Below are 288,358 nucleotides of genomic sequence, written 5' to 3'. Positions count from 1 at the left end.
AATTTGAACTATGGAAAGATACACAATCGAGCTACGCATTAAAGTTATTGAGGCTTGAATACGGGCGTTTGAAATCAAAATGCAAATCGCGCACCTCATGATTTTTTCGGTCAATTTAATCGTGCAAATGTGCGTACAATCGCAAAAATTGTGCAAAAGTTTGAGCAAACCGGGTCTGTAGGAGATGTGAAAATACCAGTGCATGCTCGTACAGCTCGTACTGTAGAAAATATTGCTGCTGTTCGCGATAGTGTGGTTGAAGAGCCGTCCACCTCAACTCGTCGTTGTGCCCAACAATTGCACCTCTCACGCTCGTCATTGATGAACATTATGCATAAAGACTTGCATTTACACGCTTACAAGGTGCAATTGATTCAAGAACTAAAGCCTCTTGACCATTTCAAGCGTCGTCAATGGTCAGAATGGTGGCAGGAAATGGCAACAGTGAATTACCAATTTTCGAAGAAAATCAGCTTCAGTGATGAGCCACATTTTCACTTCAGTGGATTCGTCAATAAGCAGAATTGCCGCATTTGGGCGAATGATAATCCAAGAGTGTTTGCCGTAAAACCAATGCACCCACAAAGAGTGACTGTTTGGTGCGGTTTATGGGCCGGCGGCAGCATTGGGCCGTAATTTTTCCAAAATGAGGCCGGTCAGGCAGTTACTGTGAATAGTGTTCGCTATCGTGAGATGATAACGAACTTTTTATAGCCCGAATTGGAAGATATGGATGTGGACGATATGTGGTTTCAACAGGACGGTGCCACTTGTCGCACAGCTAACGAAACAATGGCTCTTTTGCGCGTAAAATTTGATGGCCGAATAATCTCATGTCGCGGCGATGTCGATTGGCCGCCAAGATCATGTGATTTGACACAGTTGGACTTCTTTCTTTGGGGTTATTTGAAAGAAAAGATGTACGTTGATAAGCCAGCAACAATTCAAGAGCTAAAGGATGAGATAATTCGGCACATTAACGGCATAGAACCTCAATTATGCCTCAGCGTCATCGAAAAGTTGGACCATCGGATGGAGGTGTGCCGCCGAGGCCGCGGCGGTCATTTGACCGATATTTTATTTTGGACGTAATTGAGCTATACCAATATTATCATAATAAAGAGAAATGGCAATAATTTCCTAAAAAAATTGTATTTTATTCAAAATCAACACCGGCCCTTGAAACTTAACCATCCTTTATTTGCAGAAGCATGGACGATGACAATATCCGATGAGGCGTCACTTGGTGTGTTTGGGAGAAAGATTCTGCGGAAGATTTTTGGACGTTTGCACGTTGGCGACGGCGAATATCGCAGACAATGGAGCAATGAGCTGTATGACTTTACGACGATATAGACATAGCCCAGCGAATAAAAATCCAGCGGCTACGTTGGCTGCGGCATGTCATACGAATTGAAGAAATGCTCCAACTGTGAAAGTATTCAATGAGGTATCTGCTGGCGGTAGCAGAGGAAGTAGAAGGTCTCCTTCGCTTTGGAAAGATAAAGTAGTAGTACTTGGCTTCACTTGGGGTGTCCATATGGCTGTACCAGCTGGTGGTAGCGTGGGAAACATCAGGTGGAGAAAGACACTTTGTCAAACTTGGCCAAAATCGCGTTAGCGGTTATCACGGCTGATATTATTATCGGTGTGAATGGTGTTTACTTCACCTATTATTGTAATATAGCAGCCCTAATTGACACTTCATTAGCATGGCCTGTGTATAGGCTCTGATCCACAGGCAGGAAAATATAGTGCGAAAAAGATTAGAGTCTTAAAATCTGCAACTTTATCACATGTGATTTCGACGATTGCAAGCTGCACTAAGACGCCTGACCATTGGTTGCAGTTACGCTTTTGCATTTCGTTCTCAAAGCCTTCGTACGTAAAACTAAACTTGTGTGATTTTCAAGGATTTTTTACAATAACTTTGGGGTCAAAAACGATGCATATGTCAAGTAGCCACGTGGCTCATCTTAGAGTAATTTTTCAGTTTATCTTCATATAAAATATTTATGTTCCTGTTGCGCGTAGCAGCTAGAGAAATCTATATTTCGCCTCGCCTTCACCTACGCCTCTTTCCACTCCGTCGTCAAGTCATAAACAATCTAATGCCCCGCTAATTTTCTACTAATGACATTTTTATTGCACAACCAAAATAAACATAAAAAGTGTATAAAGTACCATACTAATTTATTTTCTCCCTTCATCAAGTGTGTGTTGCATGCAACAAATTTGTATTTGTGTTTACAATGCACTTCTTATGTCTTGTTGTTGTGGCATTACTCCGCAGCACGCGTTTGACTTTCCCATATTGACTGACTGACTGGCTGGCTGGTTGCTCGCTTGTTGTTGGTGTGGTTTGTCGGTTTTGTAGCATTCGAAGTAAAGTGCATTTTTAATTGACACGCAAGTACACATAATTGACACCCACAACGGGAAAGCAAACAAAGAAACACATTCTTCTAAACAAATAAAAACAGTAGACGAGTAACTGAAAGTAGCAAAAGAAAGAATTTAAACGCAATAAATAAACTCTTGCAAAATTGTTATGAATGAGAAACAGATGTTGAGAGGAGTTGGAGAGGATGATTGAAAGTGGTTTTGGTTATGAAATGCCCCGAGTAAAAACACTTTTAATTGAACGGCTGTTTCGTGATTAAAAGTGTGAAACTTTAATGACCCGTTTAGAGATATGATCTCCATACAATTTGCAAACAATTAAGGAGTGCTTTCGAACAATGAACTTTTGTAGTCATATTTAAATTACGCTAGTTAAAAAAAAATCCGAAAATAGTTGAAATCGGTCTTCTGCTAGGGTAAGTACCTCTCTTAAATTTATGATAAAAATTTCTACACACATATGTATTTGAGGATGTCATAACGAAACTCGGTATAGAAGTTACTCTTACGAAAATTACCGACTGAATTAAAAGAAATGGCGGCCGCCGTTTCAAAACCGCGGGCATGAAACATCAAATGATAGAAGTAGTTTATTCTAATAGTGGTCGCCCCTGGGCAGGCAATGGCAAACCTCCGAGTGTATTTCGGCCATGGAAAAGCTCTCCATGAAAAACTATCTCTCCATTCCTCAAGAAAAACTATCTCTCCATTTGTTTGTGTCAAATTGGGAAATAACCACGTCTCATATAGCGACACTTTTCAATAACATAAAAAATTAAGTATTTCATTAATTAGAAAATCGAAATTTTCGGATTGGCTGCTGAGGTTCAAAGTTTAATAATACATCATTAAAAAGCCCCTCACCAGTCGCCATATGACTGAACTTTAATTAAACCATTCTGTTTTTTGGCGGCTCAAGTAAGCTATTTGAAAGATACGTTACTTATCTCTCTTCTGCTCCTAAACTAAGTGTTTCTGAAAACCATTCTTCGAAGCGTGTGGAATTTGCACAGAAAGTGTTAATTGGATTCTATTTCTTTCACAACTCTACAGCTCATCATATGGAGCTCGGTCCCATATTCTACTCTTTACTTTCTGTCACCCAGTACAGTTTGTCACTGCAATTCGACATTACTAGACACATATTGAAGGTTAAAGGTTTTGATGCGGCCATATTGTCTAAAACGAAGGCGACATGTCCATTATGCATCCGAGCTTTGCTGTCATGTCAAGAATGCACTACGCCTCTCTCAGTGAGACTTGCTGCGAAAAAGACAGCAGGTCCTGGTCTACTACATATATATTTTTAATAAGTTTGTAAAGCCGGTAATCTCGACCTTGCCTATAATAATAACATATTTTCGGTTTATTTATCTATTATATATTAGAAGTTTTACATAGAAATTTTTGTCAAAATTGGAGACAATGCATTAAAGAAATTTATGCTGTGTTTGACGGCTGAAAATGTCGGAAACAAATAAAGTTATTCTATTTCATAAATGCCTAAAAAATTATCAATTCTTTCTCACATATACCGTAAATTATTGAATTCAATAGCACCTCCATTTATTTCCCACAGCAAAGGAGGCAGCCCAAAATGCAAGTAAAATATACCAAACAATTAGGACAGCCGCCTTATGCCCTCTGATGTCTCTCCTGCAACATCTACACAATGAGATTATTATGCTTCTGGTTAAGGAGCATAGTAAGATGCTCCAATAGCAATTCCTACTGGATTGCTTACGCGCGATCAACCTTGCAGACACTTGCTGGAAGCTAAGCCAGCTCCTAGACGAGTCAGGAGGCATCTTTTCAACTATACTGACGAAATTCAGAACCGAACCCAACTACATCTACTGAATTAGAGAGTTTATGGACAGGCTTAAACAACATTCATCGGGAGTTTCTTAAAACCTTCCTAAATTTGCAGATCCCGGAATGTCGTCATCGGAGCCCAACCTATACCCATCATAGACGAAGAGCTTCAGCTGCCACATAAAACTCATGCTATCTTAGCACAATTTCGTTCAGGAATTGTAATAGGTTAAACTCCAACCTATTCAGAATCGACCCCGACATACTCAATATACTTGTATGTCCAGTATGTGATATTCCTCTGCAGGCAATGGTAAATCTCCGAGTGTATTTCTTGCCGTTCGGAGCCGGACTAAAACTGTAGATCCCCCATTTGTGGAATAACATCAAGACGCACACCACAAATAGGAGGAGGACAACACAAAACAAAATTTCAATTTCATTCATATCAGCTTCATGCTAAGTCAAATATCTGCAGCGCTGCCAGTTGTGCACATACCTGTACTGTAAATCGTGATGCATTTCCAAAAATACCCTTTATTTTCATGTAGTACCTAACGAAATGTGTCCACTGAATGAAAAACAAAATCTTTTGTTTTATTACCTTAAAAATTTTCCACTTTTATATGAAAAAACTTTCCCTATTTAATATACTCATGTAATTTTTTTGCTAACACCGTATTTACATGCTTTGAGAAACGCTCTTTTGCCGCTGTGAACAAAATAATAAAATATTGTCCCTTTTATGCTCCTCTGTAATTACTAGTTATTTGTAAAGTAAGTAGAGTCATAAAAAGTTATGAATTTTGTAATTGGCCACATTTATGCCACCCAGTGCCGCAGACTTTCATAATACGCGTATTTATGTATTTTTCGGTTATCTTTAATTACTACTACTATGTATGCTGTTCATAATTGAATCGTAAAAAAAACGTCATGCACCTTACTATTTTATTTCATTTTCCGGCGGCGATACATGTATGTACGTAGATGAGTACTTTGAAGAGGAACGCAATGGCTTCGAACTGGTCATCTTCTAGTGAATTTTGAAATATGACCAGAAGGCCTTTCTTGTTAGAATACCAGTTCGTAAGGCGTGAGTCAAATACGATGATGAACACAAACTAATCTTTGGTATGAGTAAATGAGAAAACGAGGTACTTATATAATGACGCGTGGCGTCAGTAATTAAGTAGTTAACTTGATGGCTTGTGGCAAAGACCGAAGTAAGAAAATTTCATTATTTTGAGCTCTTAAACTGCATTCGATTTTCGCACAATTTTAAGGATTTTCGCTAAAGAAATATGGATTTGAGTAGAGGCGAGATTGATGCATATGTATTGGTAAAGGACTTCACAGGTGAACCTATTGAGTGAAAATAGAGGTGTAGGAGCGCTGAGGATTAAACTAGAAGGGGAGTTTGATAATTCAGTGACTTTTTGAATGAAACATATTTTTTAGCCATATTTAATAGGTTTATTAAAGTTTTCAAAATCGGCATTTGTTTCAGTGATGCCCTTTTCATTCGCCGCCCAGTAATTTCTTCAGATTTGAAAATAAAAAGGAGTAGAGGGGGCCTAAATCTGGAGAATATACTGGATCAGGTATGATATTTTGCCATGGCGGCGTACCCAGGCATAATATTTATGAAAGAGCTATTTTTTTATTTAACAAATGCGTTCGTGTTTGCTTTGAATTAATGTCGAATCCTTTCAAAAGGTCTTCCGATTTGTGGCGTGTGTCTTGATGTTGTTCCACAAATGGAGGTACACCTACAGTTTTCGGAGGAGATTTTTCATGGCAAAAATGCAGTCGGAGGTTTGCCATTGCTTGTCGAGGGGCGACCGCTATTAGAAAGAAAAGTCGGTTATTTTGCTGTTTCATGTACGGAGATTCGAACCTACGCACTACCGAATGGTAGTCACGCATCAACTCATTCGGTTACGGCGGTGATCGTTTTACCCACTTTTTGACCAACAGAAATACCTTGGCTTTCTTTGGCCCACGTTCAACAGAAGAAACCTACTGTTTAGACTACTCTTTTATCTCCGGTGTGTGGTGATAGATCTAAGTTTTGTACAATGGTTATGAAACGGCGCAGAAACTCATCCGGATTGCGTTCATCACTAAACACTTCGATAAACACTCTTTAAAAATAGTCCATAGCGTAACCGTAAACGCTTGATGACGAGTGCAAGCAATCGCGGCACCCATCGCGTGGATAGTTTCTTTAGACCCAAGTATTCATGTAAAATGTGAACTACAGGCTTAGTTGTACAGGCGTACAGCACTTTGATTCTCCTATTGCGCAATACCGTTCCATGGATTTTACCTATGATTTCTAGCGTGATGTCTTGCGACCGTGTGACTGGGCGACCTGCACGTTCGGCGGCATCCAATATTTTTCAGTCTTTTCTAGATTTCGCAAAAAATAATGCTTAATGAGCTAACGAAATTCACTTTTCCCATTTTCGTTGAAATTCCCGAAGTAGCATGCTTTAACCTGACTGTAAAACAAAAACGGTGGTAGTATACAGGTGTAGTACTCGTATTGGATTTAATACTACTACGAGCAAATTAAAAATAGTCACGGAATTCTAAAACTCCCTCATTTAAATGGAGATGTCTTCAGACACCCTGACTTTCAAAATCATTTGACTTCAGTAATTTTTTCTATATGGAGATGGGCTGAAAATGGAGCAAACGAATTTTTTGCATCCTTATATTTCACTCTTTAACGTGTTTCAGCTTATTCAATAAGCCTTGAAAACTTGCTTTGAAGCCGTCTGCCCTGTTCTACCATGGGATTAAGGGAAAGGGGCTAGTGTGGGGGTAAGAAATAGCAATAGTAGATGTTTTGCTGTGATCGGTAAATCGAAGTAGCTTTCGGGAAACTAACCTAAATAAGGTTACATTGAAGTGACCATCTTACTGAGCAGCATGCTCAGCCACGACGACTGTCTAACCAGTAGGTTTGTCGGGAAACGTTTCAACGGCTCAATATCTACTACCTAAATATCTCGAAGTAAATTGATAGCCTCCTCTGAGTTGGAAAGATCAAGTGGAGAAGGACTTCGCTTCACTTGATATGTCCAAGTAGTGTCGGTGAACACGAGAAAGAAACGACTGGCGCACTTTGTTGAACTCGGCCAAAATCGTTTAAGCCGTTATTGCACCAATCTAGAAGAAGAGGAAATTGATAATATTTGAACGATCAAGCATAAAAAGTTAAATCCTCCACTTCCACCTAATAATGTCACCCTCCTATTAACAGCTTCCCCCCCTGCACAACATGCGCGCCTTTAACAATGTTAGTACAGATGCCATCCAACGGGCGTTGATAGACTTAGAGGTGGACAATTGCATCAGTAATCAGTAATGCTGGAAACCAGGATAATCAAAACTAATATGGGTAATATCAGCATAACCAAGAAGGTCCACAGGGGCACTCCACAGGGGGGAGTATTATCTCCACTTCTCTGAATATGCGTTATTAGCAAAGTCTTAACAAAACTTAATAGAGGTGGAGTAAAAGCGGTGGCGTACGCCGATTATGTGGTGCTAATGGCATCAGGACTGCGTTCTAATACGATCAGTGGGATCATTCAAAGGGGCGTTAGGTGAGCTTAACTCACAGCCCGTGGCCCAAGTTTAAACCCGCGTAAAACAGTAATTGTGCTTTTCACCACCAGATATAAGGTACCAACTTTTACCCTACCAAATATTAACGGACAAACTCTCTCACTTTCACCCAGTACAAAGTACTTAGGGGTAATTCTGGACTCCAAACTCAGCTGGAAATTAAACGTCGAAGAACAGGTAAGGAAGGCAGAAATTGCTTTATATGCCTGTAAAAGTATGCTTGGAAGAAGATGGGGTCTTCAACCTAAGCATACATTATGGCTGTATAAGGCGGTTATATGACCTATTTTACGTATGGTTCGGTAGTTTGGTGGAAAGCTCTAGGGAGAGTGTACAATACCAAATTACTCAGCAGAATACAAAGATCAGAATGTGCAATAACGGTCGGTGCAATCAGATCATGTCCTAGAGAGGCTCTCAATGCACTGACACACGTTATTCCAATAGACCTACATATTAAGAATACGGCAATCATGAGTGCATTAACATTCAATAGGAATTTTGCCAGGAAGAATGGAATAAGGGATTCTCTCTAAACAACTTCGACACTACAGTCTATACGGATGGCAGTAAAATGGACTGTAGTGTTGGAGCTGGCATAATTTTTGGATTCTCCATCGTCGATTTAATATGTGGTCAAAATTTTATCAAATTCTAGTTCCACAAAGTGGGTCAAAACGTCAGTCAAAAATAACAAATATTTACAGACATAACGAGATTTGAGTGAGAGCTACTTTCGACAAAAAGTTTGAAATTCATTTTCTCAAAACATCAAAAAATTTATAGGCTATTTTAATACTAAGGGGACGATATATTCTCACAGACTTAAAATTGAGAAATCTGTGCTTCTCCCTAATACCACCAAAGTCTTCCAGGCAGAAGTACTGGCAATTGGGGAAGCCTGTGGGCTACTAATCACAGATTTCTCTTTTAAGGGCAACATCGCTATTCTTTTGAATAGCCAAGCTGCAATCCAGGCACTGGGCACTACAACCTCTAAAGTGGTCGAACAAAGTAGGAATATCCTCACCATCTTGAGTGAAAACCATAAAGTTACTTTAATCTGGGTCCCGGGACATCGGAACATTGAAGGTAACGAAAAAGCAGATGAACTGGCAAGAGGGGGATCTGCCATGAATAACGCTCTTGCAGAATCGGTATTCACACCATTAGGTGCAGTCAAGAACACAATTTTTCTAAAATATCTCCGAAATGTGGATTATAGATGGAGAGACCAGACGAAATACAAAATTAGCAGAATGTTATGGCCCACCTACAAGCTCATTGATAAAGATGAAACGACGGGACGTCTGTAGACTAACGGCAGTCATAACTGGCTTTTGGTCTATCGGAGAACAAGCAGGCAAAATGGGCTTCACTTATAACACACAAACTGTCATAGTTGTAAACAATCGGAGAAAAAAGAAACACTCTTCCATTTCCTCTGTGAATGCCCTGCCCTATACAAGGACAGAATGTTAACCCTGTGGAATCCGCTGTTCGAGAGTCTCGACCAACTGTCTGGCTTAGACGTCAACAACCTCATAAGGTCCTTAAACCGCACAGACTGGATATAGTCATGCTGTACATAACCGTTAAACAAGTTGGTAACGAGGATGTGGCAACAAAATGGTGCGGAAGCGCTAGTTAGATTCTGGAAGAATCACCACTTCAACCAACCAACCATCCAACAGCTCGAAGAGCCCTTGCATGATGCAAATTTTGCCTTCTTTTGAAAAAAATTGAGGAAACCAAAACGAGTGGAATTGTGAACGCTATTAGCACTCCTTCAAGCACACACATACATACACGAATACAAAGTGTCATTACAGAGTTCTTCACATATGTGTAAGTGGAGCTTCCGCTTTCTTATTTTACAAAAAAAAAAAATTCCTTTGCTAATAATTTTCAAAAAAAAAATTATTTTCTAGTAGCTACCAATTCAATTATCCAATCACGACTATTAAATCCAACACCTGACAAAATAGCATTACCATCTTGTAGTTGTGACTTGGAAGAGATTTATTACGCTTAGCGTTTTATTTAATTAATAATTCCATACAGCTGACAGATCAACAGGACGAGATGACCACCTGAGAAATTTCTTCACTCATTTAAAGCAAGAAAATTGAAAATGGCACAACAGATTACATCAGATGTCAAATGTGCCAACAAGAGAAAAGTTTCTACTGCATATTTTGCACTGTAGCGCAATGTGTATAAGTACGACACCTACATACAGTGAGTGCTACTGAAAATGGTACAGATATGTTGCAATGCTTTCATAGTTCATCTTTTTGCTACTTTATTATGAAAATATACTTCATATTCTAATAACATCTTTATAAAACATAATCACGGACTAAAATACAATTTACAAAAAAAAAAAAAATTTACAAAGGGGTTCGAATTTTTTCAGGTAGTCAGTTTTCTACATAGCTTAATTTTTGTATATCATAACAGATTTTAAGTTTTGATGATACTAGAAATTATAATGTTTTTCTTTTGATTTGTTATAAAAATGTAGTTTATATTATAAAGAGATCTTTATAAAATATAATCCTTGACTTTTTAAAAAATTTGGAAAAAGAAGACTAAGTTTTAATGAGTATTGTAGAATTTTTTAGGTAGTATATAGCATTGGTGCGTCGTAGGACAGCCACTTCACCTAACCTAACCTAGCATTGAAGATACTAGAAATTATAAGGTTTATTTTTTGTTAATTTAAAAAAATATATATATATATTGTTTTTATTCTAATAAAACCTTATAAATAATATTAATCCTAAGCTTTTTAAAAACATTTTTGAATAATCAATAAACAAATAAAAATTTTGAATATTAAATAAGATTAAAAATAAGTATTTTGGAAAAAAGTCATAATATAATTTTAAAAATTTTTTCGTGTGACTTTGTATAATATAGCAAATCATAAGTATTGAAGACATTGGAAGTTATAAAGTTGTTTTTTTTTTTGTTATTATAAAAATGTATGTTATATTCTAATAAAATCTTTATAAATCATAATCCTGGGCTTAAAAAAAGGGAGAAAAAATTGTATATAATTTTTAGAAGTAGAATAAAATTAGGAAAGAGATATTTTTGAATGAAAGAAAAAAAATGTTATATGATTTTCAGAATTTTTTCATGTAATCACTCACTTTAATTGGACAAACGGGCCACCCCTAAAGCATTATGTTAAAATTGTCAGATATAAAGCATTATATTGAATGTTTGGACACCTGCGAACAATATAGCCTTCCAGTATAACTTTTTGTTTGGGTGCAAAGTAGAGAAAAGTGAAGTTTTGTGCCAAATAAGCGTCACTTGCGGGGCTGAAATTATGAGTTACTGAAACCATGCGAAACCATTACTGGGGCTCTCAAAAACAAACAAAAATCTCTCTAAACGAAATTGACGAGGTTAAATAGAGCACTAAAAGGAAAAACGCTCATTACTAATCAAAATCTATTTACAAGCTCTGAATTGGGAAGTATTACGTCACCTGTTCCGGTCGATGGCACGCAACTTGATGGAGTAGCATCATGCATCATATGGAGTATTCAAAAAATGGGTTGATTTGTGACTAACCTTAAAAAATTAAGAGTTCGTCCGACATGTCATCTAAATGCTACCAGAAAGATGGAGAAAGTAGTGGCTAGTATAATGGGGAATGCTTGAGATAAGGGCCAACTTGTGATTCTTTCATAACAAACGGTTATTTGTTTTGTGTTTTGTATAAACTTATTTGTACACAATATGATAGTACAAGTTTCAAGTATTAAAAGTAGAAGTTAAATATTTTGCGCTCGCAACCTTGCGCGATTTCTTCCTAGAACGCATTCAAATAATTTTGGAATTTACCTGCTGAAAGTCTCCGTTGTTAGCGCTGCGTTTCTTTTTGTTAATTTAACAATTTTTTTTTTTTTTAATAAAATACGCATTTTGGAAATTTCGATGAAATGTTGTAAATTTTCTGGAAGCTTCTTCAAAAGCACTGAACCATGATCTATTCAATTTTCGTTTGAGTTTGATCAAAATATAATTCATCATTAATTAAAAAACAGGAAATAATGCCAAAATTGCAATAAATTTTGTTAATTTTTTGTGAACGCTTTAAAAATCCTGGACCTATGATCTGTTTTAGTTTTTTTTAGAGTTTTAGTGAAATATATTTCATCACTAATTAGCAAAACAAACATAAATACATATAACCGAAATCCCAAAAAAAAAATTCTGGATTATAAACGTTTTAAAAAGCTTTGATTTGTGTGAGTTTCAACAAAATATATTTCATGACTAATTAACATCCATTTGCGGAACAAATTGAAGACGTACTCCACGAATATGAGGAGGAGCTCGGCCAACAAACCTAACAGAGGTGTATGAGCCAATTCTTTTTTATTCTTAATTAACAAAAAAGTGTAAGCATAACCGCAATTATAAAAAAACTCTATATGCACAATTTTCTTTCTAATTAATTTTTGCTTTCTATGAAAAACCTGTTAGTTGACAAATTTTCGTAATCACGTCATAATCGCGTGTACATTTTTTCGGGATACTCTGTGTATATAGTTTTCAGTAGCAGGAGACACACTGGTGCTTGCCTGTATGTATGAGGAATTTTTACTTTCCACTTTAGAATGATTAATGTGCATTCAAGTGCCTCGCAACATGTGGCAGCTGCCACACAAATTCGCTTCAACTCACTACATGTCATATAGCTGATGGTGGAGGAGGAGAAAGGGAGAAGTAACAAACATTTTATTATCAATTTCTTCTCTTTTCACTTGTAGCTTATGTGGGATTGTAAAAGTTTCAACTTGTATTAACAATAAAATATGTCAGATTAGATTCCCCCGCAAGTAATACAAATACATACGAACATACCTATACAAATGTACATATACATATATACACGTGTTTGTCAAAACGCGTCACTGAGGTGACGGTGCATAGTGCTGATATCATGCAAGCCTACCAACGCATGTCTAGTTATACTCGTACAAGTATGCGCATATAATGAGCACGTGGCTGTCCGACTTAATAAATTAGGTAGGTAGGTACTAGCCCCTACATTTGAACGCTTTTCGGAAATGTTCATAGCTCACGCGCAGGCGTTTTAAAAAACAAGCAACAGCAACAGACTGTAAATTAAGGCTTGTTTCACTATTTTTATTTATTTAATTCGCTTATATCTACTTTCGGACCTTTTCTTTCAAAGTAATTCTACATAATTAGGCTGCCACAAGGCACGCAACTTCTTCACAAGTGGCATGCGGCCTTTCGCCTGCAAATATGCTACATGACATTTAGAAAAAACAAAACAAAAAAAAAACAAACTACAAACTAATGTGCAAGACGAAGTCTTTAAAGGGCGCGCTAAAATGTATGCCTCGTTTATTATTAAGTTGAATTAACATTTTGAACGTTTGAATAATTAAGGCAAATGCCAAAATGAAGCGCACCTAAAGCGCCTTAGTGACAGCGTGTAAGCGTGAGGTAAATGTATGTATGTGTGTAAATGAAGACGATGACCGGTGAAAGCGTGGAATTTGCGCTATTACTGCTATGTATCATACTAAAACATGAGCATGATCTACTGCTAAGAAATATTTTCGTTTCTGTTAATTAAAGAATCGACTTGGTGACAGCTTTGTATACATTTTATGTTAGTGTATATACGAGTATTTATGTATGTATTTGAGTCTATGGTTACAAATCTTTGCATAGGTACAACTATGGGCTTATACGAGTACTAACTAGAAACTTAAAATAAAACAAATATTCAAACTATACGTAACAAGGCATCAGCCTAAAGAAAAAAAAAATAGTTATAGAGAGAACAAAGTCTATGTCGATGTTTCTGAAGATGCTGTTTAGCTCATTAAGAGTTCTTGTAGTGAGAGCAAAATTAGAATAAGTTGATTTAGAAACTTTTATATAAAGAACAATGCTCGGTGAGGAATATTAAAGCTCTTCTGCTTCAGAGCAGAAGCAACGGTCCCCAAACATATTCCATAAATTTTTCCAATTGACATACTTATACGAGTGCATAGTACATATACTTAAAGCACCATATATGTATAATATATATGGTAAGTAGAGTAGCTAATTTTTTGTAGGTGGATGGATTCATTGAATTGGCGTAATTCTTTCAGGTTCCATTGAATTTCTGCGAGTACACATCAAGAGATTTGTTAAGCAAACAACTAATTAATTCAATACTAGAAATAATTTATCACTCTTGATTCACAAATAATACATAATTTCTGTTTTGGAGCGGTGATGTACATGTTAACTTAATCTATACATACTCGTATATACACATACATATATATGTATATACCATTTTTTACACGTAGAAAATGACTTCGAAAAAGCATCACTCAAAAACCATTGCTCCGATTTCAACAATTTTCACACCGTTGGAGGGCCATCCATGAGTCCTAGAGAGGGGTGTGTGTAACATTAATTAAAAAATTAAATGGAAAATAGGAAATGGAAAATGCACCCCAGCAAATATTTAAAAAAAATTATTGTAAAAATCGTTTATTTTGATGTCGTTGCCACGTGATTTTTATACTAAAGTACTACTTAAACTGTGTTATTATATGAATAAAAATTTTTTATACCGTGGGAAAGTCCATAAGTCATAAAAGGAGTTGTGTGTAACATTAATTTTAGCTGGGAGCTGCCACCTATTTATTTTCCAAAAAGAATAATTTATTAAAAATAGACAAAAGTATTACATCTTGGGTATCGCAGCAAATATTAAAAAAAGTATTAAATTTTATGACGTTGCCACATGATTTTTATACTGAACTACTACTTAAAATGCGTTATTTTATGATTTAAAATTTTTTACACCGTGAGAAAGCACAAAAATAATAATAAATTCAAAAAATAATAATTTATTAAAAATAAACAAAAGTATTATATATTAGCATAACCATCAATGAAAATATTACAAAAATTAGATTTGATGGCGTTGCCACATGATTTTTATATTGAATTACTACACTAAACTAAATTATTATATGATTTCGACATTTTTCACACCGTGGCAAAGCCTATTGTTTGTAGAGACGTTACGTGTAAAGTTCATTTCAGCTTGGTGCTGCCACCTATTTGTATTAAAAAGAAGGAATTTATTAAAAATTACACTATTATGTTATTAAGTATTACAGCATTGGCATCAAAACAAATATTAAAACAAAATCTATTCCAAACAAAAGTTATTTTGATGGCCTTGCCACATTATTTTTATACAAAACTGCTATACTAAATTAAATAACCATACTATTTTGACATTTTTCACGCGGTTAAAAGCTTATGAGCCGTAGAGGCGTTGTGTGTAACATTCATTTAGCTGGGCTGTATTAAAAAATTAAGTTAAGGAAAATAGGCATTCATAAGTACATATTACAGCGTGGACATCAAAGTAAATATTGAAAATACATATCTATATGATATATTCCAAAAAGAATGTATTTTGGATGGCGTTGCCACGTGATTTTTATACTTTTATAAATTACTATATTACACTGAAATATCAATAACTAATGAAAGTTGTTTAAACAAGCTGTAATAAAGAAATATTTTAGGTTGAGGTTGCCACCTATGATTTTTGGAATTGTCAATTGTACGTGAGTATAAAACATACATATATATATTGTACATATACGAAAAGTATTGGAACTACATTATAATGTAAAATATATATATTAAAAGAAAACAAAATAAAATAAAAAAATGGCAACTAAAAACGGAAGATTTTTGACTGCCACTTTAAAAAATTTTACGTCATGAAATGTTTTATAACGGTTAAATACATTAAGTGTTTCATTTTTTATGCAAGCGAAGCCGCGGGCAGGATTTATTAAAATATACTTATTGTTAACATAATAAATTCTACATATATACAGGGTCCGACACTCGAAGTGTAACCAATTAAAAAGGCCATAAATTTACTTTGGAAAATTACTTCAAAGTAAAAAATGTGTGAAAATAATACAAAATTAAGAATCAATTTAATTTTGCTCTATATGACCACCTTTTGCCTTGACTATGGCCTTGAGATGGTCCAAAAACGAATCGCAACCTGCCCGAATGTGACTTGAAGGTATTTTGGCTCACTCGCGGACAATGGTTTTTGGCTTGCTCTCCAAAATGGCCCAAAGAGAATAATCCATCAGATTCGCGTCTGGTGAATTTGAGAGGCATTGTGTGGGCGTCATGAAGTTCGGAACGTTGTTTTTTAGCCATTCTTTGTTCACTCGAGTTTTGTGAGACGGTGCCAAGTCCTGTTGAAACGTCCATAGTCTGCCACCGAAATGTTGGTTTGCCCATGGCTTCAAAGCAGCCTCCAGAATACTTTCCCGATAATATTTCCCATTTACCTTGACGTCAGGCTCCATGAAAACGATTGGTGAGCGCCCATCTGCGGTTACAGCAGCCCAAACCATTACCTGTGGCGGGTGGTGCCTCCTGGTGGCCAATCGATGACTCAAATTCTCGTGTGAACCGTCGGTCAAATAAACCCTATCGTTTTGGGAGTTTACGAATTGCTCAATTTAAAAAATTTTCTCGTCAAAAAACACAATGTTCGGAAATTGACCGCTTTCGGCCAAGCGAAGAAACTCCTTCGCTCTCTCAGGTCTGACTTGTTGCCACTTTGGTGTGAGATCATGCGCCGTATGCGGCGGATTCTACGGTCAGATATATTCAGTTCTTTCACCATTTAATTGGCACTTCATAGGGGATTTCGCTCAAGTCGCTTCTTCACATTTGAACCATTTCACGTGACGTTGCAGTATTTTGATGACAACCTCCATGACGTTTCGCAATGCTACCAGAATCATTGTGACGAGCAATGGCGCGATAAACAAAATCTTTATTAAAATCCATCACTAATTTTCTCTTTTCGCGTTTACTCTCGGCAAAATGTTTCCTCGCGCTTGTAAAGAATACTCTGGACTGTCACTTAGCCAACTACCAGAGCGGTCTGAAATTGGTTACACTTCGAGTGCCGGAACCTGTACAAGTTGCGTAAATAATTTACCGAGCTCTTGTTTTCATCAGGAAAATAAAATGTTCAATTCTGAGAAAAAGAAACAAATTTTTTTATTCAAATGATCGTCCCTCGCTGTCGACAGATTTTCCTCATCTCTTGGTAAAAAGCGAATAACGCGTCGACAGAGCGATGCCAGCGATTCTTTGAGGCAAATTTTTCAGATACCCATTTTTCGACTTCTTCGAAATTGGCAAGTGTTAACCAACCAAGCCACGCGCAATCGAAATGCGCTTCCAAACGTACTTCCTTTATTAAAGAACAGCTGCCGAGTGGAAGTATGTACATATGTAGAATTGCTTAGTGAAATATTCAACAACAATAATAAACCGCTATGAAATAAAATTTGAAACAATTCAAGTTTTCAACAGCAAATGCAAGTCAAGCATTCGAAACTACTTTAAGTACGCAATTGAAATGTTTTGAAAGAAATTAGAAAGCAAATAAAATAATATTTATACATATGTTTGGTTGTATGTGTGCCTAAGTACACTTGGCAAACGGCCAAAAGAAAACACACATGGAAGCGAAAATTTCTAAAAACGAAAATTGAATTGAAATGCAAATAAAATATGGAAATTGCTATTTCAACAAATTCACTTTTGATTGGGCTGCATTGTCCCTGTAAAGACAGCGGCAAACAGCTAACTATGTTACAGAGCTGTAGGTGCTTTCCACAATAAGTTTCGCAGTTGCGGTTCACCTAAGAAAATTTGTGCGAGCGCTGTTTTGCCGCATGCACTGTTGACTCTGTTGTTTTCGTTGGCTGTTTTTATTTTTACTACAGTTATTATTTTTGCACGCCATCATAATTAAAATGCACTATTCGCCATTATTTTCAGACATCTCGTAATTCCAGAACCGCCGCATAAATCTTTGATACTGTGCAATATACGCAAGAAGCCATGCAAATGCCGATCGACGAAAACAGAAAACCGCAGACATAAGTTTAAAAAATGGAGCAGTGCCTAAAAAAATAAATTAAAAAAAGTAAAATTGCATGATCGCAAAAGTTGCATATGCAAATACTTGAACACACACGGGGACATACATATGTTTCAATGTGCCTCCATACCGGCATGGAAGGTGCGTCTCACGCTGCTGAAATTGTGCCACAAGCAGCAGCAATTATTTCGTATTTTTTTGTGTGTTTTGTTTTTTCAAAAAATTACACAATTGACACTCATTGAATCATTTTGACAAAGCAGATAAATAAACGCCCACACCATGAAAATAGTTCCACTTTTGGTAGTCGATCAATATTTTTTTTTCTTCTTTGTTGATTGGCTTGCGGCTTAATAGCGATTGCCGCTCCACTTAAGGAGTGGGTCAGGCATAGGCATGGCCATAAGAGCATATCAAATCATATAATTTAAACAAATATACCTACATACACATATATGTATGGATGTATGTACCTAGTAAATGTACCCACTTCAATTGACACTCCAAATCAAACTTACAAATTTATAAATGAGTGTAAACACTTGGCGGCCGCCGTAGTCGAATGGGTTGGTGCGTGACTACCATTCGGAATTCACAGAGAGAACGTAGGTTCGAATCTCGGTGAAACACCAAAATTAAGAAAAAGATTTTTCTAATAGCGGTCGCCCCTCGGCAGGTAATGGCAACCCTTCGAGTGTATTTCTGCCTCATAAAAATATTACCGTTCGGAGTCGGCTTGAAACTGTAGGTCACTCTATTTGTGGAACAACATCAAGACGCACACCACAAATAGGAGGAGGAGCTCGGCCAAACACCCAAAAAGGGTGTACGCGCCAATTACATATATATATGTATGTACATAAATACTTCTGTTCACAGTAATGGCAGCGCAATATATTGCAAAGCTTTGACTATTTACTTATTTTTCTTTTTATAAAAATATAGTTTAAGTTATAACAAAAGCCATACAACTCGATCGAAAAACTTTATGGATTATAAAAAAATCAACAAATTTTCCTTAGAATTTCGCGCTTTTTAATCAGAGTTTCTGAACAAATTTGTAGTGTACTTGATTTTTGATAATTTTTTTTGTTGACTATGCATTTTCTTACATTTAAGTTTGCCGAAGTGCTCGAAATTGTTTTTATAGAGAAAATGCACAAGATCGCCGCGCAAAAAAATTGCCAAAAATAAACGTAAGTTTGAGCCACTTCAAATTTGCACTTTTTATACTAAAATTCAATTCAATTCAAATTTAAATCGTAATAAACGAAATTTCTAAAAAATTCTGACTAACAAGCTTAAGATTTTGATGAAATGCTTTTGAATTTTTTTAAATTTTATGCAAAGTTTTAAACTTTCCGTAATATGTTTTTTGTTGTAACATAAACCACATTTTATAAAAAAAAAAAAAATTATTAAAAATGAATAAAAAGTCAAAACTTTGCAATACGCCGCCCTGCTTTTATTGCTAACACAGCTGTACCCATAGTCACGCGGTGTTTGTTGGTGGTGGGCATATATTGTAAGTACATTCATGCATGGGCACGCCCCGCCCGCCAAGTCCTATGTTTATCCACTGGCGGCTTAGCAATTTGCCGTAGCTGGTTTTTTTTCTATTTCAACGCTACGGATACATTTTGTTGCCTTCATTGATCCGATTTCATTTTTGAATAAACTACTTTTCTAATTTTTTCTTATTTGTTTTTCTTCTCTGTCCTTATGCTTCTTTTTGTTTTCTTGTTTTTTTTTTATCAACAGCAGCGACAGTTCATGTCGCTTACTTTCAATAAAACTAATTTATAGTATTTGTCGACTGTGGAGAAATATTTATTTTTCATCTGTAGGTATGTATGCATTCATAAAGGGGCTATCAATAGGGTGCATTCGAAATTTGTTGGGTTATAGGGGCTATGTTGCCAATTAGAGGTGGATTGTTCAGTGGAGCATGGTAAATAACCACGAAAGGTTACAGCTTTGAAAAATGTTCCAAGCTTTACAACACCGCCGATGAATTCTGCAGCGGGACTTGGACTTTCTGCTACATAAAATTTAAGCGAGCCACAAATTTAAGCTAAACAGTATTAGGCAATGCCTTGTATTCACTGATTTGGCACAGCAGCAATTAGAAGTTGGCATATATTTCGTCAAAAAAGAACACCTTGAGTCACGCGGATAATTTTTTCGATGAACGGAGGTTTAAAGAAATAAGATTGCTATGTAAGACTGCTATGGACTTTTGTCTATGTGGAATCATAAACAATTGCTTGCCGTAGGTACTGACGACATGCGGTTGCACCAGCACAGAAAAAAATGAAACATGGTTATCTCGCGCGACTACACTGAGCCTTTAACGCCTCTAAGCCTTTTCCTTTGGGGCTATCTTAAATCGCAGGTCTGCAAAATTAACTCGGAACTTAAGCCATCAAATTCAAGCAGATTTATGCAATGAAGTCATCGAACGTTGGACTTCTGAAATAAATGCCAATAAGTAATAGTTGCTTACCACCCATACTCGTACCTATTGACAACAAATCTCCTTTGGAAAAAATCGAATGAAGAAGCACCTAGTTTTTTTTTTTATTAGCATTTACAAATCAAGTGGCCTTATTGAAATACCCTTTATAAACTACATGCTTGCCACACTTCAAAGGGGATATGGCTTGTCCAGAAATCAGATCGGCTTGTTCAAATTTGTAACTGCTTATCAGTCGAAATCTAAGACATGCTTGTATTTTGGACGTGATATATTATTTGATTAAGATAAATTTTGTGCAACTTGTCATTTTTTTTTTTCTAAATAAGAGCTATTGAAAATGCATATTTATCTTAATTGCTATTGGTGAATGACTTTGCTAGAAAAATAAATTTTTTTAAATTGCAAATTGCTTTACGCTTTAACGCCATCAATTCAACGATAACTGCCGCCTTTGGACTTCGATTTTTTAACTTTATGCGCACGAGCTGATGCTTGCCTCATTCTTCTATCTGACTTTATATATATACATATATAAGGTGTACAGCCTTTGTGGGTGTTTGGCCGAGCTCCTCCTCCTATTTGTGGTGTGTGTCCACAAATGGAGGGACATACAGTTTTAAGCCGACTCCGAACGGCAGATATTTTTCAAGGAGCCGCTTTTTCATGGCAAAGATACACTGCCATTGCCTGCCAAGGGGCGACCGCTATTAGAAAAATATTTTTCTTAATTTTGGTGTTTCACCGAGATTTGAACCGACGTTCTCTCTGTGAATTCTGAATGGTAGTCACGTACCAACCCATTCGGCTACGGCGTCCGCCGAGTCAAAATCCCAACTGAGTCCACTTCGAGTTTTACACTCGGCATGCAGCAACTCATTCATGACTTCCCGATAACTATGGGTGCATTTAAAAATATGAATTCTGTCAGTATGGTCTACAGGTAGAACTATGAAAGCTGCCGCTTTGTAATATTTTTGATATTTTAAATGAAATCATCGATACCAGCTACATAATTTTAAGTGAATTTAAAAAAATCTCCAAATTTCTCAAACTGATAAAATATAATGAAAATCACTATAAATTAGAATTTCATAAAACGAAGTGAAAGAAGCGATAAAAAAACTTAACTCCAAGAAAGCCCCCGGTTATTATCTCATCACTGTAGAAGTACTCAAGCAACTTACAGAAGAATAAATAGATTTTCTCATGCATAATCATGGAATCTTATCGCCTTCGATAGTGTCTGGCATGACGGTTTACCTTGTAAAATAAAGGCTACTCTACCCAAATATTATTATATCTTTATCAAATCCTACCTAAAAAACTGGCACTTTTTTGTACAAAAGTATTAAGAGCAATCTCAGCTCTGCGAAAGTTTTGCTGGTGTACCCAAAGGCAGTATTATGGGTCCCATCTTTTACTTGCTTCACACTCACGATCTACCAGATACTGAGGAAACTATAGTCGGAAATTTTGCAGATAACACCGATTTATTCGCAATTGACTCCCTCCCTGATGTGGCTTCTCTTCAACTCCGAAAACACTTGATGAAATAACTTAATGGCTCAAAGAGTGGAAAATAAAATCAAATGAGAAAAAATCAGCTCAAGTTATCTTTACACTCAAGCGAAATACTTGCCCACCCGTTAAACTCAATAACACAGTCACACCAAAGTAATGTGACAAAATATCTCGGAATGCATCTTGACTGCAAGCTTACATGGAAAACCCATATTTTTACTAAACGCAAGGCACTAAATATCAAGCTCCGAAGCCATTATTGGTTTTTAAATCGCAATTCCCATGCTTCCCTCGAAAATAATTTCTCACTGGACTTAGCTCTCCTAAAACCAGTATGGACTTGTGGCATACAACTCTGGAGCACCGCAGCTAACTCAAACAGTGAAATACTCCAAAGATTCCAATCGAAAACTCTCAGAATGATCGGAAATGCACCATACTATATCAGAAATACCCAAACTCACCGTGATCTCAAAGATCCCACAATAGCTGAAGAAATCAGAAATCATGCTTCATTACACAATATAAGACTTCAATCGCACCCAAACCCATTAATTACAGAAATTACCACCAATCCCATTTCCTTTAACAGATTGAAGAGGAAATCAACAGATCAGATCTCATATGCTAAAAAGAAAAAATTTAGGAATAGTTGCACCACTGGGTGCTTCCCATACAAGTGTCGTTGAGTATCTCAGTTTAAAGTACAAATATTGTTAAATGTTATTAAACGGATCCCATAAATAAATGGATTATAAAAAAATTAGAACTCCAGATACCCGGGTTTCGCGCAATGCGAGTGGCTTGATACTCGCTCGAAAATCGTTCATTGCTCAACTGGTCAAATGTTTGTTCGAAATTTTCGAGCTTTTGAAAAAATTGAATTACTAAACAAAAATTATCAAGTTTATTGCTGAGAAGAAAGTCAAAATAATCAAAAACTATTGCTCGAATTACTTGAAAAATATCGATATACTCCAACAAACGCTCGAAAAATGTCGAGTATTGAGTATCGGACAGGTGTAATCACAGCGAAGTAGCGAATAACTTATTAGCTAAAATTAACTTTTGTTTTATGAACATAAAAATTGTGCATTGAATAAATAAAATCATCCTTTAAAACATTTACCTTAATTTATTCATCCATTTTTTTTTTTCATGAGCGAAATAATATTTAGATGTTTGGCTTTAAAGCTGCTCTGCGAACCGAAATGGTGGTCGATGTAGCCCAACTGGATTGCTGGGATTTTCTCTAAGGCAGGCGAATGAAGAAGGCAATGATATAAAAAAATGTAAGAACAAAATAATTTATCACCGTGCAGTATTTCAAAGGACTTTTTTCTCGAAGCGAACTGCAATAATCGCATTTGATAGATTTGTTCAGATTTTTTTAGTAACCTTGCGTTCCATGTAGCTGTTTGGTATTCGAGATTGGGGTTATGGTTCTACCGTATTAGGAAGTTTCAATGCCTGCAAAGTTGTAGTAGCTTCATTCTCAATTAGCTTAGCTGCAATATCAGAATTGGAAGTATGTAGATAAAAATCTTTCTCTCTTGTACCATGTTTTCAAAATTGCGCCCAATCGTGTAACCGTACGCTCATAGTAGATGTAAAATATTTTTTTGCTTGGTGAATCATGAAAGTGCAAACATTGTTTCCTTTTGGTATTTTTAATTTTGGATCTCCCAGATCATCTATGAGGCCATTTGCTAAAGATATAATTAAAGACACTGTCTAATCTAAGTTTTAATAACTGAACTGCGACAGAATATAAAAGATAATCAATTTAGAGGTATCGGATTTTAAATTGCAATAAAACAATGAAAATTCAAATTGATTGGGCAATCTTTTTTATATTTAAGTAGAACCATTCATGACATTTATTTCTGAAAGAAAGTCAACGACGCAGTAAATCCATTGTTTCACGGGCTGTCTGACAACTAGCGCCGTCTTGTTGCAAAGAAATGTTGTGGACATCACGGAATTCAATTTCCGGCATTAAAAAGTTGTTTATCATGGTACGATTGCGTTCGCCATTCGCCAGCCTCGTCCTTGAAGAAACATGGGTCGATGATTATCCAGTCCATAGCCCGTACCAAACGGTTGTTTTCAATGGATGTAATAGCTGTTCTTGCATGGCTTCGGGTTGCTCTCTAGTCCCAGAATGTCAATTTTGCTTTTATTGATTTTACAATTGATTATTTTCCAGTTCTAGTGTGGTCCTACTTCTTAACACTTTTATTTATATTAAGCCACTTCGAGTATCTGAAAATTTCATTTGTTGGTTGTAGAAGTATAGATATATCGTACGCATTTCTTTTTGGAAGTGCCTATGCTCTGCGTTTTTTTTCTTCGTTTTCGCATACTTCTATGCTAATTTTCAAAAGAAAAGCAACACTTCCAGGACTTCGCACTCATTCGTTAAATCAAACATGTCTATTTTTCAAGCACTTATGTAAGTATCACACCGCATTCCGACACGCCATGCATTAAATGTTTTCTTTGCTTCTACTCGTATGTGCTTTGGCACATTCAAGTAATCGAACACTTTTCGCTAAACTGCAATTTCCTCTCTCAGCGGACGAAGCTAAAGTCCAAGGCAGACGGTGCATTGGCCACAGACCACTTTCATTATTTTTGTCGCTTCATCATCGCATGCTGTTAAATAGTAATTAAGATTCCACCACATACAATTACAGCCAGTTGAAACAAGTGCTAGACACTGATATACATATGTATGTATGTAATATTCAATCTGAGAAGTCTCATCTGGGATTTGTAATAGGAAAAGCATTCAAAGAAGCAAAAAATTGAATTGAATCGAATACATTCTTTAAACATTTAGAAACAATGTAACGACACTACATTTTGTTAATAATTTCTGAGGCAAAAAAACTGAAATAAAAAAAAAAATGAAAGGAAAAAAAAAAAATAAAAAAAAATAGAAAAACAATTTTGTTTAGTTTCAAATTTTTTTCATAATTTTGGGGTCTTTCAAGGTCTCTTTAAAAAAAATAGAAGACCTTTACTTTTTTTTTAATAGTGTATAATTTTTTGGACATTTGTAAAGGGAAATTAAAAGGGGAGATTAAATACTTAATATTTTTAATTATTAATAAATTAAATAATATTAATCTGTAAATATTTTACACCAAATTTACTGCAAACTGCATTTTTACCATGAGAAAACAGTGCTAACTTTTAAAGAGTTAGCAGCTTTACTCGTGCCAAAATATGAAATAAAATAAAAAATAATATAAAAAGTGTCTAATTTTTTTGCACATACATACATAAACCAATTTTGATTAAGCATCAAATTGTTTTTGCTTTTTTTCGGGCCAGCCTAATCTAGATTTGTACAAAGTGGCGTAAAATTAATCACCCTATCGGAATATTTATAATTTTTGCAAGTAGCGTCGTACGTCAATCATATTTGGCTCCTGTGAACTAGGCAGCTGCAGTATACAAACAGACAAGCAATGGAGTGCGTTTTCACCTTCTTACTGTTTCTTATTCTTTATTGTCATCAATGTTAATATTAATCAATCTCATATATTATATATACGGATCTAGTACGATTACGCTGAACTATCGTTACATTCACCCAATAATGTGAGAAACACAATAGTAACCTAACTCGCGTTAATGTTGCGTTAACATTTAGCTATAAGGTAGCACAGTACTAGGTTGTTCAATAAGTTTTGCGGTTCGATGAAAGAACACAATTTTATGGTTTCAAATACACTTTAGCATTCAGTATAGTCTCCGTGAACATCAATACACTTGTTCCAACGAGATTCCAATTTATGAATTCCATCCCTGAAGTGATAATCAGGAAGGACTGCAAAATACGTTTCCACAGCTGTTATGACCTCATCATTTGTTGGAAAACGCTTTCCACACGTGAATTATTTTAGGTCTGGAAACGGATGGAAGTCGCTAGAGGTCAAATCTGGTGAATACAACAATTCGAACTGCAATTCATGGATTTTAGCTATTGTCAAAATGCTCTCGTGTGCATTGTTCTGATAAAAAATATTTTTTTTCTTTGCAAATTGTGACCTTTTTCCACGAATTTTTTCCTTCAGCTGGCCCAACGGTTACAATAATATTCAGAATTTATTGTTTAACCAGTTTGCAAGTAATCCATAAACAAAATTCCCTTCGCATCCCAAAAACTGATGCTAACTCCTTCTTTGCCGATTTCTGGATACGAACTCGTTACGAAGCCGAAGAACCTGGTCCACACCACTCTTTAGCCTCTTGTTTTGATTTAGGATCATTGTGACCCAAGTCTTACCCATAGTGATGAACGACGCACAAAATCCACTTTATCCTTTCGAAAACGCTCTAAATGTTGCTGAGAAAATCGCATTCGAAAGTGTTTTTGTTCCATTGTAAGCGAATGCGGCATCCATTGTGCACACAGCTTTCTGAAACCCAATACTTGAATCAAAATATTTCTTACACTGCCCAATGAGATGCCCAGGGCTTCTACTAAATCTCTTTCAGTCACTCGATGGATTTTCTAATACGATTTTTTTTTCATTTCTGATGTTGCTGCTGTTTATTGACGTCCTTGACGTGGATCGTCTTCAAGGCTTGTGCGACCACGTTTAAAATCAGCAACTCATATTTCTACTGTACTAATTGATGGCGCAAAGGCCTTATGATCCACTTTCAACATTCGTTGATATATTTCCTTTGCATTTAAATCTTCCAAAAATAAAAATTCAATCACTGCGCGATACTTGATTTTTTCCATTGATACTAAATAGCTTGTAAACAAAGAATGAATTGACAGATTGAAATGAAATTTCACATACGTCCATATGAAGGGCGTTCCAATACAACAAACAAAAATTTAGGCTAATAGCAACTCCCTCTCTGGTACAAGAATGTGGTACATCAATTATGAAAGAGGTGACAAGTTTTGGGCCGGCGTGTTAGTAGTCGTAGCATCGCCCAGGAGCTAAGGATCGGCCATAACACAGTTTTAAATCATTTGCGCAAAAATAATGGATTTCTTTTCTCCTAAACTAATATATGTAATATATGTATATTTAAATCAATAAAAATCAAAAATACAAAAAAGTCCATAGAATCCTGGAAATATATAAAAAAAGTTGAAATTGTATTTGTTTTTGTTTTTGTTTTTGTTATGCATTACACAGGTCTTCTTTCCCAATTACTATACCCCATTTTCGTTTTTTTTTGTTGGCTGCAGTACAGATTTAATTTAACTACATAATATTAAATAATTTAAAAAAAAAAAAATATTTTAAAATTCAAGTCCTGTCATATCGGATTACTTACATTTATTAAATTTAAGTACAGTAGAAGCCCGATAAGTACAATTGGAAAATTTCAGCAATGATTGCACTTAGCGAAAAATTGCACTTTTGCGAATTTCTCCTGTGGATCGAGGAATACCTAGGGAAAAATATTTTAACTCTATTCAATGCAATTAATGAGCTCAAAAGGTCGATATTCAAGAAAAATGAACACATATTTATTGAAATTAATACAAAGAGATCAATGCGGAAGGACATATGAGTGTGTGCTCCGAAATTCAATTATTTTTTTTGGAAAAACTTTCTTATTTTCGATTGCGTTTTCTCGTAACACTTTTCAAGTGCTTTTGATCGGATATCATGCAAACAAGCGATCTGATTGAATGACAGTACATCGTTCTGTTCACCCCATTTCAAAATTGTATTGGCACAGCCAAAAATCGATTCATGCTGGACTTTTTCGGTTGTTTCTTCTTGAGTAGTATCTTCGGGTTCATTGGCTTCACTATCACCTTTATCTATTCCTAATTCCAAAACCCAATTGCGGATCTCATCTGTGTCTGCTTCACCCACATAGTTTGCGACCATCTCATTTAACCGTTGTAATCCTCCAACTAGAAGGGGGTCGTCAATTTCGATCCAATGGCATATCGTCTGGATTAGATTCAATAATCGCGTCAACTGTTGGGCTTGTACCCAATACGCTTTTCCAGCATTTAGCGATCGTTTCAGGGACCAATTTCCCCCATTCTTGGCTCAACATGATCACGACGGTTTTCAAATCAATTTTCTTCAATAGTTCATGTAATGAAGAATCTTTTTCACTAATTATGGTTTCCATTACCAATGTTTTGTATTGAATTTTTGTCAAGTTAATAACACCTTGATCCATTGGCTGTAAAATCGCTGTGCAATTGGCCGGAAAATACATCACTTCGATCTCACCACAAACTACATTGCCGTATTAAGTAAAAAATTTCTTCGAACAAGAATTCTTTTGTGCCCGAAAATTGCAATTTTTTATTGCTCTTTTCGAGTTTTCTATGGTCTCAAAATCGAATTGTACTTTCCGCGAAATTGCAGTTATCGGTATTGCACTTATCGGGCTTCTACTGTAAATCAAATCGTCTTCAAAGTGCATCCATCACACGACTCTCCAACGTTACTCGCGAAATAGTTTGCAATTGACGAAATCGTTCTAATTCCGAAACAGAATTTCGATGTACCAGTTCAGCTTTTCCCTGCAGGGTCACTACACTGACTAAACATACTCATATATATATATCCGATATATGACTATATATGTATGCATGTAAGTATGTGAATGTTATATTTCCTTATGTATGAGCTTAACGCATATCATTCATGAAATTTTAATTGGAAAAAAGCCACGCGATCCACTGAATGAAATAAATTTTTTCTTAGACTTGGTGTGAAATCGCTTTACAACCCATACTTTTCGCTAGCATAACAAACAGATTTGAGATACCACACTTCAATATTTAGACAGAAATTGGCAAACTTATGAATGTAATTTTTTCTTAAACTCGTACTCTTAAATATACGAGTGTTTAATTTTTCCTTTTTTTGTATTTTTGTTGGACGCGATCATTAGGTAAATGACGTCATTTATTCAATTTATTTCATTGTTGTTGACTTTTAGCGTGACTAACACATGTTGAGGGGAATTTCGTCTGTTGTGACTTTACGGTTAGAAATATTTAATTGTATTCAAATAAAAATGCACATTTTATATAGACATACATATACACATATACATATATTATATATAAGTATATATTGACATCACCTTGACTGTTCACTTCATTACTCAGAGAACAAAGTAGAAAAATATTACATTCAGAATTTTATGATTTCAATATTATTCACGATTCATACGCACTGTTAAATATTGAGAATTGATAAAATTTTGTGATTGTAAGCTACTTCAAATCAGTAAATTGGAGTAAGTAATTTCATTGCATTACTAGTCCACATTTAATAGGAGGGTCATTTGCAAAGTTCGTGCAAATTCAGAGAGAGATGGCACTACTGGCGCGTTTCGAGGTTATATTAGTTAGTAGCATCTCTTGAAAGAACATGCACAAAGTTTTAACCAGATCGGTCAATTCCTTTGTGTTTGGCATCCATTGAATCGAGAAATTCGAGTTTTTTCTCTTTCTAGTGATAAAAACAAACAATACTTATTACGTCCACCCTTTGTTTTGAAAACAGCAGCAACCCTCTGGGTCATGTTGCGTTCAAGCTTTGCATATTCGGCTGTACTTATGGTGCAATGTTTTGCGGTGTTCATTCATCTTACGTTTTAAAATAGCTCACATGTGCTCTATGAGATTTACATCTTGAGACTGTGCAGACTAATTTAACAAAACAAAGTTTTTGTCACTAAACTAACGCATCGCACTCGCTGATTTGTGACAAGAAGCATTGCCTTATTGGAATTGAACTCTATCTAAATTATAAATATATATATTTGTATAATTGGCGCGTACACCCTTTTTGGGTGTTTGGCCGAGCACCTCCACCTATTTGTGGCGTGCGTCTTGATGTTGTTCCACAAATGGAGGGACCTACAGTTTCAAGCCGACTCCGAACGGTAAATATTTTTTATGAGGAGCTTTTTCAAGGCAGAAATACACTCGTAGGTTTACCATTGCCTGACGAGGGGCGACCGCTATTAAAAAAAACTTGTTCTTCATTTTGGTCTTTCACCGAGATTCGAACCTACGTTCTCTCTAAATTCCGAATAGTAGTAACACACCAACCCATTCGCCTACGGCGACCGCCTAACATTAAATCTAAATTAGTGATGTCAAAAATGCCCGTTAACGACCCTCACAAATGAACATTTCGACGACATCTTCCACAGTTTTATAGCCCCAGACCATAATGCTGTCTCCTCCGTGCTTCAGAGTGGGTATCACGTATCTGGATGGTATTTTTCAGCAATCCGTTGCCTCACGAACGTCACACCAGGCGTTCCAAATACCTGTAGGAAAGGGAGAAAATCGTTTTAGATCTGTGTTATTTCCCCGAAATTGGAATAGGGTAAGAAGCTAGGGTTTTTGATATTTCTAAATGATGTAAACTAAGCTTCCTTCAAAGTTCGATTCATCATACCACAGAACATTCGACCCACCAATCTCCGTAAAATGTTGCTAGCGGAAAGCCCATTTTAAACGCTTTATCCGATTTTTTTCTCAAAGCCGCGACTTCTTTCGTACTTTGCATCCTTTTAAACCTGCTTCCAGAAGCCTTTTTCTAGCTGTTCGATCACTAACGAACGTCCCAGTTTCTTCCGACCGGTCAACTGCAAAGGCAGAAGAGGAGTTTTTAGGATCCTTAGAAGACTCGCGTATAAATTATAACATAGAAGGTTGTGTTACCCAACTAACTTCTCATATGCATATGTAGTCTGCAACCTATTAATTTCATAAGACATTCCAATAGATATCTAAAAGTTCTATCTAATGCTGGTCGCGTCTCGACTGGATTCTTTATTTGTGAAGCAACATTAAAATTCATTCACCAAAAATTGGATTGGAAGCTTAACTTAAAAATCGTTGAAAAAGGCATGTGGTAGTATACTTTATTATTCTTTTCCTTTTCTTGATTGTGGTGTTTACTCAGTCGAGCCAACTACTCAACTAGACCAACGTAGTGGTTAAAGACGTCAGTGGGTATCACGAGCTTCTAGTGTGTGCCTGACGGGTTAGCATAACCTTGACAATTAGCACAAACTTGACATAGCTACAGAGAAAATATTCGAGGGATGTCAAGGCGAATGATCGCGGCAGCCTATTAATAAACGGTCGCCATGAGATGACTCAGCCGCAAAATTTCTTCTTCACAATGACATGTAGTGCCAAATGTTACTTGTATTTATGTTGTCGACCTCTATTCATAGAAAGTCGCTTAACGTCATTCTATATGGAAGGACATTGATGCTAACGGAGTTTCCATTCTAATTTCAACAGAAATAAAACCCGATGGTGTGACCAAGCCATAAACAGCGCCAAACAGCCTTTATGGATGCATTTATGCTGGCTCGAACACTTGTGCATTGTATTTGCTCCGAGAATGGCATCTCTCTATTTAAAACCGAGCTGAAATTCCGATAATATTTTTTAGTAATTTTCACATGTTCGGCAAACATGAAACGTCGCATAGCAAAATTCCAAACCTTTCTGAATATGTTGGCAGCTGGGAGTCATTGGGATCTGTGATAGTTGCTATCATATGGAAAAGCTAACATTGTCTTCTAGTCTCCTTCTATTTGAACATAACGAATGCATGTACTTAGTCTTGTTTGCACGATGTAGAATTACTAAAGCGGCTAGCACGTTTTGATAATTGCTAATGCATCATTCAGGTGCACACGTTGGTTATTGCGCTAAAAGGGTGGTAATTAAACAACTCCCACTATCTGTTACTTTTTGTGATTAGTAATCCAAATAAGTTATCACACCAACTTTAAGAAGCCTGCTCACAAAAGGTCTAGCCTGCGGATTAGCGGAATTTAACGAAATGAAAAATTGCTTTAAATAAGACCTCAAAAATCACTGCTTCTGAGCTTTTGAAATTGGTTGACAATCGAATGGTCCAGCTCTTCGATACTTGTTCGCCTTCATTATACTTGCAAAGTAATTCATTGTACACCATGCCAGATGGGCGGCAGGAGCATCAACGGAAATGATAATTGTATTAATTACAGAGCAGATATGTTGCACGCACGATGTTGCATAAATCAATATATGTGCATGTGTATGTACTTTGCGTAGGTAAATATAGGTTTTTCGATAGTTGAATATATTCAGATACATACATACATATATAATGCTTATGTACGTGCATTTGTATGTATGTGCATCTGTATACGTGAGCATATTGCGCTACCCACAACATCCTCTGAAATGACAAGAACAGCAGCTAGAGGGGGCGTGCCAACACTGGGGGCGCAACTTGCCGCCGCATGTTGCACATAAATTAAATCAATGTTCACCGGCAATCATCACGCAACGTCAACAGCAACGGCAACGGCAACGAGAACCACATTTTCCACGACGCTAAAAAGCCAATAAATAAATAAATAAATGAATGTAAATAAAAAAGCGTGCAACGTTTCTGTAAAAAGAAACAATTTAAATATAAAAGCCACATACTAAAACAACTCAACGAATTGATTAAAACAAGTTGTGCAAGTACGCAGTGATGCACGGTAGCCGGCAGTTTCAGTCTGCTACTTGCAACCGCAGACTTGGTTGGAGCAAAACGTCTGAAGCCGCAGGCATCAACTATGCCACAGAAAGCAGCTGTCAGACGGTCATGTCAAAATACATACATAAGTACTTGTATATCTACATACATACATATATAGAACACGTATCTGATATTGTTGTAAATTTGTTGGAATGCTGTTAATCCCGATCATCGAACCGTAGCGATCGGACTGTGTTTCATAAATTACTCTGGGCTCGGATTTTAAACTTTTCGGACAAAGGCTCTGATATTTCATCCCATTTCGAGATAATTTTATTTGAAAGTGTTCCTCTGAGCTTCTGAGAGCTCATTCAGAAATCACCTTACATCGTATGGAAACCCCATTTAAATCTTAAATCTGCTCCCATAGTCGAAAGAAGTTACGATCGGACTTAGATCAAAGTATTTCGTAAACTATCTGTGCGAAATTCCGCTTTTATCTGCGCTTTAGAACCAAATTCTTCTCAGTCGAACTAAAGATGTTTTGAAATTGAAAATAAAATATTAAAATCTGTGCTGACGAAATGGTTTCTACACTTGTCCAGACATTTGTTCAAAGCACGATAGCGGCAAATTTAATATAGAGACCAACCGACGCCAAGAGCACAGTCCGCGTGACGTACGTATCACGTTTGTTTCGGTGCTAGGCCGAGAGATAAATAGAAAAAACCAAACCTCGCTTAAGAAATCCTATTTGATTTGATGGCGTTCACTTAGATAATCCGGTATCTTAAGAAAGAAGATGTGTCTGCTAAGCTGATTGATGTCCGCGTAAGAGAAAAGCTTACGTCGCCCAAAAGATGCCCTGAATGGGACAAAGAAAAAGATGTGACAAAGAAGCGCGAATATACATAGTTCGGTCGGAGGGGCGCTTTGTTGTCAAGTATTTCCAGCGCGACGAGCGTCTCGTCATAATCGGCAAGATTCTTCAACATCTCGTTTATTTGCGCGCCTTCTTAACAGTTGAAATGGACGATACAACTTAAATCGCTTCCGGAAATTTACAAAGCGCACTTATGAGCGTTGTGCCCGTCACGACATGAAACTAGTGCTTGACAGCTTCAACGACAGAGTACGATCTTTGTTGCCGCAGTGTAAAAATGCACTCCGTCACTAAACCTCCGCTAAACGATTGAAGCTGGTCGAAATTAGCACTAGTGTCTTTTAGATCCCGGATGTATTCCTCTGAGTTCGTCTGTATATTCCTAGTAGAAATGCGTAAATCAATTCTTAATTGCAAATTCTGTCAATATTTACAGGATTCTACTAAAGTTTTTGTTCAAATATATGTTAACTTAAACAACAGCTAAGATATCTGAAGAAATCTTGTGGAAATATTAATCGTAGTATGAAATAGTTTGCAGTTCTTACACTCGCGCACTTTCTCAGAATAATGAGAGGGATCGCCCCTCTTTACGAGCGGATGATGGGTAGGTAGCTGAAATGCCTGAAGTACCATCATTATGAGACCGCCAATGGGCAGTTATCTACATTCAACCCGAGCTGTTGATGTATTGGAGAAGATTGGTGTAATGGAGAAGAATGGTGTAATGGTCGAAAAGAGGAGCACCCGGACATTTACAAAGAAAGTGCTCAAGAGTCACCTTCTCAAAAGGTGCCCACAGCTTCTGCAATCGTCCTAAACCGGTAAACACAGCAACAGGTTTGGAAATTGAATGACGTGGAGTCCCCAGAACTTAATGCTTCCTGCGTCTATTGTACTGGGGTTTCCGAAGAAATGGAGCTTCACCTTTTCTGCACTTTCCCTAGAAATAAGTTATACTATTCCTCTTTAACAACACTCAGGGGAATGCATATACATATATAATTGTCGCGTACACTCCTATTTGTGGTGCGCGTTTTGATGTCGTTCCACAAATGAACGGGCCTACAGCTTCGAGCCGATTCCGAACGCCAGATATTTTTTATGAGTAGCTTTTTCATGGCAGGTAGGTTTGCCATTGCCTGCCGAGGGGCGACCTTCTTCTTCTTCTTAATTGGCGCTATAACCGCTTACGCGATTTTGGCCGAGTTTAACAAAGCGCGCCAGTCGTTTCTTTCTCGTGCTAACCGGCGCCAGTTGGATAGACCAAGTGAAGCCAAGTCCTTCTCCACCTGATCTTTCCAACGCAGAGGAGGCCTTCCTCTTCTTCTGCTATCACCAGCTGGTACCGCATCGAATACTTTCAGAGCCGGAGCGTTTGTATCCATTCGGACGACATGACCCAGCCAGCGTAGCCGCTAGATCTTTATTCGCTGCGCTATGTCTATGTCTGCGAGGGGCGACCGCTATTAGAAAAAACGTTTTCTTCATTTTGGTCATTCACCGATATTTGAACCTGCGTTCTCTCTGAACTCCGAATGGTAGTCACGCACCAACCCATTCAGCTACGGCCGCCGCCATTTTTCATATATTGAGAGTAAACTTCCGTCCGTCCCGCTGATGCTCCAAGCTTTAACTCTCATTGCTTATGAGTTTGTTTGATTCCGAAAATTAAAAGTCGGCCTAAATTTAACTTTATGAAAATCTACGCGTGTATACAAAGTTGGGTCCGTTCCGAATTTAGCCTTCCGCACTTGATTTCTTTCTTTTAAGTTTTACATATAATATGAATCTTATATGTATCCTTATGGTATGACTATGACTAAGAAGTATTACTTAAAACGAGCGCATTGCTTATAAATTTCGCTATCGTTCAAACTTAGGATAAACTTATTTCTATTTTTGTGTCATGTAAAACATTGTTATTATTTTATAGACACACACTAATGTACACACATATATATGTACGTTCCTATGAATTTGCATATATGTGTAAAGGTAACGGACATTCTGCAGACAACAATCGAAGTCTTTGAAGTTTTTTCGTAGGCGATTGGAAACTTGCAACTTGCAACGGTCCCGCAAATGTCAGCCTATAGTGCAGTGAAACATTAAAACAGCGGCATACACATACGAGTCTTACAGCTGCCTGCTTTCAGTACTGCAACTACTTAATGACGTTTAACATTCGAGCATTTGAGGCTTGACGTTGACTTTTTGCAAGTCAGTAAACGAACAAGTTATTTTTAGTACCATTTTTTGCTGCTGCTGCCTTTGTTGGGGCTTGCAATTTAAAATTTGTTTTGACCATTGGTCACCTTGGCAACATGTTGCATGTCATGTTTGTTTGTTAGCTTGTTCGTAAGCTGACTCCACGTTCTCTCAAGGACATTTGCTAATAGTAGTTTTTGCGCAGTGCACAGTGGTTCCTTTTTGCTGTTACATTTTTTTGTAATTTCGAGGTGAAACTGGAAAACATTTAGGGAGATCTAAAGCAGTGCTGTGACTGCTGATAGAGAGGCATATTCTTAGTTTTTTGCTTTCTGATTGACAGCAGACTGCGATTGTGGTGGTGGAATGATCAGTCGTGAGATATGTTGAATTAGAAGATATTGGAACCGCTTTGCATTGAAAAAAACCTGAAAGCGATAATTGAATGGTTGGACTATAAAAACACACCCACGTTTACAATATTAACTTAGTTTTTCAAGTTTCAGCTGGTCTGCTCAGAAGACTTCATAGCTACCTTCACTCACACTTGACGCCAGATTTGTACCCACCTACAGGTCAGGCCCGGACTTCAATATCCCTGGATTGAGGCTCTTAAAGCCCTTAAAAGAGGCTCTCAAAACCATCGTGATGACCGTAAGGGACTAAAGATGAACATAAAGTTGACTCGTATATGCTCCAACTAAAGCAATTTTTGCATCTAACTAATGTTGTTTGGAAAAATTTTCAACTCCGAGGAAAGAGAGAAAAACATACAAATAGGAGACTGATGACTAATTACGGCTGCTTTAACTGTTTCGAACTATTCAAATATGTACAAATGTACATACTAAAAAAAAGGGAGAGCCAAGACCCCTCAAACAGAACAGTAAGGAATAGGCGGTGATATGAATTTCCACGTTCCACACAACTGCTGCAAAAGAGACTCGAAGTACTGTGTAGTCTTATTGTATGATGCTTAACGGACATAGTCGAAAATGGCACCCATTCACGTGTGGCCAAAAGGATATCGTGACATTGCAAGTTAGTTGATTTTTGCCCAGCGATTGCTGAGTTGATGCGAAGCTCATCCAGGAGGATCTCTCGACCCTGCAAGTTGGTTTACTTTTGCCCAGCGCTTGCTGAGCTGATGCGATGCCCACCAGCAGCAAACTATAGGCAGCCAATAGGGGCTCTAATCTTTTGATTTTCCCGGCAAACCACCTCCCTGGTCCGTTTTCTAGGTAGCCCATCAACCCAGCAGTTTCCTACAATGTTCTTAAGACCAGGTGTCCATATGAGCTTTATTTCAAATCATTCAAATGTAGTCGAAAAGGACGTCAGATATTCGCTGAGTTTCGAGGGCACCATAATCGATCCTAGAATTTTAAGGGATCCCTGTGGGCTAGAATTTTCAAAGAATCGATTTTTTTATAGGCTTTTAAGAATATACTGTCAAATTTTTGGAAGGATACTCCCAGTATTTTCGATTCTACAGCCGTTTTGGCAGATAGAGTCAGATTCGTCACGCGGCGGCATCAATGGTCGCATTGTCAATTATCTCAAAACTACTTTTTCGGCCTGGTGTTGTCAAATCAAAAAACTATTCAACCGAATCGTCTGTAATTATAATATAGTATGTCATTTACAACATCAATGGCTATCGCTCGTACTAGATTTATATTATTATTTCTATTATTTTGTATTTTTTTCTTATTGTGTTTCACATAAATAGAAGAGCCAAAATGAACAACACCGTCCAGGTTCAATTTTTCGGGAGAGTCAACTTCAGCGCCATATTTAAAATAAATAAAATTAAAAAGAAAATTCATTTTGCCGACTTGACAGCGGCACCCCTCTATGGATAAAGTTTTATTTTTAATAAGAATAAAAAAAGGTTCAACAATGGTTGAGCTTTAACGCCCAAGCCTATACTCGCGATTTCAAATTGGATAATTTTTTCTAAGTAGTTTTAAAAGGAGAAACTCAAAGCTAAAGTCGCACAACCGAAATTCCACTCACTTACCGAAATTTTAATTTTATTTCGATTCAATAACTTTTCATTCTCTCATGTCAATAGACTTACGATTTTACATCATTACTTCAAACTGGTTACGTTTCCTTAGTAGAAATACATTTATATTAATTCTTGTGCCAACATAAAGCAGATAAAAAAACAATACTTTACTTAATGGCATTAAACATTTCAGGCCATTAAAACGTTAAAATATAAAAAATATTCAATTTGATATTTATAAATAAAAAATGATGCTACCTTTTTACATCGGTTCGGTTTGTTTATTTTCTTTTTGTTGTGTACACATTTACGCGGACAACTCGCAAATAATGCCTACAAGGCTGTCTGAAGGTTGTAAACCTGTTTCTTACTTAAACTTTTATTACCCACATCCATTCGCCAGCTTAATATTCGATCTTCTTATTCTTTGTTCGCTTTTTAGCCATCAGCATCATTGCGCCTTTGAGTGATACGAGATTTTATCTCCTTTTCAGCAAGATTGACGCAAATTGTTGCGGATGTAATTGCAGCCACATTCCCGAGCGTCGATTTGCAAGAGCCCCATTTCTTATGCCCACTTAAAAGCTATTTATGCGTGCATAAATGTACCTGATTGAACGAAAATGTACTTGTATTAGTGAAGTGTAGAGAACGTGCGTGCTTGAAGTTTTTAGATTTATCTATCCCTTAACTGGCAGGTACAGTGGCAATGAGTCAATAAAATAACTATTCCATACTGAGTATCTAAGTAAGACCGATAGCCTTTTGCTGCTAGTTGCCTTAATTATGTAATATTATCATTTACTATTATATTTCATGTAAATAAATAAATAAAATAAATGAATAAATTAGTTCAAGAACAGAAAATTTAAATCTAAATATTCACTACAACTCTTTACTATATATTCCTAATTTTAGTCTCTGAAAAAATGTCCATACTCACTTTAATGAACACTAAGTAGTTATTCATCTACAAAAAATCTGTGGTCCCAAGCAATAACCGTCTAAGATAGGAATTAGGCTTTCGAGAGAAATCTACACATCTTCAGATACTCAATCAGTTTGCTTTTAGTACTCAATTATTAAAAAAATTTTAGGCATATATGGATTTCGCGTGAATATAGAGGTTTGTTTAAACCGATTGTGAAACGATTGTTATATCTAAGAGATGCCAATATTAGCGGGAAATTTTGATCCCGGCATCTTGGGACATTTTTTATATTATACTGGTATTCACTTTGGGACATAACCTTTTTAATACAAAGTGGCCTAAAATTAATCATCCAACCGGAAGATTTATAATTTTTTGAAATGGTGTCGTAAGTCAATCATATTCCACACTTGTGAACTTGACAGCTGCAGCTCAAGACAAGCAATGGAACTAAAGGTCAAAATAAAGATTTTCATCACTCAAAATCGATTTTTTTATTTGGTAAAAACGCTATTAAAAAAAAAGATGATTGATTTTGCGCCTCCAAATACAGTAAAATTCCTTATAACCTGACACTCACCGTCGCAGTATTTTTGTCCGGCTATGGGAGATGTCCGCTTATAAGGGATGAAGTCACAAAATATATGCCACACATATACATAAATTGTATTGTACAGAGTTTATTTAAGAAATTTTTGGAAGTAAAGAATATTTGCATACTTTAGTATTACATATAAATACATATATGTACATACATATATCGATTAAGTACATTGTACAAGTCTTTACATTTCAATACTAGTTTGATTGAAAAAATTCGGTAATGCTTGATTGCTTAAACATTGATTGCTCTAATTTAAAATGTTCATTTTCAAAGTGACTCTCGATATTTTTAATGTGCTGGAAAGCTACATAGTCATTTTTTGCAAATTGTTTCAAGCCCGCAATAAGTTTTAAAGCCTCATCATATGATGTTATAGGCTCACTTATTTCTTCTGAAAATTCATCTTCTGAATCACTTATGTCCATAGTATCATCTTGTTGGTCAAATTGAATTTCTATATGGTTGTCCTCAGTGAAAACATTTTGATCCATTTGGAGAAAACCTTCCAAATCATTTGCCAAGTCTAGTCCTTCCTGAAGCCTAGTATAGATTGCCAGAATCAAAATCTGGAAGATCCTCATAAATTTCCAAAAATCCTGTTTTACGGAAGCAATTTCGGACGGTTGTGGCTTCCACTTTATCCCAAGATGCTTTGATGAAATACACAGCTTCTAGTACATTAATCGATTTTGAAAGCTCTGAGGCTGAACTTGTATTGTCAATTTTAGATAGCAAGTGTTTTAAAACTAAGCTTCTATACAAAGTTTTAAAATTTTGGATTATACCTTGATCAAGGGGTTGGCTAACTGCCGTTGTATTTGGCGTCAAGAAAATATTTTTTATGTTGGTTAAGTTTAATTCCTTTGGGTGAGAAGCCACGTTATCTAAAAACAAGATAATTTTTCGATTCTGGGCTTTCATTCTTCGATTGAACTGCTGCAGCCATTCACTCATTACTTCCCGACTCATCCATGCTTTTTTATTAGACTTCCAATCCACTGGCAGTTTTGCGATTGGAACATGTTTAAAAGATCGAGGACGGGCTGCTTTACCTATAACCAAGAGCAGCTCCTTATCTCCAGCCATGTTAGCACAGAACAAAATTGTGAGTCTTTCCTTTGATAGTGTACCGCCCACGCATTTTTCGGATTTAAGAGCGAGGGTTTTGTCAGGTAAGGCACGAAAAAAAAGCCCACTTTCGTCTGCGTTGTAAATGTCTTGAGGCTTGTAACCGGTCAACAGAGATAGCAGTTTTGCCCTAAACTGTTCGACACCATCCTGGTTTACATCTGCAGCTTCACCAGATACGCATTTGAAAGCAACATTATTCCTTATTCGCCATTTGTTTAACCATCCATCTGAAGCATTAAAATTAGGTACACCCAGTTTGCCTGCAATTTCCATTGCCTTTGCTTTCAAAATGGGGCCAGAAATCGGAATGTTTTGACTTCTAGCCTTAGCGAACCAATTAAAACACATCTTGTTTATTTCAGAGCCGCCTTCTTTAAGAAAGCTTCGCTTTTTATGAACATTAACTCCAGACTCCCATTTAGAACGAATTTTTTCTTTATTTTTATTGATTTCAGCAGCTTGTGTTTTGCCAATATTGAAATTTTCAAAGCAAAAGAAACGTATACCTACCATTAAATTTTTGGGCTCACAGTACTTTACCTACGTACTGATAATTTATCTTTTTCGAAAACATTAATAATTTCCATTTTTTCTTTAATAGAAGTACCTTCTTTTTCGGAGCCATATTATTACGAACTTTGAACGCAACCATTCGCATGCGACTGACTTAACAAACTGAATGGTAAACTACTCTTAATTTAAAACACAGGGCTTGAATGTGTGCATACATGTTAAAAGGGGAATCACCTATTTCATTTTTATAATGAACAAAAAAGCTTGCTTGTGATATTTTTGAATTTTGTCCGTTTATGAGAAATTTTTTTATGAAAATGGTTTGAAATACTTTGTCCGCGTCCGGTTATTAGAGTGTCCGTTTATTAGGATGATATTTGTATGAAAACTGAATGAAAAACCTGTGTGCCCAAAATTTGTCCGGTTATTGGAGCTGTCCGGTTATAAGGACTGTCCGTAATGGGGAATTTCACTGTATATATAATATTTCATATCCTGCGAATTTTTTGTTAATTTTTATGCTTGTTGAAACCATATTTATAAAAACATGTGATAAATTAAACATTTTTTTTTATAAATAATTTTTTTTTTTCTATTAAAATCTTACAAAATAATATTTTCAGAGAAGAAACGTTTTTAGCCTTTAAGGACTTTATTTCCACTTGGCAGATTTTTGACACAATTGTTTTGGTACCTACGTGTCTTGGAATGCAACTCAAAATTTTTCTTAGCTCGTTAACAGAATTTTTTTTTCAGTTTCTGAAGATTTTGTTCTGATTTTACGGATGTTTAACAAAATTTTTCTGCCAGCACTGATACCTACATGCTCTGGAATATATAAATTTTATCTTGCCTCGTTAATAGAAAAAGCTCAGCTGTCCGACCCAAAAATGTTTGTTTTGTTTCGTTAGTAGAAAAATATTTTATTTTTCAGTTTGTAAGGATTTTATTTTATTTATTGATTTGATAAATTTTTAACACAGTTTTTCTGGTAACACCAGTCTGGTCTACATGCTTTGGGGTCCAACCCACACATTTTTGTTTTGTCTCGTTAATAAAAGAAGATTTGCGTTTTCCAGTTTTTGACAAATTTTTGATGAAATTGTTAAATGACAAATATTTGCTTTGCCTCGTTAGGAGAAAAAGTTTTTTTTTTCATTTCTTAAGATTTTATGTTGATTTGACAGATTTTTTATAAAACTTTTCTGGCAACACTGATGTCCACATACTCTAGGGTCCAACTAAAAAATTTTTCTTTGTTTCGTTAGTGAAAAAACTCATTTTTTTTTCTCTTCTGAAGATTTTGTAATGATTTTACAGATTTTTAGCAACATATATGGTACATGTCTTGGGATCTAAGCCAAAAAAGTTTTGTTTTGTTTCGTAGAAACAGATTTTTTTCGCAGTTTGGTAAAAGTTCTCATTGATTTGACAGATTTTGGAAGCATTTTTTCTCGAACCTGGGTCCCAAACCATAAATATTAGTTAATAGCAAAATATATATATTTTTTTTTAGTTTCTAAAGATTTCATATTGGTCTAATTTTTTATTCAAATTTTCTGGCAACACCACTCCGGCCTACAGGTCCTGGCATCCAACAAATTGCAAATTGTCTGATGGGAGAAAGAGCTAGTAGGAGCAAATTTAGCTTTCGGAGTTATTTTTCTCTTAAGGATTTAAAGCAAATATATGGATATTGGAAAACACAGAATTTGTTGAAACTGATTTTTTTTTGGTTAATTTTAAAACAAAATTACTGATCTCAACTCTACTAATACCTGAAATCTTTCCTTTGATCTTAATCACATCTTGCTCCCGACTTTTACGACCACTTGCGACTGTATCACTGTGGCGGCATCGGCCCCGTTTAATTTCATTTTTGAAATCCTCACCCACTGTAGCACTTCGGCTTCTGCTACTTGCGTGTGTGGTGCATGTGCATACATATGTACATAAATGTACATTTGTGCGTACATAAGTGTAGCACAAATAAATATCTCTATTCATCCATATATTCTTTTTTTCACATGTTAATTACACCAGCAGTCTTGTTCGACGATTTTTACTGAACAGAAAAATTTGCAAAATCGTAAAACCGCCTTGGTTTAAAAACAGAAAATAATGGGAAAGAGTAATGTGAATTTAAAAAAAGAAGTATAAAAAACACGGTTCAGTTCGTTGTAAACTTTTCCCATTAACAAATGCTTATAAAAAAATTCAAAACTTCCCTACATGTTTCCTTATAAACCATATTTCATTAACAGCGTGCATCCCACACACGGTATTGACCCACTTCCAAGCACATATTTACATGCATACGCGTGTCACGCAAACATTAAAGTAATCCTCATGCGTAATCATCAGCTTTTCATTCACACTTTCATTGCACCACATATACACGCACAACTCACATTTTTTCACTCTCTAAATATTTATTCAAATGTGTACTTCAAGTATTTATTTCTTCGTTTTCGTATATGAAATGTTTCCTTTTATAATTTTGTTAAATGCATAAATGGCACATATTCTTCGGATTTCTTGGACTTTTTTACTTCTAACCCAGAAATGGATTGGATGTATGTACATATGTATCTATACGTATAAGTACATACAATATATAAGTGTGAAGGTGCACATATATGGGCGCGCTATAAAGTATTTCTTGGTGTATATTCACCCAGCGTAGAAGTATATTTGCTTGTATTGTAGGTAATGCGTACCTTTTATTTTTATTTTTTATAAGTTAATCATTTTCTCTAACCTTGGTTTTCTTATCTTATCGAATTGACTGAATCGATGTCTTTCATATTTAGAGTTTTCATCTTTTATGACGCTATCGGAGCCGGTAGTAAATAAGTTAAATAAAAATACGTCATATTTATCATCTAGAAAAAAAACGAAGTGGTCGACATTTTTTACCGGTACTTGAAGGCAATGACTAATTTATTATTATGCATTTGATCGGCAAACAGATTGAGGGGAACTGATTTGAAATATATGTATGTATGTATCACCGCTGCGTGTTCTTGTTTATTAGGGCAAAAAGGTAATGCAAATAGGTGCTGGCTGGATAAGGTTAATCATGAAAATATGTAATTATTTTATGAGGGGTGATGAGAAATGACTCAAATAAGTTCGTTGCATCGAGAGTCCATGCTAACAATTATGACGTGAATACAGATGACCGAAATCGGACCTTCCCATGGTTGATTAATGAAACATGATTCCCTAAAACATGCACAATTCCGATAATTTGCAACCTCAAGAAAACAGTAATATTTTTTGGGTAGTAATGAGGTTTTCGCTTTACTGAGACTTCGATTTAGCTAAGTCAAAAAAGAAAATTGCGAAATATGGCGAATTTTTCAATTATCTACGCAAAGTGCTTGTACAAGGTGACACAAAATTGATCACCCTATCGGAAAATTTATAAATTTTGCAAATTTCGTCGTACGTCAATCATATTCGACATTTGTGAACTAGACAACTTCCGTATAGAAAAGAACAAGCATCAAAGCGCGTAAATGTCAAAATAAATTAAAATTTCCATCAGTAAAATTAATTTATTTCGTAAAAATGTTGTTAAAAAAATGAATGATTTACTTTGCGCCACTTAGTATATATTTCGCTTCCTCAGTGAAAGCAGTTTTTATTGCAATTTTTGTTTTTAATTCGGCCAGAACCGCGTAGGCGATTATTTCATAAATCAAAAAGGAGAAAAATATTCAAAATGTAAGAGTACGAAAAAACGTTGCTTCAAACTATTCGTCTTTTCCATCAATACGTTTTTTTTTTTAATACATTCTCGTATTACACAAATATTTTGTCCAATGCCATCAAATTAACCAAAATATCTATTACAAGTGCACTCAACCTTAATTTACTCTAGAATTGGTAAACCTTTGTGTATATAACAAATGTGTATCTTAATATATGTATGTATGTATGTACACTTGTTCTCGTCCATAATCGTCTTTGTACTTGGATTAAATTTGTTGTTGGTTTTGTAGAGCTAATGTCATTCCGAGTATGCCAACGTAAACAATAAATAAACGTAAATGATCGAAATGAGTTTTCATGAGATTAATACCCAGGTGTGGTGAGCAACTGAGTATAAATTGGTATGCCCTCACATATGTGTATGTGTGCTTGGTTGGCAAATTGAAAGATAATTGTCACACAAAGCTTGAGAAGTTACGGCATCTTTATTTTTTCTAACAGGCAAATAGTTGGTGTGTAGGTCGAAATGTTTACCGTTTGGAACAAGACCTCCTTAGGTCAAATATAAAGCTGCCTTTTATATTATATATGCCAAGGCATATACTCATTTGTCCTTCTTGCTAAATCACTTGGCAAGTTATATTTTATTTTGTAACAGTATTTTCTTTTGACAGCTTCTATTGCTCGTTGGTGTCTCTTTTGACAGCTGTTAAGCAGAAAATCTGCAGTTTTCTAAAAAATTTTTCCACAAGGAAATATTTAAGGGCCTTTACTTTTGGTTTTATTCATCAATAATAGTAGTTACTTTGTCTTTGCCATTTTTTTTTTATACACCGATGATTTTAAATTATTTTCTGTAATAAAAAATGCTATCATATTACCTTTTCAAAAGCGAAGGTATTGGGAAACTGATTGGGTAGTGAGACTCTAAAGAAAACAGCCGAGCATGGCATGAGCGCTTCAGAAGAAATCATGAGGATGAACGTATTGGCAAGCCATCGAGAAAGAAAGCAAAGTGAGCATTCACAGTTTTCATGGATTATAACGGTATTGAACTTTGTACCTCGAATTTTTGCCCAGACAGTTAATAAGGTCTATGATGAAGCAGTTCGCCAAAAAAGATAGGATTTATGGGAAAACAACTTGGGGATTTTGCACCATGATAATGCACCGTCGCGCAGCGCCAGCACTATACGTGAATTTTTGACAAGTCATCGAATTCGCCAGGTTTTTTGTTGTTTAATCAAGCCAGAAAACTACTACGGGGAATCGCTTCGGCGTTTTAACAGCCGAAAAAAAGTGATGGAAAAATTGAAGACGGCTCTGACAGCTATACCGAAAATAGAGTTCCAGAAATGTTTGGAGAGTAAGATCAAATGCTAGCATAAGTGCGTTGCAGTTGATGGAGTACTTTGAAGGCGATAATATCACTTGAGAAAAATAAACTGGTATTTTGAATTTTCTGAATGTGTGTTGAGAACTTTTTGATCTTGAAACGCAAAGAAAAATTGTTTCTCTTCCTTTTGTTTTTGGTATATTCGTTAATGGAACAGTTGATTGTTCATCTTTACTGCAACACACTATTTCTCTCGTTTCACTGAGCACTTTACGTAGCTATAATCCTTTCTATTCAGACAATGTCAGGGCAAATTATGCTATGAATGCTCGTGATTTCTTACTATCTAACCAGCAGCCCTCTGCGATTCGCCCTTCGTTAGCGAGTGGTGAATAGATGAAGCAACTGGCATTAATAAACATACTACGTTGGCAGCACTCGAAAAAAGTTGCCAAAAATGACATTTGCTTGTAGAATAGTGAGTTATACCAGTTTTATAAAGTATGATCATACTCGCGAAGGCGATTCTTGCTCGATAACTTTGTTGTTGCTTTCACATGCAACTTTTCAGCGTCGAGTGAGCAGAGCCCAAGCATAGCGAGCAGTGAAGTGGGAAATCGAAGACGCCTAGTACTTCCTCAATTTACTAAACCTTTCTCTACAGGTTATGCGGGTATATGAACACTAAGCGTTAATTTCCGCTCAAAATTAAGTACGACTATAATATAGTATTATAATTACGAATGAGAATCGCAAGCATAGGTTTATATACATATACTTACATGCATACATACATATATGCTTAAATAGTTGTATTAAAAATGGAAAATGTAAGCAACAAGATAATTATCTACTGTTATTTATATGCATACTAAATGTATATACAGGTATTCATTCTTGTTTTTGTTGTTCTCGTTTTTTGTTTTATGAAGGTGCGCCACTGCCACATGCAAACTAGTTGTTTTGGCTGTTGTTAGATGCACCTAACTGCACATAATATATACATATTTTCATACATATACAAGTACATCTGATGTGATGTGTGTGAATTTAATTATATATATATATAAATTCTTATCTATTCATGAATGCTTGTATGTAAATGCTTTCTAATTTCTGAAATTGCGCGTAAAACCCAAAGGTGTGTGCGACAAAAATGTCACATAAACTTTCCCTTTCACTTACATACTTCCAGTCATTGTACAAAATACTTCGTTTGTTGTTGTAGAATTGTATAAAAAAAATATATAAATAATTGATCTTGCGGCCATTCTGCTTACCACAGGACCATGGGCGCTGTTTTTAGTGCACCCAAAGGATTTCTTATCGGCCAAAGTATTTAACCTTACAGCACATATCGTTTGCACCTGTACATATATGTATGTGTGTATATATATGTAAGTATGTTTATGTTATATTAGTTGAAATACCTTCCCGACTGTACAATATTTTGTTGGCTTTTGTTAGGGAACATATAATATTTATGTTTATCTTTCTGTTTTATATGCAGGCATTCTGCCTTCCTTTTTTTTCATATTCCTTTGTAGAAATGTTTGCCATTAGAGATTGCTGCACACCCACCTACACATAAAGAAATGGGAAAATCACCCTTGCAAAATTAGTTTTCTGGCTGCTTGCAATATCACAAAAGCTCTCGAACATATTTGATTTATTTTTTTGGAAAGCTGAATGCCATGCATCCTAATTAGTTGTATAGGGTTTTTCAGTAAGAGCGCTTAAACTTTTGAACTTTTTTTGAATAAAACACAAACGGTTTGACTTTTTTAACTAATTTTTTTTTTGACGTGATAACGTCTTATAATTCGATTTAACAGACTGCACGCACGAAAAAATGTGTCGTTACCTTGCTCATTAGTGTTACCTTGCTCATTCCCGTTACCTTGCTCATTGCCGTTACCTTGCTCATATGTCGTTACCTTGCTCATTGCCGTTACCTTGAATGAACTGCAAGCGAAAGCGCGGAACGAACGACAAAGCAAACAAAGCAAACGAACGGCAACGTTCGACATCTTGCTCTCTCCTACTTAAGTGAGCGTATATGTGTATGTATATGCGCATATGTACATATATAAATTCACTTATTTGTATTTGCATATGCCTCCTTATTGATTATTATTAATTTGATTTACTTGAAGAATTTCAAATAAAACCAAGTTTGTTAATAATACCTGTTGTTTTAATGTTATTATTATTTTTTGACGTGATAACGTCTTATAATTCTATGTAGCCGACTGCACGCACCAAAAAATGCGTCGTTATCTTGCTCATGCGTCGTTACCTTGCTTGAACAGCATGTTATGTTATGTTATGATATGTTATGTTATGCTATGTTGTTATGTTATGTTATGTTATGTTATGTTATGTTATGTTATGTTATGTTATGTTATGTTATGTTATGTTATGTTATGTTATGTTATGTTATGTTATGTTATGTTATGTTATGTTATGTTATGTTATGTTATGTTATGTTATGTTATGTTATGTTATGTTATGTTATGTTATGTTATGTTATGTTATGTTATGTTATGTTATGTTATGTTATGTTATGTTATGTTATGTTATGTTATGTTATGTTATGTTATGTTATGTTATGTTATGTTATGTTATGTTATGTTATGTTATGTTATGTTATGTTATGTTATGTTATGTTATGTTATGTTATGTTATGTTATGTTATGCTATGTTATGTTATGTTGTTATGTTATCACGTTAAACTATCGTCAGTAAACCGACTTTACAGACAACCTCTTTTTATTATCGAGTTTGAACATATACATTTAAGTATGAAATTCGATTTCTTTTGCATGACCACCGCGTGCACGTTTTACGAAGTCCAATCGTTGAACCCAATTTTCGACCACTCTTTTGCATAAATCGGCCGAAATTCCAGCAATTTCGCGTTCAATATTGGCTCTGAGCTCACAAATCGTCGCCGGCTTGTTACTGTAGACCAATGACTTCACATAACCCCAAAACGGGACGGCTTGTTAAATGGACCGTAAGCAACAGAACGATTATTTTCATAAAAAATTTGCACGATTCGCAATCGTTGCTCAAGTGTGTAGCGTTCCATGATGAAATGTATACTAGTAGTGTATTATTTAGTAGACAGTTAAAGCCGTCTGCCCAGTCTCTATTAGTCTCATTTACAATACTATTGCTGAAAGGTGTATTTACCAAGTGAGGCGTCTGTCCAAGTGTATTCCATGATATGTGAGTTCAGTACTGAGAAAATTACTTATTTTTCCTTTTATTTATCTGTTTGTGACAGTATAAGTTTCACGGTCGAAGTAGTTTCTAAAGGCAAGGGTGAAGGTGTACATACTAAAAGCCCTAAGTATTAGTAAGATATATATAAGGAATTAGACTGGTCAAAAGGTCCGGTTCATTTAGAAAATATGACTTCAATCAGAATCAACCATGTGGACCATGAGGGCTAGAGGAGTCATGGTAATTTTAAATAACAACAGATTTGAACAGAAAATAAAACTTGCTCAATGTGTAATTTAGGCAAGCTTACAAACATAGCACACTTCCCGGCGCGCTGCCCAATATTAAGAGAATATAGAAAAGCCTTTTTCCGAAAATTTACCGTAAATGATTCACAACTGTTTGACATTCTCAATGGGGGAAATGATCATTGAGATAAACATTTGCGTTTTATTAAATATGTCTTTAGATACGGAGTTTACTTAAAGAAAAAGTTTAACTGCTATTAAAACTCGAAAACTGGATAATTGTTTTGCACGAAAAATAAATCGGCAGACGGTTCATGCCATTGTCGTTAAATTATAGTAAATATATTTCTTTATTAATACTAATATAGAATAAGTAATTATCAAAATTTTGTATATTTTACTTTTATTTGCAATAACAACTATTACTACTACTCTCTAAATTCAAGTAACTGGGAATTTTAGTCGATCTCAATTTAAGTTGGTCATATATCTACTATGAAGCAATAAATGTTATCCACCTTACGTTCATTTTATCAACTAAGACAATCTAAATCAGAATACGGTATAAGCTGCTGGGGTAGTGCATACTTATTCTACTAAAATTCGTCGTCTATTAATTTTGCAGAAATGTCTCATGCGAAGAATATGCAACGTTAGTCGTTTGCCGCACTCTATATATGAATACATGAATATATTTAAAATGCTAACTATTTTTCCAGTGAAAAACTTGTACTATTCTAAATTATGAAAATTTTATTGCAAGGAACGGATATTTACGAAGTCCAATATAGACCTCACACAAATTAAAAACTAATTCTATTTCACATGTTGCAGTTCCAAGTTCTCGTACCACCCGTTTTCGTAATTTTTATACCACAATATCTTCTATGCTTTTCCACTCCCTATGCTTCACAAGGAGTTAAAGGAACACATATATATTTATATATATATATTCAATAAACTTTCTAAAGATGTACAACTTGTCAAAAGATTTTCCGTTTTCTAAACGAAGTGAAAGCATGGCTTTTTGATTTCAAACATGATGATTTTGAAGTAATTTTGCGGCCTGCCATATAATTTATTTTTTCATTTAAAACCATTCCAAGATATTGCCCTAGTTTCGCTAAATACATGTGCTTGTATAATTAAATTATTTATGCAATCTATCACTTAATTTCATATACATCTCTTTCATTTGATTTAATAATACGTGCCACGCATATCATCCAATACTGTATATTTAAGGAAATGGCAATACATACCTCTTTTCTCTTCTTTGAGCACTCTATGTCATTAACTATTATCTCATTTAAATTCTAGTAGACGCATATAAGTATAAGTTAAAAAATTATATAATAGATTTTATAAGATAATTGAGAATTATGTGGTAAACAAACAAAAGATTGATCAAAACTTCTGCGCAAATTTTTCTTTCTTATTTCACTCCTCTCATATTTTAGTTACTCGCTTTAGTTTTCAACATTTCTATAGCAAAATTATCTTTATAGCTGTATTTTATTTTCTTTCCCTTCTTTTTTAACATTTCTTGATACTTGTAGCTGTGCTTAGTAGTGCTAAAGTTTACTTCCACCACTCAGAGCTCAACAATTTAACTCCAAAGTTGCTCTGTTGCCGCAGAAGTGATGAAGTTCTTATTGTTTAAATTAGAAAGAAATAATAAGTTTGTACTTATATATTTGCATAAGGCAAAAATGGGTAAAGCAAAGCAGATTGACTGAGAGAAAAGAAGTTTACAATTTATTGCAAAGTTTTCCTGACTAGTTGACTAGTGGCGGAGGTAGTGAATTAGTGGAGGAGTCTGTGAATCTCACTTAAACTTTTGCTTTTATAAGTGGAACTTTGTTAGTATGTATGCATATAAATATGTATTTACAACGATAGTGCCTACATATTTTAACATCGAAATGCCCACCAAGTAGCATAAATTTCTGATTCTGGCGATATTGATGCCAGAACCAAAAAAGCCAAGGCAGCCTGACAATGCGCACGAAGTTGCGATGTTTTAATTCGAATATTTAATCCGCCATACAGTGTGGATGAAGAATTTGTAGAAATTGACAAATCTCTCTTATGAACTCAAATTAAGATGAAAGTGAGAAGTAGACAACATTGGCAAACATTTGTTTCGGCACTATGCGGCCAAAATCTTAATAAAACTTAAAATAAAACTTAATACAGGTGGGGTAAAAGCGGTGGCGTACGCTGATGAAGTGGTGTTAATGGCGTCAGGACTGTGTCCTAATACGATCAGTGGGATCATCCAGAGGGCATTAGGCGAGCTTAACTCTTGGGCCACAGGCTGTGGCCTAGGTTTAAACCCACGTAAAACAGAGCTTATGCTTTTCACCACCAGATATAAGGTACCACCTTTTACCTTACCAAATATTAACGGACAAACTCTCTCACTATCACCCAGCGCAAAGTACTTAGGGGTAATTCTGGACTCCAAACTAAGCTGGAAATTAAATGTTGAAGAACGGGTAAGGAAGGCAGAAATTGCTTTATATGCCTGTAAACGTATGCTTGGAAGAAGATGGGGTCTTCAGCCTAAGCATACATTATGGCTGTATAAGACGGTTATACGACCTATTCTATCGTATGGTTCGGTAGTTTGGTGGAAGGCTCTAGGGAGAGAGTACAATACCAAACTACTCGGCAGAATACAAAGATCAGCATGTGCAATAACGGTCGGTGCAATCAGATCATGTCCTAGAGAGGCTCTCAATGTACTGACACACGTTATTCCAATAGACCTACATATTAAGAAGACGGCAACCATGAGTGCATTTAGGTTAAACGAAGCGGGTCGCTGGAGAGAAAAAACTTATGGTCATGCTAGTCTATTATTGCGACAAACTCAGTTAATCTCGGTGAGAACTGACTACATCGTCCCGACGGTAACTTTCAATAGGAATTTTGCCACTCTCTTTCCAACTAAGGAAGAATGGAATAAGGGATTCTCTCTAAACAACTTCGTCTATACGGATGGAAGTAAAATGGGCTGCGGTGTTGGAGCTGGTATATATTCTTACAGACTTAAAATTGAGAAATCTGTGCGGCTCCCTAATACCAGCAGTGTCTTCCAGGCGGAAGTACTGGCGATTGGGGAAGCTTGCAGGTTACTAATCGCAGATTTCTCTTTTAAGGGTAATATCGCTATTCTCTCGGATAGCCAAGCTGCAATCCAGGCACTGGGTTCGGCCACAACAACCTCCAAAGTGGTGGAACAAAGTAGGAATAGCCTCACCATCTTGAGTGAAAACCATAAAGTTACCTTAATCTGGGTCCCGGGACATCGGAACATTGAAGGTAACGAAAAAGCAGATGAACTGGCAAGAGGGGGATCTGCCATGAATAACGCTCTTGCAGAATTGGTACTCACACCATTAGGTGCAGTCAAGAGCACAATTTCCCAAAAATACCTCCGAATCGCTGACTGTAGGTGGAAAGTCCAGACGAAATGCAATATTAGCAGAACGTTATGGCCGACCTACAACCTCAAGCAATCGACTAACGGCGGTCATAACTGGCTTTTGGTCTATCGGAGAACAAGCAGCCAAATTGGGTATCCCTCACAATACATACTGTCACAGTTGCAAACAACCGGAGAAAAAGGAGACAATCTTCCATTTCCTCTGTGAATGCCCTGCCCTATGGAAGGACAGACTGTTAACCCTGGGCCAACCGCTGTTCGAGAATCTCGAGCAACTATCTGGCGTCGACGTTAACAACCTAATAAGGTTCCTTAACCGCACAGACTGGATATAGTTATGCTGTAAAAAACCGTTAAACAAGTTGGCAACGAGGATGTGGCAACAAAATGGCGCGAAAGCGCTGGTTGGATTCTGGAAGAATCACCACTTTAACCAACCAACCAACCATGCGGCCAAAGCCGAATCAACTTTTTTTGTAGTCACTAGAAACTTGCATATCCACTCAAGCATGGAAAACCTCGCATTTTATTTTTGATGTTCGGAAACAAAAAGAACTCATTAGACGCCAAATCAAGGCTATAAGGCGGATGGCCTATTAATTCGATATTTTGAGTGCTCAAAATATTCTCTTGTGCGAACGAATACGTCAGAACTCGCATTGTCTTGGTGAAGGATGATTCGTCTGTGGCGGTTTGTTTTCCTTAATTCTCCGAAAACTTTTGGCACAAAAGTGCTTGTGTTCCAATCAGAATTGACCATTTTAAGTCTCTTTAGTTGTACAATTGCAACATACCCAGATTTTCTGAAAAAGCTGCATACACAGAAAAATTCTAAAAATTCTGGTTAAAAGTTAAAGTTTGTAATGAGATTTTGGAAAAAAAAATTTAAAAATTGTGTACAAAAATTGAAACTTTGCATCACAGTAGGTTCTGTTTTTATGCGGCTTTTTTTATGCGGTTTTGAAATAGTGCGGTTTTTTTTTTAAATTACAAAATGCATGTCGACCTATCGGGAATTGTACATATAAACAAGATTCTAAACCAGCTAAGCAAAAACTCATCACAGATTACATCAGAAATGCTAACCCTACAAGTATGGAACCGCCTGCATAACTATCTAGATCAGACGTGTACATTTCCTCAAGTGATTTTACGCCAAATCCTAAACGAACGCGCAACATGTGGGTATTGTCTGATTCTATTTCTGACTTAAATTTATTTTTCGATTCTGACGTTTCTTAAATAAAGATATAATTTTCAAAAATACAATATTTTGTTTATGCGATTTTATTACATTATTTCAGATTTATGCGGTTTTAGCATTTGAAACGTATCTATAGTTTTACTATAGAACTAGTAGCTTTTTTTATGCTGTTTCTTGGAGAACGTATCTACCGCATAAAAACAGAACCTACTGTATATGGTTTCTTTGTTGTATAGATTATATTTTTACAAAAAAAAGTGATGTGTTTATAATTTTGAAACGGGGCGTATATGAGAAGAAATCGAACTAATAGTGGTTAGACCAAATACATTTGAATAGTGTAGAAAGTGTTTTTGATACATCGATTTAAAAAAAAAATTTTAATATTCTAAAATTATTTACGACAGGAAATATCGTCCCCTTAGTATAACAATAGCCTATGTGCTCATAGGCTATTATTTTTTTTTTTAATTTTTGGATTCTCCATCGTCGATTTTATATGTGGTCAAAATTTTATCAAATTCTAGTTCCACAAAGTGGGTCAAAACGTCAGTCAAAAAATAATAAATATTTACAGACATAACGAGATTTGAGTGAGAGCTACTTTCGACAAAAAGTTTGAAATTCATTTTCTCAAAACATCAAAAAATTTATAGGCTATTTTAATACTAAGGGGACGATATGTGACTAAACGAAAAAGATCCATCCCCAGGTTCAAGCAGAATGTACATAGTTGTGGATGGACTTTTAACATTTCAATTTAATCGGTATATATTTTCGAGTTATGAGTCCAACCTACATGAAAAATATAATTCTGAGTCAAATGCTTTCAAGTTTTTCCTATACCTCTAAAAATTATTAAAGTCTCCATTATTTTATTATTTTTTTTTTTTAATGAAAGGTGAATTTTTAGGGAATAATAATATGAAATGTAATTAAATTTGAAGTGATGGAAATATTTATTTTCACCTTTACGCGCTTCTTCGCTTATGTGTTTATATACAGCAGCTGGTTAGTTCACAAGAGTCAACTATGATTGACGTACGACGCCATTTGCAAAAATTATAAATTTTCGATAGCGTGATTCATTTTGCGCCACCTTGTATTTAGCAGCTGCGACTCCAATGTGTTAATCCGAATTCTTAAATAAACGAATTTCTTCTCTTTTTCTGTTGTAACAGCATACATTTTCGTCCCAAATGTTTGGGGAACTTCTTCTCCTCTGCTTTATAAATCTTACTCTAAGGCCACTTCCTTTTATAATTATAAAAAATAGCATCAGGCTAAGTTTTTAGTGTTTTGCTGGCAAAAACATTTGATGCTTCAATTAGACATAATATTTCTTGGGAAAAAATTAGTACATTATTTACAAGTTATCATGATTTCTTGGTATACACTTAAAGTCGCCCAGTGAAATTAATTGAAATATGGTGACAAAACCACAAACACTATCTGCATGTTGTTACTGGCTATGACTCTTTGACGCTATGGACTCAACAGAGAGAAAAAATAAAACCCAAATGACTCGTATGTGTGTAAGTGTATACAAACCATGAGCTCGGTTTGCGTATTCACTACAAACAAAACAAAGCAATTAAAAAAGTGTTCTTATTTTGACATAGCATACAAATATAGATGGATTTTGAATACTTACATATGTATGTGTGTATGCCTACATGCACTTTTTGCAATGCCAGGCACGTGGCTCAATCATGTCAGTAGCTCTACGAAAAAATAAGAAAAAACTTAAATTCGAGAATTAAAATTCTGAATCTCGTACCAGGGTTTTCTAGTTTTCTTTGGCATTGAGTTCAAATGAGCCACTTCTCATCTTAGAAAAAAATTTCGTTTAGGAAATCACGGAAGCCAATGTGATGATACTATGATTGTACTATAAACTACGACATCCATATACAAACAATAAATTTGTATGAATCGTGCTTAAGAAATTAACCCAATTAGAAATTCTTTTCTACTACAATATTACGTTAGTTAGATATGTATGTATGTATGTGTGAATGTTTATATGCACTCCATAAGCTTGTACAATTTTGATGCTCTAAATCTTAGTAAAATAATCGCTGCAGTTTTTTCCTCTCATGCCTGCACCCAAAATCGAGACTTCCGTTCTATATACTCGTACTAGAGTGTAGCTAAAAGCTTGACAATGCATATAAATAACAACACAGCCTGTTTTTTGTATCTGATGCATTAAAAGCTAATTTGAAGTTTAATTTGAGACGCGTGTACGCATTTATTTACATATGATTTACAATTTGTGTCTTACATTCCAACATTCTGTAGATACGACAGCGCACGTAATCAAATGTACCCGGCAAAGAAGAGTTGTACTCATGTCATGCAGAACTAGTTTTCAACCAGTACGCAACCAGTTCCATATATCGACCAATGTGGCTGTGACTATAATTCATCATAGGGGCACAAATAATTTCTTACACTCAAGTCTGTTTTGCCCATTCTCTTAAGTTCCTTCCAGCTAAGGTGCATGGTCCTCCTCGTCTTCGGCTTCTTTGGGGGTGCCAGCTAAGCGTGCCTCATTTTCTCTTTCGGATCTCTTATAGTATTGGCTTCTGCTGTCGTGAAAAAAGTGGGAAAATGCCGAACTTTAATGAGCGATGTAATAGCTTTAAGTGACGAAATTTACACCCTTCGCAAAATTGGTGCTAAAGTTGTATTTATTCAAGTTATAATTTTTCCTCAATAATAGTTTTAACTTTCAGGCAGAAAAAATATTACTTTAAAAATAATCAAATATTTAGTTAAAAAAAAAACTATGTTAAATCAGCTAAGGAATATGTTATGGAGGAGGAAGAGATCGTTAGACACCTTCTCTGTTACATACCCGCGCGGCCTGCCACTAGGTTTAGATACTTTGACCCATCGATTCTAAAGGATACTGATGACCTTAGGGATATAAGTGTCAGCCAGATCAATGAGTTTGCACTTAAAACAAAATGGTTTAACGAGGAGTAGCAGATAAACTGCTACTGTGGTTTCACAATGGGTCGGCAACAGTCTAAGTGAGTTGATCTAGATAGAGACTGCCACTTCTACCTAGCTACCTATGAATAAGTAGATATATCGATCGATTTTAAGTTTGCTTTTCGACTTCATCACAGTACCTCATCCAAGTCCAGTTCCCTAATAAAACTTTAGATAGAGCTGGGTAGGTCTGAGCGCATATGCCTTTCTTCTGGCTGTAAATGGCCGAGATATCTCAACCTTCTTATGCAAATATTCAAAGAGCAGTTTTTTTAGTTGGAGCATTCTCGTGAGCGTTCCCGTGAGCATTCCTATTTATCCTTAAGGAGGGTTATGAGTTTCCTAAACCTGTTTTTATTGTACCTCTTCAGTAAGGACTTCACCTAACATGGACCCATAATTTGGCGCCAGCTAACCTCCCTAAGCCTCAGCCTCCTAAGCTTTTCCATGAATAAGTAAGTTGCTTTCTTAATACTCAGTTGTTTCCAGTTATTTTGCTTATGGGTAGCTATTGCTTGTAAACTTTTTGAGACCAAAAATTATATACCATATAATAATAATATAATTTTCTCACTTGTACGTAAGTAAGTTGTACTAATAGTAAATGTTTGTAGGCAAATGCGTTAACGTAATGTTTCCGTTTGGTATTATATTTCACATATTACAAATGAAATCATATTCACAGTAACCGATGATTCACATTCCAAAGCTTTTTTTAAATGAAAATTTCAGAAATTTTGATGACATATACGTAATTGCCATGTACATAAGACACGTGCATATTTATCACTTCATATGCCACATTTCGTTATTTTTACAATAATTGACGCACTACACTTTGTTTCTTTTCTTAAGCTGAGTCTGTATGTTTTCGCTTTATATATAATATGTATGTATGGGCCCCATTTAACTCAGAAGCTCATTAGGACTGTCCAAATGAGCACAGAAGAGAAATAAAATAATTTTATAATTTATGATAATAAATTTATGGAAAATATTAAAGGTTAATGGAATGAAAACTAGGTGTGTTTGAAAAGCTTACCAGTAAAGTTTCATAATCGCAATGAAACAGAAGGAGCTGTAGAATATTGGATCATCTACCGCGTAGTTTCTAAATTTGTTTACACTGTATTGAATGTTTCCTAATTTGGTCTGAAGTTAATCTAAATTAATTGAAAAAAAATCATATGAAACTACAATTAGCATTAATTTTGCCTAAAGAATTAACCACTAAATTAAATTTCGCACATTTTTGTGAAACATTTTAACCCAATATTTCTAGCCCGTGTGGGTCTTTGACCTTAATTTTTTTCAATCTGAGTAATATGAAGTAGAAGTATGTTACGCCGATGGAGAATTAAAATGTTTCACAAAAATATTTTTAGCAAAACTTTAATATGTGTTGTCTCAAACGAAAGAAGTGAGAGACAAAAGTACCTCATTGATTTATTCTTGTCTAACGAATTCTGGAAACTTATAAAAATATGTCAGTGACCCATTGACCCTATAAACTTAATATTTTCTAGATTTTTAAAAATAAGTGTCAAAATGATCCTCACGGATAAGAAGTATTAGGCTGAAGTATTCCACAAAAATATGCACTATCAAATTTCATTATACGAGAGTCCTTTGAAAAGTCCGTGCAAAACTAAAACTTTTTTATTTTTGCTTTTTCTAGTTTGCTGATACCTTCCAAATAATAGGGTTTGTGCATGTCTGAAAAATAGGCATTCGTTTCTACAATCACCTTCTCGTTTGAATAAAATCGTTTTTCTGGTCCGAGAGAGCCAAGTCTGGAGAATATGTGGGAAACGAGTGTGGTGAAACGAGTTGGAACCCTATTCCCTTTAATTTTGCAACCACGACTGCTTAGGCGTAGGCTGGTGCGTCGTCGTGATGGAAAAGGAAAATCACCCAACTTCCTCGATTCAAACGAATTCCAAACACAAAGAAATAAATCAGTTAGGCTGAAGCTTGGAGTGTGGTCCTCCCAGAGTTGCTACTAACTAAACATAACATCGATATGCACCAGTAGTGTCATCTCACTGACTTTGCACGAAATTTTCAAACGACTCTCGTAGACTCTAATGTATCATAGTTTTATACGAATTTTTTTCAAAATAATAGGCAGATTATTCACAATTTACTTAGGAATTATTCCATAAGCCATATAACAACTTGTGCTAAATATATTGAATCGTCACAGACAAGCTGCCATTCAAACTATACTATTTAAGTTTAATGGCTCTTTTTTAATTTCTGGTGCATTCTAAAAGTGCATTCTAGTAGTGCTCCTCCACTGAGCTACGGGCACAAGCCGAGCGCTTATCAATTAGCCACCGCGAACGTGAAAGACCCTGCAGTAGGCTTAGGCTCAGATGCAGCACTTCTGGGTGGATATTAGGTTAGGTTAGGTTGAAGCGGTTGTCCTGTGTGACCACTCAGGCTCACAGCCCATTGTGATCCCGCGTGGGGAGCTTGTCCCTATCACTCCTAAAACCAGTGTGTGCTTTTCAAAAATTTTAAAATATCTCTGGTTTCTGTAGAACTGAGATCTTCCAACTCATTAAAAAATTGTCTACCCAGAATAGTAAACCTGCGTCTGGATAGAGCAGGACAGTGGCACAGTAGGTGCGAGATTGTCTCTTCCTCGTCTTCATCTAGAGAACTTCTACAGAAGTCATGTGTTTGCACACCCATACTTTGGGCGTGTCTACATATTAGGCAGTGCCCCGTTATGACTGAGATCATTGTGCTAAGACTGTGTTTATTTTGGCTTAGCAGAGATTCTGTGCGTTTAGCTTTTAGAGTCGGCCACAGGTGGCTTCATTACGCCATCTTTCGTTTGCTTTCCTTAAAATTTCTTCAAGGATGAGTAGCTTACATGTTTGTAAGGGTATCCCTATGTCATTATCTATGTACTCAACAGCCGAATGTCGCTAGTTCATCGGCTCTACAGTTACCCTCAATGTCGCGATGGCCAGGAACCCATGTTACCTTTAAGTGAAATGACTCAGCCATCTCGTTAAGAGATGTGCGGCATTTCATGGCTACCTTGGAGGTTGTCGACTGTTTTGTGAGGGATTTTATCGCCGCTTGGCTATCAGTGAAAATGTAGATATCATTTCCGGATATCGCATCACACTGTATCAGTGTCGCGGCTTTTATTATTGCCATCAGTTCAGCCTGAAAGACACCACAGTAGTCGGGGAGCCGAAAACTGAAGGAGATCCCCAGATGTTCGGAATGGGTGGATGTCACTGCGTACCATATTATTTAGTCTGACCCTAGATCAAGATCTTTTATGTTATATAAGATGAGCCTAACAACCGCAGAGTAAAATCAGAGCACTATGCGTGGTTTTAGCCTCCACCTTTTACCTATAGTCTTTTCGCATGCGTATAGGGCAGTTCCATCAAACGAACGGTCTAGAATAATCTCGCAAAACTTTACCTCGTTGGCAAGTGCAGCATGTATTTTATATTTGTTTTCTTATATTTGTTCAACCACTCTCATGAACCAGCTATCCACAATGCAGAGAGCTTTCGCCCAGGACTAAAAAATGCCCCCCGATGCTGTCAATCCAATGTCCGTCCTCATAGGCCATAAACTTACAACCATTATTTGGCAGTCTTGGGAGCAGACTATTTGCAGAAAGATTCCAGTGTAGGAGAGAAAAACTCCTTGAGAAAATGAGGACACCTGAAGCAAAATTGTGAAAGTAATTTTATGTTAGCTGTCATGTCATAAGAGATTCGGCACCACAATTGCACCCCTCGTTTCACACGTATTCTTACGCCCTTCCAATCAGTCGTTGTTCACACGACAACGGAGTAACGAAACAATAACTGCGTTAATTTTTTCTCACATCACCAACACAATCTCAGTTTTGTCGTAAACAACCCGCCGTCATTTCTCCTGTTACGTCAGCAAGCCACACCTTCTGAATGTCCTCCACCGTGCTCCCGTGCTCCTCCTGTAACTAGTAATAGTGGTTTCCTCTATCTCCGAGCTGACTTCGAATGGCAGATATTTTTCATGAGGAACTTTTGCCGTGGCAGAAATACAATCGGAGCTTTCCTATTGCTTGCGGAGGGACGACCGCTATCAGAAAAACTGTTCCTATCATTTAGTGTTTCATGCACGGGGTTTCGAATTCGAGCACTTCTGAATGTTAGTCACCCACCAACCCATTCGACTGCGGCGGCCGAACAGCTACTGAGCTTTAAATTTAGTAATTGTATAAGAATTTTTTTTTTAATATATGCTTTTATTCCCAGAAATATTTTAATTTTAAAGTTATTACTAAAATACTGTTAATATTTATATTTTAATAATAAAACTGTATATGTACATATGTATGAATGTAAGTATGTACTCGTATAAGAGTTATAGATATGAAACAAATTGTTTTTAGACTTTTTAATTTCTTTTAGATTAAAAAACTGATTTTACCCACATAAATAAATACAAATGTTTCGTTTCTCTCTTTTCTTTTCAGATATGAATGCATAGAATCGACTGGCGATTTTCTTAAGGACAACATAAAGAGCACCACTAGCAACACCAGCCCTTGCGCCAACAAAAGCAACAGTTTTTATTCATACCATATCTTTCAACTCGATATGTTTAATCAATTGTTTCATGCATATGTATGTATGTATGTATGTGCGTACATTCATAAACACAAACATAGAAATGAAAGCGAGCATAAAAAAAGTTGTGTGATAAAATATATGTAAAACTTTTTGCTCCTCTTTCTTGTTGTTTACAAAATTTGATTGAAAACAAATACTGGATAAGTAGTCGTTAAAATGACTTGGTCACGTACAGTGCAAGCCGATTAAAACGCGCAACATTTGTGAAATAACAGATATAAAAATAATTATTTAAATTAAAATAATAATGCTAAGTGTGTAATATTGTGTGTAAATATATTTACATATGTAAATTGTAGAAATTTTATCTACCAATAATTGTAGTCGCATGCGGCTTACATATCATTTTTAATATCCAGTGAAATTAATACAAACTAAAGTGTCTTCGTTGGAGAAGTGTCAGAAAAGTATTTAATTACACAGTTAATTGAATGCTCATGCTTACGCATCGTTGCAATTTGAAAGTGGTTAATAAATAAATGAAATTTTAATTTAATTGCAGATCTCATCTCTTCATTGTTTTAAGATGCGATTTCATTGTTTGTATGTATAGCAAACCATAATACATAGTGTAAAGTGAAGAACAAAGTGACGCTGCAAGTCTAACTTGCGTAGTGAATAGTTTTAGTTAAGGAAATTTTATAATTAATCTAACAAATAACAATTAAAATGCGACTTCCACACACGACAACAGCACAAGTATTTGCTTGGAGGCACCGCCGATTACTGTTTGGCGGGCTTAGCAATGCGAGTTTATGTATAGTATTGTTGTTCCTAGAACTACACGCCTTGTGCAACATTGAAGCCGGTGAGTGGATTTACATACATACATACTTACTTAAATATTTATTTACATATTTTAAAAAGTCAAAAACATTCGTCCCTAGTGACTACTAATATCTAAGTGTATATTCAAACAGACCGATTAGCTTCAAATTGGGTCAATGAGTTTGGTATTCACACACATACAATTTAGCGTATACAATTAGTAGATGGCAGCTGAACGTGTTTTGTGGTGTGAGGAAAATCATAAAAAACATAACTTAAGAATACCTTTAGTTGATACCTTTAGTCATCGAGAGGCTAAGCTGCCGCTGCAAGGGGTTCATCCCCTTGGCGACTGGTCAATACACATCCTTGCTTAGTCCAAGCGGAACATTCACCACTCACATTCTTTCAAAGGAAGAGTGGGCGGGGTGCAGTATTTGAAGGCAAGGCCTGGTGAACCTGTTCGCGGATGGCTCAAAGTTGGATAGAATGGTTGGCGGAGGAGTATTCTGCGAGGAGCTGGTAGTCAGACTCAAGTTCAGGCTACCGGGCCATTGCAGTGCATTCCAAGCTTAATTTTCGAACTGTGCCCTGTCTCTTGGCAAGCATTTTAATCCTACCCTAACCTAACCTAATCTAACTTTAGAATAAATGTTTTAGTTTATAAAAAATATATTGAGCTTTACTTGTCAATACAATCAAGTATTGATTGCAGGCTGGCTTTGTTCAGAAAAATGGATAACTTGCTAACGCTACAAAGTTAGAGATGGCATCAGTTGGTGCTCCTTGCAGCATTAGAAGAAAATGCAGCTTACAGGTTGTTGTGGAAGGTGGTAAAAGAAATTAAAATAAAATTTGTTTATTAAAGAGTTTTCTAGATTATATATTGTATTTCTTTATTATGGAATTTTCCGTATTATAAAATTATCTTTATTATATAATTTGTTTTACTTTGTTCACCATCAACTTTGCCCACCATCCTTTTGTTTTTTTTTTTTCGTTTATTTGATTTTAATGTCTTAACATTTAACATTTTGGTCTAGTGATACTTTATTTTCTCATTAGACAGACGCTGAGTCTGAGTCCCTTCACAGAGTATGAGTCCCTTCACCGAAATGAATCCGACACAAATTTATTGCCAATTAAGTCTTTATTAAATATTAATTTGCAATTAATAATTTGAATTTTTGTATGGTAAATTGTTTTACAATCAAGGCTTAAATGTTATTAACTGCCAATTAAATGCCTTTTTGAACTTAATCTAAAAGTTAGCCGAGAGATACCGAGTAGAGAAGTGGCGAATAGAAGAGATCTTTTCATTCAAACGATTTTTAGAGGTGTGTTATTTAGCCTACCGTTATTCGAATCTGAGCGAATTTGGCAGAATCAGCTGATAGGCTGAAGTCATTTGGGATGTATGTATTTAACAAAATTTAACCTGTGTTAGTGATATACAAAAAAATCAACCAATGGCACCTCGTTGCCATCTGCACCACGACTAATTGAACAAGTGTGCGAATATGTGTGATATGATTGTGCTAGTTTTGGCTGGATTTAGGATTATGTTATTGATATAGGAAAAAAATCAACACGACGGGAAAATCAAAAGAGAATTCGTAATGCTGAACCAACAAAAGTATCCCTGTACGAACGAGGTTGAATGAAACTCTCTCGAAAGAGAATTGGTAGCATTGAAAATAGTAGTTAAACTGGTAAAATAAAGTATAACCATACTCGCAAGCGACGAATCTTGCTCGATAATTTTGTTGTTGCTTTCACATGCAAATTTTTCGTCAAGCGAGCAGAGGTCAAACATAACGAGCAGAGAGGTAACGAATCCGAGACTACTTTCAATTTAGAATACACTGTTGAATTGAGTAGATTGATTTTCGATCCTGAAAAATCAAGTTCAATATATTTCGAAATCACGAAGTGCACACGTAAGTGGGGCATGGGTGGGCCATATAGCGTTTGCTTTTTGAACCACTTATTTTTTTGAGAATGGTAACACAAATGCATGTCAAATGTGTTCATTATTTACTTAAAGGTTTGACATTTACGAAATGGGACGCTATACGCTTGAACAAAATTGGGAAATATATTGAAAACCTATTTCCAAAGTGGTGAGTCTTCTTCTTCTTTTCTGATGAAGCTCATTTTCACATCGGTGGCTACGTCAATAAGCAAAATTGTCGGATTTGGGGCTCAGAAAATCCACACGTTACCGTAGAGAAGCAAATGCATCCACAACGAGTCACTGTTTGGTGCGGTTTTTGGTCTGGCGGCATCATCGGGCCATTTTTTTTTTTCGAAAATGAGCGGGGAACTTTTGGCTACCGTTTTTGAAAACCGAATAATCAGCCGAAATTCCGATATCAATTGGCCGCCTCGGAGCTGTGATTTAAGCCTGTTGGACTATTTTTTGTAGGGAGCCGTTAAGGACAAATGCTATGCGAACCATCCAGAGACGATTGATGCTTTAAAACACGAGATCGAAGTTGCCATTCATGAAATTGGAGCCCAAACAATCGAAAATGTGCTTAAAAATTGGGTTGATCGAATGACCTCCTGTAAAGCCAGTCGTGGCAGTCATTTGAACGATATTATTTTTCATTCATAAATGACAATGTTCAATCTTCAAAATAAAAAAAAAAATTTTGAAAAAATATTGATTAGTTTTTTTTATAGCCGATTCAAAAAGCAAATTTTACATGGCCCACCCATTTACATCTGAATTCTTAGGTACTGAAACTGAATGCCATAACTTCTTTACAAATATTTATCATGGTATTACAAAGTCATTCCATGGAATGCTCCGAAACGGAATATATATTCTTTGCAGAATAATATATCTTCCCTGATAGTGTCGAAAAATCCATTTTACATACATATGTATGGACAGATGTGTGTAAGTATCGTCATCCATGGCTGCGCCCGCATTTCTGTTATTCAACAGCTGCTTATGCTCGTAAGGCTGTTTGCATCGCTGAATGGCAATTTTTTGTTGCTATTTTTTATACTTACTTTCTTCTAGTTTCTGAATATTTTACATGATACTTCAAGTCGTATTTTCTTATTTTTAAGATGTAGGCACTATTTGTGTTAGACTGCTCTCGAAGCCACAGGTTGTCTTTGACTTCAAGCACACCACAATTTTTCGAATTGCTTTCCTTACATATGTACATACATACATACATATGTACTCTTTGAAAAATGCCTCCTCACATTCCTATCTAAAATTAGGCGCCAGACTCCGGCATCTAAATCACTTAGCACCAATTAATTTATGTAAAGATATAATGCTGAGATTTATGCCTCATTGGTGTAAAGTGTTATTATTAGTAAATAAAATAACAAGATACATAGCACTTATTGATGCCACTTTGGGAAAATTTTACGATAGTGCATGTTGTATGTACACATGTACGTATGTTTGTAGGATTATGGTCGCTTTCTTGCAATAAAACCTACTATGTAATTCTGAACTACCTTACTACCAGTTTGCTTCAAAACTGAAGTATCATAGTACGTCTTCTATATATTTTGAGTTCCACCAACTGGTATTTTTAGCAAATCCTACGAAATATCAATCATCAGTGCACGAATCGCTCAGCCTGTTCAATTCCATTATACCAAAGAGCTACTCAGTCTACATTGGCATCATGCCAGTTCATGAACTAGTTCGTTGTAAGCACCAAAAATTCTAGTCCACTTTGTGGCGAACATCACCAATTTCGGACGTTGGAAAATAAATAAATATTGAAAAATTAAAGTTGCAAAAAAATTTCGCATGCATTTTTTATTTGTACAATATATGTATAAAGCCTTTGAATGGATACATTCTTACAGACTATGTAAAGCTAATGTTCATATATATATATTTATAATTGGCGCGTCCACCCTTTCTGGTTGTTTGGCCGAGCTCCAGATATTTTTTATGAGCAGCTTTTTCATGGCAAAGATACACTCAGCCTCTGCTATTGTCTGCGAAGGGGCGACCGCTCTTGGAAAATTTATTTCGGTGTTTCACCAAGATTCGAACCTACGTTCTCTCTGATTTCCGAAAGGTAGTCACGCACCAACCCATTCGGCTACGGCGGCCGTCGTATAATTACATTACAATATTATAATACCGTAATAATATAATAATTACTAAGAAAAAACGACTGAAGATGATTGACTAAGACGCCATACCGCCATATAAAATCAGCGCCAGAAGAATTGAAAAACAAATTTAAGTCCGCACATGCCGTGAAATCGGTGCGTTCACCCCGGAATTGGTTCTCGAGAAGCAAATTTTCACGGCTTTATACTGTCGAATAATCTTATTGGAAACATTAAAAAGGACAATCAATAGTTCCAGTAATGGTACTAATAATAAATGAACACCATGGAATAGATATTCTGCTATCAAGTGTTTTTAACTCAGTCAGTAAACATCGAGAGCGGTACGATGGTAAAGGTTCAGCAAAGTTTGAAGATCAGAGCGTAAAACGAGGAAAGACTTTCTAAGCTCTCTCAAGCCGATTAGAAAGACTTATAATGTACAGTAACAGTGGCATACTCTTCTCTCGATCTAAAAAATACTTAACAATATTTTGAGAGAGTATAGGGTACAGAACAATTTTGGTGTACGAATGATAGCATCGAATCTGACAGTGTTATGTTATAGGTTAGCGTGGCTAGATAAATTCAACTTAGAAGCAAAAATAACGCCGAAGTCTTTAATTTTTTCAACGGATTGCAAGGGTGAGCCAGCAATACTATACGAAGTATGCTAAGTATTGGACGATTTAGCAAATTATACATGGAAGTATGATATTTGCTTACGTTTAGCGACCAACTATTTAAATAGAACCAATTCTGGACATTGTGCAAGTCAGATTGCAACTTTTCAGAGTCACGATCACTTTTAATGGCCGCGAGATCATCAGCATACAACAAGTGTTCAGCAAATAAAAAGCATAGATGACTAGATGCGAAACTCTTTTTCTCGTGAGAGCGCTGTAAAAATGTGAATTTACTTCCCTACGGGATAGCAAATAAAGCAATAAATGAATGGTATGTTGCATTATCAGTACCTACAACGCAGTAGCTATTAGACAAATATGACTTGATCCACGATAAAAACATATAATAAATACCCATTGATGCTAACTTCGACAAGAGTATTCGGTCAAACAAGAGCACTTTGTCAAACGCTTTAGAGTAGTCCGTGTAAATTGTATCAGCTTGAGATCTTTTCTGGAAAGCAGAAATGCAATAATCAATGAAAATAGTAATAACTAAAACATTACTCAAAAATGTTTCTTACTTTTTATTAATTATTTGACATCCTAGCATTTGCAAACTACCGTGGGGCGCTTTCATGTCAAGTAATCTCAATATTTATTTAAATATAAAATTTATCTGAAAATTGGCTTGAATACATATAATAAAATGTAAACTTACAGAATTTCGGAAAAAATTAATAACTTTGTGAATTTTTCACTGTTGTAAATTTTGGTAAGGAATTTTTCAATTTCAAATATCTTTTGTTCTTTTTAATGTTTTTATAAATGTTTCCTTTTATTTTTCAGCATAAGAGGTATTAAAAAAAAAAAACAATATTAAGAAAAAAATCTTATATTTTGTGCAAAACTTTTGGGGAAAAACTCCGTGTTAACCTGGCGTGTTATATTCAAATAAATACGTACAGCAAACCTGTGCTGAAAAATGTTAAAAAGAGTCGAAGAACTTTAAAAAAAACTCCATAGCAAATTGTTCAATATTTTTTTCAAAATTTTTCCAGTTCACTTCTCATTATAAAGGGTGTTTTTTTAGAGGTTAGGTTTTCAAGTTGGCACTACTTTTTTCGTAGATGGTCTTTTTGACAGCTGTCACTTGATTTATGCTCAGTTTGGTTTGCCATTTCATAATGAATAGACTTACACCTGAACAACGTTTGCAAATCGTGCAAATTTATTACGAAAATAATGGTTCGGTTCGCGCGACGCGTCGAAGAAAATTTTGTTCAGCGATGAAGCTCACTTTTGGTTGAATGGGTATGTCAATAAGCAAAATTGTCGCATTTGGAGTGAACATCATCCACAAGCCATTGCTGAGACGCCGTTACATCCTCAAAAAGTCACTGTTTGGTGTGCTCTATGGGCAGAGGGAATCATTGGTCCATATTTCTTTAATTACCTATAAATTCTTAATTACCTATAAATAAACTAATTTTCGGTAAAATTTAAGGCTATGACCAAAATACTTGGATCACTTGATATGGGATCGCTCCGTGGCAACACAACGACAACAAAATTTATGTATTTGCCATTATAATTTACAAATACAATTATTTTGAACTACCCTACTATTTTATTTTATAATTTGCCTTTGAGCTGATCACGCGAACAATCTTTGAAATGAATGATAAGTTCAATTTTTAGAGCCCACTACGCAGATCATTGACTATCAATTCAAATCAAATTCGTCAGTTAATCTGCTTTGCGTGTTGTTTTCTTAGTGTTTGTAATTTCGCAACTGGTAGAATTCTAGCCACTCTTGAACTAGTCTGTCTTCTTTTATCAAATTCCAGTTCATGAACTAGAATGTCTACTAAATAGTGTAACTTTTCACTGCAGTGTTGTGATAATGTTGTTCATGTATGTATATACAATGTATGTGGAAGCGTCTAAGTAATTATCTCTCAGTTTACACTTGCTCCTTTATTGCGCCAATAGATGCCCTTACTTGCTTAAGTGGAGCCGCCAGAATTACTAAAAGAATAGTAAGAAGTATAAAAATAATTATCTACATATGCATAAGTACATAATTTACATTCACATAAATATACGTACGTACATACATACATGTAAGTGCATGATATAAAAACATATGTACGTATATTAGTACGAGTATGCGCGAATATTACAAGTTACAATCGTGTGAAAATGTTTTATTTTATTTATTAATTTTTTTATTATTTTTTTAAATAATCTAGTATTTATTGTTCAGTTGCCTCTTCCCATTTTGCAATTCTCTCATCTTCACAATTTGTGCAAGCAGCTTTGTTGTTTACATTTTTATTTTATTATTCACTTTAGCGAATTTTAAATGTTCCTTAGGGCATTTGTTTAATTGACGGACGTCTGCTACTTGTGCGCATATTTAGTTATTAATTACTTGCTACATTGCATACATACTCACACACATATCATGGCTTTTTTATAGATTGTCCCTGTGGGAAAGACATTAGAAACTAGATTTCCAACAAAAATATAGCCATTGAGCTTTATCTATACTAATACTCGTATTATATTTACACAGTTCGAGATTGGCTATACCGATTTTTTTTATTGTAATTGCAGTTATGGATTTCGGATAGGTTTCTCATTACAAGCAATTCTATAGAATCTGTCCTACACGCCATATAACACATAACAGCGCTGCTCATCTGCAAATCATAAATGAAATCGCTCTACTGCTGTTAATTTAACATATAAAGTATATGGAATACAGCAGCATTCGTAATTTTAATGTTATACTAATTTGATGAGCTACTTCAAAGATGTCGGCATAAGGCGACAGCGGACAGCAGTTTTCATCTCTTTCTGCTTTTTCTCTCTAATTGCAACAGTGCTGCATTTTACACGCATAGATTTCCCCACGGGTCCCACTATTTACATATATTCAAAATACGGCTCTTACCAATTATATGTCAAAAATTGTATCATTTAAATGTTCACCATGAGCACCGCTACAAGTAAGATCCGCCAAACGGTCGATTCATGAATGCCTAATTATCGAAAACGTCGAGATATCGATGTTGAAGGCTCTTCAGCAACACTTTGCACTACAGCAGCAACATTCTCAACAGAACGTCCAATTTTTGGTCTGCGATGGATCAAATTTATAAAAAAAATCACCTTTCAGCTTAAACACAGTAGTAGCCGCGCTCCTATTACTTGGGTGCACATTAACGTCACATTTGGTTCGCTCGGTTTATTTTACAATTATTTTATTTAAATTTAAATGGTTTGTTTACATCAGTAGAAGTCAAAGTGATAGCCGAGAAGACACTATCAGTGCAAAAAAAACTAATTTTTAGACACAATACATATACATATGTTAGTTATTGAATATAATAAACAGTACTAAAGACCAAAAGCGAGGCAAGACAAGAGAAAAAACCAGGAAAGACAATGAAGGGAAATTTTGCGCGCCTACGGTGCGACTGTGTCATCATGCATTTTTTTTTTTTTGGTCCTGTGAACACGTTTTCTTAAAACACAAAAAAACAAAAACAAATTTATTATCACTTCGATTCCCTGCACCGTAGTTGACGTACAAAGGTTTTGTAGATGATGTGGGTGCATACGTACAACTTTTTAATACATCTACAAAATGGAAGTTGAAAATTTTAAAACTTAATTGTGCGGTCGCCGTAGCCGAGTGGGTTGGTGCGTGAGTACCATATTGAGCTCGACACATCGGGTATGAAACAAAAATAGATAGAAACATTTTTTTCTAATAACGGTCGTCCTCTCACGAGTAAAATCTCCTCATAAAAACAATCTGCTGCTCGGAGGCGGCTTAAAACTGTAGGTCACGCCATTTGTGGAACAAGAACAGAACGCACATCACAAATGGGAAAAGGAGCTCGGTCAAACAGCCAATGAAGAGCGTAAGCGCCAATTATGTAAATGTATATACATACATATATTATAAGTACTTAAATAAAAATATATTAGTTAAATATAAATATATTAGATTCTTAAATATTTGAATAAATAAAGAAAAATCGCATTTGTTTTCTTATCGTGGTCTTCTTTTTGTTTAATTTACTAGCATTTCCATAATTTCAAAATTCTTACGCCGTTACTCAGAAATATAGAAACATTATCAGCTCCGCATTAGAATTTGATTTTAGTTATTTTTCCTTTTTTGATTCGTATTCCTTATTTTTACAACGTTTTTTAGTTACATGCATTTGCATGCGCATAGGTCTAAAAATAGTTTTGTTTCGACGCATTATTGAAAGTCAATGCGCTCTAACTTTGAGGTTTGTATACAAACGCTATTACGATATGCAACATTTTTTGTTTTTGTTGTATAAAGATTGTTGCTATTGCGAGATTGTATCCGGCACGTTTCATTTAAACAAAGCAAGTGCAATTGTATCTGAGATATCCAATACTATTTCTCAGTATGTATAAAGTGTTATACAAATTGAAAAATTATTTCAACATACTTACATACATATGTATATCGCTTGCTGGAACAAAATTACAACTCAAAAATTCGCGAAACAGTACTTTAAATCTTTCAATTTACTATGCCTCACTAAGTAGACACATTTTACATTTTCTCACTTTTGATTCTACTGAGGTACGTATGTTTGTGCAAGATGGCGCAAAATTAATCATCCAATTTTGTTTTTGAATAACTTTTTTACTAATGATTTTAGGTAATGGAAATTTTTATTTCGACTTTTACGCGCTCCATTGCTTGTCCGTTCGTACACTGCAGCTGTCTAGTTCACAAATGTCAAATGCGATGTGACGTACGACGCCATTTGCAAAAATTATAAATCTTTCGATAGGGTGATTAATTTTGCGCCACCTTGTACTAGAGATGTAAATTTTCGGGATTTTACTGATCATTTTTTTTACTGATTTTTTTTTATAATCCTGGTATTCCCTATTTTGTAATCCCGGAATACCGGGATTTTGTTTATCCGAGATTGAAGGACGCATAGAGTTTGTTGAGTTTAAAATTCGATAGCGAATTACTTTTATTACTGAGTTTAAATTAGTATTTTATTTAATTAAAGTTTTATCCTAGTTGAAAAGTTGCAGCGTAGTAGAAAAGTTGAAGCCTTGAGGGTGTTATCCCCCCAAACGGAACCCAAATTTAGTGCCCATTAAACTAGCGGTTGAGAAATACCTTTCTTCTTCAGCGCTTGTCTGGTGGATAGTTGACAGAAATTAAAATTCCTTCTTCAGGTGATAGCTTCTATCACCTTCATTGAAAAAATATAAATTTTCTTAATCGAAACTATTGGCAAATCGTACGGTTTTCTATGAAGTGAAATTTGCGAACTGCTAAATAAAGCCCTATGTAATTTGGATGACAGACTAATTGCTGTGGGTGTCTGTCATCTTTGGCTGTTATTTCTTCGCACAAAAACACAAAAAACACACTTCTACGTCAAATAAACACTCATCTGTTTTATAAAAAAGGTGTTGCGAAGACGTCAAATAAACGCTCATCTGTTTTATAAAAAAGGTGTTGCGAAGCCTTAAAGCTCAACCAATGTTGCAAATAAAATTTTTCTTTACTCAAAAAGGGGGATTTTCGGTATAAAAATTTTCTTAATTATGATTCTCATAATAAAATTATACTCAACAATACCGAGACTTGAATGGATTAGTACCTGTATTTTCAAAATTCAAAAAAAATGCGCGATCCCGGCATCCTGGGGTCACGGAATTGCCTTCTCTAGTATGTCCATATGTATCTACGAAATGCATTTACTCATCCACCTGCCTTCTGCTACTCAAACCAAACCCTTCACACTAAATTCACATGCCCTCACTACCTAACTGTAACATGTCTGAAGGTAATTTATATGCATTTCATTTGAATCATTCATCGATGGGCTATCAAAGAGTCAACACCAATTTTTTCTGTTTCTTCTTTTCCTTTCGCTTTAAAAGTTTAAACACGTACCACAGCTCAATCACAATATTGAATATTTGCAGGTTGAACGAATTTCCAATGAAATGAAATCAGCAAAAAAGCATTACAATTAGTGATGGGTGTACACCTGAGTATTTACTGAACTCTGGGTATTTACCCATAAATATCCACTTGCGTACCCGAGTATTCACCTCTTTTCGGGTAGATACTCGAATAACGAATACTCGTTGTTACGTAGCGCTTCAACTCGGGTACTGAATGGTGCCGAAAATTCTGAGTTATCAATCATATTTCACTGGTTTGCTGTACGTAGTTGAGTATAACCCGAAAACCCAAAGCAAATTTTTGATGATTTTATTTGCTACATTGCAAACAGTGGGCTAGTTTTCTTTTGACTCAAGCATAATATCCACCAGGTTCTCCTTAATTGTTTTCTCTACCTTTTATCTCAAGTCAACCCTTTCGGTTTTAAACTGCGGACAGACCAAAAACAATGCTCAATTATTTGCACAGAAGGTGCAATATGGATCGCCTTCATGTCGGAATTTATATAAATAAAATTTGTAGCAACCATGTCCTGTCACTATTTGGGTAAAGTCGAAATCCACATCCCCATGTCGTCTGCCTCGCCAACTTCGTACAGAAGGAATCATGCGATAGTCCCAACGCTCGTTCGGTGAATTGCTCCACCAGCTCTGCCATTTCTGCCAACAACTCTCCTTCACTGCTTGATGACTCACCTTACTTTTTGAGGATTCAGCCATCACCCTCTCCAAAATGTCAGAGGGGGTGTGTGAGGGCAAATGACAAAAAAAATTTTTTTTTCCAAAAATTTGGAACAAAAAAATTGCATTTTTTGGAACTCTTTTGAGTATATTTTAGCTTAAAAACTTTCAAAACTAAATTTATAATAATCTTAAAAAGAACCGAAGATATTTGAATGTATTCGCAAGAATTAAAAAAAATGTCAAAATTTTTATTATTAACTTTAAAGTATATTTTATCTAAAAACTACAAAAATATTATAAAAATGTTATATCAAATTTTTTTTTAGTAATTGTCAATTGGATCACTTGACATGGACCGAACATAAATGATACCCCTTGTTTTGTTTGAGCAGTTTGTTTGTGATATCTCCAGTAACTTACACAAAATTTCTTAGGATCTTAGTAGTGCTACTCACAGTTTCGTTTTCTCAAAGAAAGAAACTGATTATAATAGTAACACGAAAAGCAGACTAATTAAGGCATATGTATGTATGTATAAGTATATAATATAAAAAAAAAAAAATAAATAATTGGCGCGTACACTTCTGTTAGGTGTTTGGCCGAGCTCCTCCTCCTATTTGTGGTGTGCGTCTTGATGTTGTTCCACAAATGGAGGGACCTACAGTTTCAAGCCGATTCCGAACGGCAGATATTTTTATGAGGAGCTTTTTCATGGCAGAAATACGCTCGGAGGTTTGCCATTGCCTGCCGAGGGGCGACCGCTATTAGAAAAATGTTTTTTTTTATTAATTTTGCTTTCACCGAGATTCGAACTAACGACCTCTCTGTGAATTCCGAATGGTAATCACGCACCAACCGATTCGGCTACGGCGGCCGCCAAGTATATAATATAATGTAGTTGAAATCGGTTATGTAAAAGTTATCGCCACCATCTGCAGAAAATACTCAATCCACTCAAGTTGAAAATGCCTCCTATTCTTCACTAGAACATACTGTCCATTATACCAAAATACTTGGGTACCTTTAAATGCCCAATTTACCGGTTGAGTATTTATTCTTGTCTCATCGCCAATTATATGACATTTATTAAAGAAGTTTCTGCCCTTTTGGTCGATTATCTCTCTGCATTTTCCAGCGAGATCAAAATACATTTTGCTGTCCTCTGTTGAATTAAACTTTTCTTGATTAAGAGAGTTTTGCAGAAAATAAATCTCATAATAGTCTGAGACTGCAAGATCAAAACTGTATGGTGGACGGATTAAAATTTTCTAGCCAAATTGTCTAAAGTTCTACTACACTCTGCTATAATTCTACCCTCTGGCGTTATAGTGCAACAGTATCAGCAATAAGTACATTAAAGGTCGGAGTCCATTCTTCGGCCAGACGGTGGCAACTTATACAATAATACGCTATACCCTACCAAACTCTCAACATTGCCTTACCTGGCGTCAAATCCAATTTGCTAACATTTTATAAGTTTCTACTTATTTCGTCCATGTTTGCATTATTTTAATATGTGGAAATTTTTAATAACCTTTTTAAACATGGAAGCATTTTATCATACTTCAACTGAAATTCGGAGCATTAAATGTTTCGATAATTTCTTAAAATGCTTGAAAACTCTTTGCTAATGAATGTTTAGCTCCTATCAATCGCTTCACAACAAAAGTGTGCGCCTGTTTTCCTCCATTTTTTATGATTTTGGATATTATAGTGAATGGTCGAGGAGGCAACTTGTTGCCAAATTTTTCAGGCTAGCCAATATATCAATAGAAAGAGTTTTTTCTAATACCTGTCGCCTCTCGGGAAGCAATGGCAAACCTCCGAGGGTATTTCTGCCAGGAAAAAGCACCTCATAAAAATATCTGCTGTTCGGAGTCTGCTTGAAACTGTAGGTCCCTCATTTTGTGGAACAACTTCAAGGCGCAAACCCCAATAGGAGGGCGAGCTCGGCCATGCACCTAGCAGAGGTGTACGCACCAATTATTTATTTATTTTAATATTTTCCACACCTAAAATTCAAGTCAAATAAATGCTGATAAAACTTTATAAGACAAAAATTGAAATAAAAAATAAAAATAAAATGCAGCTCAATTTGATACCGACTTTTTAGATTACCCAATATTTTCCACACCTAAAGAAATGCTGATTAAGGGGTAACACCACTGTACACGCGTAAAATAAACACGACTTTTAAAGAATTTTTTTGTATAGAAGGAAAGGGGAAACAATCACTCTGATTTGGGAAGTTATTACTTATATACTAAAATACAAAACTACAAAGTTTGATCGAAAAATTTTACAAAATGGCGGCATTGGAGACATTTTTGTAATGTGGTTTCTCTTGAAGGAGCTCCGCGGCACGCAGCACAGAGGGTGCAAATTTTAATCTGGAACAAAGAAACATTGTTTTTCTTAATCTAGATAAGAATAGCTAGAGAAACACGTAGGGGATTTAAAAAATATTTATTTTTGTGGAATTAGCAAGCATTTGAAGGAAAAAACTATATTTTGGACTAAAAAAACGTCACTTAAATAATTATAACAATCGTATAAATTAATCTATCGAAAATCCCCTACGCTCTTCTCTTAAGAAGGTTATTATACAGACGTAGTGAAAAACCTGATTAAAAATATTTAAAATTGTTTGAGTTATGCTGCGTGCCAATTTCAGAAAACGTGTTTTGAGAAAAACGCGTTTAAAGTTTGGAAATTTGGAGAAGTCGTTAGGTAGCAGTCACTAACGCTTCGTTAAAAGCTTAAAATATTTATGAAATAAACTTCGGTAACGTACAAAACTTTTTGTTCTGTATTTTAAAAGGTTCAAAGAATTTTTTAAGCTTATAAAAAAAAAATCAATTTTTTTAAATTTCTACAGTGGTGTTACCCCTTAAGCTCTAAAAAAAAACAAAAAAAACGAAAGGGGCACACAACAAATGCAAATACTTACGGAGTAAATGTAAAATAAGTGCATAAACATTTGGTACGCAAGGCATACGTCCCGTCCATTTGATAGTGAAAATGATAACAAATAAGTATTTGGCAGATTGACAAGAAGAATTGACATTTGTATAACAACAATAACAAGTAAATTTGGTAGGTATGCAAAAAGAAAAAGTAATGCATGCATATCTCTAGAAGAACAGTAACAGTTAATTGGTCACTGTTGATGGAAATATTCGGCAATACCAGAGCAAAGTTTCTATCACATTTTTAATGTCAATGTGAAGAAAATTGCTAGAGACATTTGAATACGTGTCCTCTAAAAAAATAAATGAATGCTACGTACACTTCTGTCAGGTGTTTGGCCGAGCTCCTCCTCCTATCTGTCGTGTGCGTCCTGATGTTGTTCCACAAATGGAGGGGCCTACAGTTTTAAGCCGACTCCGAATGTCAATTGGTCTTTTATGGTAGAAATGCACTCGGGGTTTGCCATTGTCTGCTGAAGGGCGACCGCTATTAGAAAAACTTTTTCTTTTTTGCTGTTTCGTGCACGGAAATTCGAACCTATGTAGGTAATTAGGTTATTTCGTCTTGAGTGCAATCACGAATTTCGCTCATCATCCGACAAACTGAATGCTCCACTTTTCGAATGGCCACCTCATCGATAACCCATTAATTTATTCTGAAAAGTTTAGTTTTTCTTGGAAATGAACAATCATAAAGGTGTCAAATACTTACATACTAAATGTTTAATGCTGAGGGCACGGGCGAATTTTAATTCTACAAAATGTTTTTTTTTTTTTTTTTTTTTTTTTTTTTTTTTTTTTTTTTTTTTTTTTTTAAAGAAACAGATATTTAGCTATGAGTTCTCAGAGCAGACTGATTTTATTATTTAACTTAAAGTTCAATCAATGCTTACAAATGTGTACAAGTTGCTTAATAATTTTATAATTATACATTTAAATATTGAAAACATATTCCTCAATAATAAAATGATTATTTAATAAAATGCTTACTTATCGGATTCGGAAAATCATCGGAAATGGTGTCATATTAATTTTTATTGATTTCCTGCTGTCTGTCTTATTTGACTGATGAATTCTGCAAACGTATCAGTGTCTCTTACCTGTCCATGTGATATGTAAACAACTCGCGCGCTTTTAGGCTGCCCAAAAGAGTTACCCATTTTGAGTTTGGGCATTATTTTTTCACTCTTTCAGATACATTTTTTGTAGGCAGAAAAGAGTTTATATCCCGAACAAAAATGTTGAAAGTTTGTGCATATACATTAATAAAACAATTTTACATGTAATATCCATCATCCATATGACAAATGCACAGCAAAAATCAACAGGATTTTTTAGCAACGTTAAAGTGGCGCGTTATTATACTAAAATTTAATAAACTATAAAACTGCGTCAGCAGCAATAGCAGAATGGGTTGGTGCGTGACTACCATTCGGAATCTCAGTGAAAGGCCAAAATGAAGAAAAAGTTTTTTTGCCGTTCGGAGTCGGCTTGAAACTGTAGGTCTCTCAATTTGTGGACCAACATCAAGACGCATACCACAAATAGGAGCAGGAGCTCGGCCAAACACCCAAAAAGGATGTACGCGCCAATTAAGTATATTTATATATATATATATAATATATAAAACTGCATCTAATAATGCTAACTGAAATTATAGTAAGTAAAACCAAATAATTTAGTTTTTCTAATTACTATCCAAACAAAATTTTGAAAGTGCATTTTTTTTAACTGTTTAGTGACTTACCAAGAAACAAATTCAGTTTAATTAATTACGGGGTTTCGTCAAGACATTCATAGACTTACGTTCTGTGGAATTGTAACATAAGTTTTATGAGGTGAGATTACGGTTGCGTTAAGCTGAGTTTAGGTGAGGAATGGCGTTTGAGTTTTTTGATCTGCCAAAACAAATAATGCGAAATAAATGAGTTTTCTTTTCTATAAAAAAATTTAAATAAATAAATAATCATTATTTTTGATGAAAAGTAAAAAAACTAAAAAAATAAATATTATTTCTAAATCATAGTACTAAGTTCCCGTTTCACGTGAAATGGCTGCGAAAAAATCCATACAAATTGCATTGTCGTGAAATATGCGTGAATTTTCATATGTATTTCACGGCAAAGTAGTACTCAGTTCAGCAAAATTTTTTCACACCTATTTAAAATGCACATGTCATTTAAATTTGAAAAAGTTATGGCATTTTAAAGCGAAACGTCTACGCAAAGACTGCATTATATTTATATATTTTTTGTGTCAAAATGTCTTTTTATTTTTTTGTGCCAATTCATTTGTTTTGATTTGTTTAAAAACTCTTTTCTTGCCAAAATTTGCCAATTGCTTCCTTAGCGGTGCTCTTCTCTTCTGCCAAACAATGTTGCTGGCAACACTTCACGGCAAGCCAAATTCAATCTGCTGGCGATATTTCACCGCTGTGAAGTTACTACTAGCCTTAAGAGAAAAAAAGCTCATAGAATAGTCATTATTAAAAAAAAAATAACACTCGAAGAATAAGTCTAAGTTTTTATCAAAAAATATTGCTCGTTATATGATTGTATTTTCTGAGCGATTCCTAATAGTAATTTTAATAGATATAGCTCAAAAAATTTTAAATCGTAAAGATTCATGCAACTATAGGTGTACGAAAGGAACGAGTTTTTAAAGATCCATCGTATTTTTAATACAAAAATTCATATTAAGGTTGGGTTAGATTAAAACGATTGTCCACTATGGGTAACACTCAGGCTCATGGCCCATTGTGATGGCGCGTGGGGCACTTGTCCTTATCTCTCCTAAAACGAATGTGCACTTTTTTAAAATTTTATAAAAATATCCCACAGTACTGATATCTTCCAATTCATCAAAAAAATTTCAAACTAAAATGATAAAACTCCGACTTGAAAGAGCAGGATAATGACACAGGGGATGTAAAATCGTCTCTTCCGCATTATATAAATTACTAAAAAAAATATAAATAACAAAGTTTATTTTTCTCCTTGTTCACTCCACTCGGGAGCATATGGCCTCGACAAGACTCTTTCATCGTACACGGTTCTGTGCTGTTGGGCTGTTGTGTTTGCACCGTCCTATGGGATGTCGGCATCTGTTAGTTCGCGCAGCATAGATCTTCTCCAAGAGTTTTTTAGTCAACCGCGATCTCTGCTCGGATTTCTCCTCTAGCGGTTTTCTCAGTATGTGAGCTATCCATCGCCACTTTATGTATTTGATTTGCCTAAGAATGACTTCCTCGTTCGTTAATTTGCACAGTGCGTCGTTACTGATGGTGTTTGGCCAAAATATTCCGCAGATGATGTGGAGGCATTTGTTGATGAAGGATTATAGCCCCTGTGTGATGGTGTTAGAGACCAGCTATGTTTCGCTTCCGTACAACAATACTGCCTTTACGCATGAGCCGAATATTCGTAGTTTAGAACGCCTGGAGATTTGCGAACTCCCCCATACCGTATGCATTCGCCCAAATGCCGCCCTTACTTTGTTTAGCCTGCAGTTGACATCTTCATCTGCTTCACCATCTACCGTGATGAGCAGAAGCTTTCGACGAATTCCACCGGGCATCCGTCAACCAATATCTGCCTTGCGTTATTGTGGTTAACTATCATGTCCTTGGTCTTGGCGATGTTGACTTCCAGTCCTACAGTGCCGGTCAGCGCGACTAGTTTGTCCGCCTTCGCTTCCATGTCATAGAGTTTGTGAGTGAGGAGGCAGATGTCATCGGCGAAGTCCAGGTCTTCAAGATGTCTGGTGAAACTCCATACGATGCCTTTCTTGTGCAGGGTCAGTTGGCTCATGACGTCATCAAGGACGATGGCGAAGAGAAGGAGCGACATAGGGCAACCTTGCCTTACGCCTGCGTTGGTAGTGAATGAATCGCTGATATCGCCTTCTAGTCAGTGCCAGCCATATTGCGTCTCGTTTGATAGTGTCGAACGCCTTCTTAAAGTCTACGAACAGCATGTAGAGCGGGGAGCACCACTCAACTGATTGTTCTACTATAATCCGAAGTGTGTTGGCTTGGTCAACAGAGCTTCGGTGAGGGCGAAAACCAGCTTGCTCGTATCTTCTGTTCTAACAAAGTTTACTAAGCATAAAAGTTACTTTCCGTATAGTTGTTTTCTTGCGAATTAATCTTAATTGCCTACGCGTGTTTGCAAAATGTCCCCTATGAAATAAATACAGGGTGGCTGATGAATTTTGCTACATTAAGAAACTCAAATAACTTTTTTTTTAGTGTATGGAATTCATTTATTTTTTTTTTTCAAGTTGAAGGTCATTAAATTTTATTAAATGTAGCTTAACTAGTTTTAAAAATAATTGAATTTAAATGCCCCCCATGCTCGTTGACACAAGTGCGGCATCTTAGTAAAAAGTTGTTCATTGCTGCTTTGAGAGTTGCGACAGGAATAGCCGCCATTGTTGCCCGAATGGATTGTTTTAGTTCATCCAAATTTGTTGGCTTTGTTTTATAAACTTCTTGTTTACATAAACCCCACAAGAAAAAGTCAGGTGCAGTAAGGTCAGGCGACCTGGGGGGCCAACGAAATTCGGAGTTTCTTGAAATCAGTTTATTGGGAAATTTTCGTCGCAACTCTGTCATAACAGTCTGGGCTATGTGAGATGTTGCCCCATCTTGTTGAAACCACACAGAGTTGAAAGGAATTCTTTTTCGGCGTAGTTCCGGATAGAAAAATTCTTTCAGCATTTTCAAATAACGGTCTCCAGTAACCGTAACGGTGTGACCATTTTCTTCAAAAAAATAAGGCCCGACAATACAGCGTGAAGAAACCGCACACCACACTGTCACGCGAAGAGGATGCAATTCCGTCTCGTGGAGTATCTGTGGGTTAGAAGTACTCCATATTCGACAATTTTGTTTGTTCACATTGCCGTTTAAATCGAAATGGGCCTCATCAGACATGAAAAGGCAGTTTAACATGTTTTGGTCTTCTTCCACCATTTGCAGGATCTTCTGGCAAAATTCTAAGCGAATCGGCAAGTCTGCTGCATTCAGTTTGTTAACCATTTGAATTTTGTAGGGAAATAAGTCTAAATCTTTGTGCATTATTGTTTGCAAAGACTGCCGGCTGACACCAAGTTGAGCAGATAAGCTTCTTGTTGAAACCCTTGGATTGCTTTGTATAGCTGCAGCTACAGCAGCGATCGTTTCCTCCGTCCGAACTGGTGGGTTTCGATGATAAGGCCTTCTTGCGACTGTTCCTTGCTCAGCAAAATTATTCACCAGTCTCATTATGGTCCATCTGCTCGGGGGATCGCCGCCAAACATCCGCCTGTACTCTCTCTGTACCAAAACTACGGACTCCAGTGCGTGATAGCGGCGGACTATCTAAATTCTTGTTTGCGTGTCCCAGTTATCTATTTTAATAAATTTTAAAGATCAATCTGCAAATTAAAACAAAAATGGAACAGATAACTTAAAAAGAAAAAAAGTTATTCAATTTTTTTTTTGGTAGCGACTTTCATCAGCCACCCTGTAGTAAAGGGGCAGAGCAACCTTGATGAAGAAATACCGATTTTTTTACGCCGTCCTTACATTTCTGCAATTCCTTTTCTCATTTTGTAGCATTCCTGTTTTATTTTGTTACTCCACATGAGGTAGACCAGCCGAATTTAAATGAATTGTATGCCATCTTATTCTTACACCACAGGCAATAAACTCTTTGTGATTAAATAGAATTGGACTTTGGCGCCACTGGCAACCGAACTTAATTGTGCGCATCCGATTTGCGCTGTGTGTTTGCGGTTTTCAAGTGTTTTTATTAAAATTTATTTCATTTGAATGTAATGGAATGCGTTGAGTTGCAATCATTTGGGGCGCTTGAAATAAGAATTTCTTTGACTAAAAGCAAATGATCAAAGTTAAAACCTGTAACAATTTGATTGCTATATGAATAAATGTACTATTTATGCTATCATACTTTCACTAGAAATTAAAATATTCTTAATACCATCTGCATACTATATATAAATATTAATAAAGTAAAAATAACAACAAAATATTAATATGTATTTACTTATGTATACCCATATAATATTTCTTACAGCGCCGCATCCAATGCCTGCCAACGTTGACAACGACAACGACTTCCGTCGAAATTATGCCGTCGAATATGGTGCACCATTAATTACACCTCTAATGGAATATGTAACGCTCGAGTTGAATACCAATTATACGATACGTTGTGAGGCCAGTGAACCATTGGTCTGGAAAGTTGCACCAAATTCGCCAGCGCACGAAGTAAAACTATTTGCTACTGGCGATCCGCAACGGCCATATGGCAGTATGTTGTATCTGCTAGATATTTCATATGTAAATGTGGGTAATTACTACTGTATAAAAGAGTCGAGCGTTAATAAAAATTTAGACGAAATGTTGGATGAAGAGCTAGTAGAGTTAGTGAATAATAATAAGGCGTCCTCCATTTATGTATATGTTAATGGTAAGCATAACTATTCATTTGCTATATATACGTATATTATATTATTATATTTAAAATCTAATATATTGGAATATTTTCCTTTCAGATCCTGTAAATCTGTTAGCGCAAACTGACTTCCCAGTTATAACCGCCTATCAGTATCAGGATACTGTGATACCATGCAAGCCAACTATGCCGAATCTAGAAGTGCTCCTAACTACGTCGCATGGTGAAGTATGTATTCTTATTTATCTAACAATTGCCTACACGTAGACCTTAAGCTTTTCACTCTTGCACTCCAGCTGAAAGTTTAAGCAAACTTGTCTACCATTTTTATCCGCTTACTCACTCACACTAATTCACGTGCATTTTATTTTATTAAAATGGTTATGGTTTCTATATAAAATTTTTCTTAACTTATTGCATTGCGTTTAGGATAGTGGGGAAGAGAAAGTTTTGTGTTCCTCAAAGTTGGTACCTCAGCTGACAAGTTTTCCACCTGATAATGTGTATGACTCGATTGAATTTGAGCCAAAAGTCGGCTTTATCATACACAATGTCGAAAACATAACTAATTTGGATTGTGTTAGCCGAAATGGAACCACAAATAGCTCACATGAATTTTTTGTTATCAAGAGACGTATGTTATCCAAGTATTTTTCTTATCTACTTCTACATATAAATATAATTTCTAGTAGCTGACAATAGAAATGTATGTACATACCAATATAGCCGATTACTAGATAGCATTCATATTCATATATGTGTAATATAGTGTAATTTTAGTAATGTATCAATATTCATACTGTAATAATCCCCTGCAATAAATGTAAGAACAACTCATATCAAAAATGCCATGAACAAGTATAGATTGAGTGTATATTTAATGATACTTTGCAAGTAATATTAATATATTTAATTTCTTATATCTTGAAAAAAAAAGAGAATTCCGTTATACACAAACATAGTAAATGCTACAAAAAAAGGCTATCTTAGCAAGCAGTTCTACGCTACCAGAACAACACGAATTTATGTTTAGCCGAAAACTGTTACTTTAGCAATTTTTTCAAAATATTCTCCTTGGAAGTCAATGCACTTTTGCATTTGCTTGAACTAATTTTCAAAGCTCTTTTGCCACTCAGTAGTGGATACCTCAAAACCGAGTTTTTTAAAGGCTTCAACTGCTTTGTTAGGCATTAAAACACGTTGATCCCGCATTTTATTTTTAATATCGAGAAAAAAAGACATCATTCGGGGTCAAATCAGTACCGACCCAACACATTAGAGTGCGCATTGTCTTGGTGAAGGATGATAGGTCTGCGACAGTTGGTTTCCTTTAATTCTTCTAAATCTTCGGGAAAACAAATTAAGAGGGGGGTAACGTTAATTCATGGAAAAAAATGCACATTTTTATGATTTTTTTTTGAAGACACAGTTAAAATGTATTCGTCAAATCTTTTACTACATAAAACTATAGCATTTGAAGTATATTTTGTGAAGTTTTCATCCAAAAATATTTAAAAATACGGCAATGGCAGAAATTATTCGGACGCATCTCAAAAAAAAGTAGTTTTGCGATGCCCCTCATAACTCGGTGTGAAATCATCTGAAATCAAAAAACCATAGTTATTTCGTTAGATAATCGTTTTCTCCGGGTAACGCCGAGAGGGTTTTTTGAAATTAAATTTTTTTCGATTTTTGGGAACACGTTAAAGTCAAAAACACGATTTTCGCGTAAAAAATCGGTGAATTAGTTACCGTAAAAACAAAAGTATCAACAAATTCGGCGTTACCTTGTAAGACATCTACAGAAAAAGTGTTCAAAATTTCAAAAGGATCGGTGCAGTAGTTTCAAAGTTATGAGGGGCACCGACTTTGAAAACGTAAGTTGTGGGAAAAACGCTTTAAAGTACAAATGGCGCGCTGTTGAGCCATGTAGATAGCAACACTTAGATGGCTGTATCTTTGTAAGTTTTGCTCCGATTCATCTAAAATTTTCACAGAATATTCTTGAAAGGTTCTTCATTTAAAAAATCAAATAAAAAAAAATGCAAAAAAAAAATTTAAAAACGTTACCCCCCCCTTAAATGGTTGTCTACCACTCAAAATTGAGTGTTTTAAGTTTTTCTAGTGGTACACTTGCGAAATGATCAGATTTTCCGAAAATACAGGCAACCGTTCGATCATTTGCTTTGCGGTGCTTCTTCCGCGAACAAATTTAGTTGGATTAAGCTCATCTTCGAAAACCGATACTGTCGATTACGGTTTTGTTTTCTGCTCATATGCATAGATGTAATATTCGCCGCCTGTTACAATCTTATAGACATGCTTTGAACCATGTAAAAAAACAGCAAGCGTAGATTTTGTAGTAACTGGCAAGGATGATAAATTAGCAGATTTTGCCATCTTAAGCAATATTGTGAGAGTAACTTCAGCTGGGACGTCATCGGAGATTCGTCAGCAGTATTGTGCCCGCTCATTTCACAAGTATTCTTACGCTCCTCCATTCAGTCGTTACACAGACGTCATCTATGGTTCAGAGGGTAACGACGTAACTTGAGCAATGGCTGCGTTGATTTTTTCTTATACCACCAACACAATCTCAGTTTTGTCGTAAACAAACCGCTGTCTTTTCCACTGTGAAGTCAGCAAAATAGCTGATTCCTTCAAAATCGCTGAGAGTCATTAACGATCTGGTTTTGGCTACACCTTTTGAATTCTCGCCACCAGCAGAGCAAGTTTATAATCAAATTCTATTTTTCTTTTATTCCGTAACGCTTAACAGATATTGCGTTTCATACCCATAACTTATATTGCGTTGGCCACCATAAGTCCTCTGGTACACAAGTTGCGTGAATTGAAATTTTCTATGAATTTTCTACATTAGGTTCGAGCTGTATACCATTTATAACGCATATGGTTTTATTCTTCAACTCTGAAATTATCTCAGGCTTAGCATTAGCATAGACCATACTTTTGACGCAGCACAAAAGAAAGAAAACCACCATAGAAAACCATAGATGTGTGACCAAAACACCTAACAAATGATGTTCGCTACGGATGTATTTAAAGTCATTTTCTTATTTTACTTTCTCTACCTGGTCTTTACCTCTCCACCAACCACCAGCAAATGGCAGAGAATCACCCTGTCTAAAATCTGATTAGGTATAAAGCGTCATCCCTAATTCTGGTGTAGTTGGTGGTTTCCCTCAGTGTCCAGGGGATCAGGTAATCATCTTCTATATAATGGTTACACCACACTCCACAAACGCTAGGCGTTGGACCCCAGATGGAGATTCTTATTCACCGGCCTCTACAACCTTTCGGTTGCTCTGCTTAACAGCTAGCATGCTTTTCGTATTCACGTAATTTGACGATACTCGTATTCTTTCGGGAAATACTTGTACGTCACATTTTCTTTGTCAACTACCTGTGTAGACAGCGCTCTTTCTTGCTGTTGTTGTTGGAAAATGCTGCTGGAGTGACATTCCTTAGCCGGATATAAGTCCGCGTCATTCCGGCACCGACTGTCATGTGAACGAGCGTCCTTTCCTCGTCGTGCCAATAGATTTTTTTGGGCTGGCTGAGAATGATCCACTACACATAAAATGTTTGTTCATTTTATATCCCCTGAAATAAATATGTATTTAAGATAATTAAATGTGGCTTTAAAGAGTTAAAATCAGATCCTCGGCATTGAAATTGTAAGCCTTATCTAAAACTATGTATTGTTCCTCGTTCTTCTTGGTTAGCTGTATAGACGGCTATACCTTTTATTTTTCCATGTTAGCTGACGTTAGTCCTTTTTTCCACATTGTACTTTTTCTAAAATTTTGTTCAATGTATTACTTAGATATGTAAATAGTAGATACCCGTGTGTATTTTTTTTATTATACTAACGCCTATTTTAGTATTTATAAATATTTCTTTCATATTAAAAAGCAGGAGTTCATCCAACAATTAATTTAAGCTCACTTGTAAATATGTATGTAAATATTCGAAACAAGTAATAATAGATTCATTGAAATTATTTGTAGATAGTATAGAATATTATCTATTTTCCACTTAATATATTAAGAGATTTCACGAATATTAAGCACTTACATATACACATAATATATTATATGTAATAATTACTGTATTTTCCAAATTTTGAAAGCAGTTTCATATACATTGGACTTACACTTACACACATGACCACTGCAGTACCTTATCAGAGCCTATTAAAATATTAGAACTAGAAACGTTTTCTAAATTCAACTAATTACGTTGTGTCACAGTGAAAATACGCCATCTTCGAAACATACTCGTACATATAATATGTACATCAAAATGTGAGTATAGTCAAGTAGAAAAAAGATGCATACTCAGAATTTTTAATTGACTCTAAAAATCTGGACTTAGTGACGAAAAACAACAATTATCCACATCATCCGCATACGCCAGTAATTGGACGCTCTTATAAAATCAAGTGCTGCGGCTGAAAAATCTTTTCCACCATCAGGTTAAAGAAGTCACATGACAGAGAGTCACCCTCTCTCAACGACTCGGAGTGATCTTTCCCTATTTTGATGGAGTGGCTGGTTTTTCTCAACGTTGATTTACACAGCCGTATCAGTTAACCGAATGGAGTGGTGCATGACCATCATTCGATAGTGCTCGGGCTCGAAACCCCAGGCCTGAAACACCAACTGATAGCAAAAAGTAGTTTTTTCGAATAGCGATCAACTCTCAGCAGGCGATGGCAAACCTCCGAGTGAATTTTTGCCATGAAAACGCTCCTCATAAGCTAGGCCAAACACCCAAGGGTGTAAGCGACAATTAATATTTTTATTGGGTTGGCAACTAAGTAATTCCGGATTTAACTCATAGATGGTTTCAGTTGAATTTTTAGGTTTGCAGACGTAGTACAAACAAAAAAAGCAATTCAGCTGTCAATCAGTAAAAAACGTTTTTTGATCGGCTGCTTAGTTTTCGTTTGGCGTTCGTTGAAAAATTGGAAAATCAAAAGGAACATTTTCGTCATATTTTGCTTTTTTTATTTCCGCAAAGTGAAAACAGTATCGCAACCTCATAAAAAGTTATGTGCTATTTATGGTAAAGCCTTAAAAGAACGGTAGTGTCAAAATTGGTTGCCAAATTTCGTTCGGATGATTTTTCACTCAAAGATGAAAAACGCTCTGGTCGTGCAGTTGAAATGGATGACGCCCTAAACAAAGCAATAATCGATTCGGATCGTCACAGTATAACATGTGAGATTGCAGAGAAGCTTCATGTATCACATACATGCATTGAAAATCACTTAAAACAACTTGGCTATGTTCAAAAACTCATACATGGGTTCCTCACGAACTGAAAGAAACGCATTTAACGGAACGCTAAAGAAACGTATTGAAAATGATCCATTTATAAAACGACTGATAACTGGCGATGGAAAATAGGTTGTTTACAACAATATCAAGCGGAAAAGATCGTGGAGCAGACGAGGTTAAACAATTCAAACAACCTCAAAAGCTGATATTCATCATCGAACAACTAACGAAATAAAACAATGCAGTTGAAGAAAAGCAGCCCGAATTGACAAATCGAAAAAGTATTTTATTCCATCATGACAATACAAGACCATGCCACTCGGCAAAAATTATTGGAGGTTGGTTGGGATGTTTTGCCACATCTACCATATAGTCCTGACCTGATTACTTTTTGTTTCGATCTTTACAAAACTCCCTGAATGGTAAAAATTTCAATAATGATGATGATGTCAAATCGTACCTGTTTCAGTTTTTCGCTAATAAAAACCAGAAGTTTTATGAACGTGGGATTATGATGCTGCCTGAAAGATGACAAAACGTCAAAGATATTTAGTTCCATGAAAAATTATCTTTGATTTTCTAAAAAAAATCCGCAATTACTTAGTTGCCAACCCAATATTTTTAGTTGAGCGCAATCATGAAAATAATCTGCCGAATGTCCTCTTTTGAATGGCATATACAATTTTTTCACCCAATAAATAAATATAAAGTTAGTTGTATAAAGTTATATGGGCATCAGCATATGTAAAATTGGTTTCTCTGCCTCAGATTTTGAGGGTCAATCCAAAATTCCGAATATTCATTTATTTTCTACTTTACTAAGCCTAAAACACGTACAAACCCGCGAAATATTGAAAAACTTTTTTTTTGTCCCAGTCTTATTAGTTATTAATCTAGAAAGCAATCTTGGTTGAAGAGGTTAAAGTTGGTTTTAATTTTTATTTGTTTATGTATTTTTAAGAAAAAACCGGGGTTCTAAAATAACAATGATTTATAACCAGCTCCACTTACATCTCATGTCGACTTTATTTTAGTAATAATACTTTAAACACTCACTTTCAACACTCTATGCGCTTCACATGCTTACCGCTCGTTCATCACGTTACTTTTAAAATATTTGTCTTTTTTAAATTCAACATAAACAAAATTTTATTGCTGTTTAGACATTTTCCAGTGAGAATACCGGCCGCTATGATCCACAACGCGGTTTCGTCGTCGAAATACGTGGCATCACCGATAGCGGCAGCTATGTGTGCCGCCCCAAAGTGCCGTCTCTAGATAATGAAGAGGAGGAACAAACCTTTGATATCCATTTTGTTGGTAACGAACCTATTAATCGTGAGTTTTGCACCCCACATTTGTGATTGTTTTCTGTGTCTCTTGTACCTATCAATCTTATCTACTACTGTTACTTTTACTTCAAACAATTCGTTTCCTCTATTTACGGTTTGATTTGAACGAAAATTAATTTAATTAATATATAAAATATTTAATTTTAATTTACATACAATTGAAGAGTTTTACTAAAAATTAAAAAAAAAGACAAAGGATATTTTATGCTATTGTGGTTAAGGGCGATTAAATACCTATACTTACATACATATATTTTTTTAAATAAGTATGTATTAAGTAAGGTTTTTTATATACAATTCAATTTAGTCTTCAAAACAATTCTTAGTACGAATATTTTTTTTTTATTGATTTTAAAAATGGTGTTGGCTTAGATTCATTTACATATTTGATTTAATTTTGAAGAGTTAACTATAACTCTAACGGCAAATGAAACGCATATCTGCAGTGGCAGTCAAAATAATAGCAGCATATGGCCAAATTTTAACTATTTGTTTATTTTTTATTCAACTTTTTTTATTTTTTATAAAAATATGGATCATACTACAACAAAAACCATATAAATCAATATTTCAAACTTTGCACAAAATTGAAAACATCAAACATTTTTCATCAAAAAAAACTTTTTTTGGTTATGCATTTTAATATCCCATTCAATTCTAGTACAATAAAGTGTAATATTTTTTTTGGCTAAAGATTTTCATTGATGTTAGATAAGTTTTTTACCTCAATTTTTTTCTATATGGATGCGCAATACCGTGAACGGAAATAAAAATAATGACCCTCTTTCCCATTTATTTCTAGTATAATAAAAAGCAAGTTTTTTTAGTTAAAATTATTTCCATCAACGAAAGATTAACAAAAATTAATGGAAATATTGATTCACTTAAAACTTGCATTAAAATTTAATGGACTAAAAAACTGCATACAGAATTTTTCTAGAAATTTTAGCTATAAAGTTTGAAATTTTTATGCAAATTTTTTCATTATTATTTTTTTTTTTTAATTTGCACAAAGTTCGAAACTTTATTCACATGGTTTTGGTTACAAAATGAACTGTATTTTTATAAAAAAAAATGTGTTAAAATTAAATAAGAAATAGTCGAAACTTTGCACCATATCGCGCTGCTATTATTTTGACCGCGTCTGTACATATATTCGTACATGCTCTTTACATAGTCTTTTTCTTTTCCCCTACACACCATTTTTGCCTTCCTCTCATTCCGGTGGTTTTATACACACATTAATCAAACCAAAAAAAAAACTAATGATAAATGTATGTACATAAATATGTACATATATACTCAACAATCTGAATCATCGGATATACCATACTATCGGTGGATGCTACAATTGGTACAACCATAGCCACAACTACAATCGCAACAAAGTACAACTCCAAACAAATCATAACCCCAAAACCTAAGAGCATTTCTAGACCAAGACCCAGCCGAAGCACGAAATCAGAAACAAGTACAGTAACTAACAAATTTGTGTTTGTAACTAACCGCATTTTTGATGTTGCTAATATAAGTTTTCATAAAATATTAAATAACTCGGTTGAATCATATATAGATGTGGATGTGGATGTTGGTGTTGGTGTTAATGTTGATCATCTTAATCCCGGTGATGGCAATGTTGTTGATGATATTAAAAAAGTGATTGGCCTTGGATATGATAATAGAAATAACATAGCTGATGTTGTTGGTGTTACTAATGGTGACGGTTACGGCACGACACATACGACCACTCCTTCTACAATTTCTTACCATAAAACAAATATCGTAGCTACAGACCGTTTCCCAGACGCCGGAAATGATAGTTTTCAATTTGTGAATACCCGTCAAATTGCTACTACGACTGCTGATCGGCCCAGCACACATTTGCGCGCCACAAATCGTCCATTATTGAAACGCGTTGCGCCAACGACCAGATGGCATAGTTCACGTTTTCGTGGTGCGTCGCGATGTAAGTTTACCATATGGAAATATTTCCATTCATATAATTTCAAACCCTCAGATTTCCAATTAGAATTTTCGAAGCTTTTATTTTCATAGTCGTTAAATGCACGATTTTATGTCAATGTTTTAGGCGCATGCGCTCTCATAAATTTTATACATTTTTCACTTTTTTTTCAGTCTAAATTTGATAATTTTTTCGCCCATAATGGCTTATCAGCACAATTGGTCTACGAAATGCCATATAAATTGTGAAAAACGTTCGCATTCACGAGTCAAAATTAGGTATCGCTTATTTGGAATGTATGTTTTAGAGCTCAAATCAGGAAATGAATAAAATCTCCATAGATTTACCTTAGTCTAAGCACCATGTTATGACTGTAAAATGTTTAGAGTTCTGTTAGCCAAGGCTTCCACATAGTTTTAAATAACTACAGGTAAGGCCAACTTACCATACGGCATACAACAACACGTGTTTCTGGTTAGCATAAACCCCACTTAACTTAGAAAATATAAACAGCTGTAGGTTTTAGTGTCCTAAATGTAAAATTACAAAGCATCATCCTCTTATATTTCTTAACTATACTAGAAAAGAATTTATAACTGGCGCAACCTAATTGAAAACTAGCATCTAACCGTGCTTGCGCAGATTTGGCCTTATAATCTACTGTGGTTTAGAAAAAAAAAAAAAAGATACTGATGCATTGAATTTTTACATTTAGAAATTAACCCTGCGTGTATAAATACACTCTATTTAGTAAAATTTAGTTTGCAAGAACAATAACAAAACTATGAAAAGGTCCACGAAACAAAGTTTCCATCTTTAATCTTAAATTTCCTATAAAAACTTATTAAATCTTTTGGAGGAATAAATTCTTCATATTCATAACACATTTCTTAAAAAAATATAATGTTATTAATTATATTAGTTTTTAAAGAATTCCTCTTGTTTTCTGATAGAAAATGGTCGACCTTTTAGAACCACATATAGCAAAATTCGTGATTCTTCCGACGGAAATAATCGCCCGAATGTGTCATTGATTCAAAGACCGGTAAATAAATTCCAAGTTAGTGGGGAGCATAAGACCCTTTTCGGCTGGTGGAATAATTCACACGATTTTCTTCGATGATAAAAATGAAAGAGTTGTTACTGTCAATAAACATCGCTATAGACAACTGATTAAAGATTTTTTGTGGCCTGAGCTTGAAGAAATCAACATAGACGATCTTTATTTTCAACAGAATGGAGCCACAAGTCACCCCGGTCAATACATTTCATATAATGATGACCGCCGTAGCCAATTGGCTTGGTGCGTGAATACCATTCGGAATACGTAGGTTCGAATCTCCGTGCATGAAGCACCAAAATGAAGAAAAAGTTTTTTTCTAATAGCGGTCGCCCCTCGGTAGGCAATGGCAAATCTCCGAGAGTATTTCTGCCATGAAAAAGCTCCTCATAAAAAATATCTGCCGTTCGTAGTCAACTTAAAACTGTAGGTCCCTCCATTTGTGGAACAGCATCAAAGCGCACACCACGAATAGGAGGAGGAGCTCGACTAAACACCTAACAGAAGTACGCGCCAATTATTTATTTATTTATCTATTTAATGGTGACATAAACTATCCACCTAGATCATGCAATATAGCTCCAGTAGACTATTTTTTGTGGAGGTTTTTGAAAAGTAAAGTTTATATTAATAAGCCTACGATGATTTCAGAGCTGAAGCACAACATTCGGATCGGGAACACTCAATGCGATAGTACGTAAACGAGTCCCTGAAAATTTTAATGCTCGTACTATATGACAGCCTGCAGGCGTGTTATGGTGGGCGTTTAAATTATGTAATTTTTCACAAAGAATTTCTAAGAGCCGCATTTGAATGAAAATAGTGAAACCTGAAATTTAAATTTTTACATATAATATATTATTTTAAAACAACAACTAGGCACGCCTTTATATAGCAAAATACGCCCTGCTTCATCTTTCCAAAATAGCTTATTATGTGGGAAGACGGTTTTATATAGTAATAAGTTTCAATAAATAATAAGTTTTGAGTAGAAAATCGCTTAAATTAGAACTGGTCTTGCCGGAGTACCCGTACTCGTGCCTTTAAAAGCTCTGATAAGAAGTAGTTTTATTTCAAGAGAAATCTCATACATACATTGTATGGACGTATGGCCTAACAATCTAAGCTTTATTAGTAGTCCTCTTCTGACTGAAATTCCAATTGGCGCAAAATTAATCACCCTTTCGAAAGATTTATAATATTTGCAAAGGGCGTCGTATACAAACAGACAAGCAATGGAGCGCGTTAACGTCAAAATAAAGATCTCCGACCCCCAAAATAATTTTATTTTTTATTTAGTAAAAAAGTTATTCAAAAACAAAATTGGATGATTAACTTTGCGACTAATTTGCATTTAGAAATAAATTATTTTTAGATACCACTTAGTATTTAAGAATAGCTAAAATTTAGTTTAAATATGCCGTTCAATATCTTTCCCTTCAATTTGCCGTAAACTGTAGCCAAAGTGCTTTCGAACAAAAATGCATGGCATACGCTTTTAAGCTCAACTTTGCCATAGTCTAAGTGCTTTAGTTAGGCTGGTATTATATTGCACAGTAGGTGCAAGGTAACTTTCACCAAACTAGAATAATAAAAAACCAACTATTAGATCTTAACCTTGAAATTTTCGTACAAGAGACCTCCGAGCACACATTACGCACAAACTCTAAATTTTAATATTTTTTGTTGGGTATGGCTAATTATTCGCATGTATTCGTACATAATGCAGTTTTGTTATTAATCTGATTGTAATCTGCTTGCAACATATTATTTATGTCTCGTTTTTTATGTCAAAAAAGTCTTGTATTTATATTATTGATGTAAGTTATATTGTAGAGTCCTTATAATTTGCTTATACTTACAATTTTTCTCACTGAAAATGTTTTGGCATGGATGAGCCATACGAGTATTATTTAAAAAATGCTTTTAAACTTGTACATTCAATTTTAGCGCATTTTAATTTCATTTATTTCTATTTTATTTATATTATTTGCTTTACAGCTGTCATGCTGTTTTAATTTAAATAAGTAAATATTAGTTGTTTTTTTCTGATTTTAATTGTAACTTTGCATGCATTTGCAAATATGTAAATATTAGTTTTCTTTCATTCTTTGTATTATTCGTATTTAATGTATCTCTTATTTTGTATACATTTCTATGTATTTGTATGTTTTGTTCTCTTCTGTTCTATGTATGATCCCAAAGTAATGTTGGCTTTTAGTTGTTAATAACTTCAATTCAACCGACATATTTACTCACATAATACTCTTTCTTTACAAAAAAAAAAACACGAAAACAAAAAACTTGGACTCACAGCAAGTACGAAATATATCGAAAAACCGATTATAACCTCTAATTCTCGTGGACACGTGAATGTTGGTGCGAACTTCACTTTGAATTGTTACGTGAAAATCGCCTTCGATGTTGCCTACACAACTCAATGGAAAACGCCAGACGGTGTTGAAGAGGTGAGCAGCAATAATTTTATTTATTTATATATGTATTTATTTAAGCCCACGAATATACAATTATCCTTACAGACCACTTGACAGTTTTGAAATTGGCTGTGTTGTCATATTTATAGACAATATTATCGGGTGTTTTTATGAGCTTGAGAACTTAAAATGATAATAAAAACATAAATATTTTTGGAATGCATTTTTTTTTGTATTATAATCTAGTAGTTTATTATTTGAAAACGATATCCGGCATCTGTGCGCCGCGGCTACGTGATACGTGGTCCATTCGATCAGTCCAATTTTTCCAATAAATCTGCCAGTATGGCGCTAACGGCGGCTTAAATATTGCAATAAATCGAATATAAAGCGCACTGTGGGGCAAGTTGCGCTGTCTTTTTGGAACCAAATGTCATTTATGCTTAGGTGATTAATTTTTGGAAACAAAAATTCAGTCAGCATGCCTGGACAGCGCTCGCCATTCACCTTAACGGCACCTCCTTCCTCATTTGGAAAGAAATAAGGGCCGATGATGCCACCAGTATATTTTTTCTGGCATTAAACGATTCATGATAACATTCCAAACCTTACTGAACAGAAATGTTGACACAGTTTGCCATTCTCAGCTGTCAAACCATCATACAGGTGGTGCAAAATTAATTATCCTATCGGACGATTTATAATTTTTGTAAATGGAGTCGTGCGTAAATCATATTTGGCACTAGTGAACTAGACAGCCGCAGTATACGAACAGACAAACAATACAGGGTGCGCCATCTTCTATGTCGGAATGAAAACATTGAATAACTTTGAAAAAAAAACAACTGATTTGATAAGTGAGGTATTTTTATTTGGTTTGGTTATTTACAATTTATTAAAACTATTTTTTGAATACAATATCAATCAAGTGGCCACCTTTATTATCATCTCGGGTTTTATAGCGTCGATTTCGGTTGTTTCGGTGTAAAGCGATCCATGGTTGAAATTGTACTGAATTGACGTATCGAAAACATGTATATTGAAGTCGACATAAAAATGGCGCATCCTGTAGAGTGAATAAAGGCCAAAATAAAGATTTCCATTACTCAAAATCTTTTTGTTTTTATTGAGTAAAAAAGTTAACGAAAGTAAACAAAATTGGATGATTAATTTTGTGTCACCTTGTAGAAACAGTATTCCAAATTTTAGTAAATAATACAAGGGCTGTTCTTCATATTTCTTTCTACTGTAAAAAGAAGATTAAAAGGAAAGAAACCTCAAGACTTAGTTGCCAATATTGTTTAAGCTACACTTCAAATTGTGAAATGAAAATTACTTATTAGTTTTATACTAGGTGTACTCTTTATGGAATGTAAATGAAAATGTATAACATTTCAATAAAAAAACAAAAAAAAATATATAAGGTTGGCCAAAAAGTCTTGCGGTATTTCCGCAAGCTTGTCTTTGCAAGCGCGTAGTTCTAGTTGTATTCGTCGCATCGGTTCACGCTAGATTTTTTTGAAAAGCTCTTTTCACGTGCTAACACGTGTTTGATTAATTGTTGTTTGCTTTTAGTCGTTCGTGAGTTATAGCGTCGCAAACATGGAGCAAAATAAAGAGAAAATACGGCTTATTTTACAGTACTACTACGATAAAGGCAAAAATGCATCTCATGCTGCCAATAAAATTTGTGCAGTTTATGGACCCGATACAGTTTCCATTTCCACCGCACAACGATGGTTTCAACGTTTTCGTTCTGGTGAAGAGGTGATCGAAGATACGCCACGGTCCGGAAGGCCTGTCGTCGAAAATTGCGATAAATCACTGAATTGATCGAAAGAGACCGGCATAGTAGCAGCCGTAGCATCGGCCAAGAGCTGGGCATGAGTCATCAAACCGTTATAAACCATTTGAAGAAGCTTGGATTCAAAAAGAAGCTCGATGTATGGGTGCCACACGACTTGACGCAAAAAAAACATTTTTGCCCGTATGGATGCATGCGAATCGCTTCTGAATCGCAACAAAATCGACCCGTTTTTGAAGCGGATGGTGACTGGCGATGAAAAGTGGGTCACTTACGACAACGTGAAGCGCAAACGGTCGTGATCGAAAAGCGGTGAAGCTGCCCAGACGGTGGCCAAGCCTGGATTGACGGCCAGGAAGGTTCTTCTGTGTGTTTGGTGGGATTGGCAGGGAATCATCCACTATGAGCTGCTCCCCTATGGCCAAACGCTCAATTCGGACCTGTACTGCCAACAACTGGACCACTTGAATGCAGCACTCATGCAGAAGAAGCCATCTTTGATCAACAGAGGCCGAATCGTCTTCCATCAGGACAACGCCAGGCCACACACATCTTTGGTGACGCGCCAGAAGCTCCGGGAGCTCGGATGGGAGGTTCTTTTGCATCCACCGTATAGTCCGGATCTCGCACCAAGTGATTACCACCTATTTCTGTCCATGGCGAACGAGCTTGGTAGTCGGAAGTTGTCCACAAGAGAGTCCTGTGAAAATTGGCTCTCCGAGTTTTTTGACAATAGGGAAGCGAGCTTCTATAAGAGGGGCATTATGAAGTTGGCATCTCGTTGGGAACTCGTCATCGAACAAAACGGCGCATATTTGACTTAAATCGCATTATTATAACCAATTTTATGAACAATTGAAAATTCAATAAAAATACCGCAGGACTTTTTTGACAACCTTATATATCTGGAAAAAAATATTTGTGGTTAAAAACTGTTTTATTGTTTTTCAAAATTTTCTTTATGATATTAATATATTTTGATTCGTTTGAACCAATTTCGAAGCACTTTGTCCAGTCAAATTTCTATTGTGTTTTTTAATTGTGTGGTATCCAACGCAAACACCCCTTTTTTACCGCAGGGTGATCATGCCAAATCTTATTGGTGCTCGTTAAAAGATGCCTCAATCAGCATCGATATATTCTGTTACAACAACTAATTTTGGACAACCTTCCTGGAATTGGTCGGTGGTAAAATTCACTGTACCAATTTCTTACGGTGATAAGCGAAAAGTCTATCAAATCATTTTCTAAAATAAAATTAAGTTCTCGTTTAGATCTGGCAAGGGGAGCTTTGCTTGTAAGCTTAGTTTTGAAATTCTCCAAGTAAAATGGGAAGGCACTGCGAAAATAAGGTTCTCTAATATTGAAGCAAATCTTCTCGATCAGATGCATACAGTCGATCTTTTATGTTAATAATATTATTGTAAATAAAAAAGTGTATGGCAGGAATGCTCTACGCGCAACGTTAATTAAAATAAGGTGATTTAATGCAAAGAATAAATCAATTTAGATTTTGATTTGATGTTCACTAGGCAAAATCAAAATCACGGTAAAAAAATTTTCAAATACCGTTATCTCGAAAATTGGAGCCAACCTGACAAAACAGGGCACCCCATTATAAAGGGTTTCCCAATAAGAGGTGTTATTCCCGTAAAAGATCAATGGTTTCGTTGCTTGTGTGGCAAGTAGAGCCGTCTTGTTGAAAATAAACATTGTCCAGATCAATACTATCCAATTTCGGCCATGAAAAATCGTTAATCATCTCTCGATAGCGCAATCCATTCACCGTAACTGTTGCTCCAGCTTTATTTTCGAAAGAGTAAGGTCCAATGACTCCGCCGGACCATAAACCGCACCAAACAGTTACACGTTGAGGATAGAGAAGCTTTCCAACAATAACTGTTAGATTTTCTGAGCCCCAGATCCGACAATTTTGCTTATTGACGAAGCCACCGAGGTGGAAATGGGCCTCATCACTCAAGATTATTTTTCGATGGAATTCCGGATTATTTTCATACATTTCATTATAAGCCTTAAGACCCAAATCTTTATGCAAAATACGGTGTAATGACGTCTGTGGAAAAGCTGGATTTTCTTCAACACTTTCGGCTACAACAGCAATATTTTCGGCTGTTCCTGAGCAACGTACACGGGTTTTATTCTTCGCATCACTAACTTGTCCCAACAGCTCGAATTTTATCACCAATTTCTGTATTGCGGTCCGACAAAGTGCTTCACGATGACCCAAAAATGTTCGAGCCAAATTTTCACCATTTTTGTATTGAATTTTAATAATTTCAATGCGTTGTTTAAGCGTTTATCGTTCCATTTTTATAAATGGCGTAGTTTCTACTTGTCAAATATCAAAAAATGACAGCTTCAAAAGTGACATCTACCGAAACAGCGGGCTATTCAAAATAACACCTGTTATTGGAAACCCCTTTACTTGTATTTAGAAGATCCCAATTATGTAAGATCAAATATGAAATCAAAACTTTAGCCCAAACAATTTGAAAATTTAAGCATATTGTAATTGACTTGAGCAATCTGTACTCTAAAAATATTCAGGAAAGTAAAAGAAATGGCAGAAATTGTTTGTTACGAATATACTACTCGTAAAACGAGCAAGCGTGGAACACAAATCGTTGAGGCAGCGGTAGGAATATCAGTGAGCCAAGAATTTTTTTAGGTCTGCGAACAGCCAGTAGTCGCTGGGAGCCAAATTTGGCGAAAACAGTGGATTTGGGCGCAATTCGAAGTTCAACTTATATATATATATATTTTTGCCATTGTTTTAACTGACTTCTAATATGGTGCATTGTCTTGATAAAACAAAAACTCTTAGCAAACGCGGCACCCACTTTGAGCAGAGCCTCCTCATAGTCAAATGTTTATGCAATATAAAGCCAATACGTTGTCTTGATACCTTTATGATGTCAGATAACTGATGCAAATTCACTTTTCTATCATTCTCAACGATTTTGTTGATGTGTTCTGGTCTTACCGCCTCATTTGGACGTCCACTGTGTAGTGAATCATCGGTGTCTCTACGACCACATTTGAAGTCAGCAAACCATCGTTTTATTATTGTTTCTGATGGAGCGGAATCCTCATAACACTTTTCAAACCATTGTTTCACTTGAACGGTATTTTTCCCCATCAAGAAGCAGTGTAAAATTGAAACACGAAATTCTTTTTGATCCATTGTTTTGAAAATAACAAAATTAGCGTCACTCGTAGCAGAATAACTCACGAACTAATGAGTAGATTATCATGAAACTTTAACAGTTGTCTTTTTAAGGTTAGTACTAACTGAAAAAGGTGAGTGAGTGCAATAAAACTAGTGCCATCTATGTGTTAGGCCCGAGACTTTTCATAAAGAGATGTGTTATACATAATTAGCGCTTAAACCCCTTATTACCCAAGCTCCTCCTCCTATTTGTGGTGTTCGAACGTCAGATGGCTTTTATGAGGAGCTTTTTCACGGACCAACCCGTTCTGCTACGGCGACCGCCACAGGTCATTACTGTGAATCAAATTTTTCCTACCATTTTTCAATAGTAAACAGTTATGTATTGTTTTATCTTTAATCAAAAACAAAACAAAAAAAGATGTACACCAAAATTAAGGACAAAATCAAGACCTAGTTTCAGATTAAAATTAAAATGAATTGCAAGATCTAAATCAAAATTAAAGCCAAAATCAAGGTTGAGAACAAAATTAAATCATTATTTAAATCTAGATCTAGTTCAAAATCAAGTTCAATATCACGATCAATACCAAGGTCATGACCTAGAACAAAATTAAAGTTAATCCACTTCCAGACAAAAATTAAAATTATTATACAGATCTAAAATCAAAATCAAGATTCATATCAAAATAATCAGTATTCTTCAATCACATATGAAGAGACATCTGACATCTGGTGCACTTTTATTCTGCTGTTAACTCATGAATTCCTTTTCACAGCATCGCATGATCAAAACTACGCCCAGATTTATTAATTCAACGTCTACACATCAACTCGGATTAGCAATGCTGACGATATTAAATGCACAGAAGTCGGATTCTGGACTCTATGAATGCATTTGCACTGATCATTCTAATAATGTTGGACGCAACAATTATCAGATGACTGTTCTAAGTGAGTACTCTACATTTTGTTGCACATCACCCATATTCCATTTATTCCATTCAATTTAATAACAGATCGCGACGAGGGCTACATAAACATTAGCGAACCTTTAGGCTATTCCAAAATAACCAGTGCTGCCAATAAAAAAGTTCAGATTAACGTAAAATATCGTGGCTATCCATTCCCAACACTTACTTGGTACAAACCTGACAAAACTCAAATTCATCCTTCCAAAAAGTATATGATCAACACTACAGACGCTTCAATTACGCTACAAATTTTGGACGCACAACTCGAAGACAGCGGAGAGTATATAATACGAGCTAAGAATGAATTGCTGGTAAAGGAGTTGCAATTCAATGTGAGCATCATCGATAGGCCCAAGGTATCAGTCGAAGATGTGTACGTACAGGCTGGCGAAGAGGCGCATCTGCGATGTAGAGTGTTGTCCTATCCAACGGCTATAGTGTCATGGCTATTTACACCGTGCAGTATATCGCCACGTTGGCCATCATGCGATAAGCGTTTAGAGCAAAATTTTAATGTAAGCTCAAATCACGTTTGTGTATTCTTGTATGTATGTATGTATATATGTACTATTTCCTATATCTCTAGTCCACACGTAATGCCCAACCAGGAGAATTGGCTGTTGAATATATACACGAGTTGTATTTTACACCCGTAAAACCAGGAATTATTCATTGCTTGGCAGGAAACCCGAAAGGTATGGGTGAAGGTAAGGGTCACGTACTTATCGGCGACATAAATGATAATATGACAGTATATGGCATTGATGAGAATAAGAAGATAGCGCGTGGTGATGAGGTGACGCTCACTTGTGCGGCATTGTCTTACTACTACTCAGACGATTTAGATTGGTACAAGGAAGGCGAACTGGTGGAGGCGAACAATAGTATGTTATTTATAACCTTTGCTTTTAATTAACACTAATCATTATTAATTTTTCTAGATTTTGAGATCACTAACTCTACTACAAGCTACTCCTATCAAAGATCATTGAAAATCAACAACATTCAGGAACGCGATCAGGGTAGTTATGAGTGTCGTGCACGAAATGCAAACAATTATGACCAACAAGAAAGCAAATACATCAGCCTTTTTGTGTATGGTAAGTTCAAAATCGAAAATAATATTCAATTAATAAAGGAAAATATCGGCAAATAAGCCGTTATGTGTAATCTAGATATATATGTACACTAGCGTGGCAGTTATTTGACCTGTTTTTTTATATACAATATTTTTTCGCGGGCTACCCTCCAGTTTGAATCCATTCTATATAAAAATTCTTCTTCTTCTTAATTGGCGCGATAACCGCTTACGCGATTTTGGCCGAGCTTAATAAAGCGCGCCAGTCGTTTCTTTCTCGTGCTAACCGGCGCCAATTGGACACACCAAGTGAAGCCAAGTCCTTCTCCACCTGATCTTTCCAACGCAGAGGAGGCCTTCCTCTTCCTCTGCTACCACCAGCTGGTACCGCATCGAATACTTTCAAAGCCGGAGCGTTTGTATCCATTCGGACGACATGACCCAGCCAACGTAGCCGCTGGATCTTTATTCGCTGCGCTATGTCTATGTCGTCGTAAAGCTCATACAGCTCATCGTTCCATCGTCTGCGATATTCGCCGTTGCCAACGTGCAAAGGTCCAAAAATCTTACGCAGAATCTTTCTCTCGAACACTCCAAGCGTCGCTTCATCGGATGTTGTCATCGTCCACGCTTCTGCGCCATACGTCAGGACGGGCATGATGAGAGTCTTGTAGAGTGTTAGTTTTGTTCATCGAGAGAGGACTTTACTGCTCAGTTGCCTACTTAGTCCAAAGTAGCACTTGTTGGCAAGAGAGATTCTACGTTGGATTTCAAGGCTGACATTGTTATAGGTGTTAATGCTGGTTCCCAAATACACGAAGTCTTTTACAACCTCAAAATTATAACTGTCTACAGTGACGTGGGTGCCGATACGCGAGTGCGCCGACTGTTTGTTTGAAGACAGGAGGTACTTCGTTTTGTCCTCGTTCACCACCAGACCCATTCGCTTTGCCTCTTTATCCAGTTTGGAGAAGGCAGAACTAACAGCGCGGTTGTTAAGGCCGATGATATCGATATCATCGGCATACGCCAACAATTGTACGCTCTTATAAAATATTGTGCCTGAGCGATTAAGTTCTGCGGCTCGTACGATGCTCTCCAACATCAGGTTAAAGAAGTCACACGACAGTGAGTCACCCTGTCTGAAACCTCGTTTGGTATCAAACGGCTCGGAGAGGTCCTTCCCAATTCTGACGGCGCTGCTGGTGTTGAGCAACGTCATCTTACATAGCCGTATTAGTTTTGCGGGGATACCAAATTCAGACATAGCGGCATACAGGTAACTCCTTTCTGTACTGTCGAATGCAGCTTTGAAGTCGACGAAAAGATGGTGTGTGTCGATTCTCCTTTCGTGGGTCTTTTCCAAGATTTGGCGTATTGAGAATATTTGGTCGATGGTAGACTTTCCAGGTCTGAAGCCACACTGATAAGGTCCAATCAGTTGGTTGACGGTGGGCTTCAGCCTTTCGCACAATACGCTCGCTAGAACCTTATAGGCGATATTTAGAAGACTAATCCCTCGGTAATTGGCACAAATTGTAGGATCGCCCTTCTTATGGATTGGGCAGAGCACACTTATATTCCAATCGGCAGGCATGCTTTCATCCGACCATATTTTGCATAGGAGCTGATGCATGCACCTTACCAGCTCCTCGCCGCCATGTTTGAATAGCTCAGCCGGTAGTCCGTCGGCGCCCGCGGCTTTGTTGTTCTTTAGGCGCGTTATCGCTATTCTCACCTCGTCATGATCGGGTGACGGAACTACAATTCCGTCGTCATCGATTGGGGTATCGGGATCTTCACATTCTCTATGACATGCGCAGCTGTCACTGTTTAACAGGTTCGAGAAGTGTTCCCTCCATAATTTAAGATTGCTCTGTACGTCAGTCACCAGATCGCCGTCTTTGTTCTTACAGGAAAACGCCCCGGTCTTAAAACCTTCTGTAAGCCGCCGAACTTTCTGGTAGAATTTTCGGGCGTTGTTCCTATTGGCCAGCATCTCAAGCTCCTCGCACTCACGTATTTCGGCCTCTCGTTTCTTCTGTCGGATAATACGTCTCTCTTCCTTTTTCAGCTCTCTGTAGCGATCCCACATGGCTCGCGTTGCGCCCGATCGCAGCGTGGCTCTATAAGCGGCATCTTTTCTTTCTGCGGCAGCATGACATTCCTCGTCGTACCAATTGTTTTTTCGGGCTCGCCGGAATCCGATTTCTTCTTCGGCGGCGGTACGTAGGGAACGAGAAATGTGGCTCCATTGCTCGCGCATGCCGATTTGTTGGGCAGTGCTTTCGGAGAGCAGGAGTGAGAGTCGAGTGGCGAATCTTCTGGCTGTCTGTTGTGATTGCAGCTTTTCGATGTCGAACATTCTTTGCGTAGGTAGATGCACGTTTTTTGCTGCACAGAGGCGGGTGCGCAGTTTGGCTGCAACAAGGTAATGATCCGAGTCGATGTTGGCTCCTCGGATCGTACGTACATCTAATACACTAGAAGCGTGTCTTCCATCTATCACAACATGATCGATCTGGTTTCGCGTTTTTCGATCAGGAGACAGCCAGGTAGCTTGGTGTATTTTCTTATGCTGGAATCTGGTGCTGCAGACTACCATGTTTCGGGCCCCGGCGAAGTCGATCAGCCTCTGTCCGTTACCGGATGTTTCGTTGTGCAGGCTGAATTTTCCGACTGTGGAACCAAAAATTCCCTCCTTGCCCACCCTGGCGTTGAAGTCGCCAAGCACGATTTTTATGTCGTGGCGGGGGCAGCGCTCATAGGAACGTTCCAGGCGCTCATAGAAGGAATCTTTGGTCGCATCGTTCTTCTCTTCCGTCGGGGCGTGGGCGCAAATTAGCGATATGTTGAAAAATCTGGCTTTGATGCGGATTGTTGCGAGACGCTCGTCCACCGGAGTGAACGACAGTACTTGGCGACGAAGTCTCTCTCCCACAACAAATCCGACACCGAATTTGCGCTCCTTTACATGGCAGCTGTAGTAGACGTCGCAAGGTCCTATGGTTTTCTTTCCTTGCCCCGTCCATCGCATCTCTTGGATGGCAGTGATGTCAGCCTTTACTCTCACGAGGACATCAACCAGCCGGGCAGAGGCACCTTCCCCATTAAGGGACCGGACATTCCAGGTGCATGCCCTCAAATCATATTCCTTATTTCGTTTGCAGGGGTCGTCATCAGTAAAGGCAGTTCTCATCCGAGGCTTTTTTAATCTTTTCATTGGGGGGGATTTTTAAGTGGCGGGTCCCAAACCCAGCGCACAACCAGCTATCCTGGAATGTTTCGCCTTCTCACGTTAGCTCACTCCCGAACGGGTGTTCGGAAGCTAACCAGAGGATACGTGGGCTAATCCCGGACGTTGTGAGCTGCTTGAACCATATGTAGAAGAATCGTCCTGGCCACTCCCAAGTGAATGGCGATCAGTAACTTTCCCCACTTGCGTGGACTTCTACACATGGAACCATCCTCCTCCTATATAAAAATTACCTCTGTGAAATTTGGTACCAATCGGATAGGGGAAAGGTGTGCCCCCGAGCCTTTCAATATGGAAAATTTACCCCAAAATGACAAAAAATTTTAATTTCATTAAAAGTTTGTTTTTTATTTTACATGAGTATATATACAGCGTAAATAAGTAGTAAAAGAGTTTAATTGGTAAAGTATATTAAATTATACATATATAAATTGAAGAAGGAAATTATTATCCATACAGTATTTAGCATATATAGTTCCATATGACGCTTACTTCATTGCAATTTAGTTTAATAACAACATATAAAAAAACGAAAAAAAGAAATAACTCATTGAAGAAAATAAAATAAAAATGAATTAAAATTAAAGAAATCTTCATGTTTGTGTTATGTTAAATCTTATAACGAATCGTTTTGTTTTGTTGGAGACAAATTGTTCAAGTCCTTGGTTTAATAATTCAGGAACTTTGCTTGTTTCCACGTTTATCCTTTTAATACTTTTTTCACATTCAGCATCAGTTTCACGATTCAACGCCTTTACCATTTTAATTTTTGATTCTGCCGTCACATTTGGGTCAAATAAGGCCAAGGCGATGGATTCAGGTGATAAATACCACAAATGATTTTTGATTTTTTGTAAAGCCACACGAGAGATGTCTTCGTCAACTGTCCGGTATTTATAAATTTTGGAAAGAACAGTGAAATCCAAAAATGGTGCTTTTGCTGCAGAAGGTGCATAAAACCACGCTTCGATATATATACTGATAAGGAAAATGCAAATATCACAAATTGCATTTTCCTCACGCGGTGATAATTTAAATTCATCGCGAAACATGAATATCTTAAAGCAATAAATAGCCTTAGCCATCCACCTTGCATGATGGATAGCTCCTGGAGCACGGAAGGATACTCCACGAGATGGTATTTCGCCAAGAAAAATAGCAGCCAATTGAATTGTTAATAGACCACCTGTTGATCGCAAAACTCTCCACATCTTGACCAAAGGCTTCAAGTGTAGTTATAAGAATATGAACTGTATTCCTGTCACTGATCTTGCACTTATCCAAAGCAGCAACAAGCTTAGGAGTTATTATTATTTGTCGTCCTCTTTTTTGTTTTGCTGGTACAGACAAATGTTTTGAGCATTGCGGAATTTCCTCTGAAGCACACGCTTCTAAATCTTCTCCGGTGCTTGAACTCGACAACAATATAAGTACGATGAATATTTAATGTTAAATAGGTAGCTAGAGAAGATGAAGAGTTTTTCAACGAAATCTTTTTCTTTTTTCTTATGATCCATCGACGTTCTTGCAGCATGCTTTTGAAGTTGCCGCCACTGCTGATAGACACCATCTGGTATACAGTACTTTAGTTCTTGCGTCGGAATTCGGGCTTTCTCCCAATATATCATCACTTCCCGCACAGCTAGTGAAGCACCTCCTCGTATTGTTAACTTACACACCCGTAAATTGAAAAAAAAAACTTGTAACGTTTGTTTTACAGATGGAAGTTTGTTTCCAAAAATTTCATTTGAATAATACCCGAGCAGATAAACTTTTTCTCGTAATAGAGGTCGCGACATTGTAGTACCGAATGTCTTCACTTCAAATGTTGTACGCAACTAATGATTTTTTTAAAAAACTTTAATACAAAACTTTTTTAGCCATAAAAATTTGAATTGCCGTTGTTATTTCAGAAACGAAATGCTCGCCTACTTTATTTGATACTAGTACTAGTTTTTGATATTGATATTATCCAAGACACCACTTGTACGTTAGTCAAAATGCGAACCCAATTTTTTATGCGCGGAAATCTGTTTGAAGAAATCTATTTTCATTTCGAATTTCAAAATGTGATCAGTTGATAAGTTATCTCACATATTTTAACTTCCGTTTTGTTTTTTTGTAATTCAGAAATTGAAGAAAAATGGAAAATTTTTGACAGAGTTGTCAAAAAGCAAGGGTCGAACGACTTGGTAGATTCTGCATTGAATATATATTTTTTTAAGCGTAATAGTTTGAATTATCATTGTAATGTGATAAACTAAATGCTCGGCTACTTTACTTACTACTAGTACTTATACTACGAATTTTCGGGTTTTTGAAGGCCCGGGGGCACACTTTCCACTTACCAGATTTACTTCAAACTTTTTTTCCACCATTTTTATATATAAAGGAACCAATCTCGGGGGTAGCACCAATAAAAAAATAATCTTGCAAAATAATAGTACTACTATTTATAAACGAATATTTTGTAGAAATAAAATAAAACACTTTTAAACTCAAAACATATTCAAAAGATTTCTTTAGAGAATATTTAAATGTCAAAAAAATAAGGGCTGATACATCATTACAGAATCATCGCTTGTATCAACTAGATCAGCTACACCTAACGAAGGTTAAATATAGGGTGTATTTTCTACACGTATAGAACTTTGTCAAACTGATGTGTGCCAAACTAGTTGTCTAAACAAGCACTTTTAACATCCACGTATACTTTGGTAAGGGCACAAAAGGCCTCAAGGTCGCAGTGCAAACTTCTCCCATTTTCATGCCTAGGCAAATTTTTATGCATTGCCTTTCCCCGCACAACTTTTTCATATATGCATCGTGGAAAATTATTTCCATTCGCTCCCATTAACGTGTGATTAATAGTCCATTTCAACAGCTTGCACGCAATACGATGAATTCACTCTTCCAATTACAGCCATCGCCACTGCAGAAATGAGTGCGTTCAAGCACCTAGATTTCGCGATACGACGACATTCTTTCTAACTTGGCCTCTGCTGTTCAACTGCGTGGAAGATTTTGAGAAAATAGTTTCGTCTTCGCCCGTATAAGATTTAACTGGTACAGAATGGAAGCCATTGGATATGGGTGAATAATCAAAATTAACGTGTTGGGAATGAAAATAATTCCAACCCGCCTTTCGAGCTAACTTTACAATCCAAAAAAGCCACTGGTTGATCTAGTTTGAATGCCGGTGGCAGCATGACTGAAGATGGGCCAGCGGCAAATATGCAATTAATTTGTGCTTACCTAATGCTAGCCATTTAAGGGGTTAGGCCACTCTAGGATTTTCAAAATATCGAAATTTTTTTTTTTTGCTTAAAAGATGCTTTAAACTCTTTAGAATATAAAACAAAAAGTCCTATGCGTGAAAAAAATGTTTATCTCTAATATTTCGCACTTTTGCGCGAGCGCCTCTGACGTCTCTGAACCGACTATTCAAATTTAAACCGTGTTTATCTCAAAACGTGATTTTTCAAAACGGCAAGCAGCATAACACAAACAATTTTTAATATTTTCACTTGTAATTGTACAAGGATCTTTAGAACATTATTCCGCACTGAAATACGTACGGATTTTTTTATTAATTAATTAGAAAAATTTTTATAAACAATTAACGGTTCCATTTTAGACGAAAAATTCTACTTTTGACTTCAAACATCTGCAAAATACACAAATTTCAATATTTCTAAAATCCCGTACGTATTTCTACAGCTATACTCACGTCGATTGAGAAGAATGTTTTTAATTTGGTTTAGGTGGACATTTACGTCAGTTGTACTGCGTGCCGTGAAGTGCCTTTTTCGCAGGGCGCGTTCAGAGATTCACTCCAAAGGCGCCATTTTGTAATATTTTTCAATAAAAATATTTGTAATTACACTTAAATACATGCTTAATAATATACTTAAAAAGTTTTTTCCTAGCACCTTTCTTTCAATGTAAAAAAAATCCTTAAAAAACTGCTTTTTTACAGTAGCTAGAGTGGCGTAACCCCTTAAGTGGTAATTGGTCATTTTATTCCTGTGAACCGACCCATCACAAGAAATAGGTCAATTAGGTTATGCGATTTGACCATGTTGGACTATTTTTTGTGGTAGAGTACCCATCTCGCAGACACATAGCACGAAAAAGCAGCTTATGGTAGAAAAGGTCAAGCGAATTGAACTGGCCACATGGTCTTAACACGCAGTGAAGGTAGCTGTTTATAAAAAGAGGTTTTAATTAAGCGAAATACAGTCTGTGTCAGAAAAAAAGGAGCCGCGATTATTCTTGAAGTATAAAAGATATATGTTTAAATTTTTTTTTTACATGAAAGTATGTACAAAACTACGTGTCGCAGTTACTTAATAAGCCGTGTAGTCCTCATCGTTGTCGAGTATAGCCTGGCATCTTCTTCACGTTTTGAAACAGTTTTTCTGCGTAGCTCGTCGACAAACAGGATCAGATTTTGCAATTTTTTCATTTTCATGATTTCCCACACATTTTCAATGGAGTTAGCGTCTGGGGACTGGGAAGGCCAGTCCAAGACTGTGACGCAATTTTCTTGTTCTTCAATGTGTTTTTCTGAGAGCAGTGGTTTTGATGATGTGGGACGGTAGGATGTGTTCGCCTCCTTCAGTCGACGTTCGATGGTGTTGCTACTCACATGTATTCCCTTTTTAGCTAGAATTGTACGTTTTCGCAAAGAAGGGTCCCTCTAAAAAAGTTGGACAATCACTTTATCCTCCTTTTTTGTCGTCACTCGCTTCAAGCCGCACTCGAAAAAGTCATCAACATTTATGTACAGGGTTGTCCATATTCGACGGACCCGACGGATTTCAATGACTCTTTGGGCCCATTCCAACCGACGAGGCTTGTCCGCAGGCAACAATCTTTGCGTTAATTGAATCTTATACGGGAATAAATGCAAATCAATGCGAATAATTCATTGTAAAGTGGTCCGAGCAATGCCCAACTGCTGAGAACGGCGATTTTGGGATATCTTTGGCGACGTCTCAACACTGACCCGTACAAGAGCAGTATTCTCATCCGATCGCCTTGGTCGATTTTGATTTGGCCTCTTTGGATTAGAAAGAGCATCACCAGTCGAAAACCTTTCGTACAAACGTTTAATGGTGCTCTTAGAAGGCGCGCGTTGAGTTTTCAAAATTGACTTCTTTTGTTGAATGTAAATTTCAACAATTTGGGAGCGCTGGCGTGGCGTGTACTGTTCCATGGTAAAAATCTGCTTGGACTGACGCTTCCAACGCGGTATGTCATTAAACGATCTGACGTTTCTGTCAAAAGATACGGGTTTGCCAGATGGGTCCGTCGAATATTGGCAACCTTGCACAGCTTATACCGCTGATTCCACATCCCAAGAAACTTTTTGTTAATATAAACAGGTGAAATATTTTTTGGAAGCAATAAAAAGAAACAACTTTTGCAGCAGCGGCGTTAGATAATTTCGTCGTGCATAAAAATATCGCCTTCGTGCGCTTCTTTTTGGTTGGTTGCGTTTAGGGGAAAGTTTTGAACGACACCAACCTGAGTTAGCACTGGCGTCGTAGCCCTTGAGTGGGACTATTACGCAGCAAAGAGCAGAGCGAAATATATCTTAAAGTTACAAGAAAAAACCGGTTCTTTTCTTCTGACACAGATTGTGTAATTATTTTTTAAAGAAAAAGACAAATCGATAAAATCAGATTTTGATTATAACACCATTTAAATGGTCTCCACGGCTTATTGCTGGAACAAATCCAATGAACCTAATTTTCGTGCACTTTTTCAACTTAATTGAGTCGCATGCCATGAATAGGGCGTTGAATATTTACTTTTAAGGCATGAAGAGTGTCTGGTTTATTCGCATAGACCAATGACTTCAAATAACTCCACAGCAAGTGGTCCAATGATATTAAATCACAACTTCTTCGAAGCCATTCAATGCCACAATTTTTTAAAATAATCGAATCACCAAACATTCCCCGCAATAAATCACGCGCTTTGTGGTACGTAGTTCCGTCTTGAATGAAAGCAATTTTAAGGGATTTAAAGCCAAGCCCTTTCTTAAAATCCGCCGGGTTGTGTTTACGGGTTTACGGGTGCCGAATCGACAAATCCCAGTCTTCCATCAGCAATACTTGCCTGAACGACAGCAATACTCTCATTACTCATTTCTGTCTTATTAACACTTGAAGAAACGCACAAAGAAAACGTGCGCGCGAACTTTTTATCAATTCGCCGAATTTATTGTAACATAACTAAATTTATTAAAAAAACAAATGAAAGATTAAATATGGTCCATACGTCATCGAGAAACCAAATCACACTTAATAAAAAACCAATTGGTACGTGCCATCATCATTGTTGCCGTGACGTTCCGGGTTGAACATTGGCCTCCCTCAATAACTCGATCCTTTGTATACAGCCTCCAGTTTTTCAGTCCAAAGATCTTGGCGCCGTCATTAACTGTGTGAGCCCAGGGTTTACTTGGGTGACTCCTTTTATAACGCACATATAGCTCATTATTTTAGATCTATTTTGCAATTTCGTTTGCGGCCATCCTCAGAGGTAGGCGCTGAAACCTGATGCAGTCGGCGATTTGGAAGTTGTCTAGCACAGCTAGGCTTTCATCCTTGTAACGTAGGCATTAGTACGTGTATGTGGGCGGTTTTATTCATAAACACTATGCACTTTATTTGAAAAAGCAAGAAATTCTATGCGCCGGAAAAACATCCCGCTTTATTACGAAATTTATTTCCAAATTATATTGATCGCTCCAATTTGATGGGAGTTTTGCATAAGATTATCGAACTATCCGCTTACAAGGCCAATTGAAGCGACAACTGAATACTTCCCAGTTTGGGCTTTAGAATAGCTCGAATTGGACATCAACTTGTCAATCAATAAATAATGAAAATGGCTTATTCTTTCGAAAAGTGTCAAAAAATGTTTTGTTTTCATAATTATATAGTGTCATATATAATATACATATATGTGTGGGTGAAAGGCGTATTAATCAAATTTTATTGTACGACATTATCATAATACTTTAAGATATTTCAGTTTCTACCTTCTTATCAATAACTTAAGGGGGTGGTAGGGTTTAGCGCTAAAAAAAAACACTTTTTTTTTGAATTTTTTACAGAAATATGGCTTAAGATACTTTAATAAAATCAGTTGCATGTTATTGTACATCTTTTCAATAAGTTTTTAAAAAATATTAATAATAAAATATTGACAAATAAGCCCATGACAGAGTTTTTTTGGAGATATGTTTTTCGAGAGGTGCTCTGCGGTGCCAATCGGCATTCGTCGTAGAATCATCTGAAACTAAAAAAGTTTGGTGGCAAAAAAACGTAAAACGAGCATTTTTGGCGAAAAATTTCGCCATATTTGTAAGTGAAAAACAACCTTAAAAAAAAAAATAAAAAATAAACAGTGTGGGGGGGAGGTATTTTTGATTTAGAAAACGTGTGCCAAATTTGAAAAGAATCGGTTGAATAGTTTCGGAGTTGTGATTGGCACCGACTTTTAAGAAGTCGTTTCGGGAAAAACGCGTTTGAAAAAATGACTCTGAAAAATTATCTATGCTCCGCATTCGAGGTAGAGTGTCTACAAAGGCTATAACTTTGAGAGTTCTGCTCCGATCCACTTAAAATTTTGACACAATTTCGATTTTGTGACCCTACCCCCCCCTTAAAATGTGATAACAACTAACTATTCGTATTCTCTATTTAGAACCATTGGCTCCCAGAATGGTGCACACCAATTTGGATGGAAATCAGAAATTGGATCGCAAACTTGGAGACTTCTTAGAATTGGAATGCACACCCGAAGCTATACCAGCGGCAGAAGTGCATTGGTACAAAGACGACGTAGAATTAAATAACAGTAGCAATGTGGCCATTGAAAAAGATGGCAGCAAGCTGATCATTCAATATATAAAACCTGAAGACGAAGGTGTATATAAATGCGTGGCTGTAAATCGTTTGGGTTCCGTCGAATCGAGTTCGGCTGTTAAAATTACAAGTAAACTTCAAACTTTCGAGCTGACTATTTTACAAATGCAAAAAAACCACCTAACAACTTAATTTACTTGCAGATTTACCACGCATGCGCACCGGTTGGATAATTGGTCTACTCTTCTTCTTCATCTTACTCATTGCATTGGTTATTTATCTATGTGTGCGTGTTATGCGCGAGCGTAAAAGGCTGCGTGATTACAAAGCTGCCGGTTTGGCTAATTTCGAAGAAGGCGCTGTAGAGCATATAAATCCAGCCTTGACATTGGACGAGCAAGCAGATCTATTACCGTACGATCGTGCTTTTGAATTTCCGCGTGAAAAACTTAAATTGGGCAAGCAATTGGGTGCTGGCGCTTTTGGTGTGGTTCTGAAGGCGCATGCAGAAGGCATCCGACCAGACGAAAAGGAAACTGTAGTGGCGGTAAAAATGGTGAAACGGATTGCTGACAATGAGGTGATGCGTGCATTGGTGACGGAATTGAAAATTATGGTACATCTGGGTCCAAATTTGAATGTGGTTAATCTTTTGGGTGCAGTCACACAGAATATCGCGAAACGTATGTAAAAAATTGAGTATACAACTTGTTTTCCCATAATTATTATATAATATTTAGATATACATTTCCATATTATTTTCTTGTTGACTATGGTTTAGGTGAATTGATGGTTATTGTGGAGTATTGCCGTTATGGCAATGTACAAAACTTCTTACTGCGAAACCGCAAGCGTTTCATAAATCAAATCAACGCCGAAACTGATAAAATTGATCCGACCATTACAAAGCAACGTTTCTCCGATAACTTCGAATTAAGTCGGTATGTATGTGAATGTTTTGTATAATAAGCTCATAGAAGCTACACTAACAACTTTCGGTAGTGCTATTAGAAGTTTTATATGGCATGTAGTAATAGTTAATATTATTAATTAATTTGCTAACCTCCTACTAATCTTATGATAAGTATTTTCTCAATAGCGCATTTCGCAAGTTGCTTTCATTTTACTAACATGGTATGATAACTTCGGGAAAAATATGCGTACATACTTATATATATATATATATACATGTATTTGTTTTATATATACCTATATTCATATAATATAATAAAGCCAGAGTTGTGTTGTTCGATTAAATTAGGCGCCTCCCTCAGCTGTGTCAGTGCTAGTGAAGATATCGATAAAACTAACATACCTCAGTTTCGATTCAAAATCCTTTAGACGTCCGTAAACTGAAATATGTGTATGTGTATGTGTTATGGATTATATATGTAGATATAAGATATATCTTGTCGTCCGCCGTAGCCGAATGTATTGGTACATAATTACCATTCGAAACCCCGAGCAAGAAACACCAAATTACATATATAAAACGTTTTTTTCTTGCCGCCCTCGGCAGGTAATGGCCAGCCTTCGAGTGTATTTCTACCATAAAAAACCTTTTCATAAAAACCCATCTGCCGTTCGGAGGCAGCATAAAGTGGACCTACATACCTATTCGTGAAACAACAGCAAGACGAAAAAGTTATTCAAGAAGAGAAAACTTTCTAATCAAATGTTTTTTCGTAGTAACAAATATCTTGGATCCTCATCGGGTTTCTTGTTAAAAGTATCAGCAAGATTCTCAAGATCTCGAAATTAAGAAAAGTAGTATAATCTGATCGTTGTTGTTGTTGTAGCGGCGTACAGATCCCTACTTAGAGCGATGAAGGCATCTGCCATTATCGCAGATTCTTTTCACAAAGGGAGACAAAAGAGATAGAGTTTTTAGATGAGTAGGTTTAAGTGTGCATGTGGAGTGGTGATTTGTATATATTTTGAGTATATCAGCGCCAGTCCTTTATAAGCAGAAATTTCTCCGTCATTTGGAGGAGAAATTGCTCGGCTTCCAGTAGCAGCCTATCAGGATGACTCTTGCGGGATTATCAGCGTAGAGACTGCTTGCTGAGCATGGTGTTATGCCCTTTTACTAGGAGCAGACACGTCTCACTGTAAGGATGATATCCAGAGGGATCAAAAGACATCGCATTACTATTCTACGCCTACTACATCGTACAAATAATGTTCTCTGCATAGTTTATAACTGGCCGCTCGATCACCTTAAATGTCGTCAACAACGTTTCTTTGTTCATGCCCCAAGTGCTACTGTCTAAGGACTTGAGGGCCTTGTTGCTGTTAGAGATACATAGGTCAGAATCGCATCTGATTACTTGTCTTGGAGTAAAGTAAAGTAAAAACAAGGAAATCGATTATTGTCCTGTATGTTTGTAAATACATACATCCCGTACTGAGTATAAATATTTTTACTAATAACTACCAAAAGACGAGCTTGTCAAAAATATCAGTAAGGGGGAACAAATATCCATTATTTTCTCGGTAGATGGACATTTCACACTAACAAAATTATTTTTCTGTTTTTTGTTTGTTCCATTCAGTTGCGAGTTACAGGGTGTTAACCACGGATGTAAACAAATAGAAAATTCGGTATATTTTACAGTTTTTCTTTGATAAGGGCGAAAATGCAAGTCAGGCCGCTGAAATTGTGAATGGTGTTTATGGTACCGGTACTTTAACAGCTAATTACGTGCAATTTTGGCTTCGTCGATTCCATTCAGGAATTTTTCACGTTAAAGAAAATGTCGATAATGTCGAAAATGTCGATAAAAACACAGAAAAGGTCCAAGTTTACCGGCGTGTTGGTAGTCATAGTATCAACCATAAGATAGTTTGAAATGAATTTGCGCAAAAATTTCACCTAAAAAAAATTGATTTCTTTTTCCCCATGCTAATATAATATTTACATAGGGTACCTCATCAAAAAAAAGTCAACTGTCATTACTTTGATTTTGTCGATAAAATGTGTAAACCTTGTTACCATTTAAACTTAAACTCTTCTATCAACTAAGTTAATTTCTTGAAAAACATTTTTTAGAAAAATTATTTTATTTATAAGACACTTGAATTTTGGAAGTATTTGCAAATCGGTCCAGCTGAAGTACATCTTAATATTTTTCCAAAATATTTTGGTGGAAGTTTTAAATACATATGTATGTACATAATAAATTGTATATTTCCGGTGGAATATTAATTTTTTTTTTTTTTGTATGAAGAGTTATGCTCTTTTATGTGCATGTATCAATTAGTTGCAAACATTATTATGGCTTCATTTCTATTTAATATCCGCCTTTTGAATATATAAGTATGTCCTATGCACTTCCTACTGAAAGTTGTCAAATGGCTGGTCTAATGCTTGAAGTAGCCTATATTATATTTCTTCCTCCTATATATAATTACTTACATATATAATGCACGATTGTGAAATATTTTTCTAATCTTTTACTCTTTCAATCTGTCTTTCTTGCCTCAAAAAATAAAAAAATAAAAAATAAATTAACACTTAAATCTATTCCTCCTAAATCCTGAATGGTGCTACCTTACATGCTTGAATACATACTTTTATAAACACTGTAACAAATGGTATTTGTGTGTATGTATTTAACCAAATTTTTGTGGTGCTGGAAAATGTTTGTGCCTACTACCATAATATAATACATGCGATTGATTGGTGCTTGTGTCCTCACACGGGAATAACATTTTGTGGTGCTCATAACAACAAATAACTACTTGAATACACTTGGATGGGTTGCACTTTAATTGCATCAGTGATGGCATAAAATATGTTAATTTGTCATTTTCAAATCATCAATATGTAAATCACATGAATAACGTGAACAATAATTATACGGCGAACAATCGTAGAAACTCTGATAATGATCCACGTTCCGGCACACGCGCTGGGCGTCCCAATTCCACTGGTTATTTGCGCCAATCGGATTTGTATGAGGGGAATGTGGATAGTTGTGCCACGGAACAAACCGTAATGACAACAATACCCGAGGGTGAGTAAACGCGTTGGACATATACATATTTATATATGTGCAATATTTAGAAATGTGAGAAGACTATTTATAGGTGGCGCAAAATTGACCACCCTATCGGAAGATTTTTAATTTTTAAGAATGGCGTTCTACGTCAAACAAATTGAACACTTGTAAACTAGACAGCTGTGATATACAAACATACAAGCAATGGAGCGAGATTTCCATTACTCAAAATAATTTTTTTATTTATTAAAAAGTTATTCAAAAACAAAATTGGAAGATTAATTTTGTGCCACCTTGTAGAACTGTTTAAATTGTTTTTTTTTTTTTTTTAATTTATGTATTAAGTAAAGAATACTTGACTTTGAGAATATTTGACTTATTTATCTTCTTCTTTTCTTTTTTGCTCACTAACTCCTATTTAGATGAGGACCATATTCTATCCAATAATTCTGTGCAGCCTGCATGGCGTTCCAACTACAAACCAGACAGCACAGAAGCCATGACCATTACCACAACCGATTTGGTTAGTTGGTCCTTCCAAGTGGCCCGCGGTATGGATTATCTATCGTCACGTAAAGTGTTGCACGGCGATTTGGCTGCCCGTAACATTCTACTTTGTGAGAATAATGTGGTAAAAATATGCGATTTTGGCTTAGCTCGCTCGATGTATAAAAGTGAGAACTATAAGAAGCAAGGTGAAGCGCCATTGCCCATTAAGTGGCTGGCATTAGAATCGCTTAGTGATCATGTATTTAGCACCTACACTGATGTCTGGTCGTTTGGTATTGTTTTGTGGGAATTCTTCTCATTGGCCAAAGTTCCTTACCCCGGTATGGATCCGAATCAAAGTTTATATTTGAAGTTGAAAGATGGCTACCGCATGGAAAAGCCGCCATTTGCCAATAATGAATTGTATGATATAATGTTGGAGTGCTGGAGTACCAATCCGGAGAGTCGTCCATTATTTAATGTGCTTGAAAGGTATTTCGCACGCATGCTAGGCGATGATGTGACAAATGTAAGTATAATAATAGTCTTTTTTGTATGTAGTCTTTTATATGGTCACCTTAATTTAAACTCCTACAATTAAAAACTATCGAAACTAACCAATTCAATTAAAGGCATCTTGGTTTTCTTGAAGAACTTTTAACTCAAAAACTAATAACTCAAAAACACATAAATATTACTATATTTAGTAGGAGTCTGACAAATAAAAAGCTCTTCAATTAAACGCAACACTACTATTTTTTTATTAAAAAAAATCTAACTTTAATGCGAGATTCTATAAAAGACACTGTTTCTTAAAAGAAAAATTTATTCGGAGAACGTATGACAAATGTGTGTAATATAAAAATAGTATTGAGTCCAATCTCCACATTTTTCCCACTTCAAAAACTCGGTTTGGCATCCAAACAATAACATTTCGGGGATCGATACCATTCTTTTATATATGTATATATATAATTGGCGCGTACACCCTTTTTGGGTGTTTAGCCGAGCTCCTCCTCCTATTTGTGGTGTGCGTCTTGATGTTGTTCCACAAATGGAGGGGCCTACAGTTTCAAGGCGACTCCGAACGGCAGATTTTTTTTTGTATGAGGAGCTTTTTCATGGCAGAAATACACTCGGAGGTTTTCCATTGCCTGCCGAGGGGCGACCGCTATTAGAAAAATGTTTTTCTTAATTTTGGTGTTTCACCGAGATTCGAACCTACGTTCTCTCTGTGAATTCCGAATAGTAGTCACGCACCAATCATTCGGCTACGGCGGCCGAACGAGGTTAAGTAGCCCTTTTAACATCTGAAACTTACGTATTCCAGTGGCGCGGCAACTCTGGAAAGCGCTTGGCGCAAGTATGGCAGTGTTTTCTTGCTGAAATAAGGCTTTATGTCTCCATAAAGTTAATCAAAACCTTTTTCAACAAATTTATATAGCCATCTGAGTGCATACGTCCGGAAGTTTTGCATGTGGGTATTCTGCTGTGGTAATCGATTGCCACCGGTTGAAATTTATTTATGTTTGCACACCGCTAATATTAAATTACTTACAATTTTGGATGCCGGTCCGTTTTTTTTAAATAGTCACGGAAATAACTTTTATTTATTCTTGTTTGACCAGTTCGTGTTATAAATTTCCTTAAGTTTTATTACATTACCAATTGAAGAGGCCGAGCGCTTCAATTTAATATCAATTCGTCTGTTGGTCATCCCACTAACCTTGTTGACACGAATTGAGCGATTTCTTCAAGTGTTAGGGTTTTTTCTTTTTCCATGACGACTTTTGATAAGAATTCAAGTCAAAAAAATGCTCTAAAATTAAACGTCAATTCAAGGGATATACCCAACTTACTCATTTGAGGGCACAAAAATGACTGTTTTTAACTGAATTTCGCAATAACTCCAAAGCTCCACATTGGTGGCTAAACTGGGGAAAGAAAATTAAAACGTTTTAACGATTACTGAGCGTGTAGCAGAGATTTGTCCAGAATACAACTTCACTAAACCACATAACGTAAATCGGATTCAAGATGAGCCCATGCCGTCGAATTATCTGTAGCAGAGTTTGATGATCAGATGAAAAATAAAATTAAAGTAGATGATGCAATTTGGGCTTTAGAAAATGACAAACCTACATCAAACATTAAGTCACTCCCGAATTCTATTAGAAGAGAAGGTTACACTGGCCCACTTTTAGCAAAAAAGTTTGAGGTATCAGTTAAAAAATTAAAGAGCTAGAATTTAGATTTGTCAAAAATTATTAATTGTTTACGATAACAAAATTAGCCATAAAAACCCAAGGATGATAGATTTACAATAACTATAGCCAATAAATGTGGGGAAAAAGAAAATTGTTTCTTCTTCAGATAGATTGATTTGATTGCTTGATTTTTTTTCATATACCACTGCTTGATAATTTCACACATATTCATACACTCATTCAATCTGTCATTATTCAGACGGTGAAGTGGCATTGTGTTGCTTTTATCCTATATCACTAACAAAATCTTAGTTTTTTCGTAAACAAACCGCTTCGTGACCCCAGTTACGTCAGCATATTAGCTGATTGTTTCAAATTTGCTGAGAGCCGGATAACGGTATGCTATTGGCCACACCTTCTCAATTCTTTTCACCATGATCAAAACTCATCAACCCAAATTAGGAGCGTTAACGAAGATTCTCCGAAAGAGAAGAAAGAGCGAACAAGTTAGCGAACAGAAAATTTGCCATCACTTGCAAAAACCGGTAGAAGAAGACATATCAGTTGAATTTGTTTACGAATTTTTGTACTCTACTTACCATAAATAAATTTTATATGCTCGCATTTCTGACTATAAACTTCCAATTTCAAATCGGCCCAAGGGCAAATGTGGACAAAATACCAGATTCCACAAAAAATTAATTTGTTTGCTTACAAAATGTTTTCGTGTTGGCTAAAATTTCTCCACACAAAGTAAACGTGTCTCTTGCATCAAACTGTCGCCAACTGTGCTTTCTCAATTTTTGAGTGGTGAATAATTATTTTGCATTAACGAATACTTACTTGCAAAAATTAGGGACAACCATGACATATATTTATGTTATCGAAAACGGCTATTCATACTTAATTTTATATTAGCAATGACAGTAAATGTTTATTTAATGTAATGGAAAACTTCCCTGTGACAAAAGCCTGACCTCCTAATAGGCCCGTATCAATGGGTCCGTTGTGTCCGTTGCGGCAAGGAATTTGATTAATAGCAAAATGGAGTAGTTGCAGCTTTCTACTTTTGCCGTACGACAAGTGCATCGATAGTGTTTTTTATTACATCAAATTAGTTATCTTTTCAATAAAACCTTGAGAGATCAGAGAAATGGCTAGGCTTCGTCCCGATCTCGAAGTTATAGTCGCACCTACTTTCTAGTACTACCATAAATTCTATTAAAACCCTCAGCAATACTTTCATTGTGGCACCACGGTACGTTTTACCCGTCACGTTGTCAAGCGTTGCCGCAACGAATCCATTGAGAAATCCTTATAAAAATGATCTACAACCACTTAGCGAAAGAAATATTTACATCTCAAAGCATTTATAGTCATTGAGTCTTATGATTTTAAGGGGGGGGTAGGGTCACAAAATCGAAATTTTTTTTCTTCACTCATCTTATAGTAAATCATTTCAAGAATGTTGTGTCAAAATTTTAAGTGGATCGGAGCAGAACTCTCAAAGTTATAGCCTTTGTAGGCACTCTACCTCGAATGCGGAGCATCGATAATTTTTCAGTCATTTTTTCAAACGCGTTTTTCCCGAAACGACTTCTTAAAAGTCGGTGCCAATCACAACTCCGAAACTATTCAACCGATTCTTTTCAAATTTGGCACACGTTTTCTAAATCAAAAATACCTCCCCCCCACACTGTTTTTTTTTTTTTTTTTTTTTTAAGGTTGTTTTTGACTTACAAATATGGCGAAATTTTTCGCCAAAAATGCTCGTTTTACGTTTTTTTGCCACCAAAACTACAAAAATGAAAAAAAAAAATTTTATTAATGTGGGGGGGGAGCATTACGTCATACTTTAACTGAAAAATTCGACTTTTTTAGTTTCAGATGATTCTACGACGAATGCCGATTGGCACCGCAGAGCACCTCTCGAAAAACATATCCCCAAAAAAACTCTGTCATGGGCTTATTTGTCCATATTTTATTATTAATATTTTTTAAAAACTTATTGAAAAGATGTACAATAACATGCAACTGATTTTATTAAAGTATCTTAAGCCATATTTCTGTAAAAAATTCAAAAAAAAAAAAAGTGTTTTTTTTTTAGCGCTAAACCCTACCACCCCCTTAATATACCTACTTACTTTTCAATGTATATATGTATGTATAATAGTATGTGTGTATACTCATATTAACATACGATTCACTTTTTAATTAGCATTATGTCGATTTGAATGATACTTATTTACGCGCCAATAACGATAATGTGAATCGAAATCCAACCGATTATCTGTCGTTAATGGGCTCACCTGATGAAATGGCACCAGCGCCACCACGCTACGTAAACGGCCACATACTACCGGAAATACGTAAGTACAAATGAAATTTTTATACTGCACAGTTTGCCATTTCAAACAAAACTTAAAAACTAAAAACTGAAAACTTAAAAACTTAACACTTATTTTAAAAATATATGTACCTATATGTATATGGACTCTTATCCATATGAACCTACACACATTTATCTTTGCCAACAAATTAAAATAACTTAAGGGCCGACTGCTTAGCTTCATCTTAATGTGAGCATTAAATTCGAAAATCGAGCGATACAGACAGGTTTAGGAACTCACATTAGATGTTATGTGTTGCAGGTTCACCGTTGACTTTATATATACTTTTTTCTAAAATGAGTCCCGAGTGAATTTGGTTGTAGTGAGAAAGGGATTCATAAGTCAACTGTCAGTTAGAATTCACTTAAATTTAATGTGCGGTCTTAATCGAAGCAAGGATGTGAGTAAATTTAAAATTATAAGCATTTATGAGATTTATTAATTTTAACATTTTAACATAACAATAAATTAGTAAAAAATGTAACATAAATTACTCCACACCGGAGCGGCCGCCGTAGCCAAATGGGTTAGTGCGTGACTACCATTTAGAAGTGTACAGATTCGAAATCTCGGGTACGAGGCACAAATTTATAGAAAAAGTTTTTTCTAATGGTGGTCGCTCGTCGGGACACAATGGAATGCCCCGAGTATATTTCTGCCATGATAAAAGCCCCTCATAAAAAGCCATTTGCGAATATTTGAATAAAATGCTGTTTTGTTTTCGTTACCTTGTACTTCGTCATTATCTTTACATTTTCCATCGGGAGCAAATATATTTACTTGCAACTTTTTTGTTAAAATAATGAACCTAATCACGAATACCAACCTAAGTACAGAAACCAATTCAGTCACATTTAGAGATTGGAAGGGTTACGTAGGATCTTTCTGTTAAAGACTTCTTTTGCAAAACTCGCATTTTCTATTTAAATAAACGCAAACGTATTTAATGCATAATTTTTTATTTCTTTATACAGTTTTTGGTTATTTATTTCGGTTAAATTGACAGCTTTCAGCGTAAAGTTTAAAAACTAGAGAATATTCCTTTTTCTAAAACACCAAAACTAAATTTTCTCGTATTTATGTTCAATTCCATATTCGCTTTCACTCAGACCATCTGCCATTCGGAAGTGGTATGCAACTATAGGCCACTCCATTTGTATAAGTAGAATCACATCAACAAAGTCCACAAACCACAAAGGTTCTTACTAACTAAAACGATAACATAAACTAAAACATTCAGGGAAAAATACTAAAATAATATTGAATTTAGTAAATTAGAGAACTCATTTTTGGCAAAAAAAAAATCAGTCGTAATTGATATTGAAATCTTGTTCAGTTTTCGGAGAGAACCCGGCACTGGGGCATAGCTTGCGGGAGCAAGCAATAAAGGTAAGGGATAAACGCTAAAAAAAACACTTTTTTCATGAATTTATTGTAGCGAAACGTTTCAAGTCAGTTTATTAAAAGTTGTTGCATATTATAAAGTAACATTTCAAGAATATTTCATACAATTTTCATGTAAAAATATTGCAAAATGAGCGAATGAGAGCACATTTACGTAGACGTCTTTTCAAAAATACATTTTGCAGTAGTCAGCATATCTCAGCGTAGAATCATCTGAAATCAAAAAAATCGAATAATTTAGTTAAAGTATGAGTTAAACTTCCCCCCAACGTTTATTTTGACGATTTATTTTCATTTTCAGCCATTTGGTAGTCGTTTGAAGTAAAAAGTGATTTTTGACGAAAAAATGCCGCCATTTTGTAGGTGTAAAACCACCTTAATATAAAAAAATGGCGAAAAAAAAACGTAGAGGGGAGGTTTTTTATATGTAAAATATGTGTGCGAAATTTCAAAAGGATCGGTTGAGTAGTTTTCAAATGCCAATGACTACGCACTTTAAAAAAAAAAAAATACCAGTCTAACGGTTAGACGCGATAGAAGTGAAACCTTCCGTAAAACAAACTGAGAGAGAATGAGACGAAAGCAGCATTAGGAGCGGGATAATTATAGGTTCATTATAATATTGATATAAAGTTCATATTTTATTTTCTTCATTTTATTATTATTCATCCTCAATGTTTTCAATTTCAACAAATGATACGAGTGGCTTATGATAGCTAAAATATGATACAAATGCTTTGGTTTCGATGTTGTCAACATATCTTTGAAATACCGCGTCAATTGTTGTTTTTGATCGTGTTGTCGATTCAGTGCGATTGTTACACATTTTTAAATTGAATGTTGTATTGAGAAAGTCAATTGAAGGAACCGCTGTGTCCAATGCAAAATTTACGTTGAAATCACCTCTTAAAATCATTGGAACTTTATCGTATCCGCGATACTTCTGGTGTATACTTTATTAAATTTTCGTGAATGAATTCCGTGATGCTATTTATTGATTTTGGTTCTCCGTCACCTTTGGAAAATGTGTAAACAGTAAGCAAACTTTATTCAAATATTTTCCCTCATTTTTGCATCAGTAAAATTAAACAAACGCCGTAGCCGAATGGGTTGGTGCGTGACTACTATTCAGAATTCACAGAGAGAACGTCAGTTCGAATCTCGGTGAAAACACCAAAATTAAGAAAAACATTTTTCTAATAGCGCTCACCCCTCAGCAGGCAATGGCAAAACACCGAGTGTATTTCTGCCATGAAAAAAAGCTCCTCATAAACATATCATAAAAAAAAAAAATAACTGTATAAAAAAATTTTTTTTCTTGTGATTCGAACCAAGGATTTTGGATCGGAAGCTCACATTGCTAGTCGCTCGGCTACCGCGCCATGCTGTCGGCGCTGGCCTAAAAGGTTCGAGAAAACCGCGTTTAAAGTTTTAAGTTATGATCGGCAGATGTTTGAGGCGGCTCGGCTTTATGCTCTATAACTTAAAAAGTTTTGCTCGGAAATTTTAACACGGTATTTTTGAAATGTTTTACTACAATAACATGCAAAAAAAAAATCGATTTTTATCCCTTACCCCCCCCCCTTAGGGGGTAGGGTCACAAAATCGAAATTTTTTTTCTTCACTCATCTTATAGTAAATCATTTCAAGAATGTTGTGTCAAAATTTTAAGTGGATCGGAGCAGAACTCTCAAAGTTATAGCCTTTGTAGGCACTCTACCTCGAATGCGGAGCATCGATAATTTCTCAGAGTCATTTTTTCAAACGCGTTTTTCCCGAAACGACTTCTTAAAAGTCGGTGCCAATCACAACTCCGAAACTATTCAATCGATTCTTTTCAAATTTGGCACACGTTTTCTAAATCAAAAATACCTCCCCCCTACACTGTTTTTTTTATTTTTTTTTTTGTTAAGGTTGTTTTTCACTTACAAATATGGCGAAATTTTTCGCCAAAAATGCTCGTTTTACGTTTTTTTGCCACCAAAACTACAAAAATGAAAAAAAAAAATTTATTAATGTAGGGGGGAGCATTACGTCATACTTTAACTGAAAAATTCGACTTTTTTAGTTTCAGATGATTCTACGACGAATGCCGCTTGGCACCGCAGAGCACCTCTCGAAAAACATATCTCCAAAAAAACTCTGTCATGGGCTTATTTGTCAATATTTTATTACTAATAGTTTTTAAAAACTTATTGAAAAGATGTACAATAACATGCAACTGATTTTATTAAAGTATCTTAAGCCATATTTCTGTAAAAAATTCAAAAAAAAAGTGTTTTTTTTAGCGCTAAACCCTACCCCCCCCTTAAGCGAATTTAATTTGTTGGCACACTTACATACTAAATTCTATGTGTATCACTACGTATGTACATACATACACTTAACTAACTTCTAATGTTACTCACATCTTACTGTTGTATATTTACTTATTCTACTACCACCATCTACATCTGTGTCTTTGTATCTATCTACAATTTTATGCGACTAACCCCACACACTCCGACTTGCTTCCATGCGTTTTGTGCGTTTGTCCTTTCCATTCGTTTCACTCAGGTATTCAGCCATCTTCATCTGATGACTACTTAAATATGAGCATCGAAACTGGCACAACCATTTTCTCACCGACACGTCCTAAAGATCACGACAATTCAAGTGATGATCCAAATACAACAACAACAACTTCTTTCACCTTCCCAGATAATATAGCACCAACACCATCGCCACCATCATCACAACATTCCCCAACGTTGGTGAATAATCTCGATAGTCCAGTAAATAAGAATCGCAAGAAAGATGTCATACAACCAGAAGAGATACCTATGTTGCCAGGTGCGCGTCATAACTCAGATAGTGAGGAGAGTCCAGAGCAGGGGCGAAAATTTGCCAAAAACATATTACAACAGCAGATACGTGCCACGCCTACACCTTCACCGCGTCATCACATCGCCGAAACGGAACTAACCGGCAGCGATAATTATGTGAATGTTAAATCACCAAAAAAGGTAACGAACAATAATGGCGCGAGAGCAGCGGAAGCATTTTCAAATCCGAGTTATCAAATATTAAAGACTGTTTCAAAGAATGTGGATGATAAGTGAGGGCAAGAGGAAGGATGTTACATATAGAATTTGAAGTTAAGTAATTAAAAAAGAAAATTATTTGCCTAGTTTATTAAGTGCTTGTTGCTAGTGTTATTGACGCATAATCGTAGTTAAAATAATTTCAACTTTAAAGTTAACAGCAACGTTTTTAACTGTTTAATAATATATATTATATGTAAATGTCAATCAGTTCGCGCCACTGGCACATAATGTACTTTTATAGACAAAATTAATTTGATTTTAAATCATCGACTGTTGCAAACAAAAAAACGCGTTTACTTCTTTTTAAACTACTATCTAAAAAAATGAACAAAACCCAAATTAAAGCTTATAATAAATATAAAAAGAAGGAGAAGAAGAAGGAGAAGAAAATTTTAAAACATATGTTTCTGTTGCCTTAAATGTGCACAAAAAGTGTTGCCAATGCCTTCACTTGAAACGCAAAAAATTACTACCAGCAAACTCATGCAACTTTGGGATACGAATTGAAAATTCTACACTTTTTTTATTTTAAGAAATATGTATTTTAAAAATCGTACAATCAATCAGTTAAAAAATAAGTAGTCTACTAGTAAGAATGCATTAATATGTGAAATTTACACACACATCTACTGACTTGCATATATGTAAATGTATTTATGTAATCAAAAGAAAGAAAAGTATATATTTTTAATACTGTCTACTTACATCGGAGTTAAAAACCTGGGGGCCTTTTTCTTACTAACCTCTAGCATTACTGTCACTTTATCAAGCCGATGAACACATTTTTGTTAAAGCCTCGGGTCGATATATTTTAAGGTTAATTCATGTGTGCATTAAAATTTGTACTTGGGTTTAAAGTGAAGTGATATCAGTTATGACGATATAAATAAAAATAAAAAAAAAACAGCTAGTGCTTTTGCACGCCGAAATTACAAGCCTTGAAAGTAGTTGAACAAAATAATGCATGAAAAAATTCCTTGTCATAGTTTCGGTACTAGCAAATTTACTTTTATTAGATATTTAAAGTAACGAGAAGTGTTAAATTGCACTTTAAAGTTTGAAATATTTTATTGGTTCGGCTAGTAAAATTTACTCTCAACCAATAAATATGAGAAAATGGTCTATCAGTGTTTACAACTAAGTCAATGTTGAGTATTTATCAAAGAAAAAATCTGCTTCCTTTATTATTGTTAGAATAGCTATTTGTAAAATAAATTAGGCTAAACTATTTAGTGAATAATTTACTTGTATATATGTACGACTACTTTTACTCAAACTGTATGTTTTATACTCAAAAACAAAAGAAACGAATGTCAACTTATTAAAAGTGCTATATATAAATGTAGTTTTATTGCGATATAATTAAACTTTTTAAATGCAAATGCCTTAAACGTGTAAATATAAATAAATTTTAATAAATAATAGAAACAACAAATAAAGTGTCCTTTCGTTTTGATTGAAATTTTATGCTTTTTCTCTACCTAATGCATTAGTGTCGACACAAAATAACGCCATACGTTATGACAGTCATGATGAGAGCCTTCTAGAGTGTTAGTTTTGTTCGTCGAGAGATAGTCCAGTCAAAAGAAGATTTAACTTCGTAATTTTAGGAGTATGCGAGTTTATGGTTTTATTATGTAAAGCCCATCACTGTGAACTTAAGTTTGAGTTTTCGGGGTCGGGGGTTGTGTCCCGCGGCCGCCATCTTGGAAATAAGGGTGCAACTGGTTTTTTGCAATTATCTCGTGAATTTCGAAAGTTACGAAAATTTTGTAGGATACTTTTTTGTAGATAATAATATTATCTACAACTTTCATTCAAAACGTTTTATTGTAAAATTAATAATAAAAAAGTTATAAACAAAATTACGCGAAAAATTAAGTGATGCATTGTTTTAAAGCGTAATAACTTTTTTTTTTATTGATTTTATGGAAAATATACATCAGACCTTTTTTATAGAGCATTCTTTTGTGAACATTTTTGTCTAAAAGTTTTTTCCGCTATCTTTATTTAGTCGTATGATTTTGAGCTGCTAAGCGGAGCAACCAATAAATTAGCGAAGCGCGTACATGATTACACAGGCCGACAAAATTTAACCAACATTCAGACCCAGAAACCAGACTATATATTTCCAAAGGTTTATGATGCGCTAAATCCAAATCTGGCCTCAGAATTGCTCTATCAGCTCTGGTTTTCGAGATATCCTAACCTAAAAGTGCAAAAAACACCATTTTTGCCCATATTTGAGGTTATGTAGCCTTGCAGATGTTTTCTTTCATCAAAATTAAAGGATGGCATCTTTAAATACAGTCCTTCTTTTTTCAAATGGCGTTTTGTTTGCTCAAATATCATTTTTTTCGCAGAGATTCAGCATTAACACAACCGCGAACTAGTCACCGTTCGTAGTCCACCAACACTCACCACTCCCCCATCCCTTTCCTTCCTCCCTCTTTTCTGTCCTTAAATGGTATCACAAAGGACGAGCAAAACTATTTCGTCCAAGTGGGCCCTACTCTCTGGGCAACCATCATAACCTAACCTAACCTAGACTTTCCAGGTCTAAAGCCACACTGATAAGGTCCAATCAGTTGGTTGACGGTGGGCCTCCCCCTTTCACACAATACGCTCGCTAGAACCTTATAGGCGGTATTTAGAAGACTAATCCCGCGGTAATTGGCACAAATTGCAGGATCGCCCTTCTTATGGATTGGGTAGAGCACACTTAAATTCCAATCGGCAGGCATGCTTTCATCCGACCATATTTTGCATAGGAGCTGATGCATGCACCTTACCAGCTCCTCCGCGCCATGTTTGAATAGCTCAGCCGGCACACACTGGGCCAGAAGACCCGAGTGAGTGGCCAAAAATAAAAATTTTCGACTTAATTTAAACAGGAAATTTATAACATCATCTTATTTTGAGTAATTTTTTACACCAAATTATGAAGTTTCATTAGTTTTAATCAATTAGTTTTTTTTATGTAACAGTTCAAAGTCAAAGTTTTAGTTCGATTTTTAACACTTTCAAACAATGTTTATCAATAAGTTGTTGTGAAAAATACTACTCAAGATGTTATTATCGTCCATAACTTTTCTTTATGGATATCAAAAAATAATTTATAATTGAAACCATGTGTATTTATGTTGAATAAGTTTTTGTTTTTTAACATTTAATCAACAAAATCTGTTTTTTATTCATACATGACTTACTTTGAAAACAAAGTTCCCCGAAGTTCCCCTATCAAATGAGTTAAATTTTATGCCAAATTGTTCGTAAAGAAGTATTAAATAAGGTATATATGCGCCTTTTTGCGCCTTTTCATAAACATGTCTGAAATATCGATATTAGTGTGAGAGAAATCTCAAATAATTCTGACCCATTAATGTTTGAGCCAAAACTACCGAGGGAAAATCGAGTTTAATTCAGTGTTTGCATTTACTACTTCAGAGCAGCAGTAGTACCCCAAATAATGCTCTGCTCTAACTATGTAGTTAAACATTGTCAGAAATGCAGAAATTTTTGCTGAATGCTTAAAGATTGATTGCCAGTTCGTAAATAATTTGAAAATTACCAATCAACACAGAAAAATTTCAAGAATTCTGCTTAACCACTGCAAGCTTGTATGTTACCTTGTATCCTTGGTATCCAATGCCAGCAACTCTTCATAAAATCTTGATTCATGCTGGAGAAATAATAAGACATTGTACTTTACCAGTTGGTGTATATGGAGAAGAGGCATCTGAATCAAGAAACAAAGATTACAGAAACTTCAGACTCAGGCACAGTAGACAATGTGATAGGAAAACAAACTTAGAGGATCTCTTTAATCGATTACTAGATACTTCTGATCCATTACTGTCTAGTATGAACAGGTTGTCTAGAGCTAATAACAGAAGACGTTTACCACTTTCAGCAGAAGTTAAACAGTTACTTTTGTTAGATACTCAAAATATGGAAAATGATCATCGCAGTGCCAGTGCAAATGAAGACGAATATGAATCGGAAGATGAAACAGAGGCCGAACGCGATCATGAAATTATTGCGTCTAATGACGTTCACAAACTTCTAGATGAACTTGAACTATCAGAAGAAGAAACTTCTGATTCTGAGTAAATTGAGGTTAAATGCAGATTCAAAAATTAAGTCAAATTAAAAAAAATTAAAAATTACAAAAATTACAACAAAAAAAAATTAAAAATTACAAAAATTACAAAAAAAATTAAAAATTACAAAAATTAGAAAAAAAAAATTGGGATACTAAATCGTACTAGAATCCTCCTCGCGGTATATCCTGGGTGCATGAGTACAGCTAATTCTAGACGTATTTTCTTTGTTCTAAACCCCTAGATTCTGAGTTTGAAGCAAAAATACGGATTTTTTAAAATTCATGTCCGCCATTTTGGATCCGCCATTTTGAATTTTTTAATTTTGACTTCAGATTCGCATTCATAGAGTTAAAAAACTATAATAAACGTGGTTTTAATCGGTTTTATGGCCTTTACCTAAGAAAAAAGAGTTTTGGCCACTCACTCGGGTCTTCTGGCCCAGTGTGCGGCAGTCCGTCGGCGCCCGCGGCTTTGTTGTTCTTTAGCCGCGTTATCGCTATTCTCACCTCGTCATGATCGGTTATCGGAACGACAATTCCGTCGTCGATAATAAAGATAACTTTAACAATTTCAGTTTTTTCCCTTTTCAAAAGATAAACAACAGCGCCCTCTCTCTCTCTCTTAAGCGTGGCATACACGGCAAACATTGTTTTTGCAAATTTAGTTACAAACTTGAAGGATGATAGAATACATGGTGGTGCCTTCCGAATTCGCTGTGTCGTTAGAGCCCATGAATAAACGAACGAAGGAAGAGAAGTCCACGCAAGTGGGTAAAGCCCCTGATAGCCATCCACTCGGGAGGATTCTTCTGCTCACAACTTCCGGTCTTCGCCCAAGTATCCTTTGAGTAGCTTCCGAACACCCGTTCGAGAGCCAGCGAAAGTGAGAAGGCGAAGCAACCCAGGAAAGCTGATTATACGCTGGGTTTAGGACCCGACACGTACAAGTGCCGCCAAATGAAAACGAAGACAAAGCTTCGAATGAGAACTACCTATGCTGATGACGACCACTGCGAATGAACTAAGGATTACGATTTGAGAAATGTCCGGCCCTTAATGGGGAAGGTGTCTCTGCCCGGCTGGTTGATGACCTCGTAAGAGCAAAGGCTCACATCACTGCCGTTCAAGAGGTGCGATAGACGGGGCAAGGTAAGAAAAATATAGGACGTTGTGACGTCTACTACAGCTGCCCATGTAAAGAAGCGCAAATTCGGTGTTGGATTTGTTGTGGGAGAATGACTTCGTCACCAAATACTTGCTTTCACTCCGGTAGACGAGCGTCTCACAATAATCCGCATCAAAACGAGATTATTTAATCTCTCGCTCACTTGCGCACACGCCCCGATAGAAGAGAAGAACGATGCGACCAAAGATTTCTTCTATGAGCGCCTGGAACGTTCCTATAAACGCTTCCACCGCCAAGACATAAAAATCGTGCTTGGCTCTTCAAAGCCACGGTGGGCAAGGAGGCAATTTTTGGTCCCACAGTCGAGATATTCAGCCTGCACAACGAAACATCCGGTAACGAACAGAAGTTGATCGACGTCTAAATCTTCTAAATCAGTCAATTTATCTATTTCCTTAAAATTAGCGAATACTGCTGGTGTTTTTCAGGCAGAATTCATTGAGATGCTTGGGGACCTTGGGAGCGAGGGGGATATTAGCATTTTACTCTATAGCCAAACCGCTATCAAGGCTCTGACGACGTTATGGTGCAGATCCAAATTAGTCAATTCCTGTGGGGAGGAGATCAAATCCCTTGGATGTGACGGTAACATTTCCCTGATCTGGGTTTCAGAACAAAGGAACATAGAGGGAAATGAAAATGATCTGAGACCTCCTAGCCGGTCATCAGCAACCCCCTAACTGTTGTTAAAGGGCATTGCACAACTTATTTCTCAGGAAAGCGCAAAAAAGATGGAGCTCCATTGCTTCATGTGATATTTCGAAAACCTTGTGGTCCCAGTACAATAGATGGAGGGCTCAAAAAGTCCTGAGAACTTTACGCCATTTAATTTCCAAACCCGTAGCTGTGTTTATCGGTTATTGGACGATCAGCATTGGAAGCTAGGTTTACCATTTAACCGCCATTGTTGAAGCTGTGGGGACCTTTCACTTCTCGGTAAATGCCCAGGCTTGGCTGCTAGGCGATTAAACTCACTGCGTACTCCTTTCTTCGACAGCCTAGTGCAGTGCGCCAACCTAAATCCCATCAATCTTCTCGATTACATCCACAACTCCTTCGCTCTCTCAAGTCTGACTTGTTGCTACTTTGGCGGGAGATAATGCGGCTTTTGGATCTTGTAAGGCTTGACTTTGAGATCATTTTTCAGTATGCGGTGGAAGCTACGGTCAGATATTTTTAGTTCTTTCGCCATTTGATTGGCACTTCGTCGGGGATTTCGCTCAAGTCGCTTCTTCACATTTGAACCATTTCACGTTACGTTGCAGTCTTTTGCTGGTTACCCCCATGACGTTTCGCGATGCTACCAGCATCATTGTAACGAGTAATGGTGCGATAAACAAAAACTTTATTTACTTTAAGGTGCTCGAGCGCACAAACAATCGCTGGTTGAGATTTTCCGGCCAAATATAATGCAATCCCACTATTACGTTTGAAATCCTTTACTGATCTTATTTTTTCGCATTTACTCTCGGGAAAATGCTTCCGCGCGCTTGTAAACAATACTCTGGACTGTCATTTAGCAAACTAACAGACATCTGATGCCAGTGTATCAGCTGCGCGAGCGATCTGAAGTTGGTTACACTTCGAGTGCCGGAGCATGTGTGCATCTTTTCATACTGTAAAAAAATTACTTCTCCTTTACTGCTTGTATGTCTTCGGCTTAATTGGAAATTTCGCGTACTTTGCCCATAAATGTTCGTCAATTATATTAGCAGCGCTCCTCACGCATCGGCTAATGCTACTTTGGGATAAAATTAACAAAAAGTCTTTTCCAACTAAGCGCTGGTAGACTTTGGAAAAGAATACAGGTTTTCTTGAAATTAATTTGCTAAAAAAAAGTATAAAGCAGTATTCTTTTTGAGCGAAACACCTCAAAGTAGTGAGAAATCGCAACATTTTGGAAAGTTTTTTTTCTGCACTTTTTTGCGTATACGGACGGATTTCCAAAGACCTGTTTGCAAAAATTTTTAGCGGATTCCAATGATTGACCATTAGAACACGGCTAATAATAATAGCAAAATTTTTTTTTTATATTTTTGCAACACTGCAACACTAATCAGCTGTTTGACATAATTGAACCAGATGAATTTTGAAGGAAAAGTGAATTGTCAAAACGTGATTTGCGTCTAGCTTTTGGTCTTTCAATCAAAATCGAGTTCAAAATTATAAATTTATCTGAAAGATATTCGTGTTTTTTTCACACGCCAAGATCACTCAGAACAATTGTTTTGAAAGAAAAAAAAATAAAAAAGTTCGACGCCGTCATTTTAAAAAATTAGGCATGGCACACGCCACAGCGCAGGTAAGATTCGGTGTCATTGGCATTGTGACGCAATGCCAAATACAAGAAGTGAAATCAAAATTTTGTTTCGGCACTGTTGACTTGATTCTTTCAGGTGCAGAGTATTTTCGTTTCTTTTGACAAGCTTTTATTGTGACGTTCCTAATGTAATATTCTACAATTTATAGGGCCCTGAATTACTTCACGGGTTCAAACGTTTAACACGCTTTGATAAAGGACTTGGTGCACAGCTGCCAGAAGCTTACAAGAAATTCTGGCGCGAATGGAAGTTGACGACACCTGCTGCCGTACATTATGTACCAAAGACTGAGACTTTTGAGCGTGATGATGTCACTGGAGAAGTGAAGCCTGTGCAAAATATACCGTTACCATTAATTGATACGCCCGAATCGCATGAAGGCATCTGGGGTGGGGAGGCTGTCATTAAAGGTTTCCAAAAGCGTCATCCTCAAAAGAGGCGAGTACCACATTTTTGGATACCCACACTTCGACGCTCCGTGGTTCACAGCCAAGTGTTGAACGAGTATATGTCAGTGGTGGTAACTGATCGTACTATCGATCAAATACATGATTGCCACGGTTTTGATCACTATCTTCTCAAGGTGAGTAGTATAAAATTTATGTACATATGTACGTTTCATGTTTTTATTTTATTCACTACTTCAATTCAAAATTGTTTAACACATATTTTACGTCGATTAATTATAGAATCTTGCGTGTGATTTACGTTCCTCTCTAGCGCTCAAGCTAAAACGGAAAGTTTTACAGCAACTCTGGAATGGCTGCCCCAATTGGTCAAACAATCCAACTGAGCGCGAGCGGATTCTCAAGGAATACAAGTGCTACTTAGATTCGGTAAGTATTAATCCAATATTAATAAATATATATAATATACCTGAAACTGTATGAATTTGTTTTTAGTATACGGCAGAAGAAATCGAATGGTACGGACACACTTACCAAGAGGCCATACGCAAGTTGCAGGCGCAAATACGTGCAGAAAACCCCATTATACCGCATAAGTTGGAATTTCGCTCGAAGCTAATTGAACAACTAAAAAATGCTGGTATTTGCGAAGCTAGTGGCAGTCACATCGGTGAAAAGACAGCGGGAAAAGGAAACGACAATGATAATGCTGACATCGAGCGTTTAACTAAACTGTAAGTAAAATTTACTATGTATAATGAACTGAATGCGTTAATTCTTTCTATTCCTCGTTTATGTCTTGTAGTGAAGCACCATCTTCATCTACATCCAGTTGGCTGTCGAAAATAAACCCATTTGGTAAAAAACAGGAAACTTAAAAACAGTTAAAAGACTTGACTTGCTTTTTTGCAAAAAATTTATGTTTAACTAGCAAACTTACAAAATTTATCGAGTTTCAAGCAACTAAACATATACCTTGTCATATTGAATAAGTCTGCAGTCATGCGGACGAGTATAATTTCATTGATCAAAAATTGTACTGAAAATGTGTTTGTCCACACACGTGTCTTAGATTTGTGCTTAGAACAGCATATTGCAGTGCAGTTTTCGTTAAATGCAAAGAAAAAGTTCAACTAAGGAAATGAAATAAAATTTACATAGAACGAGAAAAATTGCTTGTATCATCAGTTGGTTTTATGTTGTTTTTTTGTAAGTAAATTCGCAGTTTATGAATATCGCGTATATCTCCAAGAACTATTTTGCATTTGGTAAAAAATACAACGTAACAATTTTATTTTCCTATTATTTCTACTTATTTTACATCTACGTGGAAGACCGGTATGAAGTAAAAAATATTTATTTATTACCCACATGAACTCTTTGGAAAATGGTGTTGGAACGAATGCTCTCTGTTAAAGACAAACCTGGTCGACTGTCGGTGGGACCTGCCATATGCGTCGATACCTATTCTATTTTTTACGGAAAAAAGTATTAGCTACAAATAATTTCTACATATCTTATTTCATAGCACATTTATTGCATGTAATACAACTATAATTTGCTTTGGAATGCAAAGTGTATAAAACATTCATAAATACAACAATGAGAGTATAATTACAAATAATACATAGCCGACTAAATAAACTAAATAAATTTTGCACACTGCCAAGTGAAGTCACTACATAAAAGAATATAGATACTCATACCTAATACTAAATAAATGTAGCTTAATATTGCTGTGTACTACGCTTCTTGTCGCTTTACTATATTTGTGCTTTAGTAAAAAACGCTTGTACTGTCACAAGTAATTCACACTTTCAAATAATTTACTTAGGCAATGGGATTCTTTTTCATAAGCTCAATATCAGCCACCATCATATCTTTAACCAATTCCTTAAAAGAAACTTTTGGGGACCAATTAAGTTCGCGGCGCGCCTTACTCGCGTCACCTTGAAGTAGATCAACTTCTGTTGGACGGAAATACTTTGGATTAATCCGCACACGCACCACACCTGTTTCCTTTTCGATGCCCACTTCGTTGATACCTTCACCCTGCCATACAATTTCTCTTCCAATGAATCTAAAGGACTCTTCCACAAATTCTCGCACACTGTGCGTTTCACCAGTGGCAATAACGAAATCGGCGGGTTCCTTACATTGCAGCATCATCCACATCGCCTCCACGTAGTCCATAGCGTGACCCCAGTCACGTTTCGAATCAAGATTACCCAATTCGAAGTATTCCAACTGTTGGTGATATATTTTCGCAACTGAGCGGGTAATTTTACGTGTCACAAAATTTTCACCTCGACGCGGGGATTCATGATTGAATAGTATACCATTACAAGCAAACATATTGTACGCTTCGCGATAGTTGATCACAATCCAAAATCCGTACATTTTGGCACAAGCTAAATGAAAAAAAAATTAGAGTAAAGTTAATACAGAAAATTTAATTGCAGCAAGCACTGATTGTACTTACCATATGGCGAACGTGGGTAAAAAGGTGTTTGCTCATTTTGTGGTGTCTCCACCACCTTGCCATACAGTTCCGAAGTGGAGGCCTGATAGAAACGTACGGTTTTCTCCATGCCGCATGTACGTACGGCGTCCAGAATACGTAATGTACCAACGGCGTCAACTTCGGCAGTATATTCACTCAAATCAAATGACACTTTTACGTGGGATTGTGCAGCTAAATTATAAATTTCCGTTGGTTTTACCATATTTATGATCTTCACCAAGCTGCTGCTGTCCGTCATATCACCATAATGCAGCTTCATTTTACCGCCTTTGTGTGCCACCGGGTCGGCATAAAGGTGCTCAATACGAGATGTGTTAAATGTACTAGCACGGCGTATAATACCATGAACTTCATAGTTTTTCTTCAAAAGGTATTCAGCCAAATAGGAGCCATCCTTTATGTAAATAAGACCAGAAAAATTATGTTAATTCAAAGCAACAAAAAAAACATCAAGTTCAAGTTAAAGATTACTTGCTCCTTTCATTACCAAGCAAGTTTTAGTGGCATGGTAATGACCTGTAGTGGCAAACACCCCAAAAGGGTGTAAGCGCCAATTATATATATATATATATAATGACCTGAAGAGGTACACACGTGTATAAAATTATCCACATCCGTGGTGTAATTATCACATAATGATCTACATGATTGGATTGATTTTTTTGTTTTCAACTAGAATATGCGACATTACAAACCAAAAAGGTATTCTATACAGAATAATCACGTAGGAATGTTACTTTAAAAAGCACTTATGTATAAACAATTTTATTGCTTATGAATAAGGCCATACAAGTTTTCTGCCAAATGTTTCATTAACGGTTGCAAATATTTATAACAAAGTTTTTCCAGCAAGGTACATATATCTAAAGTGCATACATACGTGTACAACGTGACATTTTTTTCATTACAAATGAATCATACATCACCACCTTATCCTTATCAAAGTGAGTTACGTTAGAAAACACCAGTAACTGCCCTCTTTAAGAATACCCTACCTGATATTAATTGGATATAGTTTTTCCTAGCTTATTCGTATCTACTTATACTGTATAAAACAAGTGCGTGCCTACATACATACATACATACCTGCCCAGTAATGCCGGTTATTAAAGCAATTTTTTTGCTGTCGCCAACCCCATTTGTCTGTTCTTCTATGCTTTCGCTTTTTGTTTGCTGTGACCCACTTGCTTCAGTATTTACCGACATTTTTGGTCAATCTGCTAAATTCTCTTCCGCAAATACAACTGAATAACCAAATAGAAAAACACTCAATTATAACTATGGAACGAATTGCTCTAAATTTAATTTGTTTATCACGAACTGAAAAATGATAATAAGTAGTGATTTGGCAGAACTATTGTAAATAATGGAGTTCTGCTAGATAAGAAACGTTGCTGCCACGCTTATTAAATTGATAAATACTTTTAGGAATTTTGATTCCGAAAATTCCATTTCGATTTTTTTCTTCACCTTCAAGAGGCCATAGGTTTGCGAAAGCAATAGGGGTATTCACCGAAGTCGTTGCTGCGTTACTTGGTTGTTTTACCTATATTTTGTTTTTTTAACTACAAAGAGTGTGAAATGCGTCAAATAAAGCTTACTTTATTTATTGTAAAGTTGTATGTGTCTACAGTTCTCTATTTTAATTATAATTGAAGAAATAAAAATTCGGTTTGTCAAGTTAGCACATTTCGTTGCTTGCATGTGCTTTTCTTTTTAGTCTACGGTAAACAACTATCTTAAGATAGTTACGAGTCGCCGCAACAAAAGTTGTTCGCAAATGTTGTTGGGATTAATCAATTTTTTGAAGACTACAGAGTTGCCTTCGACATATTTAGCATTTAAATAGAGAATTTTGTGTGAATAAATGTACATTTAGAGTTCCATTGACAGCCAAGTGCATATTTAGCGTTCAGCATAAAATGCGGGCCTATTACTAATATTGCCAAATTCATATATACAATTTTTGCATTGCTCAGGACATGAGCTACAATATTGAGAAGAAATTGAATAAATAAATTAATAACGTTTTCCTATATTTTTTTGTCAGTAACAATTTTGTTGGAATAGTCTCATTTATATTTACGTCGCTGTTTTATGATTGACGAATTTGACAACTGACTGACGTCAGTACAGAAAAGAAACACAGCTTTGTGTGGAAATATTTGCACGTTCAAATGCATATGTACATGATTTATTCTATATTCTAACTTTCAACTCACTTATTCTCCTGTTTTACTTTTTTGTCGTGATAACGTCTTATAATTCTATGTAGCCAGCTGCACGCACCAAAAAATGCGTCGTTACCTTGTTTGAACAGCATGTTATGTTATGTTATGTTATGTTATGCTATGTTATGTTATGTTATTTTATGTTATGTTAAGTTATGTTATGTTATGTTAATGTTAACTCATTCTCTATATCCATACAAAATATCTATCAAACAAATAAAATTAAAATTTTCTTTTGAAAAATGCAACCATTCAATTAGTATTTTCTTATGACGTTATCACATTAAACTATCGTCAGTAAACCGACTTTACAGACAACCTCTTTTTTGACGTGATAACGTCTTATAATTCGATTTAACAGGCTGCACGCACGAAAAAATGTGTCGTTACCTTGCTCATTACTGTTCATATGTAGTTACCTTGCTCATATTAGTGTTACCTTGCTCATTACTGTTCATATGTAGTTACCTTGCTCATATGTAGTTACCTTGCTCATATGTAGTTACCTTGCTCATATTAGTGTTACCTTGCTCATATGTAGTTACCTTGCTCATATGTAGTTACCTTGCTCATATGTAGTTACCTTGCTCATATGTAGTTACCTTGCTCATATGTAGTTACCTTGCTCATATTAGTGTTACCTTGCTCATATGTAGTTACCTTGCTCATATGTAGTTACCTTGCTCATATGTAGTTACCTTGCTCATATGTATATTAGTTACCTTGCTCATATTAGTGTTACCTTGCTCATATGTAGTTACCTTGCTCATTGCATTGAGTATTTGTATTGGCATATGCCTTCTTATTGATTATTATTATTTTGATTTACTTGAAGAATTTCAAATAAAACCAAGTTTGTTAATAATACCTGTTGTTTTAATGTTATTATTATTATTTTTTTATTATATCTGAAGGAAAAAATGTATGGTAATATTTACCATATCTATACTAATATTATAAAGAGGAAAACTTTGTTTGTTTGGTTGTAATGAATAGGCTCAAAAACTACCGGACCGATTTTAAAAATTCTTTCACCATTCGAAAGCTACATCACGAGTAACATGGATTATATTTTATTTTGGAAATAGGGCTCGAGATATAGGTCAAAAGGTGGACCCGGGTAACCTTCGGATGTGTATGTACAATATGGGTATCAAATGAAAGCTGTTGATAAGTGCTTTAATACGGGGTAATTTTCATACCTATTGATGACTAGGGTCTGGAAATATATGCCAAAACGTGGACCCGCCGTGTCTTTGCACCGAATTAAACCAAACTTACACACATTGTTAAGTAGGTATTGAAGATGATTTCCGTATAGTTTGAATACCTATTGGTAGATAGGGTCTCGAGATATAGGTCAAAACGTTGACCCGGGTAACCTTCGGATGTGTATGTACAATATGGGTATCAAATGGAAGCTGTTGGTGAATGCTTTAGTTCAGAGTATTTCCATCCGCTCCGTGACTAGGGTCTCGAGATAGAGACCAAAACGTGGACCCTACAATGTGTTTGTACAATATGGATATCAAATGAAAGCTGTTGATAAGTGCTTTAATAGGGGGTAATTTTCATACCTATTGATGACTAGGGTCTCGAAATATATGCCAAAACGTGGACCCGCCGTGTCTTTGCACCGAATTAAACCAAACTTACACACATTGTTAAGGAGGTATTGAAGATGGTTTCCGTATTGTTTGGGTACATATTGGTAGATATGGTCTTGAGATATAGGTCAAAACGTGGACCCGGGTAACCTTCGGATGTGTATGTACAATATGGGTATCAAATGGAAGCTGTTGGTGAAAGCTTTAGTTCAGAGTATTTCCATCCGTTCCGTGACTAGGGTCTCGAGATAGAGACCAAAACGTGGACCCCAGAATGTGTTTGTACAATATGGATATCAAATGAAAGCTGTTGATAAGTGTTTTAATACGGGGTAATTTTCATACCTATTGATGACTAGGGTCTCGAAATATATGCCAAAACGTGGACCCGCCGTGTCTTTGAACCGAATTAAACCAAACTTACACACATTGTTAAGTAGGTATTGAAGATGATTTCCGTATAGTTTGAATACCTATTGGTAGATAGGGTCTCGAGATATAGGTCAAAACGTTGACCCGGGTAACCTTCGGATGTGTATGTACAATATGGGTATCAAATGGAAGCTGTTGGTGAATGCTTTAGTTCAGAGTATTTCCATCTGCTCCGTGACTGGGGTCTCGAGATATAGGTCAAAACGTGGACCCAGGTAACCTTTGGTTGTGTATGTACAATATGGGTATCAAATGAAAGCTGTTGATAAGTGCTTTAATACGGGGTAATTTGTTATGTTATGTTATGTTATGTTATGTTATGTTATGTTATGTTATGTTATGTTATGTTATGTTATGTTATGTTATGTTATGTTATGTTATGTTATGTTATGTTATGTTATGTTATGTTATGTTATGTTATGTTATGTTATGTTATGTTATGTTATGTTATGTTATGTTATGTTATGTTATGTTATGTTATGTTATGTTATGTTATGTTATGTTATGTTATGTTATGTTATGTTATGTTATGTTATGTTATGTTATGTTATGTTATGTTATGTTATGTTATGTTATGTTATGTTATGTTATGTTATGTTATGTTATGTTATGTTATGTTATGTTAAAGTATATGTTATGTTAATGTTAACTCATTCTCTATATCCATACAAAATATGTATCAAACAAATAAAATTAAAATTTTCTTTTGAAAAATGCAACCATTCAATCAGTATTTTCTTATGACGTTATCACGTTAAACTATCGTCAGTAAACCGACTTTGCAGACAACCTCTTTTTTTTTTTTGTTTGCACTTCTAATCAATTTTAAATCATTCTTGATTTATATCCACGCTATAACCCTCCAACTATTTGCACGTCTGGATACCATGTTGCCTCACTACGGCAAATGTCATTCACAAAGCAATGCAATTGTCAAAATACGTGTCCATTGGCCTATTGGGTGGCTTTTATGTTATCTAAATGCAATTAATAGGCACAGATAGAATAAATGAAAGGTTTCACGAACTACAAAAATAAAATAAATTGAATTTAATTTACGCTAATTTGCTCAATAGCTGGTTATTCCGATTTTATTCGAGGAACTCGTTACCAAGGAAATTTTTAGCTGTACCTGAGAACAAAAATGGCTCAAATTTTAAAGACAAGCCTAAGTTATTTTCTGAACGAAGAATGTATTGAAACATATTTGATCTATCATGATTTTTTCGATGGTAAGTTACTGATTTGATTAAACATGTGATAATAAGTAAACTAATTAATTTTAATACATAGGTGCGTGTTTTAAATCACTTTTGAGTAAATGCCTTGGTTATGGAATTATCGCCGGTTCAATTTTGGTTAAAGTACCCCAGGTACTGAAACTGTTAAACAATAAATCTGGCGAAGGTATTAACTTGATAAGTGTTCTCCTGGATCTAATCGCTATAACGTCACACATGTCATACAACTACGTTAAGGGGTATCCATTCAGTGCATGGGGAGATAACACCTTTCTAGCACTACAAACCGCTGCCATTGCTGCGTTAGTTCTCTACTATGGTGGATCGAAAGCTTTGTCTTTGATATTTTGTTTTACTTACGCGCTCATAGTCTACTTACTTAATTGCGGCTTTACACCAATAAATGTGTTGTTGGTAGCGCAAGCGTTTAATATACCTATTTTACTTTTGGGTAAACTCTCACAAGCTTGGACTAATTATAAAAATGCCTCTACGGGCCAGTTGTCTGCGGCGACTGTATTCTTGTTATTCGCCGGATCATTGGCACGTATTTTTACGTCTGCTCAAGAAACTGGAGATTTTATGATGATCGCAACATTCTGTGCATCAACATTTGCGAATGGGGTGATTGCTAGCCAAATGTTGTACTATTGGAATAAACCAGGCAAAGGCAAGAAAGTCAAAGTCGGCAAAATTGCGTCAAATACTACCAGCGCTCCTAAAAAGACGAAAAGCAAAAAAATTGACTAAAGAAAGAAGATGAATTTCAATTGTAATTTTCTTGTTTAAAAGGAAATTTAGCCGACTTACTCAATAAATATTCGTATGCAAATGAAGAGATGAATTTAAATGCTAAACCAAACAAATTATGTTGGTGGTACTAAATTAGTGTTAATATTGTTGGTTGAATTAAAATATCAACTTTGGAAACCTCAAACTCAGTTTATATGTATTTTAATTTGCAAGTAAAGAATGTAAATTGTTTTAAATTTAAATAAATGAAAGTAACACAAACTACGCACTACTCAAACGTGTTTTTAAAGAAAAATGTCTGCTAGCTAAAGACAATCTATCTGGCACCGATCTCCAAATGAATTAATAAATAAGAAACAGTAATAGACTATTTTACGGTTTTCAAAATGCTTTATCTTGCTAGAGGACTTTTTGTTTAGACTTAAAAAACCAAGAAAATTGCTCTTATTTATTACCAATGTACAATTAATAATTCGTTATCCATAACTAAGCTTTTTACATAAAAACTAGTCGCCATTTTTTTGTAGAAAGTGTGCCCGTAAGGCACTTAACGCTTGATAACGATGCGAAATTTTATTTTTCTCCTCTTTTGGCATTTCGGCATAAGTTATTTGGTAGCCTTTTGGTTGAAAAATAGGATCCCATCCAAAATCACGGGAACCTTTAGGCTCGACAATAGTACCTTCTGTTACACCGGAAAAAGTAATGGGTTCACTATTGCAATCTTCAGCATACGTTAAGGTACATATTGCCTTGGCAGTTTTGTCATCCCAGCCAGCTAGTATACGATGCAATCCCTCAGGTTGTAACTTTTCAAGAAACCATTTGATGTAAGGCCCTGTGAATGCAAATGCCATAAATCCAATCCACTTCATAGTAAACGCGATTAACAAGAAATTTCTCGGTTACCTGGCAGATCTCCCAAAGCGTTGAAACATAAACTCGTGTCTTCCACCAGCACGGGCCCGTCCACTTGCTTTGCTGCTTCTCTGCATTTATTCAAAGCAATCTCTTCAATTGTCCCTTGCAATTCAGGAAGATCTATTTTTGCGCTTACAACTTTTCGAGGAAATTTATCACCCAATATGGCAACTAGTTCCTCTAGCTTTTTAGCGTTACCAGTGACAAAAGTTATTGGTTTAGACATTTCCCTAATCAGTTTCTAATTGAATAAACACGCTTTGCATTACACAAAGTGGAATAAGTATTTGACATACGCTCATTTGACAACTTGAAAATAAACACGTTGTTTATTTGTGTAGTTTAACCCGTTGTGTTATTTTATACCAGAGGTACAAAAAGCCACTAGCTTTAAATATGAATGTGTTATAATAATTTCAACAAGTGTTCAGCATTATTTTTATGTTGAATCTTCATAAACGTGGTTACTATCGATGTGCCAATTTACATTACCTGGTATATTATAATTGTCATAACAACAATTTTCCCTCTTTAAACCATATTTATGTAGAGCATGCATTTACTGAGAAGGGATAAACGGTTACGAATGTCATGAAACGTGCTCAACTTCTGATTTAAGAATGCAATGACAAAACCCGCATTTCCAACATAGCTACACTTTTCAAAAAGGGCACTGGGCAGAAACCAATTTTCTAGCAAATTAATTTTCAAAAATCACTAAATCTAGTTAAAGGACTAAGTTGGCAAGTATAGCCAAATCTTCTAATCTGTTATTCTATCTATAAGTTGATATCAGTATAACAGCTGATTAATTCGCCTTGGTACACATATGTCAAAAACTTGTGTTTTGTCTTCATTTGCCTTTGCTTATATTATATTATTATTGTGAAGTGAAATTTCTTATTCGATGAGGAAATAATAGTGCTCCGTTCGTTTGCGGCGTTTTCTGTTTTTATAGTATAAATGGTGCCTTGCGTTGATCACATTAAGTCATCCAAACTCAGTTCTCTTAATAAATCTAAGGTAGAACAGGGTTGAACTGAGCATATGTGTCTTTCTTCCGGTCGAAATATCTTATTCTCTTTGCGCTATAAAATCACTTTCGGGTAGTAGGAATGGTCACAGAAACGACAGGAGTCGGCGGACCCTACCCCAATTCTGTGCAGAACACAAGGCAATCTACCGTAACATGTGAAAATATCTGTGAACATGCTCAGTTTGTTTAAGTATATGTAATTTTGTAATAATGTATAATTTCAGTTTTAATATCTTTATAGTTCACGTACTTCATATGTATTCTCACACTTAAGATTAAATTAAAGAGTCAATGGCCTAAGCTGCTTGTACTCTACATTAAGCGTTGTTTTTTTACTTCGTTTAATAAAAAATAATAAAAAAGCAATATTTTAACATATACAGACATTTTGTTTGCCTTAAATTACATGAACTAAAAAAATATGGAATGTCTAGACACGCTAGAAATGTGCTAGAGAAAAGTGTAGTAAGTGGCAATACCAAACATCATAGATAACCCAGACACTCATCTTGTGCTTACATTTTTGTTAATGAAATATGGAAATAATTAACAATATTTAGCGAAATACGAGTGCAATTAGTGTCCAAGTTGTATAATACGACAACTTAGTGCTTTATTGAATGACTAATTAGTGATACGGAATTGTTTTTTTCTTACTGACTTCTGAACGGCTTAAAATAATTACGCTCCTTTCTTGGAATATTAATATTGGGACCAAAACGCATAGATTGGTGCCCCTACTGACCATACCCATACCCATTTTAACTAACTCTGTCCACAAAGTAAATAATTACCAGATTTAATATATGTAAAAAAAAAAAAGAAAATGGTGAAATGTGTTTTGTGTGCGAAACGAACGGTAGCCGGGAAGGGTTCTTTTTTTCAAGTACCTAGATCGGCAGAAGCAAGGTTGGCGTGGAGCAGAGCTTGTTGTATGAAATTTACAGGAAAAGAGAGGATATGTGCGGACCACTTTAGGCCTGTAGATATTATAGCCTTAGGCGGAAAAAAGTATTTGTATCCGACCGCTATTCCATATTTTCGAGCGTCGCAAAATACAATCTCCAAATTTACGCCAATAATGCTGGAAAATATGAAAAATGTGAAGCTAGAGTAAGTGAGAAAGTGATAAGTTTTAAGTTCACAAATAACCTTTTTTTTAATATAGGCCGGAATTCGAGACTTCAAATGCATATTCTTCTAAAATGAATGATTCCCAGTTTTCCTCCCAGCCTAAGTAAGTTGCAATATTTTTATTTTATGTAAATATAAGATATATTTAAATTACGCTCAAGCTTCTCGAACATAAACTCTTCATCATCGGCTAAGAATATGAAAAAAAAAAAATTTAAAATGCGTTACATAGATTTCTAAAATTCAATTAGCTTTCCTGTGTTTCTTACTGTGAAACCTGTTTGTGGACGATTGGGAAATACAAACTGAGTAAGTGCACATTAAAAAATGTGCAGTGTATTAATTACCATCATTTGTTTTACATACTTCTGTGCATGCTTTCGTATTCTGTAATCCAACATGCTATTGGAAATCTCAGAATTAAACAAAAAGATTAATCAGTTAAAAGCAGCAATCAGACGTTTGGAGTACCCACTAGAAGAGGCGAATGCATGCAAAATGATAATAATAATAATAATTCATCAAGCGATTTCGTCATCACCAATTACGTCAAACGGTGGCGTCCATTACACTGTCGGTTGTATCGATGATGCCTTCAACCGTTCCAAACTCTCTATAAGTAAACACGTCCTTTAGCTCGTTATACAATGGGCATTGTTGTAAAATCAGTCCTATTATCAAAATTATATGTTTTAATTCAAAATAATAAAAGTTTACATGCATGTTTTACAAACCTCGGATAGTTTCCCCGTCTTTGAAAGTTGCAGCAGAGTTTTAGAGTTTAGAGTTTTCCGGTCCCCTTGCTTTAAGTACATATGCTTGCCGCAAACTACGCACTTTGTTACGAAGGGCCTTTTATTGGATGCCCTCTAATTTATACTTAGCTAAATACAGTAATAAACACTGGTGCTGGTTGCTGTTTGGAAAATCTATTAAATTTTGTTGCTCTGCTTCACTCCATTTTTTATAAAGCGCCTTTCGTGTTTTTGTTTTTTTTGAAAAATTTAAATTTAATTTAGTTTCCTATTGCTAATACGTATTTTCTATAATATATAATTTAAATAATTCTTTCTTTACCTTGACTTTGTTTTGTTTGTTTTTATCAGCCATTGCGTTCAAATGCGAATACGGAAAACGTCCACTGGTTGTAGACTAAAAACAATTGGTAATACTGATCCGTCCAAGTTTCGTTTTATATACTAGAAGAAAACAATCTTGAAATATCAAATTTTTTATTTAACTTATATTATCAAATGGTCAAGCTTACCAGCGCCAAATATAATATAAGATAAAATTACCTTTCATTTGGTATACAATTTGTCGTAAAACATCCCACTACAAATAAATAAGCGATGTTTTTATGACAGATTCTAATGACAATACAAATTATCGTAAGTCTAAGCACATTATAAATGTGTTAAAGAATAGCACAATAGAGTGGCAATGCCAAGCATCAGTTGGTTAATTGTTCGTTCAGCACTGAACCTTTGTATACATTTTTATTAACAATATTTTAATTATTGCCAATACTTTCCAATTTGTTTTTTAGAAAATTCGTCTAAAATATATACCTGGTGTAAAGAAAAAGTGATGTTTGGCTCTAAGTGTGCTTATTTTCGTGTATTTTATATTAGAAGTTAGGAACATTGTAAAGTGTTTTCTGTTAATAACTTTTGACCGCATACAGGGCCAAAACGAAACTGTTCCTTGGGGAACTTTTCCATAAGCACCTCAAAGTAGATAATTAACCATAGATATATAAAGTGAAATAAAACTCACAAAAAAAAAAAACATGAAAAGGTGTGCGTTGTGCCGAAAGAAATGTTTGCCGGGTAAAGGACCCTTTTTTGGTGTTCCTAGTGAGGAACCGAAACGGAAAATGTGGAGCAAAGCATGCCGGATTCAACTGGGGTGTAATTCTGTAATATGTGCGGATCATTTTTCCCAGGCGGATATTGCCTGTACAGGTAAAATGGTAAGATTGTTGCCAAAAGCCATTCCGCAACCTCTACCGCTATGCGCAACCAGCACCAACTGTATGGTGGCGATTCCACTGGAAAATGATGTTTTTGGACAATTACCGTAAGTACCGAGCTCTTAGTTTGAAAGATAACTACTACTACTGGTCTGATTTTGAAATTTCATATTGGCAAATATCCGATTCTGGTATTTTGTCGCAACCGGCATAAGTGAAGTTATTCTAATAACCGCCACAGCGGGTTCGCGTCTGATAAAAATCTGTTGAATGAATTTTGCATATGTCTGATTACCCGTAAATGAGCAGTATTTTGTACTTAGATTTGTAGTGCGAAGTTCTTAGAAGTTTTTAAGTGGAAGGCATTGTTAAATACACATTGGTTGCTTTAGTGAATCTTTTTTACAGGGCATCTAAATATAAAGCTTGTGTTAATTTCAACTATTTGGTTAAATTGTAAGATCGGAATATGTACATACGTAAATAAATAATTAATATGTGCATTTTAGATGTTCTATCGAATGCATTTTTTGCGAAAGGCTTAAGATAAAAAATAAACTCTAATAATTTTTTAGCAAAACATAATTTGGGTGCTGAGCCAGAGCCGCCTCCCAGGCACTTCAGAAGATACCTCCTCAGTTACGCCGACGAGATTCAGGACAAAACGAACAGACATCTACTGGCCCAGGCAGTGTTTAGAAAGACAATAAACGACATTCATCGGGAGACCATCATCACCTTCTTAAGCTCCCGACCACCGAATGCCGTAATCGGAGTCCAACCACCACCTAAGCAGATAAAGAGCTCCAGCTTTCCGTGAGACCCGTGTAACACTGGCACAATTACGTTCAGGATATTGTAGCAGGTTAAACTCCTACTTATCCAGAATTGATCCCGACTTACTAAACATATGCCTTGCATGTGAAGGCATCCCGCACGACACCTTTTCACATGCCACACTAAACCCACTCCTCTAACACCCCTCTCCCTTTGGACCCAACATGTCGAAACAGCATGTTTCCTGGGCCTACCTTTAGATGAGTTAGACGAAGGCGACCGGTGATATACACTACACTGACAGGGCTTAGTATTGCCGGTAAACCAACAACGAACACGAAATTTTGCTACTGTTGCAGCTTAGAGATTCTTATTTACGTATTGTTGGACCTTTTTAACCGAACTTAATTTTAAGTATGTAAAAATGTAACGACCAAGCTTAACTAATTTAATAATTAATTATATATATATGTTAACCGATGTTACAAAAAAAGGTTTGCCTGACATGTTGCTAAAACGTCTACGGAGGGATCTCTTCATAATGACCACATACTCTGAAAAGTCGCCATCTTAACGTCCGATCTTAAAATTTTTCCAAAGATATTTGTGAAAGAACACATATATGTACATATGTGCAGTCCTGGACATGAGTATTGGCAAAAAATCCCATTATGAAATTTATTTTTAAAAATTGGCATATATTTGCGATATTTTTTATTGCCTACTGATATAAAGGATAATATTAGTATGAATTTTACTTATTTTATCTATATAAATTAAATAAAAACTGACCGCTTTCATAGGGACAAAAGTATTAGCACACTTAATAAATTTTTTGAAGACTACAGAGCTGCTTTCTACATATTTATCGTTTAGTAGCAGTTAGGTAAAGATTATTTTTATGGCAGCAGCCATTTTGTTAGAATAGTCTCGTTTATATTTATGTCGCTATTTTATATTTGGCGAATTTGACAACTGACTGACGTCAGTACAGAAAAGAAACACAGCTTTGTGTGGAAATATTTGCACGTTCAAATGCATATGTACATGATTTATTCTATATTCTAACTTCCAACTCACGTATTCTCCTGTTTTACTTTTTTTTTTTGTTTTTTGCACTTTTAATCAGTTTTAAATCATTCTTGATTTATATCCACGCTATAACCCTCCAACTATTTGCCCGTCTGGATACCATGTTGCCTCACTACGGCAAATGTCATTCACAAAGCAATGCAATTGTCAAAATACGTGTCCATTGGCCTATTGGGTGGCTTTTATGTTATCTAAATGCCATAGATAATCTAAAGGCAATTAATAGGCACAGATAGAATAAATGAAAGGTTTCACGAACTACAAAAATAAAATAAATTGAATTTCATTTACACTAATTTGCTCAATAGCTGGTTATTCCGATTTTATTCGAGGAACTCGTTACGAAGGAAATTTTTAGCTATACCTGAGAACAAAAAATGGCTCAAATTTTAAAGACAAGCCTAAGTTATTTTCTGAACGAAGAATGTATTGAAACATATTTGATCTATCATGATTTTTTCGATGGTAAGTTACTGATTTGATTAAACTTGTGATAATAAGTAAACTAATTAATTTTAATACATAGGTGCGTGTTTTAAATCACTTTTGAGTAAATGCCTTGGTTATGGAATTATCGCCGGTTCAATTTTGGTTAAAGTACCCCAGGTACTGAAACTGTTAAACAATAAATCTGGCGAAGGTATTAACTTGATAAGTGTTCTCCTGGATCTAATCGGTATAACGTCACACATGTCATACAACTACGTTAAGGGTTATCCATTCAGTGCATGGGGAGATAGCACCTTTTTAGCACTACAAACCGCTGTCATTGCTGCCTTAGTTCTCTACTATGGTGGATCGAAAGCTTTGTCTTTGATATTTTGTTTTACTTACGCGCTTATAGTCTACTTGCTTAATTGCGGCTTTACACCAATAAATGTTTTGTTGGTAGCACAAGCGTTTAATATACCTATTTCACTTTTGGCTAAACTCTCACAAGCTTGGACTAATTATAAAAATGCCTCTACGGGCCAATTGTCTGCGGCGACTGTATTCTTATTATTCGCCGGATCATTGGCACGTATTTTTACGTCTGCTCAAGAAACTGGAGATTTTATGATGATCGCAACATTCTGTGCATCAACATTTGCGAATGGGGTGATTGCTAGCCAAATGTTGTACTATTGGAATAAACCTGGCAAAGGCAAGAAAGTCAAAGTCGGCAAAATTGCGTCAAATACTACCAGCGCTCCTAAAAAGACGAAAAGCAAAAAAATTTACTAAAGAAAAAAGATGAATTTGAATTGTAATTTTCTTGTTTAAAAGGAAATTTAGCCGACTTACTCAATAAATATTCGTATGCAAATGAAGAGATGAATTTAAATGCTAAACCAAACAAATTATGTTGGTGGTACTAAATTAGTGTTAATATTGTTGTTTGAATTAAAATATCAACTTTGGAAACCTCAAACTCAGTTTATATGTATTTTAATTTGCAAGTAAAGAATGTAAATTGTTTTAAATTCAAATAAATGAAAGTAATACAAAGTATGCACTTCTCAAACGTGTTTTTAAAGAAAAATTTCTGCTGGCTAAAGACAATCTGGCTAATAGACAATTTTACGGTTTTCAAAATGCTTTATCTTGCTAGAGGACTTTTTGTTTAGACTTAAAAAACCAAGAAAATTGCTCTTATTTATTACCATTGTACAATTAATATTTCGTTACCCATAACTAAGTAAGCTTTTTACATAAAAACTAGTCGCCATTTTTTTGTAGAAAGTGTGCCCGTAAGGCACTTAACGCTCGATAACGATGCGAAATTTTATTTTTCTCCTCTTTTGGCATTTCGGCATAAGTTATTTGGTAGCCTTTTGGTTGAAAAATAGGATCCCATCCAAAATCACGGGAACCTTTAGGCTCGACAATAGTACCTTCTGTTACACCGGAAAAAGTAATGGGTTCACTATTGCAATCTTCAGCATACGTTAAGGTACATATTGCCTTGGCAGTTTTGTCATCCCAGCCAGCTAGTATACGATGCAATCCCTCAGGTTGTAACTTTTCAAGAAACCATTTGATGTAAGGCCCTGTGGCAAAACTTTCCTTTGCTACCACGATATATTTGAATGGGGGGTGGAGAGGGAGGGGGCGTGGCACCACCCAGCACGCCCATTAGAAAGAGCAAGGTCACACCATTATAACTGTGAAAGTCCCAACCTCCTAGTGTCCCTATGGAACCCCCAGGAGAAGTTTAAAAATTAGGTTTTTTCCGACCGCATTTGCAGTTTGTACTGAAATACAGTTGAAGAGAAGAGTATACAGCAGTCGTCAACCCAGCAAGCATTTAAATTAGGTTTTATATTTCATAGCACTTATTAAAACGTGGGTTTATCGTAAAAGTTATGAGTGCCGATGGCGAAAATTCAGGTCAAAAATTGTCCGATTTTGCATTATTTCACTTTTTAAAAAAAATTTTTTTTTTTTGTAAAAATATTTGTTTTTGTAATATATATGTATATTTGAAATCAAAAAAGCGCCGCAGGCGAAAATTTGGACTAAAAATCGCGCTATTTTGATTCCAAATTTTCAGTATTTGTAAAAATAATTGTTTTTGTTAAATATATATATATTTGAAATCAAAAAAGCGCCGCAGGCGAAAATTTGGACTAAAAATCGCACGATTTTTATTCCAAATTTTCAGTATTTGTAAAAATATTTGTGTTTGTAATATATATGTATATTTGAAATCAAAAAAGCGCCGCAGGCGAAAATTTGGACTAAAAAGAAGTTGTCTGTAAAGTCGGTTTACTGACGATAGTTTAACGTGATAACGTCATAAGAAAATACTGATTGAATGGTTGCATTTTTCAAAAGAAAATTTTAATTTTATTTGTTTGATAGATATTTTGTATGGATATAGAGAATGAGTTAACATTAACATAACATAATATAACATAACATAACACAACACAACATAACATAACATAACATAACATATCATAAAGCATTCACCAACAGCTTTCATTTGATACCCATATTGTACATACACAACCAAAGGTTACCCGGGTCCACGTTTTGTTCTATATCTCGAGACGCCAGTCACGGAGCGGCATGAAAAATACTCTGTACTAAAGCATTCACCAACAGCTTCAATTTGATATCCATATTGTACAAACACATTCTAGGGTCCACGTTTTGGTCTCTATCTCGAGACCCTAGTCACGGAGCGGCATGAAAAATACTCTGGACTAAAGCATTCACCAACAGCTTCCATTTGATACCCATATTGTACATACACATCCGAAGTTTACCCGGGTCCACGTTTTGGCATATATTTGCGATATTTTTTATTGCCTACTGATATAAAGGATAATATTAGTATGAATTTTACTTATTTTATCTATATAAATTAAATAAAAACTGACCGCTTTCATAGGGACAAAAGTATTAGCACACTTGGTAATAAATCTAATAAAAACTAAAAATTACTTAATTTAGTATTTTGTTGGTTGCAAATTCGACTTGCTTGAAATCGACTGACTTCTGAACCATTGCTCCGAATCCTCCCACACTTGCTGTATGGAGTAGAGGAACTTCATGAACCGTGTGTTTTGAGCCGTTGTCTCGCTTAAAAATGAATGTGTTCGCTATTTGCAGTTTTCCGCCTTTTTTTAATTCTCCTTTAAAATATTTAAGTAAACAGTTTTGTCAATTCAACGTTTAATGAAAACGAAGCGCTGTTTTTACGCCGTATAGCTAAGATCAAAATAACATTTGTATGTAATCGCGGACATCTAATGCGCAGACTAAGAGAAATACTTTGTTTGACTTTGGAAATATTTTTGCATTGTGTCGTATGCAGCATTATAAATTTTCTATGCAATTCTTCATTAACTTTTTTTTTTATCCCAAGGCGTATAATAATTGATGCCCCGGAAGTACGCAGCTCCTTCGAGCTTGCCCCGGCTGGCCTCGCTCTTAGGAATAGTCGTCTACTGAAAACAGTCGCTACCTACAAAAGCTACGTCTAACACGGCCCTAGCAACAGAATAGCCATCAGCGTCAACTCACTTCATGGTGTTCTCGATTTCTATGGTGGAAACTACGATACTTTTAGCGAAATGCCAAAAATATCATCCTATAGTAATACCCTGATTTTTCTCAAGAACCTTCTGTCCCATAATCTTTATCATTGTACTTCTTACCAGCCCTCTATAAATTCTGATTCTGTACTCTCTTTTTTATTTGTATGTATATTGCCTATTGGCGTTTGTTTAATAAAATAAAAATAAAAAATAAAATAAATAAATAAAAATAAAAAATCCATGAGAATATAAAGTAGCAACAAAGGAGTAATCCAGTGCCACCATCTTGAATGAATACGTCTTCGAATTTGTTTCAACCTGATAGTTTTTGATGCAATTCTCTTAATACGTGCAACTTATAATAGATCTACATATTACATTAGTCGATTATTCACGGCGGCCGGTGCGTGCCTATTGGCCTCGGGACACGGTCCAGCATGCTTGACTGAGCTTTGTGTGTGTTAGTGCAGTCGGGTGTCGTCGTGTCACACATACTTGTTGTCGGCTTTTGAATGATGAAAATCAAAAATTTTAGATATTAGCGTCAATCAGCCGACACGCACACATATAAAGTTCTTGTCAAACAATGCTTGACCGTCACCCGAGGCCATATCATTATGTAGTGCCAAGGTTCGAAACTCTGGGCATAAAGCACCAATTGATAGAAAACGTAGTTTTTCGAATAACGATCACTCCTCGAGTGTATTTCTGCTTTGAAAAAACTCCTAAAAAACTATCTACCATTCGGAGTCGGCTTAAAACTTTAGGGGAGCTACAGGGAAGTGCAAATTATATATATATATATATGTATATATCCACATGCAACTTAGTAGATTACCCTTATTTTCGAGGATAATCTTTCCAAATCTGTAATATATGAAGGAGATCAACCATGTACAATTTTCTCTCCTGTTAATTAGTAGTTATGAAATAATCTCAAATTATTTCGACTTGTCTATGTCCAAAGAGAGTGAAAATGTCAAGTTTGAAAGTAAACAAAAATAGATGCTGGTAAGATTAAGAGGTTCATAGAAAAATTGAAGAAAAACATATTTGTATTGCTTATTTTTCAGGAAAATGTTATCATAGTGGCATAAGGAAAAAATTGAACTTCTTTCTGAAATATCAAAAATACCAGACTACAATCAAGAAGTACAAACAAAACAAGCTTGACAGCCTCTTATCAGGTTTCGTGTTAAACTGACTGTGGGTGGATAAATGATCGCGTTTTAAACGTGTTAATATATAATATTGCTTAAATTGTTCTGTATTTTTGTTGAAAATTCTTGTGTATCTATGTATATGTAAATAAGAGTAAACAAAATATAACATTAATTTCTGGGTAAAAATTTTGTTATTTTATTTATTTACTTTTTTTTTAAGTTTCATAATTTTTCATTTTCGCTCTCGGCAACTCTGTATCACTTAACAAAACATCGATATTTGGTGCATATATGTACATATGTATATCGTCCATCCCTGCAAAACTAAAGTGAAATTGATTTGTTTTGTTTGCATTCTGATTATAATTCGCTGGGTTCGTGGTAAATATAAACCAAAGAAGAAAAACTGGAATGAAGTGTGGTTTGTGTTCTAAAAGAGTTGAGCGTGGTAAGGGGCCTTTTTTTCAAGTTCCAAGCGATGAAGCAAAACGGCTGATATGGGCCCAGGTATGCCGGGTGGAGTTTAAAGTTAGAGATGTGGTTTGTGCTGATCACTTTTCGCGTGCGGATATTATATTCGCAGGGAAGAAGCCAAAATTAATGCCTAAAGCTATTCCTAACTTATCGCTTAACGCAACTAGCTCTAACTGCATACCTCCGCTCCAAGAATCGCATAATTCGAGCTATGTAGAATTAGAGTAAGTAGCAACCTATGTATTAATTTTCAATAACAGTAAATATGTTTTTGTAATATAGGAACCTTTTTTGTGCTTCAAGTTCTTAAACTCTATATATATCTGAATCTCATTTTCTATTTGAACTAGGCAGTCTTCTACTTTCGCTGAAACTACTACAACGCCTGCCAGGGACTGCGAGACGCAAACAGAGTAAGTGTCAATAAACAAAATGTATATGCTGAACATTTTAATGCAATATTACAAATTTTTATTCAAAACCTTTAGCTTCATAGTTATGGAATCGCTGATGCAGGGTGAGATCTCTGAACTCAAAAAAGAAATAAAGAAGTTGAGACAGGAAAATAAAGAACTCAGCTTCAATCTAGAAAAAGCGAATGCGATACTGAATAATTTGAAAAAAATTTTCACCGAGGGTCAAGTTCGAAAACTCATTTTTCCAAGTAAGTTTACTTTTGTTGGTATGGCATAAGTAGTATTATAAAAATTTCTTACTATAGACAGAAACGTGATGTGGGGATGGAAAGATATTTCAAGTGCAATTTGCTTGCATGCAGCGGGACCACGAGCATACAAACATTTGTATGACAAAGGATTTCCGCTTCCCCACGTGTCTTCACTGCATCGGTGGTATCGGCAATGTGATATAAGTGAGGGTATCCTGACTGCTTCAATTGAATCTGTGCAAAACATGTCTGAACTTTGTAATGACGACAAATATTGTGTGCTTGCATTTGACGAAATGAGGGTCATTGAAGCATGTGAATATGATCAGAAAGGAGACTATTCCCGAAAGCCCGCCAACAATGTTCAAGTGGTAATGGCACGTGGGTTACGAAAGTCTTGGAAGAAGCCTGTGTTTTTTGATTTTGATTGCCAAATGACGAAAGACGTACTATATTCCATAATTATGACTCTTCAAAAGGCAGGCTTCCCGGTCGTAGCTGTTGTGTGCGATACGGGTCCCAATAATCGCAAGCTGTGGAAAGATTTGAATATCACAGTAGGTAAGATTATTTTTTATAACGATATGACGAAATCAGAGGAAAATTACGAATTTCAATGATAAGTTCTTCAGAAATTTGTTGGTTTTTTCTGAACTCGTTATATGTTTTTATGTGTTTTAAATATTGCAGTTATTATTTAACCATTTGTACTATTTTCAGATAAGCCATGGTTTACAAATCCTGCGGATGAAAACACAAAAGTTTTTGCGTTCGTCGACGCCCCACATTTGCTTAAGATGGTACGAAACTACTTCTTGGACACAGGTTTTTTGTGGAATGGTAATCTCTTAACAACAAAAACTATTAGCGATTTATTGAAGCATACTTCAAAACCGGACGCAATGATTAGTTCTAAAGTAAAAGATGAGCACATTTCAGTTAAAGGAAAAGGTACGTCATATATACCCTCAATAGCTTGTAGTATTCATAAAACTGAAAGAAAAACTTAGGACGCCAGAATGTAAAACTAGCAGCGCAGCTGTTTTCCAATACCACTGCTAGTGCAATTAGAGAGTGCTATGAACTAGGACTCGAAATATATAAGTCTACGGATACAGCAGAATTTATTAAACTCATTAACGACTGGTTTGATGTCTTGAATTCGACGACGGGGACTTTTTGTTTGCCCGGAAAGGTACTTGTTATTTAGGTATTCAACAATTTACCCTTTTAACAATAAATCTTTTATTAAAGGAACCATTTGGGAAGGCCCTTCCAAGTCAATTAGGAGTTTTGACTCGGGTAAATGAATTGATGTCGTTGCCGATCATTCCCAACAAGAATGGGTTAGAGCATTTCCAGAAAGGTATTCTAATGACAAATAGAGCCCTAGTAATGCTTTACGAGTATATGAAAATTAAATCGAACACGGAATATATATTAACAAACCGGCTAAATCAGGATGTACTGGAGCATTTTTTCGGAGCTATTCGTAGTGAAGGTGGTGTAAATGAACATCCTACTCCAAAAGAGTTCAAGTATAGGCTGCGGAAGTACATTCTAGGTATAATTACTAATATTATTTATTAATATTGGTATAAATTAACAATTCTCTAATATTTTATAGCACGTAACAATGAATCTTCAGAAGACAGGGGAAGTATCGCAGATGATGATACTGATGTGTTTAGCTCCGCGCAAACGCAGACGCTGCAAAAATCAAAACAGTCTAGGTGTAGCGTAGTAGACAGTTCGCTTTGCCGCGAAGAAACTACTGCCGTTGACGGACCTGTTGCCCATTGCGAGCAGAATATGGAAATCGAGCCGGATATCATCGAAGCGCTCAATTTTTCACAACCGGATGATTGTGGTGTACTTCCAGAGGATCCCTTAGAATATAATTCTAATTATATAATACCTGAGCTGATATTTTTTACATCTCCCGGTCAAACATAATATTAAGGATATTCAACTATAAGACAATTTAATAGCGACGACTAAAATATACATTTTTATTTTCATAAATAATTCGCCGTAGAAGTAAACAGCAGATTTTGAAGACTAAATTAGAAAAACAAAGTAGTAGGGAGCAAGTAAACATTTGACTGCCTTATAGAAATACTGTTGCTTATTAAAGTTTATAGCAATTTGTGTTGCTTTTTTAATGAATTTGCATTTATTTAGGAGAAACTTCTGATTTATTTTTAAACAATTCATTTTTCGCAACATTGTCATTTTTTTATAAATTCTGTTAATAATTTAATAAAGCAAAACGTGTATATTTTCCAAAATCACAGTGCTATGAAACGAAGTATGCCAAGCAATGCGCATTGTTGTTGTTGTAGCAGCATAAACATTCCCCATACATATACGGGGAATGTTGCTGAAGTGACAGTTCTTGGCCGGATATAAATCTGGGTCCTTCCGGTTATGTTGAACCGACTGTCGTGGGAACGCATTCATTAAAGGTGGTGGCACATGGCCAACAACAATGTTTTGTACGTTACCATCTTTAATAGATTCGCCTTGGTGTCAGGTAGCTTTTGCAATTCGTTTGCAGTATGCAGATAGAGTTATTAGTAATTTGTTGTCATTCTGAGAAATATTTGTCCCGTTGCAAATCAGTCTCCATATCGATTACTTACATATGTATATAATACGCTAAATCATTTTTCACACCGTTCCATAGATTTTCAAAACTAAAAAATCCAGGGTTAATTTATTCAAGATGATCGCAGTAGCACAAAAACAAAATTGTCATGTATTTTGTTTCTGTTTTTAACTTTCAGATAGTGAAAGCAAGCAGATTATTTTTAAATAAATACAAACAAAATCGATATTCTGCTTTAATGCAATTTTTTTAAGAATCTGAAGATATACCGCGGCCAATGGAACAATTGGAGCTATTATTCGCACCTTGACTGAGGAATTCGATGATGGAAAACTTCACAAACTGCTTACAAACGCTTCTTCCGTTATAATTTAACACGTGATGTGCCAGGGAAATCATTCAGGACTTGGAAAATGGTCCATTTCGTTTTCAAAACAAAATTGGTCATGCTTAAACGATATTGTATATATAATATATTTTTTTTTTATTGAAAGTTAATCTTCACGATAATATGCCGACATCATTGTTTAGATCTCAAATGTAAACAAACAAAATATATACATACATATGTACATTTTTTTGTTACTTGTTCACTCCTCTCGGGAGCGTAGGGCCTCGACAAGAGATTTATTTTGCGTTGGTTACGTTAATCAACATATTTAATTTCTGACAGTATAGGTGATTAGCCTGCTGCTACGTACATACATACATATGAACTTTTCATTTTGACAATTTCTTAGGCAATTTCTGGGCAAATAAAATTAACTCAGCTGTTCTATTGATATCACCTTGAATCCCATACCCATAGATTAGACAAATCGAAATAAATGAGACCAACTGGACGAATGGGCGCTAGATTAAGTACTGAGATTTTGACTTCGAGATATTGTTACTCAATCATCAGCTCAACCACACTTCATGTCTCAATATGAATTAGATGATTTAGTTCATGTATTGCAAAGAACCCAGTTCTCTTAATAAACCTAAGATAGTGCTGGGTTGGGCAGAGTGTACGCACTTTCTTCTGGCTGCATTTGGCCAAGATGTGATAAATGGTTCACTAAACAGGGCTAGCTTACTGGGGCGGCAGCCTTTGGTCGGGAAAAACCCGAGTCATTTCGGTAACGTAGAACCGGCTGTCATGGGAATGCTGGCCGAGATGTCTCAACCTTCTTTGTCCTATAACGTCAAATTTGAGAAGGTGTGCTTTGGGGAATATGACTACGCAATCTGCAATGTAAACCATTTTTTTTTTTTTTTTTTTTTTTTCAAAAATTGCAAATCTGTACAAAGGATATTTACAAAACAAATTATTTCGTTTCAAATTAAATAAAAAATGTATATGGTATTACCAAGACAGTCGTCTGCATTGCTCTTCTTACGCCACTTTCTAATTATGGATTGCCCGCTATTGTTAACACTGTATATGTTGCTGGGTATATGCATTCACTTTGACGCTGATTAGAAAAATTTACTGCATATATTATAATTTTCCATTTATTCTCTTCCACACTCTCAAAATAAATGAAATCTCTAATTCATACAATCCCAATTTTTTTGAAGTTCTACCGAGAGCATTTAAACCGATTTTGATGCCTTTTCCAGCCAAATCACTACAAGTATTGAATTACATTTTAAATTTTATGTATAAAATTCCATTCAGAAAACTTATGCTCCCAATTGCTTGTATAAAATGGGTACATAATCATCGAATTCAGCTTGATAAAAATTGCCGGCAACGGGGTCGCCCAGGTTGTATTTTTTGGCAAATGCAGCAATTTTAAAGCCTCCGCGGTCATCGCCGCTGTTATTTGGTAAGCGTTTCTCATCAAACTCCAATTTGCCACTTTGTTTGTAGATCAAAAAAACGTAACGATGCAAGCCCGTTTTCGGTGGTGGCCCTGAACCTATATATGCTGATAAAACCTGTTAATTCAGAAAAAATACAAATTAGCAGCTCTATACTTTCAATATTAATAAAGTAATTTACCTCTCCTTTGGAAACATCACATCCGGGAATGTTTCCCACCAACCAGTGGTGCCATTCACGAAATGTGGGTTCGGTACGGCTAGGTGCATCTGGATCTGTCATACACAAAGTATAGTATGCATTAGCATCAGCTTTCCAAGTCACAGTGGGTTGGTCCTTCACCAAGGTTGGAGTTAGGACATTCCCTTGTTCGACTACTGCGCCACTTGGATAGCAAACGGTTATTACTTCCTGCGGAATGCATGAAATAACATCCGGTACCACACAATGCTTTTCCATAGCTAATTTAATCGATGAATATTTGCGAGCAGAACGTTTTGCAACCGAATTTTCTAGTTTAATCGCTGAAATGTGTGAATTTTTGACAGCTGCTAAGAATGTCGATGCCGGTTGTGAAGAAACTGTCAAATATAAGCTCCGAATGACACTTTCCTGTTGTTGGCGAATGAGATATCGAGAAGTCGGAACGGCAAAAAACTTTCCTTGGTGCATCAAACGATTTAAAAACATTTTTCTCACCCCTAATGATAGTGTGGATTCAAACGATTGAATACTATTTTTATATTTCTGTAATTTTGCAATTACGTTTTGTGTTCGGGGAAGAGAATACTAATTGATAAGAGAATTGCATAAGGGAACAGTGAATTAAAAGTTATCGATATTTGGAGATGCCATACTTTTGCTTCAATAAAGACCAACAATTTATAAAATTTGATTTAAAATAGTGATTTTTTTTACTCGAACAAGTGCACATCAAACAGACAGCAGTAATGAAAAGCCGGTAATTATATAGTTTATGGGGCACATGGAAAGATTGATCAAAAGAATAATAGGAGGATACCATCGACGCCTATTGACCCCAGTACTAATAATCTGAAGGATCGAAATGATTTTTTCTCCGTTCAAAAGTTACTAACAAAAAACATAGCAAGTCGGAAATTGCAATCTTGTATTTTGTTCTTTTTGGGTTTGATGACGGTAAATGTATCATTAAGTAATGAAACTCTCATGTTTGTTGTCAGCTGAAGTTTCTTCACATAGCGTCATAGATTCGATGACTCGAGGCAAGCGTTTATTTCGTTAGCAGCAGTTGATCTCGGAAGTACTGGCAGTGTTTGGCGGAATTCGCCAGGCAGTAAAATCTTTGCGCCTCCAAAACATCTCGAGTCATTCCGTATATCTTTCAATGTTTGGTTAAGTGCTTCTAATGCACGTTTATGCGCCATTGTGCATTCGTCCCAGATGATGATTTTCGATGCTGATAAAACTTTGGCCATTGCTGAGTTTTTTGAGATATTACATGTTGGTTCTTTAATTTTTTGAAGATTTAACGGCGATTTTAATGCTAAATGAGCCGTACGGCATCCTTCTAATAATGGTGCTGCTATTCCAGAAGAAGCAACTGCAAGCGCAATGTTGGATCTCGCACGAACAGTGGCTAAAATTACTGACATGAGGAATGTCTTACCGAGTTCCACCAGGGGCATCAAGGAAATATAAACCACCATTTCCATCATCAATTGCCTTCATTAATGTATCATAAACTTGTTTTTGTTGGCGATTCAACAGTGGTACATTCGCTTGAACTACTAAATCTAATTCCTGGTGATCATATTCACGTTCCCGTTCCCAACTCTCGATTAAATGCGCCATTCATTTCACGATTTGGCGCTGACATTCCTAACCTGACTAATAAACTACCGCACATAAGGTAACAAATGTCTTCGATCCAGAGTAAAGCCCGATTATGTATCTCCTCATTCATTTCAAGATCCGGATTTCTGAAACTGACACGAATTCGATGTAAAATATCTTCTGGCATATTATCCTTGTATTTTTTTGAGATGGTTGTACGTGAAAAATTAATTAGATGTTTTATAAAAATGTGTCTCAACATAGATTTAAGGTTATAGGTTAAAGGCTACCATACACCAGTTTTATTTACATAATGAAGGTTACATTAAAGTTTTTTATCTAAAATAATTTAATAAATACTTAGTACTTCTTATTGCACTGGATAGACAGGAATGCGAACTTGTAGCATCTGAAATTGAAAAATCACAACAATCCTCAAATATTTTCTTTATGTTCTATACATTTCAACTTACTTTATTAGTTTTATCGAAAATAGCACGAGCACGCTCTTGATTTAAACGGTAGTTAACAAATTTGTCAAACATATAGCCATACTTCATCGATTCCAACAAAATGCGATCTTCTCCAACATCCAATTTTATATCATGTGAAGAAATCTACGGTAAAGAAAATGTTAATTGTTAAATGATAGATACATTTATTTTCGCTTGGTGGTACATACACATTTCGGTAGATAGAATTCGGCCAGTAACTCTTCCGCCACCTCTTCGCACAATTTGGCACGTAATTTGTACTCGGGCTCTGTGGATCCAGCCAGCGATATCGCCTGCTTAATCTTAGTCGAATTCTGTTTCAATTGTTGCGATTTCTGTTTTAATACGTCGACCTCATTTGAATCAATCTCTTGTACTAGTGGTGCATGCTTGCCGCTCACCTCACTTATTCCCTGCTCCAATTCTTCTAGTTTCTTCTTATCAGCCGCAGAGATTTGTTTGTATGAGTTTATAACTGTTTTTACATCATTGTTACGCACACGATGTTGTACCAGCGAGCCAATAAATTTTCGATTTTGCAAAATAATTGACTTCTCGATTTTTATTTGTACATTGTACTTGTCATTCAATGCTTCTGCAATCAGTGCTAGGAAAAAATCCTTAAATAGCAATGACTTCTGAACCTTTACGAAGAATCTCGGATTGATGGCAATGTCGCAAACATCTACTGAGTTATTTGATTTATCCTTAGTTATGCGTGGATCGGAAATACTCATGGGAATACGAAACGAGCTCGGCGCTTCCGATTGCAAAATGTCTGCTAGTTGTTCTTCGGTAATGTCTTCTGGTTCCGGTATCTCTTCAGTTTGGCAAAGATTGATGAAAAATTTCTCATTTGTATTGGTTTTGAAACTTTTGATGCAGAAGCCTACGGAAATAGAAATGAAACGAGTAAAATAAAAATATTTTTTCATACGATTTAGCATTGTATTGCATGTATGCACTCGTACTATATTCGCTAAGTTTCAAGAGAGTGGAGTGTAAATACTACGCATACATTGAAATGTGGATGGTGAGTTTGCGAATTTATAAAAGAACTGACCTAGTTAAATGAAGCGACTCTAAAAAAGTATATATATTTATATATACTACCTGTAAATACAAACATACAAACACGTGCGAGTTCAAAAATAAACAATAACGAAGCGAAAGTTTTGCGTTAATATATACATACTCGTATACCGTTAAGGCAGTTCGAAAACTGTAAGGGGCATGATATCAAATTAGAAAGTTCAACGACACTTCCAAAAAAAAATACATAACATCTCAAAAATAAAACTTTTAAGAGTTACGGTGGCCGGCATATAAGTATGTACCTATGTGCCATCTAAAAAAAAATGAAGACAGTAAATATGAGATAACAATCTTTTGTAAGGTTAAATGACTAAACCACTCTAAATGCCGTAAAATAAAGTAAGAGAAGTTGAAAATTTGCTTCAAAGAAACTAAGTAACATGTAGCCAAGCGCATTTCTTGCCCAAGGATTCTAGTAGAACCAGAGGCGGCAAAAATTTGCAGGGTCATTCATTTGTATGACGCATAACATAAATGAATTTTCGATCTAACACCTGTACATACTTATATTGCCAACAAAATTTAATTATTTATTGCAAGCAAGCCTTATCATCGAAATTATAATCTAATCTCTGGGAAATTTGTTGGACCGGTAAATTCAACATTGAAAGTTAGAAGTAAAATAAAACGTCATTACTGTTACTTCTTCAAATCACAATCATTTTATATACATACTTAATATCGGTTTTCGACCTATGTCAATAAACTTGTAATTGCTTAAATCTGCATTTGGCATATTTCTTTAATTTAATAAAAAGTAAAGAACAGATTGTTAGGGCTGATAAAGTTCTCATATGTTTTTAACCAATACTTTAAAAAATTAGTAATAATTGTTTTTATCAAACAATGCAATACAAAATAAAGGTTTCTAACTTTTCTGGGGTTTATGACAGAATCGAGTGTTTTTAAGTGGTTTAAACGATTTCAAGAAATGGCCGATAAGACGTTGAAGGTGATTCACGGGCCGCTCTTCCACGTCGAAAACGGACGTCAATATAAACAAATTGGAGAAATTGATAAATTTTGTTGCTTGCTTTGTGAAAGAAATTAAAGAAATTTAAAAATTACGCGAATTATGTAGGAACCTGTGATGCGTTCTAAACTATATACATTATTGGACAGCCAAATTTAGTCAAGTAAAGCATCCCAGTGTTAGACCATTTGCATTATTGTTGTTGTAACATCATAAACATTTCCCCATACATATAGGGGGAATGCTGTTGAAGTGACAGTCCTTAGCCGGATATAAATCCGGGTCGTTCCGGTTACGTAGAACCGACTGTTGTGGGAACGTAACATATCAAAATAAAATGATTTATAGTCAATTAGTCCGATATTTAATAGACACACTTCGGCGACTACAATGGTAAGCAATCTACCGTTCGGAGGGGCACTCCGTCCACTTAAGAACAACACCAAGACGCACAAATTTCAGGAGAAGCTTGGTCAAACACCTAACAAAGAAGATATATATGTGGAGTGAATATACATATGTGCATATTTCGTGTTTCACTTACCTTTTAGTGCCAAAATAAAAATACATATATAAAGTGACTATATTTTATAAGAACTATAGGAAAATTGACTTTTAGACTTTTATTTGTTTTTGTTAATTTTTTTCGATCTTCCTTCAGCGACTTAATATACATACATATTGAAAAATATTTAATGTTTGAACTTTCATCTGATCTATTAGAAATTTCAGCTATCAGTGTTGATGAAATACCATAGGCAATATTTCTTTCAGTGTTGAATCTTCATGCTCATTCAAAATGCTAAATTTCATATAGTTTAAAAGCTTTAAGTTGGCATTCACTGTCGCATACGCAAGGGGCGTTAGAGACTAAAAACGCATATGTAAGTAGCAATTCAGACTCGTTTGTAAAAAAAATTCTCATGTGGTGAGAGTAAATGAGCCAAGTTTGAGTCTCATTTTATTTTTTAACGACATCGTATTTACCTGATTTAAGCTCTGAAAACAAAATGCATTTGCTACAATTAGCGCTCAATATGCCAAAAGCCGGTTTCAGCTGCTGGCTGAAGATGACTGGTTTTATTTAAAAATGAAGAGAAAGCACGTGATGTGCTGTAGTTCTGATAAATAAAACTGTTAATTTTGTTTCGTCTTTTCCTCTTTTGAAAAATTATCGATTTTCATATGTGCATAAGTACATACGGATTTAGTTTTAAATTGTGCAAAGCACCATACATACATACATACATAGATATATATGAGTATTCAAGTATATGCATGCACATTGTAAACCTCTTTGCTCTTTAACAGTATGCAATTCCGTATTTTCTCTTAAAAATGTGATGGCGTGCTAATACAACACGGTTTGTTTAATTGTTTGAAGAATTTAAAAGCCACCTGCGGTAAAAGAAATAGGAAAGTTCTTTACAGTGCAAGTTTAACTCTTTTTTCCATGTTTGTACATTACAGAGATTTTTCTTGTGCCGTTGTTTTTGGTATTACGGATCATAGCGCTCTAAAATATACTGTGAACATCAAACGTAGAACATCATCTTCAATATCTTCAGTAACATTGTGATAATCAAACTATGACTGTGCAATTTTTAATGACATAAAACGACGTAATCAAACTTTAGCACACATATGTACACAAGTCCATATGCACCATATACAACGAAATGGAATATTACCCAGCAAGCAAGTGATTGAGTACAGACCAACTGCGGGGCAAATGATTGTATGCGCTTATTTCAAAGGTAGAGATTAAGAAAGTTCCAATTTCTATAGACACTTCTTGGGTTTGATTTACATTAACATCAATATTTTAAAATTATTGAAATTAATCAAGCATTTTTCGCAGTTTTATAGGAAACGCCAACATAATAACATAGTAATATTTTCAAATGTTATTCTCTGGTAAGGCAACTATGGGCTTTTTAATACAGTTTGTTGTTGTAGCGGTTACTAAGCTCTGCTAAGTGCGGTGAAGTCATTGGTCGCCATTGTCAATCTTATCTAATGGTAGGCCCAGAAAACATGCTTTTTCGGGGTGGGTCCAGTTCGAAAGTGGTGTTAGCTGAGTAGATTTTAAGGGCTGATTCTCCATAGATAGGAGTTTTTAATCTGCTATAGTATCCGGAACAGAATTGTGCCAATGTAACGCGGCATAAATACCTCACAACTTTTGTTCTTTTGTTATGTAGAGAATGTGTATGAATTTGATTTCCCTGAAACAGTCTATATTTATTGTGCAGTCTAGTGTCGTTCTCATCGTAACTGGTCTTGAGTCTGCTTCTCTTAATGCAGCGTGTTAGTTTTCCCATGTATTTACAAAATTCATGTAGAGTACTGTGCAAAACTAAAGCAACTTTTACACCCGAGCCAATTTTTCCAATTTGTAAAATAACGTATTTGTGGTAATTTCTCACAAGTCCAGGAATTACTACATATATAAGTATGGGGAAATTAAGTTTATTATTTATAGCGGCCGCCGTAGCCGAATGGGTTGGTGCGTGACTACCATTCGGAATTCACAGAGAGAACGTAGGTTCGAGTCTCGATGAAACACCAAAATTAAGAAAAACATTTTTCTAATAGCGGTCGCCCCTCGGCAGGCAATGGCAAACATCCGAGTGTTTTTATGCCATGAAAAAGCTCCTCATAAAAATATCGGCTGTTCGGAGTGGGCTTGAAACTGTAGATCCCTCTATTTGTGGAACAACATCAAGACGCACACCACAAATAGGAGGAGGAGCTCGGCCAAACACCTAACAGAAGTGTACGCGCCAATTATTTATTTATTTTTCTTTTATTCTGCAATTTATTACATATGGCGGTTGTCACTACTTGGAACGGTTATTTTTCTTTTCTGATGCTATTTTCAATGTGCCTTGGTCTAAACACTAAATTTCAAATTAAAAATGTTCAAAGGGAAATATTTTGACACTTGGTTTTCACAATAAAAATGAAGATATAAATGAAAATTGTTATTGAACCGGATTTAAATGTCTAAATTCCGATATAATTATTGTTGTTAGAAAATAGTAAGCACTCTGTGAAATTTTTATGTCAATAGGGATAACTATTTTACAAAAATAAGCCCGATTCGCATCCGGTCAACAACTGGACTTAAGCAGCAATGTTAGAAGAAGCTTCAACAAACCATAAGTGAACAAATACCTTTAGGCGTAGCCAAAGCCTTTCATTTGTATAGTATGTACCTATACATACGAAAAGGGAGTACTATTTAAGTTTTATGTCGTAAAATTTTCATATGGAAAATTACTTTTTCCATTATTTTTAGCAAATGGTAAAAAAGAAAAACAAACATGAAACTTGAAACAATTATATACAAATGTTTTAGTTTTCTAATCCTTTTATTGGAAACTTTGGAAAATTTTCAATATGCTTCGATTATTGTGTGAGAAATATTATTTAATTTATTACATTTACATTTTTATATTATATTATATTCATAATTCTGAGCTATAAAGAAAAAGTTGCTTAAATTGTGCACAACACTGCACAAACAATTGTGACAATACATATTCAGGCGCTTATCGGAATACTTCAACTTCTCATACACAGTTTTTAGCTTTTATTCGCACTCTTCACCAAATGGAAAGCTCAAAGTGTTCCCAACAACCGGTGGCCACTTCGATATTGCTATGGCAATGAGGAGAGACAACAACAGTTCATTTCGTATCTTTGAAATGTTTACACATACGTTTGTACACATATATTTACATTCATATTAGCCATCAATGAAAAATTGTTTTTTGTTGTTTCAAGATGCCCAAACAGAAGCGTAATCGTAACACAAAAAGGTAGAACCGTTGGGCAGCTCAACCAGTTGGTGCGAGTTGCTCGAACGCGTCGGTTGGCTTTTTTCAAAGCTCGTTTAGTGGTGCAAATTTTTTTAGGAACGAAACTAAATAAAAAGGTAATGTGGGAGTGAAATTTTGTTTTTAATTGCTGTTAATGTGTGTGAGTGTGCATGTGACAAAATAAGTATATGAAGACACATTTTTGTCTCTAATAATTTGAGAAGTGAATTGTAATTGTACTCTCTTGGGAGAAATGAGTATAAGCGTTAATGATCGGAGTTCTATTGAGCCAATGAGAGCCCATGTATTGAAATGCATAGAAGAGAAAGGTGATTACATGGTTTAGTCATACGGCCGAAATGACATAGCGAAAAACCTTAAAAATCCCCGAAACAACCGTTTTACATTTTTAGTGAATATTACAGTAATATAAAAAGTAAAAATTGAATTCGTTCATTATCATTCACGACTATTATTTTATGTCGCAAGTGGTTTTTTATTGAGTGTATTTCACCTAACATAATTTTTGTTGTCCTGGAAGAACTTCACGCACTCAACCGTATCTATTCTAAATATATATGTTTTATGTGTATAAAATAATCAGCAAATGTATGTATGGAAGTAAAAACCATGTTTTTTGACTATATACTATGCATATATGTTTTATATACATACAACAATACATACATTTAATATTTTAATTTAAAATACTGGATGGCCTTGAGGATAATTTGAAGTTCTCAACTAAATAATGATTTTTTAATAGATAGTTAACTTGACAGCGTTATAATGAGTGAAGTTGTGGTTTTTTAATTTATTTTGTGAAGTGAATAATTTAATTTTATGTGTTTTTTGTGAGGAAGGGAATTTTAAGTTACATCTGTAATTTTAGTTGGTACAAATGAAAGCCGGCTAACACACCGGTAAATGTATTACGTGTATACATATGGACACATGTGTGTACATGTATGTTTTGAATATTGATAGTAATTTTTGTGGAGTGAAGGGTGACTACTATGATACAATAAATAAACCTGTTGGCTTAATTGCTGAAATTCTACGTTTTTAATTATAGATAATATGCTAGAATTTTTACTGAATACATATACGTATATGTGTACATACTTATGCAGCTTAATAGTCTGATTGAAAGTTATTGAAATCACGGTCTATAGCGGAAGGTTTTTTTTTTTTTGATTCCACTTAAAGAATAGTATTTCGAATAATAAGTGAAGAATTTATGTTGAAGTGTTTTAAGTTCTACTATTAAAACCGCTGCTAAAGATGATACTTTGAAATACTCCATTTTCTGTAAGGCTGGCAATTTAAAAATTATTCACAAAAATGCGCTTGCTGGCATCCATTTCACTAGAAACGTGGGAATTTAAATCAATAAATCATAATAAAGTTCATATTTTAATTATACAAAGAAAAATCAAAAATTAAAATTAAACATTGTGAAAAACACGCTCCAGGTTCTGCGAAGCTTACTACCAGAACATTGTTAGGAAACCAGTGAAAGTTATCTTAAGTATAAAAGAGCTGAGCTGAGAAAAAGTGCGTCTTGTTGTGAATAAAGATTGCTTAACTTCTTCGCTCTTACTTGTGATGTGAGCATGATTTCAAAGGCATGATTGTACTAATAATTGAAAGTGTATGAAGCATCCTTAATGCATAAAAATTCAAATTTGGAACTTTTTAATAACGGGCAAGTGGTTTCATGTGGAAACGTTAAAATAGATCAAAAAATCGGTTTTTTTTCTTGAACTTTACACACAGTTGCTTGTCCAAATTGTTTGAAGCTTGAATTTTTCCACCTTTTTAAGCTTTTTCGTGTTGAAATATTTGTGAGTTTTAGTACGCAGTATTGACCAAATTTTAAGTAATTCATTAGTAAATTTTTATTAATAAATTAATTTTATTGTGCACTAATTTGATTTGCCCGTATATTTATTAGTTCGAATCTCGGTTAAGCACCAAATTTAAGAAAGGATATTTTCTAATAGCGGTCGCTCTTCGGCAGGCAATGGCAAACCTCCTCAAAAAAATATCTGCCGTTCGAAATCGGCTTGAAACTGTAGGTACCTCCATTTCTGGGTGTATGCGCCAATTATATGTATATATACATACATATATATATAAGAAACTATTAAATTGGAAATTAATAAAAAAGAAAAAAAAAAAAAACGATTGAAAGAAGAGCAGTAGAGGTCGGCTTATTCAGTTGATTTACTGTCAAAGCCTTTCATATTGTCTAAAAAGCGACAAGTCAGAAATTGATAATTGATTTATTTGCTAACCAATCAATGTCCAACTTAAAGATTAGTAAAGTTATATAAATAGGTTCCAAAAGTTTTGTTTTAATAAGCTTAATTTTTGTATACATATGTAAAATCGCAAAAGAAAAATTAAAAACAAAGTATGATTCATTAATGTCTGTTTAAAGAAAAAAAAATACTGTATAAAAAATTGCTAGGGAAGTCCCTACGTTTTGGCCAAAACTGTTTGACTATGGACTTCTTAATGAGACCTATAGGTGTCTTATGTACAAATGTGTATAAATATAGACAAGTTATGCACGTGTTATTAAATTTCAGCGTGCCTGTAAAATACCATAAGCTTTCTTTGCAAATTGGTATCACATTTTTTCATGATTGTAGCATAGCTACATTTTTCAACTACACAAGTAATATAAATAAAGTACATTTCTGGCGGTGTTTTTGCGCCAACTTTGTTTTTGCTCAAATGGTGATTAGGCATTGATTTCAAATTGTATTGATCACTTATGATTATTCTTATCAGTATCAAAAAAATTCGAAAATGATAAAGTGTTCCGCAAAACCTCAAAAAAAAAAAAAAAAAAAAAAAAAAAAAAAAAACAATGAAGAATACGAAGTGTGATTAAAGAGGCGAAAACTCGTTACTGTAGAATTTGCTGTAATTACAGTTACGATAAAATATGGGAGAAATGGAATTGCGTACAAAATTTCGCAGTATCATCATAACGAATTTCGCAACTACTGTTCAACCTGGATGCATGAATCTTATCACAATTCCGAACGCTTAAGATGAAAGAGAATAAAAGAAGATAATAAATATGAACATAACATGGGATACGTGTGGCAATTATAAAGATTAAATGTACAATTATTTGTACAATGTACTTATATATATAACTACATACATACATATGTACATATGTATTTGTGCACAGTAAATTTACTTAAGAAATTTATTTAAATAATACATCTTACCATCCCACTTTGAGAGAAGGGTGTAGTATGGTGTTGGTGGCAAAAACAAAAACTGAGTTCTTCTAACCAAAAGCTCTAAAAGTTATTAATGAAATGCAAACTAAATAAATTTTGTTTATAACCCTTTTGCATTCGCACTATAATCTGTTATTTGCAGAGAGAGACAGAGAGCTGTATGAAACACCGCTTGAGAAATATTGCTTTGTTGACGTCCATGGAAAAAGAGAGCACTAAATTTTCACATTGTTATGAAATTGCAATAAATATTGATAAAAAAATAATAATTTACAAGTGATTTAATTGAGATATACCCACCACACATGAGAAGCGATATACCAAGTTGGCATAACAGCATTTTAAAAAGTGCTATGTGCTCCGATAATAAAAAAAACGTAAATCCGTTTTATATAATTTTATAAAATTAACAATTTTAGCTCTGACCTGATTTATGCGTTTGTCTTCCCCTGACAAGCCATTATAATGCAAATTTCGATGTTTATATAACATATAATATAATCTAGCTACGTTCAAATTAAAATTTTACACAAACATTGACTCTTCGAATATAATTTCTTAACAGCGAAAGGCTGAAACAGAGCATCAGCATAACTGCATATGGATTTTCTAATTTTCTAAATTCACAACTAAATTCAATTCAAAGCTTTTACGTCAAACTTGGTTCTAAGCTTCATCGAGCATTGAGTTTTATAAGACAATGAGGTTTTAGTTTATCTTTTACATTTATTGTCGACTCTTTTAAATTTTGAAATTTTTATTGTCGATCTCTAGCACGTGATTCAAGCGAAATTGTTTGTACAAAAACAACAAACTTCCTTGTATATAAAGACCTCTGTTGTTGTTTCATCGAATTGTGTCATAGTATAATTGTAATAGTGACAATCAGGAACATGCTTTAGGGTACATGTGTGAACTTCAGCATTTGTAAGCTCTGCATAGTTTCTTAGCGTAGCTTGTCTCAATTCAGATAGGCTGCACACTTATCACCACTTTTATATATACGCATATGTACATATGTATTTGTATGCATGTGAATACATATGCAAAAACAAGGAATTAAAAATAAATAATAAAATAAAAATTGCATTATTTACATATCTACACACATATCTATATATGTAAGTGTAATATGTATGCATATTTTCACTGTTCAATGTTAAATTTAACCACTTGAATGGCTGACTAACGGATGGGTTCGACGCTTTGTTGATTGGCTAAAAAACAAATTGATGGACTGGACGGCGTACAAACTTTGGCTCAGTTGTTTAAGCACGCGTGTTTGTAACATAAAACTGGTGAAGTAGTCTCATATGTAAAACTGTAAATAAATACATATGCATACATACACATACTTACACTGTGTATGTGTATAAATGTGTGCATTTTTTTGTGCATACGGTTAAAGTTTATTTATTTAAATTCTTGTATTTCAAAGTCATAACTTTATATAGCGTTGTACATATGTACATCGAAGACATATAAAGGGTGATTTTTCAAGAGCTATAGGAAAGTTTTTCAAAAAAACACACCTAAAATTCAGAAAAAATGCATGAAATTTTTATTTAAATCGATTATTTCATGCAAATGTTGACCGCGACTGCGCTTCAAATGGTCCATCCGCTTAGTCCAATTTTGGTATACTCTTTCCAATGTTTCGGCCGGTATCTCACATATAAAAGCTTTAATGTTGTCTTCCAATGCGTTAATTAAAGCAGGCTTGTCTGAATAGACATGAGCTTTAACATAGCCCCACAAAAAATAATCTAAAGGCGTTATATCACACAATCGCGCGATAAACTTTCCTAACAGAACACGCATTTTTATAATAAAATTCAATGATTTGCAAGCGTTGTTCGTTTGTAAGACGATTCATGGTTAAATTATAGACCAAACTGAAGACGTTTGACAGTGACACAAAACACGAAACGTGCGTCAGCTTTTTAAACCAACTGTTTAAAAAGATAATAGCTAAAAAATCACCAGTTACATTTTCCTAAGTAAAATGTTTTCCAACAAGGGTAGGCCGGTGTTGAAATAAGGTGAGATATTAACAAATTGCATTTTTATTTATTTTAAAAGACTCATATATGACATTATGTTTGAGAGAGAGTACTAATATTTACCGACTCTGTTGCTTAAATCCGGCTGAATTCGGGGAACGAGTCTAGGTTATGTTGACTTTGAATCATTGGTCAATTGCGGGTTATTGACTTAGATTTATAATAAAATAAAAAGTGGAACGGAATCAAATTGCACAATCTTGGTTGCCGCATTCACGTCCCCTCCGCGAGAGATAACAATACTGTCAAATTGTTCATCTCAAAATGTGCTAAGGTTTTCCCTAACAAACACTTATTTTGATAATAAAGTTTCAGTATTTGCACGAACACATTGTGATAGCATGAAACCTACCGTTTCTGTTCGAAACCCCTGTATTATTAAAGGTGGTTGGAAACTGAGCTCTTAAGGACTATACTTACATATTAGAGTAGCGTTATTAAATATGTATGCACTTATAAAATAATATAATTGAGAACTTTACTATATACCCGTATATATACATATATGTATGTATGTATATGTAAAGGGTCTTTCAAAAGTGACGCTTAGATGTCAGTAGTGAATAATTCCTAGATGATACCTTTATTGTGTCATCTTTGACATTTGTCAAGTAGACAGATGTACAATTTTAACCATTAACGCAGCGCGTGAAAATTGTTGAAACTTTTTATGAAAATGGTCGATCTTTAAGACCAACATATCGCAAAATTCGAGATTTTTTTATGTACATAATCGTCCGAATGAGTCGAAAGTTCAAAGATTGGTGAAAACAACAAGAAACGAGATCTTTTGATAGAAAAAGGACTAGCAGGCAACGAGACGAACGAAGCGGGACGTTCTGTTGAGAATATTGCTGTTATAGCTGAAGACGTGCATTTAAGAGACCTGCATTTAAATGATGCCATTTTTCACATATAAATGTTAAGAGCCATATTTTGAACAAAAATAATGAAACGGGATAGTATCAAAATGTTTAATACTTTTTTTGTTTTTTAAACAAAATCTAGACGTGTCTTTTGAAATACCCTTTACAGATGTAAGTGATCACTCTACACTATTTTTTCAAGTAAACAAATGCCTTTTTAAAAATACCGCGAAATTGGGTGAGCAAATGAGAGGAAAGACTGAACAATCACCAATACACACATATATATGTAAAAAGTAGTAAATAAATACTGTACCTACATATGCATATGCCTACATACATTTAACAATTGTTCCAATTATAAAGCGCAACGAATAATTGCGTGAAGATGTGATGAATATCGAAGCGCATTGTTTCATGCTCCACATTGATAATATGTAAATATATCAACGTTAAAACATATTTACGAAAATCCAAAACAAAGTGAAAACGAATTAGATTGCAAAAATAAAAGAAACTCGCAAAACTAAAAATACTAAATATTAATTCAATTTGATAATTGAAGCGAATTCACCCAAGAAGTGTCTTTCAATAATTAAGTAATAAAATGAATAAAGCAGAAATTTTTAAATCTTTTTAAAAGTCAGGTTACTGTTGACTCTTTTAATTTCGTTATGTTTGGAAAATAATTGGTTTACTTCCAACTTAACCATCAACTTTGAAGCAGTTACTTACGGAGCTCCCTAACAAGTAAATACAAATCAAAACCGGTCATCCATCCGTCAGCAATTACAGGACATACATACATGTGAGGAACAAAAATATGTAAATCATGTGCTGTATATACATACGTGCATATTTTATACTCTCGGGGAAAATAAAATGCAAACACACTCATGGTCAAATCAATATGTAGTTTTAGGTTTGTACTAAAGCAATAAAACTCCGTCATAGTCATTATTGAAATGGGGATCCCCTACATTGCTGTGGAATGATTTAACTTAAAATTGCATGTTTGTCGTTTTTTTTTTTTGTGACAAATAGTAGTAATTATTTGTGTGTAAATAAAAATGTAATTTAAAACGAAAATGACGGAGGCCAAAAAAATTCTAGTAAATTCAGCAAAAGCAATAGGAGTTTCGCACAAAATATAACGAAGACTAGTTGAGTCACGAATAATGCGTTGATTTGCCATGAAAAGTTGTCATATATTTCGTAAATTACGTAAATATGTATGCCGAAGACGCTTTAAAATCGCATTATTATGTGAGAGTACTTCAGTACAAAGAGTCATTAGTGGGGTGGTTGTGTGTTCTTCTACACAGCAATCGAAAAATCATTTCTTATACAGTCAAACGTGGAGTTGACTTTCTTACGATCCGAAGATAATTTGCTTCAGATTGTCAAATAAGAAAAGCAAAGGAGGATTCATTCATTGAACTTTAAAATTAAGTTTATTTTGCGCAATGTAAGAAGTATCAGCTTTAATTTTTTTATATTTGTGTACAGTGGTAATGGTATTACTCTTTTTTTTTATATATTATATTGTTTATTGTATTAAAATGGAAAACTAAATAATTTTTTGTTTTGCCTTTGAATAATAATGGCGACTAAACTTCTAACTTCTCTGTTATTCGAGAGTGTAACAAAATATGTATGTACATCAACTTGTTAGAAAGCATTAGAATTTTTCGCGCTTGATTATTCGATTCTAACTTAATTTATTAGCTGTAGTTCTTTACTTTTCTAACAGCATATATTATCAAGGACTAAAAAATGAACTGTTAATTTGATGGATTACATTTTTGTTTAATTCGATGCAATTATCTATTTTTCTCTTATGTTTCTCAATTTACAAACAACCACAGGGACCGCTTAATATCTCTTCATTTTCGCAAAAACGAAATCATAGTGAAAAAAATTAAAATAAATTTATTTTTACATCCTCAACTTTGAAGTAAGTGAATTATGCATATTTTACTGTCAATTTCATGATGTCAACTTAAGTATAGTATTTGTATATATGCATGTAAGTATGTGTGTACAATCATTGACAGCTGTTGATTGGACTAAATAAACAACTTTTCGATTTAAAATTAATAAAGAACGCCACATTGCACACTTCAAATGTTTTTTCAAGACTTGTACTGGTTGTTGTAGCAGCTAACGTTCTATCAGATCGCTAGTTTTATTAAGTAATAAACGTGTTTGCAGGGGCTTCAGCTTCTATTAAAGACAAATGTGTGGTAGGTATATATACATATATATATAAGTAAATACACAAGTGGATGTACCAAAGCTGCTGTCGTGATTTTGCTTTGCCTTTGGCGATTCTACCTTCACTAAAAACAATATAATTTTTAAGCATTCGTGGTTTCAAATACAGCACAATTTATGGCATGCAAAAATAAAGAAATAATATATATACGCACACACATTATTATTAACAGTACATGCCATTAAAAATCAAACGAAGAAAACAAGTTCCCTCATCAATACATTTTGAACAAGTTTTATTTTTATTTTATGAAAACGAGTTATACCTTCCATACTACCAAAAAACAGATTTTATGTACTTTTTTAATTCTTTCCTTTTAACCATTTCTTTTTTTTTACTGATCCAGATTCTTTGGGAGCATGTTTACTTAGCAAATCTAGATAATTATTGATAGTTTTGAGATTTTGAAAAGGCGTGCATAAACATGATATTGAAAACATATCATTTGTGGTATCCTCATCATTTTCATCGTTTCACACGAAAGATTACTATTAGGAACTACTGGTATTTTGGTCTTTTGCATCAGGCATTTTAATAACGCAATGAATTAGAAAATTAAATAAAAAAAGGCTGCTTTGGTTTTACACCGACACTTGACACTTGACTGCTCACAGTTCGTTATAAAATGTAGACTTGAACATTTTGTAACTCATTGTGAAAAGAACTGTGAACACATCAATTGTTTTATAAATTCCAACAGATTTGTTTGAACTTCGTAGATAAAATAAATAATATCTACATATGTATGTATTTACATACATATATGCGTTCAAGTGTTACAATGCAGAATAGATTTGCGTTTTTTGAGCCAAAGCTACTTTATTCACATTCTGCTCAATTTCAATTTCCATTAATTGAAATGCATTGTGCCAATCAGCAGTGAATTAGGCGCTCCTAATTGCTCGGAACTACAGATTATTGGTTACCCGACAATTTTCAGTCAAGCGTAGCAATTCTCAATTAACACTTCTATACTTAAACTACAATTTAAATGCATTTACATTATGTGAAGAAAGCATATGCATACATATGTACATAGACACCCACATATATACATTTGCTATAGAAATCAAATTAAAAGATTGGAGAAAAATAAAAAAATTAACTGAAGCACAAAATTTTTAAAATTTAATTCATTACTGCGTGTGTGAAAATATTTTTGAAAGTGTAATAAACTTTGGTTTTACTGTAATATCCATCGATAAGACGCATTCGCAAACTCCCTATTATAGAAAGATAACGAAGCACGAATTTTCAAAAGTAATCATGACAATGCAAAAACCGTGAATGAATTGAATTGTTTTCGCTTTAATTTATACATTTAAATGTATTGATCATAAAATTTATAAAAAATATATTTCGTTAAACTCCTGAGAACCATCACATTTGACAATTCAGTTACCTGGTTTTGGTTGTACAATCTTATAATCACGTGGAGGTGCCAGAGACTCACTCGTGGTTGTACCAGATTTGGCGCCAGAAAAGTATTGATTCAACTCATCTTCCATTTCATTCTGCAAATAAAGTTTACAGCTATTAAAAACACAAACTTTTTGAGCTCTGCTTTGTATAATTCACGCACTTTGATAAATCTCAGATTTTGCTCGATTATACTTCCATCAGCATCTAAAAAGTTTGCAGAACGCGCCATTATCACTTAAATTCTATATTTGTCGAGTATTATATTTGTTAAAGTGACCAAATTTGTTAAAATGAACTAGAAAATTCTTCACAATATTAACAATTAGAATACATAAACAATACACCAATGACACCAAATCACAGGCTGACAGCAATGAGCTCTGTTCGTTTCATTTCACATCGTGTAGAGAAATTTTGTAGACTTTACTACAGAGTGATTCACGTTTTTAAGAAATATTTTGACACGAAAACCAAATTTTAACATAGAAAAAATTTTGTTCGCTTCTCTATCTACTTTCAAAATATATGATTGGCTTATCTTTACAATTATAAAAATTTATGATAGCAGATGGACAAATAATCTGCACTAATTTATAACCTTTTTGTAACTCTAAAAATAATTTAATATTACTTTATGTTACATACCCTGTTTAACAGCTGTTTAACATATTCTTTTTCAGGTTTACTGTAAATTATCTGTAGAAGAGGCCAGTGTAGAATAGAAGAATAATTTTTAGACAATTAATTCCTGACCATATAATATCCATGCTTGCCGAGTTATCAAAGGACTATTTACATACTATATAAACTGAAAATAAAGTGCATAGTTCTGCAAGAACTATTTACATCACATTATGGCTGATAATACAACTCATCCCATGGATGAGTTTTGTGGCTCTAAGTTTTGGGTAAGTCGAAAGAAACAGTTACGCTAAAATTGCAATTCCTTAGGAATGTTTAATTTAATTTCATTATGTTCAACAAAATAGGACTCAAATGAGACGTGGTGGACAAGTAATCCAGATTTTACAAAATGCTTTGAAAAGACTGTATTGGTATGGGGTCCATGTGCCTTTCTATGGGTGTTCACCATGTTCGATTTTTACTATCTGAAAGCAAGTTTGGATCGAAATATACCTTGGAATAAACTAAATATAAGCAAATTAGTTGTGAATGGTGCATTGCTAATTCTTTCGGCAACAGATTTTGTGATGGCATTGGTGAAAAAGGGAGATGAGGCAACGGCTGCGCTTATCTATCCAATTGACATCTGGGGACCTGTGATAAAGTTTGCCACTTTTGTAAGTAAATATATATATTTTGGTTTATTATATGCTTACTCATCATTTGGTAATATATTACAGCTGCTGCTTTTCATCTTTATACCACTTAATCGTAAATATGGTGTGCAGACATCGGGTGCCCAATTTCTCTTTTGGTTTCTGCTTGTAATATTTTCAATACCTCAGTGTCGAACCGAAGTACGTGAAAATAACGAGCGCAATGAGGTATTAAACTCTGAAGCAGCAGACAAGCCCGATTATTCGTGGGATGAATACAATTATGTAAGCTATATGATTTATTTCGCTTTGTCATGTGCCATGTTGCTGCTGAACTGCTTCGCGGATGCCATGCCAAGAGAAACCAAATACAAACGCACCAATGTAAGTTTATTCCAAGAAATTTCGAAGTAAATTTAGAGTGAAATATTTTCATAAATGTGTACTTTCTTCAGAAAGAGATACCGGAAAGTTCGGCTAGTTTCTTATCCCGTATCACATATACTTGGTTCGATGGTATGGCATGGAAAGGTTACCGCAAACCTTTGGAAGAGGAAGATCTGTGGGACTTGCGGCCACAGGACAGCTGTAAGGAAGTCATGCCAATATTTGCTTACTATTGGAATAAAAACGTGCGCAAGAATTCTAAAAGTCAAACGCCACCACAACCAAAAGCGCAGTACAGTAATGGTAAGGTGGAATTTGAAAACCCACATGGACATACGAGCGGTAAAAAGGGTGTGACGTCAATCATGCCTCCAATTATTAAATCATTTGGTGGAGTATTTTTGCTCGGCTCGCTGATGAAATTGATTTGTGATTTACTAACGTTTGCACAACCTCAAGTGCTTAGTTTGGTCATTGGCTTCGTAGAAGATTTTTCCGACGATGAAAAGGAGAGACAACCTGAATGGAAGGGAATCCTTTACTCAGCACTTCTTTTCATTACTGCTGCTGCACAAACTTTTATGTTGGGACAATATTTCCATCGCATGTTCGTAGTTGGTCTACGTATACGCACTGCGCTTATCAATGCAATCTATCGCAAAGCTTTGGTCATCTCAAATGCAACACGTAAAGAATCGACTGTAGGCGAAATTGTCAATTTGATGGCTGTAGATGCACAGCGCTTTATGGATTTAACAACATATTTGAATATGATTTGGTCAGCGCCGTTACAAATTGCGTTGGCTATGTACTTTTTGTGGCTACAATTGGGCCCGTCGGTGTTAGCCGGTTTGGCTGTGATGATCATTTTGATACCACTGAACGGTGTCATAGCCAATCGCATTAAAGTATATCAAATCAGACAAATGAAGTACAAAGATGAACGTGTCAAGCTAATGAATGAGGTGTTAAGCGGCATTAAAGTAAGAGAAAAAAATCTATTTTCTTGACATAGTTTTTTATAAGCTCTTAAGAATTTTGACTATAATTAACTGTTATAATATTTGCACTATATTACACATTTGCATATTTATCGTAGGTACTTAAATTATATGCTTGGGAGCCAAGTTTCGAGAATCAAGTACTGCGGATACGTGAAAAGGAAATCGCAACTCTAAAAGCCACAGCTTATCTCAACGCCAGTACTTCGTTCTTATGGTCATGTGCTCCCTTTTTGGTAAGCTACACGACAATTTTCGAGCATCATTTTTTCTTCTCTTTTCAGCGCCATACGTAACCATAATTGGAATAAAATATTAATTGAAAAATTAAAATTTACTCTCTAAATATCAATTGTATTCGAAAGGTTTCTTTAGTCACTTTTGCCACATACGTTTTATCAAGTGATGAAAATCACCTAACCGTGTCCAAGGTATTCGTTAGCATAACACTGTTCGAAACAATGAAACTGCCATTGGCCACACTCCCTATGTTGGCTGTTGATATTGCTGAGGTAAACTATTAAACTTGTGCTGATTGGTGGAGATCAATGTCATCATTACAGAACATTTCTAAAAGCACTAATTAACTACACAGTACATGCTGAAGCGAAAATATTTCTGTGATTGCAGAAACAACCTCTTTCTAAAAACCTTTGCAGTTTTGGTGGCACTATACATGAGAAACGATTTAAGATTTAAAAACTCATACACTGCACTGTGAACTTGAAAGGAGTGTCAACAACTCTTTACTACTCGAACATTTCTTTCTTTCAACTGGTTCACTATACTCGTATAACTTTGCATGATCATTTCCGTAATGAGCCTTTTTCTTATCGTCTACATATTTCTATTCTTCTAGGTATCATTGGTCACATTTGCCACATATGTTTTAGTTGATGAAAATAATGTTCTCGATGCAACTAAAATATTCGTATCATTATCATTATTCAACATTTTGCGCTTCCCATTAATAATGTTGCCCATGTTGATAACCAACATGGTACAAGTAAGTCGACCCAGAATATATTATACAAAATATTTTTGTTTTTGCGTTGTAAATTGTTTGTTGTAAAAGACTTAAAGTGTTTTCTATTGTGAATACAAACGTTGTCCCAATTAATTTATATGTATGTACGTACCATCAAATATGTTATTAAATTTTAGAATATAAATATTTAATTTGTTCGCTCTAAATCTGTGTTTACTAGCAAAAACCGTCTGAGTCTACTTAGGAAAAAATTTATTTATATAAATAGTTGCCTGAACGCCTATCCTTTTTTTGTTTTTTACGCTCAACCCAACCCAGCTCCATCCTGCGCTTATTGCGGGTACTGGGTTTGGTTGAGCTATTGTAATAAGCTGAGAGCATAAAAGATCTTAAGGCTGAAGTGCTAACCTTCTTTTTGGTTATAAATAATTAAAAATTGTTATAAAATATATTGAGGGAAAAGAAATCCATTTTTCTCGGTAGATGGTTGTAGTGATCGATATCTCGTAAAATATCGTTTTAGTTTATGCTCGTGGTCAAGGTGACATTGCACACTAAAAATTTGTTTGTTCCATTCGGTTGTGAGTTACAGGGTGTTCACAATGGAAGTCACCAAATAGAAAATCCGGTACATTTTACAGTTTTTCTTTAATAAAGGTGAAAATGCAATGAAATTGTGTATGATGTTTATGGTGCCGGTACTTAACAGCAAATTACGTGCAATTTTGGTTTCGTCGATTCCGTTCAGTAATTTTTGATGTTAAAGAAAATGCCAAAAATGCCGATAAAATCACAAAAATAATCAAAGTTGACCGGCGTGTTAGTAGTCGTAGTATCGCCCAGGAGCTAAATATCGGCTATAAAACAGTTTTAAACCATTTGGATAAAAATTTTACTCAAAAATAATGGATTTCCTTTTCCCCAAACTAATATTGGAAATATGTATATAAAATAATTTCTCGAAAGCATTACTTTCTACTTAGTCGGTTATTGCTAGTGACCACAGAAATGATAACTTTAAAATATAAAAATTTGGGCGTTCTGGAAAGAAAAAAATTCAAATATCTGCACATATTTGATAGCATAAAGCTTCAATCTTGCTTTTTCGTTATAAATTCCCATATCAAAATAATGCGTTTAGCTATAAAAAAATGATTTTCGGTCAATCCAAAAACTATAAAAATTATACCCACGCCTTTAAATTAAGCAAATGAATTTAATTTTTATATTTCGTTTCGAAAAATTAAAAAAAAAAAATTCGCTTCGCTTGCTATTAAGCAGTTTTTTTCTATACTAATCTTCAATTATTTTCAAAATTTCAAATTTCAAAATTCCACTGGTGGTTGGTCATAAAATCTGCTATTTCGAAAATAAAACTAAAACTAATAAAAACTATACAAATTATAACCACGCCTTTAAATTAAGCAAATGAGTTTCTTTTTATATTTCGTTTCGCAAAATTAAAAAAAAAAAATTCGCTTCGCTTGCTATTAAGCAATTTTTTTCTATACTCATCTTCAATTATTTTCAAAATTTCAAATTTCAAAATTCCACTGCTATTCGCTATTTCGAAAATGTAGTTGCAATAAAAATCAAACAACCTAGTTGTTAACGCTTCACCTATTTAGCTCTAAATTTACAAACATAAATATTAACAGATCGCTTTTTGCCTACCTGTACTAACACTTGCCCGTTCATGTTTGCATTGTGTTTAAAATCTGTTGGTATAGACATACAAACTAATGTTTAATTCTTTTTAATTTCAACTTCACCAACAATACAGACACAAGTATCTGTCCAACGTATTAACAAGTTTATGAATAGCGAGGAATTGGATCCAAATAGTGTCCAGCATGATCCCAAAGAATGTAAGTATATTACTATATGGCATACGCGTATCCAATTAATAACTCCCAACTCACTCATCAATTTTAGCCGATCCCATGGTCATAAGGAAAGGCGTTTTCTCCTGGGGTGATGGCGAAGAAACATTGAAAAATATTGATATGACGGTGAAAAAGAATACTCTATGTGCAGTTGTGGGTACTGTTGGCTCTGGTAAATCATCACTCATACAAGCGCTGCTTGGTGAGATGGACAAATTATCGGGTCGCGTGAACACCATAGGCTCTATTGCCTATGTACCGCAACAGGCTTGGATACAGAATGCTACTGTACGTGATAATATTCTATTCGGCTCAGAATATGACCGAAAACGTTACAATCGCGTTATAGATGCTTGCGCTTTGCGTTCAGATATCGAAATACTGTCGGCGGGCGATCAAACGGAAATCGGCGAAAAGGGCATTAATTTGTCTGGTGGTCAAAAACAGCGCATCTCATTGGCACGTGCTGTTTACAATAATGCCGACTTATACCTGCTTGATGATCCATTAAGTGCTGTGGATTCACATGTGGGTAAACATATTTTCGAAGAGGTAATCGGGCCGAATGGACTTTTAGCGAAAAAGACACGTGTGCTGGTCACACACGGCATTACGTTCCTGCCACAAACGGATAATATATATGTAATGAAAATGGGAGAGATTAGCGAAAGTGGCACCTATCAAGAGCTATTGGCACGTAAAGGTGCCTTTGCGGAATTCATTATACAACATCTGCAAGAGGCTGCAGAAGAAGTTGAAGATTTAGATGAGATTAAACAACAATTGGAGGGCACAGTTAAATCAGAAGAACTCTTGGGGACATTTGAAAAGGTCATATCCCTAGCACGTACTGAAAGTCTATCAGATTCTGTGTAAGTAGAATAACGGTTTTCTATATCATCGCTCAACTTAAAACTGAATATAATTTTGTATTGCATTTGTGTAATTTATCTGTAGCTCTGTGAAATCGTTCGATAGCAGTAAAGGCAGTTTGAGGCGGCGAAAACTGAGTCGTAAAGATTCTGAGGTTTCAGCAGTTTCGTCAGTGACACAACAGCAAAAAAGGGGCATAGACGAGGGTAAACTAATTGAAACTGAGAAATCGGAAACTGGTGGCGTAAGTAGCTACAATCATATTTAATATGTATTTGTTGTTGTTATTGACAGCCTGAAATATTTTTCACCTACACCCACACAGGTACAATTAGCTGTTTACAAGCATTACATCACAAGTGTTGGTATTTTCCTTTCGGCTGCTACATTAATCTTGAACTTTGTTTACCAAGCTTTTTCGATTGGCTCAAACTTGTGGCTAACTCAGTGGTCGAATGACAAACGTGTAGAAAATGACACTAGTCTGCGCGATATGTACTTGGGTGTCTATGGCGCTTTTGGCTTCGGACAAGGTAAGCACATATGTTCTCTTATTATATAATATTATATAAGTAAATACTTTTTATAATGTGCAAAAGTGTCTAGTGTCTTTTTTTACGTTTTGTTTGAATTTGTATGTCTGCCTGGCGTTTCATTAACTTACTTTTATTAGCATAAGCAACTTTTTACTTTTGCTATTTACGTGAAAATCATTTGATTATTCGAATTTTGTATATATTTTTAATTAATTAATTTTTAATTTTTTTTTATTGTTGGTGATTGGTTCAAGTACATATTTATGTAGTTTTGATTTTGTATTGTTTTTGCTAGCTATGCAATATTATATTTTTTTGGCTTTAAGTTAGAACTTTGCGTTAATTGTGTTCGTTTTACACACACTTGTGCTTGTCACTTTTTATTATATTAGTTTTCTTATCATTGATTTAAAGCGGCAAGGTGCTAATTTTTCTTTGGCTTAACAATTTTAATAACATCTAATCGAAATACTCACATGTTTGGCACTGTCGTTTGTTCTCTCTTTAACTCCAAAAACACGCAATTCCTTGGTAGTTTTTACTATTCAATTTACTTTCCAACACCACAATACACTATTGTAAATATACATACAACAAAAATAATGCGCTTGATATGCTACTGCATACATATGTATGTACTCAGTATTAGTTGCCATGCTCAACTGCACTGTAAAAGAAATGCTACTTAAATAACACTTTAAATAATAATAAGTTTTACTAAACATATTTGAAAACACAACAAAGAAAAAAAACAATTACTTTTGGTTTAAAGGAAAACGAAAATCATATTCTTTTACTTCATTATATGAACACCTCTTTCTCAATCACAATTAAAATAGTACTTGCGAGCTATCTTTCAACACTTGCCGTTTCGGTCGGTTGCCTTTATTGCTCGATGACATTACATACACAACTTTTATATAGTGTTTTGCGCTGGCCTATGGAACTATTCGATACAACACCATTGGGGAGAGTTGTTAATCGTTTTGCGAAAGATATAGATTCTGTCGATAATATATTACCACAGAATTGGCGGTCCGTTATGACGACAGGTTTTTCGGTAAATAAATCATGACATAAATGACAAAAAAAAAATATTTTATCAAAATTAAAAGCATAAGCAAACACGACTTTCGACTGTAAACAGAGCTGTGCAAAATTAATTTAAATTCAATGAAAAGTGAACTTCTAAATTATTTAAAAGTAATCTTTATTTGTGAAGTACAAATTAAGTATTCGTATATTGTTATGTGTATACTCAATATAGTGTCTGCTTACAGTTAGAAAATCGTGTGAATCATATCCACATATTTCACATTCATAACTACATCAAAAATAGCTGCCATAAACTATTAATTTCACAAATATTTCTCCGCTTGGCTTAATATTCTTGCATGAGACAATAGTAATCTGCTATCTCCAATACTCCGCTTAATAGAAATTGCGCTTTTCGTTATTTCAATATCAGAAAACAAAATTAAATAAAATAGATATGTTATTTGTGCGTACATCCACAGCTAGAATTGACAATTTTTTGCTTGCTGTAGTAGCTAGTAAACAAATATGCTTGAAATATGCGATTTCTTCAATTATTTAATTATAAATATTTTATAAAGCAATTCATTCCTGCTAATATCACCAAAGTTTGAGTAGTAAAATTTTATCTAAAATGTCTAATACTGGTTTATATATGTCTTTAAATAAAAAATAAAAAAAGTTGGTCTGCAGAAGTGCTTTGACTTATTATTTTCCATTACAAAACTCGCTCTTCCAAACTTCTATTAGCTAAAACCAAGAACATTAGTAAAGTATTATGAAATATGCCAGCCTCAAGCTAAAATTGATTTTGTCGTTCTTCAAAAATCGAAGTGTCCCATGGATATAGCAAATAAAAATTTGTATTTCCTTCATTAGTGGGAAACATTTACATTAGCGTCAGTCTTTTGTATACGAGCTGCAAAAAAACATTCCAACTCGATTAACTCAGCTATGCTAGTAATGATGTAAACTGGCAATTATACAGAAAATAAAATAGAGTGTAAAACGAAATGGCATTTAAATGGAAATCTTCCATGTTCTTTCATCATCGCGCACGATAGCGCCGCAATTGAACTTAAAAGTTTTCTACGAATTGGAATGTACTGGGTTAATACATACGAATTGTGTTGTTGCTTTGCATGTAAATCGACATTTTCTTTCATGCCCTTTTTTAAATTCGTACAAATAATACGGCTATTATATATACATATGTATACTATACTCTTCGTTTCAAGTCAACTACTTTGAAGGGTTCGTCATGCAGGTACATATCGCTCGTTTTAAAAGAACGTCATGAATCAAAGTCACAAATTCCCGAAAAGCGATTTCCAACCTTTTAATTAACTATGCCTATGCCCACTAAATAAAAGTAGATACACTCTTCTATCTAATTAAATACTGCTACTATATAGTTATCGCCATGCTTTTTTGCGCACTTTATTTATTTTTTTATATAATTATATTTTTGAGTTATAGCGTTTTTCTTATAAAGGAGCTATATACATTTTTTTTATAAAGTAAAAATTAGTCAACAAAAACAAGTGGCCCTACAGACAAATCCATCTATTTTAAGGGGGGAAGCTGGTCTAGAGCGCAAAAAATGGGCATATTTTATGAATTTATTTTGACTCAACAAAGGAATCAATCGAAAATCTGTGAAATAGGTTTAATAATATAGCTTTCATGGTACAAATACAAAATTTTTCGTCTGAATTAATTTCAAAATAGCCGCTGTCCAGCAGTTCTCCTAAGGCGCCTTTTTTTCTAGTGGGTCCATTGCCGAAGACGTAAACTCCTTAATTTTTGTCCTGGATCAAAAAATAAAATTTTTTTAGTTTCTATATAACAACAGAAAGAGACGTACGTAGGATTTTTTCGCGAAATGGTGCACGTTTGAACAAAAAGTTACAATTTTCACTATAAAGAACGACATAAAATTGTTGATTAAAAAAAAAACTATGTAATATAAATAAAAAATCCGACGTACGTCTCCGGAGAAAGGTATTTCGAATGTATTGTCAAAATTTCGTAAGAATCGGTAAAGATTTGTTCGAGTTATGTCTTCGGCCAGTTTAAAAAAAGTGATTTCGAGAAAAACGCGTTTAAAGTTCGGGGCATACCTGCGAGGCACTGCCGTCGAATGAAAAATTTGGGCATTTAGACATTTTTGCTGGCATCCCTCATTTGGTATATTATTTCTAAGACCCTAAAGCACCTTTTAAGACAAAAAAAAATTTTTCGATTTTTTCAAAATTCTAGACCAGCTTCCCCCCTTAACAAATAATTTTAATCCGTAAAAAAAATATAACAAAACATACTAAATCAAATTATTTATAGGCATAATAAAGAAGTTTAATGGAATAGTGTTTAGAAGAAGCAAAGCCAATCCCAATAGATTTGTAAATGTATAATGATAGCAGCGTAAAACGGATCAACAAAAACAAAAAATATTTTGTATTATTACTTTTATTTTTTATTTTGTGAAAAGAATTTAGTCTTTTTAGCGCATTCTTCTCAAAGCATATCTCAAGCATTTTTAGATATACATACATGCATACATAGATTTGACATGAAACATAACCATGATTTTTTTATTTTTCCAATGTTTAAAGCAATAATTCATCTACTTGCTTCGTAGTATTCCCACATAGCAATTGCCAGTAAGATGCGTAAAATAGTCACCCTAAAATCCACTAAGCATAAAAAAACTTATAAGTCATACAATATAATATAACATACGTAGAAATGTGAAATTAAAAAATTCTACTAAGCTCGATTTTCTCATTTGTCCATAGTCCGTTACATAAAAATGCTCAAATAAAAAATTCTTCTTCTTTTTTTTTATTTTTCCAATATTTGCTCTAAGCAATGGCTCATCTCAGTCAGTTGCCTAAAATAGTCTCGCTAAAATAAAATATCGCTAAGCATAAAAAATTCATAAGCCATGCAAAATATGTATGTAGATGGATAGACGCATACATACGTAGAAATATAGTTTCGAAACCAAAGCGAGATTAAAAAGAAATTTCAAGCTCGATATTCCCATTTGTCTAAGTCCTTTACGTAAAAATGCTTAAACCGAACGTTCTTCATGAGCTATTGGCTTCTACATGTGTATATGGAATGCCTCCACGTGTTTCAAACAATTATATTCATTTTTTGCTTGACTGCATTTTCGAAAGAGGGCCGCTGATATTCATCGCCAGGTGAAACATATCCAAAACAAATACTGTCCAATTAAATGTTTTATATATTATTTAAAAAAACTTTTTGCCAATTTTTCTCTTAAACACCAAAGTGGTTTCTAGTTACTTTTCCGTATTGGCTGTATCACTGGGTTGTGTTTATTCATCGGTTACGCTTCATGACCATCTGTTGCGAAATGTTTTTCGCTTGCCAATGGAATTTTTCGATATGACACCGCTCGGAAGACTTATAAATCGGTTTGCTAAAGATATAGACACAATTGATATAGCCCTACCACAGTATTGGCGTTCTGTCTTGTCACAATTTTTTTCGGTAAATGTCTTCAGTTATGTTTTTCTTTCGTACTCTTTTTTTATTAAATACAAAGCTGTACTTGCAAAAAATGTCTATAGGAAAATAGCAGCGCGTGAAATTCGTTTTTGGTGGGGTTTAAAGTTTTACAAAATGCAGGGCGAAAAAGGGATTAATAAAAAAATATGAAACATTTCGTTTTTTGTTTAGTTTGCACCAATTTATACATATATTCAAGCTAAACATAATCTTAAATGTATCGCTATACATATCTGAAAATAATGTGAATAGAACCTAACTTTTTCAACAATGCGTTTTGCAATACGCGTTTTTTAAACATTTTTCGCAAGACCAAAATACAATACCAGTGTTCTAGTAATTTACATTGAATTGAAAAATTAATAAAAAAAATTTTGAAGTTTGGGAAACCAAAAAAGTTAAGGGGACATATACCTGTAAACGGCCATATTTTCCCTGATTTTCATTAAAATTATTTAAAATGAAGAAGTCAACATATTTTTTTCAAAATTGGCATACAGTTTATTTATACATTAAAATAATATATTTTTTTTTTATTTTAATCATTTAAAATGACGGATGCACACTCAATTTTTCCAGGAAGGTCGCAGCGGGGCTTCTCAATCGGCGGGCATTGTAGCATCGGCGTCAGTGACCTGAAATTATTTTTTCGAAAAATTTTCAAAATTGTAAATTCACATAGAAAGTAATATCATAAAAAAGATTTCAGGGAGATCGGTCAATAAATTTTCGAGTTCTCGTGTACGCCAATTGGAAAAATATAGTTTTGAGAAAAACGCGTCTAAAGTTTGAATACATAACTATACCTCTCCCAGCACTCGAACGCAAAGAATAGAGTCGTCATGGTTGACAATCTATAATATAAGAAATACTTAAATTTACGTTCTAAAAATTGTTTGACATATTCTTAAAGGATTATATTAACATTTTATGAATAACCCAATTTTACAGGTATCTGCCCCCTTAATTAAATTAATATTGTATATTTATTTGATTTTGGCAGCCAATTTGCAAGCACAGCTTTGTAACTACTTACATACACACACGAATTCATATTCAAGAGTTTTTAAATGAAAACAATTAATTTCATTGATGTCACCATTACATAGAATTGAAATTATTTACATACATATTCAAAATTCACAAAAAAATAAAAAACAAATCTGATTACTTTTAATAAATACTCTATTGCTCCATTAAAATACATTTAAAGGAAAATCATTTTCACACGGGTATATTCTACGGCGGCCGCCGTAGCCGAATGGATTGGTGCGTGACTACCATTCGGTATTCACAGAAAGAACGTAGGTTCGAATCTCCGTGTGAAACACCAAAATGAAGAAAAAGCTTTTTCTAATAGCGGTCGTCTCCCGGCAGACAATGGCAAACCTTCGAGTGTATTTTTGACACGAAAAAGCTCCTCATAAAAAATATCTGCCGTTCGGGGTCGGCTTAAAACTGTAGGTGTAACAGTTTTCGCGTAATCGCAATTGAAAGATATTTCAAATTTTTTAAAAACTTTTTTTTTTTAATAAAAGCAATACCTTGTTGACCCGTTATATGCCTATACTAAATAAAACATCCACGTTAACCTCATTAACAACGGTTGAGAAAATTTATCATAGAAGGTGTGCATATCGCATAGCGCTACCGGGTCTCAATGAATTTGACAGAATCAGCGTACTCGACAAATCCGCTTATGCAATTTTAGTGGTTCGTTTAAATTTTTTGTTTGTTTAAAAAAAACTTTACCTTTCTGTTCCTAGTCTATTTCATTTTTGTTTTCAAAGTTGACTAATTTGACATCTTTGAAATTCCAAGAGTGTGCCTTGCACTAGTACACAGACGGTACGCGTACTCGAAAACACTCGAAGGCATGGCCACTGAGCGATTTAATCTCAAAGCAAAGTTTTCGATACTGATGGGTATTTTCCAGGGGGAACTACAAGGTGGCGCAAAATTAATCACGTCAATCATATTTTACCCTTATGAATTAGAGAGCTGCAATATTCGTATGCAAACAGACAATCAATGGAGCGTTCAATGATCAAAATAAAGATGTCCATCACTTAAAATCATATTTTTTGTTCAGTAAATAAGTTATTCAAAAACAAAATTTTTGCGCCACCTTGTATATACCATCTGTTGTGTGCACATATATAAATATAAAAATAAACCTATGAATCTAGTGGAATGTCATTCTGAATGACAGCGAGACTTCACTCAAGGCCTTATCATCCATTGAGGTTAGGCTCTAAATACAATAGTTCTTGAGTTCATAGAGAGAACTAATTTATTAGGAACACGAATCACTGGGTGCCAGTGCATAAGGCCATACCCGGAAACGAGGTTGCGGACGTATTGGCTAGATAATAGGACTTAAGACAACATACCACCAAGAAAGAGCTAAGACGTAAGCTGGCACCAAACTGTGAGGCTACGCCAGGTTAAGTCTTTACTGGGAGGATATATTAAAAATACATTTTAGAATCCCATAAACCTCCCTAAGGACAAACTGAGAATGCTTACTGGCATTTTCACTGGTCATTGCAGACTGCGACTGCTATCGTTTATGCGACCTATCACATACGCTAAGTCTAACTCAGCTCCAGTCTCCGTTTATTGAGGGAACTGGGTTTGGATGTGTTGTTGTGAAGGGTAGAGGGTACTAAAGCGTTAGATAACCGGCTATCGAGCAGTGGTAGTACCTCTATTCTTGCTTGAATTTTGTACATTTGCGTTCAAAGCTTTCGATTTTTGAACAATTTGAGCCATTAAACAAAAACTGTAAATTTTATTTGTCAACATTTCTTTAGCTTTCCTACCGTGATAGCACTGTGTTTGAATAATTTGTAAAACTTAAAAACAAATGTGCTGCCAAAAAAGTCCAAATAATCAAAACATGCATCGCTTAAATTACTTGAAGAAACTTCATATACTCGATTTCAAGTACGAGCATATCGAGCAATCAGCATCGAACAGGTGTCGAGTACCCGTTGCTCATACGCCCGGGTTGCTCGAAAATGCGCAAACAAAATCGAGTGCTTTAGAGGGCGCAGAAGATTCTAAGGTCGAAGTGCAAACTTCTATTTTATTAAATTCTATTCTATTACTTCACTTAAAAATTCAACGAATATTCAACATTTAAATTCCAAAAGATATTTAAAAATCATTACCGACTTCTTGTACAAAAATTTAGCTCATAAAACAAACGATGACACGAACAATATACGTTGCTCATACGCCCGGGCTGCTCGAAAATGCGCAAACAAAATCGAGTGCTTTAGAGGGCGCAGAAGATTCTAAGGTCGAAGTGCAAACCTCTATTTTATTAAAATCTATTCTATTACTTCACTTAAAAATTCAACGAATATTCAACATTTAAATTCCAAAAGATATTTAAAAATCATTACCGACTTCTTGTACAAAAATTTAGCTCTTAAAACAAACGATGACACGAACAATATACGTTGCTCATACGCCCGGGCTGCTCGAAAATGCGCAAACAAAATCGAGTGCTTTAGAGGGCGCAAAAGATTCTAAGGTCGAAGTGCAAACCTCTATTTTATTAAATTCTATTCTATTACTTCACTTAAAAATTCAACGAATATTCAACATTTAAATTCCAAAAGATATTTAAAAATCATTACCGACTTCTTGTACAAAAATTTAGCTCATAAAACAAACGATGACACGAACAATATACGTTGCTCATACGCCCGGGCTGCTCGAAAATGCGCAAACAAAATCGAGTGCTTTAGAGGGCGCAGGAGATTCTAAGGTCGAAGTGCAAACCTCTATTTTATTAAATTCTATTCTATTACATCACTTCAAAATTCAACAAAATTCAACATTTTTATTTCAAAAGAGATTAAAAAAACATTACCCACTTCTTGTACAAAAATTTAGCTCATAGAACAAACGATGATACGAACAACAATAAATAAATAACAAAGTATGTACATACTCGTATCGTCATTCATTTGTGAATTCCACTGCCAAAACATTAGTATGTAATAGTCACATTTGTATATAATTCCTATGCAGGATGGCAATCCTACAAATATTCTCTTAGAAATCCATATTGAAATTTATGTACTTATGTAGCTTGACTGGCATACACATGCACGCATTTATTTTATATACTTATACATAGCACTATAGTTTGTGATTTCTACACCTAATACATAATTTATGTGAGAATAATTCCTTAATTGGTTTTTAATACCTTGCTTGTAAAAATTTTTAATTTTTTTTTTTCGTATGGGACATTGCATTGGCTTGCAAACAAAACCTAAATAAAACTAATAAAAATCTACAGTTATTTCATCGGCATCCTGTACAATCACATTGGCAATTGGCTGTATCTATTGTGCCAAGGAACTTCATGAAACACTACTAAAGAGGGTTTTGCATTGGCCCATGGAACTTTTTGATACCACCCCAGTGGGCAGATTAATAAATCGTTTTTCAAAAGATGTCGATGCAGTCGATATGACTTTACCGCAGTTATGGCGTATGGTCATGAGTCAGTTTTTTTCGGTAATAAATGATTTCCGATTCACTTAACACATTCCCATGAAACTGCACTTATACACTCATTACCTATTATATATGTATGTACGCCGATACATATGCATCTACATAACTTTTAAACGCTTTAACCTACCACGTACATATAAATATAGATTATATATCCAAGAAATGGATAAGGATAACTAAAATGCATTAAAATAAAATTTAAAAAATATTTAAAAATAACAGTAATAAATATGAATGTGATGGTGTTCCACAAAATATGAACTTGCAAATTTTATTTTGCTTCTGACGGACAAATTCCTTTTTATAAGAAGCATTTTCATGGCAAAAATGCATTCGAAATTCCAAAAAAGATGAACAATGTGGACTATAGTATACGGTTCACATGCACATATGTACAATATGTATACCGACCCACAAATGAGACTGATCGATTACCTAGAAAGGCTGCGCCAGCTAGCACACTATTAAAGAAGAGCTTATGAAAGTGGGGAAGAACTCTTTAAGCAACGCACAATGACACATCGTCAGGCTATTTCCTAGCAACCTGATCAAGCTTAAACACCTTGTTAACCTGCCAAGTAGAAACTAAGGACGTTTACAGGCATTCTCGCGCGTCAGTGCCTACTGAAAAGTCATCTTGTACGAGATATGTAGTTGACCCATTAACATCGGTTTTTAAATTCAATCCCAGAAACCTTAATACACCTGCTTCTTGAATGCGATGCTACACATCTCGAGGAGACGAATAAAGCATCTTGACTTAGTAGGGAAATGTCTCCTTGACTGGGCCGCTATAGAACGGGTCTTAAAAAATGTTTCAGCTAAAATTATTTATAAACAGTTCCACCAATTTTCAACCATATGTACTCGTATTTGACTATCAGCTGTATGTAGAATAGTGCTCATGGACCCTAGTGTCGGGCATAACGCTTATTTGCTGCAAAAGCGTTATGGTTTCACAAATTGTTGCACGGAAGGCGTTTCTCTTCTACCAAATTTAGAACATAATTTTCTTGCAGTTGCGAAAGGTAATTCACCATTTTGCAAGTAAATTTTGAATACGTCTAAACGTTCTTCAAGCGTAGATCGTAAACCGCAGATGTTAACCCAACTCTCTGTCTTAATGGCAATGTATTTATTTTTAATCAGTAGTTCACGTTTCAAACGTTACATGACCCACCCTACATACACAAATTTGTCAACAATCTTAAAGTCGGTAAAGGACATATCATAAAAAAACATTAATGGATGCACTGAAAAGGCATGAACTCCCTTACGAGTTATAACGACTTTCCGTATCGTGCCAAGCCCTAAAAATATATTTAAAATGAAATAAAATTTATTCAAACTCATTACGGTAGCTAAATAAAAAAAAGAAGCTAAAAATCTGCAACATTAGTCTTTAGGGATGTACCAGCTAAATTTATTCAAACTCGCTACGGTAGCTAATTTAAAAAAATCTGCAACATTAGTCTTTAGGGATGAACCGGCTACATAGGCTCATAGGTACACCCAAACTGTGTTTTACATGGAAGAAAATTCACAATGCCATCAAAAACAATTTTTTTAATCAATGCGATCTTTGAGGTACTAGAATTGAATGGGGTATAAAACTGCATACTCAAAAGTTTTCTAGAAATTCTGATTAAAAAGATAGAAATGTTTATAAATTTTTCTGAAATTCGTGAGAAATTAAGAATCTTGATTCATGTTAAGGAATTAATTTTGTTAAAGAATGAACAATACTTTTATAAAAATTATTTAAAATCAAATTACAATAAAAACATTAAGAGTAGAAATTTGTAATCACAAGGGATATGTGTTTTTTTTTTGTCCTCGTATATATACTCCTATGTATGAAGAAACCCTTGCCGCAAGGGTCGATGCAATTTCTCTGCATAATCATGCTTCTTTATTTGTGGCAAACGTTCAAAACACTCGATAATGACTTGCTACTTGTTAAGCAGCACTCTTCTTCGTACAAAAATAACTTTCGCTGCTCTACACCTGTGCTCAAAATAATAGGAACGCGACGAATTACCAAGTTTTAACTATTTTTTTTAGTATTTAATTTTGTTTTTAAGCTTTTATGACACTACAACAAAAACCATATAACTCAAAGCTCCAAACTTTGTACAAAATTTTCAAAAATTTAACAAATTTAAAAAAAAAAATATATATATATATATATATCAAAATTTCCAATTTAGAATTTGTAGAAAAATTCTGGGTATGCAGTTTAATAGTCCATTCCATATTAGTATAACAAAGGGCAATAAGTTTCAAGTGGCTCAGAATTCTCGTTGATTTTTAACAATTTTTTTTTCGTTGAGATGTTGAGCATTTTCTTCCATATAAAATACTTCCGAACATAAACATAAAAATATATTTCGATTACAGTCATACCATCTGCCGAAAAATAATAAAAATCACGAAATGTAGATTATATTGTCAAAAGTATACCACCTTGATCAAAAAGTTCTCGGATTATATTCAGAAAATTCAAAATACCAGTTTATTCCTCATCGCCTTCAAAGTACTCCCCATCAAATGCAACGCACATTACTGGGACTCTATTTTCGGTATAGCCATCAGATCCGTCTTCGATTTTTCCATTACTTTCTTTCAGCTGTTAACATGCTTTCCCCTTAGTTTCTTTTTGACTCGACCAAACAGAAAAAGATGCAGGGAACGATTAGGTGAATTCGATGACTGTTGGATGGTATTCGTTTCATTCTTGCTCAAAAATTCACGGATAATTGGTACAAAATCCACGTGTTGCGAATTGCTTCAAGTAAACATTTCATTACGCCCAAATAATAGTCCTTATTAACTGTCTGACCTTCTGGCGAAAATTCGTGGTGCACAATACTGTTATAAACCATAAGAACCGCGAGCATCGTTTCTTTTTTTTGACTGAAATCGACGTGTTTTTTTTTGTGTTAGTTCATTTGGAGGTCACCACTCACTTGCCTGATGTCTGGATTGCGTGTTGTTCTCATAAACCCACATCTCGTCTCCAGTAAGGATTGGTTTGATAAATGTTGTGACGGAACAGAACTCAAATCAGTTGATTTAGAGCTTCGTCTGGCGCTTGTTTCGGGAACTTTTTGATTAGGGTGATATTCCTAAATTGCGTAAGCTATTTACGCTATGAGGTCAAGTATATTTTTTTGTTTTATTATTACAGACATATACGGTGGGTTTGTTTTCAGCTGATTTTTTTCTTAATTATTATTTAATGCACGCTTGCCAAACAGTAGGCTTATATTTTATGTATTAGTTTATACACATCGATGAAGCATGTAAATGTGTCATAAAACCCCTTCCCTTGAATTTTAGAGGTAGTAGTGCACCTAGTTTTTCTAAACCCTTTCCAAATAATTCACCCAACTAACAGAGTTGAATTCACATTTCTGTTATTTTAGCTTAAAATGTTTTTTTCTGTATAGAATTACTTCAGTATAGAAATTATTTTCTATACAGAATATTTGCATGTTGATTTCTTCTAGTTTTTTCTACTACTAGCCTAAGCAATACATCTTTTAGATAAATGTATGTATGTATTTATGTATGTATATGTATACGTACTTTATCTAATATTTTCATTAGAAGCAAACAAAATTAAAAAAAAAACTTTAAACCCATACATCTTATATTATATTGTACCTTACATTTTCCTCTAATTTCATTGTTCAAAAATGCATTTGCATAAAAAATAAACAAATTGCAAACTGAATTTGGTTAATTCACATTCGCTTAGTCATATCACGCTATATATCGGGATTGTGTCTGGCATATGGTTGCCTAAATTGTTCCATGGAGGTATTTGTCACACTGCTTACGAGCGTAATGCGTTGGCCAACCGAACTATTCGATACAACTCCGTTGGGTCGCGTCCTCAGTCGTTTTTCGAAAGATATCGACACGTGTGACACCACACTGCCAAATGTGGTGCAACAATTCCTATCAACATGCTTTGGGGTAAACGAAAGAATATTTGATCTACTTTTTTAACAAAGTATATACCCGTAGTGCTTTACTGTTTTGTTAAAACATATATTTGTACATATGTATGTATGGATATTTTACAAACTCTAAGTCATTTGCCTCATGCCGTGCAAAGATTAATTCATCGCTGCCTAATCAATGATCAAATCACATTCGTTTTATAAATTGCATGCATTTGCGTAAATTAAAAAAAAAATAATAATAATGAGGAAAAATTAAATTCACTGGCGCTACACATTAATTGGTATGGCGGCTATGTTGTTGGTGGCTAGAAGTTTAACTAAACCGTTGAAAGAGATAATAATAAACAACGATCAAGTTGGGTTTACTAACTCGTAGTGCTAGATATACGCTGATTTTAACTTTTGCGTAAAAACTTTGCGAACTAACAAAAATACCAATACATTTTCTCATAATTATTCACTGACTATCTAAGTGTGAAACTGCAAAATCCTTAAGGCTAGAACTCCATATCATAGATTCTAGGCGCTATAACTTTCAGCGCTTTATTTAGCTAAAAAAAAGTCGTATACCTAACACGGCATGGAGTCTGCCGAACGGTACCTTCAACCATTCAGTACAACCAATTTACACAATTACTTTTCACCCCGGGTGGAAAGCGAACTCGAGGGAATTTTTGACATTTTTGATTTCATCGTATTCACATTTTCGTATTTTTATTCAAGTGCACTTTGGGTTCACGCTCAACAAATGAATGACCAAAGAAAATTGTCGGCTTAAACGTCAAAAACACACAAGGAAAGCAAACAAAAGTCACCGTTTAAATGCACGAAAATTTATGAAGACTTCTTTGACAGATAATGTGCAAAAAACTCAGGGTGAAAAGTTACTCGATGACTAAATTTGGCTCTAAGTAATAACATAGACTCACAATCTCGTACAAAAAATATTTTACGCACTTAAAAATGTGCGTCTCATTTTTGTGAAGTAAGAAGTATGAAAAGAAGAGAAAAGGCAGGTGAACATGTTACCTGACCGACCGCGTCTATATGTTAATACTTACTCCATGTTTCAGCGCTTTTAAAAATGTATCGAATTTCTTCTTTCTATCATACTTACATAGAAGAGCTGAATACATAAAGACATAGTGTTATAGCTATTGAGAGTTTGAGCTAGAATTCCATAATACGCCTAAGCATACCTGCTAAAATTAACCAAATTACAATACCATGCGTTCCAAGTGTTGATGGTTCCAGCAACAAACCATAGTAACAAATATTATAACTGCTTAAAGCGCTAGAAGGCATGGAATGGAGTTCTAGCTAGCTTGAGCTCTTACTCTTATGTGTGGTATGGAGTTCTAACTTTAGTTTTAGCTCTTAGTTTTAGCTGCTTGCTAGAACTATTTGTACATACCACGCGTTCAACGCGCTGCCGCTTTCAGTGCTTTATTCAAGGAAGAAACCTTTTAGCTGAATATAGCGCAGAAAGCGAAATGCGCGTTTTGAGGTTCTAGCTGTAATCGTTCAAACTCAAGTCAGAGTTTCATCGTTCTAAGATAATCAGTATCCTTTTGACTTAAAAAATCATACTGCCTTGCATATTCATATAAAAGGTGGCCATTACTTGATTTAAATTCCACAGACTTAAATGCACGACCCCATCGATTGCATGCAAGTTTTTCTCAGATAGATTTACGCTTTAATTTTTATTTTATTTAATAAAACATTTTCCATTACAAATTAAACTTTCTTCCTGCATGATTTTGCTGATATAAATATTAAGAAAAAACTTGGAAAGCATATAAATGAAGGCAATTTCAATATTTTGTACTATTTAAAATATTTTTTATGTTTACAAATATAGATAATTTGCTTTAGTACTTTTTAGAAAACGAATTTGCTGCAAAATTAGTTTGAACAAAAGCGATCGGTGTGAGAGTACTTGTAGTACAGTCGTAGAAGACTGCATACCAGTTTATCAATGCAAATTCAAGTGTAGTGATTATTAAATCAATAAACCTTTGAACTTTGCTATTGTAAAAAAATGTTATCTACAAAGTGGCGCGAAATTTATCACCCTATCGGAAGATTTATAATTTTTGCAAATGGCGTCATACGTCAATCATATTTGACAGTTGTAACTAGACATCTGCAGTATACAAACAGACAATCAATGGAGAGCGTAAATGTCAAAAACAAGATTTCGATTACTGAAATTATTATTTTGTTTTTTTTATTTAGTAAAAATGTTATTCGAAAACAAAATTGGATGATTAATTTTGCGCCACGTTGTAGAAATCATGCTGATATTTGTATTGAAAAAGTTAGCCTGAGTGGCTGAGTGATGATATAGAGCCCTGTGGCAAAGTTTGATGCCAAAATTTTTTTCTGTGCTTGGAAGTTTTCAAGTTGAAAATATTACGAGCTGGTATAATTCGATAGAAAATGTTTTTTTTTAAAGCGCTTGTCCCTCCTTGTAACAATCCTCTGAGTGTATTTCTCTTATTTTTTATACAGATCAAACAAAATTAAACTCTTCTAACAACGGAGGTGATTTTTGTGGAAAATGTTTTTAAAGATAATTTTATTTATGAAAAAACAATTTTTTTTTTGAGGTATTTTCAAATCGTCGCACCTCCCATAAATTGCAATATTTTTGCAAAATACTTAAGCGGAAGTCTTAAAATATAATACATTTAATATGCATAATTCATACGTATGAATGTATGACTAGTGATTTTCGTCAGATTTTTTACTTTTAGTAAATAGTGGCTGGAAAGCATATACGATTTTAAGAAATATTTTCTTTGGTTAAAATTACAATAACATTAGTTTGGCGAAAAAGAAAGCCATTTTTTCTCGGTAGGTGGCTGTAGTGATCGATATCTCGTAAAGTATCGCCCAAGCTATTTAAAGTTTATGCTCGTTGTCAAGGTGGCCTAAAAAAAAATGTTACTGTTTTTTGTTTCTTCCATTCAGTTGTGAGTTACATGGTGTTAACAATGGAAGTCAACAAAGAGAAAATTCGGTCTTAAACGAACATTAGTTTTTTGATAACTGTTTCTTTTACCTTGATCCAAAAAGAGTACTCTCAGATAGATCACTTTCTTCCGGCTTCTTTTGATTTTACGCATTCGTAAAATATATTATAGGCTTTATTTTATTTATATTTCAAAATAACCCGACATTTTTAAAGTTTTTTTTTTAATTTAATGCTATTTTGAGGTTTTAATGTTATTATTATTTATTACTAGCATTATTATTCTTATTTTCTTTATTATTATATTTATTATTACTAATATTATTATTACTATAACACAGTATTAAAATTATTACAATAACACAAAAAAAATATTTTTTCACTACACTACTTCCATTCGTTCATTTAAGTTAATTTCTAATTAATACTTATACGATTTATGAATTCAAAGCAGCATTTACCACTTAATCCCATCCATTTATTTCCTTCCAACCATTCCTCTAAGTTCAACTACTTAAGAAACACATCAACAAATTTACATTCAATCTTTCTTTTACTTCTTCAAATAGTAAAACTAAGCCTCGATAAGTTTCGGTTGCGGATAAGCGGTGTATATTGAGTTTCTCCAATTTTAATAACAAACTCTCTCATAGTGCGCCATAATATGACGTTATTCTTTATACTCTGTCCTTGGCATACAATATAATTATTCATAATCGGCATTATATTCTAATAAAATAAAAATGCACAGATACAACCAAAGTAATGCGTGCAATTCCAGCATCTTTTTCTTACCCCATCTCACACATTCTAATGTCATACCAGCTTGAAATCTTTGATTCATACGATTCCACGAATATGGTAACAGCGAATGGCAGCAGTAAGACACTTTTACTTTCATTTGAAATCAATAAAATTTTATTTTAAACATATAATTTTATTATATTTCTCTGTTTTCCTAAAACTCTACACCATACCACCTGAAAACGCTTACGTTCGTGATCATAACACGTATGCAGGTTTGTTTGCCTATTTCGCCGTTATTCTGCTGTACACTGGCGCTCTGAGGGCAGCCAATTTGCTTCATAACGATCTACTACAACATATAATACGCGCATCAGTTTGTCAGTTCTTCGATATCACGCCAATAGGACGTCTATTGAATCACTTTAGCGGCGATATGGAAGTTATCGATGAAGAATTGCCCGGCACATTGGATAGTTTTTTTACACTTATTTTTATGGTACCTATACAGTTTTAGTTCAGTTTCTTGTTTTCTTTTACAGATTTGCAAAACATTTGCAGCTGTATTTTTATGGTTTGTAAACGCACAATTTTCGCCCAATATTTCTTCATTATTCATATGTAGTCCCACAAACATTTGCTGTTAAGAACTGTTTTTCTACTCTCTAACAGCAGGAAAAAAACATACTTATTTAGTATTTTAGTATGCACCTAATACCTTTAAATTTCTATTTAAATTTTATACACTCATGTCTCATCCAAACAGGGCTTTGCGGTTATGGCGCATCTTTGGCTATAGCTATGGCCACAATTCATGCATCTTTGCGAATTTCGCACAAACTTTACCGTAATCTCTTGCACTTGCCATCGGCATTTTTCGATACAACGCCCAGTGGGCGGATTTTAGATCGTTGCACAAGCGATGTACACATTTTAGACACGATAATGCCACTCAATACTCGTATATTTATGTCGACTATGTTTCAGGTACATACATAAAATGATCGACACGTTGGAATATGAATGTAAAAATAATTTTGTTTTCTTAGTGCATAATTTTTATTAATTACATAAATAATGAAAAAAAATTTTAATTTTTCTAAAATTAAATGAGCATTATTATAAGCTTTATAACGACTTATATTTTGATCATCTTTAGAGTTGGCTTTATTTAAATTTCTAATAAGCTTCGTTATTATATTATTTATGTATTTTTTTTTTTATTATAAGAGCTGAACAAATTATTCATATGTACACAGTAAGTATGTATGTAAGTGCCACTGAAAATTTGTGTAGCATTTTTTTTTTGGAAAATGTTTAACTGCAAATTAACATTTTTTTAGTTTATTGCAAAAATGTACAAAAATTGCATACCTAAACAAATTTGAAATTTAATAGATTCTTTGGAAGTTTTTTTTTTTTTTTTGATTTGTCTGGTTCGTATTAGAAGGTTATAGTATTTTTTCGATAAATTAATAAAAAAGAGTAAAAAAACATTGCAAAAACAACTACGTTTTCGGTGGCACTCACTGTACGCTTTGCACAAATATACTCCATCAGTTTTTAATTAATGATTTTTTGTGCAATTGGTTTTGCTTAGTTTGTATTTTAGACAAGTTAATTTGAATCGACCCATCCAACACATTTCCCACAGTGCAAAGGTTTTTGTTTTTTTTTTTATCAATTTTTGAGTGGTGATTTGATAGAGCAAGTTAAAAAAATATCGCTTTGAAATTTAATATAGAAGAAATAAATGGTTTTATTCATATGTATGGTAAGGTGGACAAGTATCATACTTAAGTGTAGTCGTATAATCGAGGAATACTACGTTTGAGGTTATGTATTTTGAGACACAATTACAATATTACCCTACGTATATGTATGTATATGTATCTATCACTTTATATATTATTATTTTTATTATATATTAGATAAAGTCAATCAGAACAGAACCCTAACTCATATTTGTGATTGTGAGGTTTAGACCGAGCTAGTTTACTGGACCAAATACAACTACAACTACTGGACCATAGAGTTTATAGTCAGGCATTAAACGACATTCTCTTAGCATCGGCAGTCTCTTAACACCTTTCTAAATTCCAAACTCCCGAATGTTGTCGTCGGTGTCCAACCGTCACCCATCGTAGATGAAGAGCTTCAGCTGTCTCGTCAGGCCAGTGTTACTTTGGCGCAATTACGTTCAAGATTTTGTAGTAGGTTCAACTACTTTAAACTTTATTATATTGTTTTTATTCTTATGTTTAGTTTTTATTTATAGATCAAAGAATAACGAGTGTGTGGCTTTGTTTTTTCTTCGACTGGCGCTTCACTGAATAACTTATTTTGACAGCAAAATAAAACAAGTCTAACTGAATGTGCTAGATGCTTTTACCAAGTGAACTCTCAAATATATTCTATAGGTTTGCATGCTCAAAATTACGTTGCATATAGGCGGATTTTTGTATGGAAAATTTCGCAAAAGTTTTATTATATTGAACTTTTCGCTTTATCAATTATCGCTATACCCGAATTTCGTTGTATTACCGTTAGTAATGCAACAATTTTTTGTTAAAGATTTAGTGTATTTCGAGGTTATTTACAAAAATCCATTAAACACCCGATTTGTAAAATAATGAGTTAGGGCTTTTCTATATTAAGGTTGGAGTTCACAATCGCAATTGAAATATTTTTAATACATGGCATATTTTTAAGCTTATTTTTTTCGATGGACTTTTTTACAGTTTTTCAGTTCCGCTCTGCTATTTTTAAGCTTATTTCATGCAGTGCCTTTCTTCAGATTTTACTGTTCATGTTCTGCTCATTTTTAGAAAAATATTAAAATATGATAAACAAATAAGGCAAGTAAAATCCGCTATAGCTGAATGGGTTGGTGAGTGACTACCATTCGGAAATGCGTAGATTCGAATCTCCGCTCATGAAACAGCAAAATGGTAGAAATAGTTTTTTCTAAGAGCGGTCGCCCCTCAGCACGCAATGGCAAACCTCCGACTGTATTTCTGTCATTAAAAAGCTCTTCATAAAAAATATCTGCCATTCGGAGTCGGCTTAAAACTGCTGGTTCCTCAAATTGTAGAGGAGCTTTGCCAAGCACCCAAAAAAGAATTAATATAATTACAGTATTAATGTAATTAAATTAAAAGTACAATAAAATATTCTTACAACTAATTCTAGATCCCAAAAAAAAACTGAATATTTTTAATAGTAATTTTTTCTAGTAACCTTTCAGCAGACTTTCTGAAAGCTGCTATAACAACATACTTTCTCATGCCGATTAACGCATTTTAGTTCCCTACAAAGCTTGTTGAATACTCTGATCGATATATTATATTTAACCTTTATAGTTAGGTTTAAAGTGATTTATTAGGCGATGCAAATAAATGGCCTTGAAAATAATTTGTTTTTACTCCAGCCTATTGCTTGCCTTCGGTATAAGCAATTTTTTTTGTAAAGCAGTTGCTAAATAAAAAAGAATTAAAGGGCAAAGTTAAAGTTAGCAATTATTTATCAGCTCGGTTAGTAGTAGATTTTAATTTATGGTTAGCTGAGAAAATGACTCCAAGTGACGGCTGCTAGACCACTAGACCACTAAAATTATGTACTTATTAAGCCTATTTTTAAAAGTATTATAAATTATCTTGAATGAATTTTTGGAATGCCAAACCGCTTCTTATAATGTATAAGTACTTCTTAACAGTAATAAATTACACACACATATTAGTTGTTTAGTTTTTGTGTGTGAGCTGTATGCGATATGCTTATATCTTTTTTTTCAATTAATAAAAATAATTACTAAAATATGCAGCTGTCAATGTAAAAAGCCCCTTATGTAAATGTTTAACCAATCCGTGAATTTATGTTTCCCCAGTACTCCACTAACTTAACTAAGCAATCAATAATTAATAACAAGGTAACGGGGCAGTTCTATTCAAAAACTTGCATTAAAATATACTAAAGTTGTCCGAAATGTAATGAAACGCTGAATGGGGCGTTTTTGCGTAAAAAATTTACAAATGTAGTCTAACACTGAAAAACTAAAAATATATAAATCAAATATTCACATGTAGCGGAAATATGAATGTATGTTTATATGTATCCAAATACTCGTAGTGTTAACTTATATTGGCGCTGCAATGGCTGTTGAATTGGGTGCATTATTCGGTTCCAAGCATATATTCGTAAAACTTTTCAAACAAATCATGTTGGCACCACAAGAATTTTTCGACATAAAACCCAAGGGACGCATACTTGATCGCTTGGCGAGTGATGTTTTCATACTGGATGTATTATTACCACAGAATTTAAGGGTTGCCTTATCCCAATTATTTAGGGTATGTCATAAAGTTCTCATACAACCGAGACCTAGTACAGATGTGCACGTGTGTGTGCATTGGTATGAATACTCTACATACAACCATTGTGGTGTTAAAAATTTAACAACTTCATTATCATGCAATGGTAGTAACATGTAGTTATATGTATGTATGTGTATTTCATCTACATAAATAATCCAAAGTATTTAGGCAATTTCCTCGGAACAGAATTTCACATATGCTAACGAGGATCGATCAATAAGCACCCGTTGCTTTGTTATTTTTGTTTTTTGTGACTTGTGAACTAGACAGCTGCAGTATACAAACGGACAGTCAATGAAGAGGATAAAGGCCAAAATAAAGATTTTCATCACTCAAAATAAGTTTTTGTTTTTTAGTAGAACGGTTATTCAAAACCGAAATTAGATGATGCACCACCTTGCATTTTTCTCTATAATTTCCTTATGGACGAAACATATTTCCAAACGTTTCTGCCATTACTTTAATCTCTCAAAAAATACGAATTGGCAAAGTCTTCATGCATGGTTTTCTCTCGGATTGTGTTGCCAAGGGAAAACAGAAAACAATTGAAACAGAAAGGAGTTCCCAACAAACTTAGGAGTGGGTAGCGATCAGAGTACGTTTAGGAAATTAGCTTTAACGTTAGAAAACGTTTTGAGTAACACACGAGAATCGTAGCATTCTCGACAAAAAATGAGGTATAATTCTGGACTAATCGAATTCTTATGCATTTAATTCTCTAATAAGATTCTAATATAATATAAATTTTAAAATTCTACTTTTATTAACAATTATAATAAGTTCTGGGTTGAACTGCACATATGTGTTTTTCATCTGGCTACATCTAGCCGAGATGCCTCAACCTCACAATCAGGATGACAAAGCTTTGAGTGCCGTTCAGAATGACAACTAGCACACTGCGGAAGTTCCTGTCAAAGCTAATCTCTGCACATAGGCAAATGACAAACAGCTTCGCGTGGAATATGCTTAGAAAACTACCCATCGGCAGAGAACGCTTGGTTCTAGAGCCACTCCTGCAGTTTCCTTTCAAATGCTGCTGTATTAGAGTTTACTGATTTCTCACAGTATTGAGATCTGCCAACTTATTAAAAAAATTTCAATCTAAAGTGGTGAATCTATTGAAATTCTGGTGAAACTTTCGCTAAAAAAGATTACAAAGTATTAAATAAAACATATACAATTTCGAAACGATTGGGCCGGCAGATTTTATGTTACAGCGTATACGGGCTTCAAAAATAACAAGTTTCATAAAAATACTTTAAAAGTCAAGCAGACACAGAAACCCCACCTGGAGCAAGGATCCTCAAATAGTATTATTATCTTTGTCAGTTCTGCTCCGTTCGAATAGAAATATTGCCACACGAAAAATAGGCAAAAAAAGTTGAAATATGTAACTTACCCACTCTTTTAAATATTGATTACTGATTGGCGCATTTAAGTTCACATATCATACCTAGCAAACCTATGAATCAGTTTGAATTTGATTTGATTGTCGCATGATAGCTCACAGAGCTCGCCGACAATTTCTACTCGAACTGTCGTCAAGCACGGATACTTATTGATCGAACCTGCCTACGTACGTATGTACATTTACATATGTATGTATTGTATATTTGTGCATTTTGTGAAATACTTGGCGCAATTTTCCTGCTTAATTAACTTGTAGCAATTTGAGGCAATTAGAATTTTTCCATAGACACGTAAAGACGGTTTGGCCACTCTGGTAAATAAACTGCATCCAATTGCATTTAAGACAAATGTTTTTTTGCTTGATTCTTCTAAAAAAAAAGTCAAAAGTACTTATTTTAAGATTTTATATCTATGCAGTAGATAGTGAGCGATTACTTTATATGTAAATTAATATACCAGACCACTTCTGAACTATGAATATATGCCTATGTACCTATGTATGTATGTTGAAAACTACACTTCCTCTAACTCGTTTGCAGCTGTAGTGTCATACTTAATAACTTGTGCCCCATACTTGGGTGCTTTGAGGGCGGCAACCAATATCCATTTGTTACTTTTAAGCAATATACTACGTGTAGAACTGAACTTTTTTGATACAACACCACTGGGTCGCATATTGTCGAGATTTTCAAAAGATGTTGAAGTCCTTGACACAAAACTGCCACAATTAATTGATGATTGTCTTTGGTGCGGTTTTCAGGTATGATTAACTAACTACCATAAACACTAAATGAGTTTGTTGCATAATTATTCAAAATTTAAACACACATACGTACATGCATACTACAGGCATGCATATTTAGGCTATGCAATTATTTACTTTCAACTAATCAATTTCACTATTACCAAATATTATTTATGTATATACTCGTAAATAAATATTTGTAAATTTAGTTTAATTATTAATTAATAATTTTAGTATAGAGTTTAAGATGTGCGCGTATGAATTCATGTGGAATATTTTTTTAAGTAAAGAGACCCATATTTGATTATGTATTGTGTGCTTGGTACGTTTTCAGCGAAATGAAATTTAATGTGTCCGCTGCGAAGGCCAAAGAGTCGTTTCCACGACAGTCGGTTCTACGTTATCGAAACGACCCGTATTTATATCCGGCCAAGGACTGTCACTCCAGCAGCATTCCCCGTATGTAAGTATGGGGAATGTTTATGATGTTACAACAACAACAACAACAACAACAGTAAGGCCCAAGAGTGATCCGAACTTAATTTTCTATTAGGTGCGCAACTAAGTTCTCGCTGCTTTTTTTGATGAAAATTTAACTTTATTCTAAAAAAATGGTTACAAGTTAATCATTTAAAGTAATGCCCATCACTGACTACTACTTTTTCCCATCTTTCTGGCAGATCTCGTATACCGAGCGTTGTCATGCTGTAGAATCACTTTTTCATGCCTCTCCGCGAATTGCGGCCGCTTCAACGTAGAAGCATGACCGGGCAGTCCCCATGACTTTCTTTTCTTTGGATTGCTGTAATGAACCCATATTTCATCACCCGTCACGATGCAAAGAAGAAAACTCTTCCTTTTTTGCCGTTCGAGCAGTTGTTCACAGGCGTAAAACCGCGTTGGTTTTAACTCATAAGGAACCCAAGTCCCGTGTTTCTGAAACATTCCCAAATCATGCAATCGCTTGGAAATGGATTGGCGGGTAACTCCTAATACTGAAGCAAGCTCTTCTTGCGTTTGATACGGATCCTCATTGAGCAATGCCTCCAATTCAGCGTCGTCGAAGGTTGTTGGCCTTCCTTCACGCGGACGGTCGTCAACATTAAAATCACCGTCTTTGAAATGACGGAACCAATCTCGGCACGTTGTTTCACTTAAAACAGCATCTCCATAAACTTTTTGTAGCTCTCGATGCGCTTCAGCCGCCGTTTTTTCGAATGAAAGAGGAAAATCAACACTTCCCGCAAATGACGATTATTCGGCACAAAATCACACATTTTCACAAAACCAAAAGTATATGATACCAAAACAAAATCACTAATGTGTCGATGCCTAAGCTTGGTTTATGACGTTTAGATTATGTTAGAATCGACTAGCACACACTGCTGGCGGCATCTATATTATTAACAAACAGCGGGAACTTAGTTGCACACCTAATATATTTAATATTCTATTAACATTCCCCATACATTTTTTGGGGAGAGACAGCTGAGCGACAGTCCTTGTCCGGGTTTAAATGTGGGGTCACTCAGGTAACGTAGAAATGACTATCTACTTACAAAATTTAAAATAAAACAAAAAAAAAGTTTTTTAATGAAAACAAATTAAATTGAAATCACAATTGAGCAAAAGTGAAGATTTAGTCGAATGAAAATAAATTTCATGTCAATTCGCTTGTTTTCATCAATTTTTTCTAAAATGGTAACACACCAATATTTTGAACAATTTTTACTTCCTTCCTGTTTTTTTTTTTTTAATTTTCATTATTTTTGCATAAAAGTATAGCCCATTGTTTGGCAAAAGCAACATAAATCCAATTTTAAAATTTTATACAAAAATAAAAAAAATTCCACAACTTTTCATACCAATTTCACGTTTTTTAATTAGAATTTCTAGGAAGCTTTCTAGTATGCAGTTTTATAGCTTATTTAATTTTAGTACAATAAAGAGCAAGTTTGAAGTTGCTGAAAGATCCCGTTGAATTTTTTTTTTTTCTCTTCCTGGATTCGTTATATGGAAAAAACTATATGCACGTATGCATCCCACATTAAATCCTTTCGGATTTAAATTGGATGAAGATCAAGATTTTTTCTCAAAACCTCTTCTGTAGGAACTGACCGACTTGTTAAATAAGCGCCGAATCGTATTTATAACTGGCATGGTAAAGTGTCACAACATAAGTTGAGAAATGGCAAACATATGTGTATACTTTGATAGCTGATTTGACAGATTTATATTTCAAAAGTTCAGTATAAAAAATCACTTTTTATTTTCCTTTTGAAGCTACTGTGTAAAAACGCCCGTTATTTCCCTGTTCGGGATGCTTTTCCAGCAGCACTTAGCAACTACTGTAACCCAACCTAACTGTGCTGTTTTGCTGATGTCTACTGAGCAAGCGGTCTTCATGTACATATTTAAAAATTGATTCATCTCACAGCTTTTGTCGCCTGGGATGGTCAGCAGATCCGAAGATATACATTTCATTAAATAGTTTTGTTCAAGGCACATTGAACAGGTAGTAGCACTGGAGTAAAAAAAACGAGAGCGTATATTTTGTTTTTGCTTTTAGTCTCTAAAATTTCAAAATCTGTAACCGAAGATTGAAAGTTAAAAGTAATTTAAACAAAATTTTATAATTTAGCGTCCAAAACATAGAAAAAAATCAGATCAGCTGTTCTACTTTACCACCTGTACAATGTGCCTGGGTCTTATCTGAAAGTTATTTTTTACTTTATTTTTTTATTAGTATTATTTTTAAGCCGTGCAAATATTTTTATGCTAAAAACCAGTAAAAGGTACTTACTTATATACATTTTTTGCTTTAAATTACGTAATTAGTTCCCTCGGACTTAAGAATTTTACTTTTTCATGAGCTCTGTCTAACAAAACAATTTTACCTGAATGGCCTCAGTTTTTACTAAATGCACTTTTGGAAATAAAAACAAACTAATCTTTTTTTTAATAAAAAAGTAAGTGATTTAGCCTCATTTCGATGAAAACGTACTTTTATGGAGTTTCCATTTACCCAATCGTATTTGGCTTACTAAGTTATTTTTAAGGCAATATAGATTATTTTTTAAACTCATCGGAAATATAAAAAATAGCTTCATTCACATTGACTGACAGTTGATTTTGAATTTTTTTTTACCTACTAATTTCTCAAAAGCAGAAAGACTATGTATATTGCGATTAAAAATTTTAATAGGGCAATGTAAACGTAGTATTAGTTTACTTACTAAAAATTATAATAAACGTATTTTTACATAGTACTGCGTCTTTTAAGTTCGAGTTTCTGTTTTAGCAATGTTTTGTTTTGACAGCTGTCACAGTTTGATGGCGTTTCTTTTAACAGATGTTGAATTGAAAATTCACAATTCACGTAAACTTAAAAAATGGGCTATCTTTGAAAATTCGCACACAGAGGTCGAAATAAAAAATTAATTGAAAAGTTTTTAGTCGAGCCGGTAGAAGATGAAAACATCCACTGTGCGTTCGTACTTGGCGCTCAATTGAAGTATCTGCAAGCAAAAGGAAAAACAATTTATTGCAACCGAAACTCGGGAAAAATACTGGCAGGATATTCTGCAATTTGGTTGACAAGATCGACAAATAGAGTCCAAATTACACCAAAATTTCTTTGGCAAATATAATTTTTTTTCATAAAGTGAAGACTATCATTTTTAAAGGATAATCAATTTAGAGGCATTGGAGTTCAAATTGAAATAAAACAACGAAAATTCAATCTCGTATCTCGTAATCTCGGTATCTCGTGAATAACTTTAGTAATGTTGGCTTCCAACGCTTTAATCGAAGCTTGTTTATTCACAAACCATTTAGACTTCACATACCCCCACAAATAAAAGTCCAAAGGTGTGATATCACACGATCTTGGTGGCCAATCCACTGGTCCGAGAGGAGAGAAAAATTGAACGTCGATTTTCGTAATAAAATTGTACGAGGCGTAAGAGTTTTCATAATGAAATGTCAATGAATACTAAAACAAGTATGTGTCTAGTTTGACAGTAGTCAAACGTGATCTGTCAAAAAAATTCTATGGAAAAAAACACCTCCCATCTGCTCACCCTTTAGTATTTCAAAACAAAAAAAAAAAAAACAGTGAACTCCCATACAAATATTATATATGTATAATTTAAAATAATAAAAAAATATTAAAAAATAAAAACAAACTCGAAGTTGAAAGACTCTATACATTTAATTAAAATAATGTGTATATACTTTTTTACTAATCAGTTTAATATTCCTACATATTAAACGAAAAACGTATTTGTATATATAATATATACTTGTATTGTACATACATATATAATATTATAATTAGGACTGTCTTGTATATCCTTTTAATCTAATCGGTGCTCCTGAAACTGAATCTTAAGCTAACTTAGACTTAAAAAATATGTACATATGTATATAAATTGGATATTCAGTAAAAATATTTTTCGTATAAAACTGAATTTTTCTCAGATTGCTACATTTAAGCGAACTTGCAAAAAATATTAACCCGAATTTTGAAAAAGGAAAAAAAGAGAAATTCAAAATCCAACAGCATTGATTACCCGCAGAAACTCGACGCAGCATTAATAGACTTGCCCATAATTTCATGCCAACCTTCTTAATTTGTTATTTTATATATTGCATTTTCTATTACTTTGTGCAAAAACAAGAATAATTTAAAAATTTATGACGAAACCTTTTATACGTTTCATCCGAGAATTTTTGAATCAAGTAATGGCATTTTTTACTTACTAAACATATTGCAACTTTTAACTATAATTTCATTCATTATTAATATCATTTTTCACAATTCTAATATATTTATGAAGCTGCCTATAAATTGTATTAACCTATTTTTTATATTATTATATATCCTTTCTTCAAATTTGCGTTACACTTTACTCTAACGCCATACAAAGGTTTTAGCCACTATTGTGGTAATTAGCATGTCGACGCCGATTTTCTTGGCAGTCATTGTGCCCATTGCGTTATTGTACTACTTTGCGCAACGATTCTATGTCGCCTCATCCCGACAATTGATGCGTTTGGAATCAGTTTCGCGATCGCCAATTTACACACATTTCAGCGAAACGATCACGGGTGTGACAACGATACGCGCCTACTCAGTGCAAGATCGGTAAGTTTGTGTATTACAAAGTGGAGAAAACAGGTTGTTATTTGAAAAACTTTCCTCTTTTAAAAAACCATTTTCGGATAACAATTTTTATAATCATACAGGAGTAAAAAAAAATGTTGACACAGTGATTTTTTGACAATATTTCCAATGTTTTTCATGCTAATTTCATACATATTATTTTATAGGGCATTAAAAAATATATAAAATTTTCAACAAAATTTCAAACTTTTTACGCAGAGCTTTAAATGTTTTTCTGGTATGCAGTTTTTTAGCTCATTAAATTCTAGAGTAACAAAGTGAACATTTGGAGTTCTTAAAGTAGTTTTTGAATTTTAATATATATATTTTTTTTTTGCTGACACACTTGTATAACTCTGGTCTTTGGACGGAATTTGAAGTACTTTTTGATTTTTAATAAGTTTGTTTTTTGCTGACGTACTTGTATAATTTTGGTCTTTGGACGGAATTTGAATAACTTTTTTACTAAATCACGAAAAAAAATGTTTTAACTGATGGACACCTTTGCTTTGACTTTTACGCGCTCTATTGCTTATCTCTTTGTATACTGCAGCTGTCTAGTTCACTAGTATCAAATATGTTTGATATACAACGCCATTTGCAAAAATTATAAGTCTTGCAATAGGATGATTAATTTTCTGCCACCTTGTACATATTCATCTATACAATGCTTGAAGGGAAGAAAACGCAGAGACGGCCAGCCGAAAAATGTATTAAAAATCTACGGAAATTTTCAGCAATTGGACACCTGCACCTAGAATTAAATGAGCTATAAAATTACATACCAGAACATAATTCAAAAATTTGAAGTAAAACATTCGAAATTTTGTTGAAATATGCATGCATTTTTTAAATTTTCTTTATATTAAAAAATTGTTATAATTATTATTTCTACATTTTCTGTGCAATAATACAAATTATATTTTCATGCAAAATTAACGAAAAAATGTAGCATGAAAAACATGAATATTCGCAATGTAAAAAACAAAAATTATTGAGCCAAAACTTTTTTGAATGACTGTACATACACGTATACATACATACATATATAAATATATCATCGAACATAAATTTTTATTCAATTACTCACGATTCCTTCCCACTTTCAGCTTCATTGATGAATCTGATATTCGAGTGGATAAAAATCAAGTCTGCAAATATCCCTCATTGATAGCGAATCGTTGGCTCGCCATTCGTCTGGAAATGGTTGGCAATCTAATCATTCTCTTCGCTGCATTATTCGCTGTATTGGGTGGTCAATCGAATCCTGGCCTAGTTGGTCTTTCCGTAAGTTATGCCTTGCAGGTGACCCAGACGCTTAATTGGTTGGTGCGTATGACGTCCGATATTGAGACAAACATTGTGGCTGTGGAACGTATTAAGGAGTATGGTGAGACCAAACAGGAGGCACCTTGGGAATTGGAGAACTCGAAAGTGCCACGCGATTGGCCAGTGCAAGGTCAAGTGGTGTTTGAAAATTTCAAAGTGCGTTATCGTGAGGGCCTGGATTTGGTTTTACAAGGCATTAGTTTTACGATTGCGGGTGGTGAGAAAGTCGGTATTGTCGGTCGCACTGGTGCCGGAAAATCAAGTCTAACCCTGTCTCTATTCAGGTGAGTAATCAACAAAAATAAATGGAGTACATAATACGACACAAAGTGTACGGTAGACCTTAACTATGGTAGAAATATTCTAGTACAAAAAAAAAAAAAAAGAATTGCAAGTAATTTATTTGTGGTCGCAGAAGATATAAGACACCTGTCTAAAAATATAATCATAGCTCTTGTATAGCTTTTGTATAACAGAAATATTATCATAACCTAAACCTAAGCACATTTATAAAGTAATTGAGTGCGCTTACACACTTTAAGCAGTGCCTTAACATGTAGACCACAAGTCACGCGTCACAAGTGTTCTCGCTAATAAAGAAATGGTGAATACAGTAGAGCCCGAGTTCGAAAGTGTTGCCCCTCGGCGGGCTTTACACATTTTAGGAAGAGAAAGAAGGGAATTTCTTCTATTACTAAGATTACTAGTTAGTCTTGCCCTTAATTCTGAGAAAAATTTTGCAAAGCATATGGCGAGCACGAATTCGCAGAAAAAAGGTCTGTTATTATTGCTACTCATAAATTATACTCAGTTTCGTGGCAAATTTCGCTTGTTAACAATGGAGTGGGGAGCTAAGGAAAATCGCATTGCAGTGATTGAATTACAAAAGTGTGGTAAAGTGCAAGTGAGATTTACGAATTGCTAGAAAAACTTAATTTTTCGAGAATATTTGTTTACCGCACGATCAATCGTGGTCGTCCTCGCGTGCTTCGAACTAGTGCAGCCATAAAAGCCGTTCGAGAAAGAATTCGCAGAAACGTAAAACGACAAAATCTATGCTAAAAAGACGCGAAAAATGTTGTTCGAAGGGCTCAGCGTGGCCACTATCCAGCCCCCGTAATGGTTTGGTGGGGAATGCCTTGTAAAGGCGTTACATCCCTTCATTTCTGTGAAAAAAAGGTTAAGACCGGGTCGAAAGTGTACCGGGAGGATGTCTTAGAAGGTGTGGTGAAGCAATTGAGCAGTACTCTCTTCAATAGAGACCGTTGGATCTTCCAGCAAATTTCTGTTCCAACAAAAACCACCCAGCATTAGCTAAAAAACAATATTCCTCGATTCATAACCGCAGAAGATTTGTAATGAAAGAATATTTATTTGAGTTAAATATATTTATTTATTTATCGTTCCAAGCTAGGCATCCAGCTTGGCGAACGATTATTTTCTTTCTTGTGTCTTACATACTAATTACAAGCGTTTTTATAGTAACTTTTATCAATGCAAGCCAACAACAATTTTTCGGTGTTTACTTGTGTAATATGATTCTAGCATTCACGCGCCGCGCATATAATAATTACGTTAGCTATATTTGCGTTTACTTTCAAGTGTAATGAACCTTTTAAGAAATATGATACTTTATTTAAACGGCACAGCACAGTGAATGCATAAGTGGACAATAAAATAAAAACCAAAACAAAATGTTTATGAATATTAATGTTAAGGCATATCCGACTTATAATCATACTACACCTCCCTTCTTCGGAAGAATGCTCATACAACTTTTTTTTTGTATGAACATTCTTTTACATTGAATTGTTAAAATAAAAATGTACATAAGAGTAATCTTAATTTTATTTATATGTATATATTGTATTAATTTTCTAAGTTTAGACCGGTCTTTAAAACTACTTATTGTTGATAAATCTTAAGCCTATTTTTGTGAACTATTTGTTCTTTTAAAGATAACTTATCGACTATAGTAACATTATTTTTATCATCTATTGCTTTAATGGTATAAGGCCCACAATATTGGGGTTCCAGTTTATGGGCCACTTCATTTCTAAGTAAAACTAAATTGCCTATGCTAAAATTGTGATCTAAACTATTTTTATCATAAAATGTTTTTTGCTTAATTTTAGCTATGTCTATCATATTGCGAGCTCTTTTATGTGCTACTTCTAGCCTAAATCTTACTTCTCTAGCGTAGTTATGTATGTTATATAATGGAGTAATTTGGTCTACATTTTTGAACTGCTGAAACATGTTTGGTGTTTTTCCAAAAACTAATTCATACGGACAATAGTCATGTACTGTAGAAGGAGTGGTGTTAAAACAGTATGTGAAGTATTGTAGCCACTCATCCCAGTCGTTTTTGTCAATCGATATGTAAGATCTTACGTATTGATTGAAAGTTTTATGTGATCTTTCTATTACTCCTAGTGTTTGGTGGTGGTAAGCAGTTGAATTAATTTTCTCTATTTTTAGCAATTCACATAGCTCTGTTAGTATTGAATTTTTGTATTCTGTACCCATGTCCGAAATGAACGTCTTCATTGGACCGTAGGTAAGAATGAACTTTTCAAATATTGCTTTCGCCACTGTCTTGGCGTTTTTGTCTTGGATGGGTATCGTGACTAAATATTTTGTCATATCGCATATTATTGTGACTGCATAAGTATTGCCATTAATTGTTGTAGGTAGTGGGCCTATTGTGTCTACCATAACTGTATCAAATGTACCTGTAGGTGTTGGTGTTATAGTCATTGGGCTTTTTAAATGCTTTGTTATTTTGGTTTTTTGGCATTTTTCGCAAGTTTTTACGTACTTAGCAACATCTTTTGACATTTTATTCCAGAAGTAATGTCTTTTAATTTTCATAAGTGTTCTGAAAATTCCGCAATGACCGCCTTCTATAGGGTCATCGTGGTATCTTTTTAGAATGTCCATTACAGTTTTAGCATCATTGATCTGGGTCACCTCATTCAGTAGCGCTACTTTTACTTTATTTAATATCATATTGCCCTTATTTTTAAAATCATTAATCGAGACAAATTCGAAAATTTTCTCGCTAGGTGCCACTTGTAAATTATTAATGTCATATTTGTCGGCCACTTCGTCGAGCCTAGAGAAGAATTGTCCTAAGTCAATTTTCCCATTAACAAATAAGTCATCAATTTTTATATATGCCATTATAGATTTTCCTCGTTTGATGTAACATCGCGTGGGTGTAATCTTTAATTTATTGTATTTCCTGACGTCAGTGTTATTAATTGGGACATATATTTTGGGCTTATCATATGTTTTAATGTGCTGCTGTGTAGTTGGACTGCTGTTATTTTTCGACATTGATCTAGTCACTATTTTGTATAAATTTTGATTCTTTTCATTTATTTCCCTTAAGTCATTGATTGTAATGCGAGACAAAGCGTCCGCGACGTGATTATCTTTTAAGTCATTTATTGTAATGCGAGACAAAGCGTCCGCGACGTGATTATCTTTTAAGTCATTTATTGTAATGCGAGACAAAGCGTCCGCGACGTGATTATCTTTTCCTCTAAGATATTCTACTACGAAATCATACTCTTCTAAATCAAGTCTCATTCGTGTTAGTTTTGAACTTGGATTCTTCATTGAGAACAGGTAAGACAGGGGTCTGTGATCGGTTCTAACTAAAAACTTTGTACCATAGACATAAGGTCTGAAATGGGTTATTGCCCAGTGTATGGCAGCTAACTCTTGTTCAATTGTCGACTTGTTGCTTTCTCCTTTTGTGAAACTTTTGGAGGCATATGCTACTGGTAGATGTTTTCCTTCATATTCCTGAGTAAGTACTGCACCACACGCGTTTTTGCTTGCGTCTGTTGTTAAGCAAAATGGTTTCTTAAAGTCGGGATATTGTAACAATGTAGGACTCATTAATGCTCTTTTGAGGTGCACAAATGCATCATTGCATTCTTTTGTCCATTCGAAAGCAACTCCCTTTTTAGATAACCTTGTTAGGTGTCTTGAATATTCAGCGAAGTTTTTAATAAACCTGCGGTAGTAGTTGCAAAAGGCGACGAACCTTTTTGCACTATCTCCGTCTGTGGGTGTAGGATAATTTTTTATTACCGAGTACTTATTGTCGTCTGGAAGTATCCCCTTGTTTGTACATTTATGCCCGAGGTAGGTTACTTCATGCATAAAAAATGAACATTTTTCAGGATGTAATTTTAGATTATGTGTTCTACATAAATCGAAAACATTTTTCAAGTTTGAAAGCATATGTTTTTCAGAGCAACCAAGGACTACTAAGTCATCCATATATAAGAAAGCTTGCTCTGGTTTTAAACCACTGAAAGCAATTGTCATCATTCTTTGGAATGAATTAGGTGCTACCTTTAAGCCATATGGTAGTCTAGTAAATCTGTATGAACCGTTGTTGGTTGAAAAGGATGTGAAATTTCTTGAATTTTTATCAAGTTCTATTTGATGAAATCCAGTCATTAGATCGAGACATGAAAAATACTTTGCCCTTCCGAGTTGGTCTAAAATGTCATCTATTCTCGGCAACGGGAATTTATCTGCAATTAATTTTTTGTTGATTTGTCTGTAGTCGATTACTAATCTCCATCTTTTTTCTACTGTGTTCGGTAGAGACTTTTTTGGTACCAATAGTATTGGACTATTGTATTCTGAAAATGATGGTTCGACTATTTTGTCTTCTATAAGTTTGTTTACTTGTCTCTCAATTTCATCCTTATGTGTGTGGGGTATACGGTAGTTCTTTATGTATACCGGCTGTTTGTCTTTAACCATTAACTTTTGCTTATAAAAATTATTTGTTGTTATTGTTTCTGTTTCTAACCCAAATATGTCACTGTATTCGGAACATAGGTTTGTCAATTGTTTTTCATATGTTTTAGGAAAATTTTTTCTCAATTTGTTGAGAATGTCCGTTTTTCTTTGTGCATTTCCCGTGTTATTGTTTATTATGTCGTAATCAGAAACATTTTCAGTTAAAATGTTGCTTTGCTTTAAAGATACTGTATTATAATTTGTATTTAAAATGCGGATATAGGCGTTGTCAGGTTTTACCAAGGTATTGGCTATAAATATTCCAGGGTGTGGTTCTTGATTTGGAATCAGTGCTTCATCCAAGGTATTAGGTAAGTTTATTTTTCGTATAACTTCTGACCTTGCGGGAATGATTATTTCGTCGTTACATGTTGTTGTTATTGGTATTTCTATAATTTGTGTTAAATTATCTGGTCTCAGAATTAGAGCATCGTAATTTTGAGTAAAGTCTAATACACAATTGAATTTTTTCATGAAATCCATGCCTATTATACCATCACATGGAATTGGAAAGTTATCCGGGATAACGTGAAATTTATGTGGAATTAAAAATTTCGTAAATTTTAAATCAAAAAATATTGTACCAATAGAACTGATTTTGCCTTGCCCTATACCGCTTAATGCTGTAATGTGTTTTGTGTTTATTTTTTGAAAAGTGGATTTATTGAATTTTAAGAGTGATATATCTGCGCCAGTATCTACAAGTAGTGTAATGTTTGTATTTAAATCTGCTATTTTAAGTTGTACAAAAATGCTATAGTTAAGGTTAAGCGTATGTATCTTAGAGGAATAGATTAGTTTTCCGAGTTGTTTTCGTCCGATTGGGCAACTCGTACATTGTGTGTCATGTTCCGGTTGAAATTTGGTCTGCCTTGTCGGTAACAATTTCTATTTTGATTATTATTTCCTAAATTATCAAAATTTGAACGATTTTGATTTCTAGGGAAGTTGTTTCTTCTTTGAAACCTTCCATTTCTGGCAAATCGTCCATTAAATGGTCGTTGACCAAAATGTAGTATTGTGTTTTGTTGTCCTGTAGCTTCAGTACAGCTACCAATGAATTTGCTTATCGCATCGTTCATATTGTTAAAATGGCCGGCTTCCATTATTAATTTGACTTTTTCAATGCTGCAGTTTTTGGTCAATGCTTTTACTGCAGTTTGTGTCGAGTATTTACTTGCGAGTTCTGCCGACAACCCATCTGTGATATAGGCATTTTCTAAGTTTTTTGTAAGAGCTTCTATCTCATTACAATAACTATTAGCTGGTTTGTTGTTCTGTCTGATACTCATTATTTTTGCAGCTAATACTTCTACCGATTCTCCTTTAACTGACCTGTTAAGTTTTGTGATTATTTCAGAGATTGTTGTCTCTGTGTCTATGAGATTTCTGGCATTCCCTTTTAATTTTGTTTTTATGAGTGAAACAGCAACAGTTTCGTGCTCACCCTTGATCACTTCAACTAATTTTAAGGAATCTAAGAATGACCGTAGATTTTCTGGTTTACCATCGAATTCAGTCACTAGCTTTGCAGCCGTGCTGAGAAATTCCACAACTGTTTGTGTCATTTCGCCTTCTTCTTCTGACTCTATTTCTGAATTAGTAATTGGACAATCTGTTTCTGAGGAAACTGCTTCATGCTTTGTTAATAGATTAGCTGGTGGGTTTTCAATAATATTTATTGAAATTTTCTCATTAATTGAATGAGATACTTCCTGTTGGATGTTGTATTTGGCTAAAACTTTTACTAATTGATCTCGTAGTTGCCAAAATATGTCAAGAGCTTCTTTTTGATGATCCTTTGTGAGTCGCTCGAAATTTATATAAGTTAAATTTCTAATTGATTCTAATGCTAATACTTAATTTTCTAAATGTTTTTTAACTGTTTCCTGTTTTATTTGTATATTTTTATTTATACATTTAAACGATTTTTTGAAATTTTCCTTTTCTATCAGTAAAGTTTTATGAATTTCGGACCATTTGTTCATATTTTGTCTAACTCATTAGATCTACTCATATACTTTTTCTTTAGTTTTTTATTATGCATAGCATATAATTTTAATGCTAATATCAATAAGGTTACGACTGTGATTACAATTAAGCAAATTTCTACTAAATTTAAGCCAGTGTTAACGACTACTTCGTTTACTACATTGGCATTGGGTTTATCAAAGGTTTTTCCCATTTCTGAAAGATTATCTATTGGGGACCTTATACCGTAAATCAAATAATTTATGCAATGTAATAATGTATAATGTATATATGTATATAATGCATGTATAAATTTTTTTTTTTTTTTTTTTTACATTGGATTTAAAATTTTTTGTTTTTCAAGTTAATTCATTTATTAAGTAAGCATATTAGAAAGTATATTATATCAAATTCAAACATTTTCATAATTTAAAATGACTTTCCGAATCATTTTTTTTTGCTTAATATATTCATAACCAAAGTGGTTTAATTCTCGCCATGTAAAGAAATAATTTATTGTATTTTTTTTTTCTGCGAGCGGTTAACGCTTGTCAGCCTATACTGTCTGCGTGAAACACGCACAGTTTTTTTTTTTGTTTTTATTTATTTAATTTGCTTACGCTGTTGCAGCAGGAATTCCAATTTTGAGATGCGTTCCCAAATGGAGCAAGCCTTTTTCCAAGGTGGTGGTGGCTGAGTGTTGACTTCTCGGAGGAGATATCCAATCTCTCGCTTAATGCGCTGGGTATAGCCGCCTCTGCGCTTTGGCTTCTTTATGATTGGGATGACTGGTTCTTGATCGGCTGGTTTCTTTAATAAATGGTTTCTTCTCCTGTACTCCTCAATGGAGATAGCTTTCGGCCCTTCTGTGGTCATCTATCTTCTGGTCTATTGGCCAGACCAGGAACTTCACGCAACTGGTAGATCTTATTGGCTGATCAATACCAGGACTTTGTTATTAGTATTTGCTTTCCGCCACTTGTGCAAAAATCTTAGCACCAAGCTGGACTTTGGAATAAGCATTTGAGCTTTCCGCCACTTGTGCAAAAAAATCTTAGCACCAAGCTGGCAGGATCGCCATGTAATGAAAGAATATTTATTTGAGTTAAATATATTTATTTATTTATCGTTCCAAGCTAGGCATCCAGCTTGGCGAACGATTATTTTCTTTCTTGTGTCTTACATACTAATTACAAGCGTTTTTATAGTAACTTTTATCAATGCAAGCCAACAACAATTTTTCGGTGTTTACTTGTGTAATATGATTCTAGCATTCACGCGCCGCGCATATAATAATTACGTTAGCTATATTTGCGTTTACTTTCAAGTGTAATGAACCTTTTAAGAAATATGATACTTTATTTAAACGGCACAGCACAGTGAATGCATAAGTGGACAATAAAATAAAAACCAAAACAAAATGTTTATGAATATTAATGTTAAGGCATATCCGACTTATAATCATACTACAGATTGGTCGTCTGGAAGTACAGATCTGAATCCATTGCATTACATCTTGTAGTCAGAATTGGAGAACATGGCCTGTCGAAAACCTCACAAAAATTTAGAGAAACTCAAACAATCTTTGGTTCGAACAGCGACGACCGTGCGTGCTGCAATAGCTGAATGTCTTAATCGTTTGAAGGCTTGTGTAAAAGCAAATGTTGACCATTTCGAATGAAAATTAAATTTTTTTTTTAATATTATATTTACATGATTAAATAAAACTTACTCTTATTAAGAAAAAAAGGATTATAATTTGATATCTATAATTAACTTGTAGCAGAACTATGACACGACTAAGTAATTACCTCTTTATCTTTATCATACACGAATGAACCAGAAGTATCTGTGGCCGCCGTAGCCGAATGTTTGGTGCGTGACTATCATTCGGGAATACGTAGTTCAAAGCTTCGAGCATGAAACGGCAAAATTATAGAAAAAGTTTTTTTCTAATAGCGCTCGCCCCTCGCCGAGCAATGGCAAACCTCCGAGTATATTTCTGTCATGAAAAAGCTCCTCATAAAAAACCATTCGAAATCGGCTTAAAATTGTAGGTCCTTCCGTTTGTGGAACAACATCAAGACGCACGCCACAAATAGGAGGAGGAGCTCGGCCAAACACCTAACATAACTGTTCCCGCCAATTATTTATTTATTTATCTATCTGTGACAAACCCAAAGAAGAACGTACTTACATATTGAGTCAATCAATAACTGTCGTTCCAGCAGCATTGCCAAAAAAATTATGGAATATTTTACGCTGTTATCGCAACAACATTCTAATCTTTTATTGTAGCCACCTTTTTCTGCAACCTATTCACAATTTGTATAAATTTTCTACTTTAAATTTTTATTTTGCATTCATAGAATTATCGAGGCAGCTGGTGGACGCATTCTCATTGACGGCATAGACATTGCAACTCTGGGGCTGCATATGCTACGCTCACGACTAACAATTATTCCGCAAGATCCGGTGTTATTCTCTGGCACACTTCGCATCAATTTAGATCCATTCGAATTGAAATCGGATGACGAGCTTTGGAAAGCGTTGGAACTATCCCATTTGAAGGCGTTCGTTAAGACACTTCCTGCTGGCTTAAATCATGAGATTAATGAAGGTGGTGAAAATTTATCTGTAGGACAACGCCAGTTGGTGTGTCTAGCTCGCGCCTTATTGCGTAAGACGAAAGTTTTGGTGCTTGACGAAGCGACAGCCGCTGTGGATTTAGAAACTGACGACTTAATTCAAGTAAGTTAAAATTATAAAAAGGAATTTAAAAAAATAGTATTATATAATTACTGAAAATTATTTAATTGATGTAAGAAAATAATAAAAAAATAATACAAATAAGAAAAAATATTTAATACAAATAATAAAAATGAAACTCCACAGAAAACAATTCGATCGGAATTTAAGGATTGCACTGTGCTAACAATTGCCCACCGCTTGAATACAATATTAGACTCGGACAAGGTTATCGTACTGGACAAGGGGGAAATTACTGAGTTTGCTTCACCTACAGAACTACTGGATAATCCCAACTCGGCATTCTACAGCATGGCAAAGGATGCCAATCTAGTGTAAATGTACTATTTAATTAATATGGTTTTTCGTGATGAAGAATTTGAGTTCAGAATTAAGCAGGATAAAGTTAACATTATTGAATGCGCCAGTATAGTACTTATTTGTAAAAAACAAAAAAATCAACTACTTATAACGGATAAACAGACGAACAACTATTAATAAACATTTTTACACTCACACTACTAAGCGAGATTTGCATAGACACAAAAATTAAGAGACAAAATTTGGTTTCATTTTTGTGCGTTATTATTTCTATTTACTGTTTGTTTGGACTTACTCATAATACGATACATAATAGTTGTTCAATTGTTCAGAAGTAATAGTTAAACTTATTTTATATTTTGTATGCATGTAGTTCTTAAAATTATTGCACTGTTATGTACCTAACATACATACATAGATAAACACAAAAACAAAAGAAAAAATGTTACAAACGTACATGGCAACGTGTACAACAACCCGTTAATATTAATGCGACACCAACAAATACTTAATTTCAAGTGTGCACGTTTCAATCGTTACTTAATTGACATATTTACGATTATACAATATTGTTTTGTTTCTCTCCTACTTGTTCAAGTGTGCGAAGTTCCGATGAGAAGCGAAATTCAAACAAATAATCGATTGTGATAACTGATGTAGCAAAATTTCTACTGATGTAGTAAATCTACCTCACGTTGCACCATTGAAGCGGATATTTATATATGGAAGCGATTTCATAATGCATAACTGCGTGTCCTCATTTGTCTTTAAACGAGTATAGGGCTAATATGGATTGGTGTCGAAATTCTGTATGTACAAAATTCTAAAAACAAAATTCTGCTTTTTAAAATTCTGCTTTTTTAAAATTCTGCTTTTTTAAAATTCTGCTTTCTAAAATTCTGCTTTCAAAATTCTGTATTACAAAATTCTGTATTAAAATACAATGTTAACAATGTTAAAGAGGGAATGTAATTATTTAATTTATTATTATTATTTTTTATTATTATTCCAGATATTAAATAAAAAATAATAATAATAATAATAATTTTTTCTTCAGTTTCGATAGAATCCACAGTATTTTTGCGTAGAACTTCTTTTCGCGTGGGCGGCCTTCGGCCGCACTTCAAAAAGATAACCCTCATCAGTCCAACTCAGGCTACGCAATCCACCGTATTTTTGCGTAGAACTCTTCTAAAAAAAACGAACAGCTGCGAAGAATTATTAAGAAAAGAAATGAATTAAGTCATACTACATATTTAAAAAGAATTCCAAAAAATATTGTAATTGGCTAAACTAAAGTATTGTTGTCGCTTAAACATATACATATGTATATTTATGGAATAAATGTTTATTTTGTTACTTCTTGTATGACGAAAATCACAAAACTTGAATAAAGCAGAATTTTTCGCATTAAACATGCAGAATTTTGAAAAAGCAGAATTTTAAAAAAGCAGAATTTTTTTGCAATTTACAGAATTTTGTAATACAGAATAATGACACGCTCCCGCTAATATTACTTTGCAAATACTATCAAATTGTAATAGTTTTTTCACCTTAAAGTTTTTCAATTTGAATTGTTAATTTTTGTGTTAGCATAAGTGTAAATAGTGTGATTTTTTTATTGTCTTCAATTATGTTTCGCATAAAAATAAAAACTGAAACCTATAACTTAGATATATTGCTATTATAAATTTAGCGACTTATATATAAACACCCTATTGTTCATTATTGATAAAGAAAACAAAAGAAAAAAGGAATTTTGTAATTAATATTTAACTAAGTTAATGCGGATGGCCTTCTGATACTTAGCATCATGGAACTAAATTAGATGTACGATTTTTTAACTTTATAGATACATTTTTTGCTAGAATGTCAACACTATAAATATGATAATGTATATTTTTTGTATCATTACAAAGTGAAATGAGAATAAAGCGTGTTATATATGTGCATATAATACAAATGTACAAATCCACTCTAATTTCGCTTTCATTCATACGACATTGTTCTGTAAACGGGCAAACATGCTTTCTTACATCCCTTTTATGGCTAAACTATAAACTAAATAAAATTTAAATTTAGTTAAATACAATTGAAAAAAAAAATCAATTGAAAAATAACACCAGATACGAGGTATGTTTTAACCCTTACCGCTCCGTTGGCTCCGTTATAAGTGCGTCACGATGGACCCATCCGTTGTGGCAACGGATTTGACTGACAGCAAAATAGATTATGTGTATTCAAGGCGAATTGAGTAGTAGAGGTGGCGTTATTAAAAAACAGTTACAGCGATTTTGACAGACCCAACGTCAGCTCCCTTCGCAATACAAAACAAACAAAAGTAAGAGAAATTACATGTTTCTGAAAATTCAGTGAATGGCTTCGTAATATTGTAATTTTTGAGATTTAAACTAATCAAACTAATGAAAAGAAGTGCCGTGTGCTAAATTGTGAAAGCACAAATTAATATAAAACCTCCAAATTCAGTTTGTTTGCGTTTTTATGAGGATGACGTCGTGGCTAGGTGTGTGTGTGTGTATAACTTCTTCTGTTTGGTTGTTTCCATTGCATTCGCCTACTCTTCTTCTTCACAAACAAGTAATTCCACTTCCTTTTGTTTGTTTATTGATGGACTCTTACGACAGGGCGAATTCGGAAGACGCAATCTGTTCTCTATCATTCTTGTTTAGCAGTAGTATACTCGTATATCAACGTTGGGTATGTTCAACAATGCATTATAATGTGCAACATACCATTTCAGAGTGAGCAGTGCGTTCAAAAGTGCAAATATGGCAGTACTGCAAATGCAACGCGTTCTTAAACGTCATTTTTGTATCAAAAGTCGTGCATTATTTGCGGCAAAAATTTTCACACTGCCATTAAATACGCTAGTACAATGTCTGATGAAAAGTGGGTATTTAATTATTTATTTTAACTTTTAATACAAAAATTGATGAAAAATGCGATATTTAAACTTTATTTTATTATACTTTTCTTGGTTTTAGTGATTACTTTAGTACATCGGAGATAAAATTATTGCTCAGAGTCCGACTGAGCATGGAGAACATGTTTACGTCGGGAAGGAGGAAAAAGAGCGTGCTCTGGGCTAAGGTCGTAGATGAAGTAAAAAAAGTTAATAAAGATTTAAAAATAGATAGAAACATCGCCCAGCGAAAATTTTCTAATTTACTCATCACATATAAGCGAATAAAAAAAATACCAGTCTAACGGTTAGACGCGATAGAAGTGAAACCTTCCGTAAAACAAACTGAGAGAGAATGAGACGAAAGCAGCATTAGGAGCGGGATAATTATAGGTTCATTATAATATTGCTATAAAGTTCATATTTTATTTTCTTCATTTTATTGTTATTCATCCTCAATGTTTTCAATTTCGACACTTTTCTGCATTATTTTTCGGCATAATTGCGGTAAATATTTCAAAATGAAAATATTTACGAATATAAAAATACGGACGCAATACAGCACACGCGGTTGCTATTATGAGCGTCGTAACGCGTATAATACACAGACGTACTAACATACACGCAAACATTCGTAGGACGCTTGGTTTGAATTTTTTATACATATGTATGTATGCTATACTATGGCCTAGCCTATGTACGTACATACATATTTGTGTTCTGAACTTCAAGCAAAACAATGCTTATTAATATACACATATGCATCTACATACAACCGCACACACAGGCCACTCACTTTATTCCTGTAAATGCGTATGTCGTCCAAAGCTAAAATTCTATGCCTAGCGACTACAAGAACAAAATGCATTAATAGGCGCAGGCGTAGCGGCCATCATCCTAGTTGCCATAGCGCTGAACAGTCGCGGCGGCGCCGAACAGTTTCAACTATTGTACTGTGCAACAAAAACTCATCATCAAAAAATTGATTTATAAATTCGAGCTCATAGTTCTAAGAGCAAGTACTTTCATTCATAAAACGAGCCGCCCATATGCTAATTTTCTCGACAATTCGAAAATAGTCAATATTGGAATATTTCGCGTAGAATTATTTGCCAATATTCAATTTTTGTCAAGTCGAGTGCCCGCGGCTCCGTAAATATGTTTGCACCCATATATGTATGTAAATATATGTTTCTAAATGTTCGACAACCGCAGCTGCCTGTTCAAGGTTACTGTACATTAGGCCGGGTCGATTTGTGGGAAGGCAAAAAAATCGCCCATTGCTCTGTGAAAATCATATTCTAGGGATCAGAATAAGAAATTTTGCCGAAGGAACCATACCTCTAAAACAATTTCTGATGTCCCCCAATATGGGTCGAGCTTTTTAGTTTCTTTTCTATAACTCACATTCATTCATTTACATATGTTCTGACTAAATAAATTTCTTAATAATAAAAAATAGATAATATTATAAATAAATAAAAATAAAGAAAAAACATAGCCATTTAGCTGATTTTTTCATGTAAAGGCCAAAATGGTGATATTTTGAAATTGGGGGACATCAGAATTCGTTTTAGAGGTATGGTTCCTTCGGCAAAGTTTCTTATTTTGATCCCTAGAATACAATTTTCATAGAGCAATGAGCGATTTTTAAATCGACCCGCCCTACTGTACATGCAATGCTGTGCCTATGAATGCGCGCTGGATTTCTTGAGAAATTTTACCGTATGTTTTGCTGTGGCGAGGCACATATGTACATACACACAACATATATACATATATCCGCATATATATTATACATACATATATAAATTCACAAATTTAAATTGCTTATGCCATCCTTCTGTGTGCCTGGTAATGAAGCATTTTCTATACATACATATATATACGTATATCTCTTTTCTTCTTCTTTTTGGTGTCGCTTTTTCGTTTCATCGAGTCTCAAATCACTCCCAACGATTCTAAAGAAGTTTTCACTTCAAAAAGATATTAAACTTTTGATATTAAACTTTTGACAAGATATGTCCTTCTTTTAAGCTTTACACGGTTTTTTTTTTCTTAAATTCAATAAAAGACTATCGGTTTTTTCCTCACATACATCGTCCATGACCAAACTTAGTAACAATTCCATTTTACTGCACAGCGCGTTCATAAATGCAACAAATCTATTTGCAATGTTTCAACAAATCTACCAGTTGCTTGAATTGTCACATTGACAGTGCTGCCAGCGCTGCAAGTACTGCGCATTATAATGCGTTTCTGAACATAGCCGTTCTCTGCACTGACGACATAGCGAATTCGGAAGGCGCAACCATTTATTCTATCAAATTCTTTTGTTTGCATATTCTCGGAGCCGTATATCACAAGAAATTCGGAAGGCGCAATCTCTTATTCTATCATTCTTAAGTAAAAACAACTAAATTACAATGAGGTTTGTTATTGGTCAAATTTTCGACTACGAGCGCTTCTAGTACATAGATGACGTCAGACTTGACGTCAAAATGGCTCAAAATAAAGTAACAGTTTTGTGAAGACGCCAACTTTAGCGTGGGCAAAACGTAGCAACGTATGGTGTAAGTATGTTCAAAGTTTGTTTTTAATTAAATTTATGATGATTCCGCTTCTTCTATGAAATAATTAATTTGCTTAATTCGCGATCGGTTTTAAATTTAAAAATGAAACACAAAAATAATAATTATTGTATTAAGTTAAACCATTTCTTGTTTTAACATCGGCAATTTCTGTTAACAACTTCAGTTTATTTATGAATATACATATGTACATATATGAAATAGATTAACATTGTCCAAAAAATATTTTATTTACATTCAAATATTAATTTAAATTTATTTTTTAAACCGTTTGCAGATTGTTTCCGTTTAAGTAAAAACCCCTTTTTTGCTACCAATTTCAACAAAATGGGTTTAATTGTTTCCCTTTCTCACCCTTCTTAAGTTCAACCTTTTGTAAGGAAGTGTCAAAACTCTAACGTCACAAGTGATCAAACCTTTAATAAATGAATCAAAATTCTGTCCTGAAAAATAACTTTTTCACTTTACTGTCGCAATGCATATTCGAAAGCTTGCTCAATATGTTTTCTTAAAAAATTATTTGTAATGAGCAAGCCAGCTTTGTTCATTTCCTTAATATTGACTCTAGATGCCAGATATGGCCCATCATGGATGAGCTGGGTATTGTTAAACCATCCTCGTTCAGATGTGTTGTCCAAGATACCAGCTGGGCATCATTGCCTCTAAACGAAGTGCTTGGGATGTCATCCTGCAGCTTGTGAGTCGGTCAAATTCTAGATCCCCCAAATCTACTTCTTCTATCGGATACAGTTCCGGTTGACAATTTAGATTTTTAAGCATTAATCCTATATACAGTCAAATATTATATAATAAATTAAAAAAAAAAAAACTATAAATTATTTCAAGTACCGGTAAGAGGCGGTTGTGTTACTTCTATATCAGGCGGATCATCCTCTTCAACATTTTTGGAGTTGGACATCACGCTCTTGTTGTACCCCAGCAAATAAAGCCTCAGGCGGTGCTTGAACTCCTGTTGGTCGGGGTGATCATGTAAACCGCCTTTTGACCGGACAAGTTGGAAAAATTTCTCCAGTATGTTTTTATTGAGATGATTTGTCAACATATATTTGACATTAAAGCGAGCTTTAACTTCCTGCAGCATCATTCTCAACGCTTTATTTGTCTGAATGATTCCTAGAAGGAAAATATATATGAAAGTGTTGCAAAAACGTATATAAGTAATTTAATATTTTCGGATAAAAAGGTGAATATACCTTTTTGGAAAGGTAGCAGTCTAAATCTTCCCATCACCCTCATGTTTTTCATCAAATTGGTCATCTCATCAAGGATTTTGTCTTGTTCCTCGATCGCTAATCCATAAGCATGACACCGTGTCCTCGAGCCGGCGTGGGGCTCCTTAACATTGAACAAGTCAAACCAGTCATTCGTCTGAAATTATAATATAACGTGATATATAATATTATATTGAAAATATAAAAGCATGTATATATGCATATAGCAGTAAAAATACCAAAAATACATACTATTTTCAATAATCGGGAACATTCCCTCCAATTTTGCTCTCGCAGATGGCCAAAACTTGCTGCACTCGTGATAGCCTGTGCCACCGTTCGTGAAAACAATTCCGCAGCTATATTCACTTTTTGGCGTTGGGCTCCAGCCACGCTCAAATGGCTTACTGAAATCTTGTGAGTTATTGTCAAGTCTCCAGAAGTACACGACAATAACTCTGAAATTATTTCCTTTTTCACAGGTTTCTCCCTAATAAGAAAGCCTTGATCAAGGAAATGATTCCGCAGTAGTTTTAGCAAGTGGTGTACGTTGGAAAAAACGAAAACCTTTTGGTTATTGAAAATGAACCTGTAAAAACCCACAAGTGTTATAAGGCTAAATATATGCATATACTTATATATAATTCAAGTGCTGTGACGTACCACGGCTGGTCTTCGGTTACGCCTAATTCATAAAAAAGCGATCTATTCACACCCTCAAGATCACACACAACAGCAACAATGTTGTATCCACAACTGTGTGACTGCAACAAAATTTGTTGTATCAAATCTGCAGTCATTTTACGATCAAAGTCGTAAAAGACTGGCTGCTTCCACTTCGACATGAGACCTGAAATTACGAATTTAAAAAATGTTACGTTTAACAAAATTTTTCATTGTAATATTTACCTCTAAGCATCGCTACTTGGACATAATTGACGGTAGATAATGCTGAGATCGAGGAAACTTCGTAACAGTAAGACTTTCTTAGTTTCATTTCGTCGAAACTCAATACGCTTAGCTTATGTACTTCGTTCATATGTGTAGTGGCTGCCAACAAGCGGAAAACTGGTTGGATTAACCCACGCGAAAAAGTCAGTTTTTGGGCCCAACAATGCAGTGTTCGAACTGCAGGAAGTGGAAAGGATTGTTTGTACAGCAGCCTATACACTTTTGGCAGCATACAAACTGATGGACTGTACGATGTCCTCCTCCACCCAGTTCCAGCCTTTAGCTTGCGGATTTGGCCTTTTGTAAATAAAAAAACCCAGTTTTTCTTCTAGCTTTCTCATTTCGCAAGCCATGGATTCGATATGCTTTATCTGGAGATCGCATTGCCGCTTCAGACTTCTAAGATTTGCAGACAGTTTACCGTTTTCCTTTTGTAAAGTTGAATTTTCGAGCTTTAGGTCCGCTCTAGAATTAATTCCAATATAAGCTGTTATTAAAAATACGCATATAATTTTGAAATTAATAATTACTTACATTTCACTTTCTAAAACTTCATCTTCGTGAATGCTGCTGTCATACTGAAAGAAGCGACTAGGTGAAGGTACATCATAAACCACATCGTCAGCCGCATCATCGAATGCATCATCAACCACATCAACTGCGTCGTCTTCGCGCCGATTTTTCTTTTTGCATTCACTCAACTCGCCTTCAAAAAGCCACTTAAACATAAAATATTATTTCTTAATACGATCATTTATGGTACCTTTAGGTTGCTGAGACAAGTTAATCTTTTCCAGCGCCTGAGACTCTGCTGCTGGCTCATCGCAATTATAAATTGTTGGCACGGCACCGCGATTAAGTTTCAGATATGTGGCAAGTCCTAACGTTTTCGATTAAAAATTTATTGAATTAAATTAGAGAAAGTCATCTAAAAGTGTATATTATAAGGTATAAAAAAATATTATAAACGCACTTACCCATTTTGTACTGGCCAAGATTTTGGAAATCATTGTCCGTAAAGTGTTTCATGCAAACTACGCTCGTGTATAAGTTAAAGTGCTTTGTTTGCCGGCAAAATTCTACCCACTTTCCTGCCACGGCGTCATCAGCAGGACAACTAAAAAAACTGCATTTGGAGGTACTAAAATTTGTGCTTTTACAATTTAACACGCGGCACTTCATTTTTATTATTTTCTTTAATTTAAAAATTACAAATCTCAAAATCACAACATTACCAGTGAATATTTACAAACAAATAACTTCTCTTCCATTTGTTTGCATACTTGCACGCTGACGCAAGAATGATCAAATAAAAGATGCACCTTTCGAATTCGCTGTGACGTCAGGCAGAATTTACAAATAAAAGGAGGGGAAATTTCTTGAGAAAGAGAAGCGAAAGCAATAGAAACTACAAAACACGAGAAATTTACACACATATATACTCTTGCCATGGCGTCATCCGCCTAAAAGCGCAGAAAACTGCTTTTACAGGTAATTTTGTAAATCATGCTTTCACAATATAACACGCGGTACTTTGTTTTCATTAGTTTGCTTGGTTTAAGTGTCACAAAACATTAATACTGTACACTCACTGAGTTTTTACAAACATATACATAGTTTATCTTCCTTTTGCTTGTTTTGTACTATTATCGTTCATGACGTATCTGGTTGCCAAAATCGGGACAAATAAAGTACCAGTTTTGTATTCTGCATTCTGTTCACCTTGACAACTTTTGAAAATTTAAGGCTGGTTATATTTCACATACAAACATATCGCACCCTAAATACAAAAGGGGCACAACTCAAAATTTTCCACACTCGAGCTTGACTTGTTTACAGTAGCACAGAAAACAAACTATGTGACATATCACGCTGAAATTTGCCATGTAAGCTTATAACAGTCCTACCAAAAAACAAAAAATTTATTTTTGACATATGTCATCCGCGGACCGTTTTATTGATAACGTCTCGTTCATATTTGAGCTTCTGCTCATTTTGAGTTGTGACCCTTTTGTATTTAGGGTGCGATATATAAAAATCAGTATTTCTTAAAAGAATCGTATTAAATTCAGAATTTTTTTATTACAATAGTATTTATAATATAATAATTAATACAATAATATGCTTTTTATGCACATCTACAAAAATATTACTATTGCTATCACTGTATGTGAAATGCCACATAAAAAATTTTCAGTAATATCTAAATTATAAAGACTGCTAATTTTTCGTAAATTGAGCTAATTTTCAGGTAATCAAACTTATGCCAAATGCATTCAATAGGATTTTATCCGACAGTTTGAAATTTTTGCGAAGTTGCGCGGAGTATGCATAATTAGACCTTAATGGTAAAGAGGAAAATGCCAAATGTCATTTTAAATAAACAGAGAAGATAAAAAGTTTTTGTACGCTCGCAATTGCATATGTAGTGAAAGCAGAGAACGTTCTCTGGTAAAATTCGGGTAAACTTATTTAAAAATAAAAATTTTCGTCTTTTGCTGCAGTAATAACTCGTGTTATTGTTATTAGACGTGTAACTAAAATACTACTAAAATGTCCACAGCAACCGAAGAGCTAGTGGAGCGCGTTATTGAAGTAACGGGTGCAAGTACTGATGAGGCTAAACATTTATTGGGTGCTTGCAACAACGACGTAGAGTCAGCTGTTGCGTTATATTTTGAACAAGGCAGTGGAGTTGCTGATGCTGTGACCGCTGCCTTGCCAGCTGCCGATGATGAGGATAATGTTCGAGCACCCATTGCACCGAGACGTGAACAATTAATTGGGCCAGAAGACGATAATTTTCTTGCAGCGCCCTCATTGTCTACTGAGGGACGCATGCAACGCATGAACCAGCGTGTGAAAATATGCCCCTTTCGTGATTTTGCACGAGAAGGAGCTTTAATGGAAGAGCAAATGCAGGCAGATGCATCTGGACTAGCCTCATCATCAAACGGATCACATGGTAGACGTTGGGCTAGCACGCGAGCAGCTTCAATGATGACAACTGCTAATAGAACACTGCCTGCAGATTTAAAACCTTCGACTTCCTCACGTTTGGGTGATCTTTTCCGTCCCCCGACTGATATATCTTTTGCTGGTACCTTTCAGTCAGCACGTGCACGGGCAACAGCTCTTAGTTGCTGGCTTTTGGTTAATGTTCAAGATGACAATTTCAATTCACAGGTCCTCAATCGCGATGTGTGGGCGAATAAAGAAGTGCGCCAAGCCATCAAAAGACGTTTTTTGTTGTGGCAAGTGAGTATGGTTATACAAATATTAAATTAAAATTTTTATTATAAACAAATATTTAATACAGATTGATGCCGATACCTCAGAAGGCCGTCGATTTGCTACATTTTATCACTGCGATAATTTGCCATATGTGTGTGTTGTTGATCCACGCACAGGCGAAGAGGTATGGAAGTGTATAGATCCCAAAGAATCAAATGTCCTTTCTGGTTTACGAGAATTTATAAGTGAGCACAAAGAATTCTTAGATGATGGGACTGATGACAGTCCTTCCACTTCCAAGCGCACTATAACCGTATCGGATGATGAGCAGGAAGTCGAAGGAAGTTCTGAAAAAAAGAAACGTTTAAAATTATTGGATCTTACTGAAGAGGAACAAATTAATTTAGCCATACGGAATTCTATGCGCGAAAATGGTAGTACAAATGGTAAAAGTAAACGCAAAAATACCTCCAATAATATAGACAGTGACGGGTATAATGATGCAGATGACAGCAGTGAATTTGAGTCGATTGAAGAGTTCGGCGATGATGATAGTAAAAGCGCGTTTGATCATATGAAAAATTCCTATGAAAAGCACCTCGGTAAAGACACAAATGAATTAACTGCTCTTAGATTGCGTTTACTTAATGCCGAAGGCAATGATGAAGTGGTCCAACTGCGTTGGCCCTCAGATACACTCTTGAAAGCGCTGCGCCTCTATATTGGCGAAAAGCACTCACATGTTATTAAAAATGGCGGAACATACAAATTGATTTGCGCGTTCCCTCGGAAAACGCTTGAGGCGGAACATGATAGTTCTACTATAAAGGAATTGGGTTTACATCCATCAGCAAATTTACATATAACATTAGATGAGTGATCATGATATTTATCAAGCGAGCATTATTATTATTAATTAAATGTAACTCAAAATACATACATATATAATTAAGATTACACCAACAAAAACTTGTTAAAAAGTGTTTCGTTTCTCAACTAAGGATGGGCTAGCTTTGAACAATAAATTCTTTGATATTAAAAAGTTATGAGTCTTAAAAAATTTAAGACTATTACAAGGGCTTTAGCGTACGTACGAGTATATTAAAAAAATTGAATGGATTCATCAGTTTTATGAATTTGAAGCAATTGAACATTTGGAGATCACATACATAGGTTTATTAAATAGTTATATATTTGTGTAGTAAAGTCGGTTATTCTATAGGAGAAGGGTAAAGGATGTAATATCACGATTTATAGAAAAATTAAATACAAATAATTCAAGAAGAAATATTTCTTAAGTAAACATTTTGGGTCAGACGATTTGATGATTCATCGAATCTCTGTGATCGATAAATCTCAACAATCATTAAACTAAAACAGCTGATTGCGCGCGGGAATACTCTCTTATTTTTGAGATGCTGGAGCGCAGATAGCGTTGAAGTAAAAACAAATAATAAAATCAAAAATACCATATTTTTACATGAATATGCAAGTATACAAGCAATAATACAAAAAATATGCATATACTTTTTTAAGAGAACACCAGGAGCGAAATTCAAGATTTATATATCAAACGGTAAAAGGAAGTGACTTCTGTGAGTGTGTGTAGCTCTGTGAAGGAATGTCGGGGAAAGTATCTGCTGCTGCAGCAGCTGAGCTGGAGTCGGTTGAGTGCGGTCGATTGTGTGAATTTAAAGGCTTCTTGAGTGACTTAGTGCGGGACTCGGTGAGTAATGCCGCAAACGTTGGCGATTCTGCACGTATCAGCATATCGCGCACTAGCAACGAAACATACCCTGTGTGTTCACAGGAGGTGCCTGCTGAAATAATTATGACCGTATGGAATCATCTTCAATTGAAGCGTTGCCCCCGATTTTTCCAGCTTCCCATATTGCGTGCTGTTGCTGCAGAAGTTGAAGAGGGTTGTCGCAATGCTAAGGACTGCGAGTGTAGCGCCAGTGCAAAACAAGATCAAGGCGAAAAGAATCCGTCAACTGAACCGGGCATAGTTTATGATTTGCTAAAATTACAAAAATATGTTGTAAATAACTTGGAAAAGATGCTAACACGTCTAACTGATAATACTGAGGCAGCTAACTTGCAAAATTACGCAGAAAAAGGTGCACTATGCGCTAATGGAGCAAATTGCACATGCAAAGCAGAGGAAGCCCCTTCCCTACCTGTTTACACTGTTGGCCACGTCAAGAATAAACCACGCAAAATGGAGGACCGCCATGTGTGCCTTGAGCGCTACAGTGATCTGTACCAATTGAAACAACCCTACAGTTTTTATGGAGTATTTGATGGACACTCGGGTCCGTTGGCAGCTAGTTACGTAACAAGCCAACTGCCATACATATTAGCCCAAAGTCTGAAAGGCACCGCCTATGATCTGAATGATATAAAATCTTATCGAGAAGCTTTTGAGCATTCATTTTTACAGGCAGATAAGATGTTCTCAAAAAAAGTAATTTCCAGTGGTACAACTGCCGTTTGTGTACTATTGGCGCATCGTGTGGCACCATTGTATGGTCATTTATACGTCGCATGGGTAGGTGATTCCAAAGCGCTACTTGTAAGTCCAACGGTTAGCTTGCAATTAGTGAAACCACATAAACCAGACGCGCCGGATGAGCGGAAACGTATTGAAATGGCAGAGGGTGGCGGCACTGTAATGTATGTGCAAGGACAATGGCGTGTCAACGGCATTTTGAATGTGTCGCGCTCCATTGGCGATTACTCAGTGGCGCCAGCCATTGCAGAGCCAGATTTTGTAGATGTTTCGCTGACAGCGGCGCACGATTTCATTGTTTTGGGTACAGATGGATTATTCGATCACGTATCCGAAGCTGTGATAGTGGAAACGATTTATAAGGCCTTAACGGATAAAGAGCAAAAAATCGAAAACATTCCAAAACTTCTTATAGAATTAGCAAAAGAGGGTGACTCCCAAGACAATATTACAGTAGTTATTATATTTTTGAAAAATCGACCCGATATTGTCGAAAACTTTACAAGAATATAGTTTAAATTTTTGCAGTCAAGTGGAAAAATAGACGCTAACAAAGTTTTAGGGATATCAGCAACAGCGAATATTTAATGCTAAACATAGCATATACATACATATATATAATAGTACACCATATTTAGCAGATTTTATTCCTACACCACCAAAACCTTTTATTGCAAACAAAAATGCTTAACGAGTTCAATTTCGTTTTAATTTTTGTAAATAAATAGGCTTCTTTAAACGCTTTCAAGTGCTATTGTTGTCGCATCCTTAAATATTTGTGCCTGCAGCAAATTGGTATAAATTTGCAAATTTTTTCAAAGCGCAACAGACGATCAACTGTGCGCAACGCTCGAGAAAAGTTCAAATTTTTAAACACAGGTTTATATTTACAAAAATAAAAGTACTAAAATATTACAATGTAATTTTAACGCTAGCGCAAGTTTACATAAAATAGCGAAACACTTTTAAATTAATGCGGATGTGTATATTTTTTTTTTGTAGCTCATTAACTGTATGCGAGTATACATTTTTAAAGAATTACAAATCCTAATCAATGTTATCGATAACTGTTTAAAATGCATGCACGTATGCATACATGTCTGCTGTACGAAAAATTTGTAGAACACTTACAATATAACGGCTAATTGTTATTCAATGCAGATTTGTGTTTGTTAAATCAATCTTTATATTTTACATATTATCCTAGAAAAATCTTTGTATGTTGAATGAAAGTAAATACACCTAATACCACAAAAGTATCCAGTTTTCGCCCACTTCAATTATGTACCTACACGAAAGTATATTAAATTAAGAAAATTTTAATATTTTTACCACGCAGATGTACGTGTATAAGATAACAATTAAAATAAAACACTATACTGGAAAAAAACATTGTTTTTAAATAAATTTAAATTACAGAAATTTATTTCTTTGTGCTACTAACTTTTTTAACAAATTATTACTGCACCGATGAACAATTTTAAATCTATGAAATATAAAGGTACATACTGATTTAAGCCTAGTAACTAATTCACTCTTAATCCGCACCTGGTGGCGCCGGCTCCGCTACGTTTTGATTAGCATTAGGAGGTTGTATCCGTGAAGGTTGTTCCATTTGTGTTGGTGTTTGAAAAGCAAGTGGGTTCGGCACATACACAGTTGGGGAAGGTGGGGTCATTTGCGGTGGAGGCATTGAGTGTCCCATTGGGGGAAGCAATGGTCCTTGTGGTGTAGCTATTGGCATTGGAGGATGTACATATGGATTGAATTGTGGTGGTCTTGAAGGCGGCGTACAATACAATGGACGTTGGTACTGGAATGGCCCAGAATATGGTGAACGGTAACCGTGTGACGGGGGCCTCGGTTGATATTGTTGATTGTAATGTGAATGCCAACTGCTGGTGCTATGATGTGGTTGATAGCTGTGCGGCGCATACGGACGCGGTGCGAACCGTTCATGCCTTTTTTGATAAATACCTGTTTGAGCACTTCGCCTACTACTACTGGGACGTTCGTTTCTTTGCTGCATTTCCGCAGCACTTACTGATTCACTGAGATTGCGTCCTCGTTTCATAGGATAATTGTCTTTATCATCATCATCATCATCATCATCCTTTCCATCATCTTCCTTAGTGCTTTGTCGACGATTTTTGCGCAATTGCTGGCGTGCTTCCCGCTCTTCCTCATCGTCGGAATAATCCAAATATCGTGGTGGAGGTTCTATATCATTCTCCCAAGAGGCATCCGATCCACGCATTTTCATAAGACTCGAAAGTATTACATATTGTGTATATTCGGTTTTCGGGGCCACATAAACTACATCACCAATATTTATATTTTTTTTGTGTATATCCTGGTTTGTGTTGAAACGTACACAATAGATTGGATCTGCTACTTGACCCAAGACATCAAACACTTCTCCCAAAACACGTTTGCCTTTGTCTAGGAAAAGTACTGTGTCCAAATCGAGCAGAATTGAATTTGGTAAGGCGCTCACCAGCAATAATTGATCTACAATAGAGTGAACACGCCCCAATTCCGTACACTCCTCTGCTGGCACTGAAATTTGTAGGTCCTGAATCGGCGGCAAATCATCAAGCAGCATTTCGCCTCGAACACGTGGCGGTTGACGACGACCGCCTTTTTTATTATCTTTGCCATCCCCTTCACTATAGTCATCATCATCATCAGCATCATCGTTTTCATCATTATTTGTTCCGATACGTTTTTTAATGACTTTAGCAATTTTTGATAAATATTCCGTTTCGGATTCAGAAGCCGACGAAATGGTTTCGCTTGAGTCCGAGTCTATTTCAACAACCTGTGAACGATAGTTTTTGTTGGCGTCAGTACGCACTTCAACTACTGACTCTGTTTCCGACTCGCTCGAATCACCTTCATCAACATCGGAGCCATACTGCGAGAGCAAACCAAGGCTAGATTGTGCGCCTGCAAAGTAAACATAAAATTAGTTTTTTTTAAGTATATTTTAAAATAAATATGAGTTAACCTTTTATAGGTGAAACCTCTGCAGTAATTACTTGCGACGATAAAGATTTATCGTTTACTAACTGTGCCTCAGTAGATTTATTAACCATTTCCGCTTGAGTTACGTCCATTATTTCAATTATATCGGCATCTGCCGCTATAACGAGATCATTACTGGGGCCTATTCCTGTTTCCGCAACTACTGAAGTAGCACTACTGCTGTTAGCCTCATTAATGGACGGCAAAAGTTGAATAACGGATTCAATGACAACTACTTCTTTGCTGGTAGGCCTTCCACAGCTTCCTTCAGTAATTGTTTCTCGGTTTAATTCTATTATGCTGGAGGTACTTATTACTGACTCTGGTTGCAGTTCGCTCTCTACATGCATATCAGTTACTACTTCGTTCGAAGCTTTCTCTGTTATTGTGGTTGCACACTTTTCCAATGTGCTTTCATCATTGTTTGGCACTTTTTGAATTTCACCATCACCTTTTAATTTGTTTATGCTGGAGGTACTTGTGGCTGACTCTGGCTGTAGTTCGCTCTCCTCCTGCATATCAGTTACCACTTCTTTCGTAGCTTCCTCTGTTTTTGTGGCTCCACACTTTTCCAGTGTGCTTTCATCTTTGCTTGGTACATTTTGCATTTCCCCATCACCTTTTGTATTTTTTTCTGAAGCGCACTATGATTAATTTTTGTATCTAAAACTAAAGAATGATAAATACCTGTACCTGTATCAAGTGGTGCGGATAGTAACGCATTTTGCTCAGATTGAATATTGCTTTCTGTTGCAACTTCGGTAACAGCATGTTGGTTGGAGTCAATCTCTGTCTCCATATCAATTTTTCTGAGGACTGTCGTCAGCAGAAATGTCTGTGTTCAATACTTCTGTTGCAAGTTCAGATTCTCAAATCTCGCAGCAATGCTTGTTGTTTAAAAAATATCAACTTGTGGATAAGAATTCAAACGAGATAACTAAACGCGTGTTCCTTAACATAGAGATGATAATGACCATATCAACAAATAATCGATTACGACCGTTGATCAATCCGTTGGCGCAACGGATCCATAGTGAAAATCATATAATTCTTAAAGTCGATAAAGTCAATTTATTAACCCACCCATGCAGTTCTCATTTTTGGCGAAAACAATTGATGTGTGCTCAATTTTTTTTCTATGACACGCAATGCGCAAATTACTCTGTAATTTGTAATTTACTTTTGCAGCTCTTCTTCATGTTCTTTCTCTGTATTAGTATTGTTTCTCTTGGTAGATTTCAAGAAAATATACCTATAATGCTTTTGAAAAACATAAAAAGTCGTGCTTGATCGAGGGATTTTGTTTTTCAAAAATTTCGATTTTTTTTAACAATTGATTGTCGGTTTTTTTTCTCGAAAATCTGAAAAATATTCCCTGAGGCCGCCATATTGTTAATTTTGAAAAAAAGGAGCTTCGATCAGGTACAAGATTATCTATTAAAAAACTAATTTCTCGGACAACGATTGATTTGAGATGTATTTCCAAGGACTTGTGATGATCACCGCAAGGGACTTGGAGAAACAGGCTCCACACAAACAGCGATAACTTTTATCATTTTATTTTGTTTTTGAAATTTTGCTAGAGTCAAGTCGAAATACGATGTATTTGAGCTAAGTTTTTATTTTTGTAAAATAAAGCAATTGACTAGCAAAACAAAAAAAAAAAAAATTGAAACTAACCCTTTAATGTCACATAAAAGTATACAATTTTATACTTACCATTTACGTGCATACATATTTGTATTTTACCGACAAGTTAATCACAATAAGTTAGGTTAACAAAAATTTAAGCCTTTTATTCATTATTTATTCAATACAATTTTACGTCCACCAGTTGAAATTTCAAATATTGTACTTGCAAAAACAAAATACCTTCATAGGTACTTTGCCACCAACTATTGTCAAATGTTCTTTAATACAATAAAATCTATAGAAGAGACCACCATGTCTTTCCTCACGCACCTGAGGCGGCCATAAATTTATTTTTCTTGACGAAGACAAAAATATTTGATAAACGGTGAATTTATATGCTGAGTGGCCGCAGTTAAAAATTTACTTTGAAATAAGAGCGCGCGGCTTTTTGTGGCATGTAGGGTATCTATGCTTACAACACATTTTGCTAATAGCAACAAATGCGAACTATTGATCATTCTTAGCAAATCGCACGGCGAATAGAATACTAAATATGTCGCCTTCCGAAAACCGCTACTTTATTTTCCAATTAGTCGGCAACCAAGTAACATGAGCGAAGGCTGCGTTGATGTTTTTCCTATTTCACCTACATAATCTTAGTTTTTTTATAAACAAACCTCGGTCATAATCTCATTTAAGTCAACAAATCAGCTGATTCCGTCAAAATTTCTTTGAACCGATGTTGGTCACATGTCTGACATCTGTTCATCGTGCGTCTCTATAATTCTTCCAGATGGTTTACCTTTCTTATTGATTAAAAACGAAACTCACAACATACAAAATAATATTTATTCGAGATTGTCACACTACCTTATTACTTACTCAATGCTTCAACAGTTGATATTTTTCAAACGGCTCAACTAACTTTGAAACTAACTCCAATTTGAAACGTATCTGAAAAGATTTTCCTGCCATTGCTTTTCTATAAGGAATTCTGTTTTTGACCATGAACTAATGCCATTGTTTGTAATCAATATTTACTTGAAACATTGCCCACTTAAAAGTTTTCTTTTTCACTTTTATTTGGCATTTTAATATCGTAATATTAACATAGTAAATATTTCATACATTCGCAGAGGCTTCGCAGCAAATATGTAAAAGAAAATTATTTAAATTGAGGCGCAGAAAAATTATCTTGCCACGCCAGTAGTTCTTGGATTTTATCTGTAATTTACTGCCACAGTTGGTTACAAAATATTGACGTGTGAATTTCGTAACAAACTGTGAACATATCAATTGAAACCAAATTGAATTTACATATATTTTATGCTCTATATGTAGATTAAAATTCCACTTTCTAAAGTCATTAAAAGTGCATAAAATAATTTGAATAAATCATTTTAAAAGGCTGGTCGTCCGACTGTTTGAATTAAAATTATACGGAAAGCGCTTCGCCTTTATTTTGTGTAAGCAGAATTAATTCCAAAAATTGTTTACAATAAATGCGTTGAGACTGCATAAGAACTGAAATATAACTATAAATAATTTTCATATGTTTTTTGTATATAACTCTATAACCAAGGATTCTCGTCTGCGCTTGTGGATGCGTGTATACCACTGCTGCCGCTCTCAAGAATTTCGCGCAACTCCTCATCATCTATTTCCATGGGTATAGTAGCGGCAGGAACATTCACAGCATTCTTATCCGCGATGCTAGCTGTGCTTTGCGATGGTAATTGTATTTGGGGTATTGACACTGGTTGTTGAAGCACTTCTGGCACGGGTACACGATGGTTGGCTGGCGGAGCCAAAGGAGGTAGGCCCACTAATTGAGGAAAAAAGTGCATAATTTTTAAAATAAGGCATATGTACGAATTCACTTACCATTTGACATGCCCATTGCTTTACGTAGGCTATACGGATCAACAACAGCCGATGGTGGTAATTTCTTTGCAACATCACTGAGTTGTTGAGTAATTTGGTGTGCTAGATGCACTTCTTCGGCACTAGCTTGCGGTACATAGGCCAGGTGTTGCGGCAGTGGCTGAGAGAGTCGTTCATGTTGCGTGGCGCGCAGTTTCTCTATCAAATTTAGATTATTGCTTAAATGCTCCTGAAGACGCCGAGTCAATTCGAAATTTTTCATTTCTGCCTCGATATTATCAAGAAAGTCTATATCGATACCAAGATCTTTCAATGTACGTAAGCGATTGAAATCAATGCGAGTATTTTTGTACTTTTCATATTCTTCTTCGATTTGCTCCCGAGATTCTGAAGTTGTATTTACAGTTTGAAGTCCACCAAAGCCACCGCATGCGCTAAAACACTTGAATACTTCATTTTGTTCATGGTTTTGTACTTGCATATCGTAAAGATCGGACATTGTTTTGCTATGCTCGCCAGTAGTTAGCATGTCCAATAAACCATTGGCTAGCATCGATGCATAATTGGAGTCGTTGGTGAATTGTAAAATGCTCTCTGCATATTCTGTGCTTGTAGCATCACCTGGAACATAAAAGAATATGAAGTGATTTATTATTGATTAGGTTCCCTATAAGATTTATTACTTACCATAGGTACGCATTACCAACTGTGTTTCTTCTCGGCTTAAATTTGAAAAACGAGAGTCAAAACTTGGCGCGAAAGATGCAAAGGCGCCATAATTAAGTGGTTTCACCATTTTTACTTCATTCCGCTTGTCTTCTCGTGAAGAAAGAAGTTGCCCTGAACCAGACTGCATTTTGCCTACTAGTTCACCAAGGCTAACTACCTTTTCTGGGCCTTCGTTCTCATCTTTAATTAACACATTTAGGGAAGTGGTGCCATCTCGGTTTTGTCGTAAAAATCCCATTCTATGCGCTTTCTCTTTTGCAGAAAGCCGCTTTTTTGCAGCCCGGGCCGCTCCTTGAACTTGCGCTAGTATCTCTTCGGAGGTGAGATCGTCCACATACGGTTCAAAACGGGTTTTCGGCTCATTTTCCAGTCGAATTGCACGCCGTTTCTCTTCCTCTTCCAACTGGGCAGGAGTTGGTTCTTCGGCACCTGTTGAAGCACCCTCATCTGCCGAATCGATGGTAGCGTGATGGTCGTAATTACCGAAATCGCCGTGTATATCGAAGCCTAGCTCTTTCGCCGTGAGATCTCGCATGTAACCCGATAGTGGTTTCAGGCTACGCATTAGATTTTCAGGCAAGAGGTGTTTGGTGCCCACTTGAAGTAGCCTTTTTGCGGCTTTATGATAAACCGTATCGACATGATTATAGCGGATAGCATTCTCGCACATTAACTTAAAATCGTCAGTAAATTCGGTCAAAGTGCCGTACTCACTATCATCTATTTTCTGACGTATCGTTGAGAAATCCATTGGTTTAGTAATTATTGATGAATAACCAGGAGCAATATCATCGGTGACAGGCCAAGCGAAGAATTGATGCGGATCTCTTTTTTCCAGAAAACGCAATAAATGGTCTAATAACTTGTTCAATGGTGACTTTTGCTGTTTGAGTTTTAGTACACAAGTTCGAGGCTCTCGGCCTGATTCGCTTGATGAACTTGGTGTTTTGGGTGCTTCCAATGCTTTAGGTGTTAACCCTGCCAAAGAACTAGCTCCACCCGGCGTCGAAGCTGCAGTTGAAGCTGAGGGCGATGGAATAAGGAGCTACATATTGAAATAAAGGAAACAGCATATAACAATTATATTGAAATATATCCAAAGCATTTGGTGCTTACATCTTGTAGGGGTTTTGTTGGACTGACCGCTTCTATAACACCAGCACCTAGCGATGACGATTGCATTGATGAAGACGCTGGTGAATCCAAGAGCATATCATCAACTTTTCTTGGCACAATGGGCTTTGACACTGGTCGGCAAGAGGGTGAGTTATCCGTTGTAATACCAGCATATAGAAGTATATTTTCTGGCAATGGTTGCGAATCTCCATCTTCCATAAAGCTGAAACCATCTTGACTTGAGTCACCATCCAGTGTCGGTTGTGCTATATTTTTCGGACTGCGATGTACAAAAGGCACTGTCGTGACCGTAGCTGGTGCGATTTCTTCTAGCTTACTGTCTTCATTTGGCACCTCGGCAGATGCATCATGCCCTTCGCCACCGCTTGCTTGCTCATGACGCTCGCCACGGTGCCGCTTTTCTTTATGATGTTTGTGCTTCTTTTCCCGATCCTTCTTTTTTTTCTTCTTCTTGGATTTTTTATGCTTTTCCCCGTGATAGTCTTCAGGATGCTCATCCTCAGCCATCGGGCTACTTGGTGCGGCAGACATCATTGCCTCTGCAGCGGTAGGTGGACCGGCAAGCGGAGAGTCACCACTGTATTCTGGGGTGGAGTTCGAGCCAACTTTTAAAATTAGTTTCAGACCACGTTGCAGTTGTGTAGGATCCATATTATTGCTATATTCTAAATAGGAAAAGTTTTAATAATTCAGCTCAATTAAGCGTAAAAAGCAGTGTAACCTTCATATTTCTCTCGTCGCTCAGATTTGTGTTTCTTGTGCTTTTTTGAAGAGCCCATCTTTTTGCGTTAAATAAGCAAAACTCCTTTCCTTTTCTGATAGTAATAAATAATAATGCTGCTTGTGGGTAAATAATACTACTAAAAATGTCCTGAACCAAGACGCTTTCCCATTACCGCACGTTTGTTGTAAAATTTTTGACAGTTTTCTCCATTTTTTTATTTTATGCCAGCTAGCTTTTCTTATTTTTTACAGTATCAAACACAGGGTTGCATTTGTCAAAACATTACTCTACGGTTGCAATGGTATCATAAAACGTTATTAGATTAGTTTTAAACGTTTATTATACAATTGCGCATAAAAGTACTTTCACAGGGAAATATTTAGTATAATGTTTATCGCTTTGAAAAAAAGGTTAAAAGGGGGGGAAAGAGAGGTGTATCCCCATCTTAAAACTGAAAACCGCACCTGCCGGAGGCTTATAGTTTTTAAGTAATTTAATGTTAAAGTTCTGTAATTTAGCGAAAAGTTGGCGTTGCCATAAACTTGAAATAAAAACAAAGTAGGTATGCAGGGATGTTCAGTGGAAGCAGGTTCATTGTAAAACTGCAGTATTTTTTTGCTGTAATTTAAAATTGCAAAATATTTTTAAAAATAAAAACATACAACTCATCGAAACTTAAAAACAATGATATTAAGCGTATCACAAAAAATTATAAAGTAATTAAAAGCCAAAAATTACGGTTTAGTGTATTGCTTCGATCAGTTTTACAAACGGGTCCTCATGCCTTTTATAAACAGATTTTCTCCACAAAAACTCGATTGTCATGCATGCAAAACAAATAGGGTGGTCGTAGTTGTCTTTATTAAAAAACTCGTTCCTTTCAAAAAAATAACCCTCAGCAGTCCAACTCCGGCTACGCAATCCACAGTATTTTTGGCGTAGAACTCCTTTCCGTGTTAAAACCATTGAACGCGAAATTAAAATCATATGGGTGTATGTAATAAGGAGGCATTAACGGATTTAGAGTTAACCACGAAAAAATAGGTAATCTACATATATGTGAACGTATTACAAGTGCAAGGGTGGCCGCCGTAGCCGAATGGTTGGTGCGCGACTACCATTCGGAATTCACATAGAGAACGTCGGTTCGAATATCGGTGAAAGCACCAAATTAAGAAAAACATTTTTCTAATAGCGGTCGCCCCTCGGCAGGCAATGGCAAACCTCCGAGTTTATTTCTGCCATGAAAAAGCTTCTCATAAAAATATCTGCCGTTCGGAGTCGGCTTGAAACTGTAGGTCCCTCCATTTGTGGAACAACATCAAGGCGCACACCACAAATACGAGGAGGAGCTCGGCCAAACACCCAAAAAGGGGTTACGCGCCAATTATATACATATATATAATAATAAATATATATATATATATATATATATATATATATATATATATATAATTATATATATAGATATAAGTGAAAAATGTATGCAAAATTTATATTTGTACTCTATATAAAAAGGAAATAATTAAAAAACTAATTCTTTTATTAAAATTGAATAAAAAAAAACCAAGTGCAAAATTAACCTCATCTTGGACTCAATCGTTAAAATAATTATATGTGGATATATTCTACGGAACGTTTACTGTTTGATACATGCATGACTGCATATATATAGGGGTTTTCAATAGGTGCGCTTCAACTTTTTTCCGATAGGGAGGGCGAACGACGCAATATTTTTTATTTTGCGCTTGTCATTTGTAAACTTCATTTAAATTTTCATCATGGAACGCTACACACTTGAGCAACGATTGCAAATCGTGCAAATTTTTTATGAAAATAATCGTTCTGTTGCTGCTACTTTAAGAGCATTACGGCCATTTTACGGTCCATTTAACAAGCCGTCCCGTTTTGGGGTTATGTGAAGTCATTGGTCTACAGTATAACAAGCCGGCGACGATTTGTGAGCTCAGAGCCAATATTGAACGCGAAATTGCTGGAATTTCGGCCCATTTATGCAAAAGAGTAGTCGAAAATTGGGTTCAACGATTGGACTTCGTAAAACGTGCACGCGGTGGCCATGCAAAAGAAAGCGAATTTCATACTTAAATGTATATGTTCAAACTCGATAATAAAAAAAAAAATTAGTTAAAAAAGTCAAACCGTTTGTGTTTTATTCAAAAAAAGTTCAAAAGTTGAAGCGCTCTTACTGAAAAACCCTATACTTCCTGTTCATGTCAGTGCTACTAACTACGTACAAAAGACTGTGCTGCCAAGCGAATGACAAAAGCCAACCGAACATAATCAACAGTGTTTCCTGAAATTTTTTTAAATATTTGTAATTTCCTTGCTTCTTTTGCCAGTCGTCAATAGGGTCAACTTTTCTGAAATGCACCCTACAAGTCGAATCTATTAAAGGTGGTATCGGTAAATCAGCTGATTTATTTTTTTTTTCTTTTGCCGTGCCATGTGGCTGTCAGCCCAGAGTGAAACACGGCGAATTCATTCCTTGTTTTCTACTTTGCCAATACTTTTCTTTGACAATCAAAGGTATAAAACTTTGTTGTTGGTCTAGTGCCACCACCTTTAATGAATGCGCCTTGGTACCCTACTAATGTACTCCTTCCGCGACATCGATATTCACCACTACAGTGAACCCTGTTGGTGAGCATGTTGGCAAACAAAAAATATATTTTCAGTGAGCGGCTAGCGACATGTCAAGGTGGATTTATTAAGGTGACAGCATTTACCCAGCTGAATTTTTCGCCGTAGGTATGGCTTACGTCAAAATGATATGATGATTGTTTGTATGTATTGGTATGTTTACATTCGTATGTTTACATTTGCTTGCTGATTTTGACGTGATGCTTGGACCAAACGCAACAACAAATACATGTAGGGTTTTATTTATATGTGTTTGCTGTCACCTGTAATAAATTCGCCTTGCGACATGTTCATCGTTTGTGGTGTGGTGCGCGAACATTACATTAAAAACAAAAACAACTATCTCATTTTGAGTTGATGCTTGAAGTGTTCACATTGCGGGAAAAAATCAGCTCTAACCAGAAATTAATATTGCGGTGAATTAAGTGCTCAAAAAACGAGATAGCATTGTGGGAAATAAAAATTTGAGTGCCGCCATAATTTCTGAACATGTTTCTACTACTATTAAGCCGAGCTATTGGGGTGAGCTATTTTGTGAGCAAATTTGAAGTCCTCGTATATTTGTCTTGAGGCAAGGAATCTTAACGTAACGAAAAACCTCTCGTTTGGCGTAATCGTATCTTGAATTAATGAATTTTTTTTTAACAATTGCAGGCGTTACCAATTCGAGAATGTAGTTATAAAATTTTTATAATTTTTTCTTCTTCTATTAGCTAATCATTTACTTTCTTTCCATTTTTCTTTTTAACCCGGTATAAACAACAAAAATTACAATCGCATCATTCGCTTGTATCATATCTTATTTTATAATAGCAGTCCAACAACACTTTTATGCCTTTTTCGATACAGTATTACCTTCATATCCAGTTCGCACAGATTCTAATGCTGTAATCTAGAACTCAATAATGCTGCTAAAGGGTAAATTCAAAACTCTCTGTATTTAAAGTCAATTTCTTACAGATTGCTTAAAATTGTCAATTATAAATTAAGATACAGTTAAAGGAAAGTTATTAAGAAAACGAAAAATAATAATTCCTTAAAATACAGAATAAAACAAAGAGAGAAAGAAACTCATCTTTAGACATTTAGAAATCTAGCTAAATTCACGAAGAGTACAAGCCAAGGGTGCATTTATTTCATAATTAGTCTAACAATTGCCTGGCTAGCAGTGGTAGAACTTGCGCAGGGCCCTCAAAGCAACAAGAAAATGAATGCCTTCCAGCACTTTTAATGATTATAATATCAAAGGACGGCGCACAGTGGTCAAGTAGCCCGACGTTTTGGTCAGAAAACAATAAGTCAAAGAGAAATAGTACGATTTTGATGAAATTTTTACATATAGGGTTTTTTGTGTTGCTGATTCTGAAAATGAAATCAGAATTTCAAAATTCAAAATGGCGGACCCAAAATGGCGGACATTTTTCGCGAAAAGTGTTCAGATTTTACTAAAATTCACATTACCAAGGTTTTTGGGGTCGCTGATTGTGAATAGAATTTCAAAATTCAAAAAGGCGGACCCAAAATGGCGGTCAGTTTTTGCGAAAAGTTTTCAGTTTTTACTGAAGTTCACATTGCCAAGGTTTTTGGAGTCTTTGATTTCGACAGTAGACGTACGATTTTCAAAAGAATATGCCACATTAAAAGGGGGGCAAATATATCGTGAAAAATAATACACTTAAACTGAAAGTGACGTATCATACATTTATTTATGAAATTAACTTAAATTTTAATAGGAAGAACATACATTTATTCATATCTCCTCGTCATTGTTCACATCAAGGATGCTGTCTGAAAACTTCATTAATGTATATACATAAATTAATATAAATATATTTATATTAATGTAAATTTATGTAAACTATTCACCGTTACGCTCGTTGAATCGTTCAACCAGCTTTTAGTATTATCCAGGAAACGATTTTTCGTACTGCGGCATTTTTCCATTTCTTTTTCAAAACAGAAATAACTTTTTGATTTTTCTTCGATAACATATGAAGGTGTTGCGTCGTCCATTAGTTTATTACAGATAATTTGTATTAAATTATCAAATTTTTCTGACAGAAAAACATCATGGATGGCATCAAATATTTTCCTCCTTGTCCATGAAAAAATGTTTCTCTTGAATCCTACTAAAAAAAAAAAAATACTTTAAAATAATAATTTAATTACCATTTAAAAATACTTATTATATTAATTATTTTATTATTATTATTATATGATTTTTTAATATTATCAAAACATGATTTTTATCACTCTTTTGCATTTATTAATAATTATTTATTGTTTTAATAACAATATTCACTATAGAAATTGAGATAAAAGTAGAAATAAACACTCTGCATATATTACATTCATTCCTAACATTTCCCAGGCATACACACAAATAAAACCAGTTTCGCTCGCCCCCCGCGGCTCAAATGCCCCAACACGCGCTTCAAGCTCGGCAGCGACCTGCTGCAAAGAAAGCGTATTTTTGACGAGCGGGGATAGCGCGGGAGCAAGATCTAAACGGATTCGAAATCTGTATACTTTTCTGCACTAGGAAACGTAAATATCTCCGCGGCAATTCGTGGCAATAAAAATAATTATCTACGAGAAGAAGTGCAATTGAAAAAAAAGGTGAAAAAAGGCTTGTACTGCGTCATTAATATTGCCTCTAAAAATACAACAATATGGTTACAGTAAAGTATTTTCGTAATGCACATACCTTTCCGAACAACATCCATTTTAGTTTGCCCTTTTTCATTGAAAAATGGTGAATCTGCAACTATTTTTGTGTGGCGTTCGAAAACGTGCATGCGTACTGTCTCGCGCGAGTCCCGACCAATGACACTTTTGAGCGTTCACCACGGAACATCTGTTCAATGTAAACATCTGTCCCTTTGGATTTTAATGCTCCAATGCTATCTGTTGATGAATATATGAATCTTTACCTCAAACGGTAACTTTCGATTTTGGGATTTTTGGCCAAAACGTCGGGCTACTTGACCACTGTACGGCGGGGGAAATAATCGATCTTCTTGATTCAAGAGACTTAATGTTGATTAAAAGCAGGAGCGAATTATAAGAAGGGACAGATTTGGAAAATTTCAAAGAACATAGGGAAAATTTTAGAAAAAATTCGACCCTATCAATAGAAAATTGGAAATAAGATCACTAGATGAAGGTGGCATATTTCAACCTGACATAAAATGAACAAAAATTGTGTGAGAAAGTCACTGAGCTTAGTTTGAAAGTGGCACAAAATTCTAACCCGCATATTTGTCACTGGCTGCCGAACTACATCTCCTCTCTTTATCGCTTAAATATTGAACTGCGCACTCAGGAATAGATGAATTGTTGGAGTGTAGCTGTGATTTTATTTTTGAGTGCATATGGTACATAGTACCTCCTTTCGATTTTTCAGAAAACCCCATTAATTACGTAAGACAAAAAAAAAAAACAACTACCCGGCAAGATACCGTCGGATCAGTCCAAACAATTGGCGTATCAAATGGAATTTATTAATTATCTCTGTCGACCAGTGAAACCATTGAAAGGTTTGTTTGTTCATATAGTTAGATTGGTATTCAAACCTCTTCCATAAGTCAAAACTAAGAGGTAGTGCTTGTTTCGATGAGTGGTATATTTGATTTGAAGCTCTCACCTGGAAACATATCGCACCCTAAATACAAAAGGGTCACAACTCAAAATGTGTCTTCTGCTCAAATATGAACGAGACGTTATCAATAAAACGGTCCGCGGATGACATATGGCAAAAATAAATTTTTTGTTTTTTGGTAGGACTGTTATAAGCTTACATGCCAAATTTCAGCGTGATATGTCACATAGTTTGTTTTCTGTGCTACTGTAAACAAGTCTAGCTAGAGTGTGGAAAATTTTGAGTTGTGACCCTTTTGTATTTAGGGTGCGATATTTTGATACACCATCATTTTTGGCGTGACAGTACGGATTGAACCTTGGCCTCTCTCAATGACTTCGACTAAGAATCTCGGTTTTTTGCAGACGTCCTACAGTTTTTCAGTCCAAAAATCCTGGCGTTGTCATTAAATGTGTTAATCCAGTTTTCCCTTTTTCCTTGGCTGACCCCTTTTATTAGGCATATACAGCTGACTATTGTGGACCTTTTTTGCAATTTCGTTTGGGCCCATCCTCAGAACATGTGTTGCCCACGTAAGACGGTGAAGCTTGATGTAGTCGTTGATTTGGAAGTCATTTAGCTCAGCTAGGCATTCGTCGTTGTAACGTCATCTATGGTTGTAACGTAGGCGATAATTGGCGTGATCTTTCCGCACCGGTCAATGGATGCGGCATAAAATTTATCGCTCCTTCGTTCCTAGATTTCAGAAGCATAAGTAATGCAAGGCCTAATTATTGTTTTAGAGCATAACGAAAAGAAGACTACGTTCCCCTCCTGGAGCTTCGTATTAACTTCTTGTTTGGATGTTGCGGCCGCCAACCACGGTAATGATTATTTTAAGGTTTACCTCGAACTTTTTTACATTTTTTACTATTTTCCCTTACTTCCAAATTGGATCAATGCCGTAAGCACCATCCGAAATCAGTTGCCAAACCTTTCACAACTTTCTATTATTGAATCATGGCAAAAAACTATGTACCATGACTTAATTTTCAAATATTATTAAAACAAAAATCAAATTAACTTCCTTGGTATTCTCTATCTTTCATTAAAATTTCTAAATTTTAAATAAAAATTCATTTTTTGGTCCACTTAATAATAAAATAATAAAAATAAGTCTTCATTTCAAAATTACAAATCAAAATAGTTAAAATGACAACCGATTTTAATTTGAATCGTTTGAACTTGCCAAACATGGTCGGCCGGCAGTTAAATGGAGTTTCGCTACCCGTTAATCGATACTTTAGTCCTCTTGTTATATCGGATAAACGTAAAGCTCTTGAGCATAAACAACCCATGCACATGGCGATGAGCACTTCCGTCACTGATATTGTTGCGGCTGTGCATAACAACTTAAGAAGTACGTAAGTAATAAGGTGAATAATATTTGGGGCCCTCTTTCTTATTTTGCACATACATACCTATATATTTAAGAACAGAACAACCCAAAATCGCAGAGGAGAAACCAAAGTTAGTGAAAGAAACCGTGGCAGAGTTCTCGATAGAAAATCTCCCTGTGGTTGAAACTAAAAACGATGCAAAAAGCAACATTAAAAAGTTAAGATTCCCACTGAACGAAACTTCCATACCACAAATTAAAGCAGCACGTGCTAATAAACAACAACAACGCATGCGCCGTAGTATACTAAAACCTAGTGACTATGACGATCTAGTCAGTCAGAGGCGAATACTTGAGGTAAGGGAGCAGAAACGCATTTTAGAAGATATGCTTATACAACACCAGCGTTTACAACGCGACCGACAATCAATCGAAATGGAGATACAAGCGATGAGAGAACATTTAAGCGATCTACGAAACAAATTGGATGTCTCTTTAAAAAAATTAACAACCAAACCAATCGGATACAATCAAGTCTTACTAAAACCCAAAATGGTTTCCAGGCCGCAAAAATTTAATCCTATGTATTCACGAAAGTTGCCAATGGTGCCTGCTAAGCCACCTGCTCTACATTCAATATTGAAAGTATCAAATGCCATGCCAAAATCAACAAATCAAGTGGGAAAGCCCGCAAAGAGTCCAGCCCCAAAGAGACGAAGTCCAACACGTAAATCGCCAATTTTTTCGAAAAATACGAAACGTTGAGATGCACTCATAGACATACATACATATTAATAAATGTACTTGTAAATGGCTATAAGCTGGTGATACCGAAAAGGTATTTCAGTAAGATCACTGTAATAAGCCTTTGTTGCTTAACGGTAAATTGTCTACAAATTGAAAGTCCACATGAAACGGCCGAATTAATATCGTGCATATGAGTTCTGTGAAGAGAATGTGGCCTCTTTCCAAAGGCCGCGTGGGCGTACTTATTGTAGCTTCTGAGTGCCTGAGACACAGCATATTGTTTGCTTTTTAGTTGCTAGGTAACTTTAAAAAAATTGCTAAAAATAGCATAATTTAAAAATTAAATACGCAAAAAAATGTGCAAATAATAATAGTTGTGTGCGTTAAGAAAATTAGCCATCAACTTAAATTAAGAGCGTAAGTGAGAATTGTCTCCGAAATAGAATAAAAAACGAAAAAGTTGTTTACAAATTTTAGTGTTGTCCAATAAAAATTGCCAAATATGTACTTTATATACTCAAGTTTTTATTGTTATTTTATTTTTAATTTTCTCGCAACAAAAATTGTCATAAATATATGTACTTTATATACCCAAGTTTTTGTTGTTAAATTTTCCATTTTCTCTCGCAAATTGCAAACCGACGCAAGTCAAACAGCAGGCTAAAACACTCCACAAAAATAGATTTGTTTGTTTATAAAAAAGCATGATTCATGATGAATTATGATAAAAAAGTATATTCAGATGAAAAGTTTTCGTGATGAATAATTTTTGACGTGATAACGTCTTATAATTCGATTTAACAGGCTGCACGCACGAAAAAATGTGTCGTTACCTTGCTCATTAGTGTTACCTTGCTCATTGCCGTTACCTTGAATGAACTGCAAGCGAAAGCGCAGAACGAACGACAAAGCAAACGAACGGCAACGTTCGACATCTTGCTCTCTCCTACTTAAGTGAGCGTATATGTGTATGTATATGCGCATATGTACATATATAAATTCACGTATTTGTATTTGCATATGTCTTCTTATTGATTTTTATTAATTTGATTTACTTGAAGAATTTAAAATAAAACCAAGTTTGTTAATAATACCTGTTGTTTTAATGTTATTATTATTTTTTGACGTGATTATGTTATGTTATGTTATGTTATGTTATGTTATGTTATGTTATGTTATGTTATGCTATGTTATGTTATGTTATGTTATGTTATGTTATGTTATGTTATGTTATGTTATGTTATGTTATGTTATGTTATGTTATGCTATGCTATGCTATGTTATGTTATGTTATGTTATGTTATGTTATGTTATGTTATGTTATGTTATGTTATGTTATGTTATGTTATGTTATGTTATGTTATGTTATGTTATGTTATGTTATGTTATGTTATGTTATGTTATGTTATGTTATGTTATGTTATGTTATGTTATGTTATGTTATGTTATGTTTTGTTATGTTATGTTAAAGTATATTATGTTGTGTTAATGTTAACTCATTCTCTATATCCATACAAAATATCTATCAAACAAATAAAATTAAAATTTTCTTTTGAAAAATGCAACCATTCAATTAGTATTTTCTTTTGACGTTATCACGTTAAACTATCGTCAGTAAACCGACTTTACAGACAACCTCTTTTGCTCTCTCAGTTTTTGAGTTATGCGCATTTTTTTGTGTTATCGAACGCCTGATTGTAAATATTAGGAATAACTATGTTATGATTTTTGTTTTTCTATAGTCCGAGCGCATGGCAACTCCAGCGGTTTCTAAAAACCTGAAAAAAGATGAAATGACATACTCTGACCGAAAATAGTTTCGGGTTGTTTTAATAGCGTAAACCCGGTAATCATATTTCCTGTGCTGTTTTTTTCTCTACGATTTATTAGCTTGCCGACAGCAGTGCCCCGTGTAATACCAAATGAAAGTTCGTAGACCCTTTTGTGTAAATGAAAAGTTTTTGAGAGAAGAATATTATAGTAGCTTTTCGTTAAAAACGCCATTAATCAATCAACTTGTTTAGAAGTAATAAATTAAGAACGCAAAGCCTGTAGGTCTGTCTGATGGTCCTTTAGTTCGTAGTTAAACTTCGGAGGTATGCCTCTATGAATACATTTTTTACCACAATAGAATGGGATAAAGTTTTCAAAAATTCGCTTCCATTTCCTTAAGCGGTTATGCATCTTGAACTCTGCGCAGTTTATTCTTCTGCTATACTCGATTAATCAATCAACCGCTCTTTGATGTAGCGAGAAAATAGTTTTTTTTCCCCCATTTATTTTATACATCTGTCCTTTGACATTAAGTATGTTGTTTAACAATTTGGTCAGGATTTATATATGTACATCGCTTAATGGCCAGTGTCAAAAGCGATAAAATTAAAATAATCGAAATAATAGCAATTAAATAATATACAATAATGCAATACAAGTTTCACTCTACATGATTACATTTTACAACTATTTTTAATTTTTTTTTTTTTTTACATATTTATGGGTTTTTAGCATTTATCATACTAGGTCGCTTGGTCGGGTTCTCTTTAAACGCTTTATCCCGTTTCTTTCCCTTTCAAGCAGTTTGTTGATTTCTGCATTACTGTGTGTGTGTATTTTTTCAAAGTGCCTGGTTGTTATCTTTTTGATTTCTTCGTCTACTCTTGCTATATTAAAAGTCCTGTGGATGTCATCATTTTTTGTGTACCTGTCAGACATGGTCAAAATTCGAAGAATCTTTGATTGCTGTCATTGGATTTTTTCTATGTGAGTTTTTTTAGCCGTTCCCCACACCTGTAATCCATATAGCCAGATTGGTTTAATCATAGTTTTGTACACTAACAGCTTGTTCTGTATAGTGAGTCTGGATTTGGAGCAGACTAACCAATGAAGTTGTCGAAGTTTTTCTTTTATTTGTTTGCCCTTTTGCTTTATGTGGTGATTCCAATTTAGTTTGGAGTCCAAGTGAGTTCCTAGATATTTAGTAGGTGATTCTATTTTAATTGCTTTATCATTTATTTTAATTGGAACTGCGGTAAATTTTGTTTTGTTAGTAAATATAACCTGTACGGTTTTGTCTTCATTTATTTTCAGGCACCAGTTATCAAACCATTCCTTCACTGCGTTTGTGTATCGCTGCAGTTTTTCAGTAGCGATAATTAAGCTTTTGTCTGATGCTAATAGTATTGTATCGTCTGCGAACGTAGCAATTGAAGAATTAGTTTCGTCAGGAGGTGGTATATCTGCGGTGAATAAAACATATAGTAGAGGGCCAAGAACGCTTCCTTGCGGAACTCCAGCAGTTATTTGATGAATACCTGAACATTGATTGTCATATTTAATATAGAAGCTTCGGTCGGTTAGATAGCTTTTTATGATGAGTTAGTAGTCAAAAGGTAGCATTCTTTTTATTTTGTGGAGTAAGCCTTCATGCCACACTTTGTCAAACGCTTTAGCTACGTCCAAAAATACTGCGACACAGTATCGATTGTTTTCAAGGTCTGATTGGATTTTATTTGTAATTCTATGGATCTGTTGAATAGTCGAATGTTTTTTTCTAAATCCAAATTGATGATCCGGTATTATACGTTTTTGGTCTAGAAGTTGGCTTATCCGATCATGCAGTAATTTTTCAGCAATTTTAGATATTGTCGGTAATAAGCTTATTGGTCTATATGATGACACGGTAGTTGGATCTTTACCCGGTTTTGGCAATACAATAATCTCTGCCACTTTCCAGAGCTTCGGAAAGTATTGTAAGCGAAACATTGCATTAAAAACGTTTCGCAAGTATATAAATGCCTTGGTTGGTAGCTCCGCTAATGCTTTTCCTGTTATCATGTCATATCCGGGAGCTTTTTTATGTTTTATTCCTTTTTTGATGCAAGCTATTATTTCGTGTGTATTCGTCCTTTTTATTTTTGTAAAATCATAGTGGAAGTTGTTTTGGTTGTTGATTTTCTTTCCTTCGTCGTTCGTTGATAGAACTTTTTCGAAGTAATTTCCCAATGTTTTCGCTTTTTCCTCGTTTGTAACAGCCCATGAATTGTCATCTTTTTTTACTGGTGGTTGATGTTTTATTTGAGTTTTTAATTTTTTAGTACATTTCCATAAAGAGTAGTTTGTATCTTGATAGGGAGTCAGATTCTTCAAATAGTTTTCGATTTCTTTGTTATTTCACTTATTTAAGGTGTCCTTAAGAATTTTTGTAGCTAAGTTTAGTTTTCTCTTGTCGTTAGGTGATCTAGTTTTTTGCCATCTTTTTCTTAACTTTCTTTTTTCTATAATTTGCTGTTTAATAGTAATGTCAGTTGTTGGTGTATTTGTTCTATTTGCTTGCTTTGGTGCCGATCTGATCCCTGCTTCTAGTACTACGTCATTAAAATGGATAATGGCATGTTCAATGTCAAGTTGCGTTTTTAATATCACATTTGGTATAAGTTGATCGTCAATATGATGGCGGAACTTTTCCTAGTTGGTTCTGTCATTAAGTATGCGAAAAGATGTATCTATAGATTTTATATGACTTACATATTCAAGTAATATCGGCGAGTAGTCAGAAGAAAGTTCATAGCACGACTGAATTGAAAATTGGTTATGGCTTATGTTTTGGTTATGCAGAAATCGCCGATAGATATTAATGACGTCGAATGAACGAATTAAAGGAGCCTTGCCAAAAATTTTCCGGAACAACCACCAGGTAACGCTCTAAGAAAACTGATGTGTGTTCTTTGTTTTTGTTAGCTTCTCACGTTTATGATTAACATTCCTACGAAAATTGTATTGCCATTGCTTCATATTTATAAAAGTCAGGCCGTTTTTTTTTTTTAAATGGATTTGAATTTGCAGCAACAAATGTGTAAATGTGTAAAAAAATTGTACAAAGTGTAAATGTGTACAACCACGAATTTTTGCCCGAAGGTCAGACAGTTAATAAATTCTATTATTTGAGCATTATGAGAAGTTGACGATGAAGCAATTCGCTAAAAAAGAAAATATTTATGGGAAAACAACTCGTCGATTTTTCAACATTGTACCATACCATGGCACAGTGGCATTATTATCCGTGAATTTTTGATCCAGAACGACCCGAATACCAACCAACAGCGATTTTTTTATGTTTGATAAAGTCAAGAAAACTACTAGGGGGAACACGTGTTATCAGTCGAAAGGAAGTAATGGAATGATGGTTTTACCGAAAATACACTTCCAGGAAGGTTTCGGGAGCTGGATCGAGAGCTGGCATAAGTGCGTTGCAGTTGATGCGGAGTACTATTCCTTTTAAGGAATAAAGTTATATTTTTAATTTTCTGAATATATCCCGGGAACTTTTTGATCAAGGTGGGATTGGTAATTTATCGGAGCAGCCCCTGACAATGCTTATCTAAGCACACACATTACCGAAATTGTCAGATAAACTGCATAGGCTCTGCAGTGGTTTATTGAACGTAAGCCGTAAGCGCAAGGTATTTTATCAGTTGGTAGCTTAGAGTAATATTCTGAGTATTGGAACTGAAATGGTCTCTATTGAGAAACTGTTTGAAGCCATACAAAACTAGAATTTGGGATTGGAAATAGAAACAGAGGCACTGCGACATATTTGGGCTAATCCACATTTGTTGGACATGAACATGCGATTAATTAGTGATCTGAAATAAGCTACTTGACGCTGATGCAAATTCATTCACTGTCATACATGCATATGAATATTATACACATATAATACTATATAACAACTAGATAAGATAACGAGATTATCAAAAAGTCTGCTTGTACAGAGAAAAACTAAGCTGCGAGTATAAAAGCACTATGCAGTGCTATCACGGGCATTCTCGCAAAGGCAGCATTTAAATACTTACATAGTTAATCATCCGTGAGATGTTCACACGCAAATTACACAACGCTGATCCCAGCAAAGCTACAACTATACCCGATCCTGCAGCACCCAATTATCTGCTCGGCGATTATAGTTACGGTAAACAGGGAGTGCAAGTGTTTCAACTGAAGAAAGATGGACCCTTGCATAATGTCACCGAATATAAAGTAAATTCGCATATGCGTCTGCGTACACATAAGGAGTACTACGAAGGTACTTGGGGTGCACCATTGAAACAAATAATTTTTTTTTTTTATATTTTTATTTATTCTTGCGTTAGCCGACAATTCCGATATCATCGGCAGTGATGTGCAAGGGAATACCATCTATGTGCATGCACAAAGGCATGGCCTACATACACCCGAGGAATTTGCGCTGACGCTTACGGCACATTTTCTAGAGAAATACGATCTAGTCGCCGAATCGAATGTGCTTGTTGAGGAGATGGCATGGGATCGTTTTGGTGAGCAAGAGCGGCAGGGCTACTACAAGGACCAGCGGCATAATCATGCGTTCATGCGAAATACGAATGGCACGCATGGTTGCGAGGTTGTGAGGAGAAGAGGTACGTATGCAAAGAAAACTCCGCAAATAACATATCTTAGATAAATATTAATATATGTACATATATATGTACGTATGTATGTACTTGTATATACTTATATTATAGATGCTCCACCATTGTTGATTGGCACTTTTCATGGCTTGCGCATTGTTAAGACGGCTCGTGCGCCATTCACTGGCTATGTGAAAGGTGATTTCTTCTCTGAGGGCGATATGGACGATCGAATTTTATGTACCGATGTAAATGCCCGTTGGCAGTATGCAAAAGTGGATGGTATTGATTTTGCGACGCATTGGCTAAAGGTGCGTGACTTGATATTGCGTTCTTTCGGTGGTGATCCCAAGGAGGGTGTGATCACCACGAGTGTCCAGTATGCAGCTTATAGCGCTGAACGGGCTGTACTTGATGCGATGCCCGAGATTTGCAGCATATCCATAAGTTTACCAAATTATCATCATTTTCCGTTTGATTTCTCACGCTTCCCACCGTTCGAGACGAAAGCTGATGTCATTATCGTTCATCCAGAGGAGACACCATTAGGTATTGGATATGCGCAATTGGACCGTTTGGCAAAGTGAAATTCAGTTGATATTGCTGCGGTAGTGGATGACTTCCTATGAGGGAAGTTTTTGTAATTATTGTACTAAGAAAGTTTTAAGTAAAATTTAATTAAAAGTAAAATAAATATTTGGTGATAAACATTGTTAATTACCGAGAAGGTAGTCCCAGATAGTTGAGGATATTACAATTTAGGTAATTCCTGATATACATAACATTCGTTTGGGGAAAAAGAAATACAATATTTCCAAATGGCTTAAAACTGATTTTCCCCTAACTAATATTTTGTTTCGAGATATTCGATTCTGAAGTTTATTTATAAAAACAAAATATTTTTTTTTTGCTTCTACGCCCACTTTTTTTAAATGTTAGATTTGATACCCGATTGGTTTTCTGTTTTTAGTTAAATGGTATGCCTATTAATAAAAAACATCAATAAAATTTGAACTAAGCCCTGACAGTTAAATAGTGTGAATTTATGATTTTTCACCAAGCGCTTACTTCCTCCCTTCATTAAAAAAAATCTTGTTTATTCTTATTCTGAAAATTATTTTAAAAACAATTCTGTATTTTTAGCTATCCAAAAAAGCGCTTACGCGTTCTATTTGGTGTTAGGCCGAGGGGAGGGACAGTTTTATGCCGACTCGGAACGGAAAAAGGTTTTTTATGATGAGCTTTTTGGTGGCAGAAGAGATTTGCCTTTTCGTGCCGAGAGGCAAACGCTATTAGAAAACACTTTTTCTATCATTTGGTGTTTTATGTTCGAGGTTTCGAGCCTGGGCATTACCGAATGATAGTCACGCACCAAGCCATTAGCTTACGCCGGTTGCCTAAGGTATAATATTTAAGTTAAAGCTGTAATCCGTTGGCGGATTTCGGGCTCAGCCAGTGGAGGCAACATTTTATAAGAAGAAAAAAATTGTAATGCTATGTTCTCCAGGCACGCAATTCGCTATCTAAGTAATTCACGAATTACTCTGTTTCTACTGAGTATTTGTAATTCACTTTGGAAGCTCTTCTGTTTGTTTTTGCTCCTTGATTATTATTATTATGTGAATATCGTTGTTGGCTAAAAAGGAAGTTGAAACAGAGGTTAAACTTTATTTTATAATTCGCACAACTTACACAAAAATCTGCCGCTCATCCGAAAACTATTTTAAAAGTAAAGCTCATTAGGGCGCTGGCGGCTTTGTTTCCCAGAAGGATTGAGTTTGATATAAAAAATATGTACAGTAAGATATTTTATAAAAATACAACTACGCGTAACAATGACAAATTCTTAAAATTCGTCTTCTCATAGATATATTTAACCAAAAAGTGTGTACCATCAGCAATCTTAAAAATGTATGTTTAAGGTTTATAAACTGACCTGGTATACAAAAGGCTTAAATTCGGGAACAAATTTTATAAAATGATAGGTTCTTTTGATGATGAGACAAAATAACTTTATTATATGAAAGAGTTTAACGGACCCGCTAAATTTTTTTATAGAAATTATCTATTAGGCCTTGAAAATAATATTAAATCTCTGTAAAACCGATTCATATTTGAAAACTATAGTCGTCGTTGTTGTTGTTGTGCGCAATATAAGATCTTTTCCCTACATTGCAACATCAGGGATGCCTTAGCATCTGCTTTTTACAATTTTCATAAATGATTTAAGGGTCTGTCATGCAGTGCAATTACTTGACGTATGCAGATTGCTTATAAATTTGTTTAAGAATTACTAGGATGCTCAGACGCTTCAATCTGATTGGTGTTAGCAAAAATAAGTTAGCAATGAATGCAAATAAATGCCACTCAGTAACTTAGAACCAATTTACACGATGACTTTGCACCCTGGGTGGGTGTCGAGCTTGATGGCAAAAAGTGTAGAGAAGTCAACGGCGTAGGCATGCTGGTACGGTCAGGGAAATCGAGATTTTGTTTTAGATTTCGCTTTCATGGTATTCACGTTTTCGTACTTCTATTCAAGTGCACTTTGGGCTCGCGCTCAATGAACGAATGACCAAAGAAAATTGTCTCCATAAAGTTCAAAAACCCAGGGTGAAAAAAAGTTATCGTGTAAATTGGCTTTTACTCTAAGGCAGGAAATTCGCTTAAACTTAGAGATATTGGTATAATTTTTGATTCAGTTTCTACATTTGCTGCCCATCTAAATTACATTTATTCTAAGGCTTTTGCATCGTTCGAACAAATTTACACAACTCTCTTGTTAGATCTCTATTACCATTTAGATCTGTCATATGAAATTCATTTTAATTATGATATTCTTAATAGCACCATTGATTGTCCTCTATTGTTGGAATGGATACAATTTGATGTACATACTTGTAAAAAATCTTCGTGGAGTGTTATACATTTTTTTTTATGTTTATAAGACCTTGAATGAACTTATTATAGATTTTTAATCGAGTTTAATGCAATAGAAATGAATAGAAAGGAATAAAAATATGTTGTTTTCTTATTTTAAGTATAAATTAATTTAATTCGTTAATCATTTTTGAATTTTTTTTATATGTATTGTATAATGTTACTAGGCAGTAAGAACTTATTGTTTTATTGCCTTAATAATAAAAAATGAAAGGGGAAATAGAGAAAGGGAAGAATAATTAAAGAAAGAAAGAGAGGAAGGTAGAAAGAAAGAGAGAAATAATGAAAGAAAGAAAGAAATGATGATCCCGTTTATCGGGGTTTTATTTTATTTATGTATTTAAATATATAAAGTCTATGAACAACAATTTTTCACAGACTACTAATACAAATTAAATAAGTTTATATACAAGATTTCAGAAGTTTAATAAAAACCACATGAGACGGTGAAAAATCAAGCTCGATAAGAGATTAGATTCGGTTGAATGAAAGGTATTGAGACAGTAAATGATTAAGAAGCCGATTAAATGGGACAACAAATTATTTTGCCTCTGTAGTTCAAGTGTCATCCTGTATGATTTTGAATTATACTAAGTTTAGGGGAAAAGAAATCCATTACTTGTGCGATAAATTTTTGAGGAAAGAGTTTAAAACTGTTTTATGGTCGATCTTTAGCTCCTGGGCGATGCTACGACTACTAACATGTCGGTCAGCCTCGATTTTTTCTGAAACCAAAATTGCACGTAATTAGTTGTTAACACGTTGAGTGCCACCATACAACAAAAAAAAATGGGGTTCGTCCGGCCACGATTTTTTTTTTACATAATACAATAGAATTTTGTTCAACAAAATGTAGGCCATATGATGCCACATTCGTCTCATACCCATAGGCCAAGCAGCATAAACAATGCAATGGCTCTAGTATGGCGTGAATACACTACTACTAATAGCGTCTATGAAGCAGCTGCATCAGCACAAACCGAAATCTCACACATTATACCGTGAGACCAAGTGTCACCACGAGGCCTGAAAGTCTCTTCGCACTGTGAGACCAACCTGGACTCACATGGCACTCAACGTGTTAAAGTATCGGCACCATAAAAAAAAACTGTAAAATGTATCATGTTTTCTCTTTGTTCTCTTGTTCTCATATACCGAGAAGAGAATGAATTTCATTTTCCCCAAACTAATATTATGCTTTTACGACAAGAATTAGGATATTGATTGCTCCGATAATTAAAAAAAAACATATCCCTGATTTCGAACAATTTCAAAATTTTTCAAAATCCTTTTGTGTATTAAACTGGCTCATGTAAGGATTTATTTTCTAAAGTTTAAAAAAATCGAAGCATTGCTCTCACTTTGCTTACTTTTTTTTATATGGGTTTACTCTACAACAAAAAGACGGATTTCTGCAGAAAAATTTGATTTTAGGTTAATTGTATGGACAAACACGAAAGCTATGGCATATTTCAGTACATCAGAAGAGTTTTATTCAAGTTAGAACTGCAGTAAATGTAAAAATAGTTGTTTTGAACCAAATATGTTTAAAGTTAAAAATTTATTTCATTACTAAAAATTTCTTACAAATTATCATTCCTCATTTTTAATATATAAACTAACGAAAAATGCCAAAAAAAGTGTTATATTAATTGCGCCACTTAATTTGTTATCTACTAATTGTAGCTTGCAGCCACTAGAAATCGAACTGCTGTGCGTAGTCATGAAATTTTATTACTTTATTCTTTGATTGACAGTACATAGTCTGTCTCTCTTTTACCGGTAATTTATTTGAAATTCACTTTCAACTTAATTTTATCTGTGTTCTCTCTCTACATCCACATCTCTTTTACTTCTGGCTTTTATTTGTTTTTTATGTGCTGCGTTTGTTGTGTTCTCCGTTAGGTCATCAGAAACTTCACATGTCCTACGCACTCGCTAGAAAATACAGGAGAAAAAAATCTAAAAAAGTTATAAAACCCATATCACCTTTTTATTAAAGCTTTTACTGAAAATGTATTTTTGCTTTTTCATCCTGCTGAGTATCTCATTACAAGCGGTAAGAAAAGAATTTTGAATATCTGTTATGTAGCTTTAAATGCAATTATTTCTCTGTCATAAGTGTCTAGGCGCAGCACGACGCAATGCTGCCAACGTGGTGCCCTTTCCATCCGCCTCACCACCACCAAGCCTATCAAATTTTGCTAACCAATCCCTTTCATCTGAACTACAAATTCGTTTACCATTTATGGACATAAATATAAAAACTAACAAAAAGTTTCTTATAATGCAAGAATTTAAAACACAGCAAATTTTTGCATTGCACGGTAGGGAGTTGCATAAATTGATTTTAAGCAGGCAGGAGAGGGGTTTGCCTTTAATTGGCATTCTGGCAGACAGTATCAGGCAACAGGAACCAATACAAGTTGAGGTGTTGCTTTGGCGGAGTAACTTGTTGGTGGTCACGGCTTTGGAAGAGTATTTGGAGATCTATCAATTACCTACTGCTTTATTAGAGCAAAATGCTGAAGCGTCGAAATCGGGTCGAGTGAACGTCAATACAATAACGCATTTCCAACCAATACAACAACTAACGTTGAATGGTAGATTTCGTAAACTGTTCCTGTTCAATGTAGCAGAGGAACGAGTTATGCTTTTAACGATGGTGAATTACACAAAGTTGCATTCGAAATTACGGTGAGTAGAATTTTTAAGATTTTGTACATAAGAGTGTATGTAAAATAAAAACCTTCAATAATTATTAAGAAGGTAAAAGAACGTTTAACTGTTTATGCTATGGCATATTAAAATTATTAAATAAAAAAAAAAATTTTGTGGGACGGACATTATTATTTGGACCTTCACTCCATTGCTTATGTGTTTGTATACTGCAGCTGTCTAGTTCACAAGGCCAAATATGATTGACGTACGATGTTCCCACGGTCGGTTCAACATTACCAGAACGACCGGGACTTATATCCGGCCAAGGACTATCACTCCTGCAGCATTCCACGTGCATTTGTGGGGAATGTGTATGCTGCTACAACAACATCAAAAATATTGACGTGCGCTGCTATTTGCAAAAATGATAAATCTTATTATATATTAATCATATATATTATATATATATTAATCTTATCATATATTAATATTTACATATATATGATGCTTTCCATTTCAATTCAACCGGGCTATTCGGGACATGTTCTTCGATTTCGATGTAACTCAAATATGTTGCTCTCTGGTCAAAATAATGAGACACGTATTTTTTTGTTCGCCCGAAAAATTGTTTTTTCAAGATTTATCGGCAATTTTGTTTTTCGGCTCAAAATCAATTTTTTTTAATTATATAAGACAATTTTTTTTTTTAAATGCTCATAACTTAGTAAAAAGGAATCGATTTTAATGATTCTAGGTTCAAAATGATCATCATTACTTACACGAGCGACTTCATGTAGAAACAATTGCAAAAAAGTAGTTAAAAACTTTTTATTTTGCAAGAAACATCGGTTCATCGAGATTCGAAGCAACGTTCTGTCTGTGAATTCCGAATGGTAATCACGCACCAACCCATTCGGCTACGGCAGCCGTCCTTTAGGTTGATTAATTTTACGTCACGTTCGCCAAGTTCGCGTACGCCCCTGAATGCCTCTCTGATTAGACACATGTATGTATGTATGCATTAATGTATATACCTATGTATGCATGTACATTAGGATGGCCCAATACAAAGTTCTACTTTTCTTAAAACTACCCCAAAAAAATTTGACACCTGCTTTATTTTTTTATTTAATATTATATTTACCCGTGCCGCCAACGCTTTAAAAATTACACATATTTACAACTACTTAATGATTTTTTTACCGAAGAACCAGACCATCAAACTTCTATATAAATTTGTCACTGAGTCAAATGGTCAAAATAACGGCTCCGGATTCATGAAACAAAAAATCATATGCACCATCAAAAAACAAATTAAATATTTTCAAGATATCTACAAAGATAAAAAAATGTTTTACTTTTTGCAAAAATGTGAAAATCTTCACACATCATTTTTTTCGAGATGGATTATGGATTTGGATTATGGAAACAAAAAAATTAAAAGTTATTTACAAAGATTAAAAAAAAGTTTTTTTTGGCATAAAAATTTTCGATTTACATTGTAACCAAAGTATCGAGAGTTACTCTTAGTAACCTAGTGCTATTCTAAGTCGGAGTTGCTGTGCAGTATATGTTAGCGTTAAGCTCAAGTTTGAACTCCCTTATCTCTATAGTAAATAAAGTAGCCGTGGATTTAGTATGAAAGAAAGTGTGTCACCAGTGAATGAGAGAAAGAAACGAAATATTTTTATTAGCATATGGGCTTCTCCGTCGCTATAGGTAGTGATATTTTCGAAGTTATTTGAAACTATGCTGGAAAAATTTAGAAGGTGTGGCCTTCAAGAATCAGTTTATTCTTTGACGCCACCGGAACGTCAACTGAGATTGTGATGGTGATAATCGAAAAAATTTCACTTCGTTGCCGTCTGAACAATGACTGATTGGACGAGTGTGTGAATACGTGTGAAATGTAGAATAATAGAAAAATTTCCGTTCGCCTTGGTGTGAAATGTGCGGGCAGAATTAGACTTCCAAGTACCCGGTGGCTTAACAGCCGAAGTTGCTCGCATAATTTTGTTTTTCACCATAGCAGATTGGTAAGGATGACAGATTTACAAATTTTGGCCAATAACTAAGGTGTAAAACCAAATTGTGAGGGAAACTTCGGCTGACACGTCACAGGGGACTCGGCAGCCGAAATCTCTATGATAATTCCACACATATTTATACACTCGTTCAATCAGTCGTTGTTCAGATGGCAACGAAGAGACATTGAGTTTATTTTTTTCGTATATCACTAGCGCAATCTCAGTTTTTTGGAAAACATCCTCTGTTTCGTCAGCCTGTAAAGTGATTCTGTCAAATTCGCTGAGAGCTGAGAGAGAGGATAAAGGGTTATTATCATTGCTAGTGAGGTTGAATGCCATTAAAATTTTATTTCGATGTATTGATGCTCCAGGACCAACTGCCCTTCGGCTGACCTTAAGGAACGATAGGTATCACTACTAAATTCAACTTCACTACGAACTTCAAATCACTTACGTTTTTCTGTTTTGATTATATCAAAAGTTTCCATGACTTTTTGGCATAGTTCGGGTCGTACATCATTTATGAGGCATACGATTTCATTCTCCGTAGACCAAATTTTTTTTATATAACCCGAGAGAAAGAAATGCAATAGTCTCAAATCGTAAGTTTCGTCCGCCATTTGATCTCATTGCTTCGTCAGATAATGCATATTGGGAACTTCGCTCGCAATAAGGCCATTGTTTTATGCGCTCTGTGGCAAGTGGTGCCATCCTGTTGAAAACATATGTTGTTCTTGTCCCTCTTAACTGTTTCAGGTCATACAAAAATGTATTATCATGTTACGATAACGCTCACCGTTCGCCGTAACAGCGTTACTGTTATCGTTTTCGAAGAGGTACGGCCCGATGACTACCCTAGTCAGAAAAATTCTGAAAACAATCATTAGTTGTGAGCGCATAGCTTTTCATGAATCACATGTGGATTTTTAGTACCCCAAATGCGCCTGTTTCGCTGGTTAGTGTATCTGTTTAGGTGAAAATATGTCTCATCATATTGAACGAAAAAATTACGAAATTCGTGAAATGAGATTCGTAAAACGTTTGGATAACTTTTACGCACTATTCAACTGAGTATCGCTGCATGGCAAAGTTTGCAGAAGCCTGTGGTATCAATTGGTTGAAAAAAAAACAAAAAATATCTGCATCATGACTTGAATCACCCACAAACGGACGTTTTTTCGCTTTACCATACAGAGAGAGACCGTTAGTTTTTTATACCACACACATATTTAATAATGTTATGTTTGGATATTTATATAAATCTCTATATAAATCTACTTTCAGTACGTTTGAGTGGTCGAACACATTTTTTTCCATGGTTGAAGATCTTACAATACCGGCTCTACACTCGTTGAATGTTATTGGCAATACACAAAAATATTTGCTTAGTGGACGTCTCATACGGCATCAGGACAAGGTAAGAGTCATTAATAAATATGAATCGTGTAACAATAAAAGTGGAGTGCCCACAAATTTATATATATATAATTGGCGCGTACACCCTTTTTGGGTCTTTGCCCGAGCTCCTCCTCCTATTTGTGGTGTGCGTCTTGATGTTGTTCCACAAATGGACGGATCTACAATTTCAAGCCGACTCCGAACGGCAGATATTTTTATGAGGAGCTTTTTCATGGCAGAAATACACTCGGAGGTTTGCCTTTGCCTGCTGAGGGGCTACCGCTATTAGAAAAATGTTTTTCTTAATTTGGTGTTTCACCGAGATTCGAACCTACGTTCTCTCTGTGAATACTGAATGGTAGTCACGCACCAATCCATTCGGCTACGGTGGCCGCCAACAAATTTACTTTCCTTAAGAAGTGTTTTCTTTATCCCTGCAGACTATTATCGTTGTCCAGGAAATAGATCATGCTGATTTGCATCTTCGCACTCGTCAAACTCTCACCATCCCCTCGCACACAGTAAACGCTTTCACGTTTCGCGGACGCAATTATCTGTTTGGTTGTGCCGTGCGGCAGGAGAAGTGCAACATATTTCGCATGAAGCATGATGAGCCGCAATTCTCCGCATATCGACAATTCAGCAACAAAGAGCTGGCATTCGATTATTTCGCAGCGGGTGCGCATTTTTTGGTTGGCGTGCATCAAAGAGCGGTGAAAATTTATCCGACTTCGCGTTTGGACTGCTATGCCAGCTTCACAGCAAACGAAACTGACGTCAGTGAGATAATACCGCATGTGAGCCAACAGGATGAGTCATTTGTGTTACTCAATTATCGGCGACCTTTTCACACGTTGATACGTATCGTCGAAGTTGAAGTGGCGGATGAGCAACGATTGGGAATGCCATCGGCGCTAAATGATAGCGGCGTGGAAGGTCAGTTGGTTGATTACTACGTATGTATGTATGTATGTTATTGGTCGATGATTGCTTGCAGGCAAACATCTCCACTTCGAAATGTTTGAATCTATTTTTGACACCGCATATTGGAGACTATTTTTGAATGACCCGAGTTGCATTTTATTTCCCTTTTTGCATGCTAACAGATTTAAGTCTATCACAACAACATCGCCATCTATTCGAAGAAATTGTGCAACGGCTGCGAAGTTTGCTGCTGCAACGTAAATCTGCTATGGATGTATTTCGCAAAGCTGCTGCCATCTTGCGTCCTAAGCTGCAGGTACTGAATGCATCGAATGCTGTACGTTTGCATACGGGTAATATCGGAATTGTAAGGATTTTGGGGGAGACACTACAGAGTCCGGTACAACTGCTGAAACGTGTATTGACGTTGGGTGAGACTCACCAGATAAATCGTTTTCCAAGAGCAATACTTGAAAAGAGTGGTTCTGTATTGGAAATGCCAAAAGTGGCAAAGGTTCGACGACTGCACGTCGACAGTCTTTTGTACAATGGTTCACTACTACCTGGTAGGTTGCGAAAGGCCTCAGAAGCTCAATTATATGCATTATTTCTTCCTGCCAATATAGGTTTTCATTTGATCAACACGTCATCTACCCACCTGCCCATGCTATCGATACGCCCTGCTGTGCGTACCAAAGTGTTAAGGACATCGCACCTACTAATCCGTCATTCTTTTCGTCAACCACGGCACGACACCAAAGAATCTAACAAAACGTTAATTAAGATCCGTGATCTGAAAGTGGAGCTTATTAACAATGTTTCCGTATCGGAGTTTATAAATTCAATATATTTACGTAGTCGTGATCGTAAGTTAAAAGGTCGTCTGATACTGAAAGGCGAAACCAAGGTTCATGCACTTTGGACACCATTACTCAATGAAATAAGTGTTGGGAAACTTTTCAACTTGAAAGTACCACAAATTGTGAGCTCAAACTTGCTTATAAACTCTATAACTGTAAAGGAAATGCAGGCGGAATTGGTGAATGGTTTGAATTTAGAGGAGAACGTAGCGTTTAGTGGCAGAGAAGATCTAATTGAAGGTATGTTTAATTTTCAGGTGATGAAAAATTAAAACATAAAAGTTAAAATTGATTTCGGACATATTTTGCGGGGTTGTTATTTGATATCATATATCTTGACAACCTGTCGCTGTATTGCAAAGTGAATGGCCATCAAAATTGTGAAAAGAGCGCTAATAGAACGACTCACCGACACTCTTAGGTTTGAATAAAAAGTCAATGCAGAAAAAGATCCAGCAAAACCATTTGTGAATATATCCTCGGACATGAGATTGGAATTTTTTTACAATAGCTATTCCTTTGAAATGAAAAATTCGTGTTTCCTACCTACTGCTGTATTGTGGCAGATTTGGAGAGAAAAATATAAGTCGGGTTCCGATTTTGTGGAACTAGCTTCCAGCTCAGCAGATACGCGTACCATATAAAGGGGGAGGGGTTAAGGTTATTTCGGTAAAAAAGACACATTTTAAGATTTTTGTTTAGTGGTGTTACTTTATTCAGTCAATTTTCATATAATAATTCAAACATTTTAAAATATTTCCCTTAATTTTCATTGCAAAGAATTGAAAATTGAACGACTGATAGTGGATCTCCGGAGGCGCCTCGAAAAAAAATTATTTTGCGTTGCAGATCATAACTCGTAACAGAATCCTTTGTAATAGAAAAATCAAAATGCAATTGTGACAGGAGATGTTCCTCGAATTATCCCGGGGTGGGGATTTTTTCTGTTTTTTTTTATTTTTTATAGCACTTGGAAGCCAAAAAACCGATTTTCCCTAAATAGTTAAAAAAAACAACTTTAAAGCTGCCAGGGATACCTGGTAAACTATGTGAAGAAGTACCTTGCATTTCAAAAAAATTGGCCCAGTATGGCGTACCTAGACTTCAATACAAATTTCGGAAAAAAAATTTAAAGTTTTGCACATTAAAAAATTCAAAATAAAACTCGATAACTCTTTTATACTCAGACAGAGTCATTGATAGCAGATCCGTAGAGCAAAAAGCTTTCATGGAGATGATTTACAACAGTTCTTCTCTGGCTTCAAGACATACGAGGGTCGTTTGAAAAGTCCGCACAAAGAAAATACTTAATTTTTTTTTATTTTTCGACATCGTGTTTTTCAGGCTTATGCATTTCATTCAAAGCTGGTTTTGCTTGCTCATCCCTTCCGAATAATAGGATTTGTCCAAGTTGTTCATTTCTGTAATCATCTCGTTTAAATGAAATATTTTTCTTCAAATTAGGTAGCAAATAGTAGGGACTCAGGGATCCAAGGGAGCCAAATCTGGAGATTAGGGAGGATGTGAAATCATTTGGAACCCTATTTTCAATAAACTGTCACCTAATTGCGAGCCGGTGCTTTGTCGTGATGGAAAAGGAAAATCACTCAACTTCCTCGTGACTTTCCACGGACTTTACAAACGATCATCAGCGATCCATCCATCTTGGTGAGGAGACAATAAAGTGGGTAAATCTGTGAAATTCATTTGGAGATCCAGGTTAGGAAATGGGTATAGTCTTACAAATCGTACCTAATAGAAATGTAGTTGGGACGATCAATCTGTTTTTGAACTTCTGAATTCCATTTAATAATTTTTTTGCAAGTTATTGCTAATCTGACTCTTGGGTAATCTGTTTTTATGAGTTTTATCGCGAAATGTATTGATCCTAGAAAAGCAAATTGTTTAGTAAGAATTGTAGGTAATGCGCTAATATATTTTTTTAAATATTGAAATATATTTAATTTTTAAACAATTTCTTCACATAATATTTTTTTGAGGTTTTTTATCCTAAAAGAATATTCAAAATGTTGAAAAAAAATTTTTTTATTAAAGTTGGAAGTGTCCTTAAGAAATGCTATAAGTATAAAAATGTAGTTTTTTAATTTTCTCGAGAAATTTTTATTTTTTAACTTTCAGCTATAAGGCTTGTCCAATATGGCCTGCGTGGCTGCACTTGCAGGCTATTTATTTTTTTACAAAACATTATGGTCACACAAAAAATTAATTTTCAGTTGATATTTTGTTATTTTTATTTACAAAGTAAAAAAAAGGTTTTTTCAATATTTATAAATTTTATAACCCATTTCGGTATCAGCTAGGAGGTCAGGCATATTCCCGACGTTTATTTTTTGACCTCGTATATCCAGTAGGCCTAATTTAGTTATTAAAAATTAGAAAGCCGGGTTTTAAATTAAAAAAAAAAAATCGTGGAAAAATATAAAATCATTTTACATAAAACTATTTACAAATTTAAAAGAAGAAGGAAAGCATCGTCAAAAGTCGCAACGTTTTCTTATTTATCTTTACCGTTTTCATTAAAAATAAAATAATGAAGACTACGTGAAAGTCGCAAAAAATTTTTCTATTTATTTCCACAAAACTTAGATTCTTGGATAAAAGCATGATGAATCTGATCAAATACAAATTTCTTTTTAACTTTTTTGACGGTGCTGCATCTCTTAGTATATCACTGCATGCAGAAGTGTGGCCAACATTAGACCGATAGACCATCTTTCAGCGATTTTTAAGGAATCAGCTGAATTGCTTACGTCAGGCGGGTGCTTTTACGAATAAACAGAGACTATGGTGGTGATATGCAAAAAAAAAAAAATCATTCTTATGCTATTCTGCTGCCGTTTGAATAACGACCATTAAACAGATCCTAACACCTTCAGCTGGTTGTCAAAAAATGCCCACGACTGAGATGACCTGATTCCAAACCGCTCTTCTCTGTAATATGGTTGCGTAAAAAAATTAAATATTATAGATAATCTTATCAAAAAGTCAAAAACTGTCGCACAAAGTTAGGCATTTCTCAGCATTATTATGTAGTAGCTAAGAAATCGATAAAAGTATTTGTTGTTGTAAATTTCTCAAGCGATATTCTATTGTTTTTAATGTTAACATAAAATTCTATGTTAATTTGGCATAGGAACACCGCCAATACGCTCAAGCAGAGAGACATCACAAAACTAACTGCCTGTCACTAAGGTACTTGTAAAAAAATAGGAAGAAGGAGAGTGTTTTTATTTGACAACGACTAATTGGACAAGTATGTGAATTCGAATGAAATGAGCGGGCAGAATTCTGCTGCAGAGTTCTCCTTGACGTGGAAGCCGAAGTTACTCTCACAGTTTTGCTTCGGATGACTAAACTTGGTTATCTATTATCATTGAAAGAGAATGGCATATCTTTGACATATCTTTGGGAAAAATGCTTGCCATGAGATTGCATAGTTAAAAAGTTAAACGTGAAGGTCTACGAAAAACAGATGCTATACTCATTTTGACTTGTAAAACGTTTTTCGATTAAGTGAAAAAAATTCTCGTGATAAACAATTTTAATATGCATAAATATGTTTTTATGACTTTTTATAATTTTTTAGGTAAACAAGAATCAACAACCGGTTTTCCTAATTTATACATAATACTATTTAAGCCGGCATTTGGGCAACTAGATAGACAATTAGACATAAGTTATTATTTTCTAACACACATTTTTTGACACCTACAGAGACTGCTCTTTAAAAAAATTTGAAAATTTCTACTTGTGGGTATTATTTTCGATTTAATCTAGTCTGTAAATCTTTTTTTGCAAGCTCCTGTCGAAATTAAATATATGAGCGTTGCGGATGACTTGGTAGTGGGCTACAAACCAAAGGTGGAGCGTAACGTAGATTGGATGGACGTAGATTCGAAATTTCAGCAGTTCTACACCGGTAAAGTTACCATCAACGGTTCTTTGACGGTAGATAATTTAATACGTGATAATACCAACGCAACTGTTTTTGTGAATGGTTTGCTCTTCTCAGAGTCTACGCTGAGGGAAATATACTTGTTGCAGAACACAGAACAGGTAAGAAGAGTGTTCTAAATTTTAAGCCGAGAGAAGATCTATAAAAAAAACCACGCACTTTTTGTGATTATACATTTTGGCATTTTATTTTTTTAAGATTAATTTTAACTTGTGACTATACATTTTGACATTTAATTTTTAAAAATTAATTCTAACTAATTTTCACTAAAAATATAGTCCAACTAAAGTTATATGAATCAGAATTCCTTAGTTTGCACAAAATTAAAAAAAACTCATCGAAATTTCCAATTTTTGATCAAAATTTTAGAAAACTTGTGACTATACAATTTGACATTTCATTTTTTTAAACTAATTTTAACGAACTTTTACCAAAAATATAGTTAATTCTTTAACTAAAACCATAAGAATCAAAATTCTCTACTTTGTATAAAATTCAGAAAAACTTACCAAATTTTTATCAAAATGTCCTACTTTTCATCAAAATTTGAGAAAACTGTTGAGTATGCAGTTTTATAGCTTCTTGTGACTATACTTTTGGACTATAAACTTGTGACTATAAATTTGGACATTTAATTTTAACTAATTTTCATTAAAAATATAGTTCATTTTTTAATTAAATTCATATGAATCAAAATTCCTTAGTTTGTACAAAGTTCAGAAAAACTCATCGAAATTTCCAATTTTTGATCAAAAATTTAGAAAACTTGTGACTATAAATTTTGACATTTCATTTTTTTAAACTAATTTTAACGAACTTTTACCAAAAATATAGTTAATTCTTTAACTAAAACCATAAGAATCAAAATTCTCTACTTTGCATAAAATTCAGAAAAACTTACCAAATTTTTATCAAAATGTCCTACTTTTCATCAAAATTTGAGGAAACTGTTGAGTATGCAGTTTTATAGCTCCTTCAATTTTAGTTTGACAAAGTGAAAATTTGAGGTGGCTCAAAAATCGCCTTCATTTTTAATAATTTTATTTATGGTATTGCGCATCTTCTTCCATATTTTTATATAGAAAATTATTATTTTTTTAATTTAATATAAAGTCTAGATTGATTCACATTACAAGTCATAAATTAATTATATTCAAAAATTAATTATATTTTTATTGGAAATTAGTTAAAATTAAATTTAGAGAACTAAATGTGAACATTTTTAATTATAAGGGGTGCGTGGATTGTTTTATTGTATTTCTGACGGGTGTAGTTTCTTTCCTTTCGCAATTAAAAAGGATCTTTCAAAAGTGATTCCATCTTTGATATTTGTCAAGTAGACAGATGCACAATTTTACACGGTAGAACAACGAAAAATTTTTTGGTGGAAATAATCGTCCGAATGAGTCTACAATTCAAATTGAGAATATTCCTGCTGCAACGCAAAGCGTTGCTGAACAACCTTCAACATCGACAATTAAAAATTAAATAAATAATTGGCGCGTACACTTCTGTTAGATGTTTAGCCGAGCTCCTCTTCCTATTTGTGGCGTGCGTCTTGATGTTGTTCAACAAATGGGGGGACCCCAGTTTTAAGTCGACTCCGAACGGCAAATGGTTTTCATTAGGAGCTTTTTCATGGCAGAGGAGGAGGTTTCGTTTGCCATTGCCTGCTGAGGGGCGACCGCTATTAGAAAAAACTTTTTCTATCATTTTGCTGTTTCATGAGCGGAGATTCGAACCTCTGCACTCTCGAATGGTAGTCACGCACCAACCATTCGGCTACGACCTAATTAGGTGTTCCTGAATCGACTGCTTGGCGTATTTTACCTGTCGCGGAGCTCACGGTGAATATTTAAATGATGCCATTTTCACATATAATTTTTAAAAACCGTCTTTTGAACAAAAATAGTGAAATTTGATAGAATCGAAATTTTTACATATTTTATTTTAAAACAACATCTAGGCGCGTCTTTTGAAAGACTCTTTACTTGCGACCATTGAGAATAACTACTGGCAAATTCATCACATTCAATTCCTCATCCAACTCATTCGTTCATTCTCCTTACAGGCTATTCATACAACCGTGAAATTCGGAAACGCGAAAGTCACTTCGCCTCAACTCAGCTCCAATTACTTAAATGGCCATCCTACCACAGAGCACATGCTTACCACTGGCCTTCCACCGCTCGAAATGCCACTATTGCTCATATTCCAGCAGGCTAAGGTGGATGGTGATATTATATGTGAAACATATGAGACGAGATTACTAGAATTATCGACAGATGCAGTGCGTCATGGCGAATCAGCTAATATAACCGGTTCAAAATTCTTCCAAGCGCCACTTGTTGTAGATCATCTAACCACCAAAAAGCTAAATGACTTACCCGTAAATGAATTGGTGTTGAAGTCACAGCTGCGGGAAGAATTTCGTTTTTATGGCAACAAATCCTTCGATAAATTGGTGGTTAACAGAAATACCTATGTAGAACATTGTCTCAATGGTACTTATTTCAACAAGACACCATCCCAACGCGATTATTATTTTAAACATCTAGAGATGCCATACCAGCTAGAAGCTAGCAACATTGTGTTACATAAAATCAATGGCATCTCCCTCGATCAGATCTTTGACAATTTGTCCGTGGAGGATGAGCAGCTTGTGCTGCACAAGAATTTGCTGGTAAAAGGGAATGCGCAGTTTGTTAAGCATCTACAGGTGGTTAAAATAAATGATGTATGGTGGACGGATTATGTGGGCAATTTGGTGCGCTTTAATGAGAATGCCATAGTAAATGGTACTACGCGCTTCTTGCAGGGTCTAACGGTCAAGAATGCAATACAAACGCCTTTGATAAATACCGATAACATGGGCGAAATCTTCAGCAATGTGCTCTTAAAGTCCAAATCTCAGCGTATAACTGGCAAATACCTCTTTGGCAGTCTACGCTTAACAAATTTGGATGTCAGCGTTATTAATGACATACCCACGGACACATTTATAGACACACGCACCAAAGAACTTGACTTGCATGGTGACCTCGTTGTGCCGAAGTTGACGGTACACGGCGATTTAAGCGGTAATTTTGTGAGCCCATTTCCATTTACCGCGCTTAACAAACAGCTGCAGCAACTCACGCAGAGACGTTGGCGCAATTTGGTCGTGCTCGGCAACGCCTATTGGAAGGAGTGCTTGGCTAGCAAGACGGCGAAACAATACGAACTACTGAAATATCTATACAGACATGCTGTGCGACGCAGCGGAGATCAAGTAATTTCGGGTACTGTCTATATGACGCAGCCGTTAATTGGTAGAATGCGCACGAGCAGCATATTTCCCAGCGGGGTGGATCTCAACTATATAGCGCGTGATTGCCTATTGAAAAACACTACGGCACCACAAACGATAATCGGTAGCAAATTATTTCACAAATCAATTCATTTACAACGCGCTCTGGTTGCGGGTCCACTAAGAATTACCACCTTAAATGCTATTGATGTGCAACGCTTCCATGCGTCTTTGTACCGGCTCTCCAGTGGCATGCCGATTGGAGGACCATTGTACTTCAAGATCCCACCTATCGTCGGACAACTGGTTGTGTACGGTCTGGTTAATGGCATGCCCACCGCGCAGATTTATACCACCTCAAATTCTTTACTGCCGCCGGTAAAGATGCATAGTTTGGTGATCGATAACGATCTACTGCTCGCGCATATTAACGGTAAGAGCTTTGATTGTTTGCTAAATAATCGCATAAAGCTTGACGGCGAGCCGCAGGAAGTCGATGGATTTTTGACATTTGAAAATCTTGTGTTAAACAACGAGACTCTACTGCAGTCGATCAATGGCATACCGGTCGATAATTTAGTATACAAAAAAAGTGATCATGTGCAAGTTATTAGTGGTTCAAAAGTGATTGATGGTAGTCTTCTATTCAATGGACCGTCACATGTTGCAACGTTAAATGGACAGAATTTAGCGGAACTATACAAGGAAACTATTTTTACCATAGGCAATTATCATTTCGAACAACTCAACATAGATCAAGGCACATTTGTGAAGGGCTTAGTGCTTGTTGGTAAAATGCCAATGAGCGCTGGGGAACGCAAAATGTCTGCTTTTAAAGTTCACGCACAAGTCAAAAACATGGCGGAAGCAGAGAACGAAGTTGAAGATCACGCCAAACAAAGTGAAGGTGACGATTCCATTCGGGAACAACTAACCAATACAGTCAATCAGTTGTCTAATTTGCTCAGTACGCAGAATGCCACAGAGGCTGATAATCGTAATGATCATTTGCTCTATCTGGACTTCGATTTCAATACTGAGGTACTAACGCAATACGCCAACGAAAGTGTAAATGAGACATTTCTCTACGATCAGCAGCGTGTAACGCCGTGTGAACATCGTTTACTTCAGGTACAATCTGCCCTACACAGTCCACGTCTATTTATCACCAATATCACCACGAGTTTTCTGACTGCACACTCCGGCACGATATTCGTAAAAGCGCAGAACTATTGCGCCGATCGTTATAAGAAACTAAAGAGCAAAATTACTGTGAACGGTAGCAAAATTGCAAAAGTATTTGGCATGAAAAAATATGTTGAAAGTATCGAATTATTTGCGGGTAACAAGAATCATACCTTCCTCTTGCTGCACGCCATCGATGAGGCACGTAATCGCAACGAAGTGCGCATGCTGCGGATAGATGATGAGCTTGACGAAATCAGAGATGTGCAAACAATACCTTTTGGTATAGGCAAGTCAATACGTCTTTTCGAATTCGGCAATCTTACGGTACTACTCAGCGCAGCTTTGGTGGGTAACCAACAAGCAGTTAGCGTATATCATTTTATGCCATCAATGGAGCACTTCAAACTCGCGCAACTGATCGATGGCGCTTTTGATGTCATGCAGATGGTTGCTGTGCAGTCGCATCAATATCAATTGCTTTTAAGTTGCCATACTTGCCATCAAGTCAATGTTTATGATTTGACTCGCGAGCCAATTAATCCCTATAAACTCTTCCAAATCATTAAGTTGCCAATACGTATCGATAAGTTGCACACATTCACCATGAGTGATGGTGAATGGTTTTTACTGGTTTTAGGAGAGCAGCAACAGGATTTCTACTATTTATACAAATATGCCTACATTCAGGGTTGGTTGCACAGCACTTTTGGTTATTTCCCCAATATACAACTGGCCGTGCCATTGAGTGGAAAGCTGTTAAAATCGCATGATAATGATTTGTTGCTGTTGTTGTGTAGTAGTGGCAAAATGAATAGATGCAGTGTGGTGAGGGCGTTTATGCAGAAATAGATAGTGTATTTTTTCGTTGTATTCAAATTTTGTAAGCGTTTTTTAGTGTTTTTTAACTTATATAATCATCAGTAATGGGTAGGTAATTCAAGGGAATATTTATAGTAGTGTAAATGTGTATATTTATGTATATTATTAGTAGTATTTATGAAAGATGAAGTTTGTTAATCTAACTGTAAAGGATGATCGAATCAATTTAAACACATTTAATCAATGCCACAAAGGCTGTTATGTTACATACTTACATACATAAATGATGTTTTTGTATTCTTTCTCAAATATAAAACTAAATCATTGCTTTAAAAAATTGTTTAAGTTAAAAATAGCAAAAACTCGGATCACTTTGCCTTGCCGCTAAAGCGAAGGTATTCTGTGTATTGAGTGGTTAAAAAGCTTGCAATAATCCATGAAAACCAAAAATAAATATCGCATGATGCTTGATCTAGAAATTCGAAAGGGTTGCTTCTTTATAAATTCTTCAATATACAATGTGGCGCAAAATTAATCCCCACATCGGAGGAAAAATATTTTTTACAAATGGCGTTTTACCCCAATCATATTTGACACTTCTGAACGAGAGAGCTGTAGCATACAAACAGACAAGCAACGAGTGCGTAAATGTCAAAATAAAGATTTCCATACCTCAAAATATTTTTTTAAATTTAGTAAAAAAGTTATTCAAAAACCAAAAATTAAATGATTAATTTGGATTAAGTGTGGTTTAATATCTTTGTGATATCTCAGTATTTTTTTCCTTACAGTGTGTACTATTTTCAATCACAGGTCTAGAATTTTTTTTGAGGCTAGTGTCTATATTTTACTGCAGAAAAGGAGCCCAACAGTGAATAGCCATCAATTTTGATTTTGTGTCCGTTATCTTCGATCGGAATTTCCAAAACTGCCACCGGACTTGTAATCAGCGGGTACTCGGCAGCAAAATTTTGCGCGCTTATTTCACACATACTTACACACTCGTCCAATCAGTCGTTTTTCAGACGACAACGAAGCAATATAAGTGGTGGCTGCATTGATTTTTTTTGCCTATTACCAATGTAATTTTAATTCTTTCGTCAATAAACTGCTGTCATAACCCCGGGGTCGTCAGCAACTCAGTTGATTCCTTCAAAATCGCTAAGAGCCGGCTAACGGACGGAAGTTGTCCACACCTCTGCATTCTGTATATCGCGTTCGGAGGATATAAAGATCTAAAATTTATAATAATATAATTTAACACATATGTCCCTGACAATTGCATAAGTTGAACTTTTACTCCAATTTGGGATGTGCAACTTGACGGACATTGGCTTACAAATGGAGCACCGCAAATGATTTTTGTACGGCACTTTTTTTGCGGAGAATATAGACTCGGAGGCTTATAAGTAGTATAGTGTCGACTGAACTATCTACATAAGCCCATATTTCCAGGGATTATCTGAAAATCATAAATATTTCGACCATAAAGAGTTACCATAGAACTTTATGTGGCCTATGAGCGATTATAATAATCATTTTTAGTCCCCCTTTAACCTCCGGAATATATTAAGGAATCGTTTTAGCTTGAAAGAATACCTAGTCGTCTGGTACTGTAGACACCTTCTAACATTCCCGACATGCCATTTCCTATGATTCAAATACCTGAGTTTGAATGACAAACGCATGAGTATCTGTACCACTTTCTGTGGAAAGAGGTATGAGGATCTACTACAGTAACTGTCTATTTAATGCAAATTAAACAACAATATATTATTCCGCTGCTGTTATGACAAAGTACATTAAGATGCAGTGCCAACGCATGCCTGCCGACTGGAATTTAAATGTGCGCGACCAATCCAGATGAAGAGTATTGCTGCAATTTAGGTCAACTTGCATACCAACAGTTTCTTTAATATTGTAAATCTTTGAACGTTTTGTGCGAAAGAAAGAAAGAAGGACCTTCGCCAATGAATTGATTGGAGCTTATGAACTTGATAGATCTGCTTACGTAGGTAGGTAGGTAGGTTTGGCAGCCGCATCGCACATAGAGACAACGATGCCACTTAGACCTCGGAATGGGTCCGTTGTGAGCCGCGGGGGCTGGGCTACATTTCCCTTTCCATATTGAACCATCCTGAGCTTTTGACAAAGCGTAAAAGGTTGTTGATACCTAAAGTGTATAGATTATCTATGTTCGTTAAGAAGTAGGATTTTAAAAATCGGTTTCTGCTTCTGGATAGAGCCGGGCATGTGCAAAAAAGGTGTTGAATTGTTTCCAATTCCTCCTCATTTCTGCAGCTACGACAGAAATCATGCGTGTATACGCCTAATCTCCTTGCATGATTTCCTATGAGACAATGTCCTGTGAGGGCCCCTACTAAGGTCCTGATTTGAAGTCTACTCAGTTTTATAATACTCTTGGATAGACGTAAATTAAGCCTTGGCCATGTTTGCCTAGCAATTTCGCAGGTGTTAGCGCTAATCCATCTCTGATTTGCAGAATTGATTAGTGCGTCCTTAATGAGAAGCTTACAAGTTGCGAGAGGTATCTCCATAAAATTACTTATGTCTGGCATACAGGTACCTTCTCTTGCAAGTTGGTCTGCCCTACAGTTCCCTGGTATATCTCTGTGGCCTGGGACCCAGCATAATATTATACGATATTGTTTGGCCATCTCATTTAGAGATTGGCGACAACGTAAGACACTCCTTGATGTTGTTTGGAATGCATCCAGGGCTCGTAGGGCAGCTTGGCTGTCTGATAGAATGCAGATATCCGTTGATGATATTCTGTTTATCTTTAGCCATTTTAAGGCTTCATGAATAGCGTTTATTTCCGCTTGAAAAACGCTACAGTGATCCGGTAATTTAAAGGATTCACTAATAGAAAGCTCTTCGCAAAATAACCCTGATCCTACACCGGTGTCCATTTTGGATCCGTCCGTGTAGATCTTAACGGGTGTGTTGGGTGTTGGATCTTCTTCAAGCCATTCCAGTCTAGAAGGGATTTTCATTAAGAAATTCCTTTCGAAGCAAAGAATGGGAGGATGATAATCGCAGTCACTGGGTATATCCGTGTAGGAGTCTAAAATGGTTGAATGTGCGTGTGTGACAGTTCTCCATTGTGAGCTCGCTTTGAGCCTTAAAGCGGCGCAGGCCGCTGAGTATTTGCAGAAGAGATCTAGGGGTGGCAGATGTAGCATGATGTCCAAAGCCGTGGATGGCGTGGTTTTCATGGCGCCACATATTGCTAGTTCCGCTGATCTCTGCACCTTATTCAATAAATTAGAATAGGTTTTTTTCTGCATAGCACACCACCAGACAACATTTCCATATAGAAGAATGGGTCTGACGACAGCAGTGTAGAGCCAGTGAGCAACCTTAGGTTTAATTCCCCAGGTCTTCCCTAAAGCTCTCTTACAGGCATAAAAAGCTAGGTTCGCTTTGCTGACCCTTTCTAAGGTGTTTGACTTCCAAGTCAGTTTCCTATCTATGTTTAGTCCCAAGTACTTGGTTTCTTCCGAAATCACAAGAGCTTCCCCTTTGAGCGTAATTGGACTTAGCTGAGGGATTCTGTGTTTCCTAGTGAACAATATGAGTTGTGTTTTGTCTGGGTTGACTCCTAGACCACACTTTCCTGCCCACCTAGAAAGTATATCTAGAGCATTTTGTATTAGGTCTCTTAATGTAGATACAAATTTACCAGAGACAGCAATAACAACATCGTCGGCGTAAGCTATCACCTTACAGCCCACCGATTCCAGTATTAACAGAAGTTTATTTACAACTGCGTTCCATAAAAACGGTGAGAGGACTCCACCTTGCGGTGTACCTCTACTTAACGATCTCCTGAGCACCGATTCTCCTAGTTCCGCTTCAATGATTCTGCTATTTAGCATTTTGCCAATGAAGCCTACCAAGCCCGGTTCTACCCTAAGATCAGTGAGTGCTGCAGTAATTGCCCCCTCTTCAACATTGTTAAAGGCCCCTTCAATATCAAGGAAAGCGGCTAAAGTAAATTCCTGTTTGTGCAGTGAACTCTCTGCCGTGTAAATAAGGTTATGTAGAGCTGTCTCTACCGATTTCCCTTTCGTGTATGCATGTTGTGACGTAGAGATAAGATTTCTATCTATAGTTAGGCTTAAGTGAAATTCTATCAACCTCTCCAAAGTTTTCAGTAGGAAGGAGGAGAGAGATATCGGTCTTAAGTCTTTTGGATGGGTATGTGAGTTTCTACCAGCTTTTGGAATGAAAACAATTTTGACTTGTCTCCACTTAAGAGGTATATGACCGTAGAGAAAGCAACCTTTGAAGATTGCTAGTAGTCCGTGTGCTAGATATCCGGCGGCCTTTTGCAGTTCCACCGGGTAAATGCCATCTGGGATCGGTGATTTAAAAGGTTTGAAACTTTCAATCGCCCATAAGAGCCGATCCTCAGAAATAGCATCTATTCTGACTTCACGACAGTGTGCTGTATCTTCCATGTCATGCCCAGTAATGTCTGAGCAGCCTGGAAAATGAGTGTCGAGTAAAAGTTCTAGAGACTCTCTACTGGTTGTAGTGAAAGTACCATCACTTTTCTGTAGCAGTTCCCAA

General features: G+C 35.2%; 18 protein-coding genes and 2 long non-coding RNA genes across 39 annotated transcripts; 10 read left to right on the top strand and 10 right to left on the bottom strand.

Annotated features, from left to right (window-relative positions):
- The first annotated feature begins 62,035 nt into the window (after positions 1–62,035).
- On the top strand, positions 62,036–128,418 carry LOC129248578 (vascular endothelial growth factor receptor 1). 4 transcript variants are annotated; one of them, XM_054888184.1, is made up of 17 exons: positions 62,036–62,341; positions 82,765–83,160; positions 83,246–83,373; positions 89,615–89,789; positions 91,377–91,769; positions 95,143–95,294; positions 101,035–101,209; positions 101,275–101,744; positions 101,816–102,113; positions 102,171–102,329; positions 113,289–113,579; positions 113,653–114,132; positions 114,231–114,390; positions 117,233–117,468; positions 117,876–118,471; positions 122,368–122,518; positions 126,500–128,418. In XM_054888184.1, exons 1-17 carry the CDS (start codon positions 62,203–62,205, stop codon positions 127,042–127,044), a joined length of 4,944 nt encoding a protein of 1,647 aa, XP_054744159.1. In that variant the 5' UTR covers positions 62,036–62,202; the 3' UTR covers positions 127,045–128,418. The 4 variants fall into 4 exon arrangements, with proteins under 4 accessions (XP_054744159.1, XP_054744162.1, XP_054744161.1 ...); XM_054888187.1 differs by lacking the exon at positions 91,377–91,769 and having other exon boundaries at positions 89,615–89,771; XM_054888186.1 differs by lacking the exon at positions 91,377–91,769.
- Positions 128,419–134,406: 5,988 nt separating this feature from the next.
- LOC129247677 (39S ribosomal protein L28, mitochondrial) lies at positions 134,407–136,220 on the top strand. The gene is made up of 5 exons (XM_054886912.1): positions 134,407–134,622; positions 134,790–135,224; positions 135,331–135,477; positions 135,544–135,782; positions 135,854–136,220. The coding sequence occupies exons 1-5, from the start codon at positions 134,602–134,604 to the stop codon at positions 135,924–135,926; spliced, it is 915 nt and encodes a 304-aa protein (XP_054742887.1). The 5' UTR covers positions 134,407–134,601; the 3' UTR covers positions 135,927–136,220.
- A 343-nt stretch (positions 136,221–136,563) lies between these two features.
- On the bottom strand, positions 136,564–138,960 carry LOC129247676 (GDP-mannose 4,6 dehydratase). The gene is made up of 3 exons (XM_054886911.1): positions 138,659–138,960; positions 137,531–137,966; positions 136,564–137,459 (listed from the first exon to the last, which is right to left on the bottom strand). The coding sequence occupies exons 1-3, from the start codon at positions 138,776–138,778 to the stop codon at positions 136,879–136,881; spliced, it is 1,137 nt and encodes a 378-aa protein (XP_054742886.1). The 5' UTR covers positions 138,779–138,960; the 3' UTR covers positions 136,564–136,878.
- A 3,811-nt stretch (positions 138,961–142,771) lies between these two features.
- LOC129248374 (mannose-P-dolichol utilization defect 1 protein homolog) lies at positions 142,772–144,113 on the top strand. The gene is made up of 2 exons (XM_054887898.1): positions 142,772–143,074; positions 143,136–144,113. Exons 1-2 carry the CDS (start codon positions 142,987–142,989, stop codon positions 143,831–143,833), a joined length of 786 nt encoding a protein of 261 aa, XP_054743873.1. The 5' UTR covers positions 142,772–142,986; the 3' UTR covers positions 143,834–144,113.
- Positions 144,114–144,327: 214 nt separating this feature from the next.
- Positions 144,328–145,164, bottom strand: LOC129248375 (inosine triphosphate pyrophosphatase). The gene is made up of 2 exons (XM_054887899.1): positions 144,746–145,164; positions 144,328–144,674 (listed from the first exon to the last, which is right to left on the bottom strand). The coding sequence occupies exons 1-2, from the start codon at positions 144,981–144,983 to the stop codon at positions 144,343–144,345; spliced, it is 570 nt and encodes a 189-aa protein (XP_054743874.1). The 5' UTR covers positions 144,984–145,164; the 3' UTR covers positions 144,328–144,342.
- A 1,629-nt stretch (positions 145,165–146,793) lies between these two features.
- Positions 146,794–148,503, bottom strand: LOC129247063 (uncharacterized). 2 transcript variants are annotated; one of them, XR_008582535.1, is made up of 5 exons: positions 148,226–148,503; positions 148,005–148,141; positions 147,662–147,902; positions 146,946–147,598; positions 146,794–146,877 (listed from the first exon to the last, which is right to left on the bottom strand). It is a non-coding gene; the product is annotated as an uncharacterized LOC129247063 (long non-coding RNA). The 2 variants fall into 2 exon arrangements; XR_008582534.1 differs by having other exon boundaries at positions 148,005–148,126; positions 148,226–148,502.
- A 2,421-nt stretch (positions 148,504–150,924) lies between these two features.
- LOC129247062 (mannose-P-dolichol utilization defect 1 protein homolog) lies at positions 150,925–152,081 on the top strand. The gene is made up of 2 exons (XM_054885946.1): positions 150,925–151,236; positions 151,298–152,081. The coding sequence occupies exons 1-2, from the start codon at positions 151,149–151,151 to the stop codon at positions 151,993–151,995; spliced, it is 786 nt and encodes a 261-aa protein (XP_054741921.1). The 5' UTR covers positions 150,925–151,148; the 3' UTR covers positions 151,996–152,081.
- Positions 152,082–152,324: 243 nt separating this feature from the next.
- Positions 152,325–154,907, bottom strand: LOC129247237 (inosine triphosphate pyrophosphatase-like). Its single transcript, XM_054886282.1, has 2 exons — positions 154,865–154,907; positions 152,325–152,822 (listed from the first exon to the last, which is right to left on the bottom strand). Exons 1-2 carry the CDS (start codon positions 154,905–154,907, stop codon positions 152,470–152,472), a joined length of 396 nt encoding a protein of 131 aa, XP_054742257.1. The 3' UTR covers positions 152,325–152,469.
- Positions 154,908–161,195: 6,288 nt separating this feature from the next.
- On the bottom strand, positions 161,196–162,323 carry LOC129247725 (phosphatidylethanolamine-binding protein homolog F40A3.3). Its single transcript, XM_054886996.1, has 2 exons — positions 161,705–162,323; positions 161,196–161,640 (listed from the first exon to the last, which is right to left on the bottom strand). Exons 1-2 carry the CDS (start codon positions 162,212–162,214, stop codon positions 161,383–161,385), a joined length of 768 nt encoding a protein of 255 aa, XP_054742971.1. The 5' UTR covers positions 162,215–162,323; the 3' UTR covers positions 161,196–161,382.
- A 1,288-nt stretch (positions 162,324–163,611) lies between these two features.
- On the bottom strand, positions 163,612–179,988 carry LOC129247724 (PIH1 domain-containing protein 1). Of its 2 annotated transcripts, XM_054886995.1 has the most exons (6): positions 179,787–179,988; positions 179,607–179,718; positions 164,235–164,722; positions 164,022–164,168; positions 163,813–163,956; positions 163,612–163,748 (listed from the first exon to the last, which is right to left on the bottom strand). In XM_054886995.1, exons 1-6 carry the CDS (start codon positions 179,853–179,855, stop codon positions 163,710–163,712), a joined length of 999 nt encoding a protein of 332 aa, XP_054742970.1. In that variant the 5' UTR covers positions 179,856–179,988; the 3' UTR covers positions 163,612–163,709. The 2 variants fall into 2 exon arrangements, with proteins under 2 accessions (XP_054742970.1, XP_054742968.1); XM_054886993.1 differs by having other exon boundaries at positions 164,022–164,722.
- LOC129247722 (multidrug resistance-associated protein 1) lies at positions 169,748–228,264 on the top strand. Of its 12 annotated transcripts, none has more exons than XM_054886983.1 (16): positions 169,748–169,844; positions 180,307–180,534; positions 180,616–180,927; positions 180,991–181,290; positions 181,362–182,276; positions 182,393–182,530; positions 183,154–183,300; positions 185,066–185,150; positions 185,218–186,040; positions 186,126–186,285; positions 186,367–186,574; positions 209,715–209,935; positions 214,852–215,069; positions 216,197–216,700; positions 225,590–225,971; positions 226,116–228,264. In XM_054886983.1, the coding sequence occupies exons 2-16, from the start codon at positions 180,481–180,483 to the stop codon at positions 226,305–226,307; spliced, it is 4,659 nt and encodes a 1,552-aa protein (XP_054742958.1). In that variant the 5' UTR covers positions 169,748–169,844; positions 180,307–180,480; the 3' UTR covers positions 226,308–228,264. The 12 variants fall into 12 exon arrangements, with proteins under 12 accessions (XP_054742958.1, XP_054742962.1, XP_054742967.1 ...); XM_054886987.1 differs by lacking the exon at positions 209,715–209,935 and adding an exon at positions 207,521–207,741; XM_054886992.1 differs by lacking the exon at positions 209,715–209,935 and adding an exon at positions 204,159–204,379.
- Positions 228,265–234,360: 6,096 nt separating this feature from the next.
- On the bottom strand, positions 234,361–234,657 carry LOC129249019 (uncharacterized). Its single transcript, XR_008582637.1, has 2 exons — positions 234,521–234,657; positions 234,361–234,451 (listed from the first exon to the last, which is right to left on the bottom strand). It is a non-coding gene; the product is annotated as an uncharacterized LOC129249019 (long non-coding RNA).
- Positions 234,658–234,720: 63 nt separating this feature from the next.
- Positions 234,721–235,218, bottom strand: LOC129248841 (uncharacterized). The gene is made up of 2 exons (XM_054888454.1): positions 234,964–235,218; positions 234,721–234,866 (listed from the first exon to the last, which is right to left on the bottom strand). Exons 1-2 carry the CDS (start codon positions 235,166–235,168, stop codon positions 234,721–234,723), a joined length of 351 nt encoding a protein of 116 aa, XP_054744429.1. The 5' UTR covers positions 235,169–235,218.
- A 1,028-nt stretch (positions 235,219–236,246) lies between these two features.
- On the top strand, positions 236,247–238,206 carry LOC129248522 (UBX domain-containing protein 7). The gene is made up of 2 exons (XM_054888097.1): positions 236,247–237,244; positions 237,306–238,206. The coding sequence occupies exons 1-2, from the start codon at positions 236,540–236,542 to the stop codon at positions 238,098–238,100; spliced, it is 1,500 nt and encodes a 499-aa protein (XP_054744072.1). The 5' UTR covers positions 236,247–236,539; the 3' UTR covers positions 238,101–238,206.
- Positions 238,207–238,626: 420 nt separating this feature from the next.
- LOC129247323 (protein phosphatase 1F) lies at positions 238,627–241,156 on the top strand. The gene has a single exon (XM_054886409.1). It carries the CDS (start codon positions 238,842–238,844, stop codon positions 240,243–240,245), a length of 1,404 nt encoding a protein of 467 aa, XP_054742384.1. The 5' UTR covers positions 238,627–238,841; the 3' UTR covers positions 240,246–241,156.
- Positions 240,420–243,829, bottom strand: LOC129247322 (H/ACA ribonucleoprotein complex non-core subunit NAF1). 2 transcript variants are annotated; one of them, XM_054886407.1, is made up of 3 exons: positions 243,447–243,829; positions 242,743–243,393; positions 240,420–242,681 (listed from the first exon to the last, which is right to left on the bottom strand). In XM_054886407.1, the coding sequence occupies exons 1-3, from the start codon at positions 243,556–243,558 to the stop codon at positions 241,270–241,272; spliced, it is 2,175 nt and encodes a 724-aa protein (XP_054742382.1). In that variant the 5' UTR covers positions 243,559–243,829; the 3' UTR covers positions 240,420–241,269. The 2 variants fall into 2 exon arrangements, with proteins under 2 accessions (XP_054742382.1, XP_054742383.1); XM_054886408.1 differs by having other exon boundaries at positions 243,453–243,823.
- A 1,983-nt stretch (positions 243,830–245,812) lies between these two features.
- On the bottom strand, positions 245,813–249,088 carry LOC129248043 (bromodomain-containing protein 7). The gene is made up of 5 exons (XM_054887455.1): positions 248,863–249,088; positions 248,121–248,806; positions 246,963–248,049; positions 246,276–246,896; positions 245,813–246,216 (listed from the first exon to the last, which is right to left on the bottom strand). Exons 1-5 carry the CDS (start codon positions 248,918–248,920, stop codon positions 245,963–245,965), a joined length of 2,706 nt encoding a protein of 901 aa, XP_054743430.1. The 5' UTR covers positions 248,921–249,088; the 3' UTR covers positions 245,813–245,962.
- A 7,083-nt stretch (positions 249,089–256,171) lies between these two features.
- On the top strand, positions 256,172–257,708 carry LOC129249093 (uncharacterized). Of its 2 annotated transcripts, none has more exons than XM_054888722.1 (2): positions 256,172–256,530; positions 256,601–257,708. In XM_054888722.1, exons 1-2 carry the CDS (start codon positions 256,319–256,321, stop codon positions 257,268–257,270), a joined length of 882 nt encoding a protein of 293 aa, XP_054744697.1. In that variant the 5' UTR covers positions 256,172–256,318; the 3' UTR covers positions 257,271–257,708. The 2 variants fall into 2 exon arrangements, with proteins under 2 accessions (XP_054744697.1, XP_054744698.1); XM_054888723.1 differs by having other exon boundaries at positions 256,173–256,526; positions 256,606–257,708.
- Positions 257,709–262,941: 5,233 nt separating this feature from the next.
- LOC129247902 (uricase-like) lies at positions 262,942–264,371 on the top strand. Its single transcript, XM_054887262.1, has 3 exons — positions 262,942–263,334; positions 263,402–263,686; positions 263,792–264,371. Exons 1-3 carry the CDS (start codon positions 263,124–263,126, stop codon positions 264,262–264,264), a joined length of 969 nt encoding a protein of 322 aa, XP_054743237.1. The 5' UTR covers positions 262,942–263,123; the 3' UTR covers positions 264,265–264,371.
- A 4,139-nt stretch (positions 264,372–268,510) lies between these two features.
- LOC129247352 (uncharacterized) lies at positions 268,511–284,238 on the top strand. Of its 2 annotated transcripts, none has more exons than XM_054886461.1 (8): positions 268,511–268,676; positions 268,740–269,314; positions 272,590–272,722; positions 273,144–273,639; positions 273,810–274,193; positions 274,254–274,727; positions 278,308–278,564; positions 280,535–284,238. In XM_054886461.1, the coding sequence occupies exons 1-8, from the start codon at positions 268,632–268,634 to the stop codon at positions 283,787–283,789; spliced, it is 5,619 nt and encodes a 1,872-aa protein (XP_054742436.1). In that variant the 5' UTR covers positions 268,511–268,631; the 3' UTR covers positions 283,790–284,238. The 2 variants fall into 2 exon arrangements, with proteins under 2 accessions (XP_054742436.1, XP_054742437.1); XM_054886462.1 differs by having other exon boundaries at positions 268,517–268,676; positions 268,747–269,314.
- Positions 284,239–288,358: the final 4,120 nt, after the last annotated feature.

The sequence above is a fragment of the Anastrepha obliqua genome, chromosome 5, assembly GCF_027943255.1.
Source record: "Anastrepha obliqua isolate idAnaObli1 chromosome 5, idAnaObli1_1.0, whole genome shotgun sequence".
Taxonomy (NCBI): Eukaryota; Metazoa; Arthropoda; class Insecta; order Diptera; family Tephritidae; genus Anastrepha; species Anastrepha obliqua.
Note: the sequence above shows the minus strand (reverse complement) of the source record. Positions and strands in the feature narration are given on the sequence as shown.

Coding starts and splice junctions, on each gene's coding strand:
- LOC129248578 (XM_054888184.1), top strand. CDS start 62,203: ATGCGACTTCCACACACGACAACAGCACAAGTATTTGCTTGGAGGCAC. Junction 101,745..101,815: donor GTTTAGAGCAAAATTTTAAT/GTAAGCTCAAAT, acceptor CTATATCTCTAG/TCCACACGTAATGCCCAACC. Junction 113,580..113,652: donor TTCGGCTGTTAAAATTACAA/GTAAACTTCAAA, acceptor ATTTACTTGCAG/ATTTACCACGCATGCGCACC.
- LOC129247677 (XM_054886912.1), top strand. CDS start 134,602: ATGGCACACGCCACAGCGCAG. Junction 134,623..134,789: donor TGGCACACGCCACAGCGCAG/GTAAGATTCGGT, acceptor TACAATTTATAG/GGCCCTGAATTACTTCACGG. Junction 135,478..135,543: donor ACAAGTGCTACTTAGATTCG/GTAAGTATTAAT, acceptor ATTTGTTTTTAG/TATACGGCAGAAGAAATCGA.
- LOC129247676 (XM_054886911.1), bottom strand. CDS start 138,778: ATGTCGGTAAATACTGAAGCAAGTGGGTCACAGCAAACAAAAAGCGAA. Junction 137,967..138,658: donor TAACCGGCATTACTGGGCAG/GTATGTATGTAT, acceptor ATTTACATAAAG/GATGGCTCCTATTTGGCTGA. Junction 137,460..137,530: donor TTACCCACGTTCGCCATATG/GTAAGTACAATC, acceptor TTTTTCATTTAG/CTTGTGCCAAAATGTACGGA.
- LOC129248374 (XM_054887898.1), top strand. CDS start 142,987: ATGGCTCAAATTTTAAAGACAAGCCTAAGTTATTTTCTGAACGAAGAA. Junction 143,075..143,135: donor CTATCATGATTTTTTCGATG/GTAAGTTACTGA, acceptor TTTAATACATAG/GTGCGTGTTTTAAATCACTT.
- LOC129248375 (XM_054887899.1), bottom strand. CDS start 144,983: ATGTCTAAACCAATAACTTTTGTCACTGGTAACGCTAAAAAGCTAGAG. Junction 144,675..144,745: donor CGCTTTGGGAGATCTGCCAG/GTAACCGAGAAA, acceptor TTGCATTCACAG/GGCCTTACATCAAATGGTTT.
- LOC129247062 (XM_054885946.1), top strand. CDS start 151,149: ATGGCTCAAATTTTAAAGACAAGCCTAAGTTATTTTCTGAACGAAGAA. Junction 151,237..151,297: donor CTATCATGATTTTTTCGATG/GTAAGTTACTGA, acceptor TTTAATACATAG/GTGCGTGTTTTAAATCACTT.
- LOC129247237 (XM_054886282.1), bottom strand. CDS start 154,907: ATGATAAAGATTATGGGACAGAAGGTTCTTGAGAAAAATCAGG. Junction 152,823..154,864: donor GGTTCTTGAGAAAAATCAGG/GTATTACTATAG, acceptor ATATCGTGGTAG/CAAAGGAAAGTTTTGCCACA.
- LOC129247725 (XM_054886996.1), bottom strand. CDS start 162,214: ATGTTTTTAAATCGTTTGATGCACCAAGGAAAGTTTTTTGCCGTTCCG. Junction 161,641..161,704: donor GTGATGTTTCCAAAGGAGAG/GTAAATTACTTT, acceptor CTGAATTAACAG/GTTTTATCAGCATATATAGG.
- LOC129247724 (XM_054886993.1), bottom strand. CDS start 179,855: ATGGCGCGTTCTGCAAACTTTTTAGATGCTGATGGAAGTATAATCGAG. Junction 179,719..179,786: donor AAAATCTGAGATTTATCAAA/GTGCGTGAATTA, acceptor CTTTATTTGCAG/AATGAAATGGAAGATGAGTT. Junction 164,723..179,606: donor GATTGTACAACCAAAACCAG/GTAACTGAATTG, acceptor CTATTTCCGTAG/GCTTCTGCATCAAAAGTTTC.
- LOC129247722 (XM_054886980.1), top strand. CDS start 180,481: ATGGCTGATAATACAACTCATCCCATGGATGAGTTTTGTGGCTCTAAG. Junction 180,928..180,990: donor TGATAAAGTTTGCCACTTTT/GTAAGTAAATAT, acceptor AATATATTACAG/CTGCTGCTTTTCATCTTTAT. Junction 215,070..216,196: donor GCCTACTCAGTGCAAGATCG/GTAAGTTTGTGT, acceptor TCCCACTTTCAG/CTTCATTGATGAATCTGATA.
- LOC129248841 (XM_054888454.1), bottom strand. CDS start 235,168: ATGAAGTGCCGCGTGTTAAATTGTAAAAGCACAAATTTTAGTACCTCC. Junction 234,867..234,963: donor TCTTGGCCAGTACAAAATGG/GTAAGTGCGTTT, acceptor CGAAAACGTTAG/GACTTGCCACATATCTGAAA.
- LOC129248522 (XM_054888097.1), top strand. CDS start 236,540: ATGTCCACAGCAACCGAAGAGCTAGTGGAGCGCGTTATTGAAGTAACG. Junction 237,245..237,305: donor GACGTTTTTTGTTGTGGCAA/GTGAGTATGGTT, acceptor TATTTAATACAG/ATTGATGCCGATACCTCAGA.
- LOC129247323 (XM_054886409.1), top strand. CDS start 238,842: ATGTCGGGGAAAGTATCTGCTGCTGCAGCAGCTGAGCTGGAGTCGGTT.
- LOC129247322 (XM_054886407.1), bottom strand. CDS start 243,558: ATGGAGACAGAGATTGACTCCAACCAACATGCTGTTACCGAAGTTGCA. Junction 243,394..243,446: donor ACCACTTGATACAGGTACAG/GTATTTATCATT, acceptor AGTGCGCTTCAG/AAAAAAATACAAAAGGTGAT. Junction 242,682..242,742: donor AGAGGTTTCACCTATAAAAG/GTTAACTCATAT, acceptor TTTACTTTGCAG/GCGCACAATCTAGCCTTGGT.
- LOC129248043 (XM_054887455.1), bottom strand. CDS start 248,920: ATGGGCTCTTCAAAAAAGCACAAGAAACACAAATCTGAGCGACGAGAG. Junction 248,807..248,862: donor GCGACGAGAGAAATATGAAG/GTTACACTGCTT, acceptor TTTCCTATTTAG/AATATAGCAATAATATGGAT. Junction 246,897..246,962: donor GTTGGTAATGCGTACCTATG/GTAAGTAATAAA, acceptor TTTATGTTCCAG/GTGATGCTACAAGCACAGAA.
- LOC129249093 (XM_054888722.1), top strand. CDS start 256,319: ATGACAACCGATTTTAATTTGAATCGTTTGAACTTGCCAAACATGGTC. Junction 256,531..256,600: donor CATAACAACTTAAGAAGTAC/GTAAGTAATAAG, acceptor TATATATTTAAG/AACAGAACAACCCAAAATCG.
- LOC129247902 (XM_054887262.1), top strand. CDS start 263,124: ATGTTCACACGCAAATTACACAACGCTGATCCCAGCAAAGCTACAACT. Junction 263,335..263,401: donor ACATAAGGAGTACTACGAAG/GTACTTGGGGTG, acceptor TTCTTGCGTTAG/CCGACAATTCCGATATCATC. Junction 263,687..263,791: donor CGAGGTTGTGAGGAGAAGAG/GTACGTATGCAA, acceptor CTTATATTATAG/ATGCTCCACCATTGTTGATT.
- LOC129247352 (XM_054886461.1), top strand. CDS start 268,632: ATGTATTTTTGCTTTTTCATCCTGCTGAGTATCTCATTACAAGCG. Junction 272,723..273,143: donor TCATACGGCATCAGGACAAG/GTAAGAGTCATT, acceptor TTATCCCTGCAG/ACTATTATCGTTGTCCAGGA. Junction 274,728..278,307: donor CAGAGAAGATCTAATTGAAG/GTATGTTTAATT, acceptor TTTTTTTGCAAG/CTCCTGTCGAAATTAAATAT.